This window comes from Chiloscyllium punctatum, chromosome 38 (assembly GCF_047496795.1).
Source record: "Chiloscyllium punctatum isolate Juve2018m chromosome 38, sChiPun1.3, whole genome shotgun sequence".
NCBI classification, from domain to species: Eukaryota; Metazoa; Chordata; class Chondrichthyes; order Orectolobiformes; family Hemiscylliidae; genus Chiloscyllium; species Chiloscyllium punctatum.
In genome coordinates, this window is record NC_092776.1 from 46,256,188 (window position 1) to 46,544,545 (window position 288,358).

At 40.7% G+C, this 288,358-nt stretch overlaps 3 protein-coding genes and 1 long non-coding RNA gene across 8 annotated transcripts in view; 1 reads left to right on the top strand and 3 right to left on the bottom strand.

Moving 5' to 3' along the window:
• Positions 1–24,626: 24,626 nt before the first annotated feature.
• pcgf5b (polycomb group ring finger 5b) lies at positions 24,627–209,395 on the bottom strand. The gene is made up of 9 exons (XM_072557783.1): positions 209,176–209,395; positions 206,565–206,912; positions 112,355–112,451; positions 82,724–82,779; positions 79,504–79,563; positions 72,195–72,340; positions 68,589–68,687; positions 62,706–62,795; positions 24,627–27,259 (listed from the first exon to the last, which is right to left on the bottom strand). The coding sequence occupies exons 2-9, from the start codon at positions 206,674–206,676 to the stop codon at positions 27,212–27,214; spliced, it is 708 nt and encodes a 235-aa protein (XP_072413884.1). The 5' UTR covers positions 206,677–206,912; positions 209,176–209,395; the 3' UTR covers positions 24,627–27,211.
• A 59,099-nt stretch (positions 209,396–268,494) lies between these two features.
• On the bottom strand, positions 268,495–270,128 carry LOC140463590 (uncharacterized). The gene is made up of 2 exons (XR_011954701.1): positions 269,381–270,128; positions 268,495–268,591 (listed from the first exon to the last, which is right to left on the bottom strand). It is a non-coding gene; the product is annotated as an uncharacterized lncRNA (long non-coding RNA).
• On the top strand, positions 270,021–278,805 carry LOC140463589 (uncharacterized). Its single transcript, XM_072557784.1, has 9 exons — positions 270,021–270,247; positions 271,218–271,424; positions 271,581–271,712; positions 271,810–271,917; positions 272,018–272,116; positions 272,721–272,819; positions 272,914–273,012; positions 274,980–275,078; positions 277,574–278,805. The coding sequence occupies exons 1-9, from the start codon at positions 270,098–270,100 to the stop codon at positions 277,661–277,663; spliced, it is 1,083 nt and encodes a 360-aa protein (XP_072413885.1). The 5' UTR covers positions 270,021–270,097; the 3' UTR covers positions 277,664–278,805.
• Positions 278,806–282,194: 3,389 nt separating this feature from the next.
• rpp30 (ribonuclease P/MRP 30 subunit) overlaps positions 282,195–288,358 on the bottom strand; it is a 38,926-nt gene continuing 32,762 nt past the window's right edge. For 4 of the 5 annotated variants that reach the window (XM_072557786.1, XM_072557790.1, XM_072557785.1 and 1 more), the window contains 3 exons: positions 286,804–286,841; positions 285,589–285,668; positions 282,195–285,004 (listed from right to left, as the gene is read on the bottom strand). In XM_072557786.1, the coding sequence (XP_072413887.1) occupies positions 284,892–285,004; positions 285,589–285,668; positions 286,804–286,841 (231 nt within the window). In that variant the 3' untranslated portion in view covers positions 282,195–284,891. Of the gene's footprint in view, positions 285,005–285,588; positions 285,697–286,803; positions 286,842–288,358 lie in introns of all 5 variants that reach the window. The other variant, XM_072557789.1, reaches the window with a different exon arrangement.

The following is a 288,358-nucleotide window of genomic DNA, read 5'->3' on the forward strand; positions in this document are numbered from 1 at the left end:
GGAAAGAATAAAGAGACTGGGTTTCTTTTCTATGGGAAAAAGGAGACTTGGGGTAGTCCAAAAGATATCTTTAAGGTTATTAAAGGTTTTGATAGAGTGAATAATAGAGAGAATGTTGGGAAGAGCATAACCACAGGCCATTGCTGTAAAATAGTCACCAAGAAGTGCAGTAAAGAAATCAGAAGAAAGTTCTACTCTTCCCAAAGTGTGGCAAGAATGGGAACTTGCAAAAACAAAAGTAATTAAAGTAAATCGTATACTTGAATTTAAGGGGATGCTCCTCAAGTATTTGATGGAAAAGGAAACAGAGGATAAATTTAGATGGAAGGAGGTTTGAGTGGAACAAAACCACAATTATGGATTTGTTGAGTCAAAGGAGCTTTCTCTGTGTCATATATCCAAATAATTATGCTGGCTGTAGCAGAAATGACAGGGGATGACAATGATAAATATAATGTCACCACACTTACTTGCATTACAAAGATAAATTGGAAAGGAAGTTGCAAGAAGGACATCAAAGGTGAAATCTCACAGGGGCCTGACTGACATGGACTTTGGCAAGAGATCTGTGGCAGAATTGCTTGAGAAGTCCAGCAAGACATTCCTCAAAGTTGGAAACAACACATTGAACCTTTTATGCATCTGTTGGGTGTTAAGGCAAGTTTCTCACGAGGCAGTGGTGATTTATCAATTAAGGAAGATTATTATTTGTTGAACCCTGCAACTCGCTTCATTAATATTCACCTTCCTACCAGACCATAGCTAGACATCATGGATTCCCAACATGGAGGTCAGAGAGACTTCCTGGTGACTTCAGTTCGTCCCTTGCTCCAAAGAACCTCCATGTTAGACATCGGTCTACAACATCTCCAGGGCTCACTCTGTGGGCAGGACACACATATCCCACACCCATGGACATTGGCATCTGACATTTCCAGCTTCCATGATCCAATTACAGGATGGTTCTTCACTTCAATGCTGCACCAGCAACTACTATTGTCATGCTTCAGCAAGACACTGTGCACACAGGGACATGTAACCAGCTCATGGACTGCACTAGGAAATCCTTTCTTGCATTGCCATTGCCTTTTTGTGGTTGTGTCCTCAGCCAGAGATACCAGGCTCCTCCTACTTTAATGTTTTATGCCCTCACAAAACCACGAAGATTTCATGGCTGTCAGCAGTCCTTGGTCAAGGGAGCTAACCTTCACTCTGAGGATCCCGGCAAAGTAAATCAAAAGCAGCCTCTAATACCTGTCCAGGGGCTTGGACATAGTCACTCCTTCACTCTGGGCAGTCAGAGTCAGGATCCTGCCCTCATAAGGGGTGAGGTGGTAAATGTTGGGCAGCCCACCATCTGTTTTGACACTTTCTGCCCTATTTTGGGCTGTTTGCTGCTTGGAATGTGACAGGTAATAAATGAGTTGAAAGAAGCTGGCACACAACAGTTACTTTTGGTGCAGACTGAGTGTCTTGAGCAAGTGAATAGGCATCAAAGAGGGCATGCAGGATTAGTGTTGACAGGGGTTGGAATTGGTGAGAGCAACTGAAAGAAGATGTTGCAGGGAATAGTAAGAGTGGTAGAGCAAGAGCCTTGATGGGGGGTGGATACAGTAGCAGAGACAGCGCGAGAGTGAGGTATTGGAGAGAAGGTGGTGTGGCACACATACGCTGGCAGAGTGAAGGAGGTCATTGATCTTCTTCCTAAAGTACTGGACATTCCTGCCAGATGGCTGAGAGTACACTGACCTAGGTGGAAACCCAGAGCAGGCTGGCAAAGTCTGGTTTCTTGGCCTTCTCTGTTGGTCCTGGGGGAAAAGGCCATCTTGCCTTTGCACCACCCTGCCCAACAAGACCGCCAGGTCCTTCCCCACAACTCAGGGTACCAAATCTCCCCTATCTGCCATAACAAGGGCAAAGGGCAAAAACCTCTCAATGCAGCTCCAGGCTGACATAGCTTGACTAAGTGCATTGCTGCCTTTTAAAGATGGTGTCAGAATCGGGGATGCCAGTCCATTCTGGGATATCTCAGCAGTGGTGAGTTTTTCCAAGAAGGTAAGAGGTGGCTAGAATTGGGCAAGAGGGATGCCATGGGGCAGGGTAGGTATTAATGAGGTGTGTTTGGTAGGATATGGTGATGAAACCAGCTAGGCCTCATGATGAAAAACTACAAAAAAACTTGATGCAACTCGCACCTAGCTAATAAAAACATAAGTTTTAACCCAAAATGTCTGCAAAGGAATATTAAAAGTTAAGTGAGCTGGCACATTTGGTACGTGGAGTGTAATATGGGAAAAATGTGAATTTGCCTCACTTTGGCAGGAATAATAGAAAAATTAGATAATTTTAAAATGGACCAATTTAATCAGAAACAGGTCAGAGAAGGTTCATTACTGGCTGATTAATGGAATGGAGGGGTTGTTTTACGAGGAAAGGTTGAGGAGGTGGGTTTATACTTATTGGAATTCAATAAAACAAGAAGTGACCTTATTGAAAAATATAATGTTCTAAGGTGGCACTGACAGGGTAGAGAGCTGAGAGGATGGTTCTCTGAAGGGCGAATCTAGACCTTGGAGGTACACTTTAAAATTAAGGGGTCTCTGATTTAAGACAGAGGTGAGATGAGGAGGAATTTCTTCTCTCAAATGGTCATTAGTCTTTGGGATTCTCCCATTCAGAGAGTGAAGGAGATCACTGAATATATTCAAGGTCAAATTAAACAAATTCTCAGAGTTACTGGAGACTCAAAGGAAATGCAAGGTGGGTGGGTAAGTAGAGTAAAAGACACAATGAGATCACCCATGATTTTATTGAAAGCTGCTGCAGCCCCAAGCTACCAAATGTTGAACCATGCTCCTGGTCTGCTCTTATAATTGTATGTTTGAAATGGAGACTTGAGGAGTAGATAGTGACTATAAAAGAGCCCAGATTGTAGTTCTGAGATGGAGGAGAAAGAATTAGAGCACAAATCATACTAACAAGATCAAACATCATGTCAACTATGGGGATGGTGTGGGTAGAGTCTTCAAGATTGAGAAATGAGGAAGAATTATTGGGAGCCCTGATATGACAATTGGCTCCATTTGCAGTTGAACTCTCTAGTGCTTTAATATACCTTTGGCTTCATAGTCATTAGTTAAATCATTCTAGTTACATATAAACAGACCATTAAATTTATCGCAACATATTTAGTCCTCATGGAGACTCAATCATTGTTATTATCTGCCACTTATTTGGTTAATATAAAATTACCTATTGCTTTACCTACCTCTAGATTCAGTGCTCCTGATTTGTAGTTTAACTATTTAGCCTGTTCTTTGTCTGTTCCTTTTCTTCATCTGGCTGTATAATACATTACCTGGAGGGTGATTCACTCTATAAGTATGCTGCCTGCTATAGTATTCTGGTAGATACCTACTTCCTCAATATCGTCCTGCAGACATCAGAAAGGCAAAATTAATTCATGGAAATTAACAAACATCTCACTAAATAAGATAATATATAATCCAAAGTCCTCAAACTCCTCTGAAGGTAATCAATATTTTCATCACTGAATTCTTCCCCTCTACTCTATTTCAATTTTCTTGCAATAGCCATCTTATTAATACCTTTGGTCTGATCCTCCATTTCCAATTAATTTAGGTTTGGCTATCCAGCAGCTTCCTTACCATCAATCATTGAGTAGTTATCAAGTCTTGTCCAGTTTTAAAAATATTAAATTACTCAACCTCTTCAAACTTTAATCTGAAATTCAAACTGGTATATACATGTGACAGCAGGTCCTCCACAGACTAGTGTGCCTAGTATGTTGATATCAAAATAATGGGTGTCATTTCCTGATTCAAAGTCAGTATGTGTTTACTGAAAGCAGTTTGAAAAGCTTCCATGTGACAAACAGGTCAGAAAATTAAAGGTTCTTAGGATCCAAGACCATGTGCCATATTGGTTCAAAACTGTTATGCCTGGAAGTTATTTACAGTGAGATTTTATAAGGTTTAGTATTGGGTCCCTTACTGTACGTGAAATACACATCAATGAATTATACTTAAATACAGGGTGCATGATTAAAATGTTTGTAGATGATGTACTGAATGACTGCATGGTTGATAGTGAGAAATGAAGCTCTACGGCAGGAAGATGTGAACATCACATGAGCTGAGAAATGGTGGATGGAATTCAATCCAGAGGATGTGAGGTAATGCATGTAGGGAGGGCAAACAAGGCAAGAGAATTCAAAATAATGAGCTGAACATGAGAAGTACAAAGGAACCTTAAAGTGCATGTCTAAAGGAACCTGGAGGTGAAAGCACAGGTAGAAAAGGTCATCAGGAAATCACACAAGACGTGGCCCTTTACTGATTGAAGCATAGAGTATAACAGCAGGGTGTGCTATGTACAGTGCTGCTCATCACCTGACATAAAGAACGTGATCTCTGTAGATTCAGTACAGAGGTGATCGATGACTTTGTTGCCAGAAATTGAGTGATGTGAAGAAACTGGGTAGGGTAGAGTTGTTTTGGTTTAGAACAACAGATGCTAGAAGAGGCGTATAAAATTATGAAGAGTCAATATAGAATGAATTAGACATTTCAAATGTAAAGATTGAAAGTAATTATCAGAGGGATTAGCAGTGGGTAGAGGAGTAAACTTTTCATCTGATGAAATGTACATAAATTAGGCCTCTCTGGAGCACTGTGTGCAGTTCTGGTCACCATCCATAGGAAGGACAGGATTGCTATTGGGATGTTGCCTGGGCTGGAACAATTCAGCTATGAAGAGATGAAATGGGCTGGTGTTGTTTTCCTTTACACTAAGGGGTGGCTCTGATTGAGATGTACAAAGTTCTAAGGTACAAAATACGCTAAATAGAGAGAAACCTTTTCCCTTAGTAGATAGTTCAAGAACAAGAGGGCACAGTTTTAAGGTGAGGAGCAGGCTGATTAGAATGGATTTGACGAAATCTTTGTCACCCAGAGAGTGGTGGCTATCTGGAATTTACTGCCTGTGAGAGTGATAGAGGTGAAATGTTTAAACACATTTAAGAACTATTTAGATGAGCATCTGAAACACATTAGCATACCAAGTGCTGGAAAATGGCATTAGAATGGATGTTGCTTGATGACCAACACAGACACAATGGGCTGAAGGGCCTCCTTCCGTGCTGTAAAAACCTCTAAAGATCTATGGCTCCTGATGGACTTCATTCAAGATTCATGGAATCTTAGCAGTACAGAAGGAGACCATTGTGTCAGCACTGACCCTTCGAAGAGCATCTCACCTTATCCTAGTAACCCTGCATCTGCATGGCTAGCCCACTGAGCCTGCACAACCCTGGAAACTGCAGAGCAGTTATCGAATGGCCAATCCACCTAGCTATCTTTGGAATATGGGAAGAAAACAGAAGACACAGCAGAAACTTATGCAGACCACAGGGAGAACGTGCAAACTCCACACAACCAGTCACCCAAGGCTGGAATCGAACCTGGGTCCCTGGCACTGTGGGGGGTCCAGCTGTGCTAACCATTAAGCCACTATGCCACCCATAATAGGAATGACTAGTGACATAATTGATGCATTGTTTTTAATTTTTTTCTTTAAAAGAAGGTTCCTTTAGATTATTCAAAGTGGGAAGAAAGAGAAAGCAGAAATCTGCTGGCCGGTTAGCCTAAGATATCATGGGAGAAATGTTAGAAGATATTATTATATACAGGTTATTGAAGAGCACTTAGCTATGTCAAGACAATCTAGTGGAGTCAACCTAGTTTGTGAAAGGGAAATCATGTTTAACCAATCAATTGGAGTTCTTTGAGGACATAAATCATGTCATAGATAAAGGGGAACAGGTCAATGTTTTATGTTTAGATTTCCATATACAGCTGTATCAAAGGATATTGCAGAAGCTAAATGCACATGATGTAGGCATTGCATATCAGCCTTGAATGATGATTAGTTGGCTAACAGTAAGCAGAGTATAGGCAAAAATGGGTATTTTTAAGATGTAACGAGTGTTGCGTCACAGGGTGGAGAGATGGAAGGTATGGTTTCAAAACATTTGCTGATATCACAAAGATAGGTTGGAGGCTAAGCTTTGAGAAGGCTACAAAGGAATAAAAAACAAAGAAAATTTACAGCCCAGGAACAGGCCCTTCGGCCCTCGAAACCTGAGCCAGCCCAAATCCACTGTCTAAACGTACCGTCCAATTCCTAAGGATCTGTATCCCTCTGCTCCCCACCTACTCAGGCATCTGTACGGAAGCACCTTAAATGAATTTACCGTGCCTGCCTCTACTACCTCTGCTAGCAATGCATTCCAGGCACCTACCACCCTCTGAGTAAAGTACTTTCTGCGTGTATCCCATTAAACTTTTCATCTCTCACCTTGAATGTGTGACCTCTCATTATTGAATCCGTCACCCTGGGAAAAAGCTTATCTCTATCCACCCTGTCGATACCCTTCCTAACTTTGATTTGGAAATGCTGGTCTTGGACTAGGGTGTACAAAGTTAAAAATCACACAACACCACGTTATAGTCCAACAGGTTGGACTATAACCTGGTGTTGTGTGATTTTTAACTTCCTGACTTTGTAGACCTCAATCAGGTCCCCCTCAATCTCCTTTTTTCTAATGAAAACAATCCTAACCTACTCAACCTCTCTTCATAGCTAGCATCTCCCATACCAGGCAACATCCTCGTAAACCTTCTCTGCACTCTCTCCAAAGTATCCACATCCTTTTGGTAATGTGGTGACCAGAACTGAACACAGTATTTTAAATGCAGCTGAACCAAAGTCTTGTACCATATGTCTTCTTGGCCACTCTATCCACCTGTGTGGCCACCTTCCGGGTACAATGGACCTGAACTCCCAGATCTCTCTGCTCATCAACTTTTCCCAAAGCTGTTCCGTTTACAGTGTAGTTCACTCTGGAATTAGACTTCCCATAAGGCATCACCTCACATTTACCTAGATTGAACCTCCATCTACCACGTTTCCGCCCAACTCTCCAGTCTATCTATATTCTCCTGTATTCTTTGACAGTCCCCTATACGTCTGCAACTCCACCAATCTTTGTGTCATCTGCAAACTTACTGATTTGACCAACAGTGCCTTCTTCCAGATCATTTATGTTTATCACAAACAATGATGGCCCCAGCACTGACCCCTGTGGAACACCACTGGTCACATTCCAAGAAATTCCCTTCAACTACTACTCTCTGTCTCCTGTTGCTCAACCAGTTCTTTATCCACCTCACGAGAACACCCTGCACACCACGTGACTTCACTTTCTCCATTAGTTTACCATGGGGAACTTTATCAAATACCGAACTAAAATCCATTTTTATGACATCCACAGCCCTTCCTTCATCTATCAACTTGGTCACTTGCTTAAAGAATTCAATTATGTTGGTAAGGTATGATTTCCCCCACACAAAATCTGTTGCCAATCACTGATAAGCCCATTTGTTTCCAAATATAAATGGATTTTATCCTTCAGTACCTTCTCCAGCAACTTTCCCACCACTGACATCAGGCTCACTGGTCTGTAGTTACCTGGAATATCCCTACTAACCTTCTTGTACAGGGGGACAACATTAGCAACCCTCCAGTCCTCCAGTACTTCACCTGTCTTCAAACATGCTACAAAGATATCTGTCAAGGCCCCAGCTATTTCCTCTTTTGCCTCCCTCAGCAATCTGGGATAGATCCCATCCGGTCCTGGGTGGGTCCGGTTTAGCCTACCCAATACATCTTCCCTCCATATGTCAACGTGATCCAGAGCAAACAAACATCTATCTCTAATCTTAACATTCATCATGTCCCTCTCCTCAGCGAACACTGATGTAATCATTGAGAAGCTCACCCATTTCACAGGTTCGGGCCATTTGGATACAGAACTAGCTCAAAGGTAGAAGACAGAGGGTGGTGGTGGAGGGTTGTTTTTCAGACTGGAGGCCTGTGATCAGTGGAGTGCCACAAGGATCAGTGCTGGGTCCACTACTTTTAATCATTACATAAAAAATTTGGATGTGAGCATAAGAGGCATAGTTAATAAGTTTGTTGATGACATCAAAATTGGAGGTGTAGTGGACAGCGAAGAAGGTTACCTCAGATTACAATGGGATCTTGACCAGATGGGCCAATGGGCTGAGAAGTAGCAGATGGAGTTTAATTCAGATAAATGTGAGGTACTGTGCTTTAGGAAAGCAAATCTTAACAGGACTTATACACTTAATGGTAAAGTCCTAGGGAATGTTGCTGAACAAAGAGACCTTGGAGTGCAGGTTCATAGCTCCTTGAAAGTGGAGTTGCAGGTGGATAGGATAGTGAAGAAGGCTTAGGATAACTAGAAAAAGTTTTTTTTTCCCCTGGGCTGGGGGAGTCCAGAACTAGAGGGCATAGGTTTAGGGTGAAAGGGGAAAGATATAAAAGAGACCTAAGGGGCAACTTTTTCACTCAGAGGGTGGTGCGTGTATGGAATGAGCTGCCAGAGGAAGTGGTGGAGGCTGGTACAATTGCAACATTTAAAAGGCGTCTGGATGGGTATATGAATAGGAAGGGTTTAGAGTGATATGGGCCAAGTGCTGGCAGGTGGGACTAGATTGGGTTGGGATATCTGGTCGGCATGGACGGGTTGGACCAAGTTGGGTCTGTTTCCATGCTGTACATCTCTATGACACACAACCTTCCTTATGCTTTAGTGGACCAAACCTTTCTCTAGTTACCCTCTTGCTTCTTATATATGAATAAAAGGCCCTGGGATTCTCCTTAATTCTGCTTGCTAAAGCTATTTCATGACCCTTTTTAGCCCGCTTGATTCCTCGTTTAAGACTGGTCCTACTCTCCCGATATTCCTCCAAGGCCCGTTCTGTTCTTAGCTGCCTGGACCTTATGTACACTTGCCTTTTCCTCTTGGCTAGTTGTACGATTTCTCCTGTCATCCATGGTTCACGAATCTTACCTTTCCTACCCCTTGTTTTCAAAGGGTTATGCCTATCCTGCACTAATTTCATCCTATCTTTGAAAGCCTCCCACACGTCAAATGTGGACTTCCTTCAAATAGCTGCTCCCAATCCACATTTCCCCGCTCCTGCCAAATTTTTATATAATTGGCCTTGGGCCAGTTTAGTACTCTTCCCTAAGGATCACTCATCTTTCTCTACGACTATTCTAAGACTTAGAGAACTGTGGTCACTATTCCCAAAGAAATCCCCCACTGCAACTTCTACCACCTGGCCTGGCTCATTCTCCAACACCAGGTCCAATATGGCCCCTTCCCTTGTTGGACTATTGACATACTGCTGTAGAAAACTTTCCTGGATGCTCCTTACAAATTCTGCCCCATCCAGACCTCTGACACTAAGTGTATCCCAGTCAATGTTGGGAAAATTAAAATCTCCCATCACCACCATCCTGATGCCTCTACATCTTTCCATAATCTGTTTATCTATTTGTTCTTCTACCTCACACTCACTGTTGGGAGGCCTGTAGTACAGCCCCAACAATGTAACTGCACCCTTCTTATTTCTCAGCTCCACCCATAATGCCTCACTGCTCAAGCCCTCCATAGTGTCCTCCTTTACCACTCCTGGAATAGCATGTCTAATTAGCAATGCAACTCCTCCCCCACTTTTACTTCCCTTCCTGTCCCGTCTGAAGCATCTATATCCTGGAACCTTTAGTTGCCAAACATGCCCTTCCTTCAACCAAGTCTCTGTGATCGCAAAAATGTCATACTCCCAGACACCAATCCAAGCCCTAAGTTCATCTGTCTTATCCACTATACTTGTATTAAAGTATATGCACTTCAGGCCACCAGTTCTTTTGCGTTCATCTGCTCTCTGCCTACTCTTCCCCTTATTACTGCTAACTTCATAAGGGTCCTTAAGGGGGAGGGGGAGCAGCCTGAAGTTGTGGTCTATATTGGCACCAATGACATAGGTAGGAGGAGTGCTGAGGATGTTAGACAGGCTTTTAGGGAGCTAGGTTGGAAGCTCAGAGCTAGAACGAACAGAGTTGTTGTCTCTGGTTTGTTACCCGTGCCACGTGATAGAGAGTCGAGGAATAGGGAGAGAGAACAGTTAAATGCGTGGCTACAGGGATGGTGCAGGAGGGAGGGATTCCGGTATTTGGATAACTGGGGTTCTTTCTGGGGAAGGTGGGACCTCTATAAACAGGATGGTCTGCACCTGAACCTGAGGGGCACCAGTATCCTTGGGGGGAGGTTTGCTAGTGCTCTTGGGGGGGTTTAAACTAACTCTGCAGGGGCATGGGAACCCAGACTGTAGCTTTAGGGTGCAGGACCTGGAGTGTAGGGAGGTTAGGAATATGGCATCAATCTTAAAGGAGGGTGCCTGTAAACAGAAGAGTGGCTTGAAGTGTGTATACTTTAATGCCAGAAGTATACGAAATAAGGTAGGTGAACTTGCAGCGTGGGTTGGTACCTGGGACTTCGATGTTGTGGCTATTACAGAGACATGGCTAGAACAGGGACAGGATTGGCTGTTGCAGGTTCCAGGGTTTAAATGTTTTAGTAGGGTCAGAGGTGGGGGTAAAAGAGGGGGGGGGGTGTGGCTTTGCTTGTCAAAGATAGTATTACAGCGGTGGAAAGGACGATGGACGAAGATTTGCCATCTGAGGTAGTTTGGGTTGAGGTTAGGAATAGGAGAGGTGAGGTCACCCTGTTAGGAGTCTTTTACAGGCCTCCTAATAGTCCTAGAATTGTTGAAGAAAGGATTGCGAAGATGATTCAGGAGAAGAGTGAAAGTAATAGGGTGGTTGTTATGGGGGCCTTTAACTTTCCTGATATTGATTGGGAAAGCTATAGCTCAAGTTCGTTAGATGGGTCAGTGTTTGTACAATGTGTGCAGGAGAGTTTCCTGACACAATATGTAGATAAGCCAACAAGAGGTGAGGCCATACTGGATTTGGTTCTGGGTAACGAACCAGGCCAGGTATTAGAACTAGAGGTAGGTGAGCACTTTGGGGACAGTGACCACAATTCGGTGATTTTTACTCTAGTGATGGAGAGGGATAAGTGTGTACTACAGGGCAAGAGTTATAGCTGGGGGCAGGGAAATTATGATGCGGTGAGGCATGACTTAGGATGTGTGGATTGGAAAAGTAGATTCCAAGGCAAGAGCGTAATTGATATGTGGAACTTGTTCAAGGAGCAACTATTGTGTGTCCTTGATAAGTACGTACCTATCAGGCAGGGAGGAAAGGGTCGTGTGAGGGAGCCGTGGTTTAATAAGGAATTGGAATCCCTTGTTAAATGGAAGAGGGCGGCCTTTGTAAAGATGAGGCGTGAAGGTTCGATAGGGGTGATTGAGAGTTATAAGGTAGCCCGGAAGGACCTGAAGAGAGAGCTAAGAGCAGCAAGGAGAGGACATGAAAGGTCCTTAGTTGGTAGGATTAGGGAAAACCCTAAGGCTTTCTATAGGTATGTTAGGAATAAAAGAATGACTAGGGTAGGAATAGGTCCAATCAAGGATAGTAATGGGAAGTTGCGTGTGGAGGCTGAAGAGATTGGGGAGGCACTGAATGAATACTTTTCGTCAGTATTCACTCAGGAACAGGACATTGTTGTCGATATGAATACTGAGGCACGAATAAGTAGAATGGATGGCTTTGAGATATGTAGAGAAGAGGTGTTGGAAATTCTGGCAAGGGTGAAAATAGATAAGTCCCCTGGGCCTGATGGCATTTATCCTAGGATTCTCTGGGAAGCAAGGGAGGAGATTGCAGAGCCATTGGCCTTGATTTTTGTGTCCTCTTTGTCTACAGGAGTAGTGCCAGAGGACTGGAGGCTAGCAAACGTGGTTCCCTTGTTCAAGAAGGGGAGTAGGGATAATCCTAGTAACTATAGGCCAGTGAGTCTCACTTCTGTTGTGGGCAAAGTCTTAGAGAGAATTGTAAGGGATAGGATTTATGCACATCTGGATAGGAATAATGTGATCAAGGATAGTCAACATGGTTTTGTGAAGGGCAGGTCGTGCCTCACAAACCTTATTGAATTCTTTGAGAAGGTGACTAAGGAGGTAGATGAGGGGAAAGCGGTAGATGTGGTATATATGGATTTTAGTAAGGCGTTTGATAAGGTCCCCCATGGTAGGCTACTGCAGAAAATACAGAGATATGGCATTGAGGGTGAGTTGGAGGTTTGGATTAGGAATTGGCTGGCTGGAAGAAGACAGAGGGTAGTAGTTGATGGCAAAGGTTCATCTTGGAGTGCCGTCACTAGCGGTGTTCCGCAAGGATCTGTTTTGGGACCATTGCTGTTTGTCATTTATATAAATGACCTGGAGGAAGGGTTAGAAGGTTGGGTGAGCAAGTTTGCGGATGATACGAAAGTCGGAGGAGTTGTAGACAGTGAGGAAGGATGTGGCAGGTTACAGCGGGATATAGAGAAGCTGCAGAGCTGGGCAGAAAGGTGGCAAATGGAGTTCAATGTAGCTAAGTGTGAGGTGATTCACTTTGGTAAGAGTAACAAAAAGATGGGGTACTGGGCTAATGGTCGGATACTTGGTAGTGTGGAAGAGCAGAGGGATCTTGGTGTCCATGTACACAGATCTCTGAAAGTTGCCACCCAGGTAAATAGTGCAGTGAAGAAGGCATATGGCGTACTGGCTTTTATTGGTAGAGGAATTGAGTTCCGGAGTCCTGAGGTCATGCTGCAGTTGTATAGGACTCTGGTGCGGCCGCATCTGGAATATTGTGTGCAGTTTTGGTCGCCATACTATAGGAAGGATGTGGAGGCACTGGAACGGGTGCAGAGGAAGTTTACCAGGATGTTGCCTGGTATGGTAGGAAGATCCTATGAGGAAAGGCTGAGGCACTTGGGGTTGTTTTCATTGGAGAAAAGAAGGTTTAGGGGTGACTTGATAGAGGTGTACAAGATGATTAGGGGGTTAGATAGGGTTGACAGTGAGAACCTTTTTCCACGTATGGAGTCAGCTATTACAAGGGGGCATAGCTTTAAATTAAGGGGGGGTAGATATAGGACTGATGTTAGGGGTAGGTTCTTTACTCAGCGAGTTGTAAGTTCATGGAATGCCCTACCAGTAGCAGTGGTGGACTCTCCCTCTTTATGGATATTTAAGCGGGCATTGGATAGGTATATGGAGGATAGTGGGTTAGTGTAGGTTAGGTGGGCTTTGATCGGCGCAACATCGAGGGCCGAAGGGCCTGTACTGCGCTGTATTCTTCTCTGTTCTATGTTCTATGTTCATGATCCTTACAGTCTCCAGTTTCTACCTCACTGTCTACTTGCCTTCTCTTCTGGTTCCCAGCCCCCTGCCATATTATCTTAAAACCTCCCCAACAGCAGTAGCAAAAACACCCCCAAGGACATTAGTTCCAGTCTGGTTTAGGTGTAGACCATCCAATTTGTAATAGTCACACTTTCCCCAGAACTGGTCCCAATGTCCAACAAATCTGAACCACCATCCCACAAGCCACATGTTCACCCTGCCTATTCTTTCATTTCTACACTGCCTAGCACATGGCACTGGTAGTAATCAAGAGATCACTATCTTTGAGGTCCTCCTCTTTAAGTTCACTCCTGGCTCCCTGAATTCTGATTTCAGGACCACATCTCTTTTTTTTACTTATATATTTGATGTCTATATGCACCACCACAACTAGCTGTTCACCCTCCAGTTTCAGAATGCTCTGCAGCCGATCGGTGACATCCATGACCCGAGCAACTGGGAGGCAACATACCATCCAGGAGTCCTGTTTTCAGCCACAGAACCACCTATCTACTCCCCTTACAATAGAATCCCCTTTGACTATGGCTCTACGAGTCTTTTTCTTGCCTTTCTGAACAGCAGTGCCTGCCTTGATGCCCTGATCCTGGCAACTGCTGCCCTCCCCTGGTGAGCCATCTCCCCCAACAGTATCCAAAACGGTATACCTGTTCTGGAGGGAGATGACCGCAGGGGACACCTGCACTGCCATCCTACTCTTTCTCTGCCTTTTGGTCACCCATTCACTGTCTCCCTCAGCAACCCTAACCTGCGGTGTGACCAATTCACTAAATGTGCTATCCACGACCTCCTCAGCATCGCGGTTGCCCCACAGTGAGTCTATTGCAGCTCCAGAGCCGTCAAGTGGTCAAACCAGGGCCACAGCTGGACACACTTCTTGCAAGTGTAAGAGTCCAGGATGTCAGCCATGTCCCTAAGCTTCCACATCAAGCAAGAGACACATGCCATGGGTCTGAGGTCCCCTGCCATTGTATGCCTTGGCTTTATATCAACAAACTAAAATCAAACTGCACTTAAATATATGAAAGAAAAGAAAAAAATCCTTACCTTACAGAGTCTTTTTCTTCTGGTTAGAGGAGAGGGGTGTGGGAGGGAGATACTACATATGTAGTATCTCTGGTTTAGCCACTGCCAAAATACATACTAAATCTTTACCTTCCCAGCAACCTCCTGGTCTCCCACGTCACCTCTATTCCGTCTCCCGCTGCTCCCAAACAGGAATAGCTTAAGTGAGTGGTCAATAACCTGGCAAAAGGAGTTTTTTTGGTGAAAATGTCCATTCTGGGAAAAATACAAAAAAAGGAGATATTATCTAAATAGTGAGAGACTGCAGAGCTCTGAGATGCAGAGGGATTTGAATGTTTTTATGCATGAATCACAAAAGGTAGAGCAAAGCATTGGGAAAGCTGATAGAACGTCATTGTTTGTTGAGACGAATTTCGTGATATTACTCCTCAGTTATAGAGGGTACTGGTAAGAGCACATTTGGAAAAACTGTGGACAGTATTGGTCACCTTATTCAAAGAAGGATATAAGTATCTTGGAAGGAGTTCAGAGAAGATTTACTAGACTAATTACTGGAATTAGTGAGTTAAGAGGTCACACAGACTCGGCGTCTAGCTGTTGGAGTTTACAAGAAGAAGAAGTGACTTGATTGAAATATATGAAACCCTGAAGGGTTTAGACTGGGTAGATGTGGAGACAATGATTCCTCGTATTGGAGAATCTGGAGCTATGGGTCATTGTAAAAGTCAGAGGTTGCCCCTTAAAAACAGAGAGGAGATTTTTTTTAAAAATCCACGAGTTGTGAGTTTTCAGAACCCTCTTCCTGAAACAGCAGTGGAAGTAAAATCTTTGAGTATTTTTAGGACAGAGGAAGATAGATTTTTGTTAAGCAAATGATCTTATTGAATAACAGCACAGGGACAGAATGGCCTACTTCTGTTTTTTAACCTGCGGTGGTATTCTCTGGTATTCTCTGTTTGCTTCAGAGTTTCAGCATCTACAGTATTTTTATCATTTCCTCCTATTCCATGTTTATATGTTCGTATGTATTCACTTGTGTTTACCATACTTTACACATAAAGATCTACTAGTTTAGGAGATAGTAATAAAATTGGAAGAAATTAGTGTTATATTTAATTGTAACATAGCTAATTAGAATGTTCAATTCAACATCCCTCAAATGAAGTGAATAACCGTTATTTATGTTGAAAAAAGGAAATTTTAGCCTTGGGCTGGAGGCACATGGCAAAGTTCTAAATTTAAACTTGTTATCTCAATATGAAAATGTGTGAGGTATGGTGTTAAACATGAAACAATACATAACTTGGAGCATTCTACACAGCAGGAACACATGAGCAACGGGTGGTGAAATGGAAGTTATCTGAAGTCACCCAGTGCCAATAGCAAACACTCTTGGATTAAGTGTTACAAAACCCTGTTGGACAGTGAAGCGTTCTCTAATTTTCTCAATAGATGCTTTATATCCAATCTCAAAAATATTCCAACTACTGCAAATGTGTAAACTTGCTCACTTCCCACATAAATCATCCTTTATACCTTCTTGAGTGGGACTGACAAATCTGGGCAGATTGTGCTGTTGGCCTGTGGTCACCAGGAACTGTATTAATCATGTCCAGATCCAGAACCATGTCATCCGTACAGAAGTGCTAATCCTCTGCCTTTCCCTGGTCTCCAAACTGCTGATGGGTATAACACACTTCCTTCACTGTGCTTTTATTAACATTTTTAAATTTCTCATCATAACTGCTGATAGTTATGGAATCCTCTTCCATCTTGTGTGATAGACATAGCCAAAAGGTATTCATAACTGCAAGCATTAATTCTGACTGGATTGGTTCATTAAAAAGCTATGCAGCCCTGGGAAGGGCTGGGGTGGGGGTGGGGTGTCCCTTTTCAGTAATAATAAAACACTATAACTAGCATCACAAGTGGGAATTGATTAAACTCAAATTACTGGCAAATGGATGAAACTATGAACCGTTAGTGAATCACAATCCAAACCACAAACCAGAAACACAGACAGAGCACATTCAGATCTCCACACATCATTCTGTATCAACTTACTCACACTTCTATTAACCATATATGAACAAGCTCCGTGGACAACAGCAATAAAAATACACTGGTTAATACATCAGTTTGAAATTTAAACTAGACATATTTTTATTTTTAGCTATGAAGAATGTTTTAGTGTGCCTAGAGTAGTTTGATCAGCAACAGAAATGCATAGGAGAAGTTGGGAAAAAAGTTCACTTTTAAAAGCAGATTAGAAACTTCTTTCAAGAGTCTACATGGTGTAGTTTTGGAACAAACACTTGGAATAACAAGTTAGAGCTTGAGGCACTGCTGGCATTCCTACAATAGAATGCAAGGTAAATTATAAGCTACTGTAACAGAAAATAACTATGACATTTATACCTAAAGTATTGTAACTAAACTGTTCACTCTTTAATGGAATGGGGATATTTGAGAACAGCTGTTAATTTCAGACATATCTCAGTTCCATAGCTGACCAAATTCATTATTATGGGTCCATCAAAACCACTCAAATAATTCTGTCAGTAAATGGTTCCACTAGCTAAATGGGACTTTCACTCTTGGATAATAATTAAAGCCAGCCAGTATGTTCCAATTTGGGGACCTTTAGCAGTGAAGCACTTAGGAAATGCGATCATTGTGGTAATGCCCTAAAACATGTAAAGATTGCATAAGCAGCAATGAGATTCATGAGCAGAGAACTTGTTTACATAGGTGATGATGAAGGGATAAACACTAGAGAGGACACCAGAAAGACTTTCACTGTCATTTGAAGAATGTCATAAGCCATCTTATGCTATTCCAAATATTAACAAAAGGAAATGCCAATTGGAATTTGCAGATAAAACTGTTGAATTTGTTCTAATCCATTTTCCTTCTCTTGCCACTAAGTATCCTTAGCCAGGATTTCCTCCTGTGGGGTGAGTTGCTGAAATTTGAGGGTCATGACTCTCAAACAGGATGGCAGCCATGCAGTGCAGCAGGCCCAGGAAGAGTGCTGGCAGAACCTCTAAACATTGGGGCTGGGCTCATTGGCCAATTATTCTGCCAATCGGGATGGCCAGTGCCAAGAGCAGCCAATCCTGTGCAGATCATCCTGCATTGACACGTTAATCAGCCAATGACTGCAGTTATCCTGAACAACAACAATCATTAGCCTGTTGGGATGCAGCAGGATCAGTGACCTCTCTCTTTCTCACCTGTCTCATGTTTGGGATGGTTCTCTCAGAGACGGCTGGTTGTAAATAGCTCTCTCACCTTTGTGAACATAAGACAAAGAGTAAGTGAAAGAATAGAGGTGAATATGTCAGAAAATGAGTAAGAGTGGGAGAGAATGAATGAAAGGGTGAAAGAGGGTGAGTCACCTTTACATTTTAAATTTTTCTTGAACAGAAGTGAAATTTCAGCTAAAGAATTATCTGTTGTAATGACTTGCTGATCACACCTCAAACAATATCTTTAGCTGTCTTTATTCTGTCTCCTCTGGAAATCAGAAACAAGAAAGTCAGAGACATGTCTATAGATATGTTGACAGTTTCCTCGAGTACAGATTCATAAGTGTTTCAGTCAGATCCAAAGAAAGACTGAAATGTTTCATCTGCCTGACAGTGCTGTCCAGTGAAAGCACACAGTAGAGTAAACTGAAGCAACGCTTGGAGACCACTCACAGGGAATACAGTGGGAAACCAAAACCATTTCTTGACAGCTCGGAAGAGCATCTTTTACAGCAAGAATCTTACTTTAAGAAGTCATAAACATCACTGAATAAGGTCAAACAGCAGTTTCTGAGGAGAGCTATTGGACTGCACAAACCAGGGAGCTTCAAACAATTGCAGAAACTGTGATCTCACCTGCTGCAATCAAAGTGGTTGAAATAATATTTGGGGAGGCACAGGCAAAAGAAATCTGGAGCAGTGTCCCTCTCAAATAACATTACAAAGGAGAGAGTTGAGGCAAGTGCAGCTGATCAGGATTTGACATTGGTGGGGCTGCTGTTATGTATTGTTCTTTGTTCTTCACATTGTTCTTCATATTGATGTGAGTACTGAGGGGTGCGAAGCACATATAGTGACTTCTGAAGGTAGTATTCTTGAATACATCCTATTTTGTTACACACTTCCTAAACAGGGAATACTCCCTGTGCTGCTTTGTGTGTTACATGGCTATACAGAGCAAACAAATTATTTCTTGGATTATCTGGTTAGACTTGGTGTTCCAGCTATGGAAGGCTGCAAGTCAGGCGTGTGCCTTCGTGTAGAGAATTGCTCCCCTGCCTGGCCAAGAATGCTTTTGAATAGTCAAATCTAGACATGGATGAGAGTTTCAACAGCAGGAGAACTGAGGCAGTGATGGAGTTCAACAATGTTGTGGAAGTATGATGTGCTTGTTTAGTGATGGAAAAAACATATTTCTGATTCAATAATGTGACGTAGGTGTCTCTGGTTGGGGTATCATTTAATAGAATCTTAGAAGCCCTACAGTGCAGATAGAGGCTGTTTAAGCCATCAAATCTGCACTGACGCTTCGAAGAACATCCCACCCTAACTCCATAACTCTACATTTATCACGGTTAACCCACCTAGCCTGCACATCCCCAGACACCATAGGGCAATTTAGATTAGATTACTTACAGTGTGGAAACAGGCCCTTTGGCCCAACAAGTCCACACCGACCCTCCAAAGAGCAATCCACCCACACCCATTCCCCTACACCTAATACTACAGGCAATTTAGTATGGCCAATTCACCTAACCTGCACATTTTTGGACTGTGGGAGGAAACCGGAGCACCCGGAGGAAACCCACGCAGACATGGGGTGAATGTATAAACTCCACACAGACAGTTGCCTGAGATGGGAATTGAGCCCGGATCCCTGGCGTTGTGAGGCAGCAGTGCTAACCACTGTGCCACCGTGCCGCCCATTTAGCATGGCAAATCCACCTAAACTGCACACCTTTGGAAGCTGGGAGGAAACTGAAGCACCTGGCAGAAGCCTACACAGACACATAGAAAATGTCCACACAGACATTTGCTCAAAGCTGGAATGAAACCCAGATCCCTGGTGCTGTGAGGCTGCATTATTAACCACTGTGCCACTGTTCTACCCTTTATTCAATGTAAGCTTTTGCAAAAATGGTGGTGAGCTGCCTTCTTGAATTACTGCAGTCTATGTACTGTGGGTAGACCCATAATGCTGTTTGGGATGGATTGCCAGGATTTTGCCCCAGCAACACTAAAAGCATGGTGATATATTTTCAATTCAGAATGGTGTATAGCTTGGAAGGGAACTTGTTGGTCTTCCCAAATATCTACTTCTAGATAAAAATAGTCATGGGGTTGGAAGGTGCTGTCGAAGGATCTTTGGCAAACTTTTGCACTGCACCTTGTAGGTACTACAAACAGCTGCTACTGAGCATTAGTGGTGGAGAGGGTGGATGCTTCTGGATGTGGTGCTAATCAACTGGGCTGTTTTGTCCTGGATGGTGTGAAGTGTCTTGAATGCTGTTGCACTCATCCAGGAAGTGGGGGTAAACCATCACACTACTGACTCGTGCCTTGCAGATGGTAGACAGGCTTTGGGAAGTCTGGAGGTGAGTTACTCACTGTGGTATTCCTAGCCTCAGACCTAAACTTGTAGTTTAGGTCATTGCCTTTATGTGGTGAATCCAGTTGTGTTTCTGATGAATGGTAACCCCAAAGATGTTGATAGAGGAGGATTCAGTTATGGTAACACCGTTGAATGTCAAGGCCGAGTGAGTAGTTTGTCTTTTATTGGAGATGGTCATTGCCTGGCATTTGTATAGTGTGAGTGTTAATTGCCACTTGTCAGCCCAAGCCTAGATACTGTCCAGATCTTGTTGCATTTGAACATGAACTGTTTTAGTATCTGAGGAGTTCTGAATGGTGCTGAACATTGTGCAATCATCAGCGAACATCTCCACTTCTGACCTTATGGTGGAGGGAAGGACATTGATGAAGCAGCTGAAGATGGTTGAGTCTAGGACACTGGCCACAGGAACTCCTGCAGAAATGTTGTGAAGCTGAGAACTTGACCTCTAACAACCACAACCATCCTTCTTTTGTGCCAGGAATTTTTTTACTTTTGGGATATAGGCTTTGTTGGCTATGTCAGCATTTATTGCCTGCCCCTAATTACCCACAAGGCAGTCAAACGTCAAGCACATTGATGTGGGTCTGGAGTCACACGTAGGCCAGACCAAATAAGGATAGCAGTGTCCCTCCCTAAAGGTGGGAAAAGCCATTAGTGAACCAGATGTTTTTTTTACTGACAATCAACAATGGATTCATGGTCACCATTAGACTAGTAATTCCAGAATTTTATTGAATTCAAATTCCACCAGCTGTCATTGTGGGATTCGAGCTCAGGTCCCCAGAACATTACCAGGGTCTCTGGATTAACAGCCCAGGGATAATACATTCAGTTGAATGTGGCCTTGATGTCAAGGGCAGTCACTCTCACATCATCACCTGGAAATTCAGGTCCAGATGTGAATCAAGGCTGTAATGAAGTCAGGAAATGAGTGAACCTGGCAGAACCCAAACTGCTGATTCTGACGTCTAGCAAAAGTCAGTCTTCAAATAAAAGTTTAAGCCTACCTTTGAGAGATTGATAAAATAGTTCAAACTCACCCATGTTATGTGCCAAAAAATAGAGAGTAGAGTTTAGTCAGTTTTCAACAGCAAAGTCTTTCAATATTATATATTAGTCATCATTAGCGAATGAACTGTTTCATTCAGTTCAAGTTGAATGACTAGAGAAGAGCCCTTGCCATAAAACGGTGAAGATTGTTTTCGTTCTAAAAATGTTTTCTGAAGAGGGCTGAATACAAGAATCCCTCCTTTGCATTGGAATTATTGGAGTCTGACTGCAGGAGAGCATCCTTCTGTGAATTCAGTGTTCAAACCATGTGAGTGAGGGTTGCAGGATAAGGTAATGACACCTCCAATATCTGACACATTTGGAAACGAATGCTAAATTTCAATAGCATTTGAACTACCATGGTAAATATAGCAGCTCATTTGCTTAGCATTTATTTATAAAATAACACCAACAATATTGCACTCAACTAAAGTGCTTACCATTGAAAAATATCCAGCGACACTAAAGAGAGGTTTAATGAAATGAACATGGCTGCTAAGACAGGAAAGAAGATATGAACGTGGAGTATACTGTATAGGTACCAACGTGGAGTATACTGTATAGGTACCAACGTGGAGTATACTGTATAGGTACCAACAACATAGATAAAACAGGGGCAGAGATTCTGTTAAGGGAGTATGTCATATAGGAACTAAATTGAAAAGCAGAGCCAAAAAGGTAATAATCTCTGGAGTACTACCTGAGCCATGAGCTAATTGACACAGGTCAATATCATTAAGCAGATATGTAAGTGGCTCAAAGATTGGTCTGGGAGAAATGGGTTTGAGTTCATGGGGCATTGGCACCAGTACTGGGGAAGAAGGGACTTGTTCCAATTCATCAGAATCGTGCTGGTACCAGAGTCCTCAAATTGCATAACTAGGACTATAGACAGGGCTTTAAACTAAATGAGGAAGGAAGGGTTCCGTTATAGGGGAAGTCAGAAAACCCAACTTAGGAGGTAAGAGTTAGCAGGTTAACAATGGGGTAGATGATTAGCAGACAATAAAGGCGAGGGGCAGAACAGGTGAATATCTTTATGCAGCAAGGAAATATAAAAACAAAGTAGGGAAATTTAACAATGGAATAAATTTAAAAGCTTTGCAAAGAAATGCATGAAGCATTCAAAACAAACAAGAGCGCAAATAGAAACAAAATGGTACGGTTTGGTAGCGATTACTGAGACATGGTTACGAGGAGACCAGAATAACCAGGGGTACTCAGCATTTTGGAAAGATAGACTGAAAGGAAAAGGAGGTGGTGTGGCCTTGCTGGTGAAGGAGTAGGAAAGATGGTGGGGGAGGGTAAAAAAATCCATGGCTAAACAAGGAGGTCAAGTACAATATATAAAGTCAAAAAACAAGATATACCATGTTGCAAAGACCAGTGACAGGCTGCAAGATTGGGAAACTTTCAAACATAAACAAAGGGATACTAAAAATTTAATACACAGAGCTAAGGTAAATTATGAAAGAAAATTAGCACGAAATATCAAAAAAGATAGCAAAAGTTTAGTGAGTTTTGAGAAGATTTGTAGCTCAGGTTGAGGTTCTGCATGTAGGTTTGCTCGCTGAGCTGGAAGGTTCATTTCTAGACATTTTGTCACCCTAGTAGGTAACAAATATTCAATGGGCCTCCAGGCGAGGCACTGTTCATGATTCTATTTATATGCTTTCTATTTATATGTTATTATTTATTAATTAAAGAAACCCAAAGATATAAATAGAAAGCAGGAATCATGAACAGTGCCTGGAGGCCCACTGAAGATGTTACCTAGTAGAGTGACGAAACGTCTGGAAATGAACCTTCCAGCTTAGCAAGCAAACCTACATCCATCGCAAAAGCTTCTATGGGTAAGTAAAAGGGAAGAGAGTCGCTGATGTGAATGGTGGCCCCTTGGCAGATGAAACCAGAGAGTTAAAAGTGGCAAACACGCTAAATCAATACGTTGCCTCAGTTTTCATGGTAGAGGACAATACTACCACTCCTGTTGGAATGGGCAAGTCAGAGGCAACAGGAAGGATCAAACTTAAAACAATCAATATCAGTAGAGAAAGGCTACTAAGCAAACTATTATGATTGAGGACAGACAGGTCTCCCTGCATCCTGGGATATTAAAGGAAACAGCAGCGAAGATAATAGATCCATTGGTTACAATATTCCAAAATTCCCTGGAAAGATTCTAGTGGATTGGAAAATCGCTAATATAACACCCTTATTCAAAAAGGGAGGGAGGCAAAACATGGGAAATTACAGACTGGTTAGTTTAAAATCTGTTGTTGGGAAAGTGGTAGAATCAATTATCAAGGAAGCAATATCAAGCCCAGTTGAAGGTACTTTGTTGTTCCCCTAATTTAAAATGCAGATTGCGTGCATGCTGTAAGTTACATTCCCCCTTGATACAAAATAAATAATGTTTGAATTGGTTTTAAAAAGACAACTATTCTTATCCTGTTTGGAAATTAATCCTGATAAAGTAGGTATATGCTTTGAATACCTGCAATCATATTGCTTCCTGACACTATGAAACAGATTACAAGAAAGAATGATATAATGTCGTATATGTTGGTCCTTTGTGAAACGGTTTGACCATATAGTCTTGTGAAGAACAGTACATGCATTTCAAAAGCACAGTTAGAAACCTAGCTACTATCCATTTGAGAGTATGTTTATTTGGCTGTGTCTAGAAATATGCTAGGCTTTTAATCTGGTTTTTGTAAATTATTTACTATTTAATTTAACCTTTATCAGTAAAGTAGGCAAAGTACTCTTTGCACTAAGTGGATTTGACCTTGGCAAAGAGCTGTAACCAGTTGAATTGGATCCATCTGTTTAAACTCACAAAGCATTTTCAGATCCAGGTCACTTCAACAAGTGACAAGAGATGCCTCTCACCGTTAACAGAAGTGTTTCAAAACCAGGTGGATGAAAAGAAATGAGTTGAATAGGCTAGCCTGTTTGATCTAACAGCAAGTTGCTTTGGTGTATCCAGTGCAAATGTAACTGCTAGCAAAAAGGAGGAACATGTCCTCCTTGTTTTAATATTACCGTGAGGCATAACTGAGGGAGAAAGATAAATGCTCAATGTGATAATATTTTTCAGTGACCTAAATGATTTTTTTGTTGTTAAATAACCATTGTTTCTTTATGCCCAATTACTGAGGTGAGCAGAAGTGAAGCACTTCCTTACAGAAAGGAGAGATGATGTTCGTGGTTTTGGAAGATCACTTGACTAATTACCTGCAGCGGCTGGGCTAAGGAAGACCTGAAAACAATTGACAAAGGGAGTAACAAAGATTTATCATTTTTATCACCCAAAAAAACCTATCTCCAAAAGAACTATGCTAAATAATAAAGGTACATTGATCATAATGCTCAACAATTTTAAAAAAAACTTCTGCTTCACTTTTTAATCCACTGAAGAAAAAGTTCATCTTTGAATCTTTCCTTCTAATTAATAGTTCCAAATTTCTGTATCATCCTCTTATCTTTCTTCAAATGTGGTGTGCAAAATTGTTTTGAATATTCCAAAGGCTTTTTTAATTGCCTCATAACAGTGAAGGTAGCATGTTTTGAGTCAAATGCTCAAAAGTGCACAAGTAAAATTAAAAAAAACAAAATTTTTAATTCGTTCATTTAATGACAATGGACAATAAGTCAGTCCATATCCACATAGTTCACTGACAGGACTGTGGCTTAAGCCTTTACAACAGCATTTTATTGCTTCTTTAAGTTAGCAAATCACTACAAGACAGTGGGTGAATTGTGCTTCAATTGATACAATTTTCAGACACAGTATTCATTTCTCATCCCAGTGTGATTGCAAATGTACAGAACATTCACTAAAACCCAAACATGGTTAAAGAGGAATGCATGTCTGCAGCAAATACATATTAAAAAATAGAACTGCTTCTCTAAACAGTTTTTTTGCAAAACATAAAATACTATTAACATCAGTATTGCAAACATTTACAATTGGTTTTGTTTACAAAAATATTTACATTTTAATATAGCAGGATTTAGTCATTTGTAATGATCTTCAAGTTAATTGCTCATTTAAAATTAAATGATTCTAGGACTCACTTTACAATCACAACAAAATCATTTTTAAATGGAGTTTTTCAGTGTAGTATTTTAGAGTGCAACACAAAAATATCTGGTAAATTCAGGAAATTTTACAGGCATAAAAAGAATGTAATACTATTAAAATGACACATAACTGTACTGGCCTGATGATATTACAATGTTTTAACAGGTTACAAATCCTTAGGAATTAACACGTTTCAAAGCATTCAAAAATGAATATAACATGTAACACAATGAAGAGATGCTACGTTGACTACAGTACACAGCTGATAAATGCTTGCTTGTGTCACTTTAATTACTAAAGAAAGGCAATAAGTTACTGTTACTGAAAGTAGGTGAATGCTGAACACATTTAAATGACAAATGTTACACAGGTATTGTTCCACTTATTTTAAATTGCTGTATGAATGTTGAAGTGTTTGTCCACCATCATGGTCAACAGTATTCTTTAGGTTTCAGGTCAGCTAAATCCTATCTTTCATTGAACATCAGAAATTAATAGTTAAAATAAACATAATTATCAGTGTCATCACCATTATGATCAATTATAAAATGCCTTAGTAGATTTTAACATATTTTGTATTATCCCAAGGAGTACATAATTGAAATAATAAATAAAACTTTGCACTGGTGTAAACAATAGACTCAAAGGCTGAACATAAAGTTGGGCAGATTCTGTCCTATCAACTTCTAAATTTATTGACTGAAGCAAGAATTAAAATCAGTAGCTATTATTTTTAGGAGTGCCTGATAGTTAAATCACCAGTTTTGCAAGTCTCACTAGCTTAGAAGGCTGATTACAAAAATCACTATTTTATTCTTAGTTTAATAATATAAATGTACATTTTCATGGGCTCAATCACTGACATCCAATTCACATTCAACCAGTGAAGCTTAACCCACAGAGCTCAAACTTAAAATGTACTAAGGTTTCCAGAATCAACATTGAGTATGAATTACTTAAGAACAATGCAAATTATTTTTTAATATTGTTTAATCATATATTCCAAAGTAAACATTGCATCTGATTGTCAAGGAGGTGATGACTGATGGGCGCGATAGTCTATTTTAAAAGAATAGTTGTTTTCATCAATGCTGATTGTTGTTCAACTAAAAGGAGGAGGAGAGTTGGTTCAAGCAATCTTTCATTGTTAATCAATGCCTGATTTCAATCATTAACTTGATGTGCAACTTGCTAATAAGCAGAAAGTCCCATGTGATTTCAAAATTCACTAGTGAGATTCTCCGAAAAAGATTAGGAATCACTTGCAATTTAATGTCAGAGTAGAGGTCATTTTGAAATTTTATTTGTTAAGGAACAACATTCTTAATTCTGAAATCTTCATTAGTGTACATTTATTTAAAATGTAAAACTTAATCGTGAGGCTTAATAATTTTTAGTGAACTAATTTGTTTGAAGGAATCAGACTACTGGGAGGAAGGTATCTTTTGATAAGTTGTCCTTCATGCCTGTTCCTTTTTCTGGCATTTACAGAGGTTTTTTTTGCTGATTTGTTTTTACTTCAGGCTATAGCAATGAACCATTTTACTAAGTAAAAGGATCACTGTTAATAGCAAGGGTAATTTTGAAAGAATTTTCCCCCTCAAAAATGTACATATTTCTTTATGATTACATCAGTGGTATATAACAAAAACATTTTACAGCTTCAGATTGTAATCTGCAGTGCTAATTAACTTACAATAAACAAAGGAAGTCAATACATATGTTAACCGGAACATAAATTTATTCAAAGACATAGAACAAGTTTTGCCATTTTGCTATGTGTTTAGCATTAGCACAAGCACATGTATAACTTCAAGACATAGGCTTATAGACACATGGGCAGTGAACACTGAATCTCAACCCACAGGCTACAGTGAGTGATTTTTTGCAGTATTCAACACAAATATCACACTGATCAACACAAACGATTCATGGCTCCAGTAGCAGAATAGCATTGGGCTTGTTCTTGGGAAAAATAAACGCATCTGAAGAATGGTAGACAGATAAAAATTTTGAGTCTGTTCTGAATAATCTGATTCTGACCATTGTCCAATATATCCATTCATTGTGCAAACTGTCGATGGGTAAACTTTAGTGCAGTATCCACCATAGTGGATAACAGCTACTCTGGCTAACCAAAGTCAATCCTTGGCCGATACTGTAGTACCATTGGATAAGACTGGAAAATACAAAAAAGTTGTAAATGATTACTGCTACAATACAAATAATACTAGATCACCTACTGAAGAGAATAGGATTCCTTGTAGTTTTGAAGGAGTTACATTTCCCCAATGCAATAGGATCTTTTTAAATATTTCAAGCATGATCAAAGACACATCTGCAATAAATCAAGTGCAGTTAATGGTATTAGGTGATTTTCCCTGTGCTCTATAATATAGGAATGCCTCATCCTGGATCACTGAAGTAATGTTTTAGATCAAAAGTTGCACTGACTTCCTCTAAATGTACAGAGAATCACAAAACAAAAATAACAACTTTAAGAACCACAAAGAGGAAGGCTTGATGTGATGTTTTGTACATGCAGATTTAACTTCAGTCAAGGAGTGGTGAATTTTATCACAGAAAACAACATCACAGAACTTCTCACTTGTTTTACTTGCGCACACGTAGGTGTGATCTAAAGAAGGAGAGATATTTAAGCTGGAGATTTGTTTGTCTTCAGGTATTTTGCAACATGGTAGTGACCAACTTTATTATCTAGACCCCTCAAATTAATAAACCTGGTCAATCTTTACTGCCTTAAAGATAACCTTGAAACATATGTTGACCTGAGAAGTAAATACAGAAAAGAAGAACAAACTCCAACTTTCTAAGGTAAAGCTGTCCTGCTTAGGAGTAACATGTGATGATGAATCAATCAGCTAATTTATTAAGTTGTTTTTAAAAAGTGTTACAAATCACCTTCTTTCCAAAAAGTAGCAATTATCTACCCAAAAAATGTTCATATTATTATACAATGAAGCTGACACTGCACATCAACCAAGTGATAATTGCCTGTAAATGGCAAAATGCTGCTGATTAGAACCCATCACCATGATTCCCTGACATGAACAAAACGTCTTTCAATAAAATAGACAGGAGGTATGAGGATTATATCATCCAAGTGTCAATCATGGTGCCAACATGCAATTTATAATACACAGCATAGAATAAGATGACTTTGTAAAAGAAAGCATCCTTCTTTAAATGTAAACCTCACCAAAAATCACATAATTATCTGAAAATCCAGAAAATTGTTGTTTGAAATTTATCTCATCAACAGAGTGAGAAGGTCATTCAGGCATGAGTTTTTGATGGGTTAGTTATTACTGAAATTGGACAAACAAAAAACCTAAGGTGACTATGATGTTCTTATATATTTAGCTCATTTGTTAGTCCTCTTTCTGATTTGTGAAAAAGTGTTAATCTTATTGCGCACCTCCCTATGAAGCCACCAAGTGGATATGCCGCAGGTATCTGTGAGGGTTCAGTTATATATAAGCCTTGGCAAGAGGTGTGTGCAGAGGCAGGCTTAGAGGGAGTAGCAGTCGTCCTCTAACTGTGAGGTTGCAATGATATGGAGATGCCAATATTGGGGCTGGGGTAGACAAAGTCAAAAGTCACATGATACCAGGTTAAAGTCCAACAGGTTTACTGGAATCACAAGCTTTTGGAGCATTGCTCCTTCATCAGATAAAGTCACTTTGCCTCACTGGCATCTCAGCAGAAGTATACTTAAGAGGGGAATTAGGAGGGCAAAAAGGGGACATGAGATAGCTTTGGCAAATAGGGTTAAGGAGAATCCAAATACTTTTCACAAATACATTAAGGACAAAAGGATAACGAGGGAGAGAATAGTACCCCTCAAAGATCATCAAGGCAGCTTTTGTGTGGAGCCGCAGAAAATGGGGGAGATACTAAATGAGTATTTTGCATCAGTTTTTACTGTGAAAAAGGATATAGAAAATAGACAAATAGATGGTGACACCTTGCAAAATGTCCATATTACAGAGGAGGAAGTGCTGGATGTCTTGAAACGCATAAAGGTGGATAAATCCCCAGGACCTGATCATGTGCACTCCAGAACTCTGTGGGAAGCTAGAGAAGTGATTGCGGGGCCTCTTGCGGAGATATTTGTATCATCGATAGTCACAGGTGTCGTGCCAGAAGACTGGAGGTTGGCTAATGTGGTGCCACTCTTTAAGAAGGGTGGTAAGGACAAGCCAGGGAACTATAGACCAGTGAGCCTGACGTCGGTGGTAGGCAAGTAGTTGGAGGGAATCCTGAGGGACAGGATGTACATGTATTTTGAAAGGCAAGGACTGATTAGGGATAGTCAACATGGCATTGTTTGTGGGAAATCATGTCTCACAAACTTGATTGAGCTTTTTGAAGAAGTAACAAAGAGGATTGATGAGGGCAGAGCAGTAGAGGTGATCTATATGGACTTCAGTAAGGCGTTCAACAAGGTTCCCCATGGGAGAGTGGTTAGCAAGGTTAGATCTCACGGAATAAAGGGAGAACTAGCCATTTGGATACAGAACTGGTTCAAAGGTGGTGGTGGAGGGTTGTTTTTCAGACTGGAGGCCTGTGACAAGTGGAGTGCCACTAGGATTGGTGCTGGGTCCTCTACTTTTTGTCATTTACATAAAAGATTTGGATACGAGCATAAGAGGTAGAGTTAGTAAGTTTGCAAATGACACCAAAATTGGAGGTGTAGTGGACAGCGAAGAAGGTTACCTCAGATTACAATGGGATCTTGATCAGATGGGCTAATGGGCTGAGAAGTGGCAGATGGAGTTTAATTTAGATAAATGCGAGGTGCTGCATTTTGGGAAAGCAAATCTTAGCAGGACTTATACACTTAATGGTAAGGTCCTGGGGAGTGTTGCTGAACAAAGAGACCTTTGAGTGCAGATTCATAGGTCCTTGAAAGTGGAGTCGCAGGTAGATAGGATAGTGAAGAAGGCGTTTGGTATGCTTTCTTTTATTGGTCAGAGTATTGAGTACAGGAGTTGGGAGGTCATGTTGTGGCTATACAGGACATTGGTTAGGCCACTGTTGGAATATTGTGTGCATTTCTGGCCTCCTTCCTATTGGAATAATGTTGTAAAACTTGAAAGGATTCAGAAAAGATTTACAAGGATGTTGCCAGGGTTGGAGGATTTGAGCTATGGGGACAGGCTGAACAGGCTGGGGCTGTTTTCCCTGGAGCATCGGAGGCTGAGGGGTGACCTTATAGAGGTTTACAAAATTATGAGGGGCATGAATACGATAAATACACAAAGTCTTTTCCATGGGGTGGGGGAGTCCAGAACTAGACGGCATAGTTTTAGAGTGAGAGGGTAAACACATAAGGGACCTACGGGCAACTTTTTCACGCAGATGGTGGTATGTGTATGGAATGAGTTGCCAGAGGAAGTGGTGGAGGCTGTTACAATTGCAACATTTAAGAGGCATTTGGATGGGTATATGAATAGGAAGGGTTTGGAGGGATATGGGCTGGGTGCCGGCAGGTGGGACTAGATTGGGTTGGGATATCTGAGGTAAAAACAATGACTGCAGATGCTGGAAACCAGATTCTGGATTAGTGGTGCTGGAAGAGCACAGCAGTTCAGGCAGCATCCAAGTAGCTTCGAAATCAACGTTTTGGGCAAAAGCCCTTCATCAGGAATAAAGGCAGTGAGCCTGAAGTGTGGAGGTATCTCTCCACACTTCAGGCTCACTGCCTTTATTCCTGATGAAGGGCTTTTGCCCGAAACGTCGATTTCGAAGCTACTTGGATGCTGGCCGAACTGCTGTGCTCTTCCAGCACCACTAATCCAGAATGGGTTGGGATATCTGGTTGGCATGGACGGGTTGGACCGAAGGGTCTGTTTCCATGCTGTACATCTCTATGACTCAAGATTCATTCTCCAACTTGAAACTGAGTATACTTGTATTTTTCATTTTTCACTTCTGAAATGGGTCAACAATCAATAAATTGGTGTAAGTAACAGAGAAAGCTATTAAAGAAATGTGAAATAGCAAGCAGATCTGAATAGTGACCCCACAAAGCCTACCTCATTGAACAAGTCACTAAAATGTCAATCAAGTTTGTAATAGGCAAACAGCAACCGTTTTGGAGCTGCTGTGTGTAGGAATATCCACAGGCTGTTGACAAAGTGTGTGGCTAGATGACTAATTGGCTATACAGCCCAAATAATGAACCAACATTTTTGAAGGACATCCAGTAGAGATTTTATTACCATAAGAAAAGTATTCATGTAAGCCAGTGACAATAGTAATGTATTAGGAAAGTGCAGAAAGGGAGAAGGCAACTATAAATAATTGCTGAAAATTGGTAAAGCTACACCTAGTCAGGAAGGAGAAATCAGATCTGGAGTGAAGCACTGCCAAAGTGAGTACGTAGTGCAGTGAATTTGGAGTCATCATAGGAATTTGATGCAGATAGTAAGAGTTACTTTTTATGGTTCATAGTTTGTAAGTCTTTTACAGGATAAATTTTGACATTATAAATTGGAGACCAGTACACCCCTTAGATTAAATACCTCCAGCTCAGTCAATAGTCAGGGAAAGGAGGGTGTGACTATGAGTAGTCAGGTATAGGTGCTAATGCTGAAGTAGTTTCCCCCATTCTGTGGGGTGGCGGGGGGGGTTGGTGGTGGAGGGGGGGAAAGAAAAGAGAAATGTAGTCGTAATCAGGGATAGTATAGTCAGGGGAATAGACACTGTTCTCTGTAGCAAGAATCATGAGTCCTGAAGGCTGTGTTGCCTGGCTGGTGCCTGGTTCAGGATAATATAGCTTGGCTGCAGAGGAACTTGGAATGAGAAGGTAAAGATCCAATTGTCATGTTCCACTAATTACCAACGATATGGGTAGAAAGAGGAAAAAGGTTCTGATGAGTTAATATGAGCAGCCAGGGACTAAGTTAAAAAGCAGAACCGAAAAAGTTCTTAATCTCCAAATTACTACCTGAGTCATGAGCTAATTGGCACAGGGTCAACAAGATTAAAAATAAACACACAGCTCAAGGGTTGGTATGGCAGAAACAGGTTCAAAATCATGAGGCACTGGCATCAGCACTGGGAAAGGAGAGAGCTGTTCCAATGACACAGGCTCCACCTGAATCATGCTGGGACCAGAGTTTGGGCATTATTACGGCTGTGGACAGGGCTATAAACTAAATAGTGGAGGGATTGGGGTCAGTTGCAAGGTAAAGTATAGAAAAAATTAAACAGGGGGAGGGCTCAGCAAAGGTTATTAAAGTTTCCAGAGTAATAAAGTTTCCTAAGTAATAGGGCAGAGGGTATGAAAAGGGTCAGGAATCTAACTTCAGGTACAGCAGATAATGGGAAAATAATGAGAAGGGAGGCAGTCAATGCAAGACTGAGGGTGTTGTAGTTAAATACATGCAGTAAATGAAACAAGGTCAGTGAGCTGGAAAGCTGATTAAAATGACCAAGTACAAAGAGACATGGCTGCAAAGGGATCAGGATTAAGGATACACATCCTATCGAAAGGATAAGCAGAGGAGGTGGGGTTGCCTTGTTTGTAAGAAAATAACTTACATTGATTGCAAGAAATGATACAAAGTCAGAAGGCATAGAATCTGTAAGGGGTGGGGGGGGGGGGTGGGGGGGGGGGAGTTGAGGGACTCCAAAAGAAAGAAGACCCCGACAAGTGTTATGTATAGACTTCCTAGTAGCAGTCAGGCAGTGGGGGCAGAAAATAATCAGACAATGGAGGAAAGGCATGTAAGAAAGGCACTATTACAATAATAGGCAGCACAGTGGCTCAGTGGTGAGAATTGCTGCCTCTCAGCACCAGGGCTGTCTGTGTGGAGTTTGCACATTCTCCCTGTGTCTACATGGGTTTCCTCCGGGTGCTCCAGTTTCATCCCACAATCTGAAGATGTGCAGGTCAAGTGAATTGGCCATTCTAAATTTCCCATAGTGTTAGGTGCATTAGTCAGGGGAAAATATAGAGTAGGGGAATCGGTCTGGGTGGGTTACTCTTTGGACGGTCGGTGTGGACTTGTTGGGCTGAAGGGCCTGTTTCCATACAGTAGGGAATCTAATCTAATCTAATCATTGGGGGACTTAAATATGCAGGTTGACTGCCAAAATCAGGTTAGTAATGGATCCCAAGAAAAGGAATTTGTGGAAAGTCTGCAAGATGGTTTCATTGGAGCAGCTTGTGAGCGTCCATTAGAGAACAAACAATTCTGGATGTGCTGATGTGTAATGAGGCAATCTTGATTAGGGAACTTAAGGTGCAGGAACCCCTGAAGGGCAGTGACCATAATATGATAGAATTCATCCTGCAGTTTAACAGGGAGAAGCTGGAATCAGATGTAACGGTATTACAATTGACTAAAGGTAATTACAAAGACACGATGAAAGAACTGGCCAGAACTGATTGAAAGGGGAGCCTACCAGGGAAAGCAGTGGAGAAGCAATAGGGTGACTTTCTGGGGTAATTCAGGAGGCACAGTACAAATTCATCCCAAGGAAGAAACGTACTAAAGGGATGCCGAGGCAACCATAACTGACAAGGGAGGTCAGGGGCAGCATAAAAGCAAACAACATGAATTAGATTCGCAGAAAGTCAGAAGATTGCTAGCCTTTCAAACCAGCTGAGGATAACTAAACATGCAACAAGGGGGAGAAGATGAAATAGGATCGTAAGTTAGCTAGTAAAGAAGATTGCAATAGATGTGTAAAAGATGAGAGAGAGAGGCAAGAGTGAACAATAGACCACTGAAAAACACAGCTAGAAAAATAGTAATGAGGAAAAAAGAAATGGTGGAGGAACTGAAAAGGTACTTTGCATCATCCCCCAGAATGGGAGACACCAGCAATATACCAGAACTTCAAGAGAGCCAGAGGAGAATGTAGTTGCAGTCACTAAGGAGGAAGTGCTGGGGAAGCTGGAATACCTTAAGTCGGATAAATCACTCAGACTAGAAGGACTACACCCTAGAGTTCTGATGGAGATAGTGGAGCAGATTGTGGAGGTATTGGTGGTGATCTTTCAGGCATCACTGGAATCAGGGAGGGTCCCAGAGGACTGGAAACTCATAGAATCCCTACAGTGTAAAACCAGCCCAATCAGCCCATCGAGTCCACACCAACCATCCAAAGAGCAAAGAGCATCCCACCCAGATCCAGCCGCACCACCCCCAACCCTTTCACCCTGCATTTTTCATGGCTAAATCATCTAGCTTATATACCTCTGAACACTATGGGCAATTTAGCCGGGCCAGTCCACCAATCTGCACATCTTTGGACTGTGGGAGGACACCAGAGCACCAGAGGAAACCCACACAAACATAGGGACAATGTGCAAACTCCACACAGGCAGTTGCTCAGGAGTGAAATCAAACCCAGGTCCTGGCACTGAGTATGCCATTGAGTCACTGTGCTGCCCAAATGGCTAATGTAACATGCTTGTTTAAAAAGGAAGGGAGGCAGAAAACGGGAAATTACAATATATTCTAGTTAGCCTTAACATGGTCATTGTTAACATTTTAGAGTTCATAATTAAGAATGAGATTGTTGAGTACCTGGAAGTGCATGGTAAAACAGGAAAACGTTAGCATGGCTTTATCAAGGGGAGGTCATGCCTGACAAATCTGTTAGATTCTTTGAAGAAGTAATGAGTAAGTTAGACAAAGGCGAGGTACTGGACATGATTTTCTTGGATTTCCAATAAGTTTGCTAAATAAAGTAAGAGCCTATGGTGTTAGGGCAAGGTACTAGCATGGTTAGAGGGTTGGCTGACTGGCAGAAGGTGGAGAGTGGGGATGAAATGTCTTTTTCAGGACGGCAGCTGGTGACTAGTGGAGTTCTGTGGGAGTTAATGTTGGAACAATTATTCATATGATACATTAATGATGTGGATAAAGGAAATGAGGGCATTGTTGCTAAGTCTGCAAACGACCAAAGACAGATGGAGGGTCAGGTAATGTTGAAGAAATGGGGAGGGAGCAGAAGGACTTGAACAGGTTAGGAGAATGGGAAAAGGTATGGCAGATGGAATATGATGCGGTAAAGTGTGAGGTAATGCACTTTGGTAGGAAGAATAGACTATTTTCTACATGGTAAACAGCTTAGAAATCTGAACCACAAAGAGACTTGTGAATCCTAGTTCAGGATTCTCTTAAGGTTAACATGCACATTCAGTTAGCAATTAGGAAGGCAAGTACAATGTTAGCATTCATTTCCAGAGGGCTAGAATACAACAGCAGAGGTGTACTGCTGAGGCTGTGAAAGACTTTGGGCAGACCGCATTTGGAATGTTGAGAGCAATTTTGAGCCCCATATCTAAGGAATCAGCAGCAAGCGTTGGAAGAGCTAGCAAAGGTTTACAAGAATAATCCTGGGGGTTAAAGGCTTTTCAAACAAGGAGCAGTTGAGGACTCTGTGTCTGTATCAATGGAATTTAGAAGAATGAAGGGGAATCTGATTAAAATTTACAGAATACTGAGAGGCCTGAGTAGAGTGGGCATCAAGAACATGTTTCTACTAGTAGGAGAGACTAGGGCCTGAGGGCACAGTCTCAGTGAATGAACAATCTTTTAGAACTGAGATGAGGATGGTGAATGTGTGGAACTTATTGATGCAGAAGCCAGATCATTGAGTGTCTTTAACACAGAGGTAGGTTCTGGATTAGTCAGGGAGCAATGGTTACAGGAAGAAGGCAGGAGAATGGGATTGAGGAATATATCAGCCATGATCAAATGGTGTAGCAATCTTGATGGGCCAAATGGCCAAATTCTACTCCTATATCTTATGGTATTATAAAGGCTGGTTGTGCTTAAATTGAGTAAGTCACAAAACTGAATGAGATGCATGCAGAGATGCTAAGAGAAGCCAGAGTATACAATGCACAGATGCAGGCCATAATCTTCCAATTCTCCTTCGATAAGGCAGTGGGACAAGAGGACTGCAACAAATTGCAAATGTTACACCCTTGTTGCGAAATAGGTGTGGAGATAAACCCAGCAACTACAGGCCAAATTGGTTTAACCTTGGTGAAGGTTTTAGAAATGGTAATCTGACTGAAAAGTAACAAATCACTTGAACATAAGGATAAAGTGAAGTTCCCCAGGGATTGGTACTAGGACCACCACTTTCCTTGATACAGTGAACTAAACCTGGGTTACCTGCAAACTTTAAAAATTTGCACATGACACAAAGCATGGATGTACTGTGAACAATGAAGAGGATAGTGAGAGGACGCAGACCGGTTGGTGGAAATGGACATTGATATTAAATTGTGTATCATGCTATATCAAAATCAATTTGAGATTTCATTGACTGGATTCACATTTTGGACTTTATTTAAAATGACAACAGTTGACATTAAAATGGTTTGCTAATTTGCATCATGGTAAGTCATCATCCATTCCATGGAAGTGCATTTTCTAGGAAGATCACCAGAAACAATAAATCTCTGAGGAAGCACAAAAAGCTTCTGTTTCACTTTATCAAAAATGGAGTTTTAAAATATGCACCAGAACAATCAGGCTGGCCATGAAATTATGGCTAAGAAGGTGTGCCAATGTGAACAGCAAACAAGAGAATCTGACAGGATAAGGCTCGGAATTTCTACAGATACATTATCGTAAGAAATAGGAACATTTCAGGTACATTTTCAAACATCTCTCAGTTAGGAACTAAAAGCCTGCAATGCCGGCCATAAACTGTCAACTGACTCTTTATTCCTCATGTTGCAGCATTTGGCAAAATTTATGTAACTCTACATTTAATCTGTAATTGTAGATATGGTTTTTGAGTGCATGAGCGTTTCTTTGGCATTTGGACTAACTTGTTAATAATTTTACACAGGCTAGCATCAGATCTCAGAATTTGTTAAAAATTCAAGAAAACCTGACTGAGTAATCTTCACAACAGTTATGTAACCAGCTAAGTAAATACACTTCATTGTTAAGTACATACACTGGATTGGTAAATTCACCTTTCAATTGTTAAACACAATACGGAGAAAGAAACAGGAGTCAGAGTCATACAGCACAGAAACAGACCAACTAGTTGATGCCAACCAATTTTCCTAAACTAAACTAGTCCCATCCGCCTGCATTTGGCCCATATCCCTCTAAACCTTTCCTACTCATGTACCTATCCACGTCTTCTAAATACTGTAACTATACCTGCATTTACCTAGCTTCTGACAGTTCATTCCACATTTGAACTGCCCTCTGTGTGGAAAAGGTGCGCCTCAGGTCTCTTTTAAATCTTTCTCATCTCACCTTAAAAAATATGCTCCCTAGTTTTGAACTCGCTCATCCTTGGAAAAAAAACCTTTGCTATTCACCTTATCTATGCCCCTCATGATTTTATAAACCTCTACAAGATCACTCCTCAACCTTCTATGCTCTAATGAAAAGAAGTCCTAGCCTATCCAGCCTATTCTTACAACTCAAACTTTCTAGCACCAGTAACATCCTGGTAAACCTTTTCTGAACTGTCTCCAATTTAATAATATGCTTCCTATAGCAGGGCAACCAAAACTGTACACAGAACTCCAAAAGTGGCCTCACCAACATCCTGTATAACCTCAACATGGCATCCCAACTCCTGTACCCAATGGTCTTATCAATGGAGGCAAGCATGCTAAATGCCTTCTTGACCACCCTGTTTATCTGTGATGCAATTTTCAAAGAACTGTACCTGAACCTGTAGGTTCTCGGTTTGAAAACACAACCATTAATTGTGTAAGTCCTGCCCTTGTTTGATTTATCAAAATGCAATATCACATATCTATCCAAATTAAACTTCATCTGTCACTCCTTAGCCCATTGGCCAAATTGATCAAGATCCATTTATAATCTTAGTTAAGCATCTTCACTGTCAACTGTACCAACAATTTTGGTGACATCTGCAAATGTACTAACCATGCCTCCTAAATTTTCATCCGAATCATTATATGAATGACAAACAAAAGTGGGCCCAGCACCAATCCCTGTGGAACACCGCTGGTCACAGACCTCCAGTCCGAAAAACAACCCCCATTATCACTTTCTGTCTTCTACCATCAAACCAATTTTGTACCCAGTTGCCAATGTCTCCCTGAATCCCATGTGATCTACCTTACTAATTGGCCTATCATTAAAAAACCTTGTCAAAGGCTTTACTAAAGTCCATGTAAACAACGTCTGCTGTTCTGCCCTCAATCATTTTGGTTATGTCCTCAAAAAACTCAATCAAGTTTGTCAGACACTATTTCTCCTGCACAAAGCCATGCTGACTATCCATAATCGTTCCTAGCCTCTCCAAATGCATGCAAATCCTATCTCTTTGAAGCCTCTCCAACAATTTACCCACCACTGATGTCAGACACACCAAGATTCTCCTTACAGTCTTTCTTAAATAAAGGCACAACATTAGCCACCCTCTAGTCCTCCGACACTTCAACGTGGGGACCTGAATTTCTTGCCTAACTTCCCACAATGCCCTGCAGTACACTTTATCTTATCCCAGAGATTTATCCACCTTTACATTTTTTTTAACATCTCCAGCATTTTCTCTTCTATAATGTTGACTGCTTTCAAGGCATCATTATTTATTTCCTCAGAGTTTCCAAGTCTCCATTTCTTTCTCCATAGTAAAAACTGACGCAAAATATTAATTTAGTACCTCTCCCATCTCCTGCGGTTCCACACATAAGTGATCTCGTTGATCTTCAAGGACCCCTCTTCTGTCCCTCATTGCTCTTTTGCTTTTAATGTATTTGGAGAATCTCTTTGGATTATTCCCCTTTATGCCCACTTGATTTCACTCTTAAGAATGCCCCTATGCCCCTTATACTCTTCAACAGATTCACATAATCCCAGTTGTCGATAGCTAACATACACCTCTTTCTTATTCTTAACCCGAGTCTCAATATCTTTATTCATTCATTGTTCCCTACTCTTAACAGCCTTACCCTTCACGAACAGGAACATGAATCTCTTTGAATTCCTGTTATCTTACTTTTTAAAGCCTCCTACTTCCCAATCGTCCCTTTACCTGTGAAGTCCACTCTGAGCAACGTTTGAAAGATCCTGTCTCATACAATTAAAATTGGCCTTACTCCAATTTAGAACTTTAACTTTTATACAAGGCCTATCCATTTTCCTAATTATTTTAAAACTAATAGAATTATGATCACTGGTTCCAAAGTGTTCCCTTACTGTCACTTCAGACACTTTCTCTGCCCTGTTTTCCAAGTTTTGCTCCTTCTCTAGTAGGTATATTGACATATTGATAAAGAAAACTTTCTTGCACATATTTAACAAATTCCTCACCATCCAAGCCCCTAACACTGTGGCAGTCCTAGACAACTTTCGAAAGTTGAAATCCCCTCCTATAACAACCCCATTATTCTTATGTATATCTAAGATCTCTTCCCATATTTGCTCCTCAATTTCCCTCTGACTATTGAGGGGCCTATAGTACAATCCCATTAAGGTGATCGTCCCTTAGATATATCCTAAGGACAGCAGTAATGCTTTCCTTAATCAAAAACAGCACTTCCCCTCCTCTCTTGCCTCCCTTTCTATCCTTCCTATAGCATTTCAACCCCAGAAAACTGAGCTGCTAGTCCTGTCACTCCCTCAGCTATGTGTCTGTAATAGCTATAACATTCCATTTCCATGTTCCTGTATATGGCCTGAAATCATTTGGCTTATCTGTAAGGCATCTTGCATTGAAATAATTGCAATTTAATTCTTCAGAGTTCTCTGACGTGGTCTTGCCTGCCTTTTCTAATTAACTTGCTCTTTTTAAATACAGAATCATTCTCATTCTCTTTCCATTCTCACTACTACAAGTTCATAGTTCCTTGAAAGTGGAGTCAGAGGCAGAAAGGATAGTGAAGAAGGCATTTGTAATGCTTTACTTTATTGGTCAGAGAATCGAGCATTGGAGTTGAGAGGTCATGGTGCAGCTGTGCAGGACATTGGTTAGCCCACTTTTGGAATACTACATGTAATCCTGGTCTCCCTGCTATAGGAAAGATATTGTGAAACTTAAAAGGGTCCAGAAAAGATTTACAGAGATGTTGCCAGAGTTGGAGGTTTTGAGCTATGGGGGAAGCTAACTAGGCTGGGGCTTTTTTCCCTGCAGCGTCAGAGGCTGAGGGGTGACCTTACAGAGATTTATAAAATCATGAGAGACATGGATAGTGGGTGTACTGTACCTTTAAGAGAGTTAAAAGCTAGCAGAACTACTTGACATGGCACCAAGTGTTCTGAATAAGGTAACAATATAACATTTGGTCAAACAGCTAGAATAGCTGGGTGCATGGAGACGACAAAACAAATTCAGAATCGGCTAATCAGTTTAAATTATTCCCTAAAAATACCAAACTCCAATCAAATTTGAATTTAGTATATTGACAATATTAAAGGCCAATGACAATAAGACCGGGAAAACCTGAACAGTTGAGAGAGAACTGCTAACAGCATGTACAGACTGTCCAAAAAACAGCTCTCTTAAAGGTACCTTTATCTATCAACAGCCTGTGAAAGAGAAATTCTAAGAAGAAAGTCTCCAGAGGAGGATACAAAGAGAATATTCGACAACTGCCTGGTTTTGAAATTTGAATTTTTGGTAAATCAGGGGTTTATCAGTCTAGTATTATAGAAGGAAAGTAAAAGATAGATTAGAGGAAGGAGTTGTAAGTACTTGTTAGTTCATTATTCTCTGTTAAGCTTGTTACTTTTTACTTTAATTCATTTTGCAAGGTCTTTTCCCCGGGTGCAGGAGTCTAAAACTAGAGGGCATAGGTTTAAAATGAGAGGGGAAAGATTTAAAATGGACCTAAGGGGCAACGTTTTCACATGGAGGGTAGTACATGTATGGAATAACTTGCCAGAGGAAGTGGTGGGGGCTGGTACAATTACAACAATTAAAAGCCATCTGGATGGGTATATGAACAGGAAGGGTTTAGAGGGATATGGGTCAAATACTGGTAATTGAGACTAGATGAATTTAGGATATCTGGTCAGCATGGCTAAGTTGGACTGAAAAGTCTGTTTCGTGCTGTACACCTCTATGGGTCAACTTACGATCCCCTCCCCCCAACTAGTTTACAGGTTCCTGAATAGCACTAGCAAAACCCTCCTCCAGGATATTGGTCCCATTCCATTTCAGGTGAAATCCGTACCTTTTCAGCAGGTCTTCTCTGCCCTAGAAGAGATCCCAATGATCCAAAAATCTGAAACCATGCCCACTGCACTATTTCCTCAGACATTGATTTATTTATCTTCTTATTCCTACTCTAATTAGCATGTGGCACCAGAAGTCATCCAGAGATTGCTACCTTTGAGGTTCTGCTTTTTAACCTCACCTGGCCATAACAACATTCAATACATGGCAGCTGAGATTTAATATAGAGAAGTGCAAAGTGATACATTTTGGTAGGAAGGTGATGTAAAATAAAGAGTACAATTATAAGATGGGTACAAGAACCTTGTGACCTAGGATTTCATATGCATATATTGTTGACAGTGGCAGAGTTTGATGAAAATGTAATTTAAATGGCATCGGCGGATCCTGGGCTTTGTAACAGAAGCATAAAGTGTAAAAGTTTTTATGAACCCTTATAAAACACATTCTATCTGAAGTGGCGTTTTGCATTCAATTAGTGGGTCTGGTGCTCTACTGATAATGACAGTGGACCACTAATCCAGAGCTAAGGGCTAATGCTCTGGGGACACAGTCAAATCTCAGAAGAACAGAGGATGAACTTTAGATTCAAAAGAATCTGGAATTAAAAGTTAGATTAATGGTGATCTTGTAACCATTACCAATTATAAAAACCCACCTAGTTCACTACTGTCTTTTAGGAAATGAGATCTGCTGTGCCTACTTGTTCTAGGCTACACATGACTGCAGATCCACAGTAATGTCATTGAACCTTAACTGTTCACCACTACCTTCTCCAGCAGAATTCTGGATGGGCAAAAATACTGGTGATGTCCACATTTCATGAATGAATAAAACAAACTCCTAGCACTGAACATTATGAAGGATATGGAGGTGTTAGGGTGGAGGTGTTTCATAAAAGATTTATGGTATGAGAATGGCTCCAGGCATGAGGGCCTTTAATTACAAGGATATATTGGAGAAGCTAGGTTTGGTGCTGGGAAAGAGTTCAGCACTTGGTTTAAGTCTGAAGATTGTATTGTAAGATTTAGAACAGGAGAATCAAGGAATAATCTAAAATAGAACATCTAAATTGGAAAAGAACTAACTTCAGTGGGATGTAAGAGGTCCAGGCAGGAGTAAATAGAATGAAAGACAGACAAGAAAGGAAATATTAATGGGTGATCTTTAAGTAAGAGATGTTTCTGGTACATTCCAAACAGGGGGAACATGATGAAAAGCAAAAGGGAGTATGCTGCATGTTAGGTAAATTCATCTAGCAAGAACCAGACCAAATATAATAAATTAAGAAGGGCAGTGAAGAGTGACTTAATAATCACAAAGAGAGTCTCTGAGAAAAGAGTAGGACTAAATCTACATCTTAACTCAAAAACCTTCTACTGGTATGTAAAAAGCAAGCAAGTTGTCATGGAATGGAACTTTGAGGAACTAAAAGGTGATATATAAACAGGACAGTCAATGATATGACACCATTTCCAAATCTTGCTATTCTGTCATTACAACAGGAGTTCTATGCATGAACACATAATCCAAGATTGTTTATGTTTCTCCAAATAGAAGCTTTTCTTTTACATTATGGTCAGGAAACATAAGCATGATAGAAAACTTTGTTTTGCAGATCTCATTCCCTAATTATTGATCATAATTTTGTGTTTCCGCTCCTTTTCATGCACTTTTCTGTGCAATTAGCTTGGGTGTTAGTCAACAGTGAACAAACTTGAATAGGACAAAAATGGTGTGTCTCCTTAACCAATCAGATTGAGGAATTCTTACTGAGCAATGCAGCACCTGAACCAAGACGACAATGTTAGAATCATTATTCAATCATGAAAACCTGAAGGAGTGAAAAGTTATCTCTGTGAAATTAATTTTCAAGAGCAGAAAAAGTTATTTGCTGTAGTTAAGACATATCAAGCCATTAAAAATTAACTAGCACTGCTTGAATGAACAAACGCCAACAGTTTAGATGAGCTTAGTAGCTTTCTAATAGCTGAGTGTCACAACTTCATATATTTCATGTGTTTGGATGCTGAATTCTGGGTGAGATATTATTTGGGCAAAATGTTTGCAGGAGCCAAGGCAACTTGACCAGCAATTTTCTAACTTCCTTGACTAACTGCACATGCCTGAAGCTGCTGTCCAATTTATTTCTTAATAATGGCAAGTGTTGATCATCATGGCTACAATAAAATCTGGGCTGTCACAAATAACACCTGGAAGAAATATAGTTTATTCTCGTTATTTCACAGTTGTTAAAGTGAATGGCTGATTGAAGTAAATTATTTTAGTGCATGAATAAATGGTAGATTAATTAGTCACTTATTCTTACAAAGAAATATTCTGAACAACATATTATTTAAAGTAGAAATAAATAAACTATAATTTAGCAGGTTCATCTATTATACCTTGTTGAAAGGTTTTTCCAAGCAAAAATAGTGGATACAGATAAATACACACAGCTGGATAAAATGTTCCATGTTTAATTAAAACTGTAACCAGCCTCATGGCCTAATTACAAAGTAATTAGTAGAAGTACATTTTTAAAGTAATAATTAGCAGTTGCCTTGCAACTGATTACCAGGAATTAACAAAGTCAAAAACTATGTTCTAAATGAAACCATCAGCGTATTTTTGAAATTCATGCTGCACGAGTTCTACTTTGAAAACTTGACAGTCTGTAACAAATATTTTCTTTTTTCTTTTGAAATGTATGTTTCAATTGATTTAATGTGTTAACCAATTACCAGCTTGATTAGCTTAAGCGCCTATTAAGTACTTTGATTAGATGGTAGTTTGCAGAAGAGCAACATAAAATTAGGCAACATCTGTTTTATATTGTGTGTAACATTAGTGTACATATTTGGAAAGACAAGAACAAAAAAGACCACAAAGACGATTTTGTGTCTTCCTTGCTTTGAGTTCAAAATAGTACAACAGCACAGTACAGATCCTTCGGCCCTCAATGTGCCAACCTTTTATCCTACTCTACGATCAAACTAACCTCCATACCCTTCACTTTGCACCTAACCAAGAGTCGTTTAAATGTCCCTAATCTATCTGACTCCACTATCACCACTGGCATTACATTCCACGCACCCACCACTCTCTGTCTGTGTAATGAACTGACACCTGACATCTCCCCTAACCTTCCTCCAATCACCTTAAAATTATGCCCCTTGTGATAGCAATTTCTGCCCTGGGAAAAAGTCTGTCTATTCATTCTATCTATGCCTCTCATAATCTTGTACACTTCTACGAAGTCACCTCTCATCCTTCTTCATTCCAATGAGAAAAGCCTGAGCTCCTTCAACATTTCTTCATAAGATATGCCCTCCAGTCCAGGCAGCATCCTGGTAAATCTCCTCTGCACCCTCTCTAAAGCTTCCACATATGTCCTATAATGAGGCAACCAGAACTGAACACAGTATTCCAAGTGTGGTCCAACCAGGGCTCGAGAGAGCTGCAGCATAACCTCCACGGCTCTTAACCCCCGATCACCCTGCCAGTGAAAGCAAACACACCATATGCCTTCTTAACAACTCTATCGACTTGGGTGGCCACTTTGAGGGATCTATGGACATGGACCCCAAGATCCCTCTGTTCCTCCACACTGCCAATAGCTCTACCTTTAACCTTGTACTCTGTATTCAAATTCGATCTTCCAAAATGAATCACTAAAACACTTTTACAGGTTGAACTCCATCTGGCACTTATCAACCCAGTTCTGCATCCTGTCAATATCCCACTGCAACCTATAACAGTCTTTCACACTATCCACTTCACCAACTTTCCTGTCATTGGCAAACTTACTAACCCACCCTTCCACTTCGTCATCCAAACCATTCATAAATATCACAAAGAGTAGAGGTCCAAGAATAGATCCCTGTGGAACACCACTGGTCACCGAGCTCCAGGCTAATACTTTCCATCTACTACCACCCTCTGTCTTCTATGGGCCAGCCAATTCTATATCCATACAGCCAAAATTCCCTGTATCCCATGCCTTCTTACTTTCTGAATGAGCCTACAATGGGGAACTTTATCAAACACCTTGCTAAAATCCATGTATGCCACATCCACTACTCTGTCTTCATCAATGTATTTTGTCACATCCTCAAATAATTCAATAAGGCTTGTGAGGCATGACCTGCCCCTCACAAAGCCATGCTGACCATCTCTGATCAAACTATGGTTTTCCATGTAACCATAAATCCTGTCTCTTAGAATTCTCTCCAATAATTTGCCCACCACAGACATAAGACTGACTGTTGTGTAATTTCAGGGAATATCCCTATTCCCTTTCTTGAACAAGAGAAAAACATTTGCCACCATCTGGCATTATTCCAGTGGACAGTGAGGATACAAAAATCATCGCCAAAGGTGCAGCAATCTCTTCTCTCGCTTCCTGTAGTAACCTTGGGAATATCCCGTCTAGCCCAGGGGACTTATCTATCCTTATGTTTTTCAAAATTTTCAGCACATCCTCCTCCTTAACATCAACCTGTTTGAGCATACCAGCCTGTTTCATGATGTCTTCACAAAGATCAAAGTCCCTCTCGGTAGTGACTACCGAAGCAAAGTATTCATTAAGGGTCTCCCCTATCTCGTCTGGCTTCAGGCTCAAGTTCTCTCCACTATCTCTGATCAGTCCTACCTCATGCTGACCATCCTCATGTTCCTCACATAAACGTAGGACGCCTTAGGGTTTTCCTAAATCCAACCTGCTAAAGCTTTCTCATGTCCCCTTCTAAGTGTCCTGAGTCTATTCTTCAGTTCCTTCCTGGCTACCTTGTAACCCTCTAAAGCTCTGTCTGATCCTTGCCTCCCCAACTTTAAGTAATCTTCCATTTTCCTCTTGACTAAATGTTCTACATCCCTTGTCAGCCAAAGCATCTTCACTCAACCATCCCTTCCTTGCCTCAGTGGGAAATATCAATCCAGCACTATCAGCAAGGTTTCCCTAAACAACCTCCACATTTCTGTTGCCTCGGCTCCTGCAAACATTTTGCCCAAATAATATCTCACCCAGAATTCAGCATCCAAACACATGAAATATATGAAGTTGTGACACTCAGTTATTAGAACATCTGTTCCCAATTTAGGCACCCCAGTTCCTGTGTAATACCATTGTAATACCCCCCCCCCACAATTAAATACTTTCCCATACCCTTCGCCTATCCCTCTTCATGACTACAGCAACGGTCCTGATGAAGGGCTTTTGCCCGAAACGTCGATTTCGCTGCTTGTTGGATGCTGCCTGAACTGCTGTGCTCTTCCAGCACCACTAATCCAGTATTTGGTTTTCAGCATCTGCAGTCATTGTTTTTACTTACAGCAACAGTCAGACAGTTGTGATCACTATCACCAAACCCTCTCCCCCTGAGAGATCTGACATCTGGCCTGGTTCACTGCCAAGCACCAAATCCAATATGGCATCCCCTCTAGTTGGCTTACCTACATATTGAGTCAGGAATCCTTCCTGGTCACACCTGACAAAAACTGCTCCATCCAAACTATTTGAACTAGGGAGATACCAATAAATATTAGGGAAGTTAAAGTTACCCATGACAACAACCCTGTTATTTCTGCACCTTTCCAAAATCTGCCTCCCAAACTGCTCCTCTGTGTCTCTGTTGCTATTGGGTGGTCTGTAGAAAATTTCCAATAAAGTGACTGCTCCTTTCCTGTTTCTGATTTCTACCCATACTGACTCAGTCGACAAACCCTCCTTGACAATCTCCCTCTCTGCAGCTGTGATACTATCCCTGATTAGCAATGCCACTCCCTCACCCCTTTTGCCTCATCCCCATTCCTTTTGAAACATCTAAACCCTGGAACATCCAACAACCATTCCAGCCTCTGTTATATCCAAGTCTCTGTAATGGCCACAACATCATAGTTCCAAGTACCGATCATACTCTATATTCATTACCCTAATTCCTGATACTGCTTACATTAAAATAGACACACTTCAACCATCACACTGACTGCAACTTTGCCCTAACAACTGTCTATCCCTACTCAGAAACTCTCTGCACACTGTATTCGGTTGTTCACTACCTACTCCATCCTCAAATCCGTAAGCTCCGTTTCCCAATCCCTTGCCAAGCTAATTTAAACCTTCCCGAAGAGCTCTAGCAAATCCAGAATAATGTTGCCCCTCCAGTTCAGGTTCTTTCTTGTACAGGTTCTACCTCCCCCAAAAGGTATCCCAATGATCCACATAGCTGAAGCCCTCCCTTCTACACCAGCCCTACAGCCACATGTTCATCTGCACTCGGTCTCTGTTCCTAGCCTCACTAGTCCATGACACCTGTAGCAATCCTGAGGTTACTACTCTGCTCGTCCTGCCTTTTAGCTTCCAACCTAACTCCCTATATTCTCTTTTCAGGTCCTCATTCCTTTAATGTTAGATTTTTGCAAATTACAGTACATTAGGACAGAGATAGTCAATAATAAGAAATGGTTTGATGTTTAAAGATTTAGATGGATCCTACAAGTTGTTACAGTTTTGAAACAATAGGCAAATTTCTAATTCATCCATTGAAAATTGGCTCAGAATTAATATTCGGCTTGGACTATTTATGTTGTTGAGAAGGATAAAAGAAACACTTTTTTTCCAGGAACAATTCCAACACACTTGTTTCACTGTTTCTACATACTTCCTATTTCTACATCTAGTAACCAAACATAAACAGCATAAAGCACAAAGATTTATTTGGCTGTAGAATATCTGGAGGCAATCCAGAAAACAGCAGTTGCATTGGCATAGGTCCATTTGCAATAGAGAGAGTACCTGGGATTGCAGTGACCTGTTTTAGTACCCCTACTTGTCATGCCCCCTAAATAAAAATTGTATTTTTAAGCTTCAGTTAACTTGAACTGTCAGCTGAAACTAGGAATAAAATACAAGATGTATGCATCACACACTTCTGTCCTATATTGATTCATCAGAGGACCAAAACTTGCATATTAAAACACTCAATATCTGCCCCTCTGAAGGGAGATTACTGAATAAGCAACTTGCACATCTGATTAAGTTGAGAATAGATCAATTCTACAGGAAGATTTCCAATCAGGTCTTTAATTCCATATTTGTTATGAAATAGGGATTACTGCACCTCTTGAACAGTTAAGCTTCATGTAAGGAAAACAACTCTCATGGTTTTAGAGCAACCCCTGGATTTTCTGATTAATTGCTTTTGGGCTTCATTGTCATGTGCCACATGATACTAAGAACACAGAATAACACCAAAACCTCACATCACATTCAGTTAGACCACTTGCCAGAAAATGTTTGATCAATTCAATTTTCAAAAGTAGAAAATGCATAAGCAAATGCCCAAAAGGCTGACCTGGATTTTTCTTTTCAAATGCCGAAGCACTTATTGGTTATTTCAACAATACTGTTTATTTAATTTTGTCCACTTGAATTGTTCTTCTCTTGGAAAGGAAAGGGTTTGGGGAATGTTTTGACCAGGAAGAAACAATGGCGCTACATCAATGCTAAACCTCTGGCATTCTGGAGGAAATGAATAAGATTTTTAGTCTCTGGTTCTTAACTTCAGTATCAAATCAGAGTCTGAGATTGTGGCTGCTTGGAGCCAGACCACAGGAGATATTTTCCTGGACACAGTCTCATGTTTGGCTTCTTCTGAGTTCACTATTCAATTAAAAATGGCAAGTGGGCTCCCAATGCTGCTGGCCCAGTCAGAGACCCAACTTCTCTGAAGGCTTAGAATCCCTGTCAGCAGAGGTTAGCACTGGTACAGCAGGTAAGAGAATGCAAGTGCATCTCAAAGTAGAGATATCTTACAGAGGTCCAACTCATTCAATCTCAGAGAGGAGGCAGGCTTTTCAAAGTGGAGGGTAAATCCCTCCAGTGACAACATTTGAACTGGCTTTTGCTGCCAGCAGATTCCACTTTGAGGGATGGAATCCCCAGCTCTAAAGCTCCACGGATCTCCACGTGCTGCAGTGAGAAGCCAATCTACACTCCTGTCCATCCCAGAGAAACATCCAGCAGCAAGAATGCACTGGGGAGTCATCCAGACGCCTAGTTATTTTCTCAGCACTCCCACCTTTAAGTCTGCCAACCTGAAGTTGTAGAAGTTCTGACCAATATATTTAGAGAACTGAAGGATCAATTAATACACAGAAGAAATAAACATTAAGAATGCAGTGGTAAAAACAATGACTGCAGATGCTGAAAACCAAATACTGGATTAGTGGTGCTGGAAGAGCACAGCAGTTCAGGCAGCATCCAACGAGCAGCGAAATCGACGTTTCGGGCAAAAGCCCTTCATTATTCCTGATGAAGGGCTTTTCCCCGAAACGTCGATTTCGCTGCTCGTTGGATGCTGCCTGAACTGCTGTGCTCTTCCAGCACCACTAATCCAGTATTAAGAATGCAGTGCCCAGCATAATCATGATGAATGGCATTGCCTCCTGTGCTGTAGTTTTAATTCTAATTTCAGGTATTCATTCAGTAGCTCTGTCACAACAAATTTCTCAATAAATAAGCAGCCTATGTACCCTAGACCTGCCAATACAGATATATAACAGAAATCCACATCTCAAGTATTTTTCAGACATTCAATAGCTCCACAAGATTTTATCATCGTGACTCACGTCTCTAAGTACTGGCCACTGACAGAGAACAAGTTTTAAAGAGGCTGCCAATCCTTCTAAAATCTGATGGCTAGCCAGGGTCAAACATTCTTAGACACATGTGTAATTGCTCTTTTCATTGGCAAACAGTCATAAACATTATAGTCAAACAATAAACAAAGTATTTTGTGCTCAGAGTAAATTCATAATTCTGATGAATGTCCTGACATTCTCTTCTCAAATCTATACATCAATTTTAAAGGCAACATGTTCTCAATCTCTGCAAAAAATGAAACAAAACTCTCCTCTGGAAACAATCTCATTAATCAATAATCTGTGATGTAATTTTCTTGCATTTTTATTGGACAATATCACAATTCTCCAAAAGTACGACTATTTCAAATTCCCTACAGTTGACTAAGATGGCTCAAATACAATAATGGGAAAGCTGCACCAGAAATGGCCATGCATTTCTGCAGAATTCAGCTTATACAGTTGTAGTGGTCAGATCAATGAAATAAAGCTGGAAAAATGCTTAGGAAATGAGGCAAAAGGTAATCAGATAGATCAAAGCCAGATTAAGCGAACCAGAAGTTGAAAATGCTCAATTGAAAGAAGCAGTGAAAGAGATTGAAGAGGCAAAGCTAAAACCCTGGCTAGGAAATGAAGCAGTGTCCAGAAGGGTTACTAAAATTACCTTACAATGGTAGGTTATTCAGCAAGCCGAAAATTTATTCCTTTTCTGGAAGTGGAATAATGTCTGGCTCTGCTGGGCTCACACAAGGTTAACAAAGGTATGAATAAACCAGGAGAAAATTCAAGAGAGAACTGCCTTGAACTTATTCCTGGGATTAGAGTATTTGCAGTAAATAACTAGCTATTAGTTCTGACTTTGGCTGGTGGCCTAACAAATGGAAGTTATGCACCTCCCCTTTTCCCAATGTTACTGTGTTACCTCACAATAGAAGACAGAGGAAGGCTGAATAACATTGCAGAGTGACCATCAAACGAATACCTGGCATAACAAATGCAAACTGCTCTTAATTCAGCCAAGGACAAGATGCAAATCCTGAAAAAAGCGAACGATTAATAAAAGAATGAAAAAACCCTTGAGAAGTGCAGGTGAGAGGAGGATTGGGTGATCAGGAATTTTCCTGACCTGAAGGAGACATCTTTGCTTGGGCAATGGATAAAGAGAGGGCCAGGTTCAGGCCTTCACTCACCTTCCAGGAACAGAGATAGCCAGAATGCATCTCTACGCAGCAGCCAGGCTGTGTGAGATCAAAAATACAGAATGACATTATAGGAAAACTGTAAGTGCTTTGTTGAAGAGAAGCTGATGTTATTAAATTAAATATAAAACTATAAAACGTACCATTTATAAAGAAGAGGTAGCAATTTGGATTTCAGTAAGGAATAATACTGATAGCTAAGTAAAGTTAAATCAATCATCCACAAGGCAGAAGATTACATGGTAGAGAGGTGGTCACACTGTAGATTGGAAGTGTGCAGGCAGACAGGGAAAAGGGATCGCCAGGTGGTGTAGGAGAAGCAGTTAGTACCGAAGTCCCATGAGTCCATCATTATAGCCAGAACTAAGTCTACGATACTATGGGCACCTCAGAAGTACAGAGGGGGGGAAGGAAGATCAATGAAAGGCCAATAGTGATAAAGGATTAGAGACGGGGTGCAGACAGGCTCTTCTATAGCATTAAACATGACTGCAGCGTTGTGTGCCAAGATCAAGGTTATTACAGAATGGATGCAGGTCACCCTTTTACAGGAGGGCAATCTGACAGAAATAATGGTCTTCATTGACATAAACAACATTGGTAGGAAGTGGGATGAGTTACTGAAAGCAGATTTCAAGGAGTATGAAAGGAAATTAAAGAACAGAACCTTAAGAGCTATGTTTTCAGGATTACTCCCAGTGCCCTATGCGGGTAGTCATAAGAACCAGAGTATTATCAATTGAATACATTGAAAATAGGAGCAGGAGTAGGTCATTCAGCTCTTTAAGTCTGCTCCGCCATTCATCATGATCATGGGTGATCATCCAACTCAATAACCTGTTCCTGCTTTTCCTCCATAATCTTTGATTCCTTCAGCCGTAAGTACCATATCCAACTCTCTTTTTAAAATCGTACAATGTTTTGGCCCTAAGTGCTCTCTGTGGTAGCAAATTCCACAGATTCACCACTCTCAGCATGAGGAAATATTTCCTCCTCTCAGTCCTCAACATTTCTAGTATGATATTTGTTTCCTTCTTTGTGAATGTAGAACCAAAGTGTGCATTTAGCTAGTCAGCCATTTCTTTGTTCCCATTATAAATTCTCCTGTTTCTCATTGTGAGGGACCTACATTCCTCTTCACCTATCTCTTGGCTTGAGAACTGGTATAGGGATTGGTGCAGGAGAAAGGACATCAGATTTCTAAGGAATTGAGACTGGTTTTAGGGCAGGTGAGACCTGTCTAAGCTGGATCAGTTGAATCTTAACAAGACTGGGACTGATATCCTGACAAGGAGATTTGCCAGTGCTGTTAAGGGTGGGTTTAAACTGGTTGGTTAGGCAGCAGGGACTTGAGGGTAATCATAATTGGAAGGAAATAAAGTTGATAACAAGGAGTAATAAAAATCACCAGGGAGACTAAGCCAGGCATTAAGTATGCTTTGAATTACATCAAAAAGATTAAGGGCACTCTACCCAAATGCACACAGCTTTGCACCAAGACAGATTATCTAAAGGTACAAATTGAGATACATGGGTATGATCTAATTGCCATTACAGAAATATTGCTAGATGTTGACCAAGAATGAGAAGTGTAATTCAACGATATTTTATGTTTAGGATGGACAAGAAGGAAAAGAGGGTGGAGTTGCACTGATAATAAGCAATGGGATCAGCGTATTAGTAAGGAAGGTCTCAGATTGGGAGAACAATGCATAGAATCTGTTTGAGTGGAACTAAGAAATAACAAAGAGCAATACATATTGGATGGCATTACTTAGAGGCCACCAAATAGTAATGGTGGTGAGAGAAACATGGAGATTGGGCAACACAGTAATCGTAGGTCATTCAATCCGTAAAGACTGGTAAACCAAATAGGCACTAAAGCTATAGGGGATGAGTTTCTGTAGTAGTGTTCTCAGATTAATTCTCTATTGTAGTATATTATGGTGCTGACCAGAGGACAAGCTATTTTACATTGAATATTATGAAATTAAGAAGGACCATTTAATATTCTTGTTGTAAAGGAAACTTTAGGGATGAATGATGATAAAATGATAGAATTTTACATTATGCATGAAAATGAGATAATTCCATAGAGGCAAGGGTGTTAAATTTGAATGAGGGAAATTATGAAGGCACAAGGCACAAAATTGGCTGAGATGGACTGGGAAAATGCATTGAAAAATTATATACAGAGAGTGAATAGCATTTAAAGAATTCTAATGCATAGCTTACAGCAATTATATATTCCTTCAAGGTGCAAAAACATATGAAGAATCAGTCAACTGTGACTGACAAAAGAAGAAGATTGTAATAGAAGAGGCTTAATAAGTTGTCCAAAATAGTTGTAAATCTGAGGACAGGAAGTTTTTTTAGAATATAGCAAGAAACTGGTAAGGATAGGGAGACGAGAAATCCAATCTAGCTGAAAATGTGAAAACAGATTGTAAAAGCTCCTATTAGTACATAAAAAGGAAACATTTGGATAAGGTGATTTTGGGTCTATTACAGCAAAGTTAGCAGAATTTATGATGGGAAACAGGATAATGGTAGAGAAGCAAAATTTTTACTTTCTATCTGTTTTTACTTGGGAAGATACAATAAATTTCCCAGAATTCAAGTTCCAAGTGACTAGAAAGAATGAAAAGTTGAAAGAAATTAGTTAGAACACTGAATTAGAGAAATGAATGGAGATGAAAGTTGGTAAGTCCCATGGACCTAAGAGTTGAATGAGTGGCTATAGAAGTAATGGATGCATTGGCGATTATCTTCAAAATTACTATTGATTTGGAAATGCTAGAGCCTATTATAAAGAATGTGATGCATGGATACTTGGATAATATGATCTGATTGGCCATATTCATGTTGAATCACAGAATCCCTACAGTGTGGAAACAGGCCATTTGGCCCAACAAGTCCACACTGGCCCTCTGAAGAGTATCTGACCCAGACCCATTCGCTACCTTATTACTTTACATTTGCCCTGACTAATGCACTTAACCTACACATCCCTGAACACTATGGGTAATTTAGATTTAGAATGGCCAATTCACCTAACCTGCACATCTTTGGACAGCATGGAATTGTGAATAGGAAATTATATTGATGAACTTGTTGGATCTTTTGAGGATGTTATTAACAAAGTTGATCATGGGGAGCCAATGAATGTAGTATGCTTAGATTTTCACAAGTGGTTTGATAAATTCTCCTACACACAGTTGGTTAGCAAACTTAAAGCTCATGGGATAGCATGTAATGTACTGGCATCAGTATTAGTTAATAGGTAACAAACAAGAATAGAAATAAGTGGGTTATTCTTACATTGGCAGGCTGTGAATACTGAGGTGCTGCAAGGATCAGTACTTGGGCTCTCTGCTGTTCACAAAATATATCAAAGATTTGCATGAGACGACCAACACAGTAATTCCAAATCTGCAAATGATACAAAGTTAAGCGGAAATGCATATTGAGAAAAATATAAAGCGATTTCAGGAGGATCTGGACAGGCTTAGTGAACGGACAAGAACATGGCGAATGGAAAGTAATGTTGAAAAATGTGATGTTATCCACTTTGGTATGAAGAACAGATGTGTAGAGAATTTCTTAAATGGTGAGAGGTTGTAAAGTATAGATATACAAATGTACCTCAGTGACCTTGTATATAAGGCAAATATATCAGGGCAGCAAGAGACAAAGAAAACTAATGGAATGTTAACCTTTATCTTAAAAGGCTTTGAGTACAGGAATAGAGAAGTCTTACTTCAATTGTGTAGGAGCTTGGTCTGACTGCACATGGAATACTGTATGCTCCTTACCTCAGGAAAGATATTACTGCTATGGAGAATGTGTAATGAACATTCACCAGACTTGCTGGGGGCTGTCCTATGAAAAGACAGAGTGGACAAATTGGGTGTGTATCCTCTACAGGTTAGAAGAATGAGAGATGATCTCATTGTACTCTACAAAATACAAAAGACCAATACAAGATAGATGCAGGGAAGATTTTTTTCCCCCTGGTAGGGGAGTTTAGAAATAGGGGTCCAGATATGAAAATAAAAGGGATGCCAGTTAGGACCAGGTTAAGGATATTTCCTTTTATTTAAAGGATGGTGAACCTTTGGAATTCTCTACTCCAGAGGGCTGAGAAGCTCAGTCTTTCAGCATGCTTGAAGTACAGATTAAGATTGACACAGTTGCAGATTGGTAACTATATGACCAATGGTATAAAGGATTCCTAGGATAATACGGGTAAAAAGCATTGAAATGTTTGTATTTAAATGGCAGAGCAGGCACAATAGGCTAAATGGCCCAGTTCTGTTCCTATGTTGCTGAAGCTGCTTGTCTGAAAAGAGAAAAGCGAAATTCAACAAACGGAAACATCTGGGGACCTAAAGTAAAGGGTGGGCTTACATTAAAGGTGAACAAACATTAAAGACAGAATATCTGAATCAGCATAGAAAGACCGCAATAATATTGGTCAGAACTTCATTTCGCAAATCAGATAGAGACAAATAGTATCATGATTAAGACATAATGATAGATGACCCAAAGTGTCTAATCCTTTGAAGAAACTACAGCAGTGTTCCAACAACAGGGGAAAAGGCTTGGCATGAATATTGCCAATTCTGGCTATGTTTCACTTTTCCTGAGAACTACATGAACCGTAAAGACAAGATGCTGCTGTCTCCAAACAGTTTTAGATTAGATTAGATTAGATTAGATTAGATTACTTTAGATTAGATTACTTACAGTGTGGAAACAGGCCCTTCGGCCCAACAAGTCCACACCGCCCCGCCGAAGCGTACCCACCCATACCCCTACATCTACATCGACCCCTTACCTAACACTACGGGCAATTTAGCATGGACAATTCACCTGACCTGCACATCTTTGGAGTGTGGGAGGAAACCGGAGCACCCGGAGGAAACCCACGCAGACACGGGGAGAACGTGCAAACTCCACACAGTCAGTCGCCTGAGGCGGGAATTGAACCCGGGTCTCCAGCGCTGTGAGACAGCAGTGCTAACCACTGTGCCACCGTGCCGCCCACTAATTTTAATTGGCATAAACCAGGTTTACAATGAACTATGGAAGTACAATCCAGTTATGTTGGACCACTTCAAGTACAGAGTCGAAAAGTGTGGTGCAAGGGTCAAAACAGATGGTGGTGAAGTAGAGTTAGAAGTTAGCGATGTACATATGCAATTTACATGGTATCTTCAAAGTGAGGGTATTAAAGGACAACAGGTTAATGAGAAATAGCTGAGGCCAAGATTAGATCCTTGGGGTTTTAAGAGGTAACAAGGCATGAGTAGGAAGAGAAGCCATGGTAGATAATTATCCAGCTGCAGTTGGATGGATAAAACAAAACCAGTTAGACAGTCTCACCTCACTGCATAAAGAGGTGTGGCCAACCCTACCAAAGGCTCAATCTTGCTGAGGCAGATGAAGAGGGCTGCAATTGAGCACAGCTAACTACTGTATACAGTTTTGGAAAGACAGACACATGGCATTGCCAAATTTCATGGAATAGAAATTCGAATGTTCCTCAAACTGGATTAACGCAACTATTAAAATGAATTATTGCACTGTACTTTAATGTGGGCACTCACTGATATAATAACTATTAACTCATCACAGTGCTATTTGCTGGATAGAAGCCCTGTGCTAAATTAGACTATCCCATGACTTCCTGAAGAATGAGACACAGGAGCCAAGACCAGGATTTGTCAGTGGTTTTAAAAGCCCTCATTAGCACACAACTTAAGAGTTTATTGGAGTAAAATCAGACACAGTTTGAAAATTGGAGCAGGGATTGTGATATATATATATGGGATTAGCCAGCGTTCATTGCTTCCGATGCAGATAGCACACAACATTGAGCTACCTGCTAATTTAACGATTGTAGCACACAGCCAGTGCAAAGCATGCTATTGAATGTCTACAGACCTGAACAAAGGTGTAGGACTAGCATTAACTAAAGCTAGTCTGTATTACGTAAATTCAGACTGCACCTTTTAAAGAAGTGCACTGTGGTTACTCGATATCATAGTAAATGCGTTTTTTGTGTGGTGAATATTCACTAATGGCACAATATGAGCAGTTTCAAGATTTTCCAGTGGCACACTGGAAGTTGTGATGATGCAGAAGATGAAGTTGAGGAAAAGTATGTCCAATTCACAGGGAATCAAACAAACTTTGCAAAGCCAGTGGGGCTAGGCACCATGACTATTCATTCTAGGAGTTATGCCCTAACAGCACTGATACAATGCTGCAAAAAGTTGAAGGCCTCTCACAAATAGCCATTATCAATGGATGTATCTTCTTCAAATGCCATCAACTCTACTATAGAGCTTACACAATGATCAATGAACCATACCCCATCACTGACCTATCCACAATCTCTATCAATCACCACTTGGATATCAAGGCTACAGTTCACTTTTCCCTCACACAATTAGCACTGTTATGAGTCTCACTTCAACACCTCATAGCTTGCACACAGTGCCAGTCATTTAATCATCACAAAAGCATTTCACCACACTCACTAACACATTTCCCTCTTTCTCGCAGAAGTAGCACATAATGTATCGAGGCATCAGGATGTTACTAGGGTAGTTGCATGTCCATACTACACAGACAAGCAGGAAGCTGGAAGAACACAGCAAGGCCAAGCAGCATCTGAAGGTGAAGAAGTCAACGTTTCAGGTATAACCCACATTCGAAACGTTGACTTCTCCACATCCTGATATCACCTGCCTTGCTGTGTTCTTCCAGTCTCCTGCTTATCTACCTAGGATTCCAGCATCTGCAGTTTTTTGTCCATACTACCAGGCAGAAGATGGTGCTTGCCAAGCATTAGAACAGTCATTACCACACAGAATTAATAGAACATGCTGGTACCTTCAATCCCAAACCATGGTCTCACACCCTACTAGCCCTTCGTCCCATAATCTTTTCTAATGTACAAGCTATAGATGGGGGAAGCAAGCGCCTCTTGCTTTCCTCACTTCACCCCAGCCTGACTTTTGTGTATTTGTCCTTTCACATACTCATACTGCCACGGAGGAATAGCAGCTGGCAGAAAACCAAGAAATCAGTGATGAATAAGAAAAAACTTATCTCCCTCTCACACCTTCCAGCTTAGACACTGACACCGTGCATAATTTAGGGATAGCATACAGGAGAAAATGCTGGTAGCGAGACACTGGACACATGTGGCCTGCAGCCAGGACATGGGAAAATCATCTGGGAGTAGGGCAGGGTAGTGAAATGTGCCAGTTTACCGAAGGTCAAAGAACTCAGATGAGCACTTCAATAGAAAGAGCTACAGAGGAACACCTTTCGGGATGCACAATGAAATGCTTGGTGCATTGATAAGCTTGCATACAATATTATGGCACAAGGAGGAAACCAGCTACTGTGGATGTGGACGAAGGCATTATGACTGCTGTGTCAATCCGGGGCATTGATCTGCATGGTTCCCTGGATATGATCACACACCAGCTGTATATTCAGGGAATGGAATTCCTTTCATTGAAATACATCTGAGAGCTGACTCTTACAAAGTATCCATAACATGGAGAAATCTGCAATCCTGGTGAAGTTGCATACTTGTTCTGCCCACCGTTCTTTGCCAAGAGCGAGTTAAATGTATTCACTGCTCTTGCAATTAAGTATCAGTAACAGTGGTCAGTAATCCACATGAAGTTACAAGCATTGCTTGCCCAAGCCTGGAAATAGACTGACAGATCAAACTTCATAATTATAGTGACCTTCACAGCCACTTCTTTTCCTTGCTTGAGACTGTAGTTGTGACTACTTCAGGAGGTAGACTTCAATGAGAATATCCTGAATTAAGCGCAGAGGTCATATAAAATATTTCTTGCTCAGGTTTAGGTCAAAGGATTGTTCCCTGAATACTTTGTCCAATATCGCCTCCTGATGAAAGCTGGTCTCTTCCTCCTGTACCTCCTTCAAGTAGTTTGTTCTACTCTGGGTTACCTCCCTGCCATACTTTAGACATTGTGAGAATGCACACTGCTGCCTTTACATCTGGGAGCAACTGGTTTGTTCAGAATCTTTGAAGTCAAGGCAAAGACCTTCAACAAGTGTTCACAATACCCTGTAATTTTAAGTAAGTCTGGAAGTCACCAAACGCTGAAATAATCACAACATTAGACCAGTAGAAATAAGTCAGCAACTAGCCTCAAGGTTGTCAATACTCCCTTTAATTAATACAGGTGAAACTGTCATGACTGCCTATTCTATACACTTCCAGTGCATGCTCACTATGTGCTTACACTCTTACCACAATGGCATCTAGTGCAACTCTCACTAGAATATGTACACTTACATTGCAGATGCCATTTCATATCTCTGAATCACCCATAACATTCAAAACAACAAGGTCACAGATCCAAAGATTATGGCTTTTATCATCTCTGGATGATCCTATTTCATATATAGTATGGAATTTCAGCACGAATTCCACTCCTGATGAGACTTCTACCACACTGAGTGAGAGAAATCAAGGCAGACTGGGGATTTAAAAACCTACTTCAGCTAAAATGACGAAAAGCATAAAATCATGGGAACACAGGCTATAACTATAACTTGCATGGGGCCTGGTTAGCTTAATTAGTTGGATGGCTGGTTTGCAGTGAAGAATGATGCCAATGGCATAGGTTCAATTCTGCACTAGCTGAGGTTACCATGAAGGTCCCAACCTTACCTGAGTATGGTGAACCTCAGATTGAACTCACCACTCATCCTCTCTCCCCAATGTGAACAAAGAACATTACAGCACAGGAACAGACCCTTTGATACTCCAAGCCTGCGCCAATTCATAGGCTCTATCTAAATTTGCCGCCTATTTCCTAAGAATCTGTATCTCTTTGCTCCCTGCCCATTCATGTATCTGTCTAGATACATCTTAAATGACGCTATTGTTCCTGCCCCTATCACCTCCGCTGGCAATGCATTCCAGGCACCCAACAACCCCTGCATGAAGAACTTTCCATGTATATCTCCCCTAAACCTTTCCATCTCACTTTGAACTTGTGACCCCTAGTAATTGAGTCTCCCACTCTGGGAAAAAGTTTCTTGCAATCCACCCTGTCTACACCTCTCATGATTTTGTAGACCTCAATCAGGTCCCCCTCAACCTCCTTCTTTCCAATGAAATTAATCCTAATCTACTCAACCTCTCCTCATAGCTAGCACCCTCCATACCAGGCAACATCCTGGTGAACCTTCTCTGCACCCTCTCCAAAGCATCCACATCCTTTTGGTAATGTGGTGACCAGAACTGAACGCAGAATTCCAAAAGTGGCCGAACCAAAGTCTTACACAACTGTAACATGACCTGCCAACTCTGACATGCCGTATGCCTCTTGACCACTCTACTCATTTTCAGGGAACAACGGACTTGAACACCTAAATCTCTCTGTACATCAATTTTCCCCAGGGCTCTTCCATTTAGTGTATATTTCGCTCTGGAATTGCATCTTCCAAAATGCATCACCTCACATTTGTCCGGATTGAACTCCATTTGCTATTTCTCTGCCCAATTCTCCAATCTATCTATATTCTGCTGCATTCTCGGACAGTCCCCTTCACTATCTGCTACTCCACCAATCTTAGTGTCATCTGCAAATTTGCTAATGAGGCAACCTACACCTTCCTCCATATCATTTATGTATGTCACAAACAACAACGGTCCCAGCATGGATCCTTGTGGGACACCACTGGTCACAGGTTTCCATTTTGAGAAGTTCCCTTCCACTATTATTCTCTGTCTCCTGTTGCCCAACCAGTTCTCTATCCATCTAGCTCGAACACCCTGGACCCATGCGACTTCAACTTCTTCATCAGCTTACCATGGGGAATGCCTAATTAAAGTCCATATATATGACAGCTACATCCCTTCCCTCATCAATCAACTTTGTCACCTCTTCGAAGAATTCTATTAGGTTTGTAAGACATGATCTTCCCTGCACAAAACCATGCTGCCTATCACTGATAAGCCCATAGAGAGAGCAGCCCTATGGCAACTTTACCTGTATGCAACTTAACTGCAAATTAGCCCTTTAAGATCAAAAATAATGTTATCCAATTTGTATACAATTAGTATCCAACTATCTTTCAAATGCAGGTTCATATCCAAATTGACTTGTGCCCCTCTTTCCACAGATGCTGCATATTTTCAACAATGTCTGTTTTCATTTCAGATTTCTGGCATTTGCAGATTTGTTGTTTTTTCAGTCATAATAACAGCAAAGTATTTTTGCATGGAAAATTAATGTACTTATTCAGACAACTTCAGAAAAGCTGTGGTGGGGACATATGACAATATTTATCACTTCATTCACTTGGGGTTTAAAGAAAATATATGTAATGTCAGCTAAGATCAGCAAAAATTGTAATAAGCCAACAAGCTCAAAATACCTTGTGAGAAATGTTCACACTAAAGATATCCCTGGGTGTAACAAATGTGCTGGCCTACATAATAAATCTCGAATGTATAATTGTCCTTTTAGCAAGAAATCTCGGGAGTTTATGTGGTATTTATCAGTCCTATCAAGAGTGCTGCAGGTAGGTTGAAAGAGGCAAGCGATATTTGACCAGGAGGTAGCAACTGGAAGTCTTGACCATCGTGGTCACAACTTGTTTTTTTTTTAAATGGAAGCATCTGAAGAAGGCACATCAAAACAGAAGTCTCCTTCGCTCCCAACCCAGCTGTTTCCCTTTCAACGGGCCTTCCTCTTATATCAGGCTAGTAATCCTTTGGATCGGATTTCTGTCCCTGGGAAGTTTCTTTGCCAAAGGTGAGAAAGGGTGAGAGCTCTGCTTGTTGCTTTGACTCCATAATGAATTGGATCCACCTTCTTAGGTCGGGCTTAATAAATGTGCAGGGTGGAGAGATCACGGCCATAAAAAGGTGACAAATATTGGTCGAGGAGTCCTAGACTCAACATTGAGTTCAATAACTTTACAAACTGATTCCATTCATCCATGTTTTTTACACAGCCCACACCCAGTCCTGTTATGACACAGGTTGCTTTTAGCACAGTCACCCATTCTCACGTACTCTTAGGCCCATTATCACATTATATACATTGCATTCAGTACAGTTCACACATTTTCTTCTACTGCTAGTTCTTATTTTCAGTTAGTCAACTTTTCTTCTGTCCTGATTTACTATCAGCGATGAAGAGTCGCTGAACTCAAAACGTTGATTCTGCTTTCTTCCCACAGATGCTGTCAGACCTACTGAATTTCTTCAGCAACTTGTGCTTTTGTTTCAGATCTCCAGCATCTGCAGTTCTTTATTTTAAGGCGTCAGTACTTCTTGCACATAAATATGTACTTGGATATCAATACTACTTATTCAGAAAGATTTTAAAATGTTGCATAAAGGAACAAGAAACTACGCTTCATGATATAATTGGACCTAAACCATATTCAATCTTTGTTTTCAAAAAACATTGTCAGTGCGGTATGAAGCCTCTATTGATCCTGACAATCAATGATGAAAAACTAATTTTTAAATATATAGTCATTAAAAATTTAAAAATCGAAAAACTATTTACACATACTTACATTTTCAGCTCTGAGTCTCCATCTAGTCATATATATGAATTCCATTGTATGATCCTTCCCCATTATTTCCCCATTGCATAGAACATCGAGCTATAGGGAAGAAAAGTCATATTTATTTTACTAACAACTAACATTCCTCTTCAAGCGTAAAGTCTTTTGTTCTTTAACAACTGCCCTATAAGCAGAATACAAAATTGTGCAATTTGCGATTTCTGAAAATGCAGTAAGGGCAGCACAATGTTTCAGTGGTTAGCACTGCTCTCTCACAGGTCCAGGGACCCAGGTTCGATTCCCGCCTTGTGTGACTGTCTGTGTAGAATTTGCACATTCTCCCCAAGTCCGCGTGGGTTTCCTTCCGATTGCTCCAGTTTCCTCCCTCAGTCGAAAGATGTGCAGGTTAAGTGGATTGGCCATGCTAAATTACCCATTATGTCCAGGGATGTACAGGCTAGGTGGGTTAGCAATGTAGAATGCAGGGTTACAGGGGTAGGGGGCAGGTCTGGATGGGATGCTCTTTGAAGGGTTGGTGTGGACTGGATGGGCCAAAGGGCATGCTTGTACACTGTAGGGCTTCTATGAATACATTTTTGTGGAATGTTGATTGCAGAGAGATAAAAGCATTCTTTTGTTAAGCAGACAGCTTCACTTCAATAATCTATTTGGCTTTTGGAGAAACTCTGATCCACCAGTAAGAACACACATGAAATTACTAGAAGGCATTAAAGACAATTTAATGGATAAATAATACAATGTTAGTGCACAGCTTGTAATTTTCACCTTTTTATGCAAAACCTTATTTTTGACAGAGGCTTTTCAATTATTGAGTCAGTTCTTGGAACTAATCTTTTGCGTGGGAGAGTAAGTAGTATTGTGGGGTGGACTTAAGAATGAAAACGAGAGAAGATGGGAATGGGATAAAGAAGATAGGGAAGACTTGAGTGTTGAAAGTGAACAAAGAAATGATCCAAAATGATCCACTTCCAATAGGATCGTGACTCAAGTCGGAACAGGACTAGAAACCTAACATCCTGGGTTTTAAGGATTTTACTAGACATAGGATGGGTAAAGGAGAGGAGGTGTAACAGTTGTGGTCAAAGATAGTATCATCGCCCTTGAATGAGATGGAGTTCCCAAATCAGAATCTGTATAGAGCATATTACTGCAGATGCTGGAATCTGTACTAAAAACAGAAAATGCTTGAAATCAGAGTTGATCAGCATCCATGGAGGGACAGCAAGCTAATGTTTCAAGTCTAGATAAGTCTTCTTCAGAGCTGACGTTAGCTTGCACTCTCAGAATCTATCTAGTTGGAGGTGAGAAAAAGGGAGTGGTGACTTTGTTCAGCATTTATTACAGACCCCCAAATAGTGAAGAGCAAGTCGAAGCAGCATTTTTAGGCAGATCAGCCAGGACATGTAGGATTGAGATAGGTCATGATTTCAATTACCCTATCATAGACTAGGAGAAAGGTAGAGTGTGGGGACAAAAGAGGAGAAATTCTTGTAGTGTGTGAAGGAGAACTTTTTGGAACAGTGCATTTCCAATCCTTCTATAGCGAGAGTTGTGCCAGATCGTGTCCTAGGAAATGAGGCAGGCTAAGTGGAAAATGTCAGAATTGGGGAGCTTTTGAGAAATAGCATTCATAATATAGTAAGATTCAATATAAAATTTAAAAAAGGATAAAAATCAGTGAATGATTAAGATTCCAGATTGGAAGATAGCAGACTTTAGTGTTCTAACAGTGAATAGAAGCAGTTTGATTGGAAATGTGTTTCGGTGGATAAAACAGTGGATGAAGAACAGGAGAATTTCAAAAGAGTGATGAATAGGTGCAAGCTAGGGACATTCCATGAAAAATAAATGCAGTGTATCCAAAGCTGGGGCATTCTGAATGACTGATGATATTGATGAAAAAATTAAGAAAGACAAAAAAAGCAAATGATGCATATCGGAATACTAACAACAATAGAAATCAGGAAGAGTATCTCAAATGCATGAGAGAGGCTAAGGCTAGAATAAGGAAGACTAAGAGAAAGCATGAGGAAAGGATAGAAAGCTGCACTAAAACAAATAGTAAAATGTTCTTCAAACATATTAATATTAAAACATTAGTGAAGGATAGAGTGGAGCCAATGAGAAATAAGCAGGGTAACCTACTCACTAAAACAAAGGGTACGTAAGAAGTATTAAAGTAGTACTTTGCTTCTTATAGAGTCATAGAGATGCATAGCACGGAAACGGACACTTCAGTCCAACTTGTCCATGCCGACCACATATGGCAACCCAATCTAGTCCCATATCCCTCCAAACCCTTCTTATTCACATATCCAAGCAGATGCCTTTTAAATGTTGCAATAATTCTATTAGATTTAAAATAGTGATGGAAAAGGATAGACCAGATCTAAAAGTTGAAGTTCTAAATTGGAGAAAGGCCAATTTTGATGGTATGAGGCAAGAATTTTCAAAAACTGACTGGAGGTAGATGTTCGCAGGTAAAGGGACGACTGGAAAATGGGAAGCCTTCAGAAACGAGATAACGAGAATCCAGAGAAATTACATTCTGTTAGGGTGAAAGGAATGGCTGGTAGGTATAGGGAATGCTGGATGACTAAAGAAATTGAGGCTTTGGTTAAGAAAAAGAAGGAAGCATATGTCAGGTATAGGCAGGATAGATCAAGTGAATCCTTAGAAGAGTATAAAGGCAGTAGGATATACTCAAGAGGGAAATCAGGAGGGCAAAAAGGGGACATGAGATTTGTGTGGAGCCGCAGAAAATGGGGAAGATACAAAATGAGTATTTTGCATCAGTATTTACTGTGGAAAAGGATATGGAAGATATAGAATGTAGGGAAATAGATGGTGACACCTTGAAAAACGTCCATATTACAGAGGAGGAAGTGCTGGATGTCTTGAAACACATAAAGGTGGATAAATCCCCAGGACCTGATCAGGTATAGCATAGAACTCTGGGAAGCTAGGGAAGTAATTGCTGGGCCTGTTGCTGAGATATTTGTATCATTGATTGTCACAGGTGAGGTGCCGGAAGACTGGAAGTTGGCTAATGTGGTGCCACTGTTTAAGAAGACACTCAAGGAACTAAAGACCGGTGAGCCTGACATTGGTGTTGGGCAAGTTGTTGGAGGGAATCCTGAGGGACAGGGTGTACATCTATTTGGAAAGGCAAGGACTGATTAGGGATAGTCATCATGACTTTGTGCATGGGAAATCATGTCTCACAAACTTGATTGAGTTTTTTGAAGAAGTAACAGAGGATTGATGAGGGCAGAGCGGTAGATGTGATCTACATGGATTTCAGTAAGGCGTTCCCCATGGGAGACTGATGAGCAAAGTTAGATTTCACGGAATACAGGAGAACTAGCCATTTGGATACAGAACTGGCTCAAAGGTAGAAGACAGAGGATAGCAGTGGGGAGTTGCTTTTAAGACTGGAGGCCTGTGACCAGTGGAGTGCCACAAGGATTAGTGCTAGGTCCACAACTTTTCGTCATTTATATAAAGATTTACAAGGATGCTGCCAGGGTTGGAAGATTTAAGCTATAGGGAGAGGTTGAAGATCCTGTTGTAATATGAGGTAACCTTCTTTGCTGTCCACTACACCTCCAATTTTGGTGTCATCTGCAAACTTACTAACTATACTTCTTATGCTCAAATCCAAATCATTGATATAAATGATGAAAAGTAGTGGACCCAGCACCGATCCTTGTGGCAAATTTTACCAATACTGTTATGGACAGATGCATTGGTGACAGGTTAACTGGTGAGGACTAAGTGGGTTTTTCCTTCTTTTTGATTCCCACACCACTTGCCAGAGATCCAGTATAGAAGATATGATCTTAAGGACATGAACAAGTCAGTCACTATTGGTACAATTAAACCATTCTTGGTAATGTACATTGAAGACCTACATCCAAGTACATTCTGCACCCTTGCTATTCACAGTACAAATGGTGCTCAACATGATGGAATACTGATTCATCAGTGGAGTGAAATGGAAGTGGTTGTTTATGGTTATAGCTGGGGTTTTCTTGCGCATTTTTGATTGATGCCATGAGACTTCATCGGATCCAGAGTCAACGTATAGATTCTCAGAACAAGTCCTTCTCATCTGTATGTCATCATGACCACCACCTTTGATAGTGCTGGCGTTTTCTTAGACAGGATATACCCAGGGATGGTGATAGTGATCTCTGGGTCATTGTGAAGGATGACTTGGTGAATATAACTACATCAAGTTGTCGCTTGACCAGTCTTGAGTCAGATCTCTCTATCACTTAACTGCAGCAGTGGCATTTAAAGAGTGGGCATTTGGTTAATATTACATAGAAAGAGAAGAACAAGGGTATGTCATATAGTCCCTAGAATTTATTCTCACATTCATTGAGATCTTGGCAGATCTGTGACCCAACTCCATGAACCCGTCTTTGCCCAGTACCTCTAAATTGGATAACACAAATCTATCAATCTCAGATCGAAAATTAAAATTTTCAATCAGTCTCTGGGTGCAGAAATGATCTGGGTCTATTTTTGAAGGATTCTGGCGAGATGAAGGGGAGGGGGAGGAAAGCAGAACAAGCATAAGCGCAGATTTAGGGATGGGGATTTATTCTTGGAGCTTTGTCCCACTTTCTCTGCTATACCATGCTATACCCCAGAAACTGTATGATAGGGACAAGGGAAATCAAGCTCAAACTGTTTTTATTTCCTCTTCTAAGATCTTTTGTAATAGCAGACTGTGTTATGAATTATCATAGGAAAATGAAATCGAAAGTGATGTTTTCTGTTCTATTTATTGCCATTACTCTATTCCTGATTGGTCACAAAGTTATAATTATATCAGTAATGTGTGCCAACAATATCATCAATGCAGCAAGTTCACCCAGTTGCTATCATGAATCTTTGTTTCTCAGCCTCCCTTGTAATAATTATTATGAGGAAGGGTTTTGTGCACTCCAGAATGGCCTACTTCACATTAAGGCCTATTTCACGTTAACGAGGGCTGGCACTTTGGACTCTGGAAAACACCCACATTTTAAATGCAATTGCACATTCTATCAGTTGAAAGATGCAATGGTGCATTGGTTGGTTTCTCCTCAATTAAATGTTTGCTTATCATTTCCTAATGATGACAGCGACCCTTTACATTTAAGTGCTTCAAATATTCCTATTATAATCCTAGATTAAGAGTCAAATCACTTGTTACGAGAAACGTAAACGCAGAAAAATAAAAAAATATTGTTTCCTTTTAAAATGAGTTTAAACCAGTTTCGTAAATCTCAGCTACCAAGATAAGTAAATGCAAGATCATCTTTAAAAATAGCTGTGCACAAAACCATACATATATTTGAATAATTCCATTGAATAACTCAGAATAGTACTGATGAAGACTGACAGATATGCTGATTGAATCAGATATTGGATTCTCTTCCAATCTTCTTCGTTGAATCAGAAAACACCACTAAGCAATAATTCAGTTACTTCAATCTTATTAGGTATGGGAGAGGCACCTAAAAAAACAAATTTATATTCAAGCATATTTTGCTTTATACTTAGACTGTTGTGTCAACTAGTGTCTGTATGCACCATGATCTCATCAGGCACATTGGTCTGATCATTCAAAATAAGGATTGTTATCTTCAGCCTTACATGCAGCCTCAAAATGTCTGTAAAACAAAATTCTATTTTAAGGAGATGAATAACATTTTCAAGACAGAGTCAGAACATCAGGTGTCTGTGCGTATTGAATGAATGGACAACTAAACTAAACAGACTGCACTGGTACTCTTTTCCCTACTGTGTACATATACAGACTGAGCAAAGGCTCACAAAGTCAGACATTTAGCCTATGGTCTTTTGCAGTCTCACCTCACAAGTGCTAGGAAGTTTTAATTTCAAACTCAGAAATTTTTTTATAGTTCCCACTGTGACTCTCGTTGAGCAGCGAATAAATTTCTTCATTAAGCCCTGTTGAGACAACACAAAAAGAATCCTGTGAGCAGCCAAGGTCTATCAAACTGGGCATTGCAGTTTCTGTTTCTTATACACTGAATCTTCAAATTCTGATAACCATATTTTGCAGAAAATAAAACAAGCTCACTATAGCTATTCATGAAAAGAAACAAAATCAACCAGTGATCAGTGGTAAAACGTAATTGTGTTATATTGAAGGTACTGCAATAAAATTAATTGTCTTCTAAATACTTCTTATTGTGCAATGTGATATGCTGGATGGCAATAGACCGGGAAAATACATTACTGTATGAGTTCTCCAGCTCTTCTGGCTTCAAGTGCAACCTGCTCCTAAAGTGTGTCATAGCTTTCCTGGACCGATTGACCAAAAATATCTACCAGCTCCTCTTTTGTATCTTGACTTTCTAGTTACTTAAAATATGAAAGGGAAAATCTACCCATAATACACTGTCTCAATCTGTTGCATCAGGATTTACTGCATCATGAAAAAAACAGTAAACTCTAGGAATCATTGTTGACATGTAAAGTAGAATATTTGAACTTGTTGAGTGTTAAAAAGCTTGCCTGATTAGATTAGATTCCCTACAGTATGGAAATTGGCCCTTTGGCCCAACAAGTCAACACCGACCCTCCGAACAGTAGCTCATCCAGACCAATTCCCACACCCTAAATTTAAATCTGACTAATGCACCTAACACTACTGGCAATTTAGCTTGGCCAATTCACCTGACCAGTGCATCTTTGGACAGTGGGAGGAAACCAGAGCACCTGGAGGAAACCCACACAGACACAGGGAGAATGTGTAAACTCCACACGGACAGTCACCCGAGGCGGGAATCCCTGTGAGGCAGCAGTGCTAACCTGAACCACCATGCTGCACCATGCCTACAACCAAAGATTTTGTTAATTTAAGACACAGATGTTCTTTTAGTTGCAGGACTGTGTGATTGTTAAGCATTTAAAATGGAGAGCTGAGGAACTGCCACGGGTATGCATGCTCACAAACTGTTTATGAACTCATTGGGATGACACAGAATCCTTCTGTCTGTCTGCAGGGAAACCGCCAAAGTAGAAAAGTTATTTTCTCCAGTCAATTGTTTCTTGTATCGCTAACATTGAGAGAAAGGACTTAGTAATTTGGGTGGAATAGCTAACAACACAAAAAACAGACAACTAAACGTATCTTCTTTAGCTGACAGATGAAAATAGTAGAGCTCAGTACAGATATCATCACTGTTCCTCTTGACAAAAGTATTCACAACCAGAGGGAGCACAATATTGGGAGCCTCACTCCCTTTAAGGAGGAGGCTGCTGAGATGCTAGGAGGACCTTGACCAACCCCACATGATCTGGATAAACAGGAGGATGCCCCTAATCAGTTGCTGATAAACAGATATGCAGGACTAATTCCTGAGACATCACTTAGAGAAGCAAATATGCATAACCATCACCAAAGTGCTTTTGTTCTTCACTGCGGTCTCTGCAGTATGTCCAAGACTACAAAGAGGAGACAGCCTATTGTCGGCTCTACCTTTAGCACCATCTCTGAAGACCGTGATTTAGAATTCTTATAAGATCCATTATCACTTCATTCACATTTTTCCTCTGTCAGCACAGATATAGTCACCTCAGTGAGTGCATATTCTAGATTCGGCTTGGAGTCACAATCTGATTCATGCATCACAGACACATGCCCATGGTTGATGGAAACTGTGACAGTCAAAGTCCCTGACACTCAGGTACTTGTTGCAGAAGGGACACTTGCTAATTCTCATGTGGATGGATGACAAGCCTCAGGAATCACAGGTCTGGTGGGGATGCAAAGACAGGAAAAAAATCTGACAGAAATGCCAGAGTGCAAGCACACACTAAAGTGAAAGGTCGAGGAGTCTGTCCAAATTCTCTCTGCTTCAGGCTCTGTCATGCAAGTGCTTGGCTGTCTCCAAGGAAAGGGTGTAACTGCACTGGAGAGTCAGACCCAACAGAGGCTGCCAGATATGTACCCAGACCCTCATTCCATCACACCAGCCATGGCTGCCATGTAGCAATGGCTAGGTAAGAGGCTGGGGGGTGAAGGCACCTCGACCTCCCTACAAATGGTCCTTCTCCGTAAGGAATAAGGGAGATACCATCATGCACCAACAGGAAAGAGGAAATCCAGCAAGGTACTCTGGAGAGTTGTTGCTTGGGCACTCCAAAGGTTCCGTGTCGCTCTACATAACTTCTAATTGTAACCCCAGTTCGGCATCTAACCAAGTTTGGCCATGGAGGCTGCATTTTGGGGAACTTGCATTTGAGTAGAAGACTCTCAGCAGGCCAGAGCATTCCAGGCCTCAGACCATCAACCAATTCTCACTAAAGTAATCAAGGGTAACATGGTACAGCAGTCAGCAGTCTGCCTGTATCGCGGCTGTGGGTAGGGGACCTGCATCTAGGCATAACGGTATGTAAAGAAAAGTAAAGACATTTTAAAGGCATAAAGATAGCACAGGTTTTTAACGGCTATATTGAAAGAAAAACAAATAAAAGCAAGATTGGAGGGTCAGATCCAACAAAATATGTAGTGGCCACCAGGTATGTACCCAGATCCTCACTCCATCACACTGGAAATCTAGAAACTAGAAATCTGGAGCACTGGAGAAACTCAGTAGGTCTGGCAGAATCTGTGAAGAGAGACATTTTGAGTTCAGTATGATGGACTGGTGAGATGATCTTTTAATGACATGCAGATATATGCAAAAGGGATGCTTAAAATTTGCTGTTGAGAAGGTCAGCCCACTTCTAAAGTTCAGAAATATTATGCCACTCATTATAAGGACGGCATGGTAACTCAATGGTTAGTACAGCTGCCTTACAGTGCCAGGGACCTGGGTTCAATTCCAGCTTTGGGTGGTTGTCTGTGTGGAGTTTGTACATTCTCCCCATGTCTGTATGGGTTTCCTCTGGATGCTCCACTTTCCTCCCATAGTTCAAACATGTGAAGGTTAGTCAAATTGGCCACGGTAATTTGCTCATAGTGTCCAGGATGTGGATTAGCCACAGGAAATCTGGGGATAGGCTCATGGGGGAAAGGTGCTGGGCCTTGGTGGGATGCTCTTCACACATCCAGGATTAGGATCTGATTTTCTGTCTTCGGCAAAATTAAGTTCCCTTGCCTTACTTTGTGCTTTGGGAAGCATCACAAGATTCTACCCACTATTTCTCGTAAGCACTTCCTAAGCAAAACAAGCATTGAAATCACGATTACATTACATGAAGAGTTTTAGAAATAGAGGGAGTTGAAAACAGTGTTGTACTGTTAGAATGGACAGTCACAGCCACTACTGTCTGGCAAGATTCTCAGTGAAATTTGTCCCCATCATCATCTCTACATAAATTCTATTGCAAGCCTCAAAGGCACATCAAAATAAACATGTTAATACATTATATACTGTTTTAACATTCACTAAAAGTACCCCGTTTACAGTAAATTCATAAATGAAAGAAACGATGTCTCGATACCTTTACAGTATTATCCCCTGATTGGCCATTGTTGCGAAGGCAGTCTAGGCAAATGGCAATCTGTGGATCACTTCTATGATAATCTTGATCTTCTTGGTCCTCTTCCTCATCTATTTTAGCTTTTTTGGCTTTGGGGCCTTCATTATCTTTTTAGAAACACAATTATTGAAAAAAAATGTACAATAAATACATCATCACAACAATTCTATCATAGGTAATTTTCTGAGGGGTAATATTTTATTTTCCAAAATGATCTATAACTGTGTTAAAATTTTGGAAGATTACAGTCAAACATTCAATGATTGACATAAACCCCTATGTGATTGAAAGCTTGGTGATCAAAGTTAATTAGCCAAAAACAGATAAGACAGCAAGAAAATTGCATTACTGGTTGAGTTGTCCATTCCTCCTTGTTAATCTTTGCTTATGGTTTAGAACAAAATAAGTTATAGAAAGACAAATTATAGGAATTCATGTTGCATTAAAATTGTTTGTATGAAATGACTCATTGCTGCTGATACATTACACACATTGTCTGTGCAGGTGATCAGGATCACCTAATTGCTTACAAATTTCCAAAGCAATTAACTATTCTTTATAAAGTTTCATCTTTATAGAATTCCATCCCTAGTATTCTTCAAATTTAAACCTCAGGAATTTGCAGGATATCATATATAAAATACAGCTTTAGTAACAAATATTAATTTGAAAACCTCAGTTTGATTTATCGGACAGATTATGTGCAACATGAAAACATTAACATCAGGAAAAGGAGGGATCTTCTCTTGAGATTAAAGCTACAGCACAGTGCTAAAATTAAATATAAGAAGCTTTACATCGCACCTGGCCATTATAGTAGACCTGGTACATTTAGTCAAGTGTCTGAATGGATGATCACAGTATAAACATTTCCCAACACCAACAGCCAAGCTTGATTAAAACTCAATTTATCCTTTAGCAGAAAATAAGGACTGCAGATGCTGGAGATCAGAGTTCAGAGTGTGGTGCTGGAAAAGCACAGCAGGTCAGGCAGCATCTGAGCAGCAGGAGCATCGTGTTTCAATTCCTGCTGAAGGGCTTATGTCTGAAACATCGATTCTCCTGCTCCTCAGATGCTGCCTGACCTGCTGTGCTTTTCCAGCACCAATTTATCCTCTCCCTAACTTAAGAAAAGTATATCCCTTTTAAATGTTGTACTTTCTCTCCATGTTCTCTTCCTCTCCTTTTTAAGTCCCTTCACTATTCACCATGAACCTACTGAAGTTTCTATAGTCCTTTTGGATCAAAGGGTTGCTCTCTCATCATTCTCTCATCAGGACAGATATGACTGGGTGATGGTTTAACCTGAGGGTCATTAGGCTTCAGGCAAGGGGAGAGGTTAAGAAGGCGGGACCTTTATGGTAACCTCAGATGATGCAGGAACTGAGGCCATGCTATTGGAATCACACTGCACTGGAAACCATTCGCCCAACCAACTGAGCTAACTGACCTCCCATGAGTCTACTACGCCTCATTTGAATAGTAAAATGAATAGAAATACCTATGAATGTATGAAATTGGAGCAGAAATACTGGAGACCATTCAGACCCTAGATTCTGCTCACCTATTCAATATGATCATGACCAGTCTGGTTGTCTTTCTAATACCATATTCTCATCTACCTCTCATTAACCAGTGATCCCCTTGCCTAACAAGAATCCATTCACTTCTGTGTTAAGGATATTCAATAACATGACCTCCACTGCCTTCTGAGGCAGTACCTTTCAAAGCTGCATGACCCTCTGACAGAAAAACATTTTCCTCATCTCTGACCTGAAAAGGTAACTCCCAACACTTCACTCAATGAAGCAGCAGCACTGTGAAAGTTAGCGCTTCCAACTAAACCTATTGGACTGTAATCTGATGTCATGTGACTGCTGACTTTGTCCACCCCCGTCCAACACCAGCACCTCCACATCATGCCTAATTTTATAACAACATCCTCTAGTTCTGGACTGATGTATGAGAAGAAACATCCTTCCCAAGTCCATCTTTTCAAGGTAGTTCAGGATCTCACACACCTTAATTAGGTCATTCCTCATTCTTCTAAAGTCCAGTAAAAAGAGGTCAGGTATGTCCAACATAAGACAACCTGCACATTCCAGATATCAATCCAGACAATCTCCTCTGAACTGCCTTTAATGCATTTAAATCCTTCCTGAAATAGGAGCCCAAAATTGCTCACAGCATTTGATATGCGGTCTCAACATAACTGAAACATAAAATCTCTGATTTTATGTTCAATTCCTTTTGTAATAAAGGAAATCATCCTATTAGCCTTCTTGATTATGTGTTATCAGCACACTAATCTTTTATGCACAAGAACACCTAACTCCCTCTGTACTTTGGAATTCTGCAGTTGTTCTTTCTTTTAAGTAATATGCTGTCTCTTCGTTCTTCCTGCCAAAGTGAATAACCTCATACTTTCTCACATTATATCATATCTGCCAGACTTTTGCTCAATCAACCTAGTAATATCCATCTGCAACTTCCTTTTCTCTTTTTCATGAAATGTCTCCTTACTTATCTTAGTGTCAGTTAAGTATTTAGATACTGTGCCTTCTCTCCCCACATCTATACATTGTAAAGTGTTAAGGTCCCTGACAAGTATCAAACTCCAGATGGACTTCATCTCTAGGTCTTAAAAGACGTTGTTGATGAGGTTGTGGATGCACTGGTGTTAACTTTCCAAAATTCCTTTAATATAGCTAAGGTTCCATCAGACTGGAAAACAGCAAATATACTTGTCAGATCCTGCCAATTAGACAAAGACCTTTAGACACCTGTTTTCTGCTGACAAACCAATCTCCTATCCATATTAATATGCTATCCCTACACTGTGCACTTTTATTTTCTGCAATAATCTTTGATGTAGACCTCACCAACTGCCTTTTGGAAATCCAATTATTAGCACAGCTCCCTCCCCTCTCCCACCCTCTATATGTTATTTCTTCAAAGAACTCCAATAAATTAGTTAAACATGATTCCCTTTTGACAAAACCATTCTTATTGCTCCTGATTACCTTGAGGTTTTCTATGTGTACATTTCAATTCCTTTAATGAACAATCTGAATACTTTCCTCATGACAGATAAGCCACCAGGCCTAGAGCTTCCTGTTTTCTGTCTATTATGAATGGGGGTTTCATTTGCTATGATCCAGTCTGATTGAACCTTACCTGTATCTAGTGAATTTTGGAAAATTAACACCAATGCATCCACATCCTCCTCAGCAACCTCTTTTAAGGCCCGTAAATGAAGTCCATCTGGAGTTTGATGCTTGTCAGCCTGGCAGCTCCTTCATTTTGCTTCCCTTGCAATTTCCCCAAGTTCCTCTCTCCCTTCCACCCCAATGTGCACATACTACTGGAATACTTTTACATCCTCTATAATGAATACATAATTAAAATATCTGCTCATTTCATCCATCATTTCCTAACTTACTATTAACTCCCCAAGCTCACTCTCTAGATTTTCAGTACTCATATTAATTATGCTTTTCCTTGCTAACGACCCATAGAAACTCTTGCTATCTGTTTTTACATTCCTCCTAACTTCTTCTTAATATTTTCCTCCTGATAAACCTTTTACTCATTCTCTGATGTTTTTTATATCCTGACCATATCATCCAACTGCCATTCATCTTTGTGCAATTACATACTTTTTCCTTAAGTTTGATGTTTTTCCTAACTTCTTTACTTAACCATAGATGGTGGGTCCTACCTATAGAATTCTTCTTTATTGTAGAGATATACTTACTCCGAGTATTCTGAAAAATCTCTTTAAATACTCTGCTACAGAGTCCCTACTGATCGATCTCCTGGCCAAGTATATTACTTTAATTCAGCTACCATAGCTCTCATTAATATATGATTGACCTTATTTAATTTACACTAGTCTTAGATACAATCTTCTCCTTTTCAAACAAGATGCGAAGTTTAATCAATGGCTGCTACCTAAGTCTGCCTTTATTCTGGGATCTTTAATTAATTGTCATTTAACACAATACAAAGTCTAATATAACCTGACATCTGGGTAGTTTCAATATAGATAGAAACCACTGCTGTCCCTTTATCACAAGCCAATAGTTTTTACCTGTCAGCCTTGTCCCATATTGTGATTCCTGTTAAGGTGCTGTAGATCACTCTCACTAGTGATTTCTTTCCCCTACTATTCCGCTTGTATCTTAATCTCTTAACCTCATATCTACATGCTAATCTCCAAAACCAAGGTGATTGTTAACTATTGCACAAATGCCATCCTGATTAACAGTGCTACCCCTCCACCATTAACTAGCTTACTATTTTTCTTCAATGTCATATACCCCTCAATATTCAGAACCCAAGTCTTATCATCTTCCAATTACATCTTCGTAATGGACATCAGATCATAGTTATTTACTTCAATGTGTACTGTTTGCTTACTTCATTATAAATGCTATTCCCATTCAGATGTAGAACTCTTAGCAAAATTAATCAGACTTAAATCAATGCTTCCCTCTACTACTATCAGTAAGAGTCAAGAGTGTGTTGCTGGGAAAGCACAGCAGGTCAGGCAGCATCCAAGGAGCAGGAGAATCAACATTTCAGGCATTAGCCCTTCATCAGGAGTGAGGCTTGTGGGCCCGGGGCTGAGAAATAAATGGGAGGGGGGGGTGGGGTTGGTGGGAAAGAAGGTAGCTGAAAAAGCGATAGGTGGATGAATGAGAGGGAGAAGGTGATAGCTCAGAGGGGGCAGTGATGGACAGGTCTTGAGGACAGTGCCGAGTTGGAGGCTTGAGACTGGGATAATGTGGGGAGAGAGGAAATGAGGAATCTGTTGAAGTCCACATTTATCCTCTTTGGCTGCAGGGTCCCAAGGCAGACTATGAATCGTTCTTCCTCCAGGCGTTGGGTGATAACAGTTTGGCGGTGAAGAAGGTCCAGGACCTGCATGTCCTTGACGGAGTGGAAGGGGATGTTGAAGTGTTCAGCCACAGGGCAGTGAGATTGGTGAGTGTGGGCGTCCCAGAGATGTTCTCTGAAACGATCTGCAAGATGGCGTCCTGTCGCCCCGATGTAGAGGAGACCACATCGGGTGCAACGGATGCAGTAGATAACATTGGTAGAGATACAGGTAAATTTCTGATGATGTGGAAGAATCCCTTGGGACCTTGGACAGGGGTGAGGGGACTGGTGTGAGCACAGGTTTTGCACTTCCTGCGCTGGCAGGGAAAGATGCCAGGAGTGGGTTGTGTGGACTTGATGATGGAATCGTCTCTGTGGAATGCTGATAGGGGTGAAGAGGGAAATATATCTTTGGTGGTGTGGTCCATTTGGAGATGGAAGTGGAGTAGGGTGTATGCGGAGGTTGGTGGGATGGAAGATGAGGACTAGGGGACTTCTGTCCTTGTTTCATTGGGAGGGATGGAGCTCAAGGGCAGTGGTGCGTGAAGTGGAGGAGATGCACTTGAGGGCATAGTCAACCACGTGGGAAGGGAAGTTGTGATCTTGGAAGGAGGAGACCATCTGGGACTTTCTGAGGTGGAATTGGTTACCCTGGGAACAGACGCGGCAGAGGCAGAGGAATTGGGAACAAGGGATGGTGTTTTTACAGGAGGTAGGGTGGGAGGAGGTGTAATCGAGGTAGCTGTGGGAGTCGGTGGATTTGTAGTAGGTGTCGGTGGTTAGTCGGTCACTGGAGAGGTCCAGGAAGGAGGGAGGTGTCTGAGATGGTCCAAGTGAATTTGAGGTCGGGGTGGAAGGTGTTGGTAAAGTTGATGAACTGTTCAACCTCCTCGTGAGAGAACGAGGTGTCGCCGATACAGTCATCAATGTAGCAAAGGAACAGGTTGGGGTGTTGTAGGTGTAACTGCACAAGATGGACTGTTCCATGTGCCTGACAAACAGGCAGACATAGCTGGGTCCCATGTGGGTGCCCATGGCTACCCCTTTGGTTTGGAGGAAGTGGGAGGATTGGAAGGAGTTGTTGTTGAGGGTGAGAACCAAGTCAGCCAGGCAGATGAGGATGTCGGTGGAAGGGTACTGGTTGGGATGGCATGAGAGGAAGACACGGAGGGCTTGGAGACCTTTGTCCTGGCGGATCGATGTGTACAGGGACTGGATGTCCATGGTGAAGATGAGGCATTGTGGGCTGGGGAAACGAAAATCTTGGAGGAGGTGAAGGGCGTGGATGGTGTTCATGAACATAGGCAGGGAATTCCTAGACTAAGAGGGACAGGATGGTGTCGAGGTAGGAAGAGATGATTTCAATGGGACAGGTGCAGGCTGAGACAATGGGTCGACCGGGCAGTTAGGTTTGTAAATCAGCTTAAGCCCGAAACGTCGATTCTCCTGCTCCTCAGATGCTGCCTGACCTGTTATTCTTTCCCAACAATACACTTTTGACTTGGAATGCAATTGACTTGTTTCTAAAATAATTTCACAGTAGTTTTTGCGTCAGAGAGTCGTACAGCACAGAAACAGATCCTTCAGTCCAACTTGTCTATGCTGACCAGGTTTCTCAAACTAAATTAGTTCCATTAGACATCCGTCTAAACCTTTCCTATTTATCTACCTATCCAAATGTCTTTTAAACTTTGTAACTGTACCTACCTTTACCAGTTCCTCTGGCAGCTCATTCTACGTAGGCACCACCCTCTGTGTGAAAAACATTGTTCCTCAGGTGCCTTTTAAGTCTTTCCCCACTCACTTTAAACTTATGCCCTCTAGTTTTGAACTCTCCTACCCGAGGGAAAGGACTTTTGCTATTCACCTTATCCAAGTCTCTCATGATTCTATAAATCTCTACAGGGTCATCCCTTAACCTCTTATGTTCTAGAGGAAAAAAGTCCCAGCCTATCCAGCCTCTCCTTACAACCCAAATCCTCCATATATTCAAGTCCTTGCCCATTATTTTCTTAAAGGTGGGAATTGTTGACTGTATAAGAAATTTCTTATTAGTGAGGAAGGAAACTAGGAAGACAAATAAGTCTGCATTAACCACTTGGGCTAGTTCAAATTCAGTAGCAGAAAGGTGCACATGGGGAATGGTATCCTCAGCTAAGGGACACTGAACAACTTAAGAGGCTGAGAAAGATCGATAATTTTAAGCAAAGATATGTGGGGTGGAAATTTGTTAAAATTCACACATTTTAAGCTCCTGAAATACAGAGTTGGAATCATACTAGCTTTAATTTTTCCTCTCTAGCAATGGCTACATTTATCAATCCTTTGAAAATAAATCAAGCTATTCTAAGGCTATAAGATCTTTACGTTAATTTTGTTAACATACCTTCTCCATTCTCTTGTGGTTTATTTTTTTTCCAGAATTCTTCTTCTTGCCGCTTTTCCACTGGCCAAAAGAACATAAGTATTTGCTAAAATTGTTAACAAGTTAAAAAGTTATAAAGCCAACATGGTAAGATTTCACTTGATTGTATATCTCCAGGTGGAAAAGTAAGATCTCATGAGGACTTTTGTTTTGGCAAACATTACTAAATGTTAAACATCATAAGAAGAACTAAGGGGATGTTTTCATTTTCAACAACCAATTACTTTTTGTAGAATTAATTGCACCAAGTAAGGTACTGGGTGCATAGCAGCTTTCTTCCAAAGTTTCTATGCCATCTCAATGCATTAACATTGTTGAAAGAAAGACATGCAATCAGGACACTGTTTTAATGTTGCTGTTCCCACTTCACAAGCATTGAGATGGTCACAGAAAGGGTAGAGCAACAAATATTTTGATAATCCACCTTGAGAATGTGTAAAGCGCACTAAAATGGCACAGTGAAGCTTTTACACGTCAAAGGATACATCACATTTATTAATGTATCACAGTTCTTTTTAGGGCTGGAGTCAGCTAACCATTATGCAGTTCTCCAATAAATAAACAGCTTGCAAGCACACAAACTTCCAGTGGCAGCTCTGCCTAACACAACCTGAAGCATACTGGCGAAATAATTACTTGCTATTTTACATACTCATCTGGCACTGTTGTATCTATTACACTTTATGTAATAGTTTAATCTCTGTAAATTTAACTTGCAGTTTCAATTTCATGTGTTGAAAATATGTGTTCCAGAAAATATGCACACCTATTATTTTAACTAACTTATCAAACATTTACAATTCAGAATTTCCATTTTATAGCATTTGAGTGTTAATTTGCACAATGAAAGTAAACACATTTAGTGTATCAGCATGGTTATTGCAGCTATTTTCAAGAAGGTACTTATAACTTCATCTCCTAAACAAACTTATAGGAGAGACTAATATTTATAGATTCCATAATTAGATGTTCAACTATATACACTGCACTTTTTGTGCGGAATTAACAGATAACTGCACCTTGAATGCAACTCACTCAGTGAGAACTGTACTGAGAACCATTTCTTCCTATTTCACCCTGGCCCCCTGCCTCCCCAAACTTGCCTCTCTTTCTCTACAGTAAGCAGCAGGGAATATAACGCTGAAGCCATGCATTATACCAACTTGGAACTATGGGCAGAATATTTTATGGTGGATTGATGGCTCACCACCCCTGCTATCCAATAGTCTGCTCTGCAGCTATGGCATACAGTGGGGGGGCTTAACTAGTGAAAGGTGGGGATTCAGCTCCTCAGTGGAAAGAAATCCATTGGCCGTCAAATCTGCAGCTCCAACAAAACTAGCAACATCGAGAGTTTGGTAGTAGATGCTGCTGGGACCACTCTCAGTCTCAAAAAGAAAATCCAAAGGGCCCCCAACAGAGGAAAATCCAAAGTATTGGGCAGGGAGGATTTTGCCAACTTAAGGTAGGTGGTGGAAAAGGGGAGTAGGGTGGATTTGGAGAGTTGATATATAGAACAGCTGGGGGTGGGGCGAAGTTTTGAACCAAACTGCAAAAAGCACCCCTCAGAGAGTACCATCCTTCTTTCCTATTAAAAACATAGGTGTCTACTCCCACTTATCTGCCTATGCCAACTATATTATAACATGGGCAGCATATTATTTTAAGAAGCTCAACTGATCTCTAATAATATGTTTAATATGGCATGCAGGCTGCCAATTTCACGAACTAGTTCTCTGAAGTGTTCAGGGAAGCTTGTTGGTTGGGCATTCATTCTATTTTATGTGGACCCTTCCAAAAACATGTCTGGCAGTGACATATAAACACTGCCCTATATTGCTATTCCTTTACTCTGCGGGATCACAATCCTGCAGCTTCCTTCCTTACAGCACTACGCCAAATAGACTGCATTAAGAAGGCAGCTTACTACCAATTTTTTTCAATGGGCAATAAATTCTAGCTTTGTCAGCAATCCACACATCCCATCAATGGGAAAATATCCTTCTGATCTTGCTCCACCATTCTGCAACAACTCTTTGTGACTGTAGTGATGAATTCAAGTTTTGTATTGTAACATTGCACAATGTTTTTCTTGAATATCATCTAATCAAGACATCGTATTCATTTGCACCCCTTTTTAGATAGCTAGCCTTTGGGCTTGTTTTAAACTGGAAAGATGGCATACTAGTAGTAAAGACATTGTAAAGGTCAAAGGACTGCTTTCTACTTTGCTTGTTCACTTATTCATAAAGTAATTCTTTAAAAATGTTAACAAGGAAAGAATGAATGGCCCTTAGTATGCCAAGTTGGTACTAAACCAGTTTCACAAAGAAGTGCCTTTTTTGTCAATGACATCAATAATTTTTACAGAAGAAATTAAGAATATGAACTCTGCTCCAATATTTTCATTTTTAAGTGAATGCTGGTTTTGATTTCTGAAGTAGAAGGCAGTGTCATTCGAAAAGCAAATAATGCACTGCTTAGTAACAACCATATCTCAATTCAATGCTGCAAACTTTGCTTTAATATTTCACAACAGATTTCAATTACAATCTGCTTAGGAACTATTGTAATTGACAAATTATCTTTGACAGAACAACTTTTGGAGGGAGTGCTGCAGTTGGCTGCATTGCCTATATTGGAATGTTTGCCTCAAAGAATGGTATAAAACATGCATTTCACATCAGTTTCTCCTCAGACAGTCAACTCTCAAGCTCAGCTGTCCCTTCAAGGGAGAATTTAACAAAGACCAAGTGCTCCTCTCTGGACAGACTGAGTTCCTCTGCCAGTCTGACTGGCACTGTCAGATACCTGTGCATGCTGTACGTGCACGTACGTTAACAGCAAATGAAAGCGACAAATAAATACTGATTTTAAAATTTGCTTGGAAAATAATTAAAGGGGCTGACACAGGGCTATTTATCAGAAATATAAACATAAAATCTAAACCAACAATTGTCTCCACAACTACTTAGAAATGGCTATTGTTTGTGATTATAAATATGTGTAATAATATGGTTAAATTAATAATTGTGCAAAATTTAATTTTCAAAAATATTTCTTGCATCATGCTGTGTATATAATCTTTAACTATTAGTTATTTAATGGTTTTTTAAAATGGAATTGTGTCTATTAAACATTAGAAAGATCAATAAAGAGTTTTATGAGTCTGTTCACTTACTTTCCTTAAGACCAGGCACCAGCTTAAATATAATTTCTTCGAGCGTATTGTCCAACCTTGAGAAACCAGATTAAGAAAAGATCATAATTGGCTCAAGAAATAATGCTATAACTACACAGTTATTAACCTCAAAAATTAATAAGGTTTCATACACTGAAATTCAGTTAAAAGGAGCACTCAATCAATAGATCTAATTCCTGTTTCTGATGGGCATATATCTGAACAGTGCCTGGCCACACAATTCTATTTTGACTGGATACCATTGAGCTGCACAACAATTGCAATGCACAATTGACAGACATTCCACTCTTTGGTATAGCAAAATTTAAAAGCTATTATCATTTTTAGGTAAGGGAGGTGGGACAATGGCAAGGAAGAAGCTTTACCACTGACTGGTCTTCTTCAATTTCTGTGGCCTCGTTTTTTTATTTGCACCAAGTCAATGTGCATGTGCTTCACAGCAAAGTTGTCCATGCCCAGCTAAAATACAGTAAAGCAGTAAGAGACTCACTTCAAAAGTTAGTATACCTGGAGGAAAACAGCACTTACTAAGCACTTTTTGCAGGCAGATTTGTTCTGACATGGAACAGGTTATTTTGTCATGCAAAAAGTCTGATTTAGGCATCATATAATAAATCTTTCATAGGCTGTGTGCTTCATGAGCCAGCAGTTACTACTCATCTCCAATTGCTCTTTACAAAGTTGTGGTGTGCTGCCTTCTTAATCCCCCGCAATCCAGAATGTGCACATACAGTGCTATCAGAAACTGAGTACCATGAAATTTACTCTAACAACGCCGAAGGAATGGCAATATAATTTCAAGTGAGAATGGTATGTCACTTGAAGAAAAACTGGTGAATGATGGTGTTTCTATGTCTTTGCTTCCGTACCATTCTATCTACCTGATCGAGGTCACATGCTTGGAAGATGTTGTCAAAAGAAACTTGACAGGTTGCTGCATATTGTGTATAATATGCATACACTGGTGGAGTGATTGGATATTAAGCAGTGGATGGAGTGCCACTCAAGCAGGCTGCTTTGTCCTGGATGGTGTTGAGTTTTCTGACTGCTATTGGAGCTGTACCTTGTGATGACAAGGGGAAGTAGTCCATGATATTCCTGATATGTGCCTTGTAGATAATGGATAGACTTCAGAGAATCAAAAGATGAGGAGTTATTCACTGTCGAATTTTTGACCTGCTCTTGTAGTCACAGGATTCATCTTCTGACCAACTTTATTCCCAGGATGTTGATTGTGGGGAATTCAATGATCATAATGGCATTGAGTGACAAGATGGATGGATTTTCTCTTGTTTGAGATGATTCCTTGACTAGCACATGTATGGCATCAATGAAAGTTACCACTGAATGTTATCTATATCTTAGTGCATACAGACATGAATTGCTTCAATTTCTGAGGAGTCACAAGTGAACACTATGCTATCATCAGCGAACAACTCCATTTCTGGTCTTATGATGGAGGAAAGGTCACTGATGGAGCAGTTGAAGACTGTTGGACCCAGGTCACTTCCCTGAGGAATTGGCTGCTGTAATCTCCTGGAGGTGAGATGACTGACCTCCTACAACCATACCATCTTCGTTTGTGCTATGCATGACTCATCCCAATGGAGAGTTTATCCCCATTCCCATTGACTTCAGCTTTGTTGGGGCTTTTTAATGTCATATGCAGTCAAAGCAGTCAAGGACAATAACACTCACCAGCTTAATTTAAAATACTGTGTCCAGTTCTGGTGCTCTTGCACCCTGCATGATATCAAGGCTACCAAAAAGACGCAGTGAATAGACTCAAGAACAATTCCCTGTTTAAAGATACCTTAGCTAGCCAAATAGCCTTAAAGATTCTTAACATATGTGCTATAGAGAACAACAGATTCACATTTGAGGTTCATAAAATAATAAATAAGGAGATTACACTTTATGGACACTGACAATTTTTTTTGCTAGGTTGGAAGACCATGGATTATGCATATAAGTTACCCAACCTAAAAAGATTAGATTAATTAGATGTTTTGTTTTCGTGCATCACACCTTTCTAATCTTCAGTTTATGAGTTTTGAATGCCTACAAATACTAAAAATACATTTCCAAACTAATTTTTCTATTGTGCTTTGCACTTTGATCTGTTGTTTTGCTTTTCTCAGGAGACTACAGAAGATACACAGGACAGTTTGGGTGGACCAGCTAATGTTACCTGTCTGACTGTCTTAGCACCTATTTGTCTTGTAAAGATTTCTGTCAGAAATTCTGTCCTAGGAGGAAGGAAGGCATGTGGGGGACTTTAATTGGGCAAATAGCTAAGATTTAGAATCTCAGTGATGAATGATCTTACCCAATTAAGCTCTCCATACGTTAACAGCAAGTCAAATTTCCCAACGGCAAATGTCAAGACGTCTTTTCACATGCTTTTACATCTCATGAATGCCCATTCAAAGGCCAGCTTGCAAGAATTAAGTTCACCTTCCCGATTAAGTTCTGTGCAAGTGAGTAATTTGGGTTTTCAGCTACCAGCTACTGATTTATCCTCTTTGGGAGTGTTGATCTATGCCATGCCACAGTTAAGATCAGTTAGCAATATTCAAAGCTGCACAGAATAGGAAGGTAATCAAGGGAGGTGAGCTGGAATATAATGAACCCAGGTCAAAGACAGTGGCCAAGCATGAAACCTGTCCGGTTAAAGGAGGCAGGCTGACTGGGGATGTGTGGAAGGGCCAGAACGCCTAACTGCAAGCATCCACTCCCAGACCTTGAGTGATACCTATGGCTTGCAGGGAATTGATTGTTGTCCAGGCTCTTTAAATATGGTGATAGGGTCTCAAACCATGGAAGGTACTGTCAGGGATGAGTACTCCTGTCACAAAATCTTACTCATGCATCCATGTGTACTGAGTAGACAATAATGCAATCAACCAAGAACAGAACAGCCAACCTATAAGCAGCCTGAAGTGATGCACACTTTTACGCTAGATTTTGGACTTTGGCTTTAAATTGTAGACTTCACCCAAAGTCTGAGTCAGAATACTAAAATTAAAAATAAATATTATCAAATAAGGAAAATTTATGGAATATTTATTGATTATATTTTTTCAAGAAGCATCAATCTCATCATGATAAATAGGTTTAGTAAAATTCCATCCCTGATCCTAGAACACCGAATCATCAAGTTGATTTCAGACAAATTTCGCCACGTAGCTCACTGAACCGCTGTCATCAGACATGATAATGGGCTCACATTTCTCAGTGAGGCTATAACCAAGTCAACCAACTACATCAAATTGGTGATAAGTTTAAGCAGTCAACATCAGGATGACACAATCCTGACCACATACATACTTCCTCTTCTTTCCATCTGCCAAAAGGAAGCCTTGCTAGTCTGGGACTGAATAATTGACAATACAGTAGCGCCTCGACATACGAATGACCCTGTTCACGTACAAATCGGTTTACAAACAGGATTTTACGTAAAAGTTTTCTTCAACGTATGTATGAAATTCAAGGTACAAACGAAAGCACGAACGCAAAAAGCCCCCGTGCGACCACGTGGTTTCATTGTTCTGCTTTGCTACGTGCTTGTTGAACGCAAAAGCTCTCGGGCCCTGCGTGATCTCATTTAGTTTGTCTTTGGCGCGTGCGCTGTGAACAGCCGTTCAAGCATTCTTACACTATCCGAACAATGGGAAAAATTGATTCAGTTCGCGAACCTTTCGGTTCGTGAACCGGGTCCCGGAACGGATTAAGTTCATAAGTCGAGGCGCTACTGTATTATGCTTGAAGAAGAAACTACATAACAATTTGACATTATTTTCTTTATCCTTTTCTGTAAAGTTGAATAAGTAAACATGGAGCCTTATACAATGCCACAAATGGTAGTAGCATATCAAAATCAGCTGTCTCTCTATTCGAAGATGACTTTGTTGCAAATTTCCGCTTTGGGTATTTATGTGACTGAACAGGCCAATTCTCAACGCTTTAAGCAAGTGCAGCAAGGACATTGCGGAATCTAGAATTTGCTTCTTTCTTTTTCCTTCCCTGTTGCCACTCTACTTCATTAAGGATGAAACAACTTGATGGCCAAGTTATTGCCATTTGGAATGACTAGTAACAAACACATACCAATCATTAATGTCAGTCTGCTGTGCTTCAAGATAAACTTCAGCATCTTTGTTGCATTTTCTTTGTCCTTTCCTGGACTGCTGGCTGTTTGAGAGGTGAGAAAACAGATTCTGGTAGGGAAAATACTTTGCAGCCATCTGGACACATAATCCATCTATCCGAAATCAGAGAAGACGTTTTGACTGAATATTTGTAGAGCTGGCCTCGAGGGAAAAAAATGTTTGTGTTCGTTTGATAGTCCTTCCATTGAATCCAAAAAATACAGCAAAGGTATGCTGGTGGAATTTCTCAAACACTCCTATGTGTCAGTGATACACAGTCCAAGACTCACTGTGATACAGGAGTTGACAGCAACTACGCTGTACACTAAGACATAATTGAATTGTGGAGGTCTTTGTTGCCAAACATTCGTTGCTTGGGTTCAGAATGGAGTTGGACGTGCCAAGATTTTCCAGACTGATTGTGAACAGCTTTTTGGAATTCTTCTCTTCAATCAGGCTGGTTGATCTTAGTCTTGGAATCAAAAAATGTAGGAAATCACAGTGGGTCAGGCAGTATCTGTGGAGAGAGAGCAAGCTAACATTTTGAGTCGAGATGACTTCATCAGAACTCTGATGAAATGTTAGACTTGAAATGTTAGTTTGCTCTCTCTCCACAAATGCTGCCTGACCAGGTGTGATTTCCAGCACTTTTTGTTTTCAGTACAGATTCCAGCATCTACAATAATTTGCTCCTTGATCTTAGTCTTCTGGGAGTTTCAGTTTTTACGATGTCTTTGTGCTAGGTTAATTACCAATTGAACAAATTGATGATCTATCTAGCAGACACTAGTTGCCCATGTCAATGGAGTGAAACAAATGTTACTTAGATCTTTGACTTTGATTTAGGATGCCTCCATGTCATGTTTTAAATGTAAAGAAAACATACCTAGAAATTGAAAAGGCTACAAGTGAACTACTGAAGTTTATTGTTTATATAACTTTCTAGTTAGGCAGTGAACCATCTGGGCAAAGAATAGCATTAAATTAGTACAAAAGCACTTCTGCTTTGGAAAAAAATCTAAGCGAAGGAGGGGCTTTTATTCCTGTTCGAAAAATTAATTGTTTCAAACAAAGTCATTTAAAGGTTTCAGGGCATCTTCTGAGAAATAAGTTGGTAAAATGGTTTTACATAATAGATATTCCGCATTTTAACTTGTCTCTTACATCGTTAGAAATACTGTTGAGTCACAGGTAAAATTTTAAGGCACATTAACTGGTTTCCTGGTGAATTTTAAACTTTAAGTTTTTAAATCTCAGTCTTGCTTTAGGTTACTTCCAAGTGCTGAAAGTAGTTAGAGGAAATTGTTAGAGGAAACCCTAAAATTAATTTACCACTGAGGTTTTTATAAGTAGTTTCATATTCACCACATAAATGAAATTACAAGGATCATGCACTGGTTAAGCTGTCAGATAGTGATGTGCCACATTTTTCCATTAATGTGCGGTTTCTTCCATTTTTGTCTGACTTGTGTTGCCAGTATCAGATGAGTCAGACAATGTCTAATTCAGTTTCATGTGAAATTTGGCATATAGCACCAGACAATAAACATGTTTCTCATTAATTAGCAAATGGATGTAGCAACCTTTTAGCATGGTAGACATTAGGGCTAAATACCTATGAAGTGTCACATGGATTTATGAGACACAGATATCCTCTCATGTCTGCCTGTGTATGGGTATTGTGAGGTGCCTTACCCTGTTGACAAAATTGAAGGTGTGCTTTTGTACACATTATTACACATGCTATGTACATTTTCCCATTATGATCATTATATAAAGTATATTCTAAAATATTTCTTAGAACAAATATAATGCTAAAACCTGATGCTAACAAAGTACTTCCAAAAACTAGCTACAGTAATATAGAAGCAAGTTGAAATGGAACATCGATGGAAACTAATGTACTAAGAAAATGTTTCATGGGAAACTGCTTTGTGGCTGTGCAGTTTATCAGTTTATTTCAAAATACTTAGTGTTACTTCATAGCTGAATGACCAGACTCATTTTCACTGCTGAATCCACAATCAACAATTTAGGTCTCCCAGTTTTTATGATCAAAAGGTAAGCTGATAGTACTCTATCAAAATTAACTGATGGATGAGGAACTATGGCAAGGCAGCTGAAAGGTGTCACCCTCACCAGGTCTTATTTTATTACCTCTCACATGGCCAGCTTTCTAGGGAAGGGCTGGCTGACAGAAGGCAGAGAGTGGTTGTAGATGGAAAGTATTCTGCCTGGAGGTCAGTTTTGAGTGGGGTCCCACAGGTCTCTGTTCTTGGGCCTCTGCTCTTTGTAGTTTTTATAAATTACTTGGATGAGGGGTGGGTTAGTAAATTTGCAGATGACACAAAGGTTGGACGTGTCGTCAATAGTAATAGAGGGCTACTGCAGTCTGCAGCGCGACATAGACAGGATGCAGAGCAGGGCTGAGAAATGGCAGATGGAGTTCAACCTGGATAAATGCGAAGTGATGCACTTTGGAAGGTCAAACTCGAATGCTGAATATAGGATTCCTGGCAGTGTGGAGGAACAGAGGGATCTGGGTGTGCAAGTACATAGATCTCTCAAAGTGGCCACCCAAGTGGATAGGGTTGTTAAGAAAGCGTATGGTGTTCTGGCTTTCACTAACAGGGGAATCAAGTTTAAGAGTCGCGAGGTTTTGCTACAGCTCTACAAGTTCCTGGTGAGACCACACTTGGAATATTGTGTCCAGTTCTGGTCACCCTACTATTGGAAAGATACAGAGGCTTTGGAGAGGGTGCAAAGAAGGTTTACCAGGATGCTGCCTGGACTGGAGGGCTTGTCTTATGAAGAAAGGTTGAATAAGCTCGGACTTTTCTCTCTGGAGAGAAGGAGGAAGAGAGGAGACCTGATCGAGGTATACAAAATAATGAGTGGAATAGATAGAGTCAATAGCCAGAGACTTTTCCCCAGGGCAGGATTGGCTGGTACGAGGAGTCATAGTTTGAAGATATTAGGAGGAAGGTATAAAGAAAACATCAAAGGTTGGTTCTTTATGCAGAGAGCTGTGAATGCATGGAATGCGTTGCCAGCTGTGGTGGTGGAAGCAGAGTCATTAGGGACATTTAAGTGACTGCTGGATATGCACATGGATAGCAGTGAGTTGAGGGATGCATAGGTTAAGATATTATATTTTACATTAGGATTAAACCTCGGCACAACATTGTGGGCTAAAGGGCCTGTTCTGTGCTGTAGTTTTCTATGTTCTATGTTCTAAGTGGGAATGAAGTAAGCTAAGAAACACATGTTTGTATTATTTGATATCCATCTTTGATATATTTAAACTTCATGTGTTCTTTGGTATGGAAATCTTAAACAAGAAACACAAAAGTCAGGATTTCATGGAGAATTCCAAACTATGCAATGACAAAATAAGTTAGCTGCACCTACCGCATACTTCTTGTCTATTAGATTAGATTCCTTACAATGTGGAAACAGGCCCTTCGGCCCAACAAGTCCACACTGACCCTCAGAACAGTAACCCACCCAGTCCCATTTCCCTCTGACTAATGCACCTAACACTATTTAGCATGACCAATTCAACTGACCTGTACATCTTTGGACTGTGGGAGGAAACTGGAGCACCCGGAGGAAACCCACGCAGACACAAACAGAATGTGCAAACTCCACACAGACAGTCCCCCCGAGGCTGGCACGGAACCTGGGACCCTGGTGCTGTGAGGCAGCAGTGCTAACCACCGTGCCACCATGCCGCCCACTGGAACATGTAGTTCAGATGGAATCTTCAGAATGTCTAAGTTTCTCTGCAGTATCTGCATCCATGAGGTATTATTACAGCCTCTTTAGATACAGTAGGACATAAATGACAGGAAGCTATCTTGAATGACTTAAAATGTAAGAACAAAAGAGTTGGGAGGACCCCTATGATACAAGTATTTGTCCATTTGAGCATATTTCAGCTGATAACATTGGAGTACTTTTCAAACAAGGAACATCACACTTAATTCGCAAAAGCGGTGCACTGTTAGTTTTGGTAGGTCCTTCTTTTAGCTAAATTCCTGTGTTCAAATCAAGTACACCTACAGTGTAATCATCAAAATGTCACCAGTGAAAACAGATCAATATAGTGTCAAGAGCAAGATAGCTTCAGTTTTATGGCATATGCAAGTGATATGTCTTTTCCATTCTTCAATCTTCAGATTGGGCCAACACCGGTTTCTTTTTCCTCAAAGCTATTGGCTGGGGATTGTGAATAGTAGTCAGAATGGCATCTCATTGAAATGGAGTGCATGGCTCTTAGAAGGAAAGGGAATCACTTGGTAACATATAGCAGTATCAAGCTAATTAGCTCTTCATTTAATGGCCCAATAACTCGTGGCCACATGCAATTAATTTTCAAGCACAATGACGTGGGTAGAATACACTATCAGACTTGCACAACATCCATCTATCCAGTTTTCTGCCTGATGGATAGCTATTTAGAAATGATATTCCACGATGTAAGCATCATAGCTCTGGTAGGAAAACAGAAAGTGACAAGGGAAAAAGAAGGAGCTATCATATTTTTATGTTTCTGATATACATATAGTAACTGATTGGCATCATTTCACATGATCGGAATGCAGCCCCAGAATTTTGGTGGGGCCAGGTGAGATCATCTGTGGCACTTTCTTTTGGTGGCTGAACATGCTGATTCTGAAAAATCAAGTTTTGCTGCCAGTGCCACACATGAAATAATCCCTACTCATGATGCAAAGTGATCTCTCCCATTGCCTTGTTTGTAGAACTGGCATCTGTATACATACCTCTGAGCCCTAGTTGCCAATGTTTTTCAGACACTGGCATTTTACCTACCAGTCTCACAGTACATTCAATGGAGTTCAGAGATGGGGAGCATGATGCTGCTGCTCCTTTAACAAGGTTCAGTTGTCTTTGGTTTTTCTCAATAGGTCGTAAAAACACAGGTTCTGATAAATCTGGGCTTTGATGGGTTTTAGGGCTAGATTGATTACAACTAACAGATACTGCCCCAGGCAAAAGGCTTTAAAGTTTGTAATATAAACATTTATACAACAAAAGGGGAGTGACCAGGTCTCCCAGATCAGCTTTTCACGGGTTTGGTCTGGCTATTCACTGAAAGCAGTCAGGCAGTTGTCAAGCTGCTGGACCCAAAGAAGCAGGTCCATGCTGAACTCTATCTCCAACCTCTCTCCTATAAGACCCTGTGTTTGATTTTACCTTTTGTGTCAAGGGGTGTTTATGGGGATTGTTGCAAGTATTGGAACAGCATCATTAAGTTGGGATGAGATGAGATGAGATTCCCTACAGTGCGGAAACAGGCCCTTCAGCCCAAAAAAGTCCACACTGACCCTCCAAACAATAACCCACCCAGAACCATTCCACTACTCCCCACTAATGCACTTATCACTATGGGCAATTTAGCATGGCCAAATTACCTGACCTGCACATCTTTGGACTGTGGGAGGAAACTGGAGCACTGCGGAGGAAACCCACGCAGGCACAGGGAGAATGTGCAAACTCCACGCAGACAGGAATCCAGCCGCCTGAGGCTGGATCTGAACCTGGGTCCTTGGCACTGTGAGGCAGCAGTGCTAACTACTGAGCCACCATAAGCTGTTGGGTTTTCCGAATGGTTAAATTGTTTGGCATTCTCTTCTCTTTTGTTTGTGTTTCATTTGGCAATCTTGTAAATAAATTGTAAATAGTTTGACCAACTGCATCCGTCCTGGTGTATCCGTGTTATATCTGCATAAAACAACTAGCAAAGTTAGGAGTCTGGGCTACTTTATTGAAATGTTTTGAGGGAGTCTGGCCTAATCTATAACAGATTGGAGGCTCTTTGCTGGATTTGTTCTACAGTTCCAAATTGGGATTAGGGTTATTGGCCTCGAAGGCAGCAAGTGGTAGGTGTTAGTATCTTTTGCTCTGGGTGTTGAATCCTGTTGGTTTAAACAGTGGTTGGAAGTTGATTAATGATGAAGAGCCAGATCTTCTTAAAACATATACCAAGATAAAGTTTGCTCGCGTAGGTCAGGAGTAGCAGGTAAAGAGGTTATGATATTAAAAGATACAGGATCCTCTCAATCTGTGATGTTGAAAGATGAGGAGATATGTACTTCTGAAGGACTACTGCCAGAAAAGGTAATAGTAATGGGAATTCACAGTGAGACAAGATGCACTCAATTAGGTAAAGTGAGTTGAGAGTGTCCAGTGAAGAGTGGGGAAGTCATGGTGGGAATACACGACAAACCCTCAGCTCTAGGAATACAATTTGTCCTTGCTAATGGTATAGATGGTTCACAGGTAGGAGTGCTGCCTACTGTGGTTGAAAAGCTCATGGAAACTGAATTATTGCAGGACACATATCTTGGGATTTTTCCTGACTGTGTGGTAACAAGGTCACCAGTTGAAACAGAAGAGATCAAACAGTACAGATAAGAAAGTTGAAGTGGAATTAGCAGAGACCCTGTTGGATAAAATGGTTGAAACAAACCAGGAGCAGACAGATGACAAAGCAGACATCTTCAGCTCAGATAAATTAACTGAGTTATAGCAGAAGGATGAAAATTTAAAGCAATTGTATCAAAAGGAATACATAGAAGAAGAAGAATCCTAATGTATCCCTGAATGTTATTATCTTAAAAATTATGTCTTATTGAGGAAATGGAGACCATCACATATTCAGGCAGATGAGAAATGAGCAAATGTTCATCAAGTCGTATTGCCAGTGGGTGAAAGAAAAGAGATATTGTAGGTAGCGTATGAACTACCACTAGAGTGTAATTTAGGAGTTTAAAAAACTCAAGTTAAAATACAAAAACATTTTTACTGGCCTGGACTGCACAAGGAAGTAATACATGTCAGGTAATTGTAAAACCACAGGCAGTAATAAAACCCGCACCTTTAATACCTATTCCTGCATTTGAGAAACCTTTTACAACAGTCTTAATTGATTGTGTAGGACCCCTACCTAAAACAAAGTTTGGAATCAGTATTTGTTAACAAAATGGATGTGTCCACTAGATTTCTGGAGGCTGTCCCATTACATCATATCACGACTAAAAGGATTGTGTAGCAATTACTCAAACTTTTCACTAGATACAGACTACCCACAGAGATACAATCAGATCAAGGATCAAAGTTCACATCAAAATTATACAAGGAATTTATGGACGTTTATGAATAAAACCATTCAAATCTACTGCATACCATCCAGAATTGCAGGGAGCACTAGAAAGGTGGTATCAGACATCAAAGATCATTTCGAGGGCTTATGGTCAAGTTTATCCAAATGATTGGGATAAAGGAATTCTATTTGTGCTTTTGGCGATCAGTGATGCATCAAATGAATCGACCAAATTCAATCCATTTGAATTATTTTTGGGCATGAAGTGAGAGGACCAATAAAACTGATTAAGGAGAACTTGGTAAGTCACAATTCAGAGACCACATGTTTGGACTATATGTAAAATTTTTGAGAATGATTAAATAGAGCTGGGGAGTTGGCTAGACAGCATTTAAAAGTACCACAGCATACAATGAAATGGGAAGCAGACAAGAAATCAAAAACTCACAATTTTGCTATGGGAAATAGAACCAGTTTGACTCAAGATTGGGATACAGACAGACTCTAACCTCATACCCTTAATGTACTGTCTGAGCTGAGATATAAAACCTTAAGTTATCTCAAGAATGTGATTTAAAAGTAGTTCTGGAATTTACATATTAATGAAACAAAATCTGCAACACACTCTAAAAGATGAAAGATTTTACAGCAATCTTGTTCAATATATCATTTCAGTTGCATGATACTGTAATTGTTTGCTATAAATTCTGTATCATATGGTCCTGCTCTATAGCCTCCTGATGATGGAGCAGCGCTCCGAAAGCCAGTGTTTCCAAATAAACTGTTGGACTATAACCTGATGTTATGTGGCTTTTAACTTTAAAAGCAAGGTTTAGTGGAACTTATCAAGTCGAAAGGAATTTGAGCGAGGTAAACTATTTGATAAGGACTCAGACAGAAAGAAACGTCACAGAATATGTCATGTTAGTATGCTCAAAAGGTATTTTGACAGGGAAAGAAAGCCAGAGGAGAATGTGTTATCGGTTACAATGTAGAGGGAAGAACCAAGTTCAGAGGATTCTGAATTGGACATTCCTCAAATTAAATTGGATAATAAGGAAGTTGTCAAAAATTGGGATAAATTATTGAGTTGCCTTCCAGAGGAAAATCAAAATGACCTGAAAGAGTTACTACTATCACATAGAGAGATATGCAGAAATAAGCTGGGAAGTACTAACCTAATAATGTATAATGTAGATATAGGAGATACTGTTCTGAATAAGCAACATTGTTACAGATAAAACTCTCCAAAGTTGGCACAGGCTCTAAAGAAGGTTGAACGCATGCTCCAAGACGACAAACAACTTATATTTCTAGGTTGGACTTGCTCAGAGGATACTGGCAGGTACCTTTGTTTGAAAGAGCAAAGGCAAATTCAGCTTCTGTAACGCCGAATGAACTGTATCAGTTTAAAGTCATGCCATTCGGTATGAAAATGCTCCGTCCACATTTCAGAGCCTAACTAATAAAGTTATTGCTGGGTTACGCAATTGCGTTGTATATAATGATGATCTGATAATTTTTAGTCACACATGGAAGGAACATTTACAACATTTATTAGACTTGTTTGATTGACTTTGAAAGGCAGGACTGGTGATAAACCTGGTTAAAAGTGAATTTGCCAAAACCCAAGTCACTTTCTTGGGCCATGTTATTGGACATGGACAAATGGCCCTACAGAATGCAAAACCAAAGGTAATTGGGCAAGTTTCCTGCACCACTGACAAAAAGAGCAGTCCCTTGGTTCCTGGGACTGAGTGGATTTTATCAAAAATTTGGACCAAATTTTAGCAGTGCGTCTGCTCCACTCACTGAATTGCTAAAGAAAGGCAAGAAAGTTTCTGTGCACAACTGTCAAAAGGCATTCGACAGCCTGAAAGCTGTGTTAACCACTGCCCCAGTATTAGCCACACCTAATTATGCAAAGCCGTTAAAAGGTGGCTATCGATGCAAGTGATGTGGGTGTCGATGCTGTGCTCTTGCAGGAAGATGACGATAAGATAGAAAGACCTATTGGGTATTTCTCCAGGAAACTGAACATTTATCAGCAGAAGTATTTGACAGTTGAGAAGGAGTCTTTGAGCTTTGTGTTGGTGTCACATTTCAATGTTTATGTTACCAGTAAGTATTTGAGGCAATCATATACACTGACCATAACCCATTGAAGTTTGTGGAGAAATTTAACAACAAAAATGCCAGACTGCTTAGATGGAGCTTGTTGTTATAGCCAATTAATTTGAAAATCGTGCCTGTGGCAGGATGGGAAAATGTGATTGCCAATGCATTGTCAAGACTTGAATGGGAAACAGAGGCGTATGGTGACAGGAGTAAAACAGACTGAAACAAAATATAGTAGTGCATCTTTGCATGATTATTGTCAATGTAATGTATATGGGTGTTGCAGTGTACTAACAATTTAGGATTAAGGGGTTTTAAAATGAACCATCTTTGGATATTAATGGGTTTTTTTTTAAAGAGCCGAATGTGATGATGATGCTCCTTTAACAAGGTTATGTTGTCCTTGTTTTTTTCTCAGGTCATAAAATCACAGGTTCCAAAAAGTCTGGGCTTGGAGGGGTTTTAGGGCCAGTTTGATTATAACTAACAGATACTACCTCAGATAAAAGGCTTTCAAAGGCTTTCAAGTTTAAAAAAAAATCTATACAATGAAAATGCAGTGGCGAGTTCTCCCAGCTCAGCTTTTCTTGGCTTTGATCTGGCTATTCACTGGAAGCCATCAGACAGTTGTGAAACTGCTGGACACAAAGAAGCAGGTCCATTGTGATACTCCCACTCTCTGACATCTGTCAGATACTCTATGTTACCTTTTGTGTCAAGGGGTGTTTATAGGGATTGTTGCAAGTATTGGAACAGCATCATTAAGTTGGTATGATCTGTTGGGCTTTTGGATAGGTTAACTTATTCGGTATTCCGTTCTCTTTTGTTTGTAGTTCATTTGGTAATCTTGTAAATAAATTGTAAATAGTTTAAAACTAAGTGGTTTGACCAACTGTATCCCTCCTGGATTATCTGCGTTATATCTGCTTAAAACAACTAACAAAGTCAGGGTCTTGAAATGTTTGGAGGGACTGGCCTGGTCCATTTCAGGAGGAAGTGGTGAGAGACACTGACTAGGGCCAATAGGAAATGGAGTAGGGAATCCTAATTGTAGAATGCCAATTCAAGAGGTTCGTCAGACTTTTAATACAATTTTACGTCAATCTAAAATGCTTTTGTCCAATATGTGACAAGTTTAAGTATGAAATGGCAAGATAAGCACTGATTTACATATGGATATGAAGGATAAATGTCATGCATGCTATTGCCCTTCTGAAAGTGCCTTATTAAAAGGTGTGACGCATTCCAAAGAGGGAGCAGCTTCATCCATAATTAATTCAGCCATACCACAGCACATAAAGAAATTTGTGAACACAAACTTCTGGTTATCAATAAAGGCATTGAGTTCCTGCGAATGACTCATGACTTCTAAGCCCAATGTGTTAAAGCTAGAGAAAAACTAGCCAACAACTCTATACCAAGTAGAATAAGGATCCACAAAAATATCCCTACTGCACCACTGGGGCTCCTCTTTGGCTAATGGTCCTTCAGCTTTCGAGATTCCTCTGGTAGACAGCAACTCAGTTAAACATTCCTACACTACAGCACATTTAGAGTTATTGCATTTTTTTAACTTATACATCCCGCAAAGAAACAAGAAGTTGACAATATCTTATAATGCTAGCTGCAGCCTAACATATTGTGCTTTATTTTATTTTTTGTCGAAAGCAGGCCAGTCAGCCCATTGAGTCCACAGCGTCCCTACGAAGAGCTTCCCACCTAGATCCACCCTGTTCTCTATCCCTTTATTCCCCATGGCTAACCTACCTAGCCTGCACATCCCTGAACACTATGGACAATTTAGCATAGCCAATTCACCTAACCTGCACATCTTTGGACTATGGAGGAAACTGGAGCACCCGGAGGAAACCCACACAGACACAGGGAGAATGTGCAAACTCCACATAGACAGTTGCCCGAGGCTAGAATCAAACCTGGGTGCCTGGCGCTGTGAGGCAACAGTGCTAACCACTGAGCCACTATGCTGCCCCCCAAGTGAGTTCTGAAAATGACAAAGAATCACAGCTTCCCATAGCCTAGGGGTGTTTGGGTTTCATCGCATTTTATGTTCTCTTATCAGGTTGTCTTCTGGGGAAAGGATGGACAGTCTAGGCTTGTATTCATTGGAGTTTGGAAGAATAAGAAGTGACTTTGTTGAAATATGTAAGATCCTGAGAGATATTGACAGGATGGATGTGGAGAGAATCTTTCCTCTTGCAGAAGAATCTAGAATTATGCAGGGACTGTATAAACATTCATTTATGAAAGAGATTAGGCCATTTTTTTTGTCTCAGAGGGCTATAAGTCTTTGGAAGTTTCTTCTGAGTATTTTTAAGGCACAGGTAAATAAATTCTTTTCGTAAGGTGCAGAAAGATTACTGTATGGTGTAGCAGGCTCGAGGGATTGAATGGCTACTCCTGCTGCTAATTTGTACGTTTTCAACGTAACTCCAACATTCTGGAAAGTAGCTTCTTCAAACTGCATAACGGCTTAAAGTTATTGATCCTCTACCCATGTTGATTTAGAAACGTCTTGGCTTGCCTTGTCCTGCAAGCAGAGATGTACTGTTCAGAAGTTGAACATTTACAAACACAGACACCAAAATGCTCAACATTTATGCCACAGTGTACATTAATAGCTGAACACAAATCATGAAGTTGGATTCTTTTGGAGGTCTGTTATGTTGATTCACCACAACAGATACTAGCAAGACAAATGTTTTAATTTGCTGTCAGAAAGTACAATCTATTGCATAATAAGCGATGTGAAGCTAAGAAAGTGTTGTGAGGCAACTAGGGTGTATTACACAAAGTCTCATTCAAGACGTAAGAGGCTGAATGGAAACTGGTATGTATATTTATTTTTCCATATCTTTTAAAATGAGAACAGCTTGTCATTATAAATTGACAGATTTTCTAATGTTGTCAAAATTCCTTCTCATCTGCTCCTTTTCTAAGTGCACACTGGAGGTGGCAAGGAACTCACTTACTGGTGGTACATATTGAAAAACTGACAGCCCTCTGTTGTTTAACGCGTACTGCAGGTGTACCATATTCCCTTCCCCTCCCTTCCATACATAAATACTAAACTGTTCTCTCTCTTTCACCATTCCCTCTTGCGCAATCCAAACAATTCTCTTTGGCGCATCTAAAGGGCAGCCCCTATTTCACCAATTTTGTATGGCAGCAGCTGAACAGCTACTTTGTAGAATGAAGTATTCATAAAACTCTTGAAAGAAATATAAATTCTTCTTAATCTTGTACTGCAAACTTCTATCATTTTAGTCAATTAGATCCTAGCTGCTGGGGTAATTTGGGCTGGAGGCTTTATGAGGATGCAATGAGGTCAACCCCAGAAGATCCAGCATGATTATCCTTTTGTGTCTTTTGCCATGGCCCCACCAGCTCAGCGGTAAGATCAGAAAATCCATTCTTCCTTAAAACACCGCTAAGCCTCCTAACCTTTATCTTATCTTATCTTAACCTCTATTAAGGGAAAAGAAATTCTTCCTATCTATTTTATCAAGATAAATTTGGTATACTTCAGTCAGGTTCCCTCCCTCAGCCTTTTCTGATGTAAGTATCACAAAGCTAGTTTCTTTTTTCTAAAAGCTGTTCCTTTTCTCAAGCATATTATGTCCTTGGTTTTTTTCAGAGGGGTAATAAACCACTCTCTGTGCCAATTAGTCTGGTTTGGTACAGAGATTTAAAGGTATTGAGAGGCCTTTTTGTTTATATGTAAACCTCAGGCCAAAGTGGTCCTGTTTTAGAAGTGACCTGTATGATGAAAGGTGAATGGTCAGCTCTCTAAGCTGAGCAGTTTATTTCAGTCCAGAACTAGTTGGGAGTTCAAAAGTGAGCTGTGTGGAAACAAACTCTCTCTCTCTCTCTGCCCTCCTAACTTCAACCTGTAAGCATCTGTTCCATTCATTTATACTAGCTTCTAAGGGTGTTTGCTTCTTGGGACTATTGTGTGTATTCGGAACAGTATAATTAAGTCTAGTTTGGATAGACTGAGTTCTGTAGGGGTTCTTTATGGTTCATTGTAATTTTATGAATAAATTTTTGTCTGTTTTTAATCTGATAGTTAACCTCGCTAACTTACTCTGGGTAATTTGCACTGTACACTTACCGAAACAAATTGCAAAGTTATGGTCTGGGCTGCCTGCATAAGAATGTTCTGAGTGGTCTGGCCTAGTCCATAACATAAGGAAAACCATCCCAACCTATGTAGCCTTTCTTCATAGCTGTAAGCTGCTACCTAGGTATTAATCTGGTGAATCTCCTTTGAACCTGCTCTAGTGCAATCACATCATTCCTGTTTGTGGCAACTGAACTGCACATAATCCTCCAGCTGTGGCCTAAAAAATGTCTTATACAGCTTTATTATATTCTCCTTGCACTTGTATTCAATATCTTAACTAATAAAGGCAAGATTCCCACATGCCTTGTTAAACACGTTATCCACTTGTCCTGTTGTCTTCAAGGATCTGTAGACATGCATAAGATCCCTCTGATCCTCTATACTTACTGCTACTCTTCGACAAATGGCTCTTCTCATATCTTTCAGGAGTAAACTTCTTTTGCCATTTCTCTGCCCGTCAGACTAGCCCATCTATATCATCCTATAGCCTAAGGCTTTCCTCCTTGCTGTTTATCATACCAATTTTCATGTCACCAAAAAATTAGCGATCAAGCTTCCTACCTGTCTAGATCATTAATGTGCACTACAAAAGCAAAAGACCCAGCACCAAACCCTCCAGTATGCTTATCGATACAGACAATCAGTTACAAAACCAACCTTCCACTATCACCCTCTGACTTTTGTCACGAAGCCAAATTTGCCAAAAAGCCCTTGTTCCCTTGGCCTCTTATCTTCTTGGCCAGTCATCTATGCAAAACCTTATCAAAAGCCTCCCATTTAGACGACACCCATTGCACTGTCCTCATCCAGATATCTAATCACCTCGGCAAAACCTCAAACAAACCTTTCAAACAAAATCTCCTCCTGACAAAGCCAAGCTGACTACTCTTGATTAATCCTTGCTTCTCCAAATGGAGATTAATTTTGTACTTTAGAACCGTTTCTAATAGCTTTTCTCTCACTGATGTTGTACTCACTGGCCTATAGTTACACGGTTTTTCTCTACAACGCTTCTTGATTCATGTAACCATATTAACTATCCTCTAGCTCCTCAACTATGTCCAGAGAGGATTTGAAAATGAATGTTAGAATCCCCGCTATCTCCTCCCTTACCTCCCACATAAGTCCCCATGTGATGTGGGCCTGGGGAACTCACTAATTTTAATCCTCCCACTCTCCCATCCTCCCACTCAATTATAATTTGTTCCAGTATTTCACAGTCCTCTTCCCTGATTTCTATACCTATATCATTCTTCTCTATCGTGAATACAAATATAAAGCACTCATTTAACGCCTTACCTACATCATCCAGCTCCATGCATAGTTTTTCACTTAAGTACCTAAAAATCTTCAGTTTTCTCTGGTTGGATTCTTGCCCCTAATATACTTAGACAATGCCTTAGGATTTTTCTTTATTTTACCCATCAGTGTTTTTCACAACTCCTCTTCACTTTGTGGGCGGCATGATGGCACAGTGGTTAGCACTGCTGCCTCACAGCACCAGAAACCCGGGTTCAATTCCTGCCTCAGGCGACTGACTGCGTGGAGTTTGCACGTTCTCCCCGTGTCTGCGTGGGTTTCCTCCGGGTGCTCCGGTTTCCTCTCACAGTCCAAAGATGTGCAGGTCAGGTGAATTGGCCATGCTAAATTGCCCCATAGTGTTAGGTAAGGGGTAAATGTAGGGGTAGGGGTATGGGTGGGTTACACTTCGGTGGGTAGGTGTGGACTTGTTGGGCTGAAGGGCCTGTTACCACACTGTAATGTAATGTAATCTAATCTAATCTTTCCGAATTTATTTTCTAAGTAACACCCTGAACTTTCTTTATGCTTCTTCTGGTGCTCTGAGTCCTCAGTATTTACCATAAGCTCCCCTTTCTCCTTGTCAGAGCCTGTAAATTCCTTGATATCCAAGGTTTTCTGGAATTTCTGATCCCACTCTTCACCTTTACATGAACACAAAAGCTCTGCACAGTGTTTTCTTTTTGAAAGAGTCCCACTGCTTTGATGTAGATTTTCCAACAATTTTCTGCTCCCAGTCCATTTAGACAACATCCTGTCCTTTCATATTAAAATTGGCCTTGTCACAATTTAAAACCTTTATTTCTGCTCCATCTTTATCCTTTTCCATGACTACCTTAAAGTTTACCAAATTATGGCTACTATCACTAAAATGCTCTTCCAATGACATTTCTAGTCACCCAGCATCATCCCTTAAAATTAGGTTCAGCACTGCCCCATTGCTTGTCGCAATTTCTAATGTTGCTTAAAAAACTTTTCTGGATACATTTTAAGAATTCCATTACCTTTAAGTCTTTCAGACTTTGTGTCAGTTTATGTTGGGGCATTTGAAAAGCCCTACTATAATTACCTCATTGTTTTTACACCTCTGAAATTTGCCTACATATCTGGTCGTCTTCCCTCCCTGACTGTTTGGGGGTCTACAATCCACTCCCAGTAATGAAAGGGATTGGCGACTTTTTGTTTTTTTTAAGTTTGACCTATATGGACTCAATTGAGAAGCCTTTTCATATGTCATCCCTCTTAATTGCAGTATTAGATTCCATGATCAATAATGCAACATCACCTCCAGATTTTTATTCCTGTGTCTTGCCTGAAGATTCTATATCTCAGAATGTAGAGCTGTGAACCCTATCACTCACTCAGCAATGTCTTTGTGATAGCAAAGATGTTTCATTTCACCATGTGCTAAACAACACTTTCAACTTATCTTACTTGCAAAATTCCTTGCATTAAAATAATTACTGAGTTCTCTTGTGACCTGGCTATATATGCTGTGTGTACTACACTGGCTTGGCTTTTCTTCTCCATTTGTCTGCACATGACCCAAAATTGCATCTCCACTCCATATTCTATTCCCCTGCCAACACCACCACTAGCATTTCATCCCTCCCCGTCATCCTCAACAAAGGACTGGCAATTCCTATAGTTTATCATGCTCTATAATACAAACACCAAATTCATAACAATTGCCCCTGCAACATAAGTGCTGAAATGCTAAGTTGTGAATAGATTCATATCAATTAAGTTTCATAAACAATTGATGAACAGAAAACAGATGGTGGCACTTTAATATACCTATTTATCTACAAACATCTTGCATTGAGCGAACAGCATCTGTCACACTGCAAGGTATCACACATGCAAAGAAGTGTGCCTCACACTTGCACATAATCAGCTCAAAACTTCATCTTCAAAAATAAAACGTACACTCTCTGATTTTGCAAGGCATTGCCATGGAAGACACATGCCTTGACCAACTAGTGTCCACTTGCTGAACAGTCAGCACTTTATTTCGTATATAATATAAATTGGTGTTCCCTTGGAATTTGGTATCCTTGCTTCTGCCCTGATGAGTCTAAGATTACAAGTTCTAACAGCTTGACTCCTTTATTTCATTCATAGTCAAGTCCTGTACTACCAAGCAACTAAATCATCATTCCTTTGCTAATAACATAATATACCTACATCACATGGTTCAGCAGCTCCAGAAGACGACTGCAATGAGGGATGGGAAGTTAATGCCTTGCTAGCAATGCCAACATTCCTTGAATGAATTTTACTGGAGCGTAGGAGGTTGAGGGGTGACCTTATGAAGATTTATGAAGTCATGAGGGCATAGATAAGGTGAATAGCGAAGGTCTTTTCCCTCAGATTGGGGAGTTGAAAACTTGAAGGCATATGTTTAGGATGAGAGGAGAAAGATTTAAAAGGGACCTGAGAGGCAGCTTTTTCAGCATTAATATGCTGTGAAGTACTATGTCAAAGAACCACCTAGTTTATTTTCTGTTTTGCAAGTAAGGACTTTCTCACTCAAGAGTGCTGCAAACCAGTCTAAAATAGCACCAAGACAAAGGAACTTCAATCAGTCTGCAAACCAAGAATCTCAAAAAACAACTGTTCAGCAACCAATATCAGAGGTAATGTTACCCTTCTCTGCAAAGTTCAATCATCCATTCTTCACAAACAATTCAGAGATTGATCAGGTTTTTAAAAAAACTTTACCTTTTGGAACTCACTTCTTACTTCTAAGTTCTGCATACGTGTGTTGCATTATTAATTCTTGTCACACATAGCAATTAATAAACTCTGTATTTTTGTTAATTCAAGATTGCTTGGTTAAATTGGCTCCTCCTAAAATATATGTTAATTTGGGTTTGGCAAAAGTTTGCACAAGGGAAAAATGAAACTGATTGAAACTAAAAAGGAGTGGGTGGATGAAGGAGGGGAGCCAGTTCACCCTGCCTCACCTGGGAGCCTAACAATTTGGATTATGCCGGATAGAACTGTAATGAATTGGGGAACTTCACGGGGCATTGGATTGTAACAAATGTTTATGATGAAGGCAGCAAGAGTTAAGTTTAGGAAGAGTGAAGGTTTCGACAACAGAAACTGCAAAGTGACAAGGTTCACTGGTGGTGTGACTGGGAGTTTGGGAGTAATTGGGCGAAGCTGGGAAAGCAAGGGTACATTATATGTCTTTTCAATTGTCAATTTTATGGAGCTAAATTTCAAAGTTTTGTAGATTGTCATATATGTAGAATATATTTTAAGTAATTAACATTTCTGTGCCTTTTCTAGCATGTAAGAAATAGAGAAGGAAATCTCCAAAGTGGACAAGTTATTTTCTTCCATTCTATTGTTTCTTGGATCACTAACATTGAGGAGCATAGCCTTAGTAATTTGAATGGAATAGCTAACAAATCAAAAACAGACAACTAAATATATCTTCTTTAGCTGACAGATGAAAATAGTGGAGCTCAGTATTATAACGGTTCTACTTGTGGTATTACAAAGATTCACACTTGCTAACTTCAAGACATATTTTGATTCATACATTTTCCGTTACCATGACTATTAAATCAGGGAATCATGCTTGTTCAGTTAGTATTGACAACATTCATAAATATTGGTGAAATGTGAATGTTAGCTTGTGATGCTAACACAATCAAACCAGAAGCAGAAGAACCAGTAACAACAATTCTGCATTTCCATGTTTAAGAACCCTTAATCATTCCAAACCACAGAAAGCTTTTTTTTCTAAAAAAAAACCCTTAGTGGAACAAGCTGCCAAAGAAAATAGTCACAGCCCCATTATTTAGGATCTTCAAGACCCATCTTTAGGTTACTTTTATGTATATGTTGCTCATTCTCAAGAATGCTATTCAGCAGATCATCTGTGGTTTAGTTAAGGCTACCCGTATAAAAGTTGGAAGAATAATTGGTGTTAGTCTGTGATGCCAAAACAAGTAAAACAAACGCACAGGAGGTTAGCCTCACATATGGATTCAGGACTCCTAATGTCTATTTCTCTTTGGGTAAGTCTCATTTTGGAATTTGCAAGTCAAGTCAATGTACTTGTAGAATCTAAAGAATTAAATGTTCTGAAGTAAAGAGTACATGTCATATAAAAGGTATGCATCCACAAAATCAAAGCTGTGATTTGTTTCTAAAGTATGAAAGTATCTACAAAAGAAAGTACTAATTTTCAATTACTAATTTACAAAATGACCACCATAAATCTACAGGTCACAAAAAACTCATACAAGTATATTGGCATTATAATGTCAAGTTGTTTCTAAAAGAAAGAATACTAATTTTCAATTACTCATTTACAAAATGACTACCATAAATCTACAGGTCACAAAGAATTTCCTACAGGTCATTGGCATTATAATGTACCTATTATTATGAAACTAGAAGAAGTGTTAACAATGAAAGCAACTCCAAGTTAAATAACAATAAATAATCATGTCAGACATGCACCGATTAGGCCACCCTGGCACATATTCCAGTTCACTTGTAAGCTCAGAGAATCACTAAACATGCAGAATCACGGTGGAAGGATAAATAGATCTTTAGTGTAAGATATTATTGTACCGAATAATATAGTAAGCAAATATATTATTAACTGTTCTGTTTACTAATTCATTAAATTAAAGTATTATTGAGCCACACATGGCATCCAGCTAAATACACAATGAATCTCAAGCTTGTTGCTCCGCTGTTTTGAGGAATGGTCGGGATGTGGGAAAATCAGACCAGTGAGAATTAGCCTATTGAATTCAGATCAGTCATGCTTTTAACTTGTTTCTGCCAAATCGTGTTAAGTTGAATTAGTACTGTGCAAAAAAAATGCCTACGTTTCTCAAATTAAAATGCTAAATTTGAACTACAGAGTATGATTTTTAAGAAAATGCAGTTAGCAGTTCGAAACAGTTTGCCACCTCAAGTACAGTTATCTATGAGGTTTTTTTTAATTTTTAGATTCAAATTGAGATATAGCTATTATGCCATCATCTATTTTTTGATCTCACATGTTGTGTAAATTGAAAATTTATATATTCTGAATAATTCTAAAGTAGTTTCCATATCAATATTGTATTGAATCCATGACTACCTTAGCTCTTTTACAATAACTGTCTCTTACCACTGGGCTTTAAGTCCACTAAATTATAAATTAAATATCATGTGGATCATGAACCAAGCATGATTTTCATTTCTGAATTCACGGAAGTTCTAACCTGGCTTGTTGAATCTTATAAAGAGCCCCATTAGTTAGCAATTGGGGGGTGCTCAAGAACTGTTTACTGTCCTTCTTTGATCCAACTACTGATATCAATCACCCCTTTGACTCTCCATCTGTGCCAGATAACTATGCTAAATAACTGATAAGATTTTAACTAACATTGAAGCCTGCTTATCTCACTACTCACCACCCCCCCCACCCCACCCCCAATTAGGTGACTATGTTTGATTATATCTTTCCCTCATCCAGTTTTTTCTAATTATGGCTAGCATTTTGATCAATCTGAAGCTTTGAAGCCAATTTTAGTGCTGTTTGCAAGCTTGCATAATAAGTATTAAGAGTTTTTAATGTAACATAAACACAACAATAGAAAGAAGGCATCATTTGCTGTTTCACTGCTCCTTCTGGTTTCCCAAAAAAGCTATCGCCTGTAATTTTGTTTAGATTCCCCTTCCAACTGCTAGCTCTGCTAAAGGAAAGCTTACAACTTTTGGACCACTACTCTTACAACTTTAATCTCAGTGATCTTGATAAGCTTCATTGTTAGCTTAACAATTTTATCCCAAAATGTCTGGCACATTCTTCAGTCTCTGAAGGGTTTCTAGTGCCTGCGATACACATCCCATTTTCACAAAATGTATGCTTCCAAACTTACTCCTACTCTAGGATGAAAAATAATTTGAAAATAAAAAAGGACTAAAACGAGTATGCAAAAATTGCTACATACACCAAATGGGGTAGGGTGCCTACACAAAGTCTGAAGAAAGGTTACACCCAAAATGTCGACTTCTCTACCACCTGATGCTGCCTAGCTTGCTGTATTCTTCCAGCCACCTGCCTGTCTACACAAAGTCTTCGGCAGAAGGTGGGTTCGGTCTTGATAATGGGTCTACTACCGCAACTCACTTGGGAAAATGTGCTGAACCCAAGCTCTACAATTCCTCAGGTTGCTGTAAAAGATAACAATTTAATCAAAATGCATAAAAGTCCCCATTTTACATGATTGGGATCAGGTTAATAGAAAACACTAATCACGTTCTGGCACTTAACATGAATGACCACTTATTACAAATAAACAAGCTATGGTAGCAGAAACTACCGACATATATCATAACTGGTTAAAATTCTAAGCCACTTTTTAAACCCTTACATACATATAGAGACAGTGATATATAATGGCATTGTGGGTGAAGGAAGAAAAGCTGGAGAAACACAGTTCAATAGCACCAGTCCACAGGGCTGAAGATTCAATGAGATGTTCCTTTTGCTCCCCAAGACCTTCTATTCTCCAATATCCTTTTCGCACTCATTCACTTCTTCCAGGATAGCACAGGTCGATTGGTTCACTAATCGTAAATTTTTGAGGTACTGTTTAAAGATAACAGCTTACAGCAACTGATAGGAGTAGGTACATTGGCTTTATTCAGGCTTCAATTACTTTTACTGCAGAGCTGTAGGGACACAGCCTTCCTTTTGCCAGTCCACAGACCTTCTGCCTTTGTATCATTCACGCATATCAGCTGTTCAGTTGGCTAGGAACCACAGATTGTCATCAGGCTAATGCTTTTCAGTATCTACAACAGGTCACATTGCACAAATGCATCAGCAATCTTTTGATAACTGAATCTCACTCTGCGCACACATTCTAGTGCTGCACCATCTTATCCCTCCTCCCTCACTATTTGTAAAGCAATAGTGTAAACACCACACACAATGAGCTTCAGTAACTTGTTTTTGAAAGTGCAGCAATTTCTTCCACAATCCTTTGATTTAAAACAGTCCTATTTCTATTTTAGCCTACAATAAAAAAACAAAGAAAATTAAAAATGTAGTCTTTACAGTTCTTAATATTTAGTTATGTTATTATAAGGTATATGATGATCTCTTCTCAGCCCTCAGGCTGTCTTAAGAATAAGCTCACAGTATTGCTACTAAAATACTCTGATTCACAATTTAGAGATAATCGAGCATCTGGAATATTGATTAACACCTCCCTGGAACAGTCCTTTATATCGTAATGCTGAACTTTTTGCATAACATCAGTTAACCCTATCAGATACTAACTGAATTATATAACACAAAGTTTTGGAATAACCCTCCTTAAACTTCTCCACAACGTCTTCCTTCGCACTGCTCCTTAAATCTATCTCCTTGACCAAATTTTTTATTCTTAACATTATTATTTCCATCTGTGGTTTGGAGTCAATTTTTAGAACATTCCTACGAAGTGCCTTGGGACTTCTTCTTTGGTTTAAAGTACTACCAGTTGTTGTAGTTAGAGCCTGAAGGGCTTAGAGATGGTTTAGTAAAACATTTAAAACATTGCAGAATTCTGATAGATGAACAAGATGATGTTCAGGAGACTGAGAATCAAGAATTGTGGCATTGATAGGGTCGAGAAGGAGGCTATTCAGCCCATTGTGCCTGCACTGGCTCTCAAATAAACATGATTAACCAGTGCCAATTCTATGCTTATCCCCTTGCACTTAACGTTTGTCCAAATAAACATCCAATACCCTCTCGAATTCCTCAACTGAATCTGTCTCCAGCAAGCACTGCATTCTATATCTTAATAACTTGCTGAGTGAAAAAGTTCTTCCTCACTTCACCTTTGCTTCTTTTAGGTGGGAAGTTTCACTGTCTACCCTGTTTGTGATTTTGAAAACCTCTATCAGATTTTCTCTTGCCCGCCTTCTCTCCAAAGAGAACAATCCCAACTTCTTCACTCTATCCGCATACTTGAAGTTCCTTACCCTTGAAGGAATTTCAGTTAAGAGATTGAAGAACTTGGGACTGTTCTGTTTGCTTATTTATATTAAGGATTGATGAAGTGTAAACTCTTTACAACAAGGATGACATTACACAGATATGAACATGATTAAAAGCATGTAACTACTTGAAGATAAGAAAATGCAGGGTCATATGTAAAGACAGAGCAATGAAATTAGTTTTAGATGATTCTAACAAAAAAACTGAAAGAGATATGATGACCCTAACTGGCTTTACTCCATGCTATGAATTTTTGTGATGTTGTTTATCCTCCATATCAATTTATTTTTTCATTATACAAACTTCTTTTTTTTAAAAAGAGAATTGTACCAAAGCTCCACTGAGATTTCTACCCTCAGTGTTCACAACATCCATTCCTATACAAGAAATGAATCAATGCATTTTCACTTCCTCCACATTCTTCAATGGGGCAATAAAAATAATTTCTTTTCAGTTGTACAAATACATGATTTACTCTTCCATAAGTTTCTTATCAAAGCTTGTTGAGCATGTTCATCTAATACCATAGTAACTATCAAACCTCTAAAGGAAATTCCACATCTTATTCATTGCTAAAGCTGCCTTCAAGATATTCACCTCCTGTTTCACACCTAACACTTCAGCTCCCAATGATGACACAACTAATAAAAATTAGCAAAATGCTGTCTATCACCTGAAACATTCCTGAACAGGATACTAAGAAAATGCCTATGTCTGATTCATCTCTCACCTCTGGACTTCAACCACTCTTGTTAAAACCATGGCCATGAAATTGAGTGCACACAGCTTAATACACAGCACTATATTTGCTAGGTTACTGTGTGTTTCAGTGGGGGTGCAAAATCAGGAAAGGTTAGCACAAGCTAAAGCTAGTTTATATTACTTAAAGATAGTCAGCACCTCCAAAGGGTAAATGCACTGTGATTGGTGACAATATTGGAAATTATTCTACAACTGACTCTGAGCTGGAAGATACAGAAGAATGTCACACGATGTGGAGAGCAGGCTACAAGATTTTTCAAAGCTGCAAAGGCAACCTTAATGTTAACGGGGGAGATGTAACACCCTCCACATACACTTTGCTAAGGCGGTGGGGGGAGAGAGCTGAGGACGGTAATACCTGAAAGTCTCCGTTTCCAAGGATCTGGATGCAGTATCACAAGAATTTCAGAATATCAGAGTGTCAAGATCAGTGAATGTAACTCCAATTGCATCAGAAGTCTCATATATATTCAACCTTCTACCCTGCTATGCTTTTGGCTTCCTTGCTGTTATCTGTTTGTCTGCAAGTCTAGACTGTTGCAGCTTATATCGAAATGGTGCGAGCTGAAACTGGGCCTTCTACGGTCTAGTTTTTCGAGGTTGACTCATAAGGTCATCTGCAGTGTCCTCACTGAAAGTTGGCATCCTTCCCCTAGCCACACTGTAGCTAATGAGACAACACTGTGTAGAAAAAAGCAATGGACACAATACTTAAATACCCCAGAGATCCGTACTCAGAATGGCAGTCATGCTGCATAACGAACAACCAATAGTCACCTCAGCTTTTGTCAAGGCAGCACAAGTGAGAGTTGTGAATCTTTAGAATTCGCTATTCCAGAGGGATGGGCATGCATTTTCGTTGCATATATTTAAAGCTGGCTGGAAAAATAGTGGCCCAAAGATCAGCTATGATTGTACTGAATGGTGGAGCAGCCTCTATGGGTTGTACAGTCTTTACTTCTATTTCTATGTTCTTACAAATAAATGTACAATGGCTTGCCACAAATGGAGTCATCATGACTGCTCCCATTATATTGAGCATTAATCTACTTAGTGCTGAGACTGGAATCTCTTTCAGTTGCTGGACACCTCAGTGTTGTCATGTATTTGTAAAGTGACATGCAAGCAATCTATACCACCCTGAATCACGGCGAAGCCTGCAATCCTCATGATGCCGTGTGTGCTCTTCCTTCTCCCTTTCATTACGTAGTCCAGGACGCACATAGGTCACTGTTCCCATGTCTGGGAACAACTGATTTGTACAGATTTTTAAAGTCAGGACAAATAATATCTTGCAGCATATGCCACACTATTCAATGTAAACTTCAGCAACTTTATAACAAACTAGAAACCACCAAACATTTCTATAATCGCAAGGACCAGTGAAAATCTATCAACTGAAACCTGATGCGCCTCCAATAAGTATTCTTGGTGTGTGTGAGTCGAAGTGCTTCTTGCTGCTCCATACAATGGAGAGCTGCTGTTAAATCCACTTCATGTGCAGGCCAATATCATGATCTTATAACTATGTGTACTTTCGGCAGAAGCTAACAGTTTGAGCTCGAAGGATGCAAAATGATGTCCAGCACAGAAGCGCAATACGTGCGCATGCCACAGTGAACAGTTTGGAAGCCACATAGCATATGTGGAGCAGAAAATCTGGGTTCAACAGCACCAGATTTCTTGAGGTTTACATCTCTGTTTCATCAATTCTACCAAACATTTTTGTAGTTTTGTGGTCCCCCTGATACGTGTTCACCAAGTTAAAAACTAAGCTTATTGCAAAATCTCTACAATCTCACATTCTTTCTCAGTTCTTGAAAACTATGAAACATGACGGTCTTTTCTTTCTCATGTAGTCATCAAGCTATTTATCATGTAATCTCTATTGCACTTTGCTTCGTTGTTTTTCAACCTTGGCAAAGTTCCTGATTTCTTGATTTTTAAAAAAAATCTTAGTATCACAGCATATTTTATATATGAGACATACCTTAACATTTCCAAAGGATTAGTTTCATGAACTTGAATTCCACACTTTGGACAGTCATTTGTATCTTCAAAATGTTGAACTATACAACTTTTGCAAACTGAAAAAAAAAGAAAGGCATTTGAACCTACTGTTTATTGAAATAGCAGTTAAAATTGTCTTTCAGTTGAATCATTTCAAACAAATAAATTCTACAAAGTTCTTTCATTTGGACTATCATTTATAATAAATAGACATGTGTCAATGTCTAATTGCTTCGGTGCACTAAATTTAAAGTTCATGTGAAGCTGTAGTTCTTCTGTTTGTCACTCAATTCTCAGCATTATAAATACATCCCTTTATTGGCCAGGAATGACACTGTGTGATCTTATACAACACTTTAGCTTTGTGCAACAGTATTGTTTAATAATTTAAAAAGATACAACACCTCTTTCCAAACAGCAGATCAATATATATCAGAAGAACACATCAAGTATAATTGTATTGTGCAGTATGATTTCTGGTCAGAATTTTCACTGCTTATCAAGCACTTCAATGTTTACTCTTTTACTTTAAAACTTAACCTGTGACATCCTATGGGCTGTTTGGATCTCTCATGACCTGTCAGCAGCTGCAATTGCTCACTTTAAGTTTTCAGCTTCACATACTGTGAAACTGAAAGAAATTTAACATTACAATGATAGCTGTTTAAACTTCATGATTAACTGTATTTGTGCAATACTGATGTTGGACAAGTAAAAAAGAATCAATTTCAAATAAAACTTTATGGATTTCTACTTTCGGTGTGTACCACTTTTCCTGACCCCGTTCTTCATCCACCGCTTTTACTTTATTTCTAACTGTTTACAGTTGATGTGTCATAAAACTCAAAAGGTGGAAATTCATGTATTGATCCTGGAGAGATTCCACTAAAATAAAGGAATCAAATTACTGCGCAGTAGGGCATTAAACACTTTCCTCACTCTTCAATTTTTTAAACCAGCTAACAACATAAAATGAGCATTTCAAACAGGGATTTCTAACTTCCTTCCACTTTTCTATCATTGAGAAAAAAAAGCACAAAAAAGCTGTCACTCCTTAAAACTAATTCGTTAGTAACATGGGATTTTATAGCATTGGCCATTCTACACAGCTTTTAAAAAAAACTATTCATGAAGTCTCGGTCCTCTAGCCTTTCTTTTCTTTGTTTAAAAATATTTATCAATTCCCCTGGCCAATCAAGGCACAGCAGGGAGAGTTGCAGTGGAGGCATGAGTTAGCAGAGCCCTACAGGCACTGGGGGAGCCCTGTATGTCTGAGGCACAAACGTCTTTGTTTGGTCAGGTCTGCCTCTCCTGGTTCCACATGAAATTTTTAAAATATACCTTTCACCCTTTTGCTGGAAGTTCCACAGGTCAACGTGAGCAAAAGCAGGGCTCACAAATTACCTATGATGGAGCAATTGCAAATTCTCCGGTAGCTTGAGACCCTATACAGGTCATCTGGTGTCTTAGAGCAATAGAGGTGTACAGCACAGAAACAGACCCTTTGGTCCAACTCATCCATGCCACCCAGATACTCCAAATAAATCTAGTCCTATCTGCCAGCACTTCGCCTATATTTCTCTAAGCACTTCCTATTTAGATGCTTTTTAAGTATTGTAATTGTACCAGCCTCCAACACTTCCTCTGGTAGCTCATTCCAGCATGCACCACCCTTTGTGTGAAAAAGCTGTCCCTTAGGTCCCTTTTAAATCTTTCCCCTCTTTCTTTTAACCTATGCCGTCTCATTTTGAACACCTCCACCCCAGGGAAATGACCTTATCTATTTACCCTACCTCTTCCCCTCATGATTTTAAAAACCTCTATCAGGTCAGCCCTCAGCCTTCAACGCTCCAGGGAAAACAGCCCCAGACTATTCAAAGTCTCCCTACAGCACAAACTCTCCAACCCTGGAAACGTCCTTGTAAATCTTTTCTGAATCTTTTCAAGTTTCTCAACATCCTTCCGAGAGCAGGGAGACCATAACTGAATGCATTATTCCAAAAGTTGCCTAACCAATGTCCTGTACAGTTGCAACATGGCCTCCCAACTCCATGTAGACTCAATGCACTGACCAATAAAGACAAACATACCATTTGCCTTCTTCACTATCCTGTCTACCTGTGACTCCACTTTCAAGGAACAATGTACCTGCACTCCAAAGTCTGTTTGCGTCATGATAAATGTTGTTTGAACTCTGAGCAGTAGGTGGCTAAATTCTGACATTAGACGCATCTGAAAAGTTATTTTTAATTTGGGCATGTTATAACACAATTCCAGCACAGGTGAGATTTTAACCTTTTAGGCCAGAGCTTCGTAACTACCATTGTACCAAAAGCCTCTAATAGGACTTATCTTAATGCGAATGTACATCAATGAACTAGGGGAGTCTTGTGCAGTAAAAAGTAAAGGTAAAGTCACCATATTCCCAGGGTGAGAGTGAAGCTGAGAAGGTGGGACCTTCATTGTAATCTCAACTAGTGCAGGAATTGAACTCATGCTGTTAGCAACTCTCTGCATCACAAACTAACTGTCCAGCCAATTTAGCTAACGAACGCTCTCTCTGGCTAAAATGTTCTGGGTTCAAGTCGTGCCCGCCGCAATGGTGTGTGATAAAATGTCCAAACAGGTTGATTAAAAATATTATTTTCAAATTGACTGACTCAGATACACCTCAGCTGCCTGGAATTAAAACAGTAACAAGCCAGTATCGTGTAGAGGTTTTGGAGAGGGTGCAAATGACATTTACCGATGTGTTGTCTGGATTGGTGTATATTAGCTATAAAGACAGATTGGACAAACTTTAGTTTCGGAGACTGAGGGGCAACCTGATATAAGTGTATAATGTTTATGAGGGGCATGGAAAAGGTGGATAGGGAAAGAGGGAAACTTTAAAGGAGGTGAGCGAGGCACTTTTTACACAGAGGGTGATAGGTGTCTGGAACACACTGCTAGGGCAAGGTGGTAGAAGCAGATACAACAGCAAAGTTTGAGGTATTTTAGACAGATACGTGAACAGGCAGAGAATAAAGGGCTACAGACTATGTGCAGGCAGATAGGATTAGTTAATGTCATCACGGTCAGCATAGACATTGTGGGTCGAAAGGCCTGTTCCTGTACTCCTAATAGAGAATAGATATTGCTCTGTTTCAACTCCCATTGTACCTGGATTTTGCTGGATGAAAGGAGTTAAAATCCTTCCAAACAGTAGGTATCATTTGATCAGCTTGATAGCTTTTGTTTATAATTGATGAGAAACAATAAAACAGGATCACCTGGATACAAAATTGCAAAATAATTGAAACAAAACTCAATGGGAAGGCTTTCTGTGTACTTCATGGCTCGGTGAGTGCTCATATTAGGTTTAATTCTATGGGTTGAATTTTATCAGAATTCAACCAAGTGTTAATCTTGTTGAATTTCATAAAGGGTTTCTCTTTGTTAGCTCTGGTGAGACTTCTCATTCTCTAAAACGTACATCACTACCTCAGCACCTTGCATCTATGGCAACCTGCTTTTCCTGACTTCACTCTCATTGCAAGTGGAAGTACTGCCTATGATTACAAGTGCCACCTTTAAACTCAGCTATACCATGTGAAGTGCTGCCAGCTCTTCACCATGCACATTGTAGGAGAGGAACTAAAACCAAATGGGCAGTATAGTTGGGAACAATTGACACTTTTTGCAAATTTAAGTGCATGTTCACTAATCTATTGCTATTTAAGAACCAATCTATGCAGGTTACCCATCCTTCACCTCATTTCATCTTAGAAGCCTATACATGGGAGTGCTGCTATTGTCCCAACACCCAGAGTAGCTTAAAGTTTAATCATGCTAACAACTGATGCACTGTCCTTCTGTCAAAGCCTGAGTGATTGTGACTATTGATGGCATCTACCCATTGCAGTAACCCATGTACTTCAATGTGCTATCATCTCTCACCGTTCACAAACATTGTCTCCTCTGAATTCCAGCATGCACACAATCCCCACAATAAACCCCTTTAGTTCTCACTGAACAGATCCCCACCTCCCCACCCCCCTCCCCCACCTAGCACTGACTGTGGCCCATCCACCTCCCACTAACTGACTTGTACAGTGAGCCCTGACTGATGACTGACAAGATCTGAGTTATCTCTGAGTAGCTCAACTGACTCCCCAAATTCCCAGAATGGTTACAGTGGATCTGCAGGGCTGACCATGGCCCACTGCCTGGACTGTGGTGATATGGACCCCTGATCACCCCAACTGGCTGACTGACCGTGTCCAAACTCCTGGACTGATAGTGGATGTCATCTTTGATGTACTGTACTATCTGAAAGATGCCCTTTCTTGGCCTGATGATTACTTTGTTTACAGTGTGACATGATGATTTGATTGAAACACATGCAATACCTATGCCACATATGTTGCTGGCAGACGCTGCAGATATGAGATTGATATAGCATGGTGCCACATGTGCACTTCTTTGACTAATCACTACTGACACTGCTGAAAATGTGTTGCTGGAAAAGCGCAGCAGGTCAGGCAGCATCCAAGGAGCAGGAGAATCGACGTTTCGGGCATGAGCCCTTCTTCAGGAAACCCAAAACGTTGGGCTCATGCCTCAAAAGTCGATTCTCCTGCTCCTTGGATGCTGCCTGACCTGCTGCGCTTTTCCAGCAACACATTTTCAGCTCTGATCTGCAGCATCTGCAGTCCTCACTTTCTCCTAATCACTACTGACAACCAGAAGAAAAGTCTGGCCTTTTGTCTGTGCTAAACAGCAACATAAGACATAAGTACTGTGAGCATCCAAGAATCAAAATATTAAGATTTAGAATGTGAGTTGATCACAAAATCCCTAGTGTTAGATTTAACTCTACATCTTAAAATCACATGCATTCTGCTTTTCTTTTAATTGTATTGTTTTGTTCAAATTCAGGATTGAACCTTAAACCGTCTTTGGTAAAGTTGAATCTTAGATGAGAGGTTCCAAAAAAGGTGTTGTTGCAGAATTGGAATCAGGCTGATTTTAACCAATATTTATAATCAACTTACAAATCAAGTTACAAAATCAACAGCTATAGAAAATTCTGTGACTATCCCCCAATTCTACTGCACAAACCAGTGACAAACAGGTTCACTTATTGTCAATGGCTAAAGTATGTTTGATCAGATCTCTTTTCTGGGGATTGTGTTACGGGTTTGACTTTTTCCAATACAGTTCAAACATAATGTTAACAGTTTCAATTAACAGACTGTAAACTTTATACACTGTAGGTTTTGCTCCTTACTCTCTTGGGTTGGCCCATCTACATTATGTGAGGAGAGATCTAAATTAATACTCAACTGAGTGCAATAAGCACCTTTCACTCAGTTATGTCATGAAAACTTGGTGGGAGAGTAAAGCAAGATCTTATGGAAGATGGACCCAAAGCTAAGTCCACTCAACAGTCTTTGTAGTAATTACAGACTATTCTTATAATCTTAAAATAGTTGTGCTTTATAGCATCTCTGTTTCTTACTAACCCAACAAAACTCTTTTCATTGGGTTAGAAAGTGGATACCCTCACACGCATAAGGCTATGTTTAAGAACTTATGCATTTAGATGATATGGATGGCAGCACACACATCACCTACTCTGTCAGCAATTTACTGAAAAATGGATATTAGGATGCCATGTGTCAGTCCAGTTGGTAGAAAATGTCAGGCCCTAGCCCTACTTCATACAAGTACTGAATGGTTTACCAGGTTAGGATTGCAAATCTTTAGATTTGATTGTTGAAGCACAGCTGCGCCGTGCCAATTGTAAGTAGTTGCTCACCTAAATTTAAGGTGAGCTTAGATTAGATTTAGCAATTTTGCTTTCTCAGTCGTTTTATGTTCAAGAGTGTGCTTGTACAGTCAATATTATAACTCAAGATTATAACAGAATCTTCCCGTGATCTGTAATTTATAACGTGTCTTTCACACATGCCCTCACATTCACTTTTCTAATCCTTCAGTAAGCAAACTGAAAACATAGTGGAGCAACAACAGATGTGAAGAATTAAGCTGTTGTATTTGACAGACAGCAAGTGAATACACAAAGTAACAGTTATGATTAAAACTAAATTACTTAATTTGCTTTCAAACCCTGGAGGAAAAACATGTATCATATTATCAGCCATTTTACAGTCACTTGATTCTCTTTTCATCTATTTCCACTTGGCGATAAATGTTAAACCTTGTGTCCCTGATTTCGGAACAGTATGAGAGTGACTTTTAAGCATTAGGCATTGATCAGCCTTATTGATTTGACATTCTGATCATGTGCTACTGTACAAATACATGATATTTTAGATCTAGATGTTCTTATATTTTTCTTATTAAAATCTGGAAACAGCCCAATTTTTCCTCATCTCCTCCTTAAATCTTAGTTGGAGCTACGAATCTATCCAATAATACATTTAAACTTACCTTACCCACTGTTGTCTTGTGTGGCACTATCACGATACTACATGGGATAGACTTTGAGCAGATCTAGTAACTCAAAATTAGGCATCCATCAACAGCAGCATTGCAGTCCAACGCAATCTGCACCCTCATCACCTGCCTTAGCCCGCACTCTACCAGTATAATCAAAACAGGGGATAAATCCTGATTCAAAGGAGAGCACAGCAAGGCATGTCAGAAGCAGCACTGGACATACCTAAAAATGATGTCAACTTGGTGATACTACGCAACAAGACTACTCACATGCAAAACAGCGTAAGCAATAAGTGATAGATAGAGCTGTGTTTCCATAACTAACAGATCAGATTTAAGCATTGTAGTCCTGCCATACCCAGTGGAGAATGGTAGTAAACAATTAAACAACTCACTAGAGGATACTGGTCCACCAATATCCCATCCTCAATGATTCCAGACTCCAGTACATAAGTGTAAAAGATAAAGCTGAAGTGTTTCCAATGATCTTCAGCCAGAAGCACAAAGTGGATGATCAATTTCAGCCTCCTCCAGAGGTCCCAGCATCACACATAGCAGTCTTCAGCCATGATTCACTCCATGTGATATCAAGAAACAGCTGGAGGTACTGGATACTGCAAAGGCTAAAAGCTCTGACAACATTCTGGCAATAGTATTGAAGGTGTGCTGTAGATTGTGCTATACCTCCTAACCAAGGTGTTCCATTACAGTTATAACACTGACATCTACCTGACAATGTGGAAATTTGTCCAGGTATGTCCTATAAACAAAAAACAGAACAAATTCAACCCAGCCAATTGCCGTCCTATCAATCCACTCTTGATTATCAGTAAAATTATGGAAGGTGTCATCAACAGCGTTATCAAGCAGCTGTATTTTAGCAATAACCTGCTCACTGACAGTCAGCTTGAGTTCTCCTACAGCCACTCAGCTCCTGACGTCACTACACATTCAGTTCATGCATGGACAAAAGCACCGAATTTTAGAGTTGAAGTGACAGTGACAGCCCTTGACAACAAAGGCATATTTGACTGAGTAAAGCATCAAGGATCCCTAGCAAAACTAGAGACAATAACAATCAAGGGGAAAACTCTCTGCTCACTTGGGTCATACCTGGCACAAAGGAAGACAGTTATAATCATTGGACGTTGATTATCTCAGCTCAAGGTCATCTCAGTAGGAGTTCCTCAAAGTAGTGTCCTAGGCCAAATCATCTTTAGCTGCTTTGTCAATAATGTTCCCTCCAATGTAAGGTCAGATAATATTCAAGTTTGGGCTGTAAAGTGATAAGTAATATTCATGCCACAAAAGAGCCAGGTAATGGCCATTGCCAGCAAGAGAAAATCGAACTATTGCCTTTGGACAGTCAATGGCATCACCATCCTGACTTAGAAATATACTGTTGTCATTCAGCAGTGTTGTGTCAAAATCCTGGAACTCTCTTCCAAACAGGGTTGTGAGTCGACCTACAGGAAATAGACTGCAATGGTTCAAGAAGACACTCACAACAACCTTCCCCAAGGTAACTAGGGATCGGCAATAAATGCTGGCCCAACAATGCCTACATCCCACGAATGAATAATTTTAATACTGCAGCAAGGACTCTGTGCACTCAGGGACATGCAGCCAACTCATGGGTTGGATCAGGGTTAGATCCCAGAGTTAGATCTCTTAGAATGAGAGACAGGAAGTTCTAAAAGGAGATGGAAATGGGTAGCACAGCTTTAAAGGAGATGAAAGGGGGTGACACAGTTGTTAATTTTGTTGCAGGTGAAGAGATATCCCGAGCGAATAGGTAACACAGAAAGCATGCAGGGTTAGTGGTGTAGGGAGTTGGGGTCGGTAACAAAGAGTGAGGAAAAATATCGTAGGAATTAGAGTGTAGAGCATGATCCTTGGAGGGAGGTGGGTACAGTAGTAGAATTAAAGTGAGTGTGAGATCTTGTAGAGAAGATGGTGACAGTTATTCATGACCTACTTCCTATATTGCTGAACGTTCCTCCAGATGACTGAGACTGTTTTGACTTGGGTAACAATCTCAGACCAGGCTGGCATGGTCTGGTCCTTGGGGAAGTGGAAATCCTGCCTCTGTGGCATTCTGACAAATGGGACCTCCAGGCCTCTGCCTTCACATCAGGACACTGACTTCCCTGTCACAATTTGGGCAAATGTAGTGAACCATGCAGAGCAGTTACAAACTAACGGCTTGACCTGGTGTACTACAAGCTTGCAAAGGATACCAGTTAATTCTCAGATATCCCTTGAGTGGTTAGTTGATCTGGGAACACATATAGTAAGAGGGGCTGGAATTAGACATAATGGATGCCATAGGCGTGAGATAGACAGTGAATGAGGCGTAATTGGTAAGATATGGTAAGAGAACTCACTAGGACTTGTGGGAGAAATCACTCCAATAAAAACGATGCAACTTGGACTTCAGCCCTTTAGCTCTGTCCGTCTCACCATAGGCGTTCCCAGATCTGAGTGTTTCAAGATTGTGCTTTCATTCAAGGCTCACGTTACTTGTATTATGATTCTGTTTCAGTTTCTCTCAGATAGGCTATCACCAATGTGATTATTTTTGTTATATTGTTATAAAATATGGAGTAATGATCTTTGAATAGTGGCTGCTGTGATATCTAGGAATTTCATGAATTGAATTATTTTTAAAAGGATTGAAAATACTCACTTAAAATGATCACAGGCATTACCTGATCCCCACTGGTCAGCCAAGTTTCAAGAAATATGCAACATAGATTCAACAAATGCCAATCTTAGCTGAATTAACATTTTATCTAAGAAACTAGTCAAGACCCCATGAAAAACACAAAAGAGCCATGGTCTCCTATTTTGATTTTCACTATTATGATAGTTTCCACATATTGGAAACGGAATCTCACCTACAATTATCAAGCCTGAAAACATAGCTTCTGTAGACCTGTATATACAACCAGCTTGATTATCAAAGTGCTGTTTTGGCCAGGCAGAGAAGATGGATTTTAGACTGTAGAACTGAAAAAAGGCTAGAGAAGCTCCTTTATGTCTCAAGAAGAAAAGAATCAGGTTATAACACTTATTTGAAAAGTAAACCATTAATGCCAACAATTTCAAAGATCACTGTAAAATTTGCTACTGCTGATGCTCCAAGAACCCAACACCAGGTAATGGAAACTGACCACTAAACATTTCCTTTATAACAGCCAAGGCAACTCTGAGTTACAATCACTAAGCTGGTATTAAACTTTTTAATTGCCAAGTAGGCCATGGTCTTCCATTCTATTTAACTGAAATTGAGTCATGCATACATATTAGGTTTGCACTTAGAAGTCAGTTTTATTGCTTTGTGCCCTTTGCGACGTGGACAATGTCTTATGTTTGAATCTGAACTCCATGAGACTTTCTGGCCATGCAGTTCCACTGTGGCTGCCAGTCATTCCCCCATCTCTATAAATTGTGGGAGCACAACTTAGTTGCCACTTTTCCTACACTGACTACATTTTTAAAAGTGCTGAATTGGCTATACAGTATTTGAGGCATCCAGAGATCATAAAAAAGTGTTCTATAAATGCAAGTCTTTCTTTCTTTAACCGAGTACGACTGTGCCAACAGTCTTCTTAAAAGTTACATTCCTCTGTGATCATAACACAATTTCTAAGAAAGCTAATTGATCTTTAAAATGCACAAGAATCTTATAGTTCCCAGAAGTTACATGACTATTTTGTGAAATGCAGTTGGTATTGGTATTATCTCAGGAAGAAATCAAAAAATATGTGAAATACAATAAACATTTCCAAGGATAAATAGAAGCCCCTTAACAATGGTTTCCCTGGAGGTGTGACAGTTTTTTTCTAGCATGTGAAAATCAGAGATAGGGATACATCTGTATCCCAGTCATAGGCAACCCATATCCAATCTCGAAACATAACTTGCAGATTCTGGGATAGTGACCATTTTAAACTTTCATCAGTAAGCTGTAAGCAACCATGTTGAGCAGAACTGCAGCAGGAAGAACTCCGAGGGGCACCATCAGACAGAGGGTTCTCAGGAAGAAGATGGAGAAAGATAAACAAGCTAAAGGACGGCCGTACTGACCTTGACTACCAAGGATTACAACCTGCAATGTTGGAAAACTGAAAACTGAACAAAGGTGCCTTCATTGCCTTCCAGAACCCCTTCTGCTTAGCCTGCATACAGGAGCAACCTCCAGCTCTTCAACCGCAGAAGCCACTAGTTTTGCTCAATGCGGCTTTACCTGTTTAACCTCTTCATTGCGGAAAGTGAATCTTCAAGCAAGAGACAGATCTGAACTGATACTAGACATTGATTTCATTTTCATCTTCATACATAATTTTTATTCTTATTCTCAATCTTTCTATCTGTCAAATGACCATGTTATGTTTACTTAAAAAAACGTTCAGTATTGATTGAGTAAACCTGTCATCTTGTTTAAAACATAAAGCTGTCTTTTAAAGCTGAAACATTGGAACCCAAAAAGGGACCTTGAAAGAGCTATACAAATTTGCAATTCACAGACCCACCCTGAGGACACAAACTTTTCAACATAGAGTAGCACATTTTCAACAGCTAATTGTGAAAATGAAAATCAGGCTGTTGCTATCAAGTTCCAAAATTTTACATGCAGGGTCAAGATGAAAATCTACACCATAGCACTTTAGTGTAAGATCCTTTGAAGGATTTCACAACTCATTAGCGAAGAAAGATCTGATTTTCTTTAACAGTTTTAAAAATCACATCGAAAATGTGCTTCAATGGCTCAGCATTAGCATGAATCACACAAGACTAAAGGAATTTGGTCATTTTGTGATTCATTGAATTACTGAAATCAATACTGCTCTGAAAAGACGCATAATGTTTGAACAAGTTAACTTAACTCCTAACTTAACCAAATCAGCACCAAATAGATATCTTATTTATAACTTATAACAAGTATGGTTCCTTGCATGATATTGTTCACAGTTATTTGACTAAAATTGTACACGATGTAGCCATGTAACAGACCGAGCTGAGTTACAGCACCACCTCTGGAACAACCGGCATTATTATTACTGCATTAAGATTGACTTCAATGGGCTAAAACTGTCACTGTTACAAAAGATCTTAGTAAACCTCCCATGGCATTGCTCATAGTTAGGTTAAATTTGTGTTTTAGCTCTGTTTGTTCTAACAAGAAAATAAGTTATAGCGCCTTCTGTGGCGTGAAGATGACTAATTGGTGCATTTACATTACTGTTTTTAAAGTAGTAACAGCACCATCTTCAGGAATAAGTTAAAACAACTAGAATTACAATGGCATGGGCCAATGAATCATGCTCCTTCTCAGTTTATTGTCCTTCACTCCACCAAATGCAGCAGAGACTGCCAATGACAAAGTGGGCACCCAACCAGCAACTGGAGATGCTTAACATGTAGTTGACCATCATGGTGCAAACCATTATATTACCATTCAATGAACTGGGGAATGAGATTGTTATTAATTCAATTATTTCATTTAAACACACACAGACTGCACACGGGTTTTAAAACTGATAGTCTGTACATTAAAATATCTCCACTCAGGATTCTATTATTCAATTTTGTTATTCCTTGTTAATTCTAAACGAAATGAAAGGAACTCAAAACCATATAAAGAAATAGAATAATTAATGAATAAAAAAATTATGTTGTTAGACACAATGGATATAATAATGCTTCCATGCTGTCTCAAGCATAAACATTACATAAAAAAGCAATCTCAGCACAAAATCATTTTTGATTTTTGTATTGCTAATTTTTTTGCTATTTTAGCTGCAATAATTTAATTCACAGTAAAATTCAACTTGTCGCAAGTGTCCATAATCATCCTTAAATTATGGACTACATGATTACTTCCTTAGACATACACAGTTATATTCATCCCAACTGCTCAGTAATTTTGCACAAATAGGTTAACAAGTACATAGCACAAACAAGCATATAGTGTTAACTGACTTTAAATTAAAAGGAGTAGAAGGCATACAGTATCTGTGATTTACTTTTGTAGGAACAGTATTTTGTATTAACTTAAAAATGAGTGGTCAATTCAAAAATGCACTGTGGCAACTATCCAAATACACCATAAGGATGTCCAGAAGTTGATAAATCAAACTGTATGAGTTTAGTATTCATTTAATCAATGAATCAAACATCCAGGTTGGATAGAATAATAGTTACAAATATTACAGACATGCTGTAATTCTACAATATTTTTATCAATTGAACTATTCAACCTAAGCAATTCATTACGGAATTTCCTCCTGACAAGATAGACTGAAACAAAATTGTATTCTGCAGATTTAATTTTTTTTAACAATTACTAAATTTAGTTTCTTCAGAGTCACGAAAGTGGCATTTCCTCCATAATTGGGGACTTAGCTTGCAGCCTCTGCACATTTCATACAACATCCTTTTATGGTACATTATGTCAAGTCTAATCAGACCAAAACATTTGTAGACATATATATTGTGCTTTCAATATCTTGTTCTGCTTCTACTGACTTCTCATGGAAATAGTAACATTCATATAATAATATCTGGAAGTGAGTAAATTGTGGAACAGGACAGAATTCAATACAAAAAAGTGTTTTCATATAATCCCTACAATGTAGAGATAGACCATTTTGGCTCAGCAAGTCCACACCGACCCTCTGAAGAGTAACCCACCCAGACCCATTCCTCTACCTTAATATTCTACATTTACCTATGACTAATGCACCTAATTTATACATCCCTGAACACCATGGGCAATTTAGCATGGCCAATTCACCTAACCTGCAAATCTTTGGAATGTGGGATAAAACTGGAGCACCCAGAGGAAATCCGCACAGGGGAGAATGTGCAAACTCCACATAGACAATCGCCTGAGACTGGAATCGAACCCAGATCCCTGGTGCTGTGAGGCAGCAGTGCTAACCACTATGCTGCCAATGATGGCAACAGTTTTGTAACAAACGTATTGGGAATTTGCACTTAATATATAATAATTTGAATAAATTTTAAAAATCTAGGTTTGATTCTGTGAAAGCCTTGATTTTAATATGTACAGGTACGTAACCCTTTATCCGAACGTCCAAAAACCAAAAAGTTCTGAAATTCGAAAGTTTTTTTGTGAAGTTTTTTTTCTCATTAACAAGGTTGTTTGGCCAGCAAACAGTTAACCCAAATCGTGACCCACTTGATGTGCATCACTCAGATGTGACATGGTGGGGTGGGGGGGACATGGCCAAGCACCTACAGGCCTGGGGTTTCTCTGTCAACACGCCCAAGTCAACACCCACTCGACGTGTGTCACTCAGATGCGACATGGGGGGGGGGGGGGGGCGTGGTAAAGCACATTTTTAGTTAGAAGTCTGCTTCTCTGGTAAGATTTTTAAAAATTTCACCATTAAACTGTCACATTTTGAAAACCGCAAAATTCTGATTTCTGCAAAGCAGCTGGTTCTGAGCATTTCGGATAAAGAGATATGTACCTGTACTGAATAACATTCACTGACTCTGATGGCACGTAATATTACCTGGGATCTAGCAAAGCCAGGTCATTAACTGTTAACATTACTGATGGACGTTATTATGCTGTATCCATCGTAGCAAGACCTTAACGAAAGTTACTAAAATATTAACTAACCCGCTGTACTTGTTCTCAAATTCTATTTTGCAATAGCTTATAACTGAAATATATGTCTCTTTTACTCTTGATTCTGGGATTCTGATATCATTCCATTTTCTGTATTTTTGATTGTACATTGAAATGGTAAAAGGAAAAGGGGAGATTGTGGAAGGAATTATGGCACTTTTAAAACAAAGTTGCTGAAACTCATTGTGTTGGTGCCAAAACTGTTGCTTTGTTCATGCACCAGGAGAGGCTTTTTTTGGACAGCCTAGTAGAAGGAATCGAATGTAGAGTGAGATTTGGCTGGCAACAAATATCTGATTAGTTTGTGCAGTTGTGATCAGTCATGGATGAGAAGGTTCAGCAGCCTGATTGGCTTATGGGTAGCTGAACAGCTTGTAGGGATGAATGATACTGGGAGAAGGCTTTGGACCTTTGGAAGAGCAGGTCTATGCATGTGCCCATCTCTCTCTCTCTCTCTCTCTCTCTCACTGCAGTAAAAATACCTGAAACCTGAAGAAAGCAGATTATTTTCTCCCATCAGTTGCTGTAAGCTATTGCCCTTAACCACCATCCTATCACTCTCCCTGGATTGGTTTCATGCCACTGATAAGACAGACCTATCAGAGGTGGCAGCAGAATAATACACTGATGAAAGGGAATGACCCTGGGAGTCCTCAAGAATGATTCTAGACCCCTTGAAGTCTTAATGCAGCAGTCAAATATGAGTGGATTACTATATATCACCTTCCCTTAGATACTGAGTCAGTATTCCCACATGCTGAACACAATATGTAAGAAGCACTAAGGATAAAAAGGGCATAAAATGTATCTCAATGTCCACCATTAAGGATGGCTTAGCAGCACTACCACTCACCAAGCTAGCCAAGTAATGAAGGGCACAGGTGAGGAACAACATTTAGAGGAGGTAATGACAAACACAAGGGAAAAACATATTTGAGCTTGTTCCCACATATCTACCAGAGACAGATGCATCAGTCTGTCATAACAAAGGCAGGAGTATCAACCATACAGGCTTTTATGGGAAGAAAACCTGTCTCAAAACCGAGGACATCCTCAATCATGTTGTGTAATACTACTACTGTTCTAGATGAAACAGATTCCTAATAGATATAGTGGTTCAAAACAGGAAATTTCTGAAGTGCTGAGGGCCATAAGCAGCCGCATAACTATAGTCCCCCAGCATCTGTAACCTCATGACCTTGGATACGACCCTAGTATGATCATCATCAGGGAACCAGTCTTGGTCAATGTAAAATGTAACTGACCTTGCCAGGAACACCAATTTTGCCTGAAAATGAGATGCTAATCAGGTGAAGCTACAGACATGACTAGATTCATTTTACAATAACAGATGCAGCATTATATAAACCAGGGGTCATCAACAGTGCTCCAAATCACGTGTCGAAACACCTCATTTTCAGCTCCCAACCTTTTCTGCCTGGATTGCATTATCATTAAAAAAGTGCCTGAACAAATAACATCACATAAATGGCAGCATAATTTTCATTATTGCGTTGTTACCTCATTAAAACATTAGCTTCAGTGCTACTGCTTGAAAGTGGATAGGCATTTGAATAAAATTAACAATTTATATTACAAGAAAATAAGGACTTTTTTTAAAATGTGTGTGCATCGTTGATTTTTGGCTTAGAGATGACTTGTTTTTGTTTTATTAAGCCAACAGGTATATCTAGTGTAGGATGATGTTAACAAGAAATCAAATTCAGCCCAGCAATTTGGAGGAAAGTTCAAAAAAAAAACTCCAATAAAAACTGAAAGAAAACATATCATTATGATTTCCTGGACAAAAAGTAATGAAGTAGAAGGTAAATTTGAGATTTCATTAGTATTCAACTTTGAATACAAAGATTTTCACCTACTAGGATGAAGAATTGGGATTCTTGCCTAAACTTAAACATCAGATTGAAATGACAGGAAATTCACCAGGAACTGTGATCCTTTGTTAAAGTATCAGAAGGAAAATCCCTTTTTACAGCTTAAAATAGAGACAAATGGTTTGTTAAATTCTCAAAATCATTTTGACTTAAGATATGCTACTGCTTTTACTTCATTTTTTTTTAACCTTACAGCTGATTGCCTTTAATTAAAACAGTCTTTTAAAATCAATGGTCTTCATAGAAAGGTACAGTTGTCAACCCTTGCTTTAGACAGAGCCAAATAATCCCAAATTCAGCAGATCAGTTTAAACCCCTGCAGTCATGGGTAGACATAGGTGACTAAGTAAACCACTAAGTGCCAGAGATGTCTTCATGAATATCTCCATCCTCAGTGATAGTGGATCCTCGCAGATGAGTGCAAGATATAGGCAGGAGATATTCAAAATCATAACCAGCCAAAATTGCAAACTTCTCCATCATCACAGATGCTAATCTTGAACTAATTCAATTTATGTACAATGATAACTGGATAATGGCTGAGGTAGTTGAAGGTCAACCATCCCAATCCCAAAATATTGGTTGAGGCATTTTCCAAGTTAGTGTCCCAAGTCCAACATCTTTAATTGCTTCACTAAGGAGCTTCTCTGTATCAGACAGTCAGGAGTGGGGATGGTTGCAGATTGCAGTTCTACTTGCAACTCTTCAGATAACAAAGGATTTTGTGCCTACCTGCAATAAAATCTGGAAAATGTTCAGGCTTGGGAAATCAAATTAATATTCACACATACATGTGCCAGACAGTGACCATCTCCAACAAATGTATGCTTAACCAACATCCCTTGAACATTCAACAGTACTGTTATTGCTGAATTCCTTACATCAACACTGGGAGGATACCTTGAATGAATGAATAAATAAAATTCAGCCTCAAGCTTTACTGATATGGCCAAAGATTTTGTGCATTAATATTCACCATGACAATGTGATTTTAATGATGTAATGAATAGTGCAGTGAGTCCAATTCTATTTGCCTTTGCTTGCTTCAAACACATATAGAAAGTTCACTGTTCAAATTTAAATTACACATACCACCTAAGCCAAAAAAAAACACAGCGTAAGCCACTGACTGCACTGTAGCCTCAGGATAGCTGAGTTCTTCTCGTATATCAACTTTCTCAGCAAGTTACAGAATAAATTATTTTCCAGATTTCCTGCAACTAAAAAGTAAACATCCGGCTTCTTAGCATATTTCAGTGAAGTACAATGATATAGGTTTTTTGTGTGCTAGAACAAAGATCTGTAAATTGTAGAGGAATTTTACTTCTTCAGGTTCGATTATTATGGGCAAGAGTGAGAGATTAATTTAGTTATTTTATTTTTCTGTTCTGCCTGTATGCAGACAACCATAACATTTTTTCTTCTTTTTTCTTTTGAAATGAGCTGTTAGTGTGTTCCCTCCAAACTCTTTGTTTGTGAAGTCCACTTTTGTTTGTAATTGACTTGCAATAAACCCTCTTTAGGGTTAAAACAAAACTACCCTGTACAGTTTATTCATGCATCCAAACCCAGAGGATGATTGTCAAAATATAAGCATGTAAAGACAAAAGAAGAATTGAGTTCACAATTAACTTGCCTGATTTATAACTGAGTCCAGAAGGTAAGTGTTCAGTAGAAACTATTTTCTGTAGCTCGTTGAGGTTAGGTGGGTGCAGTTGCATGAAGTTGCTAATTTTTTTTCTAAGGTGATGAAGTTAAATTAGGTTGGTGTCCTCTTCTCCAGTGAATATAAGATTTCTTCTTGAACTAAGTTTCAAAGGAGAATAGCTAAACATGGAGTCTGGTTGTGGTGGCATCAGTTAGATTGTTAGCAGACTAACGTAATTTTATTAGCAACCTGCTCCTTACCAGACTGAAGCAAGGCAGTCCAGAAATTACAATGCAGCCTTTTTCAAATACCAGAAGTTTCAGACATGTGGCAGGTTTCTTGAATGAATCTGTTTCAACCTAATGAAGTAGTGTTTATGTAACGTTTGATTCCTAGCTCTCTAGCCAGGATCATTGTTCATTCTATGATATCAAAGGCAAGCTGTTAGTATCATTTCAGGCATAATGATTTTCAATTGCTCCCCTTTGCTCAGAACTGGTTAGAGGAGACATCGCGTATCGATTGTTTTTGTTTGAAAACAGCAAGGTCATATAAGGCAAAGATGAGACAATCTAGGAGGATGATGTCTGATTTCTGTCCTGGTAAGTGCTGTTTGAAATCCTTCCAGAAATTGTAGTCAACCTTCCTCATATGGTTGACATAGACAAGTTGGTTAAGTGGGCAGGTAGGCAGTTATGAGTTTTAATGACGAGAAGTGTGAGGTGATGTATTCAAGGGTGCAAAGTGATCTCATCAATACATATAAGATCTTGACGTGGGAAAATAGGGCATTCACTGAGAGCTTGATTTCCTGGCTAAGGAATCTGGAACACTGGTACACAGTCTCAGGAATAAAGGGACAATCACATAGAATGGAGAATAAGAACAACTTCTTCTCAGAGGATTGTGAATTTCTGTCCACCCAAACAGGTTGTGGATGCTCCATTGTCGAAAAGGGTGAGGCTGGAAACCACAGCAGGTCAGGCAGCATAAGAGGAGCAGGAGAATTGACGTTTCAGGCATAAGCCTTTCATTAGGAACGTGCCAAATTCCTGATGAAGGGCAGAAGCCCAAACCATCGGCTCTCCTGTTCCTCGGATGCTGTGCTTTTCCAGCCCCATTTTCGACTCTGACTCTCCAGCATCTGCAGTCCTCACTTTCTCCAGTGGATGCTTCATTTTGCATATACTTATAATAGGAACGGAAAATATCTCTGACCACAGCCAGAGCGGACAAAGTGAGATTTATTTCTGTCTGAATACATGGGCTCTATTTGTGTGCCATGTAAGAACTTCAATTACATTAATCCCACTTTCACAGTACAGTTTGAAGACATCTGTAATCATAGCATCCTGCACATGAAATGCATGAAGTGTCCAACTGCATGGGATAAAAATTCTGGTCACAAGCCATCCTGACCATGTCATTGGTCATTACAGATTGATCACACCCATACATCTCTGTTAAGCAGAAGTAACTAGATGTGACCTCAAAAGTGTCACCTGAGGCCCACATTTCACAAGGACAATCCAAGATCTCATGGGCTGCACAAGGTTCCCTCAGTATGTATAGAAGGTGATTTCCTCTCACCTTGAATTGTAAATGTTCAACAACGCACTCTTATATACAGTGCTATCTTTCTTCAGTTATGTGGAGGAGAGGGCAGTGAGGTTAAGGGGACAAGGTTTCACTATTCCTACTGTACTTACAATCTACTGTACCTACTACATCATTGTGGCATGACCTGTGCTGCATACATCAGAATAAGTTCCCCTCTGTCTGAAGTTCAAGTACAGGCATTCCAAGCCTCCTCTTCTCAGAATCCTTTCTATCCTAATGTATGGAAGAGAAAGCAAAACTATCATTTGTGTCTGATGCAAATGCTGACTACTCACATTACCAACAGTTTCTGATATTCCCAGTACAGGTTCTCTGGAGTCATAACCAATGGATCTAGTCATATCAGGGGTCATTATTGCTGAGGTGCTTGAAGGAGCAGAGAAATGGATAGGAACAGATGCACCAGTAAGCCCAGGACCATTAACAAATGCCATTGAAGAATTCACAGCAGGAAGTTTCCTCAGGGTATAGAGGAAGTTTGGGAGGCCAGAGTCTATCATCCTCAATGCTATTTCCTCCTAATGCGTGAGGCGCATTGCCACTGCAAACTGAGAATATTCTGGGACACCATCACAGAACTATGCTAACTACAGAATTGGGACCTGCAACCTCAAGGAATTTATCCCAGCGGCTGACAAAGTGACACCTGTGCTAATTTTATGCACTGCTCCTTCCCAGGATCCACCTAAGGATTTGTGTGTCTTTTCATCCTTAATCCACAAATACATAATGATGTTACCAGTACAATTTGTGACAGATCACACCATTTCATCTTATTTTCTCATGACAAACTCAGGGAAGTAGGCTTTGACCAATGAGGCTAGCATCCCCCAGGTGTAGGACACTAAAGACTCTTTACACATGATCATCGTTACCATATCTTAGAAGCCTATACAAGTTACGCTGGGAGCTGCCATGAATCATATATCCTGAGAACACTCATGTTCCTGCTTGGTTTCAAGGGCTTGGACGCCTTACAAGGATGGCTACTGGGAGACAAGCTCATGCAACCATGGCTAATGGCTCCATTAGAATGAACGGTGTCCAAACTTCAACTAGATCAACAGAGAGCAAAAGATAGATCTCCTGATGATGAGGTTATGGTGTTTGGATCTGCCTGGGGGAAACTTGCAGTACACTCCAAATATGAGGAGGTCCACTCTTTGAGCAATTCAACCAGGCAAAGAGCGAATTGAGCAGGAAGAGCATCATCTTCAGCATGATAGCAGAGTATTTTGGCGGGTACAGATTGGACTTAATTAATACCCACTTCCAATAGATGTGAGCTGGGAGCACTAATCCTTCATGGACTGTAAATTTGTTACTTGAAAGACAAGTGACTCCTGTTGGTTTGCAGAAGCAATTTCAGCCTTTGTTTAGCTTCTTTATGATATCCTGTGTAGTTTGTTTCTGTAGCTGCGGTTCAAATGACACTGTATCAGACAGACGATTACATAAAGGACCAACATATTTTTAGATGTGAGCTTGTATTTGAAATTAAGTTTCACCTGTGCCATCTTTGAGCCCTCAGAAGCTTTTCTTTTTCAATCCTCTTCTACTTCTTGCAATGTAAAGGGCAATTCCTGGCTGGCAGATAGGACTTGGTGCACTGTCAAGCTTTAAATATAGGAATCTCAGGTGATCCAGCAATGGTGAGTATAGCAGCTGCTGGTGAGCACACAATAGCATCAGTAGCGTGCCCTAGAAGTGTTATGCGTACAAAATGAGGTGAGCAGCACAGAATTGTGTTATATCTTCCTACAGCTGGTAGACAGAAACTTTCCATGAAATTGATACTTAGCCATTTTTTGATAAAATTCAACCTATTCTAATTCAACCAATTCTACAGGTTTTTATTAAACAGTTAAGAAAATCGATGATGGTCCTACAAAAAGTGAATCTAGAGAAATAATAATGGAATACAAGGAGATAGCAAAATAACTGAAGGGTATTTTGCATCAGCCTTTACTGTAGAGGATGTAAATAACATCCTAGAAACAGTTCTATAGAAGGAACAGAAAGACTCAAGAAAATTACAATCACCAGGAAGTGGAGCTGAATAAGTTGTTGGAACTGTGGACTGACAAGTTACTCAGTCCTAAGGGGTTTCATCCTAAGGTCTTAAAAGAAGTGGCTAGTGAGATAGTATGTGCTTTAGGTTTAATTTTTCAAAATTCACCTCTTTTGATAAACCTCTATTAGACTGGAAAAGAACAAATATTACTCCTTTAATCAAAAAGGGAGACAGCAAATTGGAAGCTACAGGCTTGCTATCTGAATATCTATAATAGGGAAGATGTTAGAAGTTTTTAATAATATTAAAGCTATTATATCAAGAACATAGAAAGTTCAAAGTAATCACACTGAGTCAACATGGTTTATGAAAAGAAAATTATGTTTAACTAATCCATTAGACTTCTTTGAAGTAAAATACTACCAATAAATGGGAATTGGTTGATGTACTGTATCTAGATTTCTAAAAGATATTTGATAAGATGCCATTTCAAAAGTTATTATGGAAAATAAGAGTTCATAGTGCAGAGGGAAAGCACATTGGCATGGATAGAAGATTAGCTAGCTAACAACAAACAGGTTAGGTATAAGTAGGTTATTTTCAGGGATCAGTGCCATAGCCTAAATATTTTACAATTAACATAAAAGAATTGGATGATGACACTAAAGGTATGGTTGTTACATTTGCTAACGACACAAAGGTAGATAGAAAGGTAGGCAGTGAAGGGGGCATAAGGAGGCTACAAAGGATATAGGTAGGTTAAATGAGTGGGAAAACATGGCAAATGGATTATAAATGGGAAAATTGTGAAAGTGTCTATTTTGACATTTTATAATGGTAAGACATTATAAAATACTGAAATGCAGAAAGATTTGAAAGTCCTAGAGCATGAATCACATAAGGTTAGTATGCAGCTAAAGCAAATAATTAGAAAGGTTAATAGATTGCTGTTGTGTGTTGCAAGAATTGAATACAAAAGAACAGAGTTGTGCTTTATCTATACAGAGCTATATCTCTGGAGTACCTTGCCCAGTTTATATGCATTGAAAACAGCTCAGAAGTTTACTGGACTAATACACGGAATGGTTGGGTTGACTGAAAGGAAAGTTTGGAAGGGCTAGGCTTGTATCTTCTGGAATTAAGAAGAGTAAGAAGTGATTTAGTTACAACATATAAGATCCTGTGATGTCCTTGACAGTGTGCATGTGAAAAGGATGTTTAGATGAGATTTTAGATTAGATTACAGTACCAATAGTATGGAAACAGGCCCTTTGGCCCAACAAATCCACACCGACCCTCCAAAGATTAACCCACCCAGACCCATTCTCCTACCCTATATTTACCCCTGACTAACGCACCTAACACTATGGGCAGTTTAGCATGGCCAATTCACCTAACCAGCACATCTTTGGATTGTGGGAGGAAACCAGAACAGTCTTGTTGGAAAGTCTAGCACTGAGGTAGGAGGCACTCTTTAAATATAAGGGGTTGCCCATCTAATAGAGAGAGATTAGGAGACTTTTTCAGCAAAGAGAATTACATGTTTTTGGAACATACTTCTGCAAAGTGGTGGAATACTTTTAAGGTAGCAATGGATGGATGATCAAGGTGAAATATTATCGCAGGCAGATAGGAATTTACATAGCCATGATATTATTGAATGTTGGAGCAGGCAAGGGGCCAAGTGACATATGCTTACTCATAATTCTATGTGCAAATGTTCAAGCAGTTAGTCTGAACATACCAGAATTTTTTTGGTAGCCTCTTTAGGTTGCCAAATATTAAATGCAGAAACCTTTGCTAAGTTAATTGTACCCTTTGAAACTCAGCCAAACATTCAGAAACATCCTTAGAAATGTCAATAAATAACTTGATTGAAAAGATGTCTTGCCAGCTGGCCTGTCGATCAAAGTAAACTAGCACACTATTGCTAATAATTTGAAAACTGCTGTCAGCTTTATTTTTGCAGTGTGAACAGTAAGGGATTTGAAAATGTCCAGATCATGTAAACAGCCCTACTCCACCCTTGAAGAGCCTTTCCATCTATTCTATAAATTTGTGACGTTCACATTGCAGGCCTTTGCTGTGGCCAAAATGAGGTATGTTTGAAATTGCACTGAAATGGCCCTACTGAATTTATGTTTCATTCCTGTGATCTGAGATTAACACCCCTGCTCCAGTGCCATACCAACATAAATGGGACTGATCAGAAATGTGGGTGAGACTTCCATCACCAGGTACCACCAGCGTTTCTAAGGTTTAACAGAATTATCACAACTCCACAAAATAGTGTCTAACAATAGAATTTATAAAGAGAAAATAGATTTAAACACCAAACTATTTAGGTCTCCCTTGTCCAAATTTACGACTCAATGAAAGCTATAAGAAAGATGTTGAATGCAATTCGTATTAGCCTAGATATATGTCTCCGTGGATGATACCGAGACGTCTCAAAATTAGAAAAAATTCAATAGTACATTTACAGCCAATTAAATACTTTTTAAGTCACTGCTGTAGCATTATAATCTAATGTACTAGCCAAACCTGGGACCTAATGCTTAGATTTCATCTGGTAACACAAGGTCACCATTTTATATAATCCTTCTAATATGGCTAGTTATATTCTCCAGTGGCTCTCAGGCATGAGTATTCTTTCTTCATGCTGGTAAAAATTATACATAAAACTCCAGGTTAGGTAGCATTTGCAGCTCTTTAAGAACTTGTGGGTCATTAAAGGATTTGTTCTTTTGTGCAGGGTGAAAGCAAATTAGTGCTTTGGAGACCAAGTCTTTCAGGATTAAATAAATTTGGTACCCCTACCATCATAATATGAGTCAAGATCTTAGGCATTGTATCAACATCTGCTGTATTGAGCAGTGAGCAACTGGGGTGCTTCTCAAAAACATGAGTGACATTATGGGAAGTAGTACTCATTTGCATGAGAAAGCTATTAATAAGCTTTATTGACTGCATTGGTTACATATTAGTATCAATGAAGAGGCCTTAGGCCTCAGTATCCGATAATATGGAGCCCTGATCAAGTAAAAGGCAGCACTTTTCAGACTATGATTCTTGATAGTATTCTTGACACTTCCTCTGAGCATTTAACCTTCCACATCTTCCAGTAGTGTATTTTATTTCAGAATGAGCATTTCTGCCAAAAATGGGGCAAGGGGGAGCAGGCATGGTTTGGAGGTTGGCAATGGGGAGAGACATGATTCTCTGTTTTGCAGAAGTTGTCACAAAGCAACTGTTTTTTGTTTTTTACTTTCACTTTAAAAAGAGTCTTATGTCTGTTATTAGCAGAACTGTTTTAGCACTGTAGAGTTAAATGAGAATGCATGATCAAAACTCATTTTGTAGAAATAAACATTAACCAAACCGGACTATTTTGGATTTATTTAGAAAATACTGAGAAATTACCTATTCATGCTGTTCATTTTTATATCTCTGTAAATACATCTACTGAAAGGGGGAACTATATATATCAAGTGACATTGACAAAGGGGAATAGTTTTAAAATTACTCAGTAATTAGTAGATAAATGTACCATATGGCGCGGTATTTGAACGATACAGTCCAAGAGAATCCCAGGTTAATACCTGACTGGTGGAATCGAGTTAGCTGACTTCAGCCAGAATGTCAGAGGTGATATTTGTATTCTTTTGTATTCTTGGGTTCAAGAAAAGAACTGGCTTGGATCCTACTCTGATCACTATTTAGTTGGCTCTGATAGAATTACAGTTGTGAGGATGTCAGGTAAAGTCATGTTCAGCTTCCAATGCAATGCATTCCACTGCCAAAAAACCTGCTAACACCCACATTTAGCATCTGTGTAAGGAATGGCAGTTTCAGCAAGACACTTGAAGACACTTGGCAGCTGGAATTGTGGCGAGAGTGTGTTGCTGGGAAAGCACAGCGGGTCAGGCAGCATCTGATGTGCAGGAGAATCAATGTTTCGGGCATAATTCATCATCGACGTCACAGCATGAAAGACAAGGTGGACAACTGAAGGTTCATCTACAGTAGGTCTTCCAGGTGGGTGATAATAGATCAGCTCCCAGATTAGTTACTAACATTTGGTGATCCACATAATCTACTCTAAACCTCAATTGTGAGATGACCAGGAACGTATTGACAATCATACGGTGTTTAAGATCTAAACTCAAGATTGGAAGTTCTGTAGTGATACAGCAATAGCAAGTACACAAACACTTCACTGATATATTTAAACTGATAATATTAATATAACAAAAAGATTAATACCAAGCTGTGAAAGATTCTCTCAAATCCACAAATTTGAGCTTTAGCCTGGTGTAAAAAACATCAAATACTTATGATTCTCAAACCACGATATTAACAACCCATGTTACCCTCTGAAATGAATTTAATAAGTTTATTGGGCATTACCCGCCTTTCATGAATTTAAATAAATGCATTCCATTATCCTCCCCTATTATACAATTGATTAATTGATGATTAATACTAGTATCTTTCGTGAATATGTGCCAAGCCTTTATTTCTACTTCCGATTTAATAAAAAAAACTACAGAACACTTTCTTGTCTGTATAAAATATGCTCAGTTACTTCGCAAACACAAGAAGCTCAACACTCCAGTTAACATCTCTCTTAAACCTTGGACTGCTGAACATGCACACAGCAGTAAGAAAGTTTACTGATAATTAATTTCTATGGTTCTTGTTACAATCATAGAGGCATTTGCTGATTTTCAGAGTTCTTTAAACTTGCTGAAGGCTTTGTACAATATTCTGTTGGACTTCATCCTGACCTCAAGGATTCTACACAAACTATTTGTTCCCATATATGCATATAGTAATATTTATTCCCCAATGGACTACAAACGACAGACAGAATAAGCACAGATTAACTCAGCTAAACCACTTTCTGAAATGAGGGCAAGGAATGACCTAATGCCCCATTGCAGGCGATGAGATTCACAGAGGGTGCATTGGAAACAGTTCTCTATTTGAACGTAATAGAAAAGTGACTTTAGACATCTATGCTTCACAAAGGGCACATTCACTGAAATTTGTCAGCTATTGCATTCACAATTACAGCATCAAAACACATTGAAGACAGCACTGACTATGGCTAAACACTTGATGTGCAAGTGTGGCAGAGGCTCTGTATTCCATGATATCTGAATATATTTTACTTTGTCCTGCAAGAAGCAGAGAGAACAGGAGAATAAGCAGCTTCAAAAGGATCTTAGGCTATTCTATGATGGAAGGTTTGTCTGACTATAAGCCCTTTTTGATGAATGATTTTATTGTCACATGTATCATTCAGGGAGAAAATGAAATACAGTGAAAAGCTTTTCCACGGACGCTGTGATCCAGGGCCATTTTGAATAGTTCTAAGATTAAAACGAGAAAAGAAAGATCGTGCTTAAAGAAGTCCATCAGTTCTGAGGCAGTTCATTATCAATGATGCATGCGCTGCCATTCCTTCTCCATCGCCTTGTCACCATCTACACTGGATCCAACCAATGTTGAAGTTGCTACTCTTCAGGTGCCATCTTCCACCGCTAGGCCAATTCTCCTCTGCCACCGCCGCCTGCACAGGAGGCGCCAATGTCAGAGTCACATCTCTCGTCACTGGGCCCAACTCAATGTCATGGTGATGCCCTTCCGCCACCTTTCATCGCTGGGCCTATCTCATGATGACTCCTCCGCCCAAGTGACAGCCACTATTTCCGATGCCACGGCGCATGCTCTCTCCAGAAAAGGTAATTAGAGACCCACTTGCAACCACCAGAAGGTTTGCACTGGGCCCACACATCGCTGCCATATGTTCTGCACTGGGCCTGGTATTTTCATAAATACCACATGCCGATTCTGAGACATACTGCTAGTGGAAGGGATTCTGGGATATCTTACAACAATAGCATCCCCCCAACAATGTGGAAAATTACACAGATATGTCCTAAGCTGGTCGATCACCCCTTCCTCTTCCATCACTCTACTCTCAATCGTCACCAGAGTGACAGAAGCTGGTGTCGATGGTACAATCAAGCAGCACTTGAAAGGGAGTAACCTACTCACTTGGCTCCTGACCTCGTTACAGATTTGGCCCAAACATGGACAAAAGAGATGAATTTTAGAGGTGAGAACAGAGTTGGACAAAGCCAACTTGACATCAAGGCAACATTTGACTAAGTACTGCAGCAAGAAATATGAGCAAAACTAGAGTCAATGGGAATTGGGGAAAACTCTCTAATATTTGGAATTACACCTAAAACAAAAGATGATAGTTTTGGTTGTTAGAGGCCAATCAGGACTTCACTGCATTGTTTCTCATGATAGTGTCCTATACCCAGCCATCTTCAGTTGCTTCAGCAATGACCTCCCCTCCATCATAAGGTCAAGGTGGGGATGTTTGCTGATGCTTGCACTGTTTGTGACACCTCACATACTGAGGAAGTCTGTGTCCACATGCAGCATGAAATGGACAACCTCCTAGCTTGAAGAAAGTGAGGACTGTAGAAGATCCCAACATCTTGGGCTGATAAGTAGCAATTAACATGTCCACCACACAAGTACCAGGCAATGATCATCACCAACAAGAGAGAATCTAAGCATTGCTCTTTACATTCAACGACATTTCCATTTCTGAATCCCCAGCGACCATTGGCCAGAAATGGAAGTGGACTAGCGACATAGATACAGTGGCGAGAACAGAACCTAGAAATTCTGTACAAGATAATTCATCTCGTGTCTCTCAAAGCCTGTGCACAATTTACAAGTACAAATCAGGAGTGTGATGGAATATTCCTCACTTGCCTGGATGGGTGCAGCTCTAACAATAAAGATGCATCACTTCAGGAAATAGGAGCCTGCATACTGACACTGCATCCATCACCTTCAACATTTACTCCATTCATGATTACTGACATTCAGTGGCTGCAGCTTATACCATCTACAAGATGCACCACAGGTTCTAAACCTGCAAACTCAACCACCAAGATGATCAAGGGCAGCAAATGCATGAAAACACTACCAGGTGCCTGCATGTTCCTCTCTAATCCACACGCTATCGGACTTGAAAACGTATCCTTCATTATCATTCGATCAAACTCCATATTTCACTTCCTAACAGCTCTGTGGGTGTTTCTACACTCCAAGATTATAGTGGCATTAGAAGGCAGCTCACCACCCAATAAACGCTTACCTAGTCACTGATGAAAGTATAGTTCAAAAACTCTCAGTGTCTTGTTGGTGTGTAACCATTTGCAGGTCATGGTTCAGTCATAATGTTTGCATTCTGTGGTAGCAGGCTGTTGCTATCTATATTTCAGCCATCACATCAAACCACAGAGCAGAAACGAGCGACAGGTTCTATCTTTTGAAAGCAGAGCTCTGGACTCCAATGAGCAGCGTATATGTATAGTTGGTGCATGTATCAATTGGATGCTATGTTGCTACACAAGTGTAATGCAGCAGACCACTGGTGTACTTAAATGATGCAACTATTGCTGGGAAGAGTTACCCTGGAGAGGCTCTGCAATGCTTTCCAAAGTACATATTATGATTCAAGCTGGTCTACTGAAACATGTACAACCTCATGAACCATCATGTGGACTCAAACCTTGTCACCAACGATATGGTGGCCAACTGAGGAGCCAAAGGAAGAAAAGATGGAGGAAGAATGGAGTGGGCAATAAACACAGTTTTTCTGACTAAGTTGACTGTGATCAACTCATCCAACATGGATGCCATACAAAGCATGACCCCAATTCATCAGTCACAAACCATTTCACTTTTTTTTGGGCTTTTCGTACTTTTCCCTTATCCACAACTTCCAAATCATAGGATCAGTTTCCATAAAAATACTGGTGACACTTAACTTTGCCTCTACTTTAACTCTCTTGGCCTCTCCACTATCTCTAAACTGTAACTGTTTGTCCAAAGCCAATATTGTACAAGCAAAACTTTTCTCCAGTTAAAGATCTGGAAAAGAGATGTCATTATCTTGACTCCCAATCACACCTTCCATTCTCTTGCTATTATTCTCCTTAGCAACAGTCAGAGACTGAACATACTTTTCTATTTTGGTGTTGTATTTTTGCTTTCGAGATTAGAAGCTTCCTGTCACACATCCACATCACAAGGCTGCCAATTTCCATTTATGATTTGGAGATGCTGATGTTGGACTGGGGTGTACAAAGTTAAAATCACACAACACCAGGTTATAGTCCAACAGGTTTAATTGGAAGCACACTAGCTTTCAGAACGACGCTCCTTCATCAGGTGATAGTGGAGGGCTCGATCGTAACACAGAATTTATAGCAAAAATTTACAGTGTGATGTAACTGAAATTATACATTGAAAAATTGATTGTCTGTTAAGCCTTTCATCTGTTAGAATACAGTGATAGTTTCACTTCTTTCATGTGTAAATCACAAAACCTTTTTATAAAAGTTAAAATGCAACTGTTTTTTTGCAACACATGCAGATACCACCTCTTAAGTTATGCTTCAAAATGCACAAAATATCAAATTATTAACTGATGACTGCAAGTGATGGTATTTCATCATCACAGTCTTTCTGCTCTTCCACCTTTAGTTCTTCCAGCAATTTTAGGTACCTGCAATTAAAAAGACACAAGGGTACGATGGAGGGTATACCTACATCATCTGAAACTCGTAAATCATAAGACTGCGAGATGAGGAGCAAATGGAATATGAAAATGAGAATTAGAATTAGGTAATGGATGCATTATAGTCAATAACTTCAGACTACTACTACCCACAGCCTCAGATCCAACGATAGTGAATATAGGCTCCTTCCTGGAGATGAGGACGTGCAGGCATGCCTGTCCCCTGGCAGTTAGGTGCTGCTACCTCCAGCACCTGGTTATGCATGGCCATGTTCTACAAGAATGAAGGAAGTGTGTTAGTGAGTATGAAGTAATGTGGTTTGATGAGTCTGCTATCACGTTTGAATAACTAGCTATGTGCAAGCTACGTGAGCTGCAGCAATGCTACATTTGAGAGTGAGAGCCTGATGCAGTGCCACAGATGTTTAGTTGCCTCATGAGTAGTCATGTTGACTGAAGGTTTCTTAAAATGCATTGTCCTATCAATTACATTACTAGCCTCACACTGCTCAACATAGCACAACATGATTTTGCCTGATCAATAGAGATTGACGAATGAGGGATGGAGACTTGGTACATTGAGAAGTATGAGCAGTGTGGTGCATTTCCTGGATGCGACATTCAAGGAAAGGCTCACTATAATCTGGATTGGGATTCATATGGGATTGCAGAGAACCTCCACACTACAGCATCCAAGTCTTCAGGTTTAGAGTCCTAGCATTGAGCACCACAATACCCCTGCATCCCCCTGGCCTCCTCCTTATATAGAGAGCTGACTCTTTCCTCTTTACACCTCCTGCACTAACACTTCTAATGCAATGTCAGAAAATCTTGGATGTCTACTCTCTGCCACATTGTGCCATTTTTCTGCATTTAATAATTTCCTTAAATTATAGATATTCCTAATCAAACTGTTCAGACATGTTATGACCCACAACTGCAGCAACTGAATTTTTGTTTATTATTCATTCACAGGATGAAGGTGTGCCTGGCTAGACCAGCATTTATTGCCCATCCCTAATTACTCTTGGAGTCAAACACATTGCTGTGGGTTTGGAGTCACATGTAGGCCAGACTAGGGAAGGATGGGAGTTTCCTTCCCTAAAGGACATTAGAGAACCAGATGGGTTTTTTCAACAATTGATAACAGATTCATGGTCATCATTAGACAATTAATTCCAGATTTTTATTGAATTTTATTGAAGCTGGGCCCCTGGAACATTACCTGGGTCTCTGGATTAACAGTCCAACAATAATACCACTAGGCCATCACCTCCAGTTTTTTTTTAAAATAGAATCCCTACATTGTGGAAACAGGTCCTTTGGCCCAACAAGTCCACACTCACCCTCTGAAGAGTAACCCACCCAGACCCTATTACTCTATATTTACGCCGAACTAATGCACCTAACCTACACACCCCTGAACACTATGGGCAATTTAGCATGGCCAATCAACCCTTAACCTACACTTCTTTGGATTGTGGGAGGAAACCGGAGCACCCGCAGGAAACCCGCGCAGACATGGGGAGAATGTGCAAACCCCATGCAGACAGTCACTTAAGGCTGGAATAGAACCCGGGTCTCTGGCGCTGTAAGGCAGCAGTGCTAACCACTGAGCCAATGCCGCCCCAGACTTCCTGACCCACTAGTGTCACTTTTCCTTCAATCATATTTTTACTATTTACTATTATTCAATTATCACACCCCCTACCTAATCCTCTTCCTCAATGGCAGCTATTTAATTCCACCTCACCCTAATTTCAGCAATTTAGAGAAATTACTTTTCACTTCCCGTCACCTCCAGACCTTCTACTTTTTGCATAAGCCACCAGATGCATTGTACCTATTATTTCAGTTCTAATTTTTCAGCCTTACATCATATTTATCCATTAACACTTTAACAAATAGTGAACTAACAGAACTCTTCAAAAAGTACTGAACAACATCTTAAGAAGTGTAAAAGTTAAGGGAAATCTAGGGAAGAAACAGGCAGCCACATGTTGATGCAGTTCATTTGTGGCATGGTAGTTACTTAGTCTGGGTTAGAGATTGTATAGCTACTTTTATGCAAACACATTTCAATACTCTCCTGTGTTCTTGGTTGTTGATGAAAAACGTACATCGATAAGTTATTCAATTAATTTTTATTTGTTAACTGTTTCCTCCTTTCAAGCCTATAAAAAAACATAAAAAGTTGGGGATGAAAATGACCAAGTCATGTAATTTCAAAACCTATTTTTAAAAGATCTACTTTTAAAAATCCAATTACTTGTTTTAAAAAGTATCAGAGGAATTTAATAAAAAAAGTGGTTGAGCATTCATACATTAATATTACAATAGTCATTTCTATTCCTGAGCCAAAAGAACTACTTTCTTTCAAATCACATTGTATCATGAAGTTCTCAGAATGGGTATTACAAATAAATGCACACAGAAATCCTCCACTGAAGGCTCAGACAGCCATTAGTATTCTTTGCAGAATTATAAATTTGCCTGCAAACAGTTCCATTTTGCCAAGATCTCAGTTTCTATTCTCATCCAGAGTGTCTTGAAGATAGGTGTTTTAGAATTCAACATCATCAGAAACAAATAGCACACAGTGGGGTCAGAAGGAAACACTGCTAATGGTTAACAGTGCATCCAGTTAGAAATACCACAAACCAAACTGAGAGATGGTCGTATCTGAGGCTGCAGTTGCACAGAAGCAGCCTATTCAGTGCAATATAGAACTTTTTCAACTAAAGTTTTAGAGGTTGTCTTCTAATTCTCACTGCCCTTTTCTGAATGGATGGCTAGCCAAGTCAAAGGACAATTAAGAACCAACTACAGACTGCAGCTTCAAAGAAAAGGCAATCCTTGTCAGGTCTCACAAGCCTGGATTGCAGGGTGCACCACCATCACAGCATTGCAGAGTTAAGGTGAAGATAGTATTCTAAAAAGTTGTGTATCCTATCAAACAGTAAGTTTAAAGGTCCAGTGTGAAGGTTAGTGAATGGATAAAATGTTAATGATTAGGTGAGTGAATTAATAAGTGAGTGTTTGAGTAGGAAGACAGGAGTGTGAGGTGGTACTTAAGTAGACAGAGGAAGTAGGCAGGAGTTCAAGCGGGGGTATTTGGACGGTCAGTGTGTGAGATTGTGGTGTCAGTCCTCACAAAGAGTTAGCCCAAGTTTTTTTGATTGCTTTCTGGATAACTGTTCGGCTAAGTCCCACTGAACTGTCTGAAGTGTCCAAATCTAGCTCAGAGTAGGAGATTTTTGTAGAGGTCTCAGGAGCAGAGGAATTACTGATCAGAAGCTGAAATTTCATGAGGAATTCCCATGCAGGACAAAACAACAGGACTTCTGCAACGTCCCAGTGTGCATCCCTAACTGCATATCCAGACTCTGACAATCTTTGGGTTCAATTAAGATATGGATTTATGTTAGTTAGTACCAACCTCAATTTATGCCAGCGCAAGATATAAAACAGAACAACAATGGTGTTATAGAAAATGGATATTTTCCACCAGTGGTGACTACATTATTTGGAGAGACATCAATAATGGTGAAATGGTACCCCAGACTGATTTGAGATGCTTATAATACATCATAACAGAGAAACAACTGAAATCGGCAAGCATGTATTACATCTCATAGACTTTTACCAGAATTACAGCCAAATACACACTGTCAGATGATAAAAGAAGACAGAGTGTCACCCAGAAGACAGGAAGAAAGTACTTTTCAGTAGAACATTAGCCAAGAGCCAGTCATGACCTGGGCTACAGCAAATAATATTGCTATGGGCAAGGGCTGATGGTGGAGTCATGCTATCCATTGTCTCATATTGACTTGGAGAAAAGAAGTCTAAGTCAGCAGTTAGGACTGAGATCACATTTAAACCAGGTCCAATAAACAACAGGTTTCCTACCCAAAACACATTAGTTGAACCAGTTAGGATTTTACAATAATTTTACAGCTTCATTGTCACTTCTAATATCAGCTCTATACTTGAAAATTTCTCTTCGCAGACTACAAATTATCGTTACGCTGATAAAGATGGTAGTAATACAGTCATAGAGTCTTACAGCATGAAGACAGGGTCTTTGACCCAAACTGGTTCATGCGATCAAAATGTCTAAGAACACTAACCCCATTTACCTGCACAGCCCAAATCCTTCGAATAATTTCCCATCCACATATTTGAGCAAATGGCTTTTAAATGTTGTTAATGTACCCTCCACAACCACTTCCGCTGGCAGCTCATTCCATATGCGTACCAGCCTCTGTAAAATAGTTGCCCCTCAGGTTCCCTTTTATTCTTTCCCCTCTAACCTTAAACTGATGCCTCTTGTCCTCGATTCCCAACCCTGGGAAAAAGACTGATTGCATTCTTATACACCTCTATAAAGTCCTCCGTCAGTCTCCTATGCTCTAAAGAAGGAAGTCCTACCTTGTCCAACCTCTCCCTATAACTCAGACCATTGAGCCCAGGCAACGTCCTTGTAAATTTCTTCTGAACTCTTTCCAGTTTAATAATATCCTTCTTATAACAGAGTGACCAAAACTGAACACAATACTTCAAGTGTGGCCAAACCAACGTCCTGTATAACTGCAATATAACTTCCCAACGTCTATACTCAATGCCCTGACTGATGAAGGCCAGTGTACCAAAAGCCTTCTTCACTGTCCTGTCTACCTGTGACTCCACTTTCAGAGAACCATGCACTTGAACCCCAAGCTCCCTCTTTTCTACTACAGTCCTTAAGGCCCTACCATCCATCATGAAACTTCTACATTGATTTGACTTTCCAATATGCAAGACTTCACAATTATCTATATTAAACTCCATTTGGTATTTTTCAGCCCACTTCCCCAGCTGACAAGGTCCTGTTGCAATTTCTAATAACCTTCTTCACTGTCCATGATGCTGCCTATTTTAGTGTCATCTGCAAACTTACTAATCATGCCTTGTACATTCTCATCCGATACATTGATATAGATAACAAACTTAATAGGCCCAGCGCCCTGAGGCACTCCACTAGTCACAGGCCTCCAGTCTGACAAGTGTCCTTCCACTATTACCCTCTGCTTCCTACCATCAAGCCAAATTTGCATCCAATTTGCCAGATAGCCCTGGATTCCATGTGATCGAACCTTCCATGGTGGACAAGCAGGAGGCTGGAAGAACACAACAAGCCAGACAGCATCAGGAGTTGGAAAAGTTGATGTTTCGGGTGTAATGAAGGAAGAAGAGTTACACCTGAAACTTCGACTTCTCCACCTACTGATGCTGCCTGGGTTGCTGTATTCTCCCACCCTTCTGCTTATATATCTTGGATTCCAGCTTCTGCAGTTGTTTTTATTCTAACCTTCCAGAGTAGCTGACCGAGTGGAACCTTATTAGAGGCCTTACTGAAATGTATATAGACTATGTCTACAATCCTGCTCTCATCAGCCTTCTTGGTCACTTCATCAAAGAACTCTAACAAATTTGTGAGGCATGATCTCCCGCTCACAAAGCTACGCTGACTAATCATAAGCAATCCCTGTCTTTCCAAATGCACGCATACCTTATCCCTCAGAATCCTCCCAAGTAACTTACCTACCACAGTTTTAAGCTTACTGGTCGATAATTCCCAGGATTTCGTTTGCAGCCCTTCTTGAATAATGACACCACATTCACTATCCTCTAGTCTTCCAGGACCTCACCTGTGGCTAACGATGATGCAAAAATATCAGCCAGGACTTTTCTTTTCTAGCCTCTTGCAGTGTTCTTGGATACATCTGGTCAGGACCAGATTTATCCACCTTCATACATTCTAATACATCCAACACCTTCACCACTGTAATATGGACTGTCCCCAAGATATCACCACTAACTTACCCAAGTTCTTAAGTCTTCATGTCTTTCTCCACAGTAAACACAGAGGAGAAATATATTCATTGAGAACCTTGACCATCTCCTGAGGTTCTACACAGACATGACCACTTTGGTCCTTGAGGGGCCTTTCTCTCTCTCTAGTTATTCTTCTTCCTTTAATATATTGAAAGTACCTCTTAGGATTCACCCTAATCTTTTCAGCCAAGGCTATCCTGTGCTCCCTTTTCACCCTCTTGATTTCCTTCTTTAGTAAACTCCTGTATTCACTATATACCTGCAGGGATTCCCTTGATGCCAGCTGCCTGTACCTGAGCCATGTCTCCTCCTTTTCTCTAGTCAAAGTCTCAATATCTCTTGTCATCCAGAGTTCCCTATTTCTGCCAGCCTTGCCCTTCACCCTCACAGGAACACACAGACCTTGAACTCTAGCTATCTCACTTTTAAAGGCCTCCCATTTGCCAGAGAACCTTTTGCCTGCAAACAAGCTACTCCAATCAACCCCTGCAAGCTCCTGTCTAATTCCATCTAAATTCACCTTGCCCCAATTTAGAACTTGAACCTGCAGACCAGTTTTGTCCTTATCCATAACTATTGTAAAATTAATTGAACTATGGTCACTGGTCCCAAAGTGCTCCTCCACTGTTATCTCCATCACCTGTCCTGCCCAATTTCCTAAGTTAGGTCAGGTTTTGCCCCTTCCTGAGTCGGACTCTCTTTATACTGCTTGAGGAAACTTTCCTGAACGCATTTAACAAATTCCATTCCATAAGCCCTTCATGGTCTGGCAGTCCCAGCCTACATTAGGAAATCCCCTACTATGACAACCCTATTGCTCCTGCAAGTCTCCCCAATGTCCCTGAATATCTGTTCCTCGAATTCCCGTTGACTATTTGGAAGCCTAGAGTACAACCTCAATAGCGTCACCATCCCCTTATTTCCTAGTTCCTCTCCTATAAAGTCGTCCTCCCCTCCTTCCACCACTTCTGTCCTGCCTAAAGCACCTGTATCCTGGCACATTAAGCTGCCAGTTCTATCCCTCCCTTAGCCATGTTTCTGTAATAACTATAGTATCCTTGTCCCACGTACCTACCTACGCCGAGATTTTTTAGCCTTACCTGTAGCCCTCTTGCATTGAATAAATGCAATTTAATCCAACAGGCATTCCATGTTCCCTGTAGTGTTTCAGCCCAATTTGTCTCTTCAAGTTACTATTTCTGATTACTATATCTACTTCCAGCCTCGCTCTTGCCTCCCTGCTGTTGAGGATCTCACCCCCTCCCCCGCCAATCTAGTTTAAACCCTCCCTTGCAGCACTAGAAAATCTGGCCGCTATGATATTAGACCCCTCCAGTTCAGCTACAACCAGTCCCTTTTAAACAGGTTACCTCCGTCCCAAAAAAAATCCCAATGATCTGAAAATCTGAATCATTTCCTCTGCACTAATTCTTTAGCTACGCAATCATCTGTCATATCCACCTGACTAGCACGTGGCACTGGAAGTAATTCGAAGGCCCTCTATAATAACCAAATGTAAGAAAAAAATCTGATTTACTATTCCAGGATATTTACTAATATGTAACTGACATTGTTTCCAATATTATTTGGAACGACAAAGGTATTTAGTGCAACATTACTTACTAGCACTTAATGGTAAAATGACAATTGACAAATATCCTTGTTAGATGGTAACTGTGGTTGGATATTACCATTTAAGTCTGTTCCAAATGAAGAACAATTTCCAGTATTCTGATACTGATGCCAGGCCATTTGTGCTTACAGTTATACCTACTTAATTAGTTGCCCCTTTTAAATATAGGATCTACATTTTTACTTCCAAATTTACAGAAATCTCTCAAATGTCATAATTTCTAAATTAAGGCTTTACTTTCCCACTCCCAAAACTGCAATGTAACAAATGTCAACAGATAGAACATTTTAGTACTTGTAAACAACTCCAGCTGATGGGCCAAACTGCTAGAAACCTATACCTGGGTTTTATATGTAAACCAAGTCATATGTTTAGGGAATGGGACGAAACAAGACAGACACTTATATTTATTCCAGCAAAAGTTGCCAGCAACGTTACTACCTTCACACCTCATCACCACTTTATGACCTTTGAGAAAGGGAGAACCCAGTAAATATGTTACATAATTAAACAAGCAAACTGCATCACAAACTCGTCCTTCAGATGACTGCTTTCATGCACTACCATCTGAGGGACTAGTTTGCTTGTTTAATCATGTAACTTAGTTACTGCGATCTCCCTTTATAAAAGGTCATAGAGTAGTGGTGGTGGTGAGGTGTGAAGGCATTAACATCGCTGGCAACTTTTATCTGAATAAACGTAAGTGTCCATCTTGTCTCGTCCCATTCCTTAAAGATACAACTTGCTTTATATGTAAAACCTAGTTACAGTGGAACAGATGTTGTCTAATGAGCAGTCACTTACTGTTGTATTAATTTAAGCTCCTTGTGGCAGAAACCTATACTTTGCAACCACAAATTTAATTTTAATTCTAAGAAAATGATTGTCTTTCATTCCTTGCCAACGACTTGAGAGCTTGCTCTCTGGATCATTTGTGCATGGAAGCAGCTATAGGTGCACAAGCACATTACGTTTTGTATTCAAGGCATTTTGTTTCCAGGATCAGGAAAGAGACCAGTAACTTTAGTTGGATAGCTAAATGCTGCCCTGAAGTCAATCAGAACTTCCTATCTTTAATGCAGCAGGGGAGGTTTCTAACTTTGTCGTTACAATGTGGGTTGATCAAACTTGCAGATCCAGGTTGACAAAATGGAGTTTGTACTTGTTTTCCAGTGCAAAAGGGTGAATCTGTCTAAAATATTTTTATATCAGACAGGTACTTGAAAGTCAGATTGCCTGTGTGAGTAAAGATTGTTGCAGCAGGTTAATACTCTCGCACAAAGTCACCAATGAGTTTTCAACTAGACACAAACATTGTTCAGCAAAGCCACGTGGATGAGCAAACTATCTAAATCACTGCAGTGGGGTCTCTCTCTGCTGCAATTCAGGTGACAATAATGCTTTCCTTGTTCTGAGCATGTGTCTCCGTTTTTAGCTAATCATGTTGCTTGCTGTCAAGGCATTAATCAATTTTGACTTCTCTGCAGCTAATATATGGAAGTCTGTCCTTTACTTCTCCCTTGCTAGTTTTTGGTTTCTCACATGTGCTGAAATCCTCCATTCTCATGCACAGCCTTCTATTTTCCCTCCTTACACTGTATAAATGGAAGACATTTTCAGTTCATAAAGAAAAACAGTTTTGTTTTTAAAACTGGAAGCAACATTCCCGATCAAATTATGTTTTCAAAATGGATTTTAAAACACAATAAAAGGCACTATAAAATATAAGTGTCAAGATGGGAGAGAGGAATTATCAGTATAAAATGAAAATTGGAAGCTTTAAATTATGGAGAAAATTATTTTCACTTCGTTGTATTGCTTTACTATAAATGCTAACTCTTCAAACCATCCATATCAAATAATTAAAATTCTCAGGGTAGAACTTATAACATTAGAAGTGATGCAAAACAAGCAAGGGTAAATCAGCACTCCACTCAAAACAGGTGGAGTGCACAAAGGGTGGCCAAATCCATTTCTACCCCTCTTATGGTACAACCCTAGAGTCCCCAGCTTTGAGCCAGAAAACCCAAGTTCAAGTCCCATCTGCTCCAAAATATGTCATAACATGTGAAGCTGACTGATTAAAAAAAAAGTCATTGCCATCCCAACATTCAAAATGAGTAGTATGTTTGTTTCCAAAAAGCTGTGTACACTGCATCTCTTCACAAGTGCATGTCCAAAGCTGCTGATGCTGAATGAATCTGCAAGACTAACTTCTCTTCCACTTATCCAATTGTTACCTTTCAAAATGACTCTGCTATGCCTTGACTGGTAGGTTATGGGAAGAAAATGAGCTGTTGCTTCCCTCCCAATAATCACTTTGCTGCTACACTTAAAAAACAATAAGCCTATCAACAGAAATGCTTTCATCATTGTAAGCTGATAATTCATTCATGTTGCGTAATATTTATGCAAAAGTTACATGCACATAATTCAAGATAAAAAAGATTTATTATTGGTGGAAATTCACTATAAGCAGATTAATTAATTGTAAATGGTATCTTCGATCAAAAGTCTTGCAGAGAATAGGTACTTCCTCCAGCTGTTATACTTACTATCTGTAACATTTTACATTTCACTTTGTAAAAACCCCTTCACCCTCCCTCCACCCCAGACCAGTTTACTTTTATGATTGGCAAAGCATGATGGAGAAAGATCTCCTGGCATTTTAATATACTTATATACATTAAGTACTTATAACAAACATTTCTTCAATGCAGGGTAAAAACAATGACTGCAGATGCTGAAAACCAAATACTGGATTAGTGGTGCTGGAAGAGCACAGCAGTTCAGGCAGCATCCAACGAGCAGCGAAATCGACGTTTCGGGCAAAAGCCCTGATGAAGGGCTTTTGCCCGAAGTGATGCTGCCTGAACTGCTGTGCTCTTCCAGCACCACTAATCCAGTATTTCATCAATGCAGTTCAGGCATTTAAAGCAGAGGAAGGTGGATGCAGTTTGGGTTTGAAATTTCTGCAAACGGCTTTAAGGTTTCACAGCAGTTGAGGTGGGGTTGCCAGAGCTGGAGGTTAAACTTAGAGGTGAGATCCTGAAATTTGGCAGCACTGAGAAGAAAGAGTCCAGGCATTTAGCTTCATTATATCAGTAGTGGAAACTTGAACTGCAGGGCCACCCACCCATCCACACATAGCTGAGAAAATAATTAACAGCCAAGTCTAGACATGGCTGGAGGTAGGACAATGGAACAGCTAAGTTGCTTCTTCAGGCAGTAAGAGCTTAGGAGGGCAGTTTCCAGATGACAACAGGAGGCAGCCAGACAGGCAAACCAAAAGGATTGGTTGGAGATAGCACAAGATGTTAGCAGCTTCAGTGTGATCTCCAAGGACACGTTTACAGTACTGCAACAGAATGAATGACCTGATGCTGCCTGGTAAGGAAAGTATAAATCAGAGTTAGGCAGCCTGGCAGCAGGACAACCTGTTATTCTTGACAACGCAGATGTGGAACGTGGAGATAGTGAGCAAACTAATGAAAGGAGCCATTAAAATCTCCTAGTGACAACATAACGGCAGAACGGTGGCCCAGTGGTTAGCACTGCTGCCTCACGGTGCCAGGGACCCAGATTAGATTCCACCCTGGGTGACTGCCTTTGTGGAATTTGCACATTTTTCCCGTGTCTGCGCGGGTTTCCTCCGGGTGCTCCAGTTTCCTCCCACAGTCCAAGATGTTCAGGTTACGTGAACTGGCCAAGCTAAATTGACCATAGTGCTCAGGGATGTGTAGGTTAGGTGCATTAGTTAGGGTAAGGGAATGGGTCTGGGTGGGTTACTCTTCAGAGGCTTGGTGTGGATTCATTGGGGACCTGCTTCCACATCGTGGGGATTCTAAGGCTTGTTATTGAGAGCTGCCTGAAATTTTCCAATTCACCTCCAGGTTCCTCATGTCTGCCTGCTGCAACAAATCGTAGACCTTGGGACATGGCCATCATTAACTGGACCCAATTTGTTGTCTATCTCTAATTGCTCAGGCGGCAGTTAAGAGTCAATCATACTGTTGTGGGTCTGGAGTCACATGTAGACAAGACTAGGTAAGGATGGCATATTTTCATCTCAATGGGCATCAGTGAATGAGATGGGGTTTTTTTATTACAATCATGCTGCACAGTAATCATTAGCTTTTAATTCCAGATTGTATTGCATTCAAATTTCACTTGTGTGTTTGCAACAGTTGACGCAGATGCCCTTTAGAGGCCTTCCTTTTGAAGCAAATTCAATTCATTTACCTGCCACTGTATTGTGTTCTACTGCTATTTTCAAGCTGCAAGACTTCTGATTGGGAGCCTCTCACTTCAAGAGTCTGTCATTGTCTTTAACTGGACAGCAAGCCCATTCTCTGGCCATACTAGGCTACTCCAGTGGGAAACACTAGGTGAATACATGGTACAGGCATTTGACCCTGCAGGCTGGAGTCAGAAGCCCACAGAGAAACTGCTGTCCAAAGAATTTGTGAACAGAAGAAAGCAGATAGCAAATCAGCTACCAAACAGAAAACACCAAGTTAAAGATTAAAAGTAGCTAATCAGCTTGATAAATAGTGGATAATGATGTTCCATAAAAATTGGCGTTTGGACTACTGTTGTGCCAATATCTGGAAATGTGAAAATGGAAATACAAATTCCAAATTTATGAATGATGCAAAATCCGGGGTATACTTAATACAGATAAAGGTGGCAACAAAATGCATTAATAAGCTTCTAAACTAGGCATGTAATGGACAAATGAACTTCAAAATAGGTAAATGAGGTTATGAAAAACAAGGTCACATAATCCTGAGATGCAAAGTATCAAAAAGAGAGGATCAAGGACATCAGAGGGCAGATATATGAAAGATGCAGAGTACTAAAGATATTTTTAAAAGTCAACAATAAACTGGGGTTCTTTTTGAAAAGGGGCAGAATTTAAAATTAAAGAAATTACATTAAATGTGTACAAACCTTCCTTCGGCCATACCTGGTGCGAATAATCTGACCTGCACACTACAGAGGACAAAAAGGCACTGGAAAAGGTGAACACAAGATTGACCACTGCTAGAAATGAGAGATTGAAAGCATCAAAGGTACATGATAATGACCTTTAAGATTGTGAAAGGGTTTGATATGGTACTTTTAAGATATCTTCACTTGTGGGCAAAATCAGTACAAAAGCCAAATATGTAATAATGGCACTAATAAGTCCAGTACAAAATCCAAGAAAAAAAACTTCCATATCCAGATGTGGACGTGTTGGTGTTGGACTGTGGACAAAGTCAGAAGTCACACAATACCAGGTTATAGTCCAACAGGATTATTTGAAATCATAGACTTGACCTGATGAAGGAGCCGCACTCCGAAAGCTTGTGATTTCAAATAAACCCGTTGGACTATAACCTGATGTTGTGTGGCTTCTGATTTTGTCCTTTTCTAGAGTATTTAGAGTATGGAACTCTACTACAAGGAGTAGTGAAGGTGAATAAGGCAGGTACATAGAGAGAGAAAGGAAGAGAAGGATACATGATTTTATTGGATGAAGTAGTGTGGGAACAGACTCATTTGAAGCACAAAGACCAGCATGACTTGTACATCTTAATACTTCTTCTATATATAGTAGATATGACATAATTTAACTTTTGAATACATACAATTTTTTAAATACAGGAGACCAGATAAAATGTTGTCATCCAAATGAACAAATATTCCCAAGAAAAAACTAACAGCAAAGTTTCTAGGAAATTTCTCCCCAACCTTGAAAGGTAAATTAAAAAAAACTTAAGGACACATTTTAGTCCCAGATCCAAATATTCACTATAATGTTTGTCCTTGCTGCTGAATCAAATTAATACTTTAAAAATTGCTTTAGGATTTGGGACTCAACTTTCATTGAGGAATTCCTGAAGACTGGATTTGCCAGGTTTATTTTCACTATCGCGTTAATGTGTTCGACAATAATGACTAATAGTTCTACTTTACATCTATGAAGACTATCCTGCTGTACTAGACCATCACATATTTTTTCCAAACAAGTCGTTCTGACAGTATTATCAAAATTTAAACTGCACTTTCTAACCTTCAGTGTTTATCTACATACATTCTTGGAAATGATGGTCACAGAGATAGTGATAACAAAGGATTTTGGTCCAGAATTACCCACCCCATGAGTAAAAGTATTCTCTTATTATAGCCCTTGTATAGAAAGCAACAATGAAGGAATTTGCCAAAATGTTCTTGTTGAGACATTTATTTTTAAAGTATAGGATCAGTTTTGGCTCATTGGCAGTTTGACAGTAAAGTTTCACTTGAGAAACTTGAACAACAATCTGTTACTACTTCAATGAAGTACTTAATGAATGCTGCATGTCAGAACTTACAATCTTTAAACAATACTATAGTTTAAATATTCTGTTAGTCAATAGAGCAACATAGATTGGAGATGCACATCAGGATCATGCAGAATCTCTGATTTAGCCGACTCTATGGGAATTACCTGGGAAACCAAATTTTCAAATCTGCAAAACCTCTGCATGTGGAACAACCTGAAAGAGTTCATTACAGTCAGATAGAGTCATAGAGATGTACAGCATGGAAACAGACCCTTCGGTCCAACCCGTCCATGCCGACCAGATATCACAACCCAATCTAGTCCCACCAGCCAGCACCCGGCCCATATCCCTCCAAACCCTTCCTATTCATATACCCATCCAAATGCCTTTTAAACGTTGCCTCCACCACTTCATCTGGCAGCTCATTCCACATAAGTACCACGTCTGTGTGAAAACGTTGTCCCTTAGGTCTCCTTTATATCTTTACCCTCTCACCCTAAACCTATGCCCTCTAGTTCTGGACTCCCCCACCCTGGGGAAAGGACTTTGTCTATTTGTCCTATCTATCCATGCCCCTCACGATTTTATAAACCTCTATAAGGTCACCCCTCAGCCTCCGACGCTCTAGGAAAGCAGCCCCAGCCTGTTTAGCCTCCAACCCTGGCAACATCTTTGTAAATCTTTTCTGAACCCTTTCAAGTTTCACAACATCTTTCCGATAGGAAGGAGACCAGAATTGCACACAATATTCCAACAGTGGCTTAACCAATGTCCTGTACAGCTGCAACATGACCTCCCAACTTCCTGTACTCAAGGCTTTGACCAGTAAAGGAAAGCATACCAAATGCCTTCTTCACTACCCTATCTACCTGAGACTCCACTTTGAAGGAGCTATGAACCTGCACTCCAAGGTCTCTTTGTTCAGTAACACACCCTAGGACCTTACGATGCTGCCGAGACATTAACCGCCTCAACCTGTCTACACCCCTCCCCCACTCCAACCTCTCACCCTCAATGTGCAGCCCTCCACTACCTTTGATCTAATCCCAACCTCACCATCAAACCAGCAGAAAAAGGGGGTGCAGTGGTAGTTTGACGCACTGACTTCTACACCACTGAAGCCAGATGCCAACTTGAAGACACCTACTGCCCCCTCGACCATGACCCCACCCCCCCATCACCAAACCGTCATCTCCCAGACCATACAGAACCTCATCACTTCAGGAGATCTCCCACCCACAGTTTCCAACCTCATAGTCCGGGAACCCCGCACTGCCTGGTTCTACCTCCTTCCAAGATCCACAAGCCTGACCACCCTGGCCGACCCATTGTCTCAGTATGCTCCTGCCCCACCAAATTCATGTCCGCCTACCTCGACACTGTCCTATCCCCCCTAGTCCAGGAACTCCCCACATACGTTCGAGACACCACTCACACCCTCCACCGCCTCCAAGACTTCCATTTCCCCGGCCCCCAACACCTCATCTTCACCATGGATATCCAGTCCCTCTGTACCTCCATTCATTATGACCAGGGCCTCCAAGCCCTCCGTTTCTTCCTCGCCCGACGTCCCCAACAGTACCCTTCCACCGACACTCTCATTCGTTTGGCTGAACTGGTCCTCACCCTTAACAATTTCTCCTTCGAATCCTCCCACTTCCTCCAGACCAAAGGGGTAGCCATGGGAATCCGTATGGGCCCCAGCTATGCCTGTCTCTTTGTTGGCTACGTAGAACAGTCCATCTTCCATACACCGGCACCACTTCCCACCTCTTCCTCCGCTACAGTGATGACTGCATTGGTGCCACCTCATGCTCCCGCAAGGAGGTTGAGCAATTCATCAATTTCACCAACACATTCCTCCCTGACTTTAAGTTTACCTGGACCATCTCTGACACCTGCCTCCCCTTCCTGGACCTCTCCATCTCCATTAATGATGACCGACTTGACACTGACATTTTTTTTTACAAACCCACCGACTCCCACAGCTACCTGGATTAGACCTCTTCCCACCCTATCTCCTGCAAAAATGCCATCCCATATTCCCAATTCCTCCGCCTCCACCGGATCTGCTCCCAGGAGGACCAGTTCCACCACAGAACACACCAGATGGCCTCCTTCTTTAGAGACCGCAATTTACCTTCCCACGTGGTTAAAGATGCCCTCCAACACATCTCATCCATATCCCGCCCCTCTGCCCTCAAACCCCACCCCTCCAACTGTAACAAAGACAGAACCCCCCCCGGTGCTCACCTTCCACCCTACCAACCTTCGCATAAACCACATCATCCGAAGACATTTCCGTCATCTCCAAATGGACCCCACCACCAGGGATACATTTCCTTCCCAACCTATTTCCGCTTTCCACAAAGATTGTTCCCTCCGTGAATACCTGGTCAGGTCCATGCACCCAACAACCCACCCTCCCTTCCTGGCACCCTCCCCTGCCACTGCAGGAATTGCAAAATCTGCGCTCACACCTCCTCCCTCACCACCATCCAAGGCCCCAAAGGAGCCTTCCACATCCAAAGTTTTACCTGCACATCCACCAATATCATTTATTGTATCCGTTGTTCCCGATGCGGTCTCCTCTACATTGGGGAGACTGGACACCTCCTAGCAGAGGGCTTTAGGGAACATCTCTGGGACATCCTCACCAATCAATCCCACCGCCCAGCAGCCCAACAATTCAACTCCCCCTCCCACTCTGTCAAGGAAATGGAGGTCCTGGGCCTCCTTCACCACCGGTCCCTCACCACCCGACGCCTGGAGGACAAATGGCTCACCTTCCTCCTTGGAACACTTTAACCCAATGGCATCAATGTGGATTCCACCAGTTTCCTCATTTCCCCTTCCCCCACCTCACCCCAGCTCCAACCTTCCAGCTCAGCACCACCCTCATGACCTGTCCTACCTGCCTATCTTCCTTTCCACCTATCCACTCCACCCTCCTCTCTGACCTATCACCTCCATCCCCACCCCCATTCACCTATTGTACTCTATGTTACTTTCTCCCCACTCCCAACCCCCTCTCATTTATCTCTCCACTCTGCAGGCACCCTGCCTCTATTCCTGATGAAGGGCTTTTGCTCGGAACGTCAATCTTCCCGCTCCTCGGATGCTGCCTGACCTGCTGTGCTTTTCCAGCACCACTCTAATCTAGACCCTTACCATTAAGTGTATAAGTCCTGCTAAGATATGCTTTCCCAAAATGCAGCACCTCACATTTGAAGGGAATTTGAAGATGATTTGAAGAGAAAAGCTAGAGGATTAAAACCACTCTAAGTCTTACTTATTAACTGAAGCCCTGATTAGGCTACTGACCATCCCCAAAACTGCATACCTCTGACCCCCTAATGTCTCTTAAGTAATACTTTCAACTCCCTTGATCAAACCCATCCCTGCTGGACCCAACCCAGCCCTGTTGGACTCTGTGGCACTTAACATCCCCACCCCCATAGTGTACCCACTCACGTCCAGCATGGCCTGACCCCGTGCCCTACCCTAAACCCCATGTGCCACCCTACCTCCTCACTTACCTTTCCTCAGTCGCTGTCAAAGTACCTTTGGAACTTCTAACTCCTAGAATTTGACAGCCAGTGTCGTAATAAATGGATGCGACTTGGCTTGCAAAACTACTCCAACACAGAGTGGGTTTCCTCCTAGGTCCCTCTCATGGACTCACTTAAGACAAGCCAGACTCAGAATCTTGGCCAGAATATTCTGTGTCAGTTGAGTAATTTTAAAAGAAAAAACAATGGTCAAATCTTTTTGACAGTGATCAGAATGCCTAGGCCATTAAACTGAGGCACCATCATTGTTCTTAATTCAAAACAAAAAATTCCATGGCTCTATTGGAAAAAGAATAGGAAGTCCTATCCTGGCCAATATTTATAGCTCAACTATCAATAAAACTGATCATTCATTATCACATTATTATTTATAAGACCTGGCCCTGTGTAATTTGGCTGTTGTAGCTGCAACACTGGCTATACTTCAAAAGCATTTTATTGGCTATAAAGTACTTTTTCATGTTGAGGTTATGCAACTGACTGTGTGTGAGTGAAGCTCTTTCTTTCAATCCCAAAATCGTGCTGTGAGATAGGTACTTTGCATATCCCTCTGAAATTCCTCCCTCTGCTACTTAAGCAATAATCCAGTTGAAATAAAACTTATTTTAGTGAAGATAGTAACAGAGGTGAATTCCAAATAATGCATTAAGTATTTTCATCCTCATACTTCCATGAAACATTTCAGGTCTTTACTTATACAAGGAATGAGGACAGAATATTATGCTAACATGACTGCATTTGAATATTACAGGTCAAACTATTTTGGTTTATGTCTATCATATTCAGTTTGTTGGATACAACAGAAAAGAATAACGGTAAACAGAGTAGATGTTAACATCCTCTTGATAAATCAAAAGAATTTAGATGCAGAACAATACTGCCAACTTACAACACACCAACACTGAATGATGACTTGTTATGATCTGCAGGAAGCAGAAAGATAATTTTTTTCTTTATAAATACAATTCACAGCATTTGTAGCTTGTGTTACTAAATTAACACTAATTTCACGGAAATGTAGACGAGACTAAACGTGGATGTGTTGAATATTTGATTGATATTCTCTACTGCTATACCATATGAAGGATTGAACATCTGAACTATATTTGGGTTATTTCTCAATGAAAAGCCATGAGCTCAAAAATCAGTCAGGTTGCTTGCATTCGGGCTCAGAGTGCGAAGTAGTGGGGAAAGAAAATTAATGGGATGAAATGTCCATAGATTTTACACAACAATAAAAATAATATACCAAAGATATACGTAACTGCCTGTTTCATTAAAATTCAAAGGAAATTGGATGTAATTTCAATGTAAAGCTTGTTACAGCTCAGACTTAGGAGGAAGTGAGGACTTTTTGTACTTGCTGCCATTAAAAAAAGCTGACCTAGCCTGAACTTAAAGCAGATTTCAACACGTGGATAGTGGCAAGTGCTAGATTTTACTGGACTAGCACAGTAACCCAAAGGCCCAATGCTAATTGCTCTGGGGACACAAGTTCAATCCCACTTCAGGAGTTGGTGAAATTTAAATACAATTAAATTAAAATATGAAATAAAAACCAGTCTTAATAATAATGCTCATGCAGCTACCTAGGATTAATGAAAGAAACAATTTTGCAGAATAACTGCCATCCTTATCCATTCTGTGTAACATGTGACTTCAGAGCCAAAGCAATAAGGTTGAGTCTTTAACTGCCCTCTGACGTGGCCTAACAATCCTAAACAATTGTGCCAAGCACTACAGTCAATCCTGCCAAGTCCACCTTGCCAATATCTGAGGCTTTTGTGTCACGCAGTCATCCTTCCAACCCCAGCACAATATTTCTGGGAAGTTTTCAAAATTGGACTTGGGAGTCAATAACATCTCATGGCATTAAGTTAAATATAGTCAAAGAAGACTCTTGAAGACTACCATTTCCAGCCCTACTTGGAAGTAGTAGTGACAGCATTAAGCACATAAAATACACTGTGTGGAGGACTTCAACAATGTCTTGGTAATACCACTATTAACAGAACTGGACAAATCTTGAAGTCATGTCTGCCAGATTTGATCTTGGGGTAGGTGATGGGACACCCTTAACTACCATTTGAAGAGAAATCTGTCCAAGACACGTGTTGGTTGAAGTTACCACCACACAGCCCTTGGGAAGACAAAGCCCAGGCTTTATATAGAGGACATTCTTCTTGGATCATATAGCTTTACCACTGTGCTAACCAACAGATTCAGAACAGATTCAGTAGCTGAAAACATGGGCAGCCTAGAGGCACTGTGGGCCATGAGCAGATCTTATATTCAACCACAATCTATAGCTCCATGGCCCGGTACTTTCTCTGCTATTACTAACACCAGTTATTACTAAAAATGCAGTGCCAATCTAGGGGTGCTGTAACACACGTGATGATATCATTTAAACAGTAATACAGAGGCTCAAATTAGTGCTCTGGAGACACAACTTCAAATTCCATCACAGCAGCAAGTGGAATTTAAATTGAATTAACAATAATTTATAATCATTGAAAACTAATCCCTGTAATGGTCACCACGGAATTATCATTGACTGCTATAAGAAAAATCTTGTTTATTAATGTGACTTCAAAGAAGGAAATATCTCAATTTTCAATCTGGTTTGGTAACAACAGTAATATAATTGACTCTGGTTTAGTAAGCCATTTGTTCAAGTTTAGTTGAAAGGGAATATAGAGATGGACAACAAAGAACAAATAAAAAGCTAGAAACCATTCATTTCAGCCTTAGGATATAGCTACAGGTGTCCTTCAGGATATTGTCCTAATCTTCAAGCTGTTTCATCAATTACCTTTATCCATCATGAAGTCAGAAGTGAGGATGTTCACCTATACTTTAACACAGTCAGATACTGAAAAGGCCTCGTCCACGTGCAGCAAGACTTAAGACAAATTTCAAGCTTGGGCTGACAAGTAGCAACTAACATTTGTGCTAAACAAGTGCTAATCAACGACCATTTGTAATAAAATGTAATTATCTCCCCTTGACATTAAACAGCATCACCATGGCTGAATTCTCCTCACACCACCAAGCTGGAGAGTACTATTGACCAGATACTGAACCAGGCCAGCAATGTAAATACTTTAGCGATAAGGCTAGGTCAGAGGTTGGGAATTTTGTAATGAGTAATTCATCTCATAACTTCTTAAAGCTTGTCCATCGTCTACAAAACACAAGTCAGGAGTGATAAAACAGAGTTTTACAACACTACTCCCATTTTCCAGCACTCAGGCCATAGCCTTGTAGGCTACGGTGTTTCAAATGTTTATCTATATACTTCTTTAATGCTTTGAAGATGCCCACTTCTAGCACCCTGTCAGGCAGTGAGGTCCAGATATCCACCATCCTCTGAGTGAAAACATTCTACCTTAAATCCCCTCTAAAACTGCTGCCCTCAACTTAAATCTATGACCAATGGTTATTGGCCCCTCTAATAAGAGGAAACATTTCTTCCTATCTGCACTTTTCCCTAACTTTGTACACCTCAATCAGGTTCCCTCTCAGCTTTCTTTGCTCTGAGGAAATCAAGCCCATCCTATCCAGTCTCTCTTCATAACTGACACACACCAGGCCAGGCGACATCCTGTGAATCTCCTTTGCACCCTCCCTAGAAAGATCACTTCCTTCTTAAAATGTAGCATTCAGAACAGTATGCTGTGGCCCTACTGTGTTATAGAGCTCCATCATAACCTCCCCTGTACTCAATGCCTCAACAAGTAAAAGTGAATATTCCATATGCCTTCTTAATCATGTTATCCACATGCCTCATCACCAAAGAACTCATCACCAAATTCTGCAGTAGTCCACTGGGCACAGGCTTCCAATCACAAAAACAACGTTTTACCATCACCCTCTGCCTCTTACCAAAAAGCCAATTTTGGATCCAATTTACCAAACTGCTCTGGATGCTAGGAGCTCTTACCTTCTTATCAGTCTTCAATGCAACACTTTGTCAATATTAACATCCTGGGGGTTATCATTGACCAGACACTCAACTGCCCTCACCATATAAACAGAGAGGCGATAAAATCAAGTCAAAGGCTAGGAATACTGTGGCAAATAACTCACCTCCTGACTCACCAAAGCCTGCCCACCATTTACAAGACAGATGTGAGGAGTTTGATGGAATACTTCCCACTTGCCTGGCTGAGTGAAGCCCCAAACTCAAGGAGCTTGACACCATCCAAGACAAGGCAGTTCACTTGACTGGTACTACACTGGGTGGCACGGTGGCACAGTGTTTAGCACTGCTGCCTCATAGCGCCAGAGACACGGTTCAATTCCCGCCTCAGGTGACTGACTGTGTGGAGTTTGCACATTCGCCCCGTGTCTGCGTGGGTTTCATCCAAGTGCTCCGGTTTCCTCCCACAATCCAAAAATGTGAAGGTTAGGTGAATTGGCTATGCTAAATTGCCCGTAGTATTGGGTGAAATGTAGGGGAATGGGTCTGGGTGGGTTGCGCTTTGGCGGGTCGGTGTGGACTTGTTGGGCCGAAGGGCCTGTTTCCACACTGTAAATAATCTAAGTACATCTACAAGCATCCACTCCCTCCACCACAAACACTCAACAGAAGCAGAAATTCACCAAAGATCCTCACACCAACACCTTGACCATGACCATCTAGAAGGACAAGGGGTATGTGGGAACAGATATAAAGGAATACCACCACCTTCAAGTTCCCCTCCAAGACATTCACCATCCTGACTTGGAAATATATCGCCATTCCTTCACTGTCACTGGGTCAAATTCCAGAAATTCCCTTCCTAATGACATTGTGGGTCAACCCACAGCAGTTGGACTGCAATGGTTCAAGAAGGCAGCCCACCACAACCTTCTCAAGGTGACCTAGGAATGGGCAATAATTGCTGGCCATCCAATGATGCCCACATCCCACAAATGAATAAATAATTTTAAAAAGCCTTACTGAAGTCCACGGAGAACACATTAACTGCTTTATTCTCATCTAGACATCTAGCCACCTCCTCAAAATATGTAATCAAACCTGTCAGACATGGCCTATCTACGATGGAAAACCCTATACTCAAGACACTAGATACAATCCAAGACAACGCATGCTGGCTTGATTGGCACCCCTGCCACCACCTTAAACATTCACCCCCTCCTCCATTAGTACACATTCCCAGAAGTGGTTACCATAAACAAGGTACACTATAGCAATTCGTCAAGCCATGTTCAGCAACTTCCCCATCCTGGAAGATCAAGGACAGCAGACAAAAGAACACCATGAGCTACCAGTTTCCCTCAAAGCCATATTCACTTTCATTCACTGTCACTGAATCAAAAGTCTGCAGTTCTCGTACGACAAAGTTCCCCATGGGAGACTGGTTAGCAAGGTTAGATCTCATGGAATACAGGGAGAACTAGCCATTTGGATACAGAAATGGCTCAAAGATAGAAGACAGAGGGTGGTGGTGGAAGGTTGTTTTTCAGACTGGAGGCCTGTGACCAGTGGAGTGCCACAAGGATCAGTGCTGGGTCCACTACTTTTCATCATTTGTATCAATGATTTGGATGTGAGCATAAGAGGTACACAGTTAGTAAGTTTGCAGATGACACCAAAATTGGAGGTGTAGTGGACAGCGAAGAGGGTTACCCCAGTTTACAACGGGCTCTTGATCAGGTGGGTCAATGGGCTGAGAAGTGGCAGATGGACTTTAATTTAGATAAATGTGAGGTGCTGCATTTTGGGAAAGCAAATCTTAGCAGGACTTATACACTTAATGGTAAGGTCCTAGGGAGTGTTGCTGAACAAAGAGACCTTGGAGAGCAGCTTCATAGCTCCTTGAAATTGGAGTCGCAGGTAAATAGGATAGTGAAGAAGGCGTTTTATTGGTCAGAGTATTGAGTACAGGAGTTGGGAGGTCATGTTACAGCTGTACAGGACATTGGTTAGGCCACTGTTTGAATATTGCGTACAATTCTGGTTTCCTTCCTATGGGAAAGATGTTGTGAAACTTGAAAGGGTTCACAAAAGTTTTATAAGGATGTTGCCAGAGTTGGAGGATTTGAACTATAGGGAGAAGTTGAATTGGCTAAGGCTGTTTCCCTGGAATATCGGAGGCTGAGGGGTGACCTTATAGAGGTTTACAAACTTTAAGGGCATGGATAGAATAAATAGAGAAAGTCTTTTTCCTGGGGTCGGGGAGACCAGAACTAGAAGAAATAGGTTTAGGGTGAGAAGGGAAAGATATAAAAAAGACCTAAGAGGCAGAGGGTGGTATGTGTATAGAATGAGCTGCCAGACAAAGTGGTGGAAGCTTGCACAATTGCAACATTTAAAAGGCATCTGGATGGGTATATGAATAGGAAGGATTTGGAAGGATATGGGCCGGGGTGCTGGCAGGTGGGACTAGATTGGTTGCGATATCTGGTCGGCATGGATGAGTTGGACCAAAGGGTCTGTTTCGGTGCTTTACACCTCTATGACTCTATAAATCTACACCCTGTGGATGTGCCTGCACCAAATGGACAACAGTAATTTAAAGTTAAAAATGGGACATTGTAAACTTGTGCTATGAATTCTGTGTCTTACGATCTTATACTCCACAACCACCTGATGAAGGAGCAGTGCTCTGAAAGCTATTGCTTCCAAATAAACTTGCTGGACTATAACCTGGTGTTGTGTGATTTTTAACTTTGTACACCCCAGTCCAACAGTGGCACCTCCAAATCATGGCAGTAGTTCAAGTAAGTCACACAGCATCAACATCTCAAGGACATTCAGGGATAGGCAACAAATGGTGATCTTGGCAGCAAAAACCCCATCCCGCGAATGAATAATACAAAGGACATTCATGGAATGAGTGGCGTCTTTATTATTTTTACATATAAAGGACAGTGAAGTTTATGACTCAAACTATTCATTTGTCTGTATTTTCTAAATAAAACACTTACTAGTTTATTGTAATAGCTTTTGTTTGACACACTTTTCAAAGAAACTTGAATTACACACTGGCTTATGATACACTCCAGTAGCTGGCGATCACAGTAAGGTTGTAAACCCATAATCTATTAGTTACACAGGTATTAAGCTGACTAAGGCATCACATTGCAGGTGACAGGAAACATGAAATAAAAATGTTTCAGTACAAAATTCTTCAAGAACACCACCTGTTTTCTCTTCATTACAATTAGACTAATTGTAAGTTAAAAAGTCAATGTGACCTGTTCAAATTCACACTGTTACATTTATTTTGCAAAAATCTTGCAAGTACTATTTATAAACTTTTTATTGGATTCTGCAGCTCATTCTCAACAGTAAATGTAAACAGGCTCAACAATAAATGCAAACAGTTCTACACTCGTCATTAGGCTCAGTTGAGGCTACTTGTGTAGAGTTACACCACCAGCATAGGTTCAATTTCTGCACTGCTGGGGTTATCATGAAAGACTCAGGTGAGGGGAGAGATTGAGGTCAAACCACCACCAGTTATCTCTCTCACTCTCTAATGGGAGCGCCACGCTATGGTCTAGTCAGAACACAGTGACTTTACTTTTTATTTTGTAATACCAAAGAATAAGGTTTTTGTCAATATCATGATCAAAATGTTCCTCCTGCTAAATGAGATTGATTTTATAAACAAACATCACTTAGGTTTGTTAATAGTTTGAGCTGAGCTTGGATTTTTTCGTGTGCTATCATTCAACTATTTAACTATCCGTTATGTCAAGGTCCTCGTGAATGTTCCAGTAAATCTTTTATTAGCTTAGTTTCACTCATTTGTCATCTGGACACTTATCCTGATCTTTCCATCTAAATCAACCAAATGCTTGGAGGTTTACTTAAGAACGCACCAAAACCAAAATCTTGTAAGGTTCATGGCTCAGCATAAATTTCTCTTGGAGAAAGGAATGAATCTTAACATTTCTTTTAAACCAGGTGTGCTGATACTGATCTACCAAAATGATGATGATTGTAGAATTTTCTTCAAATGAATGCCCGAGTGTTTTTGGAACAAAATATATTAAGCTAAGCAATCCTGTTGTACAGCCACAGCAAGTTGGGCATAGTTCATGTGATGGAAACATCTTCACAGGTCATCTTTGCCACTGTGCCATCGTTTCAACTGATGGCATCTCTGTTGTTTGCCACAAATATGTAATTGTCACTTTATAATTCTGCTTTGGTTAGTCACCTGGAGCAAAATTCTGGGTACACCAACTTCATCGGACTCATAGTGAGAAGTTTGCATTCCTTCATCACTCATGATCAAATGATTTAAAGTTTTTTTGATTTTTTTTTGCTTACATATTACAACAAACTTAAATATGCAAAGGAAACTTGTTGACGCTCCTGGTTATAACAGATTGCTCAATAGCATACAACACATCTTTAAAATCAGTTAGCTGAATGCAGTTTTGGACCTCATGATGTTCATTTCTGAAGTATAGCAGCTGGGATGGACTATCTCGATTAGCACATAGCTATTTCATATTTGGGACATAAATTCAAATTCAGTAGAGCCTCGTGTTGTAAACGACAGAAACTAAAAAGGGTTTATATCACACAAGCTGAGTATTTTACATAGCATTACTGTACATGGCACAGATACTTTCTATTTGGCTCAACCAGGCCAGGCCAGGCCATGCTAACCCTCCAGATAAAAACAAGGACTGCAGATGCTGGAAACCAGAGTCTAGATGAGAGTGGTGCTGGAAAAGCACAGCATCCGAGGAGCAGGAAAATCGACGTTTCGGGCAAAAGCCCTTCATCAGGAATAGAGGCAGAGTGCCTGCAGAGTGGAGAGATAAATGAGAGGGGGTGGGGATGGGGAGAAAGTAGCATAGAGTACAATAGGTGAATGGGGGTGTGGATGAAGGTGATAGGTCAGAGAGAAGAGTGGAGTGGATAGGTGGAAAGGAAGATAGGCAGGTAGGACAGGTCATGAGGGCAGTGCTGAGCTGGACGGCTGGAGCTGGGGTGGGGTGGGGGAAGGGGAAGGGGAAATGAGGAAACTGGTGAAATCTGCATTGATAACCCTCCACTCCAGCCTCCTCCCATCATTATTCATATTTTTCTACCATCGTACCCAGTTATTTCCTTCTCACATTAAATGTATCTGCACGATTCACTTCAACTACTCATTGCAGTCACGAGTTCCACATTCTCACCTTTTTGTTTTAAGAAAAGGCGCTTCTGAATTCCTTACTGGATTTCTTGGTAACTACCTTATATTAGCAACCTCTAGTTATACTGTTTTCTGTAAGAAGAAACATTCTTTTTGCATCCCCTATCAAAATATCTCATAGTTTAAGGACTTGTATTTGGTCATGCCTCAGCCTTTTTTTGTCAGAGAGAGACCCAGCCTATCAATACCTTGCTGATAATGTATACCCACCCATTTCTGCAAATTTTCTCTCACCCTCTCTAGTGCCTTTAGTACTCCACATGCGGTTGAATCATTGCTCAATACAGGTTTAGCTTTACTTAACTTCATTTTTCAATTCTATCCCTCTAGAAATAAAACCTATTACTTAATTTTCTCTGCTCCAATCTTACAAACCTACAGCTTTTCGTGATTAATATATTTGGACTGAGATACCGGTGTTCCTGTACCCCATGTAGAGTTGTACCTTCCTCGCAATTCGTGCTCTATTCTTCGTACCAAACTGCAATGCCCCCACCCTTGCTAATTATTTGCCCATTCTAAGTGTTCTTAGTAATTATGGGACAACAGGATAAATTCCCAGGGAAAAGTAAATCTCAGTCAGAGGGTAATTAGTACAAAAGCTGAAAGATACACAGTGAAGCTATTTTGAAGTTACAGTTAAGGCATATTGCTGGAATAACATATTATATTTCTATCTTGTATTATTAGCAGTCTTGCACAGCTTGATAGTTAAAAACAAGAAAACTATTGAACTTAATGCAAGGAAATCTCACATGGATGAACAAATTAAAAGTCCCGGATCTACCTGGAACTTGATCCTAGCTGCTATACTAGTCACGCCCACCAATACGTATGCAGTAGAAAGCTAGAAATCACATAACACCGGGTTATAACCAGGTGTTGTGTGATTTTTTAACTTTGTCCACTCCAGTCCAACACTGGAACCTCCATATTATGCAGTAGAAGTGAGATCATTAAGAGATTTATTTATATGGTGCATCTCAGGTAGCTAAGCCGTTGAGGGTCAATAGTCAAATTTTTTAATCTTATTCTTCAGAAGTTCAGGGTGCTTCTTTAGCCCAGGTATCTTTCAACCTTTGAAGCCAATGTGATCCTTTCACTAGATGAGCTTCTGAGTGATACAACTCCCAGGTTAGGTAATTCTAGATACAGCCTCAGTTCTATCAGTGTATCTGCCCCTTACAAGGCCAATGAATACTCTTTAATAAGATGAAGCTGGTTCTCTATGCATAAATCAAGATTGATCTTGCAGGATGGGTGCAACAAAAGGCAAAACAGATAAGGTCCTGAATCACAAAAATAAACAGAAAACTATATAGATGAAATTGAAACATTCGGAACTTTCCAGCAAGATAAGTGAAATAGTGGAGCAGAGAAATCACTAGAGGAAAACACGCAACTCAGTGAATTGCCCAAAGATTTAAGATAAGAGTCTGTAACTTGAAGGGGTGTGCAATTGATAGCAGAGGTAAGTGTTAAAATTGCTTCCCACAATATTTATGCAAAACTCATTAGCACATTTATAGTCCATTTGTCTGTACACTATACACTTTTCTATAATAAATTTGTTAATTACAAATAGAGCAATTTCAACCATATGGCTTTGAAATAAAACATTTGTAACATATACGCAACATTAAATATGTTAAGTTCATACTAGTGATAGCATGCTGAATAAACATAAAACCATAATTATACAAGAATCGATAGGGCAGATTTTCCTAATATCTGTCTTATTCAACCAGATAATGGTTTTAGAACAATTAATGCTGAAGACTGCATTAATGTCCACCCAGTCTAATGGTATCATAAGGACTTGAGTGGGAAAACACAAAACTAGGAACTTGAAGGAAACAGATATGTTTTCCAAAGTCCCCCAATAGTCTCAGTAACAATTTCTATCATACTACTGGATCAAGTGACCTGACTGCTATCATTCAGTAAAGTATATCTTGTTTAAGGCAAGAGTTTTTTTTAAATTAGACTACCTTGCGGTTTTCCTTTACCACTTTAGACCAAATAGGCTCTGACAACCCAGTCAGAAAATGAAGACGGTCATAGCTATTAACTCAACCAAATGTTAGTAATCATGCTTGGCCTTTGAGATCAGTGCTCTTTGGTTGTTAGTGGCACAAATTGTCAATCAAGATCCACAGGGACGTTTTGAAAACAAACCAGAACTATAATCACCAGTCTGCGACTGTGTGAAGCACAGGATAGGCCAGTACACTAATTTTTCTAAAATCTATCAGAAACATAACTTTCTGCCTGATTGCAATGGTTTGCACTGAGGTATCTGTGGCTTGGGCCAAAGAAATCCCATTATCCTCATACTATTGAAGGATACCACAATTCAAAATTGATGCTGGAGCATATTGTAGGAGTATGCAATGCCAATCAGGTTTGTGCCTTCTCAGCATCATATTCCCAAATCAGGAGTGCCAAAATAGGTACTGTCCAGTTACAAGGGGTAGCAACATAAGCTCTTATCCTTCCAATAGCCATTGATTGTATTTTTTTTGACGTTTTCAAATGTGTTTTATATTAAGCTCCTTTCTTACTTCTCCAGTTTTCATAAACAAATCCTATACAATCTCTCTTAGATGTTTAAATAACTACAAAGCGATTGTAATGGTCACTTATATGGACCAGCAGATAACTGACAGCAATCTGTTGTATTCTTAATAGCTAATGGCAGCAATTAGCCATCATGCTGAATATTCAGAGTCCTGATGAAAAGGCATGCTTAACTTGAAACATTAACAGTTTCTCTCTCCACAGATGTTGCCAGACTTGCTGAGTTTCTCCACCATTCTGCATTTGTTCCTAATTTTAAATGTAGTCTGGAGCTTTGATATCAATATACTATTTTGTTTAAACTATTAAACTAGTATGTCTATGCACAATTTATGTTTGTCACACTTCATGCATCAAGTATGTTGACTGGCTCAACATAAAACAGTGACAAATCTGAACTGATGTTATAGGCAACCAATGAAACGAAGCTAGGAAGTGGTTTGACGAACAAAAAAATTCTGAATATCAACCAACTAATCTGCTGCTCTGACGGAAGATACGTTGTGAGAAGAACTAAATGATGTTTGAATGAAGACATCCTAAAGAAGATTCTTTCACTTCTCTTGAAGTTATTTGTATATTTGCTGCATCTTGAGCCTCGAGGCAATTAGCCACCATCAGTATCTATTTTTCCACCACTGCTGAGTTGAACAACTCTACGTCAATTTCAAAAGTGAAACAATGGAGAACCAATAGATTTCAATTCATGAGCCAATGCCACCAGCATATTTTAGGGCAACCCTCCGCCTCTACCTGCCCTCTAACAGTTTATCCAACCACTGGAGTGATCATTATAGCTTCTCTAATGCTTATTTTAATTGAATCCTGGTTCTGCTGTGCTAATCATTGGAGCAGTACTTTGCAGCAGTCATGGTGTGCTCAGACATAGGAGGTGCCACTCCATCAACTACCCTTGATTTCGTAAAAAAGTGTAGCAATGCTCGACTTCCAAATATTGAAATTATTGTGAGCATATCTTGCAGTAACTTGCATTTCAGTCAATGACTAAAAGTGAAAGTGATACTTCATTCAGGAAAAAGATATTCACTTGTGAAGATGTAATGACACAGCTTAACAGTCATGCAAAACACAGTTGATTGTCCACAGAAATCTGAGAAATTTTGCAACTCTACTGAACTTTATTGCACATTTAAATGCTTGTTTGGAAATAGTGTCAGTTTGATACGTTGGTCAGTCCTGGAAAACAGAATGTCTGTGGCTTGCTTAACACAAGTGTACATAATAAATAAACTTATTTGGCTGGTTCTCTACAGCAAGCCTATCACAAAACAAAAATCACCATTGTTCTACCCTTCTCACAACTACAAATGTAGTCTTTGCTCTCATGCTGCTCTGTAAATCTTGCTCAGCAGAGTGTGTGTAGGCTTTCGAGGCTGAATCACAACTTAAGATTTGTTGAGTGAACATTCTAGGTTTATACACTGCTTGTTGCATGTTGTCAGCAAAGTTCAGTTCCTTCATTGGTGCTGCCTGATTAAACATGTTTGCTGTGCCATTTTTCGATCCTCCTCCTCTTCCTACAACTGGTAAATTATTTATCATTGGTATCTCCATTTGGAAGCTTGATATTGCAGTCTTCAGAGAACCTCTCTCTCCATACAGACTAGAAGTTGAAGCCAATTTTGTGAATCTATCCACAAACTGTTTTACCTTCATCTCATCTTCCTGTTAATCTTTTGTTTTCATAAAATAACAATGAACAAATAATAAATCAAGAGGATGGTATTGTGTTTAGGGGAAAATATGCAAAATTGTTAAAATCACTCAAGTCTCAAATAAAAGTCCCAGAATACAAATTAGCAAAAGACAATTGCACTCCCAATGGTCTTTGATCCCTTCAGCCCTAAAACTAAACCCAACTCCTTCTAGTACAATGTCAATGATTTGGCCTCAACTGCTTTCTGTGGCAGAGAATTCCACAGGCTCACCAAGCTCTGGGTGAAGAAATTTCTCCTCAGTTCAGTCCTAAATGGCCTTACCCATGACTTTAAACTGGGACCTTTGGTTCTGAACTCTGCAGTTATCAGCAACATCCTTCCCTCATTTATCTTGTTTAATCTTGTTAGATATTTTTATTTTCTGTGAGACACCCCCCCCATTTCCTTTGAACTCTAGTGAATAAAGTTCTAAATTATTCAGTTTCCCTTCAGAAATGAGTCCTGTCACCCTGAGAATGAGTCTGCTAAATATTTGCTGCATTCCCTCCCATGTCCAGAACATCTTTCCTCAGAGAAGGAGACCTGAACGGCACACAATACTGCAAGTGTGACCTCATTAAGGCTCTGTACAATTGCACCAAGACATTCATGGTCCTGTACTCTAATCCTCTTGCTATGTAGGCCAACATACCATTTGCCTTCTTCAGTGCCTGTTTACTTTCAGCGACTGATGTCCAAGGATACCCAGGTCTCAGTGCACTTCCCATTTTCTTTCATTCATGGTCCCTCGTAGATGACAATGATTCTCTTCCACTATCAAGGTGGTGAGTCCATAGGTGGTTGTACAGACCAACGCAGTTACTGGACACTGTTACTTTTGGGGCAGAAAGTGATCATGGGAAGGGATGGGTGGGGTGTTGGTGTGGCAGTATGCTCCTTTCATTGTTTATGTTTGGCTTCCGCTTTTTCCACGATGACAAGTCTCGGGGTGCTTGACGTCTTTTTGGATGCTCCGCCTCCACTTTGGGCAGTCTTCGTGATTCCCAGGCATCTGTGGGAATGCCACACTTTGTCAGTTAGGCTTGAGGATATTACTGAAGCGCTTCCTCTGTCTACCTGGGGCTCATCTACCATTTCAAAGCTGCGAGTAGAGCACCTGCTTACCAATTTATCATCAGTCAGATAATAATCTGCCTTTGCTACCTCACATTTATCCACATCATACTTAATCTACAATACATTTGCCCACTCACTCAGCCTGTCCAAATCATGCTACAAGTCCTCTGCATCTTCCTCTCATTCCACAAAAGAAATAATCTGCATGCATTTTCAAAATGCTTGAGAGTTTTTCTTTATAGTAATAGAACATTACAGGATCTGCTTCTATCTATCTTCAGCAAAACAAATGAAAAATTAAACACTTTGGAAACATTATTCAAACCAGATGTATTAACTTAGTTTCCATAACTGCCATATTCTGTCTCCTGAGTTTATGGGATAGTGCTTCCCTCTGAAAAGTGTCACCCTGCAGTAACACAAATTTTACATTGATTGATCTGCACTCTCATTACCATGAGGCTAAAAGAGCCAAAAAGATTTAAGATTACTTTCTCAGCAGAATTCACCCAAATTTTATCACCTGGTCACCTTTCAAAATGTTAGCAACCATAACCTCACATTAACTTATAAATCCCATTTTTTTTTCAGTACATCACTGCCTATGTATTGAGGCTCTCTTCCTTTTTTTCTGGTATGTCACAAGAAACTCTAAATTCTTTTGGTGTTGCATCTCATTAGTGTATTATTAAATGTTTTTGGCAGATACTAAAACCGCATGGTCATAAGTACTTCTGCTGGAGAGAGATTCCACACTATTAGAGGTTTGTTCTCTGGTATATGATCATTTTCTGGTATAAACATCAATTTCAGACTTTCTTCTTCATTCTATTCATTCACATCACTACTTGGCCATCAACCTGAACATTCATTCAATATTTACACAGAAACATCGCAACGAGACCCATTAAGGCCCTCAAGCCTGCTCTGCCATTTAATTTGATCATGGCTAATCTTCTATCTCAATTTCATATTCCTATCCTCCATCCTTTTTGCATTTAAAATTTAAAAATACATCATTCTTTCTTAAATATATTCAGTGATTTTCTCTCCAAATTTCTGTGGTAGAGAATTCCATAGCTTCACTACCCTTTGTGTGAAGACACTTAACCTCATCTCAGTCCTAAATAGTCTAGCCCATGTCCTGAGATTATGTCCTCTGGTTCTAGACTCTCCAACCAGGGGAAACATCCACCCTGGATCTAGTCGGTCCAGCCCTGTTAAAACTTCATACATTTCAATCAGATCCTCTCTCATCCTTCTTAACACTAATGAATACAGGCCCAGTCAAACCAATCTCTCTGCTTTGGACAGTCCTGCCATCCCTAGCATGGAGATCTAGTGAACCTCCATGGCGAGTGCATCCTTCCTTAGGTCCGGAGACCAAAACTGCAAGCAACACTCCAGCTGTGGTCTCACCAAGGCCCTGTATAACTACAATAAAGCATCCCTAATTCTGAACTCTTTTGCCGTCCAAATTGCTTGTGTTACTGGTCTCTCTACTTTCACTAACCTAGAATCCTTTGTATATCTACACTTCCAAATATATCACAATTTAAATAATAGTCTTCTCTTCCACACCGAAGAGTACAATTTTACATTTGCTATACTGTCAAAACTACTTTGAAGGGTCTCTTTACGATCCAACCCAGTTTTGTCTCATCAGTAAACGAGAAAATGATGCATTTGGTCCCTTCATCCAGACCATTTATATATATTGTGAATAGCTGGGGTTTAAGCACTGATCCTTGCAGAACCCCATTAACCATTGCCTGACACTCAGAAAAAGACTTATTTGATTTCATTCTGTTTCATTTGTCAACTTTGCCCATTAACCTCTTATGGGGGACATCATGAAAAGCCTTCTGAAAATTCAAATATATGTCCTCTGGTTCTTCCTTATTCTTTTGCAAGTTATATCATCAAAAAGCTCTAGCAGATTTGTGAAGCATGACCTATGTTGGCTTGGTCCAATCCATTAATGTTTTCCAAATGTTCAGTTTATGATAGACTCTAGGATTTTCCTCTGTACTGATGTTAGGCTAACTTATCTGTAACCTTGTTTCTTTTTCTCCCTTTTTAAATAGTGGGATTATATTTGCTACTCTCCAAGTTGCAGGAACTGCTCTAAGTCTATTGATTTTTGGATGACCACCAAGGTATCCAATATTTCCAGAGCCATTTCCTTTAGTATTTTGGGGTATAGATTTAGCAGGTCCTTGTGGTTTGTTGGACTTTAACTGCATTAATTTCCACATTATTTTCTTACTAATGCTGATATCTTTCAATTCCACTATCTCACCAGACTCTGGAACCCCCAATCATTTCTGAGACATTAATCGTGCTGTCTTTTCTGCCATTTCTTTGTTTAGCATTATAATTTGCCTGGCTCCTGCCCATAAGGGAATTACAATTGTCTTTACTATTTTTTTTCTTTCCATATTTATGTAAGCTTTTATAGTCAGTTCCTATGCGCCCTGTAATTTTACTCTCACTCTCTATTTCCTTCCTCTTGATCCGACATTCTGTCCCTCTTTTGCTGATTGCTAAAATACTCCCAATCCTCAGTCTTGCTTTTTTTTTTCCTGGCAGTTTTATCTGTCTCCTCTTCAAATCTAATACTGTTCCTAATTTCTTTGTAAATCATGACTGAGCCGCTTTTCCTCTTATTTTTGCGCCAGACAAGAATGACAAATTACTGTAATTCATGGACCACTGCCTATCCTCTTGCCTACATCCAGCCCTTTAGTAAGTCTCCCCTTGCCAAATCTACACCTCATGCCATCATAATTCTCTTCATTTCAATTCAGGGTCCTAGACTCGGATTCAACTGCTTCACTGTTCATTTTTTTAATATAATATAGTTTTATTAAGAAAAAATAGATTTTTAAATATTACAAATAGAAAAACAATGCAATTCAAAACAGTATAAAAATAGTACAAAATTAAACTCAAATAATAAAAAAAATTCCCCAACCCACCCTCCTATACAAATGTATAAACATATATAGGGAAGTATAAAATTTAAAAAAAACTAAATTAGCTATTTAACTAACTAAATAAATACCTAACAACAAACAAATAAATAGTAATAACTCAGCCCAGCCAAACAAAACATTCATACATTCACAGTTCCTCCTCCATGGATATTGGATCCATGAAATACAATCATTACGGCTATATAAAAGCCCTTGTTAGTGTGGCAGATAAATCTGTGTCCAGGTATTTCAAAAAGGGTTGCCATGTCTTGTAAAAATTCTCAGTTTTGTGGTGGACCATATTTGTGAGAAAATCCCAGGGGAATATGCTCCATAACAATCTTCTGCCAACCCGACAGGCCTGGGGGGGGTTTTCGGATATCTAACCGAGCAAGATATTCTTCCTTGCACAGAATGTAAGAATATTGAAAAGTTTTGCCTTTTGCGAGTCTGCAGGAAATACAATGGGTAGGCCCAAAAGGAGAGAAATAGGGTCCTTCTCCACCCCTACACCTAAAATCCTCTCCATGGCACCCTTCAGTATGTTTGAAACGTGTCACAAGACCAAAGACAATGGGCAAGAGTACCCGTACAGACCTTGCACTTGGGGCATGCTGAAGATACCCCTGGTCTAAATTTTGACAAACGGTCTGGGGCTAAGTGAACCCTGTGGAGAATCTTCAACTGTAAAGCATGGATCCTATTGCAAATTGATATCTTCCTTGCATTCTCCCAAATATCCTCCCATGCCTCTGAAGAAACTTCAACACCCAGCTCTCTTTCCCACGTCTTGCAGAGTTGATCAGACTCATCTGAGGTGGCACCCCCCAATTGGTGATATAAAGTACTGACAGAGAGTGTACTCTTAGCCCTTAGAACCCCTCTTTCTATGCCAGATTTGTAGGGATCAGTTAAAAGTGTGGTCCTTTTTTGAATAAAATCCCTAACTTGAAAAAAAAAAAGAGGTCTCTAATATGTAACTCGTACTTCAGTACTAACTGATCGAAGGAAATCACCCATGCAAGATATACCCCTAGCTGCCCAACGTTTAAATCCTGAATCTATCATACCTGGTTGAAAACTCGGCATACCCACTAAAGGTGTAAACAAAGATGTTTTGCCAATATTACCTTCCCTCTGCCGAATTGCCCTCCATGCTTTAACAGTATTGATGACTATTGGGTTATGGCAATATTCCCTGACTGTCCTCACCTTGTCCAAAAACAGCAAACTGGTAAGGGGGCACCTTGCCTGGGAGACTTTGATATCTAGCCATATTGAAAGAGGGTCCCCACAAACCCAATCACTTATGTAGGTCAAAAGGGAGGTTAATTGGTAATTTTTAATGTCCAGAAGGTTAACTCCCCCCAGACTGTGAGGCAACTGCAGTTTGGCTAATTTAATGAGGGGCCATTTACGGTGCCAGATAAAGGAGCTGAACTAACTGTTCAGTTTCCTGAGTGTTTGTTTATTGAAAATCAGGGGGAGCATCCGTATAGGGTATAGCAAACGAGGGAGAATATTCATCTTAATAAGCGCTATCCGACCCAACCATGAGACTGGAAGTGCCTCCCATCTTTGGAGATCTTGTTTAATTTTTCAAATAATTGAGTAAAATTGGCTTTGAACAGCCAAACCAGAACTGGAGTAATGAATATGCCCAAATACACAAAACCCCCTGTGACCACCTAAATGGGAATCTATAGTCACTCTCAAGAGCCAACTCTTTCGTAAGACCACCCATAGGCATAGCCTCTGATTTAGCAAAATTAATCTTATACCCTGAAAAAGCACCAAATGCATTAATGCATTGTATCAGGCAAGGCACTGAGACTGCTGGATTTGTCAAGAAAATTAGAACCTCATCTGCATACAGTGAGATCTTATGTAATTTTGACCCCACTTCTGGAGCTGATATATTGAGATACCCATGAATGGCCTCTGCCGATGGTTCAATCACCAACGTAAAAAGTAATGGTGAAAGGGGACAGCCCTGCCGGCTGCCCCTAGAAATATTAAAATTGCTTGATCGTACCCAGTTGGTAATGACCGCAGCGAAAGGTACACTGTAGAGAACCTTTACCTATCTTGTGAAAACTTCGCCCAGACCAAACCGGTCTAGAGTATAGAAAAGGTACGGCCACTCAACTCTGTCAAATGCCTTCTCTGCATCTAAAGAAATCACCAATCCCTGTATTGACTGCTGTTGGCAGGCTTGAATTATGTTAAGCAGCCTCCTAACGTTATTAGAAGTTCTGCGACCCTTTATGAAGCCCGTCTGATCCTCTTTAATAATAGAAGGTAACACAGTCTCCAGCCTTAACGCAAGAGCCTTAGATAGGATCTTAAAGTCCACATTTAAGAGCGAGATGGGCCTGTATGAAGCACAGTCTTCCGGATCCTTCCCTTTTTTAAGGATAAGTGAAATATTGGCCTCTCTCAGAGATGGTGGGAGACAAACATGACTGTATGAATCATTAAACATATTCAGCATCGGGCCTGACAGTATACTTATAAATTCCTTACAGAATTCACTGGGAAGTCCATCAGGACCGGGCGCCTTTCCACTCTGAAGCTGCCTCACAGCTTCCTGCACTTCTTGCTCTGATAATGGGGCATTGAGAAAAGACTGTTGTTTGGGAGTCACACCCGGGAGCTTCAGATCTCTAAAAAAGAATTCCATTTTGGCCTGCCCCTCCTCACAATTCTCAGATTGATATAACTTAGAGTAGAATCTCTGGAATGCCACATTAATCTTTTTAGAATCACATCTGAGGTTCCCAGACCCTTCCCCAATCACTGTAATGGTTTGTGGGGCACTTCTCTTTCTGGCAAGGAATGCTAAGTATTTGCCTGGCTTGTCACCATGCTCATATAACCTTTGCTTTGCAAAAGCCAGCTCCTTCTTTGCCACCTGCACGAACACGGAATTTAGTGCAGACCGCAGTACCGTAATCCTCTGTAGTTTGACCAATGAGGGTCTGTCAAAATAGGCCTTCTCAGCTGCCTTCTACCGTGCTTCAAGGAGACGTTGCTGCTCATCCTTCTGCCACTTCCTACTTGTGGAATATGAAATAATTAACCCTCTGGCATAAGCTTTGGCAGTTTCCCAGAGAATAGATGAGCTATCAACCGAGCCTATGTTGATGTCTAGGAATGCCCGAAATTCCCTAGAGAAGTACTCCACAAACTTGCTGTCCATGAGAATAAAAGGGTTCATTCGCCAGTACCTTGAATCCACTGTAACATCCTTAATTTTAACCATGAGGTACACTGGGGAGCATGGTCAGAGATGGTAATATTACCAATCGTACAGGATGCCACCAGATCCAGGGTTACCGCAGGGATCAGAAAAAAATCAATCCTCATGTGACATCTGTGCGGATTGGAGAAAAATGTGAAATCCCTACCTGTAGGGTGGAGACACCTCCAGACGTCCACCAATCCTAATTCCCCAGACAAACTGTTTAGTTTGTGCAGAGGGTATCAAGGGACCTTTAGGCAACCTGTCTACTGTGGGGTTCATGAGGCAGTTAAAATCTCCCCCTATAATGATGTGCCGAGACTTGAGACTTATCAGTTTAGAAAAAGCATCTACCAAGAATTTAAGAGGATGAGCTGGGAGACAATAAACATTTAAAATGTCATATTCTTCCCCATTTATCAAGGATTTAAGAATTACAAACCTCCCATATGTGTCTTTAACACATTCCAACAATTTAAATGAGAGATTTTTCCTAAACAATATAGCCACTCCCCTACTTCTAGTATTAAATGATGAAAAATAAACTTGGTCAAAGCCATTCTGCTGCAATTTCAAATGCTCCTTGTCATCCAAATGTGTCTCCTGTAACAAAGCAATATCTACCTTCTCCTTTCTAAGACTCAAGAGTACCTTCTTCCTCTTAATTGGTGAGTGACTTCCCTTGATATTCCAAGTACACCATTTAATCAAATTATTAGCCATAATCTTCTGCAATTACATTTAAATTCCAGAGAGGAGGAACCCGAACCACAAATTGCTGAGCCTTAGTGTCGCATGGTCCACCAAATATAAAAACTACATAAACTCAAACCACTACATTTAACAAACATACAAAATTATTAAAAATAAAAAAACAAAAACCAGAAAACAAACCAACATATAAAGCGCCAATAGCACTGAGTAGGGGAACTCACCCCCCTGCCTGGAGGGGGCAACTACCCATCCCGAACTGCCCATAAATAGGCATCTAACCATCTCAACCACCTTCACTTCTCCCAGCTCGAACCGCATCGCAAGCACAAGCTAAAAAGAATAAACACCCCATAGAATAAAAAAAATTCCTTTATTTAAAAAAAATGGGGAATAAATAACCCACCCATCCTTTGGTATGTCCTAACTTAGAAATTTAAAATGTACACCTTAACCACCGCCAGACATAGTTTGAACCAAATTATTATCAATTGAGGAAAAAAAAGGGAAGAACAAAGCTCCAACCGGATTTCTCCATTTCTTTTACAGAATGATAAACGCATACCCAAGCAACAATATTTATACATACTACAATTGTTTAACTTAGGTTAGTTTGTCCACAAAGTCTCTTGCCTTCTCTGATGTGTCAAAGAGATGCATGGATCCATCTAAGGTGATCCGAAGCACTGCCGGATAGCTCTGGGAGTACTGAATCCCAAGCTCCTTCAATCTTCTCTTGACACCAACGTACGTTTTTCGTTTCTGGATCACCGCTGCTGAAAAGTCCTGAAAAAATATGATCTTAGACCGCTCGTAAATTAGGGCTTTTGGATCCTTTCCCTGGAGTCTGGAAGCTTCCATGACTCTCTCCTTATCCCGGCAATGATGGAACCGTACCAGGAAAGGATGAGGGCGTTGACCCAGACCCAGACCCAGACCTCCGTGCTGCGACCCGGTGAGCCCTCTCTCTCTTCAATCCTCTCATGCCAGTCTCCAAGTCAAGGAATTTCGGAAGCCAATCTTCAACAAATTCCGCAGGCCACTCACCTTCCTTACCCTCAGGCAGACCGATGATCCGAATGTTTTTTCTCCTGCCCGTTTTCAAGATCATTCACTTGGTCACGCAAATTCCGAACCTGCGCCTTCAGGGCTTGGATCTCTTCCTTGAATGAACTGGCATCAGCTTCCACCACTGTGACCCTGTGCTCCACCTCATCCGTCCTCTTCTCCAGGTCTCCCAGCTGCTGCTCATGCTTCTGCAGCATGAGAGAGACTGGAGCCAGCTTCTCTTCAATCTGTTTCCCCAACATCTCGCGAGATTTCGAGAGCTGGTTCACCAGGTCCTGGAGAGTAATCTGCTCCGAGGCTGCTGCAGGCCCGGCCTCAGATGCTCCTCCTCCCTTTTTAGGCATTTCTGGACAGCTGAAAATACAGGTAAGTCCATTTTTAAATGTTTCTTGGGGTACCACAACCTTTACAACGCCCCAAGAAATCCTGATGACTTGGGTTGGGTGGGTCAAAGGACCGTCCTACTCCTGCTGCGATGCGAAGCTCTGCAGTGTGATCTTCTCAGATCGCCGCCATCTTAGATCCTCCCACTGTCCATCTAAATGAAGAATTCTATCATATTATTGCTGGGCTATCCCCAAAAGACGCCAGACTAGAAGATTGTAAATTAAACCTTTCTCATTGCATAGTTCGGAGTTTTGAATAACCTGTTCATTGCTTTGCTCCTCAATGTATTTGTCTAAACAAAACATTACATACACACTCTAGGAAGTCCTCCTCCACAACATCATTATTAGTTTGGTTTGTCCAATCTATATGTAAACAAATGTTATCCATGATTACAACTGTACTTTTGCTGCACGCATCTTCATTGATTTCTTGTTTAATGCCTTCTCTTATATCTCCTCTACTGTTTGAGAGCCTACAGACAAATCCTGAGTGCTTTCTGCCCCTTGGTGTTTCCTATCTCCATACATAGAGATTCCACATCATGATTTTTCGAACCAATGTCCTTCCTCACCATTGCACTGATTTTACTCCATTGCTAACAATACTATACCCACCTCCTTTCTGTTTTGTCATTCCAAAATAACAAATGCCTCTGGACATTCCATTCCCTCCTTGGTCACCCTTCAGTCATCTCAACTATATCATAACAATTTTTATCTACTTGCCCTACTAATTCATCGGCTGATGGTGAATGGTCTGCGTACTGAAACACAAAAGTCTTTCAGCTTTATTTTTACCTTGCTAATGACCTTAGCTTTATTTTGCATTTGGCCCCATTTATTTTCTGCCCTTGTTTTTTTTTATTTTCAATGTCTTTTTCTTACTCTTCTGTCATTGCTTTCTATCTTTGTTTCTCCCACCTCCGGTTCCCATCCCCTTGCTATTCTAGTTCAATCATCATCAAAAATACCACCCTTCACCTGCCCTGGATATTGACCCCAGGCCTGCCCAAATGCATTACATCATATTTATATCAATCACAATATCTCAGGACACTGAATCCTTCCATCCTATACCATTTCTCCAGTCACATATTCATCTAATATATCCTGTTACTTTTAGTCTTGCTAACAAGTATGCTGATAGTCATTTTAAGATTAACATCTTTTAGGTCCCTTTTTTATTCATTCACAGGACAAGGGCATCGTTGTCTAGGCCACCAGCATTTATTGCCCCTGCCTAATTGCCTAGAGGGCATTTATGAGTCAATCACATTGCTATGGATCCGGAGTCACATTTCAGTCTGACCAGGTAAGGATGGCAGTTTCCTTCCCTAAAGGATATTAGTGAACCAGATAGGTTTTTTCTGACAATTGACAATAGATTCATTGTCATCATCACACTCTTAATTCCAGATATTTGCCGAATTCATATTCCATCATTTGCTGTGGTGAGATTTGAACCCAACTGCCCAGAATATTACCTAGATCTCTGATTAACAGTCCAGTGATAATAGCACTAAACCATTGCCTCCCCATGAGGCTTATACGTCTTACAATCTGCTTTTGGGACCTAATCTATGCAGTTGGTACTAACATGTACCTAGATCACTGGTTACTCACCCTTCCTCTTAAGAATCTCCTGCAGTTGCTCCAAGACATCCTTGACCCTGGCACCAAGACGACAACCTATAACTAGCACCTTTTCTTGCATATTCCATAAGTGTAGCATCTCTCCACTATATATCTTGAGTACCCACATCAGGTAACGAGTCTTTGGACATGCTTGCCCCTATCATAGAAACGCACATTACCACCATCCATTTTTTGATCTGCATTACTCTATTCCTTGGGATCTTTACCACAAAACACTGTTTACTTCTGCTCAGTGTATGAGATTCTGTCATTAACCCCAATTAATAAATCTTAAACAGATTGACTCCTATGTTTGGTAAGTACCATTTTACCAGTACGATCTGTTACCTTTTTCATGACCCTCTCATTATACATCAGATTTTGTCAAATCAAATTATGTCTTAGATTACTTTATAATGTCTCAAAGCTCTCTCAATGTTGTCTGAGACCTTGGCATTGATACAGGCCAGTCCCTCCACATGAAATGCATATGACACCCAGTTCAAGTCCTACCTGCTCCAGAACTGTAAAATAACACCATGGCACAGTGGTTAGCACTGTTGCCTCACAGTGCCAGAGAATCTGGTTCAATTCCCGCCTCAGGCAACTGTCTGTGTGGAGTTTGCACATTCTCCCCGTGTCTGCTTGGGTTTCCTCCGGGTGCTCCAGTTTCCTCCCACAGTCCAAGAAAATGTGCAGTTTAGGTGAATTGGCCATGCTAAATTGTATGTAGTGTTAGGTGAAGAGGTAAATGTAGGGGAATGGGCCTGGGTTGCTGTTCGGACCGTCGGTGTGGACTTGTTGGGCTGAAGGGTCTGTTTCCACACTCTAAGTAACCTAATCTAAACAGGTGATTGGAAAATATCTTCAAATGTTCCAAACAAAAAGTAATTGTAGACATCCTTTGGGGCAGGAGGTCTACTGCATAAGCCAAAAGGCAATTTAGTATTTACACATAGACTAATTGATCTGAAACCAATTCTTTACTTAACCATCTATGCTATAGCAATTGTCAACTTGTAAGCTGCTTCATCAGCTAAGATTTTATACAGCATTTCATCTTTCACTGGATGATTCCTTTCACTGACTTCATTGCTCAAAGGACCTGAAGCTGCAGTGGTCATGGCTATCACATATAAGTTTTCAAAACGTCTTTCAACTTATTTTGGCAAACTTCTTGCCGCCATTAGTAAGAAATGTAGCTGGTGTCTTTATATCCAGCACCTAATCATTTCTCCATTATTTTGTCTATAATAGCCCTCGGCCCTTACCACGTATTATTGTTGCCAGATTTATGAAACATAGAATGGAAATATTTCTTTTGATCCATGGGCAGACTTTATTAAAATCATGTGTCAATGAAAGGTTTACATTAGATGCAGTAGCATCCTCTGATACACTATTGCCGTTTTCATTCCTCTATTCCTCTTCCACAATAACACCTGCAACCTTTAGCAACTCAGTTTTTAAATCTTTGACAAATTGGATTTATAAATATTGCACGTCACTTTAAAAACTGCTAGCTGTTTATTCTCTGATGGCATCATGACTTGAATAACCCTGATAAGAAATCTTAGTGTTATTCAGAGGATACTATAATGATCCAACTGGATGAACTGTAGACCCCTTACTTCCCAAAAATAATTGCTTTACAATGCCATCTGTTTTACTCCTGTCTTTTTTTCAAACAAAGATATCTCACTAGAAACTACATCATAAAAATGGCTGAATCCAAAATATAACATGGAATTACAACTTTCATAATGGTCTGAATGCAATGTCACCACAAAACCTAAAACAAGTATAACTTTGAGATTTTCTAATCAGGCTGTTCAGAGACGTTACAAAACACCAGGGACTATTGGTCCAGCGGTAGGGACACTACCACTGAACATGCTAATCCTCACCACTTAATGAATCAGATAACACTAATCATTGTTCCACTTCTTTTCAAAGTACAAACTCTTTCTTGCACTATACAGTTAGATGAGTGCATGACTAATACATTCAACAAAAACTAAAACTCCTTCTGACCAGTACAATTGGGATTCAACGTTATCTTCATCTTCTGTCTCAGAACTCTGTGCGTATGTCTCTACTTTTAGCAATTCAGCTATTTCCTAATCAATCTATTTAGAGATGTTATGTAGGTACTCTAGAGCAGGTGAGACTTGAACCGAGGCCTCCTGGCTCAGAGGTAGGGACACTAACAAAGCACCACAACAGCTTACTTTGAGTAATTCATTGCTAATTGATACTTTACTCACACCTCAAGTGCCCATTAATTATTTCTTGGGTATGCACGTGATTAATTCGCCTATCATCGATATTCCAATGCTGTCTTCTGCTGTGATAACCACTTCTGCCAAAGGTCTTTCCATCCTTGTTCCAAGTTTCTTTAATCTATCCATTGCACTAACATTTGCATCCAGTCTCTGTACAGTTCAAAATTCCAGCAATCATCAAGTCCTCTATTCTCAGTATCATTGCCAAATCTTCCATTTGCTCCGCCATGGCTGCAAATCCTCAGGACTTTTTTTTTCAAGTCAGCAGACATCTAATGTAACAGGGACTCTCCCCTCCAAAACATGATCAACATAAAACCAAGAACCTATCTTTACCTCACACAACCCTGAATTGTAAACACTAACAATAAACCAGAGATCTTTAACTTGAATTCTGCAATCTTTCACACACAATATATTAATACCCATAGTACAACCCTCCATGAAGAACCTGCTATTTTTCAAAACTGTTTGTGTAAGAAATTTACAAACATTCATTAGCATCTAACTGATGGGCACCTAGCACACAAAATACTATATTTCTGATGTTAATTTAGTCGGAAGTGACAACATAAAGACCATATCCCTACCAGAGATTTAATTAACACTTGACCAAACTCCCTTTATATTCTTCTGTTGGTCATACTGTTCAGACTCTAAAAAATGTCAACTGGTAAACATGTCCCAATAATTCACACTGTTTTTTGACCATTTCTTAGAATGGTTAAGAGATTGTTGTCACCTTTTTCATTTTTCTTTCAGACAATCAATCATTCTCGGCTACCACATTGTATTCCAGAAAGTTAGTTGGTGAAGGTGCCATCTTTATGCATTAGAGCCATCTTTATCTACTCTTCCATTTACTTACATCTTTATTTCATTTACAAGCATACATCTCCTATCTCACACCAGTTTCAATAAATGCTTCTTTATATGTTTGTGAAAATCAGAATAATGCTGTCCACCTGCATATAATTAAACACAATTAATGTACAACTCATTCTTATTATTTCTGAAAACAATTTTGAATAATCAAAACAGTAGAATATACAAATAAAAATAGAAACAAGTGTGAATTATTAAAATTATTGCATCAGATCACTCACCATTTTCCCCTCTTTACTGGGAGCTTATGTCCAAAATAAGGTTTGTATAATTAAAACATTCAAAACTTGTCATAACAGTTAATCATAAATTTGTTTTCATATCTTCAGTAGTTACTACTGTTTTTAATTAAGAGTTTAGCCTCAGCTAACAGAATGGAGGAAAAATACAACTTTAACAAGTTGCAAATGGATAGGAGCAGATCTGTTGCTCATAATATTTGCTATCAAATTTGCCTTTAAATTTCTTCAGAAAGGACATGTTAGCAGCTATTCTATATTGTACTCTTCAAAGTCGACTATTGAGTGTCTTCCTTAAGTAAAAGAAGTGGTGTCTGTTTGTGGTCTGGTAATACTAATATATCAAATACGAGCTTACTGATATATTTAACTTTTCTGTTTGAATCATAAATATTCTTTTAACTTTTCTCAGTACATCTAACTGTATTAAAGACACATTTTATGACAATGAGTTAATTACAAACTGGCCAAAGGTATTGAGGAGGCTTTCAAATTGTTTTAAACATTAACTTTTTCTAAGAAAGCCTCAGGAACTGTGTCAAACACAGTTAAACAGACAGCAAGATGAACTGTTCATTCTTTACATTTATTTTATAACTGTTATGGATGAGTAAATTACTGTTGCCATTGTGGGAAAAATCCCAAATGTCGAAGATGTCTAACTATTACCTAGATGGTGAAATCAATTTTGTTCTTTTCAGATATTTAAAGATAAAAAATGATTTGTATCTTGAAAAAACTATGTTTTTCTACAGTACCACTTGGCAGTGTTTTAAACTGACATGGAGACTACTCAGTTCTGAGGTATTTGTTTACAAGTCCCACTACCTTGACCCTACTTTCCAAGACATTCCAACATTACTGACTGAATTTTGCTACTTGAAAAACAAAAAGATTATTAAAGCGAGTACATGTTTATAGTTCCAGAGGAGTGGAGTGGAATTTGTATGTTTATTTATGCAATTTTACTAAATGCCAGAACAAATAAAATACAAATTCTTCAAATTAAACAAATCAACAACAGTTTTGTGAATAATCTTAATTAAAAACCTATGCACTACAAATAAACTGTTCTTCCCACAATTACTGTCAGCAGGTATGGGAGAGAGCCTAACACGGATAAAGCTGTAAAGAAAGATATGAACAGAACTCTGTCAGAAATAACCAAAAGTAGATCTTTACATTTTTAGTCTTGATCTTTGCATCATGATTACCCAGCTGCAATTCGTTTATCTACGCTTATATGTGTTATAAAGAGGTCTGGGTACAACCACTTGTGGCTTGTAATTGTATACTACCACTGATCCTCCTTTCTACTATCTTATAACATACCAAATAGTTAAATTAAACCAAATTAAAATGACAGCTTAAGGCGTGTTGCAATGATAAATCAAAATTGAAAACGAATTTTAAAATTTAAGAATGATGAACTCCAAACTCCACCCAAGCATGGAGCATACTGATGAGCACCACATGCTCCCTGTCCAACATCACCCAAGTACGGACGTAACTATGGAAGAGAACCAGGCAGTCAGGCACAATGCCCTCCTCCATGACTCACTGCCTGGACATATTAACAACCACCTTAGCCAGGCCGAGAAACAGACCCATGGAGGAAGTCCTCCAATTTAGCAGCTTCTCTCCATCCCAGCCTGGAGCTGAAGCACAACCAAAAGTTTAAAAGCAACTCCTTTAAAAAAAATCCAAAAAAGCTGTAGTTACCGCAATTCAAATAAACTTGACTCATTGACTCCAGGAGGCCATAAAATTTCAAGAAACCTGGAGTCCATTAACTAACAACCCATGGTTTTACACAACTGTCACGTGCAACAGCTTTCCACTTGAGGGCCTTGACAGTTTGTGGTGGAGTTGCAGGTGGTCAGTGGGGGAAGGTCTGAGTGGAGATCTCTTCACTTGTGACTTCCATCAATTCCAAACCACTACAGAGTCTTAAGAAGAATGTTTCTTATACAGCAAGATATAGTTTATTACATTATAACAATAGATACAATTAATATTAAACAGTTAAGCATAATTACAACTATCAAATGCTAGAGAGAAAAAGACTACTTAGTAGAGTGCCCAATTCTCCACCTAAACATCTGTGTCCCAATGTTGTGTCAAACTAGTTTGATTTCTGAAGTGGGACTTACAGAATCTTTCATGAATTTATTGGGATACAGAGACTTTAACCTCACATCTTTAATGCGTTGTCTGAGCTGAGATGGCATCTATTATTAGAAAAGCTGAAGCTAACTTGAGAAAGTAACTTGAAAGGAGTTCTAGGATTTACATATCAAAGAACCAAAATTGGCATATCCCATTCTAAAAGATGAAAGGCTTAATCTAAATTTGTTTAATATATCATTACAGCTCCACGACACTGCAACCCTTTTGCTATAAGTTCTGTGTCTTATGATCCTGTTCCACAACCACCTGATGAAAAGGCAGCACCTCAAAAACTAGCATTTCCAAATAACCTGTTGGACTATAACCTTACGTAGTGTGATTTTTAACTTTGTCCATCCCAGTCCAACACCGGCATGTCCTCATCATGTTCACAATATGCAGGCAGTCTGGAGTTTCCAGAACGCATTCTCTTCTGACTTGTAGACCTTTGTCTTGAGGACTGTTGACCTTGATTTGGCTGTAAACCATTGCTCCAATGGAGGATCTTTTATCTCTTGAATGTCCTTCACAGCAGATGTTGTTCCTGCTAAACCAGTAGTTGATGCAATATCTTATCTGGGGCTCCACTAATCTCTGAAATGTTCATTGTAAATGACAACTGCGCTGTTAAAACAAACATTTTCTTCCTTGCAGTACCCTTGATTTTTGTACAAGAGCAACTGTATTTTTATTTAATTTGAACTGGCATTCTGTTTTCCACAGTCTCATTGATGTTCAAACCAGGCAATTTCTTGTTTTTGACCATGTCCTGAATCTGTGGACATGATCTGACTTCTACAGCATTGAATGTCACTAATCTCCATTTTTTTTCTTGCAAGTTTTTACTCTCAATCTGCTGCTAAAGTATAGAAGTGCTTACTTCAGCTTGATAATTCATTTTGATGTCTTCATTTATCCTTTGTGGTTGTCTTTCTAGTAAACTCAGTCGTGTTACCAAACGATTGTTGCTTATTCAACACCGCATCCCTATCACTGACAATTCTGCTTTGAGAGACAGCGAAATGAAATATGCTTTAGTGATGATGGGAATAGCAGTCATTCCTACCAATCCTATAACGTCTGAGAATTCCTGTTAACAATATGAAGCAATTCTTTTATGCCAACAAAGGAATTCTCAATAAAATCTTCCTTCTTTTGGGGTTCTGTCAATGAGTCTAAGAAGCCCAATGAAATCTCCTGTTGGTTTCTGCTTGACTGGTTGGTTGGTTGGTTTCTGAATCAATAACTTATTGCTACTGCAAGGAGGTTAAGGCGAAGACAGGTGTGCAGGTTCAAAAGTGAGAAATGTTGACTGTGAATTCATGCACATTTTCATCTCTCATATTCTATTTGTCTTGAGGGGCTACTTTTACCATACCTTTAATCTTGGAAGTTGTTCCACGTGGACCACATAGTTTTATCTTTGTAAGATGCAACATCTACTTTTCAGTGATGGCATCTGAACTGACAGTACAGTGAAACATATCTCATTGGAACAACATTTTCAAACTTCTCCAATTTCACTAGACTGATTTTATGCTTCTGTCAGCCAACTTTCAACTTGTACTATTACAATTCACACTTCACCCACACTTATCAGCATTCCAATCTGTATCGGAATTATGAAAATTACCTAACATTTTTCTCAAATTTCCTTACAAATCTTTGCCACTCTGTATCATCTGCAAAATTTGGTGGTCTAAGATCTATACTGAGAACGGTATTGATCTATACTGAGAACGGTATTATCTCTTTTCCTAGCCTTACGTTAATGTGTATTCAGTTCTAACTCTCTCGGACAACATTATGTTCTAGCAGTGTGACCACTCTGCCATCCATTTGGCACTGCCACTTTCTTTTCTACTTCCACATAACTGTCATTAAACTATTACAATCAGGAATATTAAGTTTTCAGTCCTATCTAAACCCAGGACACGTCACCATTATAGCCATATCTTTCCATAAATATTAAATCTTCTAACGACAGCTTGTTTTATACATTTGGACTCTCTTCTTTGTTTCATATGGATTTGATATCTCTTTCCCCTTCCACAAACATTAATTTACCTCTTTATTTCCTTTAATAAAACTCCAATCCTTTTTATTTCAGCAAAGTCTTTTGTTTGTTTCAACAACTATACTAATCTGTTCTCCTCCTCTATCTACACTCCCCTTTAAAATTCTCCTCCACGACATTAATAACTTTCTCTGAAAAGATGTTGGTGCCATTTTGGTTCTAATGATAGTCAGCTCCTTGTTCTAGCCATCTCTCTAGTTCCCCAACACTATGCCTATAGTCACACTTTAGCATTCTGCTCCTCAGTCTATCTTTTGCATGGCATAACAAGTAACTCAAAGATCACCACTCCTGAGGTTTAAAGGCTTTTCAATCTAGCTTTCAAAGAACCTAACCACTTAAGACTCTCTGTTAGTTCCAAATCATTGATTTTCGCATTCACCACATTATTTCACAGCTCTCTTCCCCTTGTATGAATTTCTCCACCAATTCATTGATGTCCAGCACAACAGATGCAAGAAGTTGCAAATGGATAGGAGCAGATCTGTGAAAGAAGTTGAATATCAACTGAACACAGCATTTTCTACTAGTAACATTCTCCTATTCCTACAATGATACCTCTGTATAGCTGCTAGTGTTAGTTTGAATTCCGAATTGTACCAGCTTTTTTGCAACAATCAATTTCTGCTTTATTTCCTACAACTGTTAACTCTAGAAGAATGTTCCTGTCCTAATGCAAATTAAGGCTAAAATTCTGAAAGCCACCAATCTCATTTCCACTCTCCCACACTCTTTCATAACTCAATATTAATTTCATGCTACTAAGCTCAAGCCTACGTAGACTTAGGTTATGGAACTGACTAACTAAAAAGGACAGAGAAAGATTGTCTGAAATCAGCACAAAACAATTGCGTTTATATAGCTACTTTAATGTTGAAGAAAACATCCCAAGGTACTACAAAAGAGCACTTATCAAACAAAATTCAACACCAAGCATTGCAAGATTTTAAAACCAGCGACCAGAAGCTTGGTCAAAAGTGGTAGGTTTCAAGTCTCAACAAGAGGAAGATAGGACAGTGAAGATGTTTCGGAAGGAAATTCCAAAGCCTAACAGCCTTCGCAGCTGATGACAAAGTGAAGAAAACCATTAGATGCTCAAACAGAGGTTACAGGAATAGGGAGAGGCAATGGCATGAGGAGAATTTGTAAACAAGAATTAAACGTTTAAAACCAAGCATTTACTTGATCATAAGCTAATTAGGTTACCAAACATGGGGGTACTGTGTGGAGCCATATGTAAATAATTAACCAATTACCAATTTAATCAGCCCAGCATTAAGGCAGAAAATAAATAGTACCTAAAATAGTACCTAATGTTAAAACAACTAAAATTAAACTCACAGAAGTCAAATAAACTAAAATCCAGTTAATATTTCCTAATCCAGCATTCCAGAACATTTATGTACTGTGAGCTCACTTTAATGCCTGAAAATTTGAGAACCCCAGACTGTGTTCAGGGAGAGAGCTGAAGAATTGTTCATTGAGAGCACAGTTTTGTCCACAACCATTCTGAAAACTTTAATGGTGCACTGGAGTTAGGATTCATGCACATATGCATAATGGAGCCTCGGCTTCAATTCCAGGACTTCTCCGCCACTGTCTCTTGACTCCAAATGATTATCCAACAATCCGAGCAGAAATCATAGCCAACCCATCCTTTAAGTATGAATGTCCAAATCCCTCTTACTTCAAATTCTCCTAGCCTTTATTCTATATGCCTAATTATCAAACACAGGATATCATATGTTCTTTTAGATATACCAGGGTACTGTTTCCTTTCAGGTACAAGCTGTAAAAGGTGCGTAATTGCCCTTGACATTCCGCAGTTTTATTTGAAATGATATTGTGGCTCGATTCTCCAATCAACATTATTAGAATGATAAAACATATAAATCTCCACCAAGCGCAATCAGACAGCATAATAGATTTCTTTTTCCCTTGCATTAAAAAGACTGTGTTGATAGATTTAAGAGTGGTTAAATGATGCAGTTTCAATAACATGGCTGAAACAGGCTTAAAACAAAAAAAGTTTAAGTTTCAAATCAACTAGCTGGTTTTAAACTCACTGAAATAAATTTCTAAGATGAAATTGAACCATTCACTAGTTCACCACCAACTGGAAAGTTTTACCATGTTTATCTAAAAACATCTGAAATGTATCTGCTAGTGCCTTTAAAGTAAAAATTAAATTTGAAGATGTTCCTTGAAAGATTATAAATGAATAGAATTACCAGAAACTTGCTATGTTTATTATTCAAATTTGGCACCTGGTCAGGTTTGTGGACGCAGCCAGTTTCTGGAAGAATGTTTTATTTTAAGTCAGTATTAATAAAGACCAGGTATATTAAATTTATGCTTGTGCAACATGCACCTAGAGTCACTTACATTTTATGCTGCTTTCACCAATTTCAGGCTAATTCCAGTGGAAAGTATGGAACATTAACCTCTCCCCTGTATTAAAAACCCTCCAGTTCAATTGGTATTTTGTACTTTATACAATATTTCCATTTCATGTACATTTATCCCTTACTTACACTTCATAAAACAAATGAGTTCACAATTGTGTTAAATTTTACGCTGCATTTGTCTAATCCAATCTACTAATTCTTCTAAATCCTCCGAAAGGCATTTATAAGATGCTTCTTTCAACTTCATTTTATCCGCACTCTATACGTACCTGCATTTTGTATTATTGTGCCACTATAGCACATCACTGTCTCATGCTTCTAGCCTGGAAAGTATACCTAACCGATAGTTTTTTTACCCATTGGTCAGCTTCTTATCCTACCTGTTTCCCACTTGGTGTGCTTTTTTTTCTATTTACAAGATACCTTATCAAACACCTTTTAGAAAATTCACATGGACAACATCCAAGCATTTCTTTTATTTATAGTCTGTTATTTACTATGTATTTTCATACATTTATTTCAATACTTTGCCATCTTGCTTCCCCAGCAACAATGAAGATTCAGACGTTAATGCATGAGTTGGTCTGAATCCCTCAACTTATCTGTCAATCTTTTGGGGATATAACTCATTTACATCTAAAAACATCAAGGCAGCTGCCATTTCTTGCTAGGTTCTTTTTCTGAAAAGGGCAAAATAACTGGAAATCTAAAGAAACATTCGGCAACAGCAGAGATTGGCTATTAATCCCAAAATGCATCTCTTTGGATCTTTTTCATATTATGAAGCATTTTGATCATCATTCGAATGAGAATGCTAACATTAATGGGACAGGTTGTCAGTGACTAAGCATCTAAACACTGTTCCAGTGTTCAAACACAGCGAGAGTATCACAAGAGGTAATTTGCTAATATACTTGTAAATGAACAACTATGGTTTTTTGACCAAGACGGCAAGTGAAAGCACACCATCCAAGCACAAATGATGATTTGGTCACTATCATCTGAGGCAGTGACCACGTGATGGATTACTTAATAGATAGTAAAACCCAAGAAGAAAATTACACTTTGATTCCAAACCTTCTACAAACACAGTGAGGACAATGACATTAAAAAATGGAATCATATAACAAAAAGCTATCTATAAAAGCAATTTTTCAAAGCTGAAGATAAGGTAACACACACAACATGGAAGTAGAACCTTAGCTTGTTTTTTCTAATCCAGGAAGAATCACTCTACTGCAGCTTCAACCCTTTCATAATTTAAGAGATCATGAACTAAGGCAGTGGGAATGTAACGATCATCAAAAACGATACGAACCACATATTTTCCCACAAGAACCTGCTTTCATATAACTGAGTTTCATCGTGAATTGAAAGAGTTAGTTTAGCGAGAGAACTTGAATTCACAGATTTTTAAATCTGTTGGGAGAATTGAAAAGGAGGAGAGGTTTCGGGAAGAAAGTCTGAAATTAGAGAGGAAATGTATGCATGAAGAACCAATTATAGTGATGCACAGAGGCAATCAAATGCACAGGACTCCAATGTCAAAAGAAAATGACAAAGATACCGAACATGATAAAGGCTGTAGGTAAACAGCTAGAAATGGACACGACATTGAAGGGCAGCCAGAGGAGGTTAGGGTGTGGAAATTAATAAATTTGAAGATACGGATGTTCTAATTAAATATACTAACGACAAAGCCAGTGCACAGTGAGAACAGGATGTTTGGGTGACTGGCACTTCATATGGGATATAATATGATTGGTAGAACAAGTTGTAGTTTACTGACAGTGAAGGCTGGGGAGACTGAAGGTAACATCTAGTCTAGAGGCAACAGCAACACCTCCTCAGATTTTGCTGGCAGTGAGTAGATTCAGACAAGCGTAAATCTGAGAAGGTGGAATTCACTAAGCTTTATGTCATCCAGCACCTGAAGGCGGGCACAATCTGGATGAGCCAGGGAAGATGACATATCTGTAGCAAGTGAGAAAAGTTTCTGAGGAGATCCAAATGAAATAGTTTCACAATGTTTATCTCAATATTCAACTGAAAGAAATTCTGGCAATTCTGGAAAACAGGGATGGAAAGTAAAGCAACAAGAGAGTTGGAATACATATGTCATTATCACACTTATGACTGTTTACCTAACAAAAATTGAGTATAGATGAGGAAACGGGCAAAGGGTTTTTTGGAAATTCTGGGAGAAATACATAGTTGGACAGGAGGAGATATTATTGCTGAGCTACTTGAAGGAGGAGCAGTGCTCAGAAAGCTTATACTTTTAAATAAACACATTGGGACTATAACCTGGTGTTGTGTGAGTTTTAACTTTAATCTTATAAAAGTAATATGTTGTATATGATAAAACTCTGAAACAAACACAGAAAATGCTGGAGAAACTTAGTACGTCCGGCAGCACCCATGAAAAGAGAAACAGATTTAATGCTTTGTCCAGGATAACTCTTAGAGTCACAGAGTCAATGGTTGAGTCAGAAACTCTCAACACAAAAGCAGTATGATTTAGATATTCACTTGTGTTGCCATAGCCTCAAGGGTTATGGGCCAAAAGGTGGAATATAGGATTAGTGTTATCAGATTTTTTGACCAGCACAAACATGATGGGCTAAATAGCACTCCTTCTGAGCTCTAAATAGTCTATCTGTCGAGGAATGTACTCAGAAGAGGTTAAGAACATGGAGGTGGCAAGATCAAATGGCTATAGATATGGGTGAGGTTCAGCATCAACAAAAATGTAAAAATATTAGAATGAAAAGAGACAAAGGAGTAGTTAAAATAAACAAGAATTAACGAGACTAGAGCAAGCCAAGACAAAATGAATACTGGGGGAATTTGATTCAAAGTGGGAATTCAGTGCTTAGAAAGAAAGAGGTACATTAAGTAAGGAAGATTTATTGCAAGACATTAAACTTGCTGAGTGGGGAGTTCAGTGAAGCAGAGGGAGGAGGTGTTTCTTTATCAGCAGCTGCTGTTCGAACTTTAAAATTTTGAAAACTATACACTGTTAAAACAACATAGGCACAAGACAAATAAACTTATAATAAGAAGTATAAAAGTAAGATTAAGATAGAGCATGGAAGCTCAGCCAAGCTTAAGACCAATCCTGTGCGCATGGAGATTCATGGACACTTCAAGACCAACACAAACACAGGGCCGTTTCCCCAGCTGCACAAGCTTTGGCTTTGGATACACAAATGGTAGTTGGAGTCACTGTCACACATCAGCAAAGATCTACAAAGATAAAAGGGTCACACCACAAGGGTTGGAGTATGCAGACAGGTAAGAAATGGATGATGCCAGGCAGTTGGACAACCAGGCAGGTAATGCAGAAGCCCCCCAAAATCTCACTCTCCAACTGATTTTCCGTTATGAAGAAGATTCTTTGGAAAATTGCAGCAATGGATGACCCAGCAAGACAAGAGGGAACAAAGATGGAGGAGGACAGCAGGACTGTTGGGAGATTCAATATTTAAGGGAACAGAAAGACATTTCTGAGACCACAGACAGGTTGGTATGGTGCCTTCCCTGGTGCAAGGATTAAGCATATCAAAGAGCCGCTGCAGATTATTCTCTGGCGAGAGGATAAGCAAATGGTGCACATTGACAGTAATAACAAGGTAGAAAGAACAATATGGTCCTTCAAACAGTATTTAGGAAGCTTCATAGAACACTAACAAGAATGATCTCAAAAGTAGTCATTTTCAGTTTACTCCCAGTGCCACATGGGAATGAGAACTAAGAGGATGAGACAGATGAATGCATGGCTGAGAAGATGGTGCAGGAGGGAGGGCTTTAGATTCTTGGGACATTAGAACTGATTAGGAGAAAGTGAGGACTGCAGATGCTGGAGATCAGAGCTTAAAAATGTGTTGCTGGAAAAGCGCAGCAGGTCAGGCAGCATCAAAGGAGAAGGAGAATCAACGTTTTGGGCATAAGCCCTTCTTCAGGTATGAGGAGGGTGTGCCAAGCAGGCTAAGATAAAAGGTAGGGAGGAGGGACTTGGGGGAGGGTCGTTGGGAATGCATTAGGTGGAAGGAGGTTAAGGTGAGGGTGACAGGCCGGAGAGGGGGTGGGGGCAGAGAGGTCAGGAAGAAGATTGCAGGTCAAGAAGGCGGTGCTGAGTCTGAGGGCTGGGACTGAGATAAGGTGGGGGGAGGGGAAATGAGGAAGCTGGAGAAATTCGCATTCATCCCCTGTGGCTGGAGGGTTCCAGGTGTCGTGTTGCCATGGTCTGGCGATGGAGGAGGCCAAGGACCTGCATGTTCTTGGCGGAGTGGGAGGGGGAGTTAAAGTGTTCAGCCACGGGGCGGTTGGGTTGGTTGGTGCGGGTGTCCCAGAGGTGTTCTCTGAAACATTCCGCAAGTAGGCGGCCTGTCTCCCCAATGTATAGGAGGCCACATCGGGTGCAGCGGATGCAGTAAATGATGTGTGTGGAGGTGCAGGTGAATTTTTGATGGATATTGAAGGATCCCTTGGGGCCTTGGAGGGAAGTGAGGGGGGAGGTGTGGGCGCAAGTTTTGCATTTTTTGCAGCTGCAGGGGAAGGTGCCGGGAGTGGAGGTTGGGTTGGTGGGGGGTGTGGATCTGACAAGGGAGTCGTGGAGGGAGTGGTCTTTCCAGAACGCTGATAGGGGTGGGAAGGGAAATATATCCTTGGTGGTGGGGTCCGTTTGGAGGCGGCGGAAATGACGAAAGATGATCTGATGTATCTGGAGGTTGGTGGAGTGGTAGGTGAGGACTAGTGGGGTTCTGTCCTAGTGGCGATTAGAGGGGCGGGGTTCAAAGGCGGAGGAGCGGGAAGTGGAGGAGATGCGGTGGAGAGCATCGTCAACCACATCTGAGGGGAAATTGCGGTCTTTGAAGAAGGAGGCCATCTGTGTTGTTTGGTATTGGAATTGGTCCTCCTGGGAGCAGATGCAGCGAAGGCGAAGGAATTGGGAATATGGGATGGCGTTTTTACAGGGGGCAGGGTGGGAAGAGGTGTAATCTAGGTAGCTGTGGGAGTCAATCGGTTTGTAGTATACGTCCGTGTTGAGTCGGTCATCCGAGATAGAGCTGGAGAGGGAGGGAGGAGTCTGAGACTGTCCAGGTAAATTTGAGGTCGGGGTGGCAAGTGTTAGCAAAGTGGATGAACTGTTCAACCACCTCGTGGGAACACGAGGTAGTGCCGATACAATCATCAATGTAGCGGAGTAAAAGGTGGGGGATGGTACCAGTGTAGCTGCAGAAGATGGACTGTTCCACATATCCAACGAAGAGGCAGGCATAGCTAGGTCCCATGCAGGTGCCCATGGCTACTCCTTTGATTTGGAGGAAGTGGGAGGATTGGAAGGAGAAGTTGTTAAGAGTGAGGACCAGTTCAGTCAGTCGAAGGAGAGTGTCAGTGGAAGGGTACTGGTTGGGTCGGCGGGAAAGGAAGAAGTGGAGGGCTTTGAGGCCTTCGTGAAGGGGGATGAAGGTGTATAGGGACTGGATATCCAAGGTGAAGATAAGGCGTTAGGGACCGGGGAAGCGAAAATCATGGAGGAGGTGGAGGGCGTGGGTGGTGTCTCGAACATAAGTGGGGAGTTCTTGGACTAAGGGGGACAGGACCGTGTCAAGGTATGCAGAAATGAGTTCGGTGGGGCAGGAGCAGGCTGAGACAACGGGTCAGCCGGGGCAGTCAGGTTTGTGGATTTTGGGCAGGATGTAGAAACGGGCGGTGCGGGGTTGTGGGACTATGAGGTTGGAGGCAGTGGATGGGAGATCCCCTGAGGTGATGAGATTATGGATGGTCTGGGAGATGATTGCAAGGGATATGGCATCTGGAGAAGCTAGACAGGTTGCACCTGACTGGAACCAGGATTGAGTTTCTTGCTCATGCAGTTGTGGGGGTCTTTAACTCTTCAGGTGTATGGGAACAAGGAGAGTATATCAGATAATACCAGATGCACAAAACACTGTAAGAGACAGATAGCATCAGAATAGAGAACAGTAACTTAATAGATCAAACTGCAGAAAGAGTCTAAATCAGGGTTCCACTATGTAAGGGAATGCACAAATTGGTGCAGCTTGCCATGTGGAATTATAATGCTGTGACTATAATACAGAGATGGATGAAAGAAGGCAGTAGTGAATGCTAAATAAGGTTTTCAGAAAAGATAGGAAAAAGAATAAAGGAGTGGCATTACTGTTTAAGGAAAAAATTGTAGTGCTGCAGAAAGATGTTTCACAAGTTCAACAATAGAGTCAGTTTGGATAGAATTAAGGAAGCAAAAGGATGCAATTACATTGTTCAATATAGACTGCTGACCATCAACCAGTGAGGAGGATGTAGAGGAACAATATGCAAGAAAATTACAGAAAGGTGCAAACATCGAGTAGTTATACTTGGGAATTTTAACTACCTGGATATCGACTAGGATACTGCTACTGATTTGATTTGGTCACTTGTACAATGAAAAGTTTTGTTTTGCAAGCATTACATGGCAGATCACAGCAAACAAGATCAAATAGATAATAGGGTGCTTGGACAGAGCAAGGTATACAAGTTTATGGCTACACAGGGGGCGCACAGAGCAAGATCAACACTTTAAAGTTAGAGAGGCTAAAAAGAGCAGGAAAGAAGTTGTTCTTGAACCTGCTGGTGTGTGTGTTCGCTTCTATTTCTTCTGCCTGATGGAAAAGAGCATTATCGGGATGGGAGGGGTCTTGATATTGGCAGCCTTTCTGCAGTAACAAAAAGGGTAAATGGAGTCCATGGATGGGAGGTAGGCTTTCATGATGGTCTGGGCTGTGCACACAACTTTCTGAAGTTTCTTACTGTAAAGCGTAATGATAGACAAGCGATCCTAGATTGAAAACTTTTACCAGCAGTGCATGTGCAATCCAACAAGGAGAAACGGTCAGAACGGATTCTTGGGAACAAGATGGGTTAAATAATTCAAGTGTCAGCGAGTGAGCATTTAGGGCTCAGTGGTTAGCACTGCTGCCTCACAGCACCAGAGACCTGGGTTCAATTCCAGCCTCAGGTGACTATCTGTGTGAAGTTTGCACACTCACCCTGTGTCTGCATCGGTTTCCTCTGGGTGCTCTGGTTTCCTCCCACAGTCAAAGGTGAGCAGGTTAGGTGGATTGGCTATGCAAAATTGCCCCGTAATGCCTGGGACAGGAGGATAAGCCATGGGAAATGCAGGGTGTCAGCAATTCGGTGGGTCGCTCTTCAGAGAGTTGGTATGGATACAACAGGTTGAATGGTCTGCTTCCACATTTTAGAGATTCTATGAAGAGGACAGTGATTACGATATCATAAGATTTAAGATGATGATGGAAAAGTTCAAAGGACAGTCCAGAGTAAGATTAATAAACTGGGGAAGAGCTGACTTCAATGGGGCAAGAACAGAGGTGGCTGGACAGAATGGACCAAAGATTGGTGGGACAAACTGTAGTCAACCAATGGGCTTCCTTCAAAGACAGTTTTGACATAGCTGAGGTATACAGAACAACGTTGGTTATCTGAACATCGAGTATACAAATTTTGGACTATCCGAACGAGACCTCAAGGTCCTGTAAAAATTATATTAAATTTAAATAAAAGAACAGTGAGAGTACGCAGCCTGGGCGGGTGGAGGGATCAGGTACAGATTTGCCACGGGACCCTGTTCCTGCTATTGCCTCCCACCACAGGAACCCTGTTCCTGCTATTGCCATCATCACGGGAACCCTGTTCTTGCTATTGCCACCACCACAGGAACCCTGTTCCTGCTATTGCCACCACCACGGGAACCCTGTTCTTGCTATTGCCACCACCACGGGAACCCTGTTCTTGCTATTGCCACCACCACAGGAACCCTGTTCTTGCTATTGCCAGCACCACAGGAACCCTGTTCCTGCTATTGCCACCCACCACGGGAGCATGTTCCTGCTATTGGCACCCATCACGGGAACCGTGTTCCTGCTATTGCCGTCACCACGGGAACCCTATTCCTGCTATTGTTGTCGCCACGGGAACCCTGTTCCTGCTATTGCTGCTGCCACGGGAACCCTGTTCCTGCTATTGCCACCACGATGGGGGCCCTGTTCCTGCTACAGCCTCCCACCACAATGGAGACCCTGTTCCTGCTACAGCCTCCCACCACGATGGGGACCCTGTTCCTGCTACAGCCTCCCACCATGGGGAGCCTGTTCCTGCTATTGCCTCCCACCATGGGGAGCCTGTTCCTGCTATTGCCTCCCACCATGGGGACCCTGTTCCTGCTATTGCCTCCCACCATGGGGACCCTGTTCCTGCTATTGCCTCCCACCACGGGGACCCTGTTCCTGCTATTGCCTCCCACCACGGGGACCCTGTTCCTGCTATTGCCTCCCACCACGGGGACCCTGTTCCTGCTATTGCCTCCCACCACGGGGACCCTGTTCCTGCTATTGCCTCCCACCACGGGGACCCTGTTCCTGCTATTGCCTCCCACCACGGGGACCCTGTTCCTGCTATTGCCTCCCACCACGGGGACCCTGTTCCTGCTATTGCCTCCCACCACGGGGACCCTGTTCCTGCTATTGCCTCCCACCACGGGGACCCTGTTCCTGCTATTGCCTCCCACCACGGGGACCCTGTTCCTGCTATTGCCTCCCACCACGGGGACCCTGTTCCTGCTATTGCCTCCCACCACGGGGACCCTGTTCCTGCTATTGCCTCCCACCACGGGGACCCTGTTCCTGCTATTGCCTCCCACCACGGGAACCCTGTTCTTGCTATTGCCACCACCACGGGAACCCTGTTCTTGCTATTGCCACCACCACAGGAACCCTGTTCTTGCTATTGCCACCACCACAGGAACCCTGTTCTTGCTATTGCCACCACCACAGGAACCCTGTTCTTGCTATTGCCACCACCATAGGAACCCTGTTCTTGCTATTGCCACCACCACAGGGAGCCTGTTCCTGCTATTGCCACCCACCACGGGAACCCTGATCCTGTTATTGCCACCCACCACGGGAACCCTGATCCTTCTATTGGCTCCCACCACGGGAACCCTGTTCCTGCTATTGCCACCCACCACGGGAGCATGTTCCTGCTATTGGCACCCATCACGGGAACCCTATTCCTGCTATTGTTGTCGCCACGGGAACCCTGTTCCTGCTATTGCTGCTGCCACGGGAACCCTGTTCCTTCTATTGCTGCTGCCACGGGAACCCTGTTCCTGCTATTGCCACCACGATGGGGGCCCTGTTCCTGCTACAGCCTCCCACCATGGGGACCCTGTTCCTGCTATTGCCTCCCACCATGGGGACCCTGTTCCTGCTATTGCCACCCACCATGGGGACCCTGTTCCTGCTATTGCCTCCCACCATGGGGACCCTGTTCCTGCTATTGCCTCCCACCATGGGGACCCTGTTCTTGCTATTGCCTCCCACCATGGGGACCCTGTTCCTGCTATTGCCTCCCACCATGGGGACCCTGTTCCTGCTATTGCCTCCCACCATGGGGACCCTGTTCCTGCTATTGCCTCCCACCATGTGGACCCTGTTCCTGCTATTGCCTCCCACCATGGGGACCCTGTTCCTGCTATTGCCTCCCACCATGGGGACCCTGTTCCTGCTACTGCCGCCACAACAGGACCCAGTTCTTGCTATTGCCTCCACCATGGGAACCCTGAGCAGTTATCCAAACAATCAGTTATCCGAACAAAGTTACTCACTGCCTCTCCCATTCAGATATTCTATGTTATTCTGAACTCCCTCAAAAGAACAAGGTGGGACAAACAATCCCAGAATCAGATGAGATACATGCAAGAATGTTGAAGAAAGTGACAGTGGAAATTGTACAGGCACTGGCAATAATCTTTGAATCTTCTGTCGATTCAGGAATGGTGTCAGAGGTTGAACAAATACAAACTTAACACCTTTGTTCAGGAAAAGTAGAAGGATAAGATCAGTTTATCTTTGGTGGTGGGAAAAATTATTGAAACAATTATTTGGAATAGAGTTAATAGTCATGTGGAAAAATGACTTAATTATAAAAAGACAGCATAGATTTAAAGAAAATTTGTGTTTGACTAAGTTGTTACGAGCTTTTTTGAAGAAGTTACAGTGAAAAGTTACAAGAGCAACATTGCTGTTAAAGTGTACATGGACTTCCAAGAGATTTTCAATACAGTACCACAGAACAGACTAGAGAGAAAATTTATAGCTCGTGGAATATATAAAACAGTTGTAACGTAGATACAAAACTGACTGAAGGACTGGAAATAAATAGTACTGGTTAATAGATATTTTTCAGTCTGGAAGGAGGCTTGTAGCAATTACCTAGGGGTTGGCATTAATTATTGAGATCTTAGTGTGCAGATGAAGTTCAATGCAGAGAAGTGGGAGGTGATACATTTTATTAGAATGAACATGGAGATACACTACAAAATACAGGGTGCTATCTTAAAAGGTATGTGGCAGCAGACAGATTTGGGTGGTGTATGTACGTCTAAGTCACTAAACGTGGCAGGGTAGATACAGTTAATAGTTAATGGAGCACACAATACCCTAAGTTTTATTAATAGAGATATAAAGGAGCAAGATGGTTATGCTGCACTTGTCTAAGACCAGTTGTTAAATCTCAGTTCTAGAAGGATGTGAAAGCATTGAAAAGAACACATAACAAGTTTACAAGGATGTTTTTGGGGTGAGAAACTTCAGTTATGAAGGGAGATTAGCAAAGGCGGGACTATTATTATTGAAGAGAAAGATAAGAGAAGGTTTAATATGTTTCTACAATCATGACAGATCTGAACAAAGTAGATAGGGAAAAACTATTCCTCCTCATGAAAGTATTAAGAATGAGTGCACAAAGATATAAGGAAATTTGCAAAGGAAGCAAATGTGACCGTGAGAAAGTCTTTTCTACAGTCAGTAGTTAGGGTCTGGAATGCACAGCCTAGTACGACAGTGGAGAAGGATTCAACTGAGACATTCAAAAAAGCATTAGATTATCATTTCAACATAAACAATATTCAGGATTATGTGAAAAGATAGGGGGATGGTACTAATGTTCATTCAGAAAAGAGCTGGTGCAGCAATAAAGAGCCCAACAGCCTTCTTTAATACCGTAATAATTCCGTGACTGTGAAACAGAAATGCAGGGAGATCCCTTTTAAGTGTTGTAAACAATGAAGATGGATGTGAAGGACACCAAAAAGGAACAGGGGGAAAAGAGAGAAAGTTACAAGAATAGGGGTCATGACAAGATGTGGCAATCAGAGCAAGAAATAGCAACTTCAGGAAAACATGGATGTAAGGTGTAGGTTGGCACAATAGACTCCTGGGGGGGGCAGGACGGGCAGGACTTACAGCAATGGATCAGCTGTCACAACCATAGTAACATTACATTGATCCTCAACAATCTGGAGGATAACATGGGCATTGTTCAAAGGAAATGAGTGTTCTGGCTAGTCATTCAGGCAAGTAGTAGCAACATAATCAGAGTTTGATTGTCAAAATGGCAAGTGAACAACATGGTCAACAAGTTCAGATCACAAAGCACCTGAATTATCTATTCTGAAAGAGACAGCAGCAGGCAGAATTGATATTGTAAAAAGAAAACCAAGGGATAAAAAGTATGTCATCTAGGATGATGCTTAATCCTTGACATTCTGGAGGAGATAAGGTCAACTGACATGTCAAATGGGGTGAAACCCAATTAGGGAATGTTACTGGAAACATAGATGACTTGGGGAGAGGAGACATAGAACTGGGATTCAGTTCAAAAATACTGCTTAAAGACTAGGATCCAAAGTGATAACTAATACATACAACCAAATGAAAAATTGGAATATTAGCATAAGTAAAAGACATCCAAGGAGTCCTTCAAACAGGAGCTGGATGAGAGGTGGAAACTACCTACTGTCCATTAACTACCAATAGCATACTTTTTATTCTAAGAAGATTAATTTGTACAATACAGTGGAAGCCCATCAACCAAGCAACCGTGACAGAAATAGAATCATTCAACTCTAAAGTTCATTCCTATTAATAGAAAAGTAGCAACAGTTGTAAGAAATTATCTCCACTTACTACCACCAACTTCTTTTAAACTTTTTTTGTTACTGTCAATATTCCAGAACACATTTGTTTCAACATGGTATTTTCATTTCTTTCCTCATATGCAAGAATTGATGATGAACTGTTTACCGAGCCTGTTGCAATACTCCCAGACTATCACTCTGAAACATATATCATGGTTCTTGCAGCATTACTTACAAGTGTGTAGACACTCAGTCACTGTAGTTGGCTTGATTAGATAGCCCTTGCAGATGTAACAAGTGATGAACGCATTAAATTCTCTCACTAGGTATTTCCTTTGTGTAGCCATTGTTGAACAAGGTAACAGTAAAAGAACAGGAAAATCAGGCCAGAGTTGACAGGTGGCTCTATGCTTAAAGGACCTGCTGTGCTGCTCGGCACAGCTGCACTGCTCCAGGCATCTGTCTGAGAAATTTGTTGAAACAAATTTGAAGCAAATCAACTTCTCCAGGAGTACATTGTCCTTTAGTCAAGGATCAAGGTTATGCTTTTCTCTTCTTCTGTATTGTACAAAGTGTCCAAAACCTATAGCATTACAAGATAAAGATGTTAACTGTACATTATAGCTGAAAACAGTGCAGCGATTGGCTATTGCAGTGCTGTAAAACTATCAATTTACTTATTCAAAATGTTTCTTTGAAGTTTAAGTTGTTCATGAAGCAATGAACATTTTAAAACACAAAATAAAAAGTACACTTTCATGATTGCATCAAAGTAACTAACATCAACAAACTGAAATTTGCTTTTGGTGTTTTGGTTTTGGGATAGGGGTATGGTTTAAATTTACAAATCTCTTATTTTGTCACAAAGCAAATTTAAATCCCTTTATGTCATTAATACACACCTTTCAGTTTAAGATGTTTAGTTATTGACACCAACACAAATAATATCCAAGTGAAAGAATGCTCCAGAATGATGTAAATGTTTTCGAGCGTTGTGAAAGATTATTGCAAATAATTCTTAACTTTTAATTAATTTGGATCAGATTCAATCCAAATTAAAAATAACATTTGTAGAAATAAAATAATTTGCATAAATGGTCTACCAGAAACAAAATTAATTGAAAAAAATATTAAAATATTAGTTGAAGTGATATCATTATCTCATTAGGAAATTTTCAGCCAGGCTTAACTTATGGTAAATCCAGAGCTTCATGCCATGAAACCATCAAACCACAAGTCATTTTGGTAACCAGGGCAAGTCTACAAGGTAACAATACAGGTTGTTGCATTGAACTTGTACATCTCAAATTTACACATTTAGGGTAAAAAAAACTTGTAAAATATCGCAAATTTAACCATTATTTGATTCAATGGCATTTCTCCTTTAAATTAAACTTGGTTACTTTAAGGAATCCATAAATCCTACTCATAAACTGGGTACATATGACACACACATTGGTGAAAAAACTGGGAGTTGAGAGTAAATGTTTCAACTATTTGTCTAGATTTCCAAAATTATTTGTGTTACAATGCTGATTTTTCTAAAAGAATTTCACCAATGATTCTGTTCTTTGAAACTTTAAATTCCTACATACAGAGTGACGGAATCCGCTTCATTATAAAACGTTACAAAATGCCGTTTTCCCCGGACTGCCCCACAACTTCCAAGCAACGCACATGAAGCCCTCCCATGAATGCTACTTGTGCATCGTCACGCAGCGAAGGGTGGAAGATGCAGCCTTGTGTAAAAGTAGGCCGTATCGCAATGCTGGCCACCAATCGGGTATCCTCTGTTCAAAGAGGCGCTCTTGCCTTCTTTGCCGAGCAGCAAATTGATGGGTACGCTGTGAAAGCTGAACACGTGGAGCCCTGTCAGTTTGACTCGGTGTGCTGTGGTTATTATGTGCGCAGGTGTGTGCGTGGATTTAGTGTGGAGCGCACTGCACTTACTTATGAAGCTGTTCCAATTTCACTATACAGTCCAGGCAATGTTGTCCCTCTCCCTCTATATTATATATATAAATAAATCAGCTGACACACTACGCATCGAATTCTATCCCTGGGGTGAATACAGCTTATATCCACAAACAAACTCATCTCACCACTTGTATCTCGCAATAATGGAGATGGACCGATTGCTTCCCTCCCTCCCTGGGATTTTTTTGAAAAAAGCAACTGCGCAGCAGCATGATGTAGCGTGAAGCGAGTCAAGGGGAAAGCGAAAGTCCGCTTTCTACTGTAACACTGAGCGGTACCGAGCGCCCTGTGTCGTGTCTGTCTCTCATCAGGAAGCCACCAGCGTCACTATTTGCGTCAGGCTGCGAGAGAGAGAGGGAGAGGGAGGGAGAGGAAAACAGATCTGCTCCCGAGTAGGAGCCGCAATCCAACTGGGAAAGTCGCTTCTCTTCCACCGGACCCGGTAGAAGAGACAGAAAGAGGTGCTGGGTGAATGTATGAGGAGGGTCCAAACCCCAGCCTGTTCTCCACCAAACTCCCCTCTCTCCCTCAGTCTCCATAGATTTTTTAAAAAGCCCTAGAAGTTTCCAGCACAGTTTTGTGTGTGTGTGTGAGAGAGTGTGTGTGTGTGGCGCATTAGTTATTTCAGAGCTACCCGGGCACCTTTAACTTCAAGGCTGCTGCTGCACTAACACTTACGGCAAGGTCGCTCGGCGTCTACCTACCGGGGCAACTTGATCCTGACACATGATCGCATCCTAAACAAACTTTACAGGGGCTGGAGACAAGAGCCAGCTCCACTCAGTCACCACATCGTTCCCCCACCCTCTCCCCCCCCCATACCTCAGTGAGGCATTTTTTTCTTTCTTTTTGGCGACTGCGTTGCTTACCTTTTTTTTTCTCAAGAGGCCATAGTGATTACAAGAGGACTAGAGTTTTATGAAAAAAAATTTTTGGGGGGGGGGGGGTTGTGGTGTTGGATGGGAACCGCGGCCGGATGATGTCTCAAAAAAAAAGAGCAAGAGATGAATAAACACCCGGGGGGGGGGGGGGAGGTGGTGTTGAAGAGCGAGAGGGGAAAGGGACAAGTTTTGTCAGTGGGTGAATGGCACTCAGCACTTGCTGCCCTGTAAGAAGCAGGAGTGAGATCGCGGAAATACCGAGGGGGGGGGAGAGAGAGAGAGAGAGACGGGGGGTGGGGGGAGGAGGCGGCTCTGCGCTTGTTTACGCGCCGCCCGGCCATTCCAGCGCCGAGCCGCGCTCATTGGTCACTAACTAGGGCGCTCGCTTCGAACCGGGACCGGGGCCCTGCCCCGCTCCCTGGGTCACTCTAACACCGGGGCCCTCTCATCACTCTCCCCCCCGGGGTCTCCCTAACTCCAGGACCCTCACCCTCCCCATCGCATCCCCGCATTCATCGGGGTTTCAAACTCACATTCACACACACGCCCCCTCCACTCCCCACTCCTGCTCGGTGGGACCCTCGTGGCTGGGCTGCCCCCTTCCTTTCCCCACCCCTTTGCCGGGGGCTGGGTTCACTCCGATTCTCCCTCTGATCTTCACCCCCATCCCGTAACAAACACGCTGTTCTGTTCCTCCTCCTCCTCCTCCCCCTTCCCGCCAATAGCGGGGTCCTGTCAGAAAGTTGGCGGCCCTGTGTGTGTGTGTGTGAGTGTGAGAGTCGGGCTAGGCCTGGGCGGGCTCTGGGGTGCCGGTCACCGGTACTGTACCTGAGGGCCCGGCCGCCGGCTCTGCCTGTGTGAGGAAGGGGGAGGGGGGGGAAGGGTAATGGTGGCGGGGGGGGGGGGGGGGTGGGGAGAGAATCAGCCCTGTCTGTGACATCATCAGCATAGCAACGGCACGGTCCGGCAATGACATCATCGCCCCGGCAACCTCCACAACACGTGACGCAATCGCCGTAGCAGCCTGGAACATGTGACGTCACCCACCACGACCTGGAAGCGTTGTGACGTCGACGACGAAACCCGAGGACGATGGCCTCATGGAACTGCCCACATTGCAACATCGTCCTCGAAACTTGGAATTCAATCAATTGCCCTCATCAATAATTCATATTGACATAGTCAGTGGTCCAGTGACGCCTGTTATAGTCCAACAGGTTTATTTGAAATCGCAAGCATTTTTGAGTGTTGCCCCTTCGCCAGCTGAAGAACTCCAAAAGCTTGTGATTTCAAGTAAACCTGTTGGACTATAACCTGGTGTCACATCACTCTGGCTTTGTCCACCCCAGTCTAACATCAGCACCTCCACATCGTATTATGTTCACAGGACACGATGAGGGGTCATGAATTATCCAAAAAACTTTAAAAACCCTTGTTTAAACTTTAAAAAATTAACTTTGTTGGGCTAAAATGTAGCTGCCAGTCATCATACATCACATTACATAATCAGCAGTTAGCTGAATAAAACTCAAGATATCATCCTCCCAAAATACTCCATCCTGCATTGTTTAGGCCTCACTGTCCACAAGACAAAAACACCACATGCAAAATAGCTTTGCAGCCAGTTCTGACCAAAGGTGAACTATTCAAAATCATTATGCCTGAAGTGGTGCCAACAACTCACCTTTGATGTAATAAAAAGGAAATATGGTTCTAACTAGAACTAGAAGCCAATTGAAATTGATTCATCTGGGAATCCTCATATGTCCAAAATTCCTGCTCAGTGAAAATATGTTTTTAACTGTACATTTTCTGAAGTCTTTAATCTGATAGGTATCTAGTTTCATAATATTAGTCTGCTAGGAATCTAAGGCCAGCTAACATTATGATCACATTCAAAGCCAAACTGAACCTATCTCTATTCTCAATATCTTCAAAACATGGTTCTCAAAAGAAATCTCATAGTTGTCTGAAAAATGGAATAACTTAATTTGTTGCATTTTCAACCACAAGGAAAAGGGATTCTAAAAGTTTAGCCAATCACAAGAAACTTCAGCAGACACTAGACTCAGATGATATTACGTGAATTAATGCTCAAATTTAGTTTGACTTTAACCACAATGTGTTTGCTGCAGATTGTTAATTTACCTAGACTTCACAAACAGAGGGTTCGCGGAAGGCATGCTGCAACCCATTTCAAAAAGAACAGAAGATGTAAAAATAATTTTTGCTCACTAACAGAAGGGAAGAGTAATAAAATAATTAAATTCTCTCTCATAAATTCTCTCGCATAAATTCAAAAGATATTAGAGCAGAATTAGGCTATTTGTCCTATCGAGTCTGCTCTGCTATTCAATCGTGGCTGATATGCTCCTCACCCCCAAACTGGAAAACAGAACTAAGATTGATCCATTAATACAAACTGTATATGACTAACATTCACAATATTTGACTAGAGACCAAATCTAAGAAACAAGTTTGAATTCAATGCTACACAAAACCAAAGGAAAATAAATATTAATGGCTGAAATTACTTTCTCTTTTGAAAAAAAGTAGCACAGCAAATTCTCTTAATTTTAACATTAAAGAAAATTGTGTGTAGAAAATGAAGAGTCAAACGTTAAGCATTTAGAGCAGAGGATAGTCAAAATACTGAGCTCTTAAAGTGCAAGTGGAAGTACTGAGTGAGGCAAAATGACCAGAGTTACTCCATATGTTTCTTGAGCATTTGGGCTTCAGTCCATATCCATAACAGGTGGAAGAGTCAGATTGGGGTATTCTACCCAGAATAAAGGCAAAGTTGTGGTTTCCCAGAAACTGTAGTGCTGCCCTCTCATGAGACAGAGACAACTGGTAGTGAGTTTAACCTGAGTGTCATTCACTCTAGTTGGTTACTTAGTTGGCTGGATGGCTGATTTGTGATGCCGAGTGTTACTAATAACCTGGGTTCTTGTCCTGGTGTGGCTGAGGTTACCATGCAGGCCTAGAATGATTGTGACAGTCAAAAATATTTGGTAAAACTAGAAAAAAGGCCAGAGTTTCAGAAGACAGAAGAGCGCAAATGGGCTGCTGGAAAGATGCTGGAGATGAAATCTGAGGTACAAATAAGACAGAGGAACTTAACTGTATGACTGGGAAATGGCTTTGTAGGGTCCCAGACACATGACCAGAGTTTCGAGAACAGTCTAAGGAGCCTGGAAAACAGAAAGGATCCAGAAAGTTTCTGTTCAGCTCACAAGGGCTGAAGAGGTCTTGAACATGCTTGAAGGAATGAAAAAGTCTGTGGATATGGGAAAAATGAAGTGAAAGCCATAGGAGGTTAAGAAGACTATGTCAGAATACAACAGGGATCAGATAAAACTTACAGGAATTAAAAAGGCAAGAAGAGATTGATAATTGAAGATAATTAAAAAAAAACCTAGAACTCAGAGGTCCAAATAAGAGCCTTTGGAATCAAAAAGAAGTAAGAATAGACCCCAGCAAACAGACCAGAGAAGTCAAACCATTTCAGCAAAGCTGTATGGGGTTGCAGAAGGCTGGAAAAATATCATACCCTGCAAGGTGTAAGATTACCGATCAAGTGGCTCAGGGGAAGGTTTTAAAGAGACTGAAATCAGGCCAGGAAATTATCAGGGGCTGAGAAAGAAGCTATCAAAAGATATGAAGGAGTGGGCCACAAATTGAATTGGAAAATATCTTCCTTGCTGATTATCGTAGGGACCAGGGCAGTTCCTGTACAAGTAACCTAAGAAGGAGAGGCCTCATATAGTCCAACAGCCACATTGCAATGCAATGAAAGTAGCCAACCAATGTGAGTCAGCTTGTCCAAAGGACATAGGCCAGAACTGGGACCAGGCCTTCCCTGCTGTAGCTGAATTATAGAAATCATTACACTGGAAGCAAGATCATCCAAAACCATCCAAAAGGCAATTCAAGTGTTGCTGATAACTCACAGATAACAAAGTTCAGTGGGGAGCATGTCCCCAGTCTGCTCAGGTAATTTAAATAAATCAGTCAGATTGTACCCCAGAAAGAGTCCATGGCATGTACTTGGTTGAATCTCCATCAGTAAATCAAAAGCCCCACCAGCTAAGGCCTGAAAAATGGCACAGGTCAGATAGGATATCCAGCACTTGCTGGATAACAAAGTCATTGAGTCTAGCTAGAGCAGGTGGAGATGCCTGCGTGTGCTGGTCTGGAAACCAGCTCTCATTTACACATGATGGATAAATACAATAAATACAGCCGAGGTTTAATCCCAAATCTATGCTTTGAGGAGTACGCAAATATGATGGGCCATTTAGCCCACTCCAACAAACTGGCCATCTAAGTGCAGAATGGCAAGTCCCCCAGACCTCCCTAGATTGAGAGCAACCTCAGGCTTTGTCAACCAGGAAGGTCTATGTCAGAGTAAGATCATGTCTTTTGGCCATAACAATACCACAACAATTTTTCAGGCACTGATAAAGCAGGTAATAGCTGGCTCAGCAATTTTCTAGTATACCTGGATGACCTGGTTATTTTCAGCAACAGAGAGAAAATCACAGCAGATGTGATCTGGACAGGAGAGTGTCAAGAGGCTTATCTAAAAATAAATTGAACACCATTCTGCTATACACGGTCCACAATGCATTGAAATTCCTAGAAAAGTGCAAAACAGTCAATGCCAGATTGTTGTGTGGAGTATGTCCTTGTCGTCTGTTCACCTGAAAAAAAATCACTCACATTACAGGAAAGAACAATGTCATTGCTGATGCCTTGTCCCATGTGTAGATTCTCAGAATGCAGCAAGAAACTGATATGATTTGGGGGAAGAGTTTATAAAGTGTATTCAGGCAAATTCACTCGATTAGTATTCCTATCATAATGAGCAAGGAGGCATTGTTGAATATTATGCCCAATGTCTCTACAATTACTATGAGGTGGGTAAAGTGATCATAGCATTATAAACTTTGTGTTAGCTATGAGAAAAGACAAGGAACAATCTGGAGTCAAAATAATTATTTTGGGGAGAACCAATTACAGTGAAGTGAGAATGGGTCTGGTTGGTTCCACTAATCCAATAAACTGGATTCACAGTTTGGCAAGAAAAACACTGTAATGGAACAAAGGGCTACCTTTGGAGAGGTAGTAGATGACATACAGTTGAGGTACTTTCCCACAAGAGGAAAAGATTGGATAAATGAAACCAGAACTTCTCAAATGATGAGTGAGATAGAGAATAAGATTATATGTGGGTGTGTGGGTGTAAGGGGTTTTTGGGAGGTAGAGTTGGGGTTGTGTGAGGTAAGTATATGGTCAAGTAGATAATTTGTTATGCCTCTTTGCAAGAGCATGCTGGAAATCAAGCTCCATTTTCCTGAAGTCATCACAAGAGTTAAAATGATCTCTTTCTGAGTATCTACTTCATTTAATTTCATCAGAACCATCTGAAGTCTCCAACTTAAGTGGAGATTTGCGGGGAGTTCCAGGCACGCAGGGATTGTGCAATGGTAAATTCAGTTTTCTGAGCAATTCCTTACAAGAGTGCGACAATGGATGTTCTGCAGTGTCCCCTTGTCCAATTTCTATCTATGTTGGCACAGTGCCTGTCTGGTCATTGAGAAAATCTGGCTCATCAATCCTGTTTGAATTATTACAGAATCTGTCAGATCTACTGAGCAGGGTGTCAAAATAATTTATTTTCAAGAGCTCCTCCAGAGATTTACTCAATGCTTCTTTGATTTTTGTGGCTGCGTTTTGGTTTTCAGGAATTCCTGTTTCAGTCTTGATTTGATTTGATTTGATTTGATTTGATTTGATTTATTGTAGCGACATGTACCTAAGCACAGTGAAAAGCTTTGTTTTGAGAACACTATATGCAGATCATAGCAAACAAAGACACAGAGATGTGGGCGGCACGGTGGCACAGTGGTTAGCACTGCTGCCTCACAGCGCCAGAGACCCGGGTTCAATTCCCGCCTCAGGCGACTGACTGTGTAGAGTTTGCACGTTCTCCCCGTGTCTGCGTGGGTTTCCTCCGGGTGCTCCGGTTTCCTCCCACACTCCAAAGATGTGCAGGCCAGGTGAATTGGCCATGCTAAATTGCCCGTAGTGTTAGGTAAGGGGTAGATGTAGAGGTAGGGGTATGGGTGGGTTACGCTTCGGCGGGGCGGTGTGGACTTGTTGGGCCGAAGGGCCTGTTTCCACACTGTAAGTAATCTAATCTAATCAAAAGGGTGCTTAAACAGAGTGAGACATACAGGTTACACTGTTCAGGAGGTGCGCAAAGCAAGATTAACATTAGCAAGATCAACATTTTTTGAAATTAAAGAATCTATTCATCAGTCTAATTACAGCAGGGAAGAAGCTGTTCTTGAACCTATTGGTGCATCCTCATTAACTCCTTTATTAGGTGATCTCATAGTAAAATCAACTTCTTTATTTGTGCAGATGTATGGGGTATTTGAATGTATACAGGAGTCTAATTAGTAGAATTCATCAATATCCTTAATAATTGTCACCAGTTCATTAAACTTAAAGCTACAAAATACAAGTATTAATTTCTAACACTTATTAAATTAAGTTGGCATGAGATAACAGGCATAAATAAACAACAAACGTTTAAAAGAAGGACACATGCTTCTACATGGGAAATGTCATTACCGCTAACATGTGAGATTGCAGCACGCCATCTCTTACATGGTCAATGTACCTCAGGTAATTCACAGTAGTCATAGAGTCAACAGGATCCAGACTGTTCAGTCCAACTCGTCCATGCTGACCAATGTTTCCCAAACTAAACTAGTCCCATTTGCCTGCATTTAGCCCATATCTCTCTAAACCTTTCCTGTTCATGTTCCTATCCAAATGTCTTTAAAATGTTGTAACTGTACCTGCATCTATCACTTCCTCCGGCCATTCATTCCACATACAAACCAGCTTCTGTGTGAAAACTTTGCCCCTCAGGTCCCTTTTGAATCTTTCTCCTCTTAAAAATATGAGTTCTAGTTTTGAACTTTCCCACCCTAGGGAAAAGACTTGTGCTATGCCTTTCATGATTTTACAAACCTCTTAAGCACCCTTTTGATCTCTGTGTCTTCAACCACCTACACTCTAATGAAAAATGTCCCAGCCTATCCTTATAACTCAAAACTTCCAATCCCAGCAACATTCTGATAAATCTTTTTTGATCCCGCTCCAATTTAAAAATAACCTCCCTACAGCTGGGCAACCGGAACTGTGCACAGGTCTCAAAAAGTGATTTCCCCAACATCTCGTACAACCTCAACATGGTATCCCAACTCCTGTACGCAAATGGTTTTAGAATGAAGGCAAGCGTGCTTAATTATCTTGCCTACCTTCACGCAACTTTCAAAGATTTATGTACCTGAACCTGTAGGTCTCTTTGCTTGACAACACTGCCCAGGATCCTGCCATTAATTGTATAAGTCCTGCCCTTGGTTTTTTACCAAAATGCAAAACCACACAATTAAACTCCATCTGCCTCTCCTCAGCCAATTGGCTTAATTGATTAAGATCCCTTTGTAATCTTTGATAACATAGAACAGTACAGCACAGTACAGGTCCTTCAGTCCTCAATGTTGTTCAAATCTTTTATCCTACTCTAAGATGAAACTAACCTAAATACCCTTCATTTCACTTATCTATGCACCTAGCCAAGAGTTGCTTAAATATCCTTAATGTGTCTGACTCTACTACCACTGCTGGAGGTGTATTCCAAGCACCAACCACTCTCAGTATAAAGAACCTACCTCTGACATCTCCCCTTAACCTTCCTCCAATCATCTTAAAATTATACCCCCTCATGATAGCCATTTCCACCATGAGAAAAGTCTCTGGCTATCCACTCTATCTATGGCTCTTATCATCTTGTACACCTCTATCAAGTCACTTCTCATCCTTCTTCACTCCAGTGAGGAAAGCCCTAGCTCCCTCAAACTTTCTTCATAAGACATGCCCTCCAGTCCAGGCAGTATCCAGGTAAATTTCCTCTTCACCCTCTCTAAAGCTTCCACATCCTTCCTATAATGAGGCGACCAGAACTGAACACCATATTCCAAGTGTGGTCTAACCATGGCTTTATAGAACTACAGCATAACCCCGCAGTTCCTAAACTCAATCCCCTTGCTAATGAAAGCCAACACACCATACACCTTCTTAACAATCCTATCAACTGGGGTGGCAACTTTTAGGGATCTATGGATGTGGATTCCAAGATCTCTCTATTCCTCCACACTGCCAAAAATCCTGTCTTTAACCCTGTAATCTGCATTCAAATTTGACCTAAAATGAATCACTTCACACTTTTCTAGGTTGAAATCCATCTGCCACTTATCAGCCCAGTTCTGCATCGTATCAATGTCCTGTTGCAATCTACAACAGCCCTCCATCCTACCCACCACTCCACCAATCTTCATGTTATCAGCAAACTTACTAACCTACCCTTCCACTTCCTCATCGAAGTCATTTATGAAAATCATGAAGAGCAGAGGTCCCAGAACAGATCCCCGTGGAACACCACTGGCCACCAAGCTTAACTTCCATGTGCCAGCCAATTCTGTATCCAGACAAACAAATTTCTTGTATCCCATGCCTCCTCCTTACTTTCTGAATGAGCCTACCACGTGGAAAATTATCAAACACCTTGCTAAAATCCATGTACACCGCGTTCACTGCTCTACCTTCATCAATGTATTTTGTCACATCCTCAAATAATTCAATAGGGCTTGTGAGGCATGATCTGTCCCTCACAAAGCCATGCTGACTATCTCTAATCAAGCTATGCCTTTCCAAATAATCATAAATCCTGTCTGTCAGAATCCTCTACAATAATTTGCCCACCACCGATGTAAGACTGACTGGTCTGTAATTCCCAGGATTATCCCTATTCCCTTTCTTGAACAAGGGAATAACATTAACCAGCCTCCAATCATCTGGTACTACTCCAGTGGACAGTGAGGACACAAAGATCATTGCTTCCCTTGCTTCCCATAGCAACCTTGGGTATATCCCGTCTGGCCCAGGGGACTTATATATCCTCATACAGCCATAGAGTTATAGAGATGTACAGCATGGAAACAGACCCTTCGGTCCAACCTGTCCATGCCGACCAGATATCCCAACCCAATCCAGTCCCACCTGCCAGCACCCAGCCCATTTCCCTCCAAACCCTTCCTATTCATGTATCCTTCCAAATGCCTTTTAAATGTTGCAGTTGTACTAGCCTCCATTACTTCTTCTGGCAGCTCATTCCATATACGTACTACCCTCTGAGTGAAAAAGTTGCCCCTTAGGTCTCTTTTATATCTTTCCCTTCTCACCCTAAACCTATGCCCTCTAGTTCTGGACTCACCCACCCCAGGGAATATTTTTCAAAATTTCCAGCACATCCTCCTTCAGAACATCAACCTGTTTGAGTGTATCAGGCTGTTCACAAACGACAAGATCCTGCTCAGTAGTGACTACTGAAGCGTAGTATTCATTAAGGACCTCTCCACCTCGTCCAACTCCAGGTGCAAGTTCCCTACACTATCCCTGACCAGGGTCTGAATTAGAGTGGTGCTGGAAAAGCACAGCAGGTCAGGCAGCATCCAAGGAGCAGGAAAATCGACGTTTCGGGCAAAAGCCCTTTATCAGGAATAGAGGTGGGGACACTGCAGGGTGGAGAGATAAATGAGAGGGGAATGGGTGTGGGGGGAAAGTAGCATAGAGTACAATAGATGAATGGGATGGGGATGGAGGTGATAGGTCAGAGAGGAGGGTGGGGGAAGGTAGCAAAGAGTACAATGGGTGAATGGGGGTTGGGATGAAGGTGATGGGTCAGAGAGGAGGGTGGAGTGGATAGGTGGAAAGGAAGATAGGCAGATAGGACAGGTCACGCGGACAGTGCTGAGCTGGAAGGTTGGAACTGGGGTAAGGTAACTGGGGGAGGGGAAATGAGGAAACTGGTAAAGTCCACATTGATGCCCTGGGGTTGAAGTGTTCCGGGGTGGAAGATGAGGCATTCTATGGCTAGCCCTACCTTCACTCTGGCCATCCTCTTGTTCCTCACATAAGTGTAGAACCTTCTTCATTGTCCACTATATCACTAATTTTGGTGTCATCTGCAAACTTACTAAACATGCCTCCTAAATTCTCAAGGAGAAAGTGAGGACTGCAGATGCTGGAGATCAGAGCTGAAAATGTGTTGCTGGAAAAGCGCAGCAGGTCAGGCAGCATCCAAGGAACAGGAGAATCGACATTTCGAGCATAAGCCCTTCTTCAGGAATGAGGAAAGTGTGTCCAGCAGGCTAAGATAAAAGGTAGGGAGGAGGGATTGGGGGAGGGGGGTTGGAAATGCAATAGGTGGAAGGAGGTCAAGGTGAGGGTGAGAGGCCAGAGTGGGGTGGGGTCGGAGAGGTCAGGAAGAAGATTGCAGGTTAGGAAGGCGGTGCTGAGTTCGAGGGATTTGACTGAGACAAGGTGGACTCCTCCATCGCCAGACCATAGCAACACGACGGTTGGAGGAAGAGCGCCTCATCTTCTGCCTAGGAACCCTCCAACCACAAGGGATGCTAACCCCGCCCCCACGCCGATCTCCAATACCACACCCAACTCCACCCTCACACCGATCTCCGTCCCCGCCCCCACGCCCAACCCTGCCCCCACTCCCAGCTACAGCCCCACACCAGGTCCTAGCTCCTAGCCCTGCCGTGTTTTCACCATCCCTCCAGAACTACCCCTCTCTGAGGATGAAAGATCAGTCCTCAGCAGAGGCCTCACCTTCATTCCCCTACGCTCTCAGATTAACGAGTTTAACACGCGGCGTGACATCAAACAATTCTTCCGCCGCCTTCGCCTCCGTGCCTACTTCTTCAACCAGAATTCTCGCCCACCCTCTGACGATCCCTTCTCCCGCCTCCAACACACCCCATCCACCTGAACACCCCGTGCTGGCCTCTTACCAGCCTTCAATCTCTTCATAGCCAACTGCCACCGCGACATTAACCGCATCAACCTGTCCACCCCTCTCACCCACTCCAACCTCTCACCCTCGGAACGTGCAGCCCTCCACTCCCTCCATTCCAACCCCAACCTCACTATCAAAAAAGCAGACAAGGGAGGCGCGGTAGAAGTTTGGCGCATCGACCTTTACACTGCTGAGGCTAATCGCCAGCTCGCAGACACCTCCTCCTACTGCCTCCTTGACCATGACCCCACCTCCCACCACCAAACCATTATCTCCCAGACCATCCATAACCTCATCACCTCAGGGGACCTCCCATCCACTGCCTCCAACCTCATAGTCCCACAACCCCGCACCGCCCGTTTCTACCTCCTGCCCAAAATCCACAAACCTGACTGCCCCGGCCGACCCATTGTCTCAGCCTGCTCCTGCCCCACGGAACTCATCTCTGCATACCTCGACACAGTCCTGTTCCCCTTAGTCCAAGAAATCCCCACCTACGTTCGGGACACCACCCATGCCCTACACCTCCTCTATGATTTTCGCTTCCCCGGTCCCCAACGCCTTATCTTCACCATGGACATCCAGTCCCTGTACACCTCCATCCCCCATCACGAAGGCCTCAAAGCCCTCCACTTCTTCCTTTCCCGCCGAACCAACCAGTACCCTTCGACTGACTGAACTGGTCCTCACTCTGAACAACTTCTCTTTCCAATCCTCCCACTTCCTCCAAACCAAAGGAGTAGCCATTGGCACCCACATGGGCCCCAGCTATGCCTGCCTCTTCATAGGATATGTGGAACAGTCCATCTTCCGCAGCTACACTGGCACCACCCCCCACCTTTTCCTCCGCTACATCGATGACTGTATCAGCGCTGCCTCGTGCTCCCACGAGGAGGTTGAACAGTTCATCCACCTTACCAACACCTTCTACCCCGACCTCAAATTTAACTGGACCGTCTCAGACTCCTCCCTCCCCTTCCTAGACCTTTCCATTTCTATCTCGGGCGACCGAATCAACACGGACATTTACTATAAACCGACCGACTCCCACAGCTACCTAGACTACATCTCCTCCCACCCTGCCCCCTGTAAAAACGCCATCCCATATTCCCAATTCCTTCATCTCCGCCGCATCTGCTCCCAGGAGGACCAGTTCCAAAACCGTACCACCCAGATGGCCTCCTCCTTCAAAGACCGCAATTTCCCCCCAGACGTGATCGACGATGCCCTCCACCGCATCTCTTCCACTTCCCGCTCCTCCACCCTTGAGCCCCGCCCCTCCAACCACCACCAGGACAGAACCCCACTGGTCCTCACCTACCACCCCACAAACCTCCATGTACAGCATATCTTCCGCCGTCATTTCCGCCACCTCCAAATGGACCTCACCACCAGGGATATATTTCCCTTCCCTCCCCTATCAGCGTTCCGAAAAGACCAATCCCTCCGTGACTCCCTCGTCAGGTCCACACCCCCCACCAACCCAAACTCCACTCCCAGCACCTTCCCCTGCAACCGCAAGAAATGCAAAACTTACACCCACACCTCCCCCCTTACTTCCCTCCAAGGCCCCAAGGGACACTTCCATATCCGCCACAAATTCACCTGCACCTCCACACACATCATCTATTGCATCCGTTGCACCCGATGTGGCCTCCTCTATATTGGGGAGACAGGCCGCCTACTTGCGGAACGTTTCAGAGAACACCTCTGGAACACCCGCACCAACCAACCCAACCACCCCGTAGCTCAACACTTCAACTCCCCCTCCCACTCCACCAAGGACATGCAGGTCCTTGGACTCCTCCATCGCCAGACCATGGCAACACGACAGTTGGAGGAAGAGCGCCTCATCTTCTGCCTGGGAACCCTCCAACCACAAGGGATGAACTCAGATTTCTCCAGTTTCCTCATTTCCCTTCCCCCCACCTTGTCTCAATCAAATCCCTCGAACTCAGCACCGCCTTCCTAACCTGCAATCTCCTTCCTGACCTCTCCGCCCCCACCCCACTCCAGCCTATCACCCTCACCTTGACCTCCTTCCACCTATCGCATTTCCAACACCCCTCCCCAAGTCCCTCCTCCCTACCTTTTATCTTAGCCTGCTGGACACACTTTCCTCATTCCTGAAGAAGGGCTTATGCCCGAAACGTCGATTCTCCTGCTCCTTGGATGCTGCCTGACCTGCTGCGCTTTTCCAGCAACACATTTTCAGCTCCTAAGTTCTCATTCAAATCATTTATGTAAATGACAAACAAAAGTGGACCCAGTACAGATCCCTGTTGGTTACAGGACTCTAGTCCAAGAAACAGCCCTCCATCACCATCCTCTGTCTCCTACTGTCAAGTCAATTTTGAATCCAATTACCAAGCTCTCCTTGAATCCCATGTGATATAACTTTACTAGTTAGTCCACCATGTGGAACCTTGTCAAAGGCTTTACCAGAAGTCCATGCAGGCTCCTCCCAGCAATCGATGTGAGTTTTGCAGGTTGACCTCGACTCCAGGCCATGGCTAGACCCAGCTGCCTGCATTAGTGGCTGAGCATTCCAAACAACTTTATAGAGATACGACTTTAGATGTTTTATTACCTTTTGGCCCTTTTTAAAAGTTTTTTTGTTTTTTTTAGCTCTGGCTTTGTAACCAAGATGGTGCCAGAGCATGGCGACTTTTTACACTTTTCACTGTACTTGTGTATTCCTATACTTGAGTACACATGACAATAAAATCTAATTCCAGTGCTAATTCTAATTGATGCTTATTACAAACAGTAATATTCATATAATACACAATTCTTTTTTTTAAATGTTTAAACTGCAGTCTACCTTTGCAATCCTGCTCACCTCTTTGCTGCTCCTCTCCCCTGTTTGCAGACTCCCTTTGCCCCCAAGCCCCAGCCTTACTCCCCAGGCTTCAGTCTCACCAGTCTCTCATGCTGCTGCTCAAACTCTGTCTCCACTTCCTCCAACCTCAGACTGCACTTGTTCTGGCACTGCTCTGGCTTCAACAGACTCTCTCATTGCACTGTTCTTACTGCTAGTTCAGCCACTGGCTACTTCTTGCTGGAGTTTACATTGACCACAAGACAAGAACCTACCAGTGATTGGATCAACAGCTCCTCTCAAATGCTGACTGTTCCAGTTACAGGGGAGTTGTTGACTTTACTCGGGTTAGCTTGCCTATAGTTGTATTTTCATGGGCAATTTGCCAATTTTGGCCTGAATTCACCAAGTGCCACCATGGGTATTTTGAGCTTTACGTCTGAGTATTTCCAACAGTTTCTCTTTTTATTTCAGATTTCCAGCATCTGCAGTAGTTTATTTTTTGTATCACTGTTCTTTCATTGTTGCTGGGACAAGATCCTGAAATGTTTATCAATAGCTTTGTGGGAGCTTGTTCACTAGGTGGACTGCAATATCTCAAGGGCCTATCCCAAGATAATTATGGATGGTAATAAATACTAGCCTTGCCAATGCACACATAGCCTGAGAGAGTAAACAAAAATAACTTCATATCATTTAAGTATAAAATCAAATAAAGTGTTGATCAATTGCACCTTTACCTTTGTGACTGAGAATAAAAATCAATTATAGTATCACAAGGATAACTCATAAATGCATATCAGCTGGTGATGGAGCTATCATAAAATTATATGGCTACTTTAGACCTGGGAAAATCAATGAGTAACTGAGTACTTAATATTAAGGTATAGTTTTACAACAAAATTCGCCATGGTCACTGGTTAATCCGGTTTGTTGTTTCAATTCCCATCCACTTTGACCTTGTTTTGATGGTTTTATAGTTGCCTTCACATTCTAAAAACTTAAAGTGAAGGACATGGAATTTTCTGGAGCCTTAGTGCTGTGTATGACACTTCATTATTATGATAATTCATGAAACTGTTGGGTATTTAATAAACTACCTAGTATATATTCTTTATATTATAATATTGTTTTTTCCAAAATGAAATGTAGGCAACTCCACAGTGACAGGATTGACTTCTGATGGTGTCGCCATCAATGCATTCATCACAATAATTATTTTAATTCATAATACGAGATGTGACCCACATTAGCAATGCTGACATTTATTGTTACTCTTAATTAAGAAGATGGCTGTGAGCTGTTTTCTTGAACCATTGTATCCTGTGTGGTGGGGATATTTCCACAGTGTTGTCAGTTAAGGTGGGGGTGTGGGAAGTATTCCATGGTTTTGACCCACTGATGATGAAGGAACAGTAATGTAGTGTGTGGTTTGGAGGATAGATTGTAAGTGTTGGTGTTTCCATAAACCAACAATCCATGTCATTCTAGGCAGTCGAACCTTTGAAGTTATGAGATGCTTTCAAAGAAACCTGAGGGAGTTTTTACAATAGTACAGATGGTAGACACTGCAGTCATCGTGCTCTGGTGGTGAAGGCAGTGAATGCTTAATGGGGTGGATGAGATGCTGATCAAACAGGCTGTTGTGCCTGGCATGATGGGAGCTTTCTTGAAAATTGATGGAATTACACTGATCCATCAAACGGGAAATATTTTAGTACATTCTGACTTGTGCATTATAGATGGTGAGTGGCCTTGGGAATCAGAAGATAGGTTACTTGCCATAAAATTTCCATCTTCTGACTACTGTCATAGCCACAGTATTTACATGGTTAGCTGAGTTAAATTTCTGGCCCACAGAAATATGTGACGCTGATGGTGGGCGATAGAGCATTGTAGTTGAATGTCAGGATGAGATGTTTCGATTCTCTGTTGGTTGAAAAGTCTGCATGGCATGATGATTACCTGTCATTCATCAGCTCAAGATTGAACTTTGTCCAGACCTTGACATAGACAGGTATGATCATCTTCAGTATCCGAGGAAACATGAATGACCCTGAAAACCATGCAATTGTCACTGAGCATCCCCACCTCTGATATTATGATGGAAGGAAGGTCATTGATAAAACAGCTGAAGGTGGTTGCCATTATACTAAAGAACTCCTGCAGAACTATCCTGAGACTAAGATGTTTAGCCTCCAAAAGCCATAACCATCTTACTTGGTGCTACAGCTGATGCTAATCAGTGCAGAGTTTTCTTCCTCATTTCCATTGACTTCAATTTTACTCGGGGCCCCTTGATGCCACATTTGGACAAATGCTACCTCAATATTAAGGTCAATCATTCTCAGCTCATGAATTCTGCTGATTTGTCAATGTTAGCTAAATATTGTGTAGACCTCTGGAGCCTAAAAGTTTCTGACAGAAACCAAAGAGAGCAGGTTATTAATGAATAAGTGCTATTTGATAGTAATGTCACTGCCATCTTGCATCACTTTGCTAATGATTGAGAGTAGACTGATTGGATAGCAAATAATCACAATGGATTTAAAAAGCTTCTGTGAACGTGACACACATGGGCAAGATGTTAGGATGTTAGAACAAAACACAAGAAAGTGCCTTTAATAAAACATCTCAAAATGCTTCAGGAGTGGTATAAAACAAAAATTTACAAGAAATGGAAAAATGCATAATATTTCCTCAAAGCGCCGAGGTCATCGATGGTCCATACAGAACACAAGATTAGACACCTTGGAGAAACAACTCTGAAGATACAGTAATATCTCAAAATTAAATATCAAGTGGAGAGGTAGGACATGAATGTAGAGCTGTAGAATAGGAAGAGGTTACCATGAAATTACTTCAATAATGTCAAGCAATCTTCTTTAGAACTGATAGCCAAGGCATTGAAAGGGGAAAGCTGTAATCCCAACAACTAATGTTTCACAAAAATTGTTTGAGTCAGTGGACATCCTGTTAAATCAAGCTTTACTCTGAGCCGAGGTCAAAATTCGATCAGATCAGTTGCCGTGGCTGAAAACGCCATGGCTGATAGAAATGAGGACTATGTGGCATATGTGGAATAACAGTCAAGAACACAGTAAAACTACAAGTTACATTACTACAAAGTAAGCTTAAGACAGTTAAAATTGTTTACGCAACTCGCAGTGAACTCTTGTCACTTTTGAACTAGCATGCTTGATTGGGCCTCTGTATCCTCACAAAGCCCAAAAATGTTCCATTAGTTCCAAGAGGATAACTGCTCATGAAACAGTAAAACCTACTGGTCAGGAAGCAACCGGTAGGAAATTTCACTGAGCCTCCTAGACCCATCACAGAATCTCAAAAGAAAAATGAATCTGTTGAGATTACCTATAATAGTATAAAAGAAACATTTATTTTGGCCAAGAAGAACTATTGGTCAAGAAGCCAAAGCAGCCTCAACCAAATTCGATAAGAACGAAAGAATGGCCAAGAATGTGTTGGAGGAAGGCCAGACCAAACATCCAGCAAATTGGCTGAGCACACATACTTAGAGCACTAACAGCATTTCACAATTGTAGCTGATTTACTAGCGCACAACAGAAGACTAGTTATCCAGATTCTCTTCAGCAGGCTGATGTATTGGAAAGAATAATCTGGGGACATTTAAACATTGTCAGAAGTACAGCCAGAGCTCAGTCGGTGGACTGTAGGCCAGAGATCTCGAAAGAGACTGCGGATTTCATAACCCATTGTGAAATCTGTGATTACACAGGACTGTCAGGTCTGGAAAAACACTCCTGTCATCAGTGAAGACAGATCAGAGAGAAAATTCAGCAAAGTTTGCGAGAGGAATAAAATTTCAAGAACAAGAAAGAGCAGCACCATCTCATTATGCTCACTCAGAATTCTTTCACCGAAATCGTTTGGACAGCAGTGCAGTCAGTGCCAGTGACAAGAGATATTGCTGAGTGAGCAGCGACCTTTCAATAATATTACTGAGAATGGGAAAAATTCAATTTCACCAGTCAAACAATCCCGAAGTGACTGAAAACACCCAGCCCGATCAACAAGGGAGATAAGTTCTATAGGAGCCAGACCAAACAGCCAGTTTTAAAACACAGTCAAGGAGAGGAAACTGCCTGGTCATAGCATCATAACACAGATTCCAAAACAGAGACTACGCCTCCCCCACAACCCCCCCCCCCCCCCCCCCCCCCCACCCCACCCCACCCCGCCCCCCAACCATTAGCAGCATTTTACCTAGCACTGAAATCCAGGTTGCCACAAGGAAGAAAGTACACATTTCAACAGTGCAGATGCCTTCCACAATGGACGTACATGAGTTTACAGATCCCCCTCTGATGCTGTTATGGGCCTGAGGTATCAGGGAATAATGCCTCTGTCAAGAGAATTCAAGAGTCATGGGTCCTCCAAATCAGCCAAGTTGTGGGAGGGAGAACACTGAGACAGTCACCAGTGCCTAATTGAGTGAGAACAATGATAAACCTATGTGTCTGAAAGAGAGAGGGAGAGAAAGCGGAAACAGACGCTCTGTGAAAAGCAAGTGCAGGGACAGCAGCTTCATAAAGAGATGCAGAAAGGGATTGAATGTGATGAAATGGATAGCACAATAGTTACTACTCATGCAGGTAGGGGAAAAGTGGTATCTCCAGTGAGTGAGTAGGCAGCAGAGAGGGAATGCAATGTTAATGGTTTTCAGGGGTTGCATGGGTGGAGGGTAGATATTGCATGCAAGAGTGAGAGTGGTGGAGCATGAGGCTTGGTGGAAGGTGGGGGGGAGCCTGTAGCAGAGATAGTGAGTGTGAAGCAGCAGATGGTGATACTTACACTGATGGAGAGGAGAAGGTCATTGACCTTCTGTGGCACTGCTAAGCTTTCCTCTGGCTGGTTGAGGCTGCACTCACCTGGATGACAATATTGTACTAAGATTTGATTTGAGTTGATTTATTATTATCATATGTATTGAGATACAGTGAAAAATATTGTCTTGCATGAACCATACCTAATACAGGTACTCCAGGTTCATAGAACAGAATGTAGAATGTAATTTTACAGCCACAGAATCTGGTGTCAAGGCCTCATCTGCCAGTCCTAGGGGAATGTAGATCCTTCTTCTGCACTACCCCATCCACCAGGATCTCCAGGATTCTCCCTGTCTATTAAGTGGGGCACCAATTTTCCCCTAATCTACATGTCCAGGCCAAGTAAATCAAATCAAGCAGGGCAGCTCCCAATGCCAGTGTTTGATTGGATGCACAAGGACCTTTTAAATATGGTCCGGGCTATCCCAGCTTTGACAGTTACTTCCACCTATGGTGATTTGGTGTATTGAGTTGGCATTGGATGAGTGTGCTGACATAGCGACATGGTACCTCATTAATAATGTGACTTTGGGTGGATAAAGCTAGACATCATGGAGAGAAACCATCCATGAAAATGATATTTAGATGATTTTGTGTAATATTTGGCCCTGTGTTTATTTTCTGTATCTATAGTATTGAAAAGATTTGGGGAGAATTATAGAGTCATTGAAAGAAGGGGATATAATGGAGAATCATTTTTCAGATTAGCCAAGTACACAGCATAACCTATTTTGGTCCTATGATCATGTGAACAAATTATATTTCTTACAGTTGAAAATATTTGATAATTCTAATAAATTAATCTTCATTGGCAGGAATATTTCATAAACATGTTTATGAGATTGGTCATAACCATCTATCACAAGTCATATATTCTTCACTTATAGATTAAATAATGAACATAATTTTCAGTTGGAACGTGAACCGAATCCGATGAAATCCTAGGAGCAGACCGTTCAAGGAAGTGACCTGCATTACAAACTCTGCATTTGATGATAATAGTGAGAAGGTCTTTAAGGATGGCTGCTTAGAAAAATCATTGCAAACCAAAAATCAAAACACATTAGCATTTATTCACAGCAAAAAGAACATGCACAATATAAGAAACATAGGTCGGAAATGATTGCTTTGGTTTATTGGTTATTTGCCATACCCCTAACCAAGTGTAGCAGTACAGCTGTAACACTGGCATAAAATGGAAATTGCCCAGCTATATCCAGCACATAAAAAGCAGGACAAATCCAACTGGACCAATTGCTGCTTGATCATCATGGAGGGGATATTGACTGCGCTATCAAACAACACTTGCTTTTATCCTGCTCACTCATGCTCAGTTTGGTTCTGCCAGGGTCAGTCAGCTCCCTGACTTCATTGCAACCTTGGTTCAAACATGAACAAAGGGCTGAATCACAAAGGTGAGGTGGAAGTGACTGCTTGGTGTCAAGGCTGCATATGAACTGAGCACAGTTTTGAGGGTCCTGAGCAAAGCTGGAGTCAATTAGAATCAGGATTGGGTTGGAGTCATAGCTAGCACATAGGAAGACAGTTGTGGTTGTTGAAGGTCAATCATTTCAGCGCCAGAACATTTCTGCAGGAGTTCCGCAGAGTGGTATCTTAGGCTTAACCGTCTTCAGATATTTGACCAATGATCTGTCCTCCAAAATATGCTTACAATTGGGATGTTCACCAGTGATTGCACAATGTTTAGTATCATTCATGGTTCCTCAGATACAGAAGCAGTCTGTGTTCAAATGCAACAAGATCTGGACAATATCCATGCTTAGGCTGACAAGTGACAAGTAATATTCACACCGCACAAATGCCAGGCAATGGATATTTTCAACAACAGAGAATCAACTGTCACCCTTTGACAACACCTAATGGCATTATCATCACTGAATCCCCTACTACCAACATCTTGGGGTTACCATTGACCAGAAACTCAAATGGACTCGCCACATAAATATAATGGCTACAAAGCAGGTCAGAGGCTAGGAATACTGCAGTGAGTAATTCACCTCCTGACTCCTCAGAACCTGGCCACTGTCTAAAGCCACAAGTCTGATTTGTGATGGAACATTTGCCATTGGCGTGATGGATGCAGCTCCAACAACCCTCAAGAAGCTTGACACTATCCAGGATAAAGCAACCCGTTTAATTGGCACCATATCCACAATCACTCAATCCCTCCATCATAGATGCTCAGTAGTAACAGTATGTACGAAATACAAGATGCAAAGCAGAGATTTGCCAAGGTTTTTTGGACAGCATCTTTCAAACCCAGGGCCATTGTCAACTAGAAGGACAAGAGCAGCAGATACATAGAAACAACATCACCTGCAAGTTCCCCTCCAAGCAGTTCACCACCCTGACTTGGAAACATATTGATGTTTCTTCACTGTCACTGGATCAAAATCCTGGAATTACTCCTCCTCCCAACAGCTACCTAAAGCACATGTACTGCAACGGTTCAAGAAGGCAGCTAACCTTCCTCTTCTCAAGGGCAACTAGAGATAGGCAATTTATGCTGGCCCAGCAATTGAAGCACACATCCATGAATGAATTAAAATAAACATTTCCAAACACTCAACTCATAAATAATCAAGGGAACCAAAAATTAAGTGCACTTTAAAGATATTTTAGTCAAGATACGTTATTCTAATTATGTATAAATTATGTTCTAATTAAAGTTAGGAAGTGATGATTATATGAAACCAAGCCTGAGCTTAAAAGCTTTCTGACAATCCTCTTTGAATAGTTTGTTGACTGTTCAGTACCACTTCCCCCCAATACACTTTGCTCCAGCTGTCTTCTAAATGTCTTGCAATTTCCTTTTTCCTAGTTGGATTTCATTCTAACTTCTTTATGTTCTGTTTTTCATCTGGAGGCAACATATTAGTGAGTGTGGAGATTTTTTTGTGGGTGTCTGGCAGAGCTGTTGTGATAGCAGTCTTTAGCACCAGTAAATAGGAGGACTCTATTGCAGATAACAGCAACAAGAGAAAAGTCTGCTTCCTGGGTTTGAAGAGCAAAGGAAGCTAAGGCATATGATGGAAGTGAGGGAAAATGATGCTGTCAAAAGGAAATGGTTATAAAAAAAAGGACAATGTGAAATCTGGACAGACTAAAACAATATTGATGAGAATGTGGAGGGGATGATAAGTGATTGTGGGTGACATAATGATTGGCTGGGTGGTTAACAGTGTTCCCTCTAATTCTGTTACTGGCTTCATGGGTCTCCAAGACCAATGCTGTGATCACCATGCCAATGCTGATCGCCATGCGCGAAACGTTGGAGCAGCTGTGCATGCATGCAGCCGCGCAGTATCAAGGGAACACGGGGGATTAGTAATGAGGAAGAAGTTCTTAGCCTACAGGACAATAGAGATAGTTTGGTGAGATGGAGAGATCAGTGGCAGATGCAATTTAATCTTGAAAAGTGTGAGGTGATGTACTTTGGAAGAAGGAATAAGACAAGGGAGCACACAATCAATGGCAGGACATTAGGAAGCTCAAAAGAACAGAAGGATCGTGGAGTGCTTGTCCACATAATACCAGAGGCAGCAATGCAGGTTAATAAGGTGGCTAAAAAGACATGGGCAGCACAGTGGCTGAGCGGTTAGCACTACTATCTCACAGCATCAGGGATCTGGGCTTGATTCCACTCACGGGTGACTGTGTGGAGTTGTGCATTCTGCATCGGTTCCCTCTGGGTGCTCTGATTTCCTCCCACAGTCCAAAGATGTGCAGGTTAGGTGGTTTGACCATGCTAAATTGCCCATAGTGTCCGGGAATGTGTAGGTTAGGTGGATTACCATTAGGATTGTAGGGTTACAGGGATAGGATAGTGGGTGTGGCTGGGTGAGGATTTCTTCAGAGGAGCAGGATGGACTGAATGGCCTTCTTCCACAATTTAGGGATTATATGATTCTATGCATACAGGATACTTGCATAGATTATAAGAGCAGGGAGGTTATGTTGACAAAACGTTAGTTAGCCACAGCTGGATTATTGTGTGCAGTTCTGGTCACTGCACTATGGGAAAGTTGTGAATGCACAGGAGGGGGTGCTGGGAGATTCCCCAAGATGTTACCTGGGTTAGAGCACTTTAGTTATGAAGAGAGGCTGGATAGGCTTGGGTTGTTTTCTTTGGAGCACAGAAGGCTGAGGGAAGACCTGATAGAGGTGTGTAAAGGTTATGAGGGACATGGGGGGACAGAGTGATGGGAAGTAGCTGTTCTCTTAGTAGGAGGGTGAATAATGAACGGGCATCATTTTAAGGTGAAGGGCAATAGGTTTATAGGGGATTTGAGAAATTTGTCTTTTACCCAGAGGGTGGTGGGAAACTGAAATGTACTGCCTGGGAGGGTAGTTGAGGAGGGAAACCCCACAGTCTTTAAAAATGCATATGGATGAGCACTTGAAATGTCTTGATAGTTAAGGCTGTGGGCCAAGTGCTGGAAAGTTAATGTAGATAGGTCAGCGCAGACTCGATGGGCTGCAGAGTCTCTTCAGTGTCATATGACTCTATAACTATAACGTTGTACAGACATGTCAGCTCACTACACTTTGTGAACTGATGCTCATAATGAATGTTGCTGCCACCATCCTCCTTAAGTGTAGAAAAATACGCTTGGTCTAATGTGGTGGTACATTACCACTTCTGGTCTAACTGGAAGAGTCTCTTGCAAGAAATTTGGCATGACGGCGAATACCCTTGCCAACCTTTATAGATGTGCCATCAAGAGCAATCTGTCTGGATGTATCACTACCTGGTATGGCAACTGTATCATTCAAGATTGGAGACAGTTACAGAGAATGGTGAACTCGGCCTGGACAATCACAAAGGCCAACCTCCAATCTATAGAATCCATCTACCAGTCCCGCTGTCAAGGAAAGGCCGCCAGCATTCTCAAAGATCCATCCCACCCTGGCAATATTTTTATACAATCTTTACCATCAGGGAGAAGGTACATCAGCCAGTTTTGAAACAGTTTCTACCCTAATGTTGTTGAAATATTGAATGGACTCAAAAACTCTTCACATTCACCTATACCTGTGTTTTTGTTTTTGCCGCCGTTTACCTAGTATTTACTTATCTATGCTACTTAACTACGTGATCTGCCTGTTTTGCTCGTGAGACTGTGCCTCAGTACACGTGACAATAAAGTCAATTCAATTCAATTCAGATAAGACAATATTTATTGAATGCTAGCAGCTAACAGCAGGTTAGGAGAAGGAGAAGATGAGGTAAGGATCTTGTGACAGGTAGTCAGAGACAGAGTTGGATTCATTGGGGCTGGTTGGAACAGGATAGGACAGAGTCAGCATGGATTTATGAAGGGGAAATCATGCTTGACTAATCTTCTTGAATTTTTTGAGGATGTAACTCGGAAGATGGACGAGGGAGATCCAGTGGATGTAGTGTACCTGGACTTTCAGAAAGCTTTTGATAAAGTCCCACACAAGAGGTTAGTAAGTAAAATTAGGGCGCACGGTATTGGGGGCAAAGTACTAGATTGGATAGAGAATTGGTTGGCTAATAGGAAACAAAGGGTAGTGATTAACGGCTCCATTTCGGAATGGCAGGCAGTGACCAGTGGGGTACCGCAGGAATCCGTGCTGGGACCGCAGCTTTTTACAATATATGTAAATGATATAGAAGATGGTATCAGCAATAACATTAGCAAATTTGCTGATGATACAAAGCTGGGTAGTAGAGTGAAATGTGATGAGGATGTTAGGAGATTACAGGGTGACCTGGACAAGTTGGGTGAGTGGGCAGATGCATGGCAGATGCAGTTTAATGTGGATAAATGTATGGTTATCCACTTTGGTGGCAAGAACAGGAAGGCAGATTACTACCTCAATGGTATCAAATTAGGTAAAGGGGCTGTTCAGAGAGATCTGGGTGTTCTTGTCCACCAGTCAATGAAGGCAAGCATGCAGGTACAGCAGGTCGTGAAGAAGGCTAATAGTATGCTGGCCTTCATAATAAGAGGGATTGAGTATAGAAGCAAAGAGGTGCTTCTGCAGCTGTACAGGGCCCTGGTGAGACCACACCTGGAGTACTGTGTACAGTTCTGGTCTCCAAATTTGAGGAAAGACATTCTGGCTATTGAGGGAGTGCAGCGTAGGTTCACGAGGTCAATTCCTGGAATGGCAGGATTGCCTTACACGGAAAGACTGAAGCGACTGGGCTTGTATACCCTTGAGTTTAGAAGACTGAGAGGGGATCTGATTGAAACGTATAGGATTATGAAAGGATTGGACACTCTGGCAAGAGGAAACATATTTCCGCTGATGGGGGAGTGCCGAACCAGAGGACACAACTTAAAAATACGGGGTAGACCATTTAGGACAGAGATGAGGAGAAACTACTTCACCCAGAGAGTGGTGGCTGTGTGGAATGCTCTGCCCCAGAGGGCAGTGGAGGCCCAGTCTCTGGATTCATTTAAGAAAGAATTGGATAGAGCTCTTAAAGATAGTGGAGTCAAGGGTTATGGAGATAAGGCTGGAACAGGATACTGATTGGGAATGATCAGCCATGATCATATTGAATGGCGGTGCAGGCTCGAAGGGCTGAATGGCCTACTCCTGCATCTATTGTCTATTGTCTATTGTCTATTGAATTGGCTTCTTTGGGTGGCACTTCCTTTGATTATTCAACAATGTGTACAAAGTTATATGAAAGCATGTGAAAATAAATTGTTCTGAAGTATATCGAATGATTGTCCTGTAACTATTACAATAGGTGATTATCAGGTTTCTTGCCTATTACTGAAGCACTGATCAGGAAAAAGAACCTTGTCAGGGTTCTTGATTGGCTTGAAGTTAGGAATTTTAAAACGACAATAAGGCGAAATGGCTTTGCAAGTGAGTCAGCTTGTATCGGAATGTTTAGAGATTTTATGAATTTATGGGCATTCAAGGAAATGGATAAGTCTTTCTTGGTGTAGTGAAATTTGCCAAATGTTGAAAGAGCGTGACTATGTCCTTGTTGAGAGCCTACTCCAGCCTTTTCTCAGGCAAATTTGCAATCCACCTGAGGCAAATGCACTTGGGGATAACATAAAGGGGTTGAAAATATTTTCCAAATGGCACAGGCCCTTTTCCAGACTACAAGCTGTATTATTCCTATGGGGCATTTCTGGAACTGTCAGGCCTTTTGACCAGATCCTGGAGAGCTGATGACTTTGTTGAAGGAACACAGGAATTCATGAAGGCTGGTAAGTACAGGGGAGATAACCGAAATAAGGGTTGGAGAGCTCACGTCTGAGCACAAAATGAGAATTTTAAAAACAAATCATTGAAGGACAGGCAAAGTCAATTAATGAGCAGAGAGGAAATATGAGTTAGGACACAATCTACAGAGCTTTAAATGACCTCAAGTTTATAGAAAATTGTAGTTGGAATGGGGAGCCAGGATAACACTGGAATAGTTAGGTCTGGAGGTAACATGGAGCTAGGATGATAGTTTCAGCAACAGCCTAGATTCTAAGATTCAGGAGGTGATGGGTAATATCACAGAAGTGGAAGTCTATACTGTGGAAGGATGTGCAAAATTCAGCTCAGAGTCAGTCATATGGTAGTTTGTAATTCAGGCTGTGTCAGCAATCAGTAGCAAGACAACAGAGCTTCTAGAAGAGAATCAAAGACAATGGTTTTGCAATGTTTAATTGGAGCAATATACTGATGTTGAAGGTTCATTACAAAAAATGCTTAAGGAAAAAATATAAAATACCATATAGAACTGACCGTGGACAGAGATTGAAATCTACAAAGTCCCAGCTGCTCCCATTCTGGAACAAGTTGTTGATTTGTACACAGAATACAATGCAGGATAATATAAAATAGCCACTTGTAAGTACAGGAAATGGTCATGTGTTAGATCTTTAAAATTACACACCTGTATCGGATCGTGTTCATAAGTATGAGCATTCATACATTCGACATTCGTGAACGGGGACCCCTGCACTGAGAATCCTCATGGTGGAATTAATTCGTATTTCCGGTTCCCACTGGATTGGAATTTAGTTCTAAAAAAAATAGTAAAGTAAACCAAGGTAATTGCAGATCCTTTAGCCTTAGCTCCAATAATAAAAAAAACACAATGGAATCATTCTTTCAGAACAAAGTTGAAGCGTATCTGTTTGATAACATTCATGACCTCAGTGACATCTCCTAGCAACTCATGTTGAATGGTACAACACAGATGATATAGGCATGGAGTGTAGATAGAACTGACAGTGAGCATTGACATTCAATGCAGCTGATGATGTTAGAAGGACTGGTGTGTGGTGCTTTTTTAGATAGAACTTGTGAGCTTTGACATGAATTGGGTTACTTCAAGGAGGAGCAAAAGTTTCCTTGGGGCCCAAACTAAATCAATGCTGTGTTTTGAAGCTTTGGGGAATAAACAGAGCAGAAACTTTCCATTGCCAGGGGGGAAATGCTGTAAACTTCGTGTGCCTGAACGAGTGAGTGGGCATCGATATAAGGAATGAAAATAAATGTGGAAGCTTCAAGTTTTTTGAAGACATTAATGGAATGAAAGAATATGGAACTACGCCAAGAGAGTGAAGTTAAAAAAAATCAGCCTTAATGCCTTTGAATGCTAAATGGTAGGCTTGAGGGACTGTACTATATCCCACAGCTAGTATGCAGTATACCGTTAAAGAGATTTCTCATGATATCATGGCTATATCATACAATGTGACCTGAGGATATAAAGGTGTCACCTTATAGTTTAACAGAGACCAGTTGAAGCATAACACACTGATGGAACCAAATAGCTTAGTATTGGTCCAGACTTTGAAAGGCCTGTGACCATAATATATGCATATTCAAGGCTCATGCTTTGGAACAAACTGCATGTCACAGCTCTTCACTTGCTTTCTTAGCTCTCATTCACTTTGTGCTACTTGAATGCTCACAGCATCTCTGCTTTGCCTTACCTTGCCTTTTAGCACAGACAGATAACCAAGCAGCTTGTCACCTTAGCAGCAATGAACAGTCAAGGGGTCTTGACTGGAAGGTCAGGGAGCTGGTCCATTCTCATTGAGGACAAGAGAACTTTCTTAAGTAAGTGAGTAGGAAGTGTAGAGGTCAGGAAGGGTTAGTTACTTTGAGAAAGATGGAACTGATAAGAACCATTGAGGGAAGATGCTGTGTGCTATGTTGAAGGTGGTAGACCAAGAGTTTTGGGGGAAGGGTTAGAGTGAGGTGTGAGATAATGGTATTTACTTGAGGAGCATAGAAGGTCATTAACCTTCTTGCAACATTGCTCCAGACCATCAATGACTTCAGACCAGGCTAGCAGAATTTCAAAAGGTGCACAGCTGAGGTTCAAATATAGTTTCTGTGGCATAAATGCCAGAAGGTCCAGGCATCAGTGAGTATTTTGCTGCTACTGAGTGCAAGACTGTGCAAGAGAAAGACTGTGGAGTCATGGTGCATAATTAATGAGGTGAGCTATGTAAAATTGTATTGAGATAAAATTGTAAAATTGAAATAAGTCACTGAGCCCATGGAGGGAAACACCCAGGAATTGACATTTAGCCAATTATTGGGAAATTTCAGTTCAAAGACTTTGGTAAAACACTAGGATTTTGAGCAAATGATATTTAACTAGGAAATAGGGTAAGGTATGAGGAAGCAATGATGACATTTAAAACTCATACAATGATTATTACTTTGCTTGGTATCATGGAAATTAGTGCTGGGTCACATATGTTTTGACCAGGTGCCAAAAAAAAGCTAAATGACAACATTCCTTTCAGTACTTTCAGCTCAACCTTAATGTGACAGACAAACAGGTTTTAAAAGATGCCACTTTGTGTGAGTTACTCACACACCACGTGAGCTCTTTAATCTTCCAGAAAGTCAGAGAATTATTTTTTTCCAGGGATCAGGCCCAACGCTCTCGGATGAGATTATCAAAATGTACAAACAGAATTGTTTGTGTCACAAATGAATGCTTGAGATGCAGACTACTATTTTGAGAAGAATCATGTGATTAATATCCATATAAAATGTCAGTCAAATGTGTCAATCTAAATTATCAATTGGTAAAGCAGAAAAAAAAAGACTGATGTGCTTAACTAACTGAGAGGAAGAAAATACATTTTTTTTTTAATTTGCAATCTGCACACATAAATTAGATAGTGTTCATTTTTTATGAATTGTTTAGAAAAGTTGTCAATACAGTCCATGATAATAGGAGGTGTCTATACTACTATCCTCAATATAAAATTTATTTCATTTGTCAATTCTGCCAGACCTATCAGTGCCGTGACCTTTGAGCCATCTGTTAATTTTCTTCCTCTCTGCTGCTTAAACATGTCGGTCTGTTTTTCCCTCCTTTCCCATTGATAATCTTTTGTCTTAGTTCATCATAATCACCCAAAGTCTTTTCCTTTAATTTCAATTTTATATTCAATGACAGTCATGCTAAAGAGAAACTATTAAAATTAATAAATGACATTTGTTTCTGAAGATTTTAGTTCAAGGATGTGCCACAACTAAAATAAAGCCATCAAAATCATGTGAAAAAAACTTGCATTTTTCTACCACTGTTCGCATAATGAATCCACAAAGTAATTTTAAGGCAACAAATTACTGTTGAGGGGTAGTCACTCCAGTATTGAAGGCAGATACAATGAGCAGGTTATACACAGAGAGCCCACAATAAGGATAGCAATAAATGATCAATTAATCTTTTTTAGTAGTCTTGCTTGAAGCATAAACATCCAGTCAGACACTATCTCTTTTTTAATATCACGTCCTTTAATGGTTTATATCCATTTGACAGACAAATGATTCTTCAGTTCAACTTCATACAATCATAGAATTTTACAGCACAAAATGTAACCACAGCTGTTCCACTAGTCTAACTCACCTGCTGTTACCCCAACGGATTTGCAGTCCTTTCTTTTTCAGATATACATCCAATTGCCTTTTCAAAATTAGTTTAGAATTGGCATTCACTCTTTCGATCAGTGCCTTCAAGTCTAGATCATTACAACAGACTGCATCTGGAAAAATTAAATAACAGTGAAATTCACAACTGATCTTAGAGGAACCTGTTTAGAAGAGGTCACAGTACAGAAACAGATAAGTGGATTTTAAGCGTGGCCTGACAGTAAGTCTGCAGTAGTGAGTAGAGTGGGTTTTTTCTGGATTATATGTTTTATTGAGCTACGTCTCTAGATTAAACTTAAAATATAAGCCATAAGTATTAATTTAACCTGGAGCAGTGTTTTGTAGAGGAATAAGACAGTGCTATTTTCTGGGTCTGTAGACTGAAAGAAGCAAAATGGCCCTTATTAGAGTGACATGCTCTTCTTGTCAGGGAGTTTAAGGAGAGTTTATGGGTTATTGAGGATTATATCTGCAATAAATGCCATTGGTTACGAATCCTATCAGATCAAATGGATCGGTTGGAGAGGCATTTAGAGGCAATGAGGAATTTACAAGTGCAAGGGGATGTGATGGACGGTAACTAGAGGAAGGGCGAAAGCCTCAGATAAAGTCACATAGATGGGTTAATACCAGGAAAGGTAAGAGAGGTAGGCAGGTAGTGAGGAGTCTTCTGTGGATATCCCCATTTCAAACAAGTATGCTGTTTTGAAAAATGTAGAGGGTAATGAATTCTCAGGGGAACATTGCACGAACAGCCAAGTTTCTGGTATTGAGACTGGCTCTAAGGTAATAAGAGGTAGATCGGGTTCCAAGTGATTGAGTGTATTAGGGGTCTCTCTAATCTGATTTTCGGACAGACGTGTCTGTGGCCAGCAGCGAAAAATCAGAATGGTGTGTTACTTCCCTGGTGCCAGGATCAAGGATGTCTCAGAGAGGGTGTAGAATGTTCTCATGGGGGAGAGGGGCCAGCAGGAGGTCATTGTACACATTGGAACCAACGACATAGGAAGAAAAAAGGTTGAGATTTGGAAGGGAGACTACAGGGAGTTAGGTAGGAATTTAAAAAGGAGGTCCTCGAGAGTAGTAATATCTGGATTACTCCCGGTGCTGCGAGCCAGTGATGGCGAGAATAGGAGGATAGAGCAGATGAATGCATGGCTGAGGAGCTGGTGTATGGGAGAAGGATTCACATTTTTGGATCATTGGAAGCTGTCTTGGGGTAGAAGAGACCTGTACAAGAAGGATGGATTGCACGTAAATTGGAAGGGGACAAATATACTGGCAGGGAGCTTTGCTAAAGGTGCTCGGGATGATTTTAACTAGTAAGGTTGGGGGGGTGGGACCCAGGGAGATAGTGAGGAAAGAGATCCACCTGAGACTGGAACAGTGGAGAACAGAAGTGAATCAAACAGTCAGGGCAGGCAGGGACAAAGCAGAGAACAAGGTAGGACTGATAAATTAAACTGCATTTATTTCAATGTAAGAGACCGAACAGAGAACGCACATGAACTCAGGGCATGGTGAGGAACATGGGACTGGGATATCATAGCAATTACAGAAACATGGCTCAGGGATGGACAGGACTGCAGCTTAATGTTCCAGGATACAAATGTTACAGGAAAGATAGAAAAGGAGGCAAGAGAGAAGTGGGAGTGGCCTTTTTGTTAAGGGAAAGCATTACAGCTGCACTGAGGGAGGGTATTCCTGGAAATACATCAAGGGAAGCTATTTGGAACTGAGAAATAAGAAAGGGATGATCACCTTATTGGGATTGCATTACAGATCCCCTAATAGTCAGAGGGAAATTGAGAAACAAATTTGTAAGGAGATCTCAGTTATCTGTAAGAATAATAAGGTGGCTATGGTTGGGAATTTTAACTTTTTATATAGATTAGTTTACTTACAGTGTGGAAACAGGCCCTTCAAAGGACAACCCACCCAGACCCATTCCCCTACATTTACCACTTCACCTAACACTACATGCAATTTAGCGTGGCCAATTCACCTAGCCTGCACATTTTTGGACTGTGGGAAGAAACCAGAGCAAACCCGCGCAAACATGGGGAGAATGTGCAAACTCCACACAGTCAGTTGCCTGAGACAGGAATTGAACTCAGGTCTCTGGCGCTGTGAAGTAACAGTGCTAACCACAGTGCCACCATTCCAAACATAGACTAGGACTGCCATAGTGTTAAGGGTTTAGATGGAGAGGAATTTGTTAAGTGAGTACAAGAACATTTTCTGATTCAGTATGGGGATGTACCTACCAGAGAAGGTGCAAAACTTGACCGACTCTTGGGAAATAAGGCAGGGCTGGTGACTGAGGTGTCGGTGGGGAAGCACTTTGGGGCCAGCGACCATAATACTATTAGTTTAAAATAGTGATGGAAAAGGATAGACCAGATCTAAAAGTTGAAGTTCTAAATTGGAGAAAGGCCAATTTTGATGGTATTAGGCAAGAACTTTCAAAAGCTGACATTAAGGACAAAAGGGTAACTGGGAGAGAATAGGACACCACAAAGATGAGCAAGGCGGCCTTTGTGTGGAGCTGCAGGAGATGGAGGAGATACTAAACAAGGATTTTGCATCAATATTTACTGTGGAAAAGGATATGGAAGATATAAAATGTAGGGAAATAGATGGTGATAGCTTGAAAAATATCCATATTACAGAGAAGGAAGTGCTAGATGTCTTCAAACGCATAAAAGTGGAAACATCCCCAGGACCTGATCAGGTGTACCCTAGAACTCTGTGGGAAGCCAGGGAGTTGATTGTTGGCCTCTTATTGAGATATTTGTATCATCAATAGTCACAGGTGAGGTGCCAGAAGACTGGAGGTTGGCTAATATGGTGCCACTGTTTAAGAAAGGTAGTGTGGACAAGTCCGGGAACTATAGACCGGTGAGCCTGACTTCAGTGATGGGCAAGTTGTTGGAGGGAATCCTGAGGGACAGGATGTACATGTATTTGGAAAGGCAAGGACTGATTAGGGATAGTCAACATGGCTTTGTGCATGGGAAATCATGTCTCACAAACTTGATTGAGCTTATTGAAGAAGTAAAAGAGAGGATTGATGAGGGCAGAACGGTAGATGTGTTCAATACGGACATTCACTATTAACTGACCAACTCCCACAGCTACCTAGACTACACCTCCTCCCACCCTGCCCCCTGTAAAAACGCCATCCCATATTCCCAATTCCTTCGCCTCCGCCGCATCTGCTCCCAGGAGGACCAATTCCAATACCGAACAACCCAGATGGCCTCCTTCTTCAAAGACCGCAATTTCCCCTCAGACATGGTTGACGATGCTCTCCACTGCATCTCCTGCAGTTCCTGCTCCTCCACCCTTGAACCCTGCCCCTCCAATCGCCACCAGGACAGAACCCCACTGGTCCTCACCTACCACTCTACCAACCTCCAGATACATCGTATCATCCTTTGTCATTTCCGCCACCTCCAAACGGACCCCACCACCAAGGATATATTTCCCTCCCCTCCCCTATCAGCATTCCAGAAAGACCACTCCCGCCGTGACACTCTCGTCAGTTCCACACCCCCCCACCAACCCAACCTCCACTCCCCGCCCCTTCCCCTGCAACCACAAGAAATGCAAAACTTGCGCCCACACCTCCCCCTCACTTCCCTCCAAGGCCCCAAGGAATCCTTCCATATCCATCAGAAATTCACCTACACCTCCACACACATCATTTACTGCATCTGCTGCACCCGATGTGGCCTCCTCTATATTGGGGAGACAGGCCGCCTACTTGCGGAATGTTTCAGAGAACACCTCTGGGACACCCGCACCAACCAACCCAACCGCCCTGTGGCTGAACACTTTAACTCCCCCTCCCACTCCGGCAAGGACATGCAGGTCCTTGGCCTCCTCCATCGCCAGACCATGGCAACACGATGCCTGGAGGAAGAGTGACTCATCTTCCGCCTAGGAACCCTCCAACCACAAAGGATCAATACAGATTTCTCCAGCTTCCTCATTTCCCCTCCCCCCACCTTATCTCAGTCCCAACCCTTGGACTCAGCACCGACTTCTTGACCTGCAATCTTCTTCCTGACCTCTCCGCCCCCCCCCCCCCGCCCCTCTCCGGCCAATCACCCTCACCTTAACCTCCTTCCACCGATCGCATTCCCAACACCCGTCCCCCAAGTCCCTCCTCCCTACCTTTTATCTTAGCCTGCTTGGCACACCCTCCTCATTCCTGAAGAAGGGCTTATGCCTGAAACGTCGATTCTCCTGCTCCTTGGATGCTGCCTGACCCGCTGCGCATTTCCAGCAACACATTTTTAAGCTCTGACCTTCAGCATCTGCAGTCCTCACTTTCTCCTATATGGACTTCAGTAAGACATTCGACAAGGTTCCCCACGGGAGACTGGTTAGCAAGGTTAGATCTCATGGAATACAGGGAGAACTAACCATTTGGTTACAGAACTGGCTCAAAGGTAGAAGTCAGAGGGTGGTGGACTGGAGGCCTGTGACCAATGGAGTGTCATAAGGATCAGTGTTGGGTCCACTACTTTTTGTCATTTATGGATGTGAGCATAAGGGGTACAGTTAGTAAGTTTGCAGATGACACCAAAATTGGAGGTGTGGTGGACAGCGAAGTAGGTTACCTCAGATTACAACAGTATCTTGATCATGTCGGCTAATGGGTTGAGAAGTGGCAGATGGAGTTTAATTTAGATAAATGCGAGGTGCTGTATTTTGGGAAAGCAAATCTTAGCAAGACTTCTGCACTTAATGGTAAGGTCCTAGAGAGTGTTGCTGAACAAAGAGACCTTGGAGTGCAGATTCATAGCTCTTTGAAAGTGGAGTCACAGGTAAATAGGATAGTGAAGAAGGCGTTTGGTATGCTTTCCTTTATTGGTCAGAGTATTGAGTACAGGAGTTGGGAGGTCATGTTACGGCTGTGCAGGACATTGGTTAGGCCACTGTTAGAACATTGCATGCAATTCTGGTCTCCTTCCTATCAGAAAGATATTGTGAAACATGAAAGGATTCAGAAAAGATTTACAAGGATGTTGCCAGGGTTGGAGGATTTGAGCTATAGGGAGAGGTTGAATAGGCTGGGGCTGTTTTCCCTGGAGCGTTGGAGGCTGAGGGGTGACCTTATCGTAGTTTATAAAATCATGAGGGGCATGGATAGGATAAATAGACAAAGTCTTTTCCATGGGGTCGGGGAGTCCAGAACTAGAGGGCATAGGTTTAGAGTGAGAGGGGAAAGGTATAAAAGAGACCTAAGGGGCAACGTTTTCACGCAGACGGTGGTACGTGTATGGAATGAGCTGCCAGAGGATGTGGTGGAAGCTGGTACAATTGCAACATTTAAGAGGCATTTGGATGGGTATATGAATAGGAAGGGTTTGGAGAGATATGGGCCAGGTGCTGGCAGGTGGGACTAGATTGGGTTGGGATATCTGGTCGGCATGGATGGGTTGGACCGAAGGGTCTGTTTCAATGCTGTACATCTCTATGACTCTAACTTGTGTTTCAATAAATTCCACCCATCTCATTTTCCTACATTTGCATCCATTCTAGTCTAATACTTCCAACCATGAGCACAATCGGTCTCCATTATCAAATAAAGTCCTTGGGAGAAGGGTAACTCCTGTCCTTTTGAATCAGCATTGAGAGTATCTTTGACGTCAAAAAGGTTGATAGTTTAGTTAGAGAAAAAGTACTGCAGTAAGATGAAACAAAGGAATCACTCACTTCATATCTGACAGCATGTATTCAACATAATGCTATAATAGTAGTCTTTCAAATCCAAATGACTGATCATGTTTAAATCAATTATATGCATGCCAGGAAACAGAATTACATCTTTTCCATGTTCTTACACAAGATTCCATGAGTTCTAACTCTCTATGTCTCATGTGTGTAAATATGCTGAGCAGGCTCTTGGTGTTTTCGACAGTTGAGGACTGGAAACTATTTTCATGTCAACTGTAGCCTGAAGAGGTCATAGCATTATCCATAATCTTGTGTCATGGTGGATCCATAAATGACAACATCATTCATATGGCCTTGTCTAAGTTGCCAGTCTTGGTATGCGGAAGAATTCAGGTTATGAGGCATTTCCAAATAGCAGATCGTGAAAGTGTCTTTCAGAGGGATCAATAAAGTAAAGCCAGTTACAAATTTGGGCCTTTCATTTAATGGGACCTGCCAAACGCTATGGCTTGCGTCCAAATTGAACTCTCCAAAAACATCATGGACTTTCACCACTGGACAGCAAGGAGTGTATTTCTTATTCCTCTCGCTGAGCTGTATGAGGGCTACACAATATTTAAGGAACCATTTAGCTTTAGGTTGCAGCACCATGTTGGAGGACCAGGAGCTGGCCTGGGTCATTGGTGATATGACCTCCTGCTGCTGCATGGCTTCAATCTCCTTTTCTCACTTTTGGAAAGAAAGGGCATGGAACTTCTTCGGGTGAATGGGCACAACGGCTTGTCAGTTGGTTTTAGGGTGCAATGGTAAGCCATTCTTAGCTCTTCAATCCTGAGAATAGCTTTGAAAATTCCCTCTTGCACTTATTTGGGTTGTCCTGCTTGTTCAGCTCACCTATCCATTGGTACAGGTCTGCGCAGACTCTGCTGCTCAATACTAAGGGCTCCTGATTGTGGGTGATGTAAACGAAAAGCAGTGGTCTAGTGGTAATGCAGTGAGCTCGTAATCTAGCACCCCCACAGTAATCCTCTGGGACAGGTGTTCAAATCCTGCCATAGTAGATGGGAAATTTGAATTCATTGAAAAATTTGGTCAAATGGTGATCATGTAACCATTGTTGATTGTAGAAATCAATCTGGTTTACTAATGCCTTTAGGGAAGACTATCAACATTCTGTGGGTGGCTCAGTGGTTAGCACTGCTACCTCACAGCGCCAGGGACCCGGGTTTAATTCCCACCTCCGGCAACTGTCTGTTTGGAGTTTGCGCATTCTCCCCGTGTCTGTGTGGGTTTCTTCTGGGTGCTCTAGTTTCCTCCCACAATCCAAAGATGTTCAGGTCAGGTGAATTGGCCATGCTAAGTTGCACATGGTGTTCAGGTGCATCAGTCGGGGAGAATGGGTCTGGGTGGGTTACTCGTTGAAGGGTTGGTGTAGACTTGTTGGGCCAAAGGGCCTATTTCCATACTGTTGGGAATCTAAAAGATCTCAGTCATTTCTATTTTCTTGTAATAACTACTGGAACCATGTGGCATTATATGTTCAGTGCAGTACCCCACCGACCCCCAGGTCATGGAGGTGGAAGGCAGACAGCTGGAGAAACTCAGGTTTCAACCAGGGTACAATATCCAAAAAATGGAGATGCCTTTCCTTGTGTTCATTTTGTAATGCTTTTTTGAGGCCATTAGCCATTTTAACAGAAGTCTAAAGTTATTCCAAAACAATAAATTCCTCACAGGAATAGCAAGGAGAAACACAGGTTGTTCCTGATCACCAGGGAGTTCAGGATCAGTGTTGAAGGATACAGGGTAGACTATTAATGACTGAGATGAGGAGAAATGTCCTCACCCAGAGAACGGTGAGCCTGCTGAGTTACTTGCTGCAGAAAGCTGTTGAGGCTAAAACATTGAATGTTTTCAAGATGTGGATGGATATAGTTCTTTGGGCTAAAGAGATTAAAGAATGTGGAAAGAAAGTGGGAACAGTGATCAGCCATGATAATTTTGAATGGTGGAGCAGGCTCAAAGGGCTGATTGGCCTACCTTAGCTCCTATTTTCTATGTTTCTACACATCTGTGTTCTTTAGGTGTGCCACCTTATTGAAAAACAGTGGTCAAGGCCTCATGACTCTTCTCTAGTGCTTCAGAAGCTGTTGCTGGTTGTCTTGTGTGTTGATGATTTCAAATTGGAGCCTAAAAGCTGCCTACCATGGCATCCTGTTTAAAAGTGTTTCCTCCAGCAGCAGACATGCCTCAGGGCTGATGCAGTGCAGTCCTACTACAACATGAACATTGATTAACAGTTGTAACTGTGCTGCTTGCCTTCCAGTTCCACATTGGTGTTGGCACTCTTGGTGGGTCTTCTTATCTTGATGCTAAGCTGGCACCTGGTCGAGGGAATTACCACAGGAATAAGAATTTGCTTCAGAGACCTGAGTGTTTGTGCCATATATTTCCAGGGTATTGCATTGAAACTCAGAAAGGAATCAATGGCTTGAATTACCTCTTCATATTTAGTGGTTTCATCAACTACTCCTTATCTTCAATATTATCAACTCAGTTGCTATTTCTCTACAGGAATACACTGATCTGGCCCTTATCCAACTTTTGAGTGAGTCTGGATACAGTCCGCGATCAATTGGATCAGTAACACAGTTTCTCCAGGGCACAGTTTGGTCAAGGCCTCCTACAAGGTCCAGGGGCTTGGATGGAGGTAAGACATTCTCCACAGCTCTGTACACATCTATTCTCCAATTATTACTACATGGGTTTTCTCAAATGTGCTGTGCCAAACCAACAGCTTTTTGATTTCATCTTCATCAAAGTCAGCTAAAATGGTCAGGATACCACTGCCACCATTTATAAATATCACGAACAGGTGCCTGGTGCATTAAAGAAGCCATCTAGTATGAACTACTATACATTGATTCACAATTCAAAAACACAATGTACAGATGTTTGTTTCAGCAGGACTTCAAGAGAAGCTTCTACACACAGCTCCCAGATCTATGAGATCTGATCTCATTTGACTTCATTGATACGTAGACGAGGTGCTAATATATTAATGTCATTTACTTCACTGCGGCGTAAGTTTTAAGGCAGGACTGGCAAGAATATTTGAAAGGTGGGTTGGCTGATATACTCCCAGCACGGACTACTCTTGTCAGAATCAGGACGGAAGGGGCAAGGTGGCAGCAGTGGTGGCCAATTTACAAATTTAATGGCCCTCCCCGGTACACAAACACCAAGTGTCACTACGTACTGAGGTTCTACCTGTCCCCGGTGTTGCGAAGGATGGACCTGGCCTCGCTGCCGCGGAACGCTCCGAGTAGTTGGACCGTTCCGTATCACCTGTCCTTAGTGGAGAAATTTATGAAGAAAAACACCTTTGACCACAAGTCCATCAGGAAGTGGTCAGCACGTAGTGTCCTTGAGATCCTTCAGGAAAAGGAGAGGGCGGATCCTATCTAGTGGTTCCCTGAGCAGACTGTCAAAACCATTTGGCAGAATGCCTCATCGTCAGATGTTTCCAACAAGCACCAAGACGTGGCTTGGCTGGTGGTGAGAAGGGCTCTGCCTGTGAGATCCTTTATGCACGCCCGGACTCTCAGCCGCACCGCACGCTGCCCTCGAAGCGGCTGCGGCGGTGACGAGACTGTCACACACCTCCTTCTGGAATGTGCCTATGAAGAAGAAGTCTGAAGACGAATGCAGTGGTGTTTGTCGAGGTTCGTCCCGAGCAGAGTTGTGACGCGGGACTCTGCTCTACGGTCTGTTCCTTGGGACGCACACCGAGACGAACATCAACTGTGCCTGGACGATCATCAACTCGGTGAAGGACGCTCTCTGGGCGGTCTGAAACCTGTTGATCTTCCAGCTGAAGGAGTTGACCCTGACTGAGTGTTGCAGACTGGCACATTCCAAGGTCCAGGACTACGTGTTGAGGAACGCGCTGAAGCTTGGGGCAGCTGCCGCCAAAGTGCGGTGGGGAAAGACCACCGTGTAACATCTGCCTGCCTAAAGAAGAACAGGGGGCCCACCCAGTCATTTGGGCTCCTCTGACGCCTCAGCTAAATATGTAATTGTACAGATGCTTATATTCTTGCTTTTCTGGGCTTACCAAAACATAATGCTGCCAAACTTGACCATTGAATGATCATGTGTCAACAATTAAGTGATAGCAGGAGGCTTCTTCCAAGTTCATGTTTGTATATTTACATAAGGCTGCTCTGACGTAATGGAATCTTATCCCAATTAAAAATAATCAATGGACAAGACTATTTTCCGATTGCAGTCCTGCACTTGCTGTCAGCATACTCATCTGGAGGTACTTCCTGAGTCATCGCAGAGTCCACCATCCAACTGAGAACAGTGAATGATTACTCTGTCTCTGTATACCAAGAAATGGAATGTTTACGGATGTATGGCATGACCAATTGTACAGATCATCAAAATAGCTCATGATATTTTTGAAATTAAAAAAAAGTTTACAAATTTAACGGCCCGACTGTGGGCAGACCAATGACATTGCTGGGTTCTTCCCTGTGATACACAGTGTCCCTGCCAAACCCAGTACTGGAGATCTCCCCTGGCAGCTATGTCCTTAGTTTATTTTATAAAATATCATACCTCTCCAGAGTGTATTTCAAGATGAACCCAGCCCTCCTGTTGCTCCTCCTGCAGCAGGTTGAGGGAGCTTGTTTTTCTGGGACTACAGACCTTCTGATGGGGAGCATGGTCTCTGGAATTCACCCACTGTTCTCAGTTGGATGGTGGACTCTGCGATGACACAGGAAGTACCTCCAGATGAGTATGCTGACAGCAAGTGCAGGACTGCAATCGGGAAATAGTCTTGTCCATTGATTATTTTTAATTGGGATAAGATTCCATTACGTCAGAGCAGCCTTATGTAAATATACAAACATGAACTTGGAAGAAGCCTCCTGCTATCACTTAATTGTTGACACATGATCATTCAATGGTCAGGTTTGGCAGCATTATGTTTTGGTAAGCCCAGAAAAGCAAGAATATAAGCATCTTTATGCATTGACAAAGATCAGCAGTTTGTATTTTCCCAATTTGTACCAGATTTGTAATGAGGAGCAGGAAAAGAGTTTGACAAGACAAGCTATCAGCATTTAACTACACATTTGTTCACTTGACAAACTCCCTCAACCAATTCTTCCAGGTTTAGGGTAAAGGTGAGACAACATTGAACAGTAGACCTGAAAACAATCCAACAACAAGGACTCGGAAACAAGGAAAGGAAAAAACACTGAGATTAGCTCCAATACCCGTGATCAGTCACTAACAATATGAGGGATAAACTGGATAACTCCAACAGAGGACCAGGGTCTGTGAGGCATGATTGCTTGCTGCCAGTTCAAGTTCATTATCATGATTGTTAAATGTAGCTAGGACCAAATGTGTTGTGCATTGAATGTACATACCAGTGAGAGCCCAATATCACCATACACATTCATTAGTTAAAGCCCTGTTTGAAGCAGCCCTATCCCACTAAAATGACAGGTTCATTTTGGCTGCTGGAGAAGCTGCCATCACTCAGAAGAGCACTACCCAACAACGAACAACGGTAATGTGTGCTGAGATTTTCCAACAGTGTGCAGGACGAAACAGAAATGGAAACGAGTGAATCCTTCAGGGGATAGGAGATTATCCAGGCATACAATGAGAAGACAATGGGAACAAGGAGCTAGAAAATGTTAATCCCAGCAGTGCTTCCCAAGGATCTGATGGCCCTCTTACACAAAGTTTAGTGACCCCACAGACATGGTCAAAAGCAGGAAAAACATCTCCAAATGCTCAATTGCACCAACTGCAGCATGAACATCAGTCTCTGCTTTGTTTACCACAATCCACTGACCAATCAATTATCTGTATCAATCAGGTCCCATAACTAACTTCACCACACCATCACTTACTCAGCACTGGTACACAACTCACACTCAATTCTCCTCACCATCATGGCATAAACTATTACATGGCACTTACTGACAGACTTCTCTCTCTCTCTCTCTCTCTCTTTCTCTCTCACAAGATAATGTGTGACAATAATGGAACCTGCAGGAAACAAAATACTGCATCCACATATTTTAAACCCCATGGAAGAGACAGTCCTGACCATTACTTGAAAGATCAAGTTCAGGCTGTGGCCAGTGGCTAAATTGATTGAAGATGATGATATTCTGCTCCATAATCCTTCCTCCCAGCTGCCACTACTTCCTCATCCCTCAGTCACTCTGTCTGGCAAGATGTAGATTGTGTAATCACTAACTTCTTACTTTTCCCTCTCCCTTCACCATGCCCTTAGCCTTTCTTCTGAAAGACAAGGCATGTGAAAAACAATAGGAATCAGCAACATCCTGCACCATGGGATAGCCTAAAACCTGTTTATTCTTGCAGCACCCATTTCTGGCTAGGACGACAGAATCACAGAACTGTTACAATGTAGAAGACCATTTGTCACATCTTGCACTCGCAATGAGCAATTCACTTTGTGCCAGTATTCCACCTTCTCCCTGTAACCTTGTGATTTTTTTCCTTTTCAGATACTAAGTTCCTTTTGAATGTGTCCATTGAATCTGCCTCCACCACACCCTCAGGCAGTTCAGACCAGACCTTAATTATTTGCAGCATTCAAAAGTGTTCCCTCATGTCATCTTTGCTTCTTTTTACAACAACTTTAAATGATCACTTTCATTCTCAAACCTACCATGAATGGGGACAGTTTCTCCCTATCTACTCTGTCCAGAGCCCTCACAATTTTGAATATCTGTCAAATCTCCTCTCAGCCTTCTTTTCTTCAAGGAACATTGTCCAACTCCTCCAGTCTCTCTTCCTCATTGTGGGGGCGGGGGGGGGGGGGTGCTCATCTCTGCAATCAGTCTCCTGACGCTTTTCTGAAGAAATCTAATTATTTAAGTGATTTTCCTTTTATAAGAGTGAGATGCACACTGCACAATGTTGCTTTTATCTCCAGCACCAGATACATAAATGTTCATTGCTATAGCCACCTTTACTGCTCATGGCAATATAGTTTTTTTGTAATAATGTGTGGTTGGAGCTGACAAATTGCAGTTGCAACCTTTTTAATGAAGTGTCCCAAATGGTCATTGCTGAAGACCAGGTAGAAAAATTAGATTAGATTACAGTGTGGAAACAGGCCCTTCGGCCCAACAAGTCCACACCAACCCGCTGAAGCGCAACCCACCCATACCCCTACATCTACCCCCTTACCTAACACTGCAGGCAATTTAGCATGGCCAATTCACCTGACCTGCACATCTTTGGCCTGTGGGAGGAAACCCACACAGACACAGGGAGAACGTGCAAACTCCACACAGTCAGTCGCCTGAGGTGGGAAATGAACCCGGGTCTCTGGCGCTGTGAGGCAGCAGTGCTAACCACTGTGCCACCGTGCCGCCCATAATGCTGCCTGAACCATTGGGTGGATGCAGCCTCCTCCTGTTCTTCCTCTTTCTTTAGCAACTTAGTATAATACAACTTCTTTTTATTCTCCACATCATGCTATATTCCAAGAGGAATGCCTAACAGTGCACCAATGAATGGGGAAGATGAGTTTGTATGAAGGACTTAAAGTAAGCGAGAATTCCTTCAAATCTTGCACACCCCTGCCTATGCACTTTTACAACTGGAAACTACAGAATGCACCAAAACACTTGCAGAATTGCAGCAACAGCCAGAACAAGTCAACCAGCACCTAATCTCTAAGCTGACTATCCCTTAGATAGCACTGTTGAAAATTCCTTTATGCTGCTTAACACAGATGTGGGGAGGTGAGGAGAGGATATCAGCTGAAATGTGAAGCTCCGAAATGTCAGTAATAGCATCAGATCAGTATTGTACATTACTTAATGTCAAGATTTACCTGCTATCCAGGATTCCAGTGCATGTTAAGTTCACGTGCACAAACCCCTTTATCAAACTAGCATCCAGCATGCTTCCCATCAAAGATCTGTGGATGTGTCATGGTTATGATTTTGGAATCAAAGGCACTGACAGCACCCAGAAAATTGGTACTACAAAGTCTAAATTCACTACATATGAGGGCAAACATTTTCTCAATTAATTTTAAAATAATGGTTAAAGCAATCTAAAATTCTAAAGTTTAAAAAAAAATTTTTTTCACAAGTTTTTCTGAATTGTTAACGTCCAGGATTTGGTCATGGAAACACAGGTGTGGAAATGTTTGGAATAGCTAGTTCCAGTAATGATGGAAAAATTAGACAGGTTGCAGCTTTCAGACTTCAGGGTAGAAAGCAGGGACAGCACTGGGAGATGGTGGAGCTGGTTTGAATGGGGCAGGGGGCCGACAAGGACACGTTGAAATGAAAGCGGGGAAGAGGAGAATTGAAGCGTTGCTTAAAAGGTGAAGACAATGGGAAAAAGGGCCAGCAGAAGGCTGAAAGCTTGGTTTTCAAATCCATGTAACTGTCCCATCCACACAACTCTTCAAGTTACCAATACTTCAAGTCAGGCATCTTGTGCATCCTTGATTTGAATTGTTCCAACATTGGTGTCCATGCCTTCAGCTGCCTAGACTGGAGGCTCTACATTTCTTTGCTAAACTTTTCCAACTTTCTGTCTTTCTGTAAGACTCTCTGGAGTCAAATAGCCACACATCCCTGATGTAGCTGGGTATCAAATTTTGTTTAATAAGGCCCCTATAAAGCACATTGTTATTTTCTTATTATCTTCAAGACATTAGAGAAAAGGGGTTGTTTTAGTAGATAGAGAACATGCTTTATTTAACAATACTAAGTCCAGGAATTATTCATGTTACTGTTTTTGGATCTTTGAAAGAGCTAGTTACAAGCAAGTGAATGTCTAAATGATCCATAGACCCTTGCCTGAAGGGAACCCAGTAGCAATTCAGGGTCAGATGTAGCTCGAAGGCTATAAACTGGTCATGGAGCACATTCAGTGATGATAAAGTGTCATTCTTGAATGATAGAGAGATAAAATAGGAAGGGAACAAATTCCATATCAGTCATAAAGTGGCACCAATGCATTATAAAGGTAAAGTTCATTTGTGGCTGTTTGATGAGGATAGCTTCAGGTTTTTTGAGTGATACAGTCTGGGCCAGATCTTCACTAGTTGCTGATGTAGAGAGTACTGACTGAGAGAAACTGAATGTTACATATCCTAGCCTGCAGTGACAAAGCCTGTTGAACTGTCCGGTACCAATGGTGAATTTGCTGAAACAGGCAATAGGTACAGAAAGGAAGTACAGCAGCCAAGACTCCAATGAAGGCACCTATTGCAAGATGCAAATGGATTTAAGAAACCATTGCATAGGCATCAGGAAAATTATTCTACTTAAGATAATTTCTACTCTCACCTTGACAGTTTTAAACATGTGAATAAGATGCTTGGTACTTTGTGCCTTGTGTTGAAATAATAGTATGAATCTGATCACAGAAAATAGCATGCAACTTCTTCATTCACCAGTCAATAAATTAAGATTATTGCTACATTGTGCCCTCTACAGGACTAAGTATATCAAGTGCAGTTCACATATTCAATAGCATCTTATTATCATATTTATTATTATAAGTATGTAGTTTAGACCAGAATGTTAAAAGGAGTTATATCCAATGTACTAATATTAGGAAAAAACTAAAAAAACAAAGGGTAGTTATTGACCCTGGTGGGTTTAAGTGCCAGGCAAGTAAAAACATACTCACGGGCCTACGTTTGAGGCTTGTAATATTTTCACTTCTGGCTTCAGCAAGTTGCTCGATTTGATGCTTAATCTAACAAGTAAATTAATGCAAATGGGGTAGGTCTTAGACCTCTGATCACATCAGTTAAAAAGGTCCTCACTTTTTGAATATTTTCAGGAAAAAACAATTTAAAATATGGAATCTGTTGAAAGAAAAATGGCACTTTAGAAATACCTGAGGAATTGTAATTGATGCCTTCATACTGTCTGAATAGGAGGATGCCATTTGAATGTTTGTGTAAGTACCTAACTGGATAGACTTTGGTATGAAGATGAATCATTCACTGAACCTAGAAAGCAAATGAATCATCATTTTCAACACAAGCTGCTAACCTCTTTGGTGAGGTCTTACTTACAGATATAAATACAATCTCAGAAGATTCACAGATCAGGGGAGTTATTCAATTCATTGGATTTCAATCCTATAAATAGAACTTTTAATCTCTCTCTCTTTCTCATGGCATCCAGCTGACTGAGTTTCAATGTTTGCACTTCCATTATTCCTTGCAGAAGCCCACTAAAACATGTAAGTGAGGAGCAGATGTAGGCCATTCAGCCCCTCAAGCCTGCAGCACCATTTAATAAAGTCATGGCTGTCCCGATTGTAATCTCAACTCAACATTCCTGCCCACCCTGATTATCTTTCACCCTCTTCCTTATGAAGAATCTATCCACTTCTGCCTTTAAAATATTAAAGAGTCTGCTTCCACCACCTTTTGTGGAAGTGAATTCTAAAGTCTTATGACTCACTAAGAAAAAGAATTCACTTCATTTCTGTCTTAAATGGATTAGCATTGAATTTTGGAATGGTGATGCCTAGTTCTAGGAAACATCCTCTCCACGTCCACCCTGTCAAGTCCTCTTCAAATCTTGCATGTTTCAATCAAGTTGCCAATGGATACAAGCCTAGTCTGTTCAACCTTTCCTTATAAAACAACCAGCACTTTCCAAGCATTAATCCAGTAAACCTTTTCTCAGCTGATGTTGATGGCTTTATATCCTTCTTTAAATAAGGGGGACCATAATTCTACACAGTACTCCAGACATGGTCTCACCAAAACAACGTCCTCAGATTCAAGACGCAGTCAGAAAGATGAAATTGCCTGATCTGAACATCCAAAATACTGCAAAAAAAAACTATCTGTTTCAATCAGAAAGATATTGCCAGTCCAAAACTCCAGATATACAAGAAAGAATGCACTTGCTGTAACAGTGCAGCTGTCTTCATCATGGATGTTCATGAGATAAAAGATCCCCCAGATAATTTAATGGGGCAAAAATCTGAGGTAGCAGGGAAGAGTTCACTTGCAAATTAACTTTGGGAGCTAAGGTAATGAGTCAACTGTTGAGTTTAGCAGGAACACCTTCCTCTGTGAAGGACTTCAGAAAAATAAAAGATCTTCCTTGGAGAAATGATTTATAAGTTCAGAATCACGGTCAACAGTCCTTAAGTCAAAGATCTCTCAATGTGCAAGTTAGAAGGAAAGCATTCTGGAATTACTGTGCAACCTGCAGACTGCCTGAATTTGTGAAGTCAGAGACTTGGTGGAAGATGGGAGAGTGATTACTATAACAGTAGTTATATATATAAATGTATGAAGAATCAGACAGTATAAGGGCCTGATGGAGACAGATATGTCATCTCTGGGTCCTGATAGATATAATTAGGCCTAGTTCTTTAATGTTATTTGTACCAATTGCTGTCATGGAATAAACTATATCTTGTAAGGTAGGACAAGTCCCTCTTCTGGTTCTTGCTGTTAAGACTTCCTGGTGGTGTATCGTCTATAACTGATAATTAGACAGGCCCTTAGATTTAGCATAGAAAAAAGATTTCCCCACTAGGTGCTGCTAACTGATTAATGTTTCCTTTACAAGAGTAGAAAAGATGATTAATTATAGCAAATTGCTCAACTGCAAGCTACCAGCTAGGTCTCGGGGTCCAATACAATGTACTGCACTGATGTGATAGCCTAGGTTGTATTGTCCAGACTCTGGAATGGGATCTAAAACCACAACCTTTTGACTGAGGAGGAAGAGTGTACCCACTGAGCCAAAACTGAAAGATAGCAATCAGACAAAAGGACTCCTAATCGTTGATAAATAATGGGAACGTTATGAAGTATAATGATGGCCAAAATGATTCACACCTGTATAAATATTGACAAAATGAGCCAGAATGTTGGATTGATTATGAAGCAATGTTATCTGAGATTTCTGAGTCATTGTAACTAGATACCTAGCTCTCACAACTCTAAGTATTTCTGAGGGCAATATATAAGTGCAGCTCTTGCATACCTAGCATATTCATTAGCAGAAATTCAACAGCTGTTAAGGTTAAGTGGAGAATCTAGGCTGAACTCTCCCATTCGTACATTTATTATCTCTTTAAAATTCCCAGACAGATGACTCCGTAAGTGAACAGCTGCACAGCTGTGCCAATAACTTAAACTCGATGATTCAATATGGTTCCTTTTAAAATTTAGAATTAAACATTGCGTGCAAAGTGCTGACTTAGATTCCTCAAACTTCACAAGCATCATGCCCATATGCCAGAGAAATGAATGCCTCAAGTAAGTACTCATTTAAATGAGAAGAATTCAAAACTGAGCACAAGGTTTTCCTGAGTAAAAGGAAAACTGAGCAAAGTCTGAAATAATCTTCAAAGCCATCACTCACGTGTTAACAAATGCTACAGAACTTAACATTTCATAATTCATTTCTATTGGTTTTGGGCACGTTAACTCATTGTAGTGCTGGAGCTGCTGTTCTTGATGAAAGGCCCTCCATCCTCTTTAAGCAGGAAACGACTGAGCCTGCTTGGTCTAGTGTGGATGAGAGAAGCCTTCCTATTCTAACTTGAAAAGCCATTAGTTAACAAGCTATAGTTTATTGTATGCTAGCAACGGGTTATGATTTGCACAGACATGTAGACATAGTTACAGAGACTTTGAGGAGGACCAAATGCCACGTTTCACTTGGGACTGCAGAGGTTTAAGAAGACAGCTCACCAACGGATCCTCCATGGAAATTAAGGATGTATACTTAATGTTGGGCTGGCCAGCATCACCCACATGCCATGAATGATATTTTTGAAAACTCTTTAGATTTGAAGCTGTTCTGCCCGTGGGTCTACATGACATCATTATAATAGGTGATGATAATAGAATGCCTCTGCATTATATCTTACAGGCCCATATACAACCACTGCCACCTCACTCCAAACCCTGGATTTCTCAGCTTGCAGCTCCTCTCCTAGACTCTCACTTCCTTGCTTTCAGGGAATATTGGTTAGAGACAAAAGCAAAACTGCAGATGCTGGTTTTGCAGTTTGCATAGAATACTGATCCCCAAAATACCAGTTAAAATCCAGCATCAGGATTGCTATTTGACTTCACCACTTTGCTTACCACCCGTTCATGACCCCTCTGCCTCCTGCCTGACTATTTCGGGGAACATTGGACACCAATAAGAAGCAGTGAGGGGTCGTGAACGGGTGGGAAGCAAAGTGGTGAAGTCTAATCGCAATCCTGATTGCTGGATTTTAACTGGTGTTTTGGGGATCAGTATGCTGTGCAAACGACAATCTTTAGATATGGTATTAGGCTGTCAGATTGAGATCTCGCATCCTTTAAGACTTTACACATCAGAGAAAGATTTGAAGTAAACACGTTTAATTGGTGCTGCACTTGTTAAAATATCTTTACACTGCTCAATGTTACAGATGGTCCTAATCTTTGATGCAGACAGTGTCCTGCAGCATTGCTGACATCGTTGTCACAGGCACTGACACTGCATTTGGGGTGAGGTCTCTTTCTGAAAGTTGTGGTGTCAACAAACAGCCTTCTTTCTACGTGTGACATGAACTATTGCCAATTTTTTTTTATTCTTCAGAAGCAATCAACAGGAAACAGTGATAGCCTTGAAAGGATCAGACCATTATTCAACTACATAGAGAGATCTGAATAATGTAAATATACTCATTTAGCATATTTATTTAAGAAATTATGCTTACCCAAGCATAATGTTTTGGTTACAAAAATATACACTTTATGTAAGTGCATATAAAATTGAACCTTTGCCCTTGATGTAAAAATAATCTTAAGCCCCCAAGAATGTGGTAGTCTGTCCAATTGCTATTTTAAGTAAAGAACTGTTGCCAGTCTCAAAAAACTATTGAAAGTAAGCATCATTCATAGTGTGTTACTGACAGATATCTCTATCACCTATCGTCGCCAAAATATTAGCATATTTCTTTAAATGGTTAACACTGTCAGTGAAACAACAGATCATGGAACACTTACCACCAATATGTTGATTAGTCATCTTGAGGAAATTGTATTTTAAATCTCTAATCATGAGGAAATATAAAAAGATGTCTGGGGAAAATATTATTCTTTCATGTTGATTTTAAAGCTTAAAGAAAAGTATAGTTAAAGCAGTTCAGTTGTTGGTTATGCCTCAGTTAATGCTATACAGGTCAGATAAATGTAGATTTTAAAATGTTAAATCAGTAGTTTTGATTTCCTAAGAAAAGCTGTTCGGACTGTGACAAACTGCCATCTGCTGTTTATCTGGATATATTGGTTAGATTAAATCTTATACCTCAATAAAGTTATTGTTTTAGCCACTGTTGTGACTCTCTGCCTGAGAGACAGCAAGGTAAAGTTAAGAGCAAAATAAAAAGGGCCTGGGCACCTAAGAACTTGTTGAATGGAATAAAGCTAGAGTTTTGGCTCTAAATGGATAATGGCCTAGTGGTATTATCACTAAATGATTCATCTAGGAATTCAGGTAATGTTCTGGGGACTTGGGTTCAAGTCCTACCATGGCAGATGTTGGAATTTGAATTTAATAATAATCTGAAAATAAGAGTCTAATTTTTTTTATTTAAAAAAATACTTTATTCATAAAATTATTTGGATCTCTATATATTTGGTCATGCCATTCTTGTGCATACATTACATTGCTTTACATACAGACATTGAAATTTATTTTTCCTATATACAAGTCTGTACATTTACTATCCAGCTCCTCTGCTGAGGCGTCAGCAGACCCCAAATGACTGCGTGGGTCCCATGTTCATCTTAGACAGGCAGATGTTACACGGTCTTTCCCCACCGCACCTTGGTGGCAGCTGCCCCAAGCTTCAGCGCGTCCCTCAACACGTAGTCCTGGACCTTGGAATGTGCCAGTCTGCAACACTCAGTCGGGGTCAACTCCTTCAGCTGGAAGATCACCAGGTTTCAGGCCGCCCAGAGAGTGTCTTTCACCGAGTTGATGATCGTCCAGGCACAGTTGATGTTCAGCTCGGTGTGCGTCCCAGGGAACAAACCGTACAGCACAGAGTCTCGCGTCACAACTCTGCTCGCGACGAACCTCAACAAACACCACTGCATTCGTCTTCAGACTTCTACTGCATAGGCACATTCCAGAAGGAGGTGTGTGACAGTCTCATCCCCCCCCACAGCTGCTTCGAGGGCAGCGTGCGGTGCGGCTGAGAGTCTGGGCGTGTATAAAGGATCTCAGAGCCCTTCTCACCACCAGCCAAGCCATGTCTTGGTGCTTGTTTGAAAGTTCTGGCAATGAGGCATTCTGCCAAATAACTTTGACAGTCTGCTCAGGGAACCGCTCGATAGGATCCGCCCTCTCCTTTTCCCGAAGGGTCTCGAGGACACTACGTTCTGACCAATTCTTGATAGACTTGTGGTCAAAGGTGCTTTTCTTCATAAACTTATCCACGAATGGTCCAACTACTTGGAGCGTTCTGCGGCAGCGAGGCCAGGCCCATCCTTTGCAACACCGGGGACAGGTGGAACCTCAGTACGTAGTGACACTTGGTGTTTGGGTACCGGGGATCCACGCACAGCTTGCTGCAGCCACACACAAAGGTGGCCATCAGAGTGAGGGTGGCATTGGGTGTATTTTTTCCCCCGTTGCCCAGATCTTTATACATCGCGTCCCTTCAGTCCATCTTTGATCTCCATATAAAATGGAAGATGGCCCAGGTGACTTCAGCGGCACAGGTTCTGGGAATAGACCAGTAAGAGTCTAATGATAACTATGAAGCTATTGTCAGGGGGAAACTCATCTGGGTTACTAATGCCTTTTATGGGAGGAAATCTACTATTCTTACCCAGTCTAGCCTACATGTGACTGCAGACCCACAGCAATGTTGGTTGATACGTAACTGCCCTATGGGCAATAAAGGATCGGCAGTAAATGCTGGTTTAGCTACTGATGTCCACATTCCATGAATAAATTAAAAAAATTATTGCAGTTATATTTTTAGAGCGAGTGGAGTGCTTGCAGCCATGATAATTCGGTTGAAAGATAATTACAATGCAATGCCATGTCATATGCAATGTATTAACAGGGTATTCATTGGTGAATAAAAAGTGACAATTTTTATTGTTATGTATTAAAGAAATCTACTTGGATTTTCAGCATACAGTTCTGAGAATTGTTCATTTTCCATTGAAAAATATAAATGAACTTCACTATTCAATCATCTTTTACCAATGCACCTAATATTTACATCCCTTAAAGCTCACAGTATAGAAACAAAATGGCAGGCAAGATTCCTGGAGACTGATTTAGGAAGATGGAAGGGATGCATCATAGGATTTACCAATAAATAACAGAGAGGCATGCCTGGACTTTGGTAATGTTAAATGGTGGTACTGTTGGGAGAGTTGGGGGGACTGATTGGTTGTCAGCTCCAGAGGAGGAATTACAACAGCAATTGAGAGAAGAATGTGGGGATTGATTGATTGGACAATTCCCGGAAAGAGTAATGGGAAAAGAATCTCAGATTTGGCAGCACTTGCTGAATCCCAATTATTATATCGTAAAGGGGGCAGTTGAGCATCTGAAGATGTTGTTGAGTAATACCAGAGCCATTTCAGGACATGAAGCAATGTCCCTTGGACTCCATGGGTTTTCATTTTAAATGCTCTTCCTTTCCCACTCATGAAAACTTTCTGCCTCAAGCATCATGCCTTTGATGATTGTTCAATTGCTGTTTCGCAGCAAATATTTGATTCCAATCCATCTGATCCTTTTATAACTCTCTGAAATTACCCCAGCTTTCTTTCAATGTTTTTATGCTTGATGATACCTTAAATTTTATAAGTATTTTAAACTTGATAATGTTATGATCATTGTTCCACAATTGCTTTCCAACCATGACATATTCCGATTTAATCAGTTCATTTCACAGAACTACCTCCATCGTTTCTTGCTCCCTAACTCAGATGAATCAAGAACATTTTTTATGATACATTTCAGGAATTCCATGCCGTTCCAACTCACTTCGCTGGTTACATTGTTACCTGTCCACTCCACGTTAGGGTATCTCCAGTGATATAACAGATTATTGAAGAAATATAGCTACAACCATCTTTCACCCACCTTATCTTATTTTGTTCTTTCCTATCTTTTTTTGAATATCTTGTGGCCAGACAAATTTAAAATCCTTTACTTATTTGAATGAGGTGTAGGATTTTCACATACACCAAACAGACAATCTTGAAATTCTGAGAAAGGGCCAATGGACCCAAAACATTAACTCTGCTTTCTTGCCACAGATACATCCAGATCTGCTGTGGTTCTCCACCAATTTCTGATTTTGTTTCGCATTTACAGCATCAGCAGGTCTTTATTTTTTGTTTAGACAATTTTGTCACAAATATATTGGTCTTGAACCCAAGTTGTGAAGATGACAGGCCAATATCCAATCCATTACAGCTTCAGATTTTTGTTTCTTAATATCTTTATTTCAATTTTTAGCTTCTCTAGAATTCACACTTGGTTGAACCTCATGCAATAAGCAAACATATAAATATTGCATCAGTAAATTTCATAGCATTCCTAAAGTGTTGAAACAGGCCATTTGGCCCAACATGTCCACATCAACCCTCCGAAGAGTAACCTACTGAGACCAATTTCCCTACATTTACCCCCTGAGTAATGCATCTAATCTATACATCCATGAACAATGTGGGCAATTTACAATGGCCAATTCACCTAACCTGCACATCTTTGGACTGTGGGAGGAAACCCATACAGACACAGGGAGAATGTGCAAACTCCACACAGACAGTCGCCTGAGGCTGGAATTGTACTCAGGTTCCTGGCACTCTGAAGCAGCAGTACCACCCACTGAGCCACTGTGCTGCTAAATTGCAAACGATGGCTTCTACCAAATATATTGAAGATCATTGGACTGTACAAGAAAGATATTCTGAACACCTTGTGAACAGGTTTTGTCTTTATTGTTTGTTGTAAAGCTTTTTTCTTTGCATTGGCCTTCTCAGTGATTCATGGATGGTACAAAAAATTAAGGGGAAACTCCACTTACTCAATATTCTTTTGCCAATCCCAGAGCAATTCTCTTGTCGTCATTATCATCCTCTTCCGCTTCCTGCTCACATTGCAGCATTTCAGTGAGGAAACACAGTAACTCAGAGAACTGGACTACAGTATTCTTCATAACTGTGAACAAGATACATTCTGTGAGGTCAAACAATATCAAATTAATAGCAGAGAGAGAGAGGGAGAAACATCATTCTTATTGCCACTAAGCATCAAAGTATTGTCCATATTAAGGATTCCACACTGGCTAATCTTTGATACTAATTTATTTGGAACGAACGTTACCATCCCCCAGTTTGGTGTTTTGCTCATGAGTTGTGCCTCATATCTTTGAGACCTAGAGGGGAGCAGCTTTGCTTTCAATTCTCACCTGACTTTCCAGCACTCACCAGAGACCAGCAGACTGGGCTCCTGAGGCTTTGTTGCTGCCTTCACCTTCATGAGAAAGGAATAGAGGCAGGTTAAAGGTAATTCTCAGCAACCTATCTAGATAATCTCAGTCATAACAGATCGATCCAATATGTGGGGCAGCGGTCAAGGCAGAGAGAGAGGGAGAGAGAGAGAGAGAGAGAGAGAGAGAGAAAAGCCCATGTGACAGGAACCAGGACATACCACCTTCACTAACTTGTCAATATACTTTTGAAGTTCGACACAGTCTTCCTCAATTCTTCCAGATTTCATGTCATCTGCAAACTTTGAAACTGCCCCACACACCTAGATCCAGATCAGGGAAAGTAAGGATCCAACAGAGATCCAGACAAAGCTTCATTACAAATCATTCCTAGTTCAGGTCACATCCATGAACAATCTAGTCAACACAAAGAAGGAAGCATATGATAGGTATAGACAGCTGGGATCAAGTGAATCCCTGGAGGAGTATAAGGGCAGTAGAAGTATATTAAGAGGGAACGCAGATGGGCAAAAATGGGACCTGAGGTAGCTTTTGCAAATAGGATTAAGGAGAATCCAAAAAGATCTTACAAATACTTTAAGGATAAAGAGTAAATATGGCGAAAATAGAGCCATATTAGGGAAATAGGGAACAATGGCAGTTTGTGAGAACTAAACAAATATTCAACATTAGTATTTGGTGTGGAGAAGGGCATGGAAGATGGGAACTTAGAAAAATAAGTACAGGTGATTTTTCTGTAGCACGTGTTTCTACAACACGAATTGGCAATAACAAAGATTGCTGAATTTAGACCAATATTTGTAGAACACAAACTTTCCTTACTATAACATGATCCTGGACCTCTTATTTTAATTAGTGCTAGAACTGGATGATTTTCTTATAAAGCAAGGTCACACAGAAACCAAACTATGGCGTTATAAGAGAACTACCAGTAGCAAAGTCTTGAAAAGTGTCCATATTACAAAAGAGGAGGTGCTGGAGTACTTAAAACATGTAAAGGTGACTAAATCCCCAGGAGCTGATCAGACGTACCCCAGAACCTTGTGTGAGTTAGGGGAGAGGTTGTTGGACCCCCTTGCTGAAACATTTGTATTATCGAAAGCAATGGGGGAGGTGCAAGAAGACTAGAAATTGACTAATGTGGTGCCGTCATTTAAGGAAAGTGGTTAAGGAAAAGCCAGGGAACCAAACACTGGTGAGCCTTACATCAATGATGGGTAAGTTGTTGGAGGGGATTCTGGGATTACACACATTTGGAAAAGCAAGGACTCATTAGGCATAGTTAGCATGGCTTTGTGCATGGGAAATTGAGTCTCACTAACTTGATTGAGTTTTTTGAAGACGTGACAAAGCAGAGCAATAGATATTACGAGTGTACAGGACATTGGTTTAGATTACACTTTAGATTACTTACAGTGTGAAACAGGCCCTTCGGCCCAACAAGTCCACACCAACCCACCACCCATCCAGACCCATTCCCCTACACCTAACACTACGGGCAATTTAGCATGGCCAATTCACCTAACTTGCACATTTTTGGATTGTGGGAGGAAACCGGAACAAACCCATGCAGACACAGGGAGAATGTGCAAACTCCACACAGACAGTCGCCTGAGGCAGGAACTGAACCCAGGTCTCTGGCGTTGTGAGGCAGCAGTGCTAACCACTATGCCACCGTGCCTCCCACAGTTGGAATATTATGTGCAGTTCTGGTCTCCTTCCTATTGGAAAGATGTTGTGAAACTTGAAAGGGTTCAGAAAAGATTTACAAGGATGTTGCCAAGGTTGGAGGATTTGGGCTATAGGGAGAGGCTGAACAGGCTGGGGCTGTTTTCCCTGGAGGGTCAGAGGCTGAGGTGTGACCTTATAGAGGTTTACAAAATTATGAGGGGCATGGATTGAGTAAATAGGCAAAGTCTTTTCCCTGGGGTCGGGGACTCCAGAACTAGAGGGCATAGGTTTAGGGTGAGGGGGGAAAGATAAAAAGAGACCTAAGGGGCAATGTTTTCACGCAGAGGGTGGTATGGGTGTGGAATGAGTTGCCAGAGGAAGTGGTGGAGGCTAATACAATTGCAACATTTAAAAGGCATTTGGATGGGTATATGAATAGGAAGAGTTTGGAGGTATATGGGCTGGGTGCTGGCAGGTGGGACTAGATTGGGTTTGGCTATCTGGTCAGCATGGACGGGTTGGACAGAGGGGTCTGTTTCCATGTTGTACATCTCAATGACTCTATGACTACGCTGTTTATATTGACTTTAGCAAGACATTTGACAAAGTTCTGCATGGTAGACTGGTTAGCAAAGGTAGATCACATGGAACCCAGGAGGAGCTAGCCAATTGGATACAAAATTGGTTTGAAGATTGGAGACAGAATGTGATGATGGAGAGTTCTTTTTGGACTGGAGGCCTGTGACCAGCAGTGTGCTGCTAGGATAAGTGTTGGGTCCACAGCTTTTCATTATTTATATAAGAGATTTGGATGTGAATATAGAAGGTATGGTTACTAAGTTTGCAGATGACACCAATATTGGTGGGAGTGACAATGAAGAAGGTTATCTTACAGTACAACGGGACATTAGTCAGATGGGCCAATGGACCAAGGAGGGGCAGATGAAGTTTAATTTAAATAAATGTGAGGTGTTGCAATTTGGTAAGACAAATTAAGGCAGGACTTATACAGTTAATGATAGGGCCCTGGGGAACAAAGAGACATATTGGTGCAGGTGCATAGTTCCTTGAAAATAGCATCAGATGTAGACAGCGTAGTGAAAAAGATGTTTGGCCCACTAGCTTTCATTTGTCAGAGCATTGAGTTCAGGACATGGGAATGTTACAGCTGTACAAGACATTGGTAAGGCCACATTTGGAGTACTGCATATAATTCAGGGTCACCTTGCTATAGGAAGGCTGTTATTAAGCTGGAAAAGGTGCAAAAAAGATTTACAAGGATGTTACCAAGACAGGCAAGTTTGATTTACAAAGAGAGGTTGGATAGGCTGGGACTTTCTTCCCTGAGCATAGCAGCTGAGGGGTGACCTTATGAGATTTATGAATTCACATAGGCCATGGATAGGATGAATAGCCAAGGTCTTTTCTGTAGGGTAGGGGAGTCCAACACTAGAGGACATAGGTTTAAGGTGAGAAGGGAAAGATATAAAAGGGACCTGAGAGGCAACGTTTTCATACAGAGGGTAATGCATGTAGGGAACAAGCTGCCAGAGGAAGTGATAGAGGCACGCACAATAACAACATTTAAAAGACATTTGGACAGGTAAATGAATAGGAAACGTTTAGAGGATTTGGACCAAATGGAGGAAAATGGGCCTAGTTCAGTTTCTGGTTGAGCTGGAGAGCCTGCTTCAGTGTTGCCTGACTCTATTAAATATTTATGCCATGATTCTTCCACAATAAAGGAAATGTCTCTAATTTTCTGTAACCATCAATCCAAGCCAACCATGAGGCTTGTGAGTACATTTAGCTTTCTGACTAAGCAAGTCTCAACAGATAACAGTGAGGCACACGTGAATACAGTGAAATCATTATGATGTGAAGTATTTCCAAGGGAAATTTAAATTTGAAAAACATTCATGCCATCTGTGCTCTGTAAACATACATGGCAATGGACATTGGCAGGAAAGTTGGGATCACGATTCAGAGCCCCCTTGTTTGATCAGGAACCTCTTTAATAAACCATTTGTAGATGGAGTATTGTCAGCTGACAGCAAATTTCACTGATGAACGCTTACCCCACTGTGGAATCCTGTGCATGTATGTTCAAGTTTTAATTATATTCATGTGGGGAAGGACACAAACAGAGAAATTGGAGGTGACCCACTGTTCCAACTGCAATGTCACTCAGTTGACCAAATTCTGGCCTCGTGAAATGCATTAGAACAACTTCCCACCTCTGGTGAAAATATTGCTTCTTGCAATACAATCACAATCTTCTTCATATCCTGACTTAGCTAGGATATTAAATCTTCCAGGTTGACTGTGGACTGACAATTTTTCATTTCATATGAAACGAAACAAGCCTGAATGATCAAATTTTGAGTGCCTGCAGCATGCTTTATTTCACATGAAACTGGATTGCGATCTTACTGACTTATATCGTTAATGGGCATGGGTCAGTTGGATTAGATCAACAATGAATGTCAACAACACATCACTTCCAAAATTGTGGACTGGAAATAATTATATAGTGGTCACTAATAAATCCAATAAAGAATGCAGCAGCCACCACTTTACACAGATATTGGTTGGAATGTGAAATTTGTTACCAAATGGATTTATTGTGGCAAATAGCACAAATAATGAGGATGAAAACATTAGAACAGGATTAGATGAAGTAGGGCAAGTGCAGCAAAAGCACCAGCTTAGAGTAGTGGTTAGCTTCAGTAAATATAATTCAATGAAATGTTGGATAAATCTCCATTTTCAGTGCTAGATTTGTAATTCAGACTGTTATATCAGTTATTTTGCATTTACATAGTTTGTACAAATTAGATTTTCTTTCAATTAGTACATGTAGATGACTTAAATATGGTTGCAAATTGATAGCTGAGATTTTGGAAGATTATCATGAAAACTTTGCACCATCATCATTATTGAGTATAAAGATGCTTTACATCTTTCCCAGTATAGTTTGCACAAGACATTCCTCTTTACCCTCATTGTCTGATTTACAGACCACAAGATAGTTGCTGAATCAGGCTATTCAGCCCATTGAGTCTGGTCCAGCATTCAAGGAGATCATAGCTGAGCTGATCTGATAATGGTCAACCCCACTTTCCTGCCTTATCCCCATAATTCCCTTAATGATTATAAATTTGTCTATCTTAAATTTGTACATGCTTAATGACCCAATCTCTAGGGTTTCTGTGGTAAAGAGTTCCACAAATCCACTACTGTCTGAGCGAAAACAAAAATCCTGATCTAGTTTGAAATGGGCCTCCTTTACTCTGAAACGTCGATTCTCTTGCTCCTTGGACGCTGCCTGATCTGCTGTGCTTTTCCACCACCCCTTTCGTCCCTTATTCTGAGTATGCCCTCTGACCATAGACTCTCCCACAAAGGGAAGCAATCTGTGCATCTACCCTGTCAAGCACCTTAAGAATCTTGAGTGTTTTAACATAGTTGCCACTCATTCTTCTGAACTCCAATCAGCACAGATCCAACCTATTCAACAATGAATAAGAACTTATATAAAAACTTCAAAGAGTAAAGGCGTTGGAATAATTTCCATGCTAGTTTGTACCCTCACATACTTTGTGGGAAATAGCATGTGTTGGCAAATGTTCTAAACATGGTCATAAGTATTTTCTCCAGAATGCTTAAGGAAAGCCTGCGGTGTCAACACTAATATATAGCGTTGACGTCCCCCTTCAGCATCGAAAAGGCAGAGCTTGTTTTATTTTAGTGACAATACAGTAGTGGGAACTCTAGCAAGGCTGACAAGTGTTATTCTTAGTGCGAAAAAAACAGCTGAGGCCAAGAGGCTCTTTCGTGAACTGTTTATTTCTATTTGGTCTTTTAGACGCTACATTCCAGTCAAATCCACAAAGGGACACACACTTGCTTCGAACGGATCACGTTCTGCAAAGACAAACATAAATACGCGTGTTAAATTATACCATAAATAATATCGCGCTTACATAATCAAAGTAAATATTATTAGACCGTCAACTCGGATTTCATATCAGCCTCCGATGCAGTATTTCGTCTGTTCATCTGATTTGGAATCAACAATAAACCCTGACAGTTTGTGTATTTGTATAACATCTGTGTTTTCCTTGTCGGATTGTGGCTGTGTCATTACGGCTATAGATGTCATTCGCGTGTAATTCACACAGTCCAACTCACTCTATTAGCTCCATTCATCAAACTGCACAAAGCCAAGACTGAGTGGACCATCTGAAATCAACATTTCAGGATTCAAGTAGCCAAACACAGAGTTACTACTGTTTCCTGAAACCGAATCCGCCGCCCCCTCCCCCAGCAGCTCCACATTTATCCAAATCATCGGGAATTGTTTCCTTTCCATGGAATTCTGAGGAAAGGAAGTCGCAGCAATTCACTACATCATCAGAACAATTAAACCAGTGAACATGGGTGGGGGGGGGGGGGGGGGGGTGGTGTGGAGTGAAGATATGAAACATAGAAACGGCATTTAGTGCAGTGTATAGACGCTGGGATAGGAACATAGCTATCATTAATGAGCGATTTAGGGAGGAAATGACAGGCAAAAGCTACACACTATTATGATGGAAATCTGGGACAAGACCAGAACGCAGCAGACGCTGAAGCAGGATAAACGGTACCTGTGGAATAAAGAGACAGATGTCATTGCAAACACCGTTTGGAAAGCTCCCAGTGGCCACTTACCTGCAGCTACCGCTGGACTTGCGCTGGGATGTTGTTTACTTTGGTTTCAATAAACCCCACAAAGCATCTCATTTCACCAACCATCTCTCCGTGTTGACAGCGATCCTCTTACCTTGGTGGGCAGTATTTCCGAAAAAAATGACTCCACTGTCTGTGACTGCATCATCTTCAGGAAGCACAGCGGGACAGTGATACCAGCTACGCTGGGTGAATTCAGATGCAGAAACATCAATCTGACCAAAGGGCTGCTCATCTGGTTTGAAATATATACATTTTTGTATCGGTGACCAATCGATCTTGCAAGGAGACAGACGTATTAGAATGATTATGGGATGTAACGGAAACTCACAGGCAGTCCATGTTGTGTTTGAGCCCTGACTCTGTGTCAAGGTGAATTGCAACATTCATGCATTTAACGCGCCCTTGTTTCTCGGATCTGCTCGACTGGTAAAAGAATTTATGGAATTCCGCAAGACAGCTGTCACGTAACACATGAGGTGGCAACATGATTAGCATAGTTTGCTTCTTTAGTCAGTTCTAATAGCACAAGGATTACATTTCAGATGCTTAATATATGCAGTTTTGTCTGTGTTAAAGGCGCCTTTCATCCTTGGTTAAAAAGGTCTTGTGACATGAGATCACGCCTCCTACTATGCCCGGAATGACAAGGAAGCGCTGGCTCTGACTGAACTCTGGCTGAAGCTCCCAGCTTGGAACATGACCTCACCCAGAGGCGCCCATTTTATATATAAGGAAGGTAGGCTGGGAGTGTCATCAGAAGTTTGCAGTTGTTCGCTGAGGAAACTCAAGGAGCTTTATTCCCCAAGAACCTCTGGCAACATGGTGATGCTGCGAGTTGAAGACCTGGTAGGAACTTTTGACCCTAAAATATTGTTTAAATGCATGTCTCTGCTAGGGATAATCATCCAATACCGGAGTTTTACGAATATTGTCTCTATTATCATTCAATTGTGAATTATTATCTCACAGAATCGTGTTAAGAAACAATATTTAATCCTTGAATCTGGTGCGTTTTCACTGAGTTATTCCTGCAGCTACTATATTCATCACTGCCGACTGTTTTGCAAGGCAAGTGGAGCTGTTGACAATGTAACAAATTGTGGCTAGATAGAATGGCCATGATAAATCACAGAATAATAGACAGCAAGTATGCATAGTCAGTTCTCTCTTGCTGTGGTTGGGGATACAATGATTAGGAGGTTTTTGCATGTAAACTGGCACTATCCATGGTGTTTAATCAGCTAGAAAGATGCAATATTTAATCTTACATTTTGTGGGGAGTTTATATATTTTTAGTAAACAAATTACAAAACAGTTTACAAAAAACATTTACAGCTGTACACAAGAGACAGCAATTTTACAAGGGAGAGAAGCAGCAGAGCAGGCCCCAAATCCTACCGTTCAACCATTTTACAGGGAGATGAGGACAAACCTCAAATCCCAGTTCCACATATGACAAGACAGTGACAATGACATTTGTACATTAGACAATACTGTTACATACAAAAGTGCATTTGTGGGGAGTTTATACTGTACTGGGGAACTGTGAATACAGACATGAGCTTCGCTGTTTAAATATATATTTCGAATGCACCCGTTGATGAGTTTAACTGAGCCTGTAATATTGCCTGTAATTCAATCCGAATTAACAGTCCTTCTTCCTAAATCCGAATACGGGGAAGTGGAGATGATGGTAATAAGTTATTTCTGTTGGATAAGGTCGGGGATAGCGGGCTGAGCTGCTGCGGTGAATCGGATTTCCGAGGGCCGGGGCCGCTCTCTCCATCCGCAATCATTGCCTTCTCCTTTCCACCAGGTGACCGGTAAACAGAGTGAGGTGAAATCCGGCGGATGGGAGGCCGAGCCTCCGTCGGTGCAGGAAGAGTTTGGCAGCGGGGAATATTGCTCTGCGATGGCGATCGAGAAGCAGGACGGTGTGAAAAGCCAAACGGTACCATTCCCGTTCATCCCCTGCCCTAAGCACCAGAAAGAGAAACTCCAGCCGGTGCCACGCAACAAAAATGTACGTGCGAAAAGTGAATGTAACATTCACTGTAAGGCCAGCAACTTCCTTACTGACCGTCCGAACCATAATTCATGTAGCTCCCCTGCTCCTTAAGAGGATCTATTGATGGCGTGTGCCACCTGTCACTAACCATTGTCGCTCTTGTGTGTTTAGGTTAAGCCAGCGGTGCAGAGGCTGAAACTTGAAACGGTGGATGATCTCCAATTCCTTGTCAGCCTGAAGAAACACAAACAATCCAAGGCCGTTGTTGTGGAACCCGTACCTCAGCAGGAACCCGACACTATTGTAAGTTCAAAGCAGCAGTCACAAAACTAAAGAGCGTCAAGAAATTGTGCTGATCTTCTGAAATGAATGTCTGACCCCCTTCTTGTGATTGGCTCAGGTTGGACCTGTAGATGTGGAGACCTTTTGGCACGCAGCGGTGGAAAATAACCTCCCTGTGATTGAGAAATACTTGGCCGACGGGGGGCAACCAGATATATGCGACCAGGTAAAATAGATAAGCCAATCCAACATATTAATGTGATTTGTGTTTTGTAATTCTGGCTGATTAAATGAAACCAAACAGTTCATTTTTCATACTTAAACAGTTTAACAGGACTGCCATGCACCGGGCCTGCTCTGAAGGGAACGAGGAAGTTGTACTGAAACTATTAGAAGCTGGAGCCTCCACTGAGTTTCGAGATATGGTAATGATCATTTACCGTGTGCTATTTACGCAGCAACTCTGGGTGACTCAGGGTGATGGAAAAGTCATGTGCCTTAAGGCAGTGTTCTGTTAGCTACAATAATTGCTTACAAGGGCTGCACAAACGGTGTTTTCTGGTTTCTGGATTCAATTACAAGAAAACACAAACACAGATTGTATTCTTTGGAATGTAGATTAGAGTGATTTTATTAAAGTTTTAAAGATTTTTAAGGGAAATAATATGATCATTACAACTATATTGGTTGAGGAGTCTGGGACTAAAAGACATTGCTAACAGCAATTGGTCCTAAGTCGTTTAGTTTTACATTTAACATGAAATCAACCGAATTTTGTTAGTCAAATTAAAGACAAAGGTAGCGATTTTATTGAATGTCAGAGCAGATTTAAAGTGCTCGATGGCTTAGTCTTATTCCTGTATTTCTAAGATCTAGTTTGAGAATGAGCACACAGAAAAGTGAACACGCTTAGCGTAATGCAATAATTGACATGATTTATGCCATCTCATCACGCGATTACAAACATTTTAACCCATCCTACTTGTGAAAGATTCTTTACTAAGTGACATTAATTTACTTCATGCACAGCTCGATGCCACAGCGGTCCACTGGTCCTGTCGTGGGGGTAGCCTGGAAGTGCTGAAAACCTTGTTAAACAACGATGCAAATGTAAACGCCAAAGACAAGGTATGCAGCTATCTATAGAGTCAAATATCATAGCTAAGATTTACTTGCAATAGTGCATGTGCCATTAACATCATTTTGTTTTTATTTAACACAGCTATGTAGCACTCCTTTACACGTTGCTGTCCGAACTGGGCATTATGAATGTGCTGAACATCTTATCGCATGTGGAGCAGATCTGAATGCCAGAGATATGGTATGTATTAATTCATGTACAAGGAATTTGTTCTGTCTTATCTTACCTATCATATTGACCGTATGTCTTCTGTAAAAGACAGATGTAAAGGGCAAGGACAAACCACAGCATTTTAATTGTTCAACTATGTATAGACCAGACGGGATGACTTGAGTGGTATCAAGGGTTATAGCACGCCAAACTACTAAGATCGAGATTCTAGTCTTGATTTGAGGTGCGTAACGCAGCTATTGACAGGTGTTTAAATGTGGAGTTATACTGCCTGGTATGAAATGCGATGGAACATTTGAAGCCAGTTCCTAATAACCATGGAAAGACAACATAAAACTATCTAGAATTCAACATCATAACTGACCATGAGCTGTTAACTTGTGCCAATAATCCAACTGTTTCAGTAATGCCCTTTCCTGAATCAAATCTTCCCGCGTTAGACCTAAAAGAGACTGATCACAAACCTGAGGCTGATCCATAACTATTATCTGAAACGATCCCATCGACTAACTTAGTTCTATCATGATTATAAAAGAAAGTCCACCACACCTCAGGAAACAATGGATGGTTATTAAGGCCATTCCCAAGAAATATGGGAAAACTCATGCGGAAAATGGAAATGCCGTCCAGCTAATAGACAATGTTTGAGTTTAGGTTTTGATATTGGACTATATCAGGGTAGCACTTGTTGAAAAGACAATGTTTTACAGCACTGCAGAGGTGGCTTTAGTGGCGGGACCAGGAAAGGTCACCGTCGGTCAATGGCCGGACACCTTCCCTGTAGAGAAGTTGAGCACTGAAAGTGACAATACAGCTATTACGAGGGATGGAGAATTGTCTGCTGGAATCTGTGTATTGGACGAGGCTGATAATAGTATCGAGCTGAGCGAAAAGGTTGCACGTGTGGCTGTCCACTAGAATCGCCTTCCTGCCTGAACAGGCGAACCTTCCTAACCGGCTGTTGTACTTCTAAGGCTAATTAACCTCTTAATTGGCTACCTGCAGGCGATAGGAGTCGCAGATCACCAGGGTCAGGATCTGCATTTGTCCCCTTTCGTGAAAAGCAGTTAAGATACCACATTCTGACCCAATGGTCTGATAATAGTTTCCTTACAGGGACTGGAATAACAAGGCCCACTTAACTGAATTACCGAACACTGGGAATTGGAAGTCTGCTATTCTCCTGGCATCTTGATAAAATGTTACTATTAACTGATGAAAGTACAAGTGGAGACGCAAACATAGGAGCGGTCCTAGAAAACAGGCTTAACTTAGACACAGCGCCTGCATGTCAGAGGGTCTAAGTAAAGGCTGTGAACAACGTCTGGCGCCGGGAGAAAAGTGCATTACTTTTCACAGCCAGCATGACTACTATTGACTGGAATTACGCTTTGGCTTCTGTTCTGGGTATTGTGTCATAATTGACGGTCGATTTTTCACTACTTCCACTCCACTGCTAGGCAAATGACTTTACGTTCAGCAAGTGAATACTTCTGCCAAGTGACTATTGATTGTTGGGAATCTGCAGACAACTTGAACTTAGAAGGACAGGCTGGTTTATTTCAAGTCAAAGGGCAGTTATGGTAGGCTTGTGATCAACCTGAAGACTAAAGAGTGAAAATCAACGCGTTATATATTTCATTAACGGAGTTTGCAATTGCTTCATCAAGCAGCCATTTTAAAATTCAGGTACTGTATCTGTATTCTACCTATTACATAGTGAGAGGGAAGTATAGTTACAGCACTGACTAGCTCAATAAACCTTGGCTTTGGCGAATAGTGCTTAACTGCCTTGTGTCCCAACGCTGAGAGAGAGGGTACTTGCCTTAGAAAACATAAGTTTCACCACCAAGGATTGTAACTTTTTTTGGGGAACTTTTCCTAAATTAAATTGGATTGCACAAGATGAAAAGTAGTGGAATCAAACTGGTTTTGTTGAATAGTAACCTTTATCTCCAAAACTGTGTTTTCTGAAGGAAGGCGACACCCCTATGCATGATGCAGTCAGGCTAAGCCGTTACCGATTGATGAAACTTCTGATGATTTACGGAGCCAATCCAACTTTAAAAAACTGCGTAAGTACAACAATTGGAAACCTTCACATGATAGATAGAATTTGAAATTAGAGTCCTTTAAGGTTGTTTCATAGTGAAGAAGGGCTTATGCCCGAAATGTTGATTCTCTTGCTCCTTGGATGCTGCCTGACCTGCTGTGCTTTTCCAGCAACACAGTTTTCAGCTCTGTTTCATAAAGTGCCCTAACTACTACATGTTTTGATGAATCCAAATTAAGATAGTGTACAATGAACACTACGACCAGAGTTTAGTTCAAAGGACAATTGAGTAAATAAATAACAATGACGAAGGCAACATTTTAAATCAATTGAAACTCTTCGCTGTAAGAGCATTCGATTTTCAACTTCTTCCTTATTCATTCACAGGATGTGGGCAGTTCTGGCTGGTCCAGCCTTAATTGCCCATTTCCAATTAGCCTTGAGAATGTTGTGGTGAGCTGCCAAATTGAATAGCTACAGTCAATGGCTGTTAGAGAGTTTCAGGATTCTGTTCCAATAACAATAATAATGGTGATAAAATTTCAAGTCAAGATGGTGTGTATATTTATATTATAAAAATACTTATTTTACATTTGCCCATTTTCATTGCTTAATTTGTGGAAAGTAATATTAGCAAGTGAGATTTCCTAAGGTAGAATTCAAAATAAATCCACTACATTCTTTCACTGATCTCCAATGAAAGGTAGTGTAGGATGCTTATGAAAGGATCTGGTTTTAGAGTGATGTTTTGTTCATTATAAGCTGCTGTATAATATGTCAAATTTGCAGTGAGAATTTTCAAAATCAGTGAATGTAACTATTACTGTCCATTTCTAAAACTTGAATTATTTACTATCCGTAAAAACAAGAGTTCCATGCCTAAAATAAATTTCAAGATAATGCGAATTAAATTACTCTGAAATCTAAACTGTTTAAAGTTCAGTTCAACAAGTTTGAAGAGTCTATTCAACACAGAGTTACATGTTTAAACAAAGTGTGTGCTAAATGTATTACCAACTGATTGCTGTAGCAGCCGGCATTACATTCAGCATATGCTTCCCTGAATTGCACAGCACTCTATAATTACCGTCAAGCTATGTAAACTATACATCTCTGCAGCATTAACCTCAATGTAGCTACTCAACATTAACTTTATACTGTACTAGCTTTCCTTGGGACCGTTATTATGAAGAAATTGCCCAGGGTGCAAAAAATAATCAATTTGGGAGATCAACACTACTTTGTTTTTTTTTAAGTTTCTAAAGAGTAAAAGTATTGCAGACCTTTTAGAAAACCTGGAAATAGACCATGCCATTCAGTTGCATTAGATAATATTTGAATCTTTCCAGACGAAGCCCTTCATTTGAACTGAACAAATATTTAAGAGACTTGTAACTGGGTGTGGGGAAAGGCAGGGAAAATTAAACTCAGTGGACTGACACATCATCATAAAAGAAAAAAACAGATTGTTACATGGTTAATACTAATTTCATATCAGATAATAGAAAATTGAGAAATTAAAGAAACAAAGAACATGTTACTAGCTAAAGGCAACAGAAGTCAACCCAAGAAGGGATTAGGCACCAGAGTGATGGCCTGTTGATCAGATCTAAAATTAGAAGATACAAGGTGGAGTATTTCAGCCTTTCCTATTTTGTACGTTATGTAATCACATTGTAACACCATAGAAGTTTTAAGAATAAATATGACAAGCAAATCCATGATAAGATCAGCTTTTTGTAAATCAATACTGACTGTCTGATAAGTATCATGTGGATAAATATGACATTACCTGCTATGATAGCAAAAACAGGAAGACAGATTAACATTTTAAGTAGCAATAGGCTGAGAAAGGAGGTGGTGCAAAAAGACTTGGGTATCCTTGTACATCAGTCACCGAAAGCATGGAGGCACAGCAGGTGGGGAAAAAGGCAACTGGTACTTTGGCCTTCATAATAAGAGAATTCAAGTCGAGGAGCAGAGATGTCTGCTACAGTCATACAGGGCATTGGTGAAACCACACATGGGAGCACTTCGATTAAGACAATATTAACTGGGGTTTGGAAGGATGAAGGGGAATACATGAAAAACTATAACATTTTAACAAGTCTACACAAGATAATGGAGACAGGATGTTCCCGATAACTTGAAAGTCCAGAATCAGGCATCACCGTCTAAAGAAATATAGGACTGAGGAGAAACATCTTAACCTGGAGAGCAGTAAGCCTCTGGTTGGAATTCTGTCACACAAAGTAGTTCAAGCCAAAACATTCAACGTTTTCAATAAATAGTTATATACAGTTCTCAAATCTAAAGGTTTCAAAAGGTAGGTGGAGAAAGTGGGAATAGTAACCTGAGATGGATGATCAGCCACAATTATACTGAATGGCAGAGCAGGCTCAAAGGGCTGAATAATCTACTCCTGCTCCTATTTTTATGCATCTGAATATTTAATACCATTTCAATAATTGTTACACATTTGAATTGTTGCATTTTATAACTGGTGCTCTGTTACAGAACGCACAGACACCGATAGATCTTGTTCTACAGTGGCAAACTGGTACAAAGGAAATCCTTAACCAATTTATGGAAAATTCACACAAGTAACCAAAGTGATGCTTGCTTCGTGCAAATTACATCCCATCCCCACCCCCCCAAGGATGACAGGTGCATTTGCCTGCTGTGGCAGATTGTGAGGACTTCAACACTCATTAGAACATTAGTTTAAATGTGATGTAGTACTGTGATTATTTATTGCAATTGTTTACGTTCATAAACTTGATGAAAATGAACTAAGACATCCAGAACATTGAAATTATTTTCAAAGAAGACTGGAATCTCTGACCTTTTTGACTGTCAGTAAAGAAGTTTATTTTGATAATCTTGAATGGTGAAGAAGTTAAGGCCGTGGAATGCTGGAAAGCTGAAAGTTGAAGTCATTTTATCAGTGCACGGTTGAAATGTTAGACATAGTGGGAGGGACGAGTATTTAAAATCTCTTGCAAATGATTTTACTATCCAACATCTAAATCAGCAGTGGTGACATTTAAGTTCCATTGCATCCCTCCATCATTTCAATTAAGATTGCAATTCAACTATTAAAAGTAATTTCTTATTTAAATAAGAATTGGAAAGAGATAGTGGAAGAAATGAAGGTATGAGTAAGTACTGAATATGGGAAAACAGTAAGTGGGGATATATGAAACTTGTGAACTGAATAATTAGGATGTAATCAACTATGATGTAAAATTTGTATATTTCTATAGTTGTTTGAAATTTGTAAATTTTGTACACATTAAGCATTTATTGTTATTTATCTGAAGTTTAAGAGTAAGACTACTTTTAAAAGTGGGATGATTCCAATAATTTGGACTTTGTGAATTGAAATGGATTGCACAATTATAGATTGCAGTAGGGAGAACATTTATCACAGGAAAATGTCTCCCAAGTTGGATAATGATCAGAGGGAACAGGAAGACTTGATCATTTATAATGTCATACCCATTGACAGAGCAGATCAGAATGCAATCCACATTAAGTGTAAGCAAAGCACTTGCAAAATGTGTGGGTTCCTGAATGTAGCTTAAAAGGGCTGCAGGCAAGCTGCTCAAGGTAATATGCTTGTGAACTCCATAGTACTATAAAGTTTCATAACATTGATCCACATTTCTTTTGTAAAAAGGAACAATTTCTGATGCAAAGTATTAATAGTGAGTTCTATTTTAAAAGCTTTTGTATTGTCCTGTTTTGGATTTTCTTGGAAATCACTGAATACAATATGATAAAGAAAAAAAAATAAAAGTATAAATATGGAGTTGATTTGTTTTAAAATCATTTCAAACATCTAGTAATTATCCATATTTGCATCATTGTGCTCTCATTTCTGAAGATAGAAGGATACAAAAATCCATTGGCTATTAACAAATCAATGCTACCTAATAGGCAACAATTATACAATTCAGAGGCAACCAATCTTCTGTTATAGGATTAAACTTGCCAATTCAATGTGGCACAGTAAAGATTTAAATAACTGGCTAATTATTATAGAAACCATGAAACAGAAACTTAAAGGGATAATAATCTGTGGATTACTACTTGAGCCACAAGCAAATTGGTGCAGGGTGAATGAGATTTGAGAGATGAATGCGTGGTTTGAAATGTGATGTCGGAGAAATAGGGTTTTGTCTGTCTGGAATTGGCATCCATACTAGCGAAAGTGAAAGACATTCTGTTGGGATGCCCTACCCCAGAAAGAAATAAATGGGGCATGCAAGAAATATACTGCAATTATCATGGGTGACTTTAATCTACATGTAGATTTGGGATAATCAGATTGGCAACAATAGCCTGGGGCAGCACACTGGTTAGCACTGTTGCCTCACAGCACCAGGGACCTGGGTTTGATTCTAGCCTCTGGTGACTGTCTGTGTGGAGTTTGTACATTCTCCCAGTGTCTGCGTGGGTTTCCTCCCACAATCCAAAGACGTGCAGGTCAGGTGAATTGGCCATGCTAAATTACCCATAGTGTTAGGTGCATTAGGCAGAGGTAAATGGGTCAGACTTGGAGGGTTAGTATGGACTGGTTGGGCCAAATGGCCTGTTTCCACACTGTAGCAAATCTAGTCTAAGATTATTAATTAACTTGCAAAGTTAGATCGGAGTTCCAAAATTTAGGGGTCTTGTGGTGCAGTACTTTTTGCCCTTCTTGCCACATTCCCACTTTCTCTCCTGGATGCCTTAAAATCTAAAAACGTATCTATCCCTTGAATATAATCAGTGACTTTGCCTCTACAGCTTTCTGTGGTAGTGAATGCCACAGATTTACCATCCTTTAGTGAAGAAATGTTTCACCTTAGGGTAGAACATTTAGGACTGATACTGTGTGCCCAGGTTCCCCATCAGGGAAAATCTTCTCCCTGAAATCTAGTCTGTCCAGTTCTGGTAGAATTTTATGTTTCCAGTGGAACTCCTCTCATCCTTCTAAAGACTCTAATCAATACAGGCCCAGTCGAACCAATCTGTCCTCAGTGGACAGTCCTGCCAGTCCCTGGTAATGCCTAGTGAACCTCTGCTGCATGCTATGGAAAGTTTATCCTTAGGTAGAAAGACAAAAACACAATACAGTACTCCTGTTGCCTCACCAAGGCCCTGTGTAACTCAGTAAAGACATCACCACTTCTGATCGCAAATCCTCTTGCAACGAAAGCCAATACACCACAGCCTTTCTAAATGTGCACTGCAACTGTCCTCTTACATAGACCATACTGGAATGAGTAATTGTTGCAATTCATGCACATGTTCTTTGAATATAAACCATTGCCTATCCACTAGTAATCCTTTGCCAATTTGTACCTTTTACCATCCTTCATTAAATTCAGGACTCCAATTTCAGATTTGACTACTTCACTACCCATCTTCTTGAATTCTACCATATTATGGTCACCCTTCCCCATGAGACTCCACACAAGATGGTTGATTTGTCATTTCATATTGCACATTATCCAGTCTAGAATAATCTGTACTTTGGTTGATTCTTCAACATATTAGTCTAATAGACTATCACAGACACACTCCAGAAAATCTATCTGCACAATAACATTGTTAATTATAAGTTAAAATAATTCATGATTACAGTTATACTTTGCATGCATCTGATTTCTCATTTAAGCCCATCTCCACAACTGCTTGGGACCATTCGACAACCACCAGTGTTTCCTGCCTCTTAGTGATCCTTATCTCCATTCATACAGATTTCACATCATAAATTTTCCAAGTCAACATTGTTTCTCACTACTGCATGGTTTTACTCTTTTACTAACAAGACTAGCCTACCTTCTTTCACTTTGTCTGTCCTTTCTAAATAAGGAATACTGCTGAATGCGCAGTTCTCATTCTTGTTAACCTTGTTGCCATGTCCCTGTAATTACAAACAGTTACGAAGTTGCAGCCATTTATGCTAACTTATCTTCCTTACTGTGAATGCATCACATATTAAGACATAAAACATTTTTGACTTGCGTTTTTAACCTAGTCAGTCATCTTAGCTTTAATTTGCACTAAAGCGCCATATATCTTTTAGGCAAAAGTGAGGACTGCAGATGCTGGAAACCAGAGTTTAGATCAGAGCAGTGCTGGAAAAGCACAGCAGGTCAGGCAGCATCCGAGGAACAGGAAAATCAACGTTTCAGGCAAAAGCCCTTCATTAGGTCAATTTTCCTGCTCCTCAGATGCTGCCTGACCTGCTGTGCTTTTCCAGCACCACTCTGATCTAAACCCATATGTCTTTTGTCATGGTCTTTTCTGCCTTTCACTTTTGCTTCTTACTTCTGAACTTGCCGTACACCTTCCTGAAGAGGTAAAAGACAGAAAGGCAAAGTGACCCAGAGGATGGGACATTGGAGCCTTAGCTTTTCCAGCAGTTTATGGTTTCACAACTTGTTTGGATGAAAGTAGGGTCAGGACAGATGAGCTAACTGGTCATTGCACCTTTGTACAGGAAGTAATTCACTATGGGGAAATGAGAAGGAATGTCATGGTTGTAGGGGAGGCTATAGTGAGAGGGACTGACATTGTTCCTGCCAGCAAAGAATGCAAATCCAGATGGCTGTACTGTTGGCCCATTGGCAAGTGTTAAGAATATCTGGTCTCAGCTGGAAAGCAACTTGGACCAGGTCTACTGGATTCTTTCCTTCCCACAACATGTTGGTATCAGTGACATAGGTAAAACCAGGCAAGAGGCTCTGCTCAGTGAGTATGAAGTTAGTTTTAGGTTCTAAATGAAAAAGTAGAACCTCATCAATCTCCAGATTACTGCTTGAGTAATGTACAAATTAGCATAGGAATGAGTAAGGTTAGGGAAGTGACTGCATGACTCAAAGATTGGTCTAGAAGTGGGTTCCGGTTAGTAGGGCACTGGCACCTATACTGGGGAAAGTAGGATTGTACCATTGGATGGCCTACATCTGAACTATGCTGGGATTGGTTTTCTAGCAAAACTTGGGATGAGTGAGGTTGGGTATTTATAACAAATCAAGAGATGGTAGAGCAAAACACCAATGTGGAAAAAGATCAGACAATGGCAGTAAGGAGGAAAAATACTGAAGAACATCTCAGAAATCAAGACTACATACTACAAGGATAACAAAACAAAAGCTAAAATGTCTTTATCTGAATGGAGAACAAATTATTATGGGTAATTTTAATTCACATATCAACTGAAAACATCAGCTTAGTTCTAATGGCCTTAATGTGATAACCAAATACTTTCAAATAAAGGTTCTTAGAGCAGTATGTTCTAGAACTGACCTGAGAACAGTCTATACTAGAATTGGTATTGTGTAACGTGGCAGGAGTAATGAACGAACTTCAAGACAAGGTAGCATGACTGAATTTTAAATGCAGTTTGAATAGGAGTGAGTCTAAAGCTAGATTTCAAAATTGTGTAAGGGCAACTATGTGGGAATGAAAGTTAAGGTGACCAAAGTTAACTGTGATATTAAGCTGGCAGATAGATCAGTAGAGAAACAGTGGTAGGCATTTAAAATGATACTTTAGGGTGCTCAAGTATATTTGTACATCAAAGGAAAATTCAAAAGGGGTGAACACATCAGGTGTGGTTAATTAAAGAACAACAAACTTAAGGGGGGAAAAAAGCAAATGTACAAAAGGAGAGAGGCAGGTCAGATGACTGGTCAGAATATGAAGAATAGTAGAGGATGTCTAAAAGTTTATCAGGACGTATAAATTAGAGCATGGAGAAGAAATGTGAAGGTAGTTGGCAAGAATTTCAATTCAATTCTTTCAACAAATGGAAAAGTAATTAGACATAGCCCTCCAGTGGTTGAGAATTGGGAGTTATCAGTAAAAAAAGTGCAGGTACAATGAATAGATATTTTGCTTGTCTTCACTATTGAATATCCAGTAATACCTATTAATCAAGAGGTTGATGGAAGAGAGAAACTTGATGAAATTATAACCACCGTGGAAACAGTACTAACAAAAGCTGATTAACTTCAGGTTGATAAGTCTCCAGGTCTTGATGGACAGCATCCTGAAGTCTTGAAGAAAAAAGGGTGGCTATTGAGGTAAAAGATGTATTAGTGTTAATTTTCTAAAATCTCCGATTCTGCAAGATTTTATTATACTGGAAAATAGCAATAAGAGATGGATATCAAAAACAGGAAGCTATAGGCCAGACAGCTTGACAACTATTGTGAGGAAGCTGTTTATATCAATCATTACGGAGGTTATAAGTAGACACTATGGAACCATACAAAGTAATCAGGAAGAGTCAGCATAGTTTTGAGAAAGGGAAAGCCTATTTAACCACTTTATTGGAATTCTTTGAAGGAGTAACATGTATTGCAGATAAAAATGGAGCTTGTTGATTGTCTAAAGACATTTAATGAGCTTACCCATAAAAGGTCATGGCACAAGTAGGCACTTGTGGTATAGGGAGAGACATACTGACAAATATGAGAAACTATTTGCATAACTGGGCCTTTAAGATTGGCAGGATGTAACAAGTGGGATTTCACGGAGTGCTACACTAGGCCCTCAATTGTTTGTTATTTATATGAAGAAATTAGACGAAGGAATTGAAGACTTCGTGGTCAAATTTATGGATGAAGCAAAGTTAGGTAAGAAAGTGTGTTGTGAACATGATAATGTATATAAGTTAAGCAGTCCCAGCATGTTCAATCTTTCGTTACTGCAATAGCCTCTCAATTCTGGTATCACTGCAGTAAATCTTTGTATGTTCTCCAGTGTCTATATATATCCTCTTTATAGTATGAGATCCAAACATTCAGTACTTCAAATACAAACCAAAGATCTTACAGGTTTAACATTTAATTCTCTATCATCCAAAAAGTATACCCACATTTTTTTTTGTTAACATTAGTTTTACTAACCCTCATTGCTATTTTATCAATTACGTATGTGCACCATAAAACCCAATGTTCTTTATTTGATTTGGACTCATTTTCCACCTTTCCTTGATTTACCATCTCACATAAGCATTCGAAAAACAGGTAGCTTGACACAGGTGAGAACTTGCATGCCTTTACAATTATCTCCTGGATCAAAGTACCTGCACAAGGAGCCTCCACCACTGGGTTTCTCATCCTTTCAGATTAATTATCCTGTTTTTGTTGGAGAGGTAATCTCCTTCACACTCCATATATTCATAAACTTCTACGGCATGGACAAATATTGGCTTAATTGTATCATAACTAACATCTTCAATGGAAAAAATATGCAAATACAGAAAACATTATCTTTTAGACTAGCTCAGCTCCCTGGGACCTAGGGCGGGGTTACAACGCAGGACCCATAGGTTAAGACTAACATTTGGAGAGAAACAGTTCATTAAGATTGTATAATAAATAAGATTCAGATAAATATATTGTCTGTTTTCTCAGACAATATTTGTTATGCATTACTAGACATAAATGAAAATTGTTAAGTCTTATTGAGTCCTAAAAGAATTTTAATAAAATCTAGGATGATGGATAAGAACTATGTCAGTTGTAATATTTATTAATGATACTCACTATCTGAACTAGCATCTTTGATAATGATTTCTCAATGTGAAACATTTGATTAAGTAATTTTAAACATCTGTGTTGGAACAAAATGTGCCACAGACCTTAATTATCACAAACTCTTAATTTTGTGCATTCAAAAATTATTGCTGATGGAATAAAATATGAAATAGTAATTACAAGAGTACAATTTAAAGAACACAGCCCAATTTCAACAATTACAAAAAAAATGTACATGCTTGCAAACTTAAAAATCAAATTATAAATTTGACAATGATATTTTCTCATTGTCAGTCACTTTTGGTCTTGGCTCGTTTGGAAAGAGGTCTTTCTTCATCCTTCTCTTCAACTGCTGGAGCTTTCCTCACTGTATAGATCACACCTAATGCAGTCTTTCTAGTTTCTGTATTGAAAACATGATTCAAGTTTAGTTGAAAGTGAATTCATTCATACAATGAGTATAGGAACACTAAAAAGAGACTCTTCACCCAATTCTTCACTACAGTATCCACTCCTTTAATTATAGTATTACAGAAAACAATTTAAAAAACCCATTATCTTGTAGAAAATTGTGCGGTTTTCTAATCATATCATGTAAATGCTAGGTTTTCATCCATTTTTAGTCTACAATTATCACTCAAGATGGACTTATTTTGTCAGACCACAAAATCTGGGGAAAGGTTATTAGACTGAAGTCCAAGTTTTCACAACAAACTAGTGCAAGGTACTGTATTGCTTTATTAAATATTATGTCAGACTCTTAATTCAGCATATGATGACTTGTAAATCCATTTTCTTACATGACTGTCCTCTATAACAAAATGCACTATAGACATCATTTGTTCTAAAGTTCTGATGACCCAATTAACCAGAACACACACTATAAAAGCTTTGTAGTCCCATAATTAGTAAACATAATTAGAAAAAACCCATTAATTTTGTAAAATATAATGACAATATTAAATGACTTTTCGATACATTACTTACCTCCATGCAAAAGAGCTGCTCTACAGTTGGTGGACACAGCTGCTTTGGCATCTCCTTCAGACAAGCCAAAAAGCAACCCACTTGCAATATCTTAGTCAAGGATAATAACTTTATAGAAGAGCAAAAATGTTTTCTTATTACCACATTATTTTTATCATTATCAAAGTCTATTTAATGTAAATTATACTTGCAAGTTAGTACTCATTAATGTCTCTATTGTCATAACAATATCCTTCCAGGTTTTAAATGTAGAGAGAACATATGCATTATATTACTACCACCTTATAAAATGATCAGTATGATCTTATTGAGGACAACCAAAATTATTTCACCAACTGTTTTCCTCTAGATTTTTAGTCCATGGAAATAATACAAAGCACAAACACTTATTATGAAGCTTTCAAAACAAGACCTCATTTGGACTCAGGATTAAGATTAGATCATTGAAGCATGGAATATCGTTAGTGTTAGAATGGTGTTGTCAAGGACCATACTATAATAATGGAAGTGTGAAATTTAATTCTAAGTGGGGGCAATTACATTATTTATTAAAATTTTACTTTACTTTCATGGATATATAATTTGCCATTTCATCCAGCTGGTAGCAGTCATACTTGTGGCCAAGGAGGCTATGGTTTAACCCCAATACTAGGCTTCTGTCCCGAAGTTAGGCTACATTTTAGAATAGTATTGATGAAATTCTGCATTGATAGGAGTTGGTCTTTTGGATGAATAGCCAAATTAAAATTCTATCTATTTGGGTCACTAATTATTGGAGAAAAAGGTCTTACAGTATTATGGCAAATATTTCTTTCTAAATCCATACCTGTATGAAGTAGGGTAAATAATAGTTTATTCAACTTGCTGCTGTTGCAGGAGACTCATACATCTATGAAAGTAAATAAGTTCAATGCTCAAAAGTTCAGCCCGAAGAGTTATGGGACATCCAAAGTGAAAAGTGCCATACAAATCAATCATTCATCAAAAACGTTTTGACTAAAATATATCTGACCTGATAAAGAATCTTCATTCAAGATATTTTCTTCATACTTCCCAGTCTCAAATACTTGTAAACATTATTAGTGCAAAAATACTGCTACAAAAAGCCACTATTGTTGTGTTAGAAAATTAAGCGCAAATAAAAGTATTAAGAATAGACTTGGTGCACAGAGGGCATAAATATTTATTACATCAAAAGATGTTTGCTAAGGATACAGGTTAGCAATATCATAAGGGCCTCTCAGTTCCAAAGACTGTGAAAAAGGGAAAGACCCCATCAATAACCAGATTTTTGAAAAATAAAAAAAAATCCAAATTTTGGCACACTAAACATTTTGCACACTTCACAATAATATCTATCCTGGGTAGCTTTCCAAGAGTTGGCCACATATTGTCTTATTGATTGTCTGGATTTGGGAAACATTAGCAAGACTACATTTATTGTCCATCTTTATTTGCCCTGACAGTGGCAGAAAACCTCTTTTCAGCACTTAATCCTATAACGGAGTGGTTTGTAGAATTACAATGAAACCAGACAATTTGGATATCCAGCCTATCGTTAAAGGGGTGAGATTTACATTTGTTAACAATATTTTTACTGTTTACATTTAAGGTAGCATATGGGGTATTGGTTACTATTACAAACAATTTAATGTATGACAGTCAGGAAAAGTATGGCTCCCCTTGGGTTAAAAGTTTAACTTGAGAGCCATCCAGAACAGAATGTTTGGTTAGAAACCTGTCGATTGTTAAAAAGACAGTTGAAGGTTGGAGTCATAATTTAGATTAGATTTAGGTTTTGTCACAAGTACAGGAGTACAGTGAAAAGTGTACATGTCACCATTCTATGGCTCCATCTTAAAAATACAAAATTTAATTTCATGTTTTGGTTAGTGTTAATATTTTGGGTCCAGTGACCTCTGAAGGAGGGTCACTGGACCTGAAATGTTACTCTGCTTTATCTCCCTAGATGCTGGCCATACCTGCTCAGTTTTTCCAACAATTTGTCTTTTTGTTTCTGTTACTTCCAATGGCTGGTTATGAACACAAACAATTCGGAGAGTCATTGAATGTTTTAAAATCACTTTGCTGCAAATTCAATGATAGTGAAATCAATTTATTTTGATTTACTAATGCTGTGTTCTAAGTTTGTAAATTAAGAGAGAAATCCAAAGCAATAAAATGTTTTATTGTAAGTAATCCTTTTCCAAAACCTATATTAGAAGACTACAACAAGGTCTAATTTCACCACTAAAGTATGTGGGCTCCTGGACCGTCTGCTTATCACCAGACTTACAGCATCCTCATCTTCTCCCTGCTGTTTTTAAAATTAGTTTTTCCCAACATTAAGTTCATCCTACCTTCTTCTGGTGGCTTTGGGCAAGGGAGAAGAAGGCTGCTGAAGCAGAGGAAAAAGTGATTAGATTCAGCTGCTCCTCATGACTGCGTCCTTCAACTAGGTTGCTTTAATGGTGGCTGAAGGCTAGGTAGGTCTGAGCCTGGGATTCTAAAGGCCCAGGTTTCCTCAGGCTTCTGCAGAGACTTTGCAGTGGTATGGTTGGTCTGGCCTGGCCTGGGATTCCTGTAGTCAGCTTCAGCAGCAGCCTGGCACTCCTTCAGCAGCTGTTTTTGTTGGCATCGGTCTTGGTCTCCTTGTGGTGGCTTCAGTGAGTCTATGACCTTATGCAATGTTTTCTCCCGGCATCACGGTGGGTCCGATCCAGGTTTCCAACAGGCGGGTTGGGTCCAAGTCCAGAACCATGAAATGGAT

Bases quoted from the DNA above. Each gene is read 5' to 3' on its own strand.
- pcgf5b (XM_072557783.1), bottom strand. From the start codon at position 206,676: ATGGCTACACAAAGGAAATACCTAGTGAGAGAATTTAATGCGTTCATC. The intron at 72,341-79,503 runs GTATGTTAACAA...GTTTCTAAAAAG, and splicing joins ACCACAAGAGAATGGAGAAG to ATAATGAAGGCCCCAAAGCC. The intron at 68,688-72,194 runs GTATCGAGACAT...TTGTCTCAACAG, and splicing joins CAGGGGATAATACTGTAAAG to GGCTTAATGAAGAAATTTAT.
- LOC140463589 (XM_072557784.1), top strand. From the start codon at position 270,098: ATGACCTCACCCAGAGGCGCCCATTTTATATATAAGGAAGGTAGGCTG. The intron at 270,248-271,217 runs GTAGGAACTTTT...CCTTTCCACCAG, and splicing joins TGCTGCGAGTTGAAGACCTG to GTGACCGGTAAACAGAGTGA. The intron at 271,425-271,580 runs GTACGTGCGAAA...TTGTGTGTTTAG, and splicing joins CGGTGCCACGCAACAAAAAT to GTTAAGCCAGCGGTGCAGAG.